Raw genomic sequence first — 238659 nt, forward strand, 5'->3', positions numbered from 1 at the left:
GGTCTCTGCCAGGAGAAGCTGGCATTGTATATATATTCTGAGCATGAAAGCTGGCATTATGCTACAGGTAACTCAGCCGGAAAGCACGAATGCTGTGCATTGGTCTCCTTTGTCCCTTCTCACAACTGAAGACAGTTCCCCAGTTGCCTTACCACCCTGATCTCAGGAATCTTACTCTTGTTCCCAGTGCTGATCACCTAACAGGAGAGATCATGCACTTTGGTGTGGAGTTATAGAAACTGAAAAGCAAAGAAGTCTATCAACTCAAAGAAGCTGAAGGAAGTCTTCTGTGAATCCAGCTGGCTCAAGGCTGCAGGCCCACTTCCAGTGGCCGGTTCTCCTATTTCAGAGAGTGGGGGAAGTGGCCCCAAACCATCAGAATGGATTACACATCACTTTTGATAATGCACATGGATGCTTCCCTCCATTAGCTGGAGAAGCTGGAGATAACATAGCCTAAAAGGAATCCCAGGAGCAAGAGAAAATTATTTTTACCTGTCCAATATTTATTCTGTCCTTGAAATTTGTGGTTTGACAAAAGTAGTTATATGTTCATCCAAAAATAAATCTGGAAACTTCTTAAGATAGTAGATGCAAAATATAAGATCAAATGCAAACTACATTTAAGTTGATACTTAGTTATTTTTTTTACCTTTGTCACTTATGAAAAAAGAGACCTAGTTCTTTTTGGTCAGAAGTTCCAGGATATATTTAAATCCAGTTGGAAGTCTATATCTCATAAATGTTTGCTTTCAGTATTGATATTGGTGGTCACGGTGCTATTGGTAGGGCACGAGATGAAGAGAATTCAAGATTTTATTAAAAAATTGTTGAATGAAAAGTGTAAGAAAAATAGGGACTATAATACATGTTTGATTAGAAATGGGTATTACAGGAAAGCAAATAATTGAAATTGAAACCTGAGGGCATTTCTTTTCTCTGTACAGCACCTTTACACACACACTTGTAAGCATTGCTCCGAGGGCTTTCCTCTGATTTTTGCCATGGTTAGGATGTGCAAGGAAACCGAAATCCTTTCAGAAGAATATTCTTCGTACCTTTCACTAATTAAAGAAAAGAAGATTCCAAAAAAGGGAGAAATTTCCACTAGCTTTCCACATAATCCCATTGACATTTTTCAACTTTCAGTGTATTGTTTTTTTCAGAAATACATATTCCTATACATTTAAATTTGTAAATGTACTGAGGCAACTGCATAAAACATTAAATCAAAGATATGAACATTTGAAAACTAACTGATAGGAGCTAGAAATAGAGTTGTAAGTAAATGGCTGGGAATCTGTCTTTTCAAATACACTGCAAAAGAATTATAAATCAACCTCTTTTATTCTGCCAGTCATATTAAACTATTCTACCCCCTCAATTTATAAAGTGCTTAAAACTTTGAAAACTTCTGATTGGAAGGGGAGAAATAGGAAGAGGAAAAGAAAAAAAAAACATATGGAATCGTTTGACAATGTGCTGAAATATTAAGTTGCAGACATTTCTGACTAAGTATATGTGTAAAATAAAGACAAATTTGAATAGATTATTTATTTTGAAAATGAGCTCAATTATTCCAGAGTCTGGAAGTAAACACAGTTCAAACCTCTATTCAGTGTGTGTGTGTGTGTGTGTGTGTGTGTGTGTGTGTTTAATCATTTTTTCTGGCAAAATAAGAGCATGATGCAAATTCTGGTCCTCATCCCAGAACTTCTAGAGGATGGTGACACCTTACAGATCCATTGCAAGGGGTCAGGTGTAGGAAGGAAAATTAAAATGCTAACTCACACTGACATCTGGAGGGGGTAACCAGCCTTAGAAAACCTGGAAAGCCAAGACATTGAGCAAGGCAAACTTGTTTTTAAAAAGATCGTGTCAAAGTTTCATTTTTTTGCAATTAAAAATCCAAGACTGGCTAAAGGCGAATGAATGTAAGAACAACAACAAATAAAAGGAAGCCAAATTGAGACTGATAAGATGATGGGTGAGATGTGAAATTTTCCTGGGACAGAAAGAATAGTGAGAAGATAGATTTGCACTCATAGTGCTTCAAGGAAACTGCCTAGGCTCATGACAAAGTCATAGACAACTTTGTCTTTTTAATGTAGAAAGAAATGACTCTGATTAAATGGAATGCTTCACTGATTTTTCCAAACAAGTCTACTTATGGAATTTCAGAAACAGGGAGTGTCATTTCAGATGAGCTAATGTGAACCTACTCATGCCCTGAACAATATAGTGAAAACACATTGAGAGGAGGCAACAATATAGCCTGAGAGGTCAATACAGTATAGAAATTCATAATTTAAAGACAGTTTGTCCATTTTAATACTTTCAAATAAGGATTTAACAACATCTGGTGCTATCCGTTGTTGAAATATAGAGGCATGAGATGTTATATTGCCAGGGCCTTTAGATTAGTAAGCATATAGATCAAATAAGTCGTAAATGGAATCTTTATACAACTTTATATCTTTTAAAGTGATCATTTGTAATATGTTTTTGAACATTATGCAATAATCTCTTTGCCAACTGTTTCAGTAATATTCTACAGGAAGAATGAATATCCTTAATGATCTTTAATATTTCTGGTTTTGCACTTGCTTGAGTAGCTCCATAAATGAATATTTTATTTGGTACATTATTTTTATTATGAAAGCAAAAGTAGCTTCTCCTATTACAAAAAGTAGTTCTATAAATATTTTGATCATGCTTTTTTTGACTCTATCTATGTGATAAAACAATGTGAAGTAAGCATTTTAAATGCCATTTATTGATGATTAAGTTGTAAATATTGTTAAATTCCGTTTACAAATTCTTTGAGGAATTTATTTTTTAAAGGAAAACATAAGCTTATGAACATATTAATTAGGGGATTCCAGCCTTTTCCAGAAGGTTGCATTCGGCCATAGTATATAAAGAATCCTGGTTTATTCAGGTAATATTTTCAATCTAAAATCTAGGAGGCAGGTGCTCACTTGTCCTCCTCCATGCTTGGAAAATACATGGAGGAGGCCATAGTGGCAACTGTCACCATGATTAATTTCGTTGGGATAGAAGATTGACCAGCTGGTTGTAATCAATGCATTGAGGACTCTCTAAGAACAGTGAAACTACTACATTTAAACTCCTCAAGGTAGAACAAAGCAGTAATGTTTTAAAGTTTAAAGACTTTGAAATGCAAGGTACTTTTCTTATGTCATTTCTTCTAAACAGCACAATGTAATGTTTAAGCCATTATACACTTTATATCACAGATTATAATGTTGCAATGATGAAATGTATACCCCAAGATGAAAATAAATGGTGATAAAAGGACTGAGATTCTTTATTTTAATTTTGTATTCAACCTTGTGTGATGCTACCTGGAAAATTTCTGTAGAAGTATGAGTATTTATAGAAGAGAAGATTAATGTATGATCACCATATTTTACAATCTTCCTGCTCCTGAATTTGAAGTGTATTACAGGTTTTACTCAAATTAGGAAATAAGATTGTTTTATAGAGTTCTATGACTCTCAAAATTGATGTTAGAAGAGATTGTGGTATACCATAATAGTGAAATAATAGTAATTATAAAGTAAATGTAATCATAATTAAAATATAAATTTATCATTCATTTCTTTGTTCAACAAATATTTATATAAAGCAAGGTATTTTCCATTCATAATCTATTCTGAATGGGAGTAATCTCAGCAATGTAGTAAGGGAGTGCTATTACCTTCGGTTGACTGTTGATAATGCATCCCTGAACCATGAAAAGTACAATTAGATTTTATCACTCTCTACATTTCTGCTTTAATGTATTTTACACTCACTTTGAATGAAAAGGTGAAACACAGTTGTCATTAGAAGTGATTATTGAGTGGAAATAATCACAGGGGGCTTCTTACATGAAGTACACAGATGGGCCATTAGGAAGTAGAACATTAAAGACTTTGCCAATCACATCTTATCATTTGCAACATGACAGGCAGAATTTTATCCACGTTTTGGTCTTATGAGACTCGAATCTCATACTACAGAGAAGGTGTGTGTTACAGTGTTTTCAGGCTATGCCATGCCACGATGAAGCTTGACAGTCAAAGTTTGATAGTTGCACTTTTGATAATAAATATGCATATTTTTAAAATTACTGAAATTCATTTCGAATTTGATATTCAATGCAATTGCACAATCTTTTGAACTGACTAAACACCTGGCTCTCTGCTAAGTGTAATGAAGACAAAAACATATTCTGTGCATTCAACTAGCTTGCAATCTGGGGTATAGAAATCTCCTGACCCCTTTTGAAAAGTAGGACCCTTCTACCTTATGCATTTGAGTTACATCGTCTTTTATTTTATTGTGCTTTATGTTTCTTCTTTATTCTTAAACTCAGAGGACTAAATGTTCGTTGATAGATTTTCTGCAGAACCAGATGACACTGGACTATGTTAGCATATAAAATTCGCAAATAGACTCATGTTTTTCTCTTAACATAAAACTGTTTTCTGCTTTTGGTTAGTGCTTATACTTAAGTAGACAAAGTCAGGATCCCTGTACTCTGTTGGAAGCTCTTCTGATGTTGTGATCTTGATTACTATATTCTCATTTAAAGGTGTAGAATCAGTTCTGTGAAATGCTGAAAGTGATTTTCTGACTAGCTCTATACTAAGGGTTTTCCTTTCTGATTTGATTAGGATTAGCTTTTTAAGTTAAAAAAAAGAATCCATGTCTTTCCAAACCTGGCTAGATGCAAGTGGTTATTTATATAAGATCAACAAGGGAAAAGTTAATTTTCTTTCAACAATTACTTTCAACATTCTGCTTTTTCTCTCATTAAAGTTCAAATTGCTCTCAAGAGCAGGAAAGTATGACTACATTTCCCAGCAGATGATAATGAAAAAAGATCACTGAGGAAAAAATGTATGCCATTCCACCACGATGTGGTCTTCATTCAGGCAGTGATAAAAATAAACTGCATTAATTTCTATACATCTTTGGAAATATCAAGTCTGCATCTTCATAGCTTAGTTCTTATTACTGTATGTTGCAATTAAAAAGATGCAATCCAAACAGAGAGGAGGGAGTTGCTATAAATTATAACTCTGAATTTTTAATTAATACTACGTGATACCACCTATACCAAAAGTTTTTAAAAACTTGGGCAAGTACTTCATTTTGAAACTATTGTAGAAATATAGGAGTTAGTATTTTATATGTAACATGGGTAGTGCCATTCAGATTAATAAATGAGACATTTATTTATGTATGCTTTTGTTTGTTTTTTGATGCATTCACTTAGGTTTTTAATTATTGTTGCCTGGTTTTGGGTTTTTTTGTAGGGCTGCTGTACCTGAATAATAACATTTTTCTAGCTTCTGAATTTCTTCAGAAAATGTTTGATGCTGTAATTTAGGGCATTGGAGCATATTAGCTTTTATAGAAATTAGTTTTTAACAAATTAAATTTTTTATAGAAAGATTTCTTGGACTGCTCATGAATTTTCAGTTTAATACTGACACACACATTGTTTTCTTGTTAACAATAAGTTTTACCCTCTGAACAATGATATGATAATTAACCTTTTGCAAATTGATGTTATTGATGAGTAAATCAAGAAAAGAATGCAACAATAAATTTTGTAAAATAGAACCCATTTTCCAAGAAAATGGTTTGAACCTAGGTGACATGATTTTTCAAAAGGGGAAACAATGTTATTATTAGTGAATTGGTGTGAAGTTTGTGATACCAGATTACTTTTGCTTCCTTTTTGGTTTATAGTTTCATTCTATATAAGTGAAGTTCCTGGTTAAAAGAATTTTTGCAGTTTACACTACACTTAATATATATATATATCTTTTATTGTTGACAAGAGCCCTAGGAGCTAAGTTACTGATTTGCATCTACAGGGAAATGAGTGTGATGATATTGATTACTTTGTAGTCTTTGTCTTCTTTAATGTATATGTTGGTGTTTTTTATACAAACTTCTTATTGCCGTAATGCTTTGTCAGCCTTCACATATTATTTATTAGTACCTTGGTTTTCTTTTTCAAATGAAAATATGAAGCACAGATAAATTGGATGATTTAACCTGGGCAGTACAGGGTAGGAACAGCATGAGGGAGAGCCTTTGAGCTTTGGGGTTTTATTGTCCTCTCCACAAAACCCAAATTAGTCAGTTTTAACAGGATAAAGCTCCCAGTGTGAAAGTGTCTTGCTAGGAAATTATCAAAACACAGGTAATTAGAACACAGAGCTATTAGCATGGGCTGACAGTCATTAACTACATGTTTTGGGGCTGGGTAAATTTCAGGCAATTTATGACTAAACAAAACAAAATTTTTTTGTTAGCTTTTAGTGTTGCAGAGAAAAACAGTTCCTCAAAATACCACCTGAGAAGTAACTGCTATATAAGGTGTAATGAAAGCATATTTTAGACTTAAATTCTTAGGCCAGTGTTTTTGGAGGTTTTATCCCCCTGGCTATATATTCTAATTCCAGTAATAGTTAGTGGAACAATTTCGGAGCTTGTGTGCTTGCCTAAATAAATAGTGTTCAGAAATCAATGTAGCTAGTGGGAGAAAAGTGTGAGTTTGCCTTGTTTTAGGCAATAGGTGTATTTCTGAGAAGTTGTATATAACTAAGACTGTGTTAGTAATATTTTAAGTGTATACAAAACTATTTGATGAACTTGAGCCTCCTGGTTTCACATAGGAGGATTACTAGAACTATTACATTATTCCCCCTTAATTTTTCCCCCTCACACTTTAATCAAATTAGCTTCTTATTCTTGGAAATTAAATATTGTGCTCCTCTTCAGTGGTTTATTAAGCTGGCATACCACTTACTTATGGGATCTGAAGGTTTTGATGCTTGTGCCTCACTTGATAAGAGTTACATGCTTCTGCTAATGAAATAAGTACTGCTAGAGGCTTTCAGGTAATTGTTTTTTCAGACTTGAAAGTATTAAAAATTGGTGGCAACAAACCATGGAAAATAAATGAAAAGTGAGAGCATGGTAATTAAGGTCTTAGTTCTTAATGCTTAATTGTACTTAGACTGTACTCCTGATGTAAGTGGCTGAGGGCCTCAGGGTATGGGATAGACCTAAAGCGAGGAGAATAGGCACTCCAGAAATCTCCCAAGTGCATTCTCCGTGAAAAGTATTTCGGGTGCAGAGAAAGGAAGACACCATTTTTCAGGGAGGGACTTTGGGTAACTGTAGGGGAAAGACACATGAGAACAGCCCAAGGTGCAAAAAAAGGCAGCACTTAATACGCCTGTCTGTTGTTTTGGAGGCAAAGGGAATTTCTGAGCTGCTAGCAATAATCCCTGTTCTATTAAGTGTTAGAAAGCCGCTTAGATACAAAAGAGAAGGAACAAAGTGTGACAAAGCTCAAGAAAAAACAGGAAAAGAAATATAAATATCAAGTGTGACAAGAAGGAAAACTATGGAAGAAAACAGATACACTAAGGCTCACGTAAAGAAAATAGTGCCTCAAGAAAGCAACATGAAAGAGATAGAGCCATAGAGGAGGAGTGAATGAATATGAAAAATATAATGGAAAGGCCGGAAATAGGCAGCAGTTTCCCAGGGTAGGTGGGGGAGTGGTTGGGGGTGCGGGGGAATGGAAGGAGGGAGAGGGAAAAAATTTTAAAAGACAAGAACAGAGCCGGCTGGGTAGCTCATTTGGTTAGAGCATGGTGTTGGTAAAACCAAGGTCAAAAAGAAAAAGAAGAAAAAGAAACCCATGAATCAATGACAAAGAATTAGGGAAACAAATTGCTTTAGTTAATTGGAAACTACTTTGCAAAAGCATAAAGGGCAAAATCAAAAGGAGCATTTAAGAATTTTAGAGTTTTAGGAGAGTCTTGAAGAACTAATTAAAGTCAGACAAATAAGAGCAGCACAGCTGAAGGCAGGTACATGCACTGTGTGAAGTAAAAGGATGCAAAAGACAGGATTATAAAACTGCAAAAGGTTGTGCTGGCTTATGCAAATTCAGGGTAATAAATCAGATTTAATAGTGAAGAAAACATTTTTAGGAAAAGGGCTTGGATATGGACCATTTCTGAATGACCTTTATCAATCATTAGAAAGGATCATTTTCCCAAAACAAACAAAAGGATTATTAACAAATATAGGATTGTAGATAAGATGAACAGGAAGAGAGAAAATCAGATTTGTGAATATTATGCATCACAAAACATGAGATTGCCTCTTTGCTATGTACAATTAAAAGATCTAAGTATTTTCAGACTTGTTTAAAAAAGAATTCTAGAGAACTTAATGATTGGTTAGATTAGTCAAATTTTTATATCAATTCAGAGAAATACTTTAAAGATCTAATTCGTTGACAAACATTGTTTAAAATTGTTGGGTAGAGTCGTCTAAGTTATTAAAATTATTTAAGGCATATTTATATTTTTGTGATATTTCTAGAGACAAATCATGTTTATAGAGACAAAGGATTTTATCATATGTTTGAACATTTTATTTTTAGTGCACACACAAGATTTGCTAATGAAGAGTAAGTTGTCTTTCATTTTAGGTTCTAACTTCTGTCTGATGGAACTATAATAAATTTAAATTGATTCATGATTTTTCCTGTATCTATACAATAAGTTTTAAATTCTTTTACAAACACAAAATTAATTGTCCTTTACACATCTGACTTTTATCCAGATGTACAAGTTTTCTAAGGTATGCACACTACTCAGAGGAGAATCCATATAACCTTAGGATTTCGTCTTTATATTAAAAAAAAAATTGTCAAAATGTTCTCTAGGTTCATTCATGTTGCAACAGAATTTCCTGCTTTTTTGGGGCCGAGCCCGTGGCTTACTCGGGAGAGTGTGGCGCTGGGAGCGCAGCAGTGCTCCCGCCGCGGGTTCGGATCCTATATAGGGATGGCCGGTTGGCTCACTGGCTGAGCGCAGTCACAAAAAAAAGGACGAAAAAAAAAAACACAAAAAACAGAATTTCCTGCTTTTAAAAAATTTTTTCTTTAAGGCTAAATACTATTCATTGTGTAATACCACAGTTTCCTTATTCAGTCATCTGATGATGTACATTTAGTTTGGTTCCCTGTTTTGGCTATTGTAAATAGAGCTGCGATGAACATGGGCGTGCAGGTATTCCTTCGACATGATGATTTCCATTTCTTTGGGTATATACTCAGCACTGGAATAGCTGGGTCATGTGGTAGTTCTATCTGTAGTTGTTTGAGAAACCTCCATACTGTTTTCCATAATGGCTACACTAATTTACAGTCCCACCAACAATGTAGAAGAGTTCCCCTTTCTCCACATCCTTGCCACACTTGTCATCTTTCATCTTTTTGATCATCACCAATCTAACAGTTGTGCGGTGATATCTCATTATGGTGTTAATTTATATTTCTCTGGTGACTTGAGATGTTGAACATTTTTTCATATATCCGTTAACCATTTGTATGTCTTCTTTTGAGAAATGTCTATTCAGATCCTTTGCCCATTTCATTATGCTAAGTGAAATAAGCCAGACACAGAGAGACAAATACACGTGATTTCACATATTTGTATATGGAATTTAAGGAAGTCAGACTCATAGTAGAGAGTAGAATGGTGGTTACCAGAGGCTGGCTGGGGGTGGGGGTGATGGATAGGAAAAGGGGAGATGCTGGTCCAAGGGTACAAATTTTCAGTTAGACAGGAGGAGGAGGTTCTGGTGTTCTATTTCACAGCATGATAGACTATAGTTAAGGATAATGTATCGTATATTTCAAAATAGCTAAAAAAATCAATTTCTAATGCTCTCAACACAAAGAAATAACTATTTGAGGTAATGGATATGTTAATTAGCCTGATTTGATCATTCCACAATGTATATTTATCAAAACATTGTCCTGTACTCCATAAATATAAACAGTTATTATCTGTCAATTAAAAATATTGGCAACATGCTTTGATTCACACTTTCCAGCATGAAAAAAGGTCTTTACATTCAATCTTAAAATCAACCTTTCTATTTTTCTTAACTTCATGTATCTGTAAGTCGTTTGTTTAGCACTGTTCAATTCACTAACAGTTTACTAAATACCTGCTGTATGCCAGGCACTGTGTCAGGTGTTAGGGATCCCCAAAAGAATATTACAGTTTCTGTTAATTAATTGTTCTTAACTTGTAGGAGAGACACACATGCAGACAAATAATACAAAACTGTGTGAATGCAATGATGGAAATAAGTACAGGGTACCCAAGTAATCTAGAGGAGGAAATGGTTGGCACTGTCAGGGCAGCAGCCTTCACAGAGGCTGCAATATCTAGCAGGGCTCTGTGTAATGACTAAGAGTTGGCCAATACGGAAAGAGGTCAAAGTCACTCCAGACAGAGGAAATATAGTGTGCCAAGGCAGAGATGTGTGGCAACAAGATGTGTAGTAGTCCTTATTTTGGTATTGCTGTTGGAGAGGAGAAATATCTTTTCTTCACCCATTTTACATTCATGGCTGAGGTTCCTATAACAACAACAACAACAACAACAACAACAACAACAACAAAAAACAGATTAGCAAGAGAAAAGCAAACAAGTTTATTTAATATAAGTTTTATATGACACGGGAATCTTCTTCAGGAAATGTGTACCCAAAGAAACAAGTAAACTGTGTATTTTTTATGCTAAGTTTGATGGAGAAGTAGACAGTAGTGGAGAAGCATGATTGGATAAAAAAGTATGATCTAATGGTAATAAACCATAGAAAACTTAGCAAGGTCTGTTTGTTCAGATTCCTCTCTGTGAGCCCGTGTCTTCAGAGATAAGGATTTTCCTTTTTTCTGGGTATAAAGATAGCACCACTTGAATGAGGGTCTTATGACTGACCTGCTTCAGGGGAGAAGGGTGAGGGGAAGGTGAGAGTGACCTTCCTGCTTCTGCTGTTTTCTCAAATGTCAAGGTGTCATATTCTGGGATAACATGTCCTGAACCCCATTACTGCAGTATTACAGTCTTCTAGAATTCTCCTTTTCCTTTAAAAGATTTACAAACTAACAGGTTAATGTTCTCATTGCTAATTATTATCCTCATTTTTATTATTATTGCTTAGTTTGTGTTAGGCTCTAGTATTTTAAATAGTTTTCCTCCATATATCTCTATCTTCAGTGTATTTTCTAAGACACGAGTACTATATATGCTCAGTAAAGTTTTAGAATTCTGTCCTTCAACAAACTTTGCTCTAGGAGAATAATACTTCAAAATCTTCCTTCTCTTTGTTAAGATATGGAAACTAACCTGTACCAGGGAGTTTAGTTCAGTAACAATTTATTGATAGCCTACTATACACCAGTTTCAGGTACTTTAATATCAACAGACCTTGGCTCCAAGAGGATAGTAGTAGATCAATTTAGATACAGGCATTATAGTCTCCTTCCCCCCCCCCCGATTATTTTATTTAAGCATTTTCTACATATGATCATGACAATTATAGGACTACATCTACAGTGCTTAACACACTTTTCAAGCACTTGGGAGGATATTATATTTTCACTTATCAAACTCAGTTTTTTTCAACACTATTTAAATGTGGTACAGAATAACAGTTGGGAGCACATTTTGTCACAATTGTCTGTTGGCCAACAATACAAACAGTTTTTATACTTGAGGTTTTCTCTAAATGATTAATTCATTTTGATAATTTGTGATACAACATGATACAGCAGGCTTTCTTCTAGTACAGAGAAACACAGTCAGTATTCGCCCTACTGTTAATGCATTTTTCTCTGAAAGAATGATTTGTTTCTTCAAGGTCAGGGGACATCAGTAAGGCTTTTAGCTGTAGGAAGCTAAGAAATGCTCCTGATCACAGAGCAAAGGTACTCCTTAGTTCTTTCTCTTTGGTTTTTAAGAAGATTTACCTGTATAATATCAACATTCAATCATTTCCTAAGTGAATGACAGGTGAGAAGTAGGAGACATGGTTTTATTCATATGCAGAGTGGCTCTAAATTTTGCATGACTGCCTATGAAATGGAGATAGCATAGACCTGACATGTCAGTCTATTTTGACAGATCTAGAGAACGAGCACAAAATGGATAGCATAAATCTCTAACTTGACTAAATTTAATGTCATTCATTATTCCATTGCAAAGTGTTATATAAACAACTAATTAATACTTACTAAACAGAGATGAAAGGAAAATCCTGAAGTTCAATTTGCAGATCATTTAGAGGTTAAAAGAGGCCCCAGGTAGTACTCAGTTGAATGTATTGAGAGGATTCAGAAATCACTCGGTAAACTCTGAATGTTAGTTTCTTAGTTCAATGCCTTCCTATTTCAACTCCTTACCATGATGTACAATACCTTAATGATATGGTCCCATGCTTTCCTCTCTAACCTCATTTTACACAACTCATTCCCTATTCCGCAGCCACAGTGGCTTACACCCACCTTAAAGTCATTTGCCCTTGATGTTTTCTAACACTCTTCTTCCAGATGTTCAAATGAATAGATCATCATTCTTCAAGTCTAATGTCATATGTGACTGCCCCAAAGAGTTCTACGCTGAGCACACCATCAAAACTACTCACCCCCATCTCTCATGTTCATCTGTTTTATTTTATTTCTTACAACATTATTACTCTATAAAATTATCCTGTTCATTTGTTTACTTCATTATTAATTCTCTCCCTGTCCCTGTGTTGTAAACTTCATCATAGCCAGGACCTCACCTGTTTTGTTCACAGCTGTATCCCAAGTATCCAGTTTGCTTGCATATTGATGTAAGAATGATAAGTAATGGAAATAGACCTCAGCCAGCTGCTCTATTCAGCCAGCTGAACTATTAAGTCTAGTTCAAGGCTGTCAAATTGAACAATGATGTAGGAGCTCTTGGAAAGATTTCAGAGAAGAGATACAAAGATGCAGAAAGGATTAGTAAGCAAGACCTACAAAGAGGAAAAAATGGTGATATGGGTTGGGGTATTCTACTCCAGAGTAAGATTCCATTATATTTGCTTACTTTTCACAGTTTACAGAGCACTTTTGCATGTATAAACTCCTTTAATCTATTACATAATAAATAATTTCTTATTATCCCTGTTTTACAGGCATAGAATCTGAAGCTCAGAGAATTTAACTGATTTGTCCAAAGTCACATAGTTACAAGGTATCATATTTTTTTCCATGACACCGCTTCTGGTTTAGTCTGCAGAGCAAAGAATTTAATTTGGATGTAATAAACAAAGACATTTCTTATTAGAGTTTATTAATTCTGATAAGTTATCACAGGTCGTTCCCAGATATCTTTGGAATTCATTTGGAATAAATATTCATCTATCTGGTATGGTTTGGAAGAGGGTAAAGAGTGTGGCTAGAAGGAAAAAGATTACTTAGATATGGTCTCTTCAAGCTTTAAGATTCTATAATCTTTCGGCTAAGTTTTCAACTTTCAGAATTAATCATTTCGAGCTTAACATTTAAAATTTTACCAAATGATACCATCTTTTGAGCCTTATATCTCATCTGGACTTGACTCTAGGATGCGCTCATTGCATGGGTTGTGTATATTTTTATTCAATACGCAGAGCATGCAGTGTGAACATAATAGAGATTGAAAGACAGTGAGAAGGGTAGAATACAAATTCTTAAAGGGTAACTGTTCGGGGTGAGCCCGTGGCGCACTCGGGAGAGTGCGGCGCTGGGAGCACGGCGGTCGCCGCGGGTTCGGATCCTATATAGGAATGGCCAGTGCACTCACTGGCTGAGTGCCGGTCACGAAAAAGACAAAAAAAAAAAAAAAAAAAAGAGTAACTGTTCTTCGCGTAGATTCATTAACTCTTCATTTTAAGCTTTTGTACTAACCCTGCTTCCAAATTCTAAATTTCACAACCTCCATCCTACACTCACAACTTGAATTCACATATTGCTTGCTTCTATTTTTATAATAGATTTTTTTATTCCTCTTTTATTTAGATGAAAACTTTGTCAAAATTTCACATGGATAGTCAAAGTTAGCTTTCAGTTGTAGTTAGTAGCATTTTTTAATAGAGCTAAAAATAAACCCCACATTTGGAAGAACATAATTATTATGATTTTTCTTCATGTGTTGAAAATTTCTTCTGATGACATATCGGATGTTCTCTACTTATAGTCGATAACTGAAAATCTACATAGTATGATTTTACGTCATGGTGATATTGGTGAACATATCTTATGATCAGCTAACTGGATATTTCTTTAACCCACTTGTTTAAAATTTTCCATAATTTCCATTTTTACAATAAGAATCTATTACTTCAACAATTATAGATAGCTCATATGTCCTTCATTTGAAATAGGAAAAAAAAATATCTTAGAGTGTTAGAATTAATTGGTTTGGTTTTAAAGCTGTATGATCTTTGCATAAAATTCTAAATGCGAAATGTACGTGCTCCGATCGTAACTATATTTCTTGTAATTAGAAAATTGTTTCTTTATTCTTATTTTGGCATCTCCTTGCTTGTATCAGGAACCAAAAGCTGAACTTAGCAATCTAGTGGCAAAATTAATATTTAGAAGTACTCATTAAGAGACCTATTTTAAAACATGGTTTAAAAATGTTATAGGAGAAAGGAAAGTAACAGAAGTACACTTGAGTGAAAATATAAGTAGAATGGAGTTGGGAAATGGGTTCATAGATAAAAGAAGAATTTTTAATAAATCCTGATTAGAAATATTGGGGGCATTTTCTGTAATATTATCAAACTGAAAATATGGTCTAATAGTTTTAAAGAAAATGTCAGAACATGTTCAACACATTGTGTTTCTTCATGCCTGGCATATAGCAGGTCCTCAATAAGTATTTGTTGACAGAATAAATGAACCAACAAGTCTTATTTGAGCACCTGTTATGTGGAGGATAAAAAACTGCGACCCAGAAAGAGCTTACGATCTAGTATGGAAGAGAAGAAATATAAAGAGGATGCACAAATGACCACCATATCTGAAAATATGTGAGAAGAATAAAAGTATCGTAAGAGGTCAGAGGCAGGCCCAATCATTTCCCCTCTGGGAAGGTATTAGGAAGAAAGAGGAACTTGAGCCTAGAACTTGGAAAGAATTAAGTGAGCAAAAGTATTTACTGTAGAAATTTAAGCAAGTACAGATTAAGTATCCCTTATCCAAAATACTTAGGCCAGAAGTGTTTTGAATTTTGGATTTTTTTTTGGATTTGGGAGTATTTACATATACATAATAAGATATCTTAAGGATGAGACCTGAATCTAAACATTAAATTCATTTATGTTTCATACACACCTTATAGGCATAACCTGAAGGTATTTTATATAATATTTTAAAATTATTTTATTTATCTATCTATCTATCTATCTATCTATCTATCTATCTATCTATCTATCTATCTATCTATCTATCTATCTATTTATTTATTTATTTATGGCGGCTGGCCAGTACAGGGATGGAACCCTGGACTTTGGTGTTTTCAGCACCATGCTGTAACCAACTGAGCTAACTGGCCAGCCCTACAATATTTTTTAATGATTTTGTGCATGAAACCAAGTTTGTATACATTGAACCATCAGAAAGCAAAAGTGTCACTATCTTATGTTGGTGCTCAAAAAGTTTCATGTTTTGGAGCATTTCAGATTTTGGATTTTTAGGTTAGGGATGCTCAACTTATATATATAAATTATTAAGTCAGTATTATTATAAGACCTTCAATAAGTTAAAAACAAAAGTTATTGAATCATCAAGAAATCTTGTTATATCTATTCTTAATCCATTTGCATTTTACATTAATACAATATGAAATAGACTAAGTTTATGCAAGTTTTTTTGCCACGTAGCTTTCTTTTTCTTTAATATGCTATACACATCATTTATAGTATAGCATACCCAAAATGTTTCAGATTACTCCGTCCATTATTTTACTCTTCAAGTTAAACTTCTCACCTAAGTTATTAGAAATTAGTTTAAATAATTAAAACAACATTAGTTGTTCGTTTTTTTCCCCAACATCCTCACTTTTCTATTATAGGGAAACTAGACTGAAGACATGAGCTGGCTTACCTAAGGTCACTTAATTTACATATTTTGGAATTTGATCAGTTGGAGACTCAGTTTTGTTACATGCACAGTCAGAAAACAGCCTGAAATAGCCAAAGATAGCAGGAGACACAACATCAGGTTGAGACTAGAATTACCCAAAATGCCTAGTTCTTTTTGCCCAATCCAGGGGGCTGTTTCCTACATAAAAATACAGATTGAGTCAGTAACATTAGTTATGACTAATTTTAAAATTCCTAGTAAGGAATAGAACAATAGATACTATTATTATTTATCCCGGACCACAGCCCCCCACCTGCCAAGGAGAATAATAGATTATTCATTGTAACTTTTTTCTTCCTGAAAAGATCAAAGACCTTAATATTTTCTTTCTATTTCCTACTAGGACATATGTGTGAGGAGTAGCTGGTATTAGGAAATGTTGATTTCATCAGGGTAGAGGTATGTGTTAGGAGAAAAGCAAACTGATTGCCCCACCCAGGATATTTATGTCCATCTTGTAAATGATGTGAATATCACTTTGATTCTAAGCTAGTTTTCTCACCCCAAATAGCATATCCAAAATAGTATAGCATATCCAAAATGTTTCAGATTACTCCGTCCATTATTTTATTCTTCAGGTTAAACTTCTCACCTAAGTTATTAGAAATTATTTTTTTATGCAACTTGCTCCTAACCCACTTTCTCAGTTTTCACATAGAAACTAGTTATGCTCATTCTCCTCCTCCTATTTCTCCTCCTCCTTCTCATCCTCCCATTTCTTCTTCTGGTTCATCTTTCTTCTTTATTAAGTGTACAAGCATTGTGCTGGTTTTGTTGACCATTCTATATCCAACTACTAACACAGTCCATGGGCGTGAATGGGGATCCATATAAATCTTTGCTGAATAAATTAATAACCACCTGCTTTGGAAAAGTAAACCCATTTACACCAATCTAAGAAAAAGGGTATAAGAAGATTAATCTGATTCCTGAATGTACACAGTGCATATTAAAATAAAATGCAAATAGATTTTATTTTATTCACTTTCTGGAATATTTCTACTACTACTTTATCCAACCCTGCCTAGGAGGACAGATGACTTAGGACCTATCTGCCCCACACCCCTTCAATACTTATTAGTCCTGTAACATGGAGTCAGTGAATTAATTTTCCTGAGCCTCAGGGTCTCTCAATATCAAATGTGACTAATAATATCATATCTATCTGAAGGCAGTAGATAGGATGAGAAAATCTATTGATCCAACTTATGATGGATAAAGATGTAAATAAAATCTTTAAAAATTTATGTGGAAAAAATGTATGTTGAGTTTTTTGCTCCTTGCTTATTAATTAAAATTAGTAAGTTACTGCAGCTAATTCTATATAAGATTCTAAAACCCCTTAACTTAAAAATAATACATATAATTCGTATGTGTATATGTGTGTTTATACAATATGCATGTATATATACACATATAATTTTATTTTAAATGAAAGCTCATGATACCTACCTAGTAATGGTGATTAATAGCATCAGGTAAAAGTGTGTAATACATGAAACTTCTAAATGCAAATTCAAATCAAAAGCTTTGGCATACATGGTTGTATCCCTAGATGTTTAATGATGTACTTTGAAGGGTTAAAGTTAAGGAACCATAGCCAATGTGCTTTCATTTGCAATAATTGTAGAATACTTTTTATTGGTAAGCTCTGGGTTTTTTTTTGTTGTTGTTGTTTGTTTGTTTGTTTGTTTGTTTTACTTTCACTGAAAATTTACCCCATATTGTCTTTTATTCATTCAGTAAATTTGAACCTAATACCTGGAGCTGTACAAGGAGCTGCAGATGCAGCAATAGATAAGACACAATCCCTTTCTTCAAAGAGATAAATTTTACTGGTGGAAGTAGGCAAGTGAGCAGACAATTAAAATATTGTGTTGTAGGTGCTACAGCAGGGGAGAGCTCAGGATGCTTTGGGAGTACATGAAAGCTCTCCAACCCAGAGAGAGCAGAAGAATCAGTCAGGGAAGGGTTCCCCATGGAGGTGATACCAGCGTTGCAGTTCTCCCACCTATTCATGTCCATCCCAGGGAGGTTCAAATGCAAATTATTTAAACATTTAATTTCTAAGTGAAATGTATAGTAAGATTTTATTGTTTGATTATACTGGCTACTTAATACTCTGTACTAAATGGAACTACAAAATATATTACTAAGTCTAGAGGTAGGGATGAAAAGAAAAAAAAAAACAACTAAGAGACGAAGAGGCAGTTTTTACAAAACTAGTAAATAAGGAATTAGGTATGATTAGGAATCAGATGTCTACTAATACTTGTAGAATTCTTGGAAAATAAGAATTAGAAGGTTGAATGCAATCTGGTAGGTGACAATGCTTAGGATTTTTCTTAAAGGGCAATGTACTTAGCTTAAATAACAAACAAGACAGATAATTTGAGTTTCGTGCATTAGGTTGTTAATAGAACTGAACAAGATCAGAGCAAGTTGCCATTCTCTACTTCTTAGGTGTGATAAATGGTCTGGTAAACTAACTGTCCAGTCTGTTAGCCAAAGTCTGTTGATATATTGTAGTGTTTACTTTAGTATCTATTCCTAACTACTCTCCTACAGTGTGTTTTCAACCTGTATTAAAGAATTGCTAATAAATGATGTTAATATTATTTTGCTAGATATGCTCCTTTTGTAGTCACCAGTTACATTTTTATTGTTCCTCAAGTTCTTTTTTTAAATATATAATTAAAACATATTGATTGTACATATTTATGGGGCACAGTAACATACTTCAATACATGTATACAATGTATAGTGATCAAATCAGGGTAAATTCATCATCACAAAAATTTATCATTTCTTTGTGATGAGAACATTTAAGGTCCTCTCCCTTATCCATTTGACAGCATACAATAAATTATTGTTAATAGAACTTATTTTTCTTATCTAGCTGTATTGTGTCTATTAACCAACCTCTCACTTTCCCCTGTCCCCTTTCCTGCCTCTAGTAACCACAGTTCTATTCTCTACTTCTGAAAGTTCAACTTGTTATTGTTGTTGTTATTATTATTATTTTAGCTCCCCCATATGAGTGAAAAAAATGCAGTACTTCTCTTTCTGTGCCTGGCTTATTTCACTTAATTTTCTCCAATCGCATCCACATTGCTGCGAATGTCAGAATTTCATCGTTTTTTTATGGCTGAGTAGTATTCCATTTGTATATATACCACGTGTTCCTTGTCCACTCATCCATCGAGGGACATTTAGGTTGGCTCCAAATCTTGGCTATATTCCTCAAGTTCTTAGGTATTTGTGGAACATATTGTCTAAGTGATTCTTTACTATATTTATATAAAAATAATTTTATAGCTACCTCATGTATCAGCCCAAAATGTTAGTATGTGACTTCCTTTGCTACAACCCTGGAGGAGATATATCTACATCTGCCTTTTAGGGAAGAGATGAGGCTACCCCCTGTAGAATTCTTTTCTGCCTCTTAAGTTCCATTGGCTCATTTGACTGGATTCTTTTGGAAGATACCATACCTTCTCAAGTTTTAATTGTGTAAAACTTTACTCATTTGAATTGACCTGTTAATTAAGGTTGCAAAAATGACTTGCTGAATCATGGCACATTTATTTTGATTATTCCAATTCTGGCTTTCTTCATATTTTCATTATCATTTCAAATGTGCATTTAATTTTTGTTTGCATGGTAATTTCAGCCAACTTACCTTCATTTAGGTCACTTTGTACAAGAAAAATATTATTTCATTGTTTCATCCACTTGATTGATTTCTGCTACTGTATATACTTTTGAGCTCTCTCAGATCTTTTCTGAGCTTCTTTTATTGCAGAATCACCTATCATCTTTTATACGTTCACTTTGTTGCTCTTAGATGATTTTTTTGTCTAACTGCTTATTATTTAACTAAGGAAATTAAAGGTGAGGAGAGAGATAGAAAGATTAATTTAATCTCCCAACTTCTTCGGTGCTCTCTGCTTTTACACAGTATTTTTCCTAGAACATTGCTTCAACGTGAAGAAAAGGAATGCTCATTTAATCACTCGTTCAATCACTCATTCATCCATTTATTTAGTTATTTGGTAACTATCATTAGCAAAATATTTCACACCCAGTTGGTTACAAATGAATGAATATATTCATTAGTTTTATAATGCAATAAAATGTCCTTGCTTCCACTGAGTCAAATTCTCTTTTTGCTTTACCTATAACTCCCGATAGTCCAAAAAAGAGAGAGAGAGAGAAAGAAACTTTTAAATCCAGTATTGCTTAGAAAGGTTTTGCTAAAGTAATTTTCTTTCTGGAATAGGTTTAATTTTGAGAAAACATTATCTAATGTAAAAATAGTCTATGTTTGAATTTACCATCTGTTATTATAGACTTTATACAGAAACCTTCTCATGGAAGGTAAAGAAATTTTTTTGAAGTCATTTTTAAATGTAGCCAATTTATACCAGGTCATACAACTTGAATGTTAACACTCTGACAATTTCATTTCATTTCAAGTTTGGTCAAAAGACATCTTGATTTACAAAAGGATGTCTGAGAAAAACAACCAAAAAAATTAGATGTGCTTGCATCATGTTTAACTTGGTAAGGAAAAGGTATAATTTGTCTCAAGAAATAAATATTATATAATAAATAATAAATAAATAATGTTTGCAGTGGGAAGTAGGTACCCTTATCTTAGATGATGTTTCAAGTTGTGATTGTGAAACAATCTTCTAAACAAATAACTGCAGCCGAATGAAATTTAGAGGCATGTATTTGCAGCATAATTCAGTTAAGTTGCTGTGTCTTTGGTCATATTTATTGATTTTCAAGATGTTAGCTTAAAACAAATATTTTTACACATTTCCTATAAGCTGATTACTCTTTCATTTCAAAATAATGATGAAGTGGAACCAGAAAAAAATTGTCTACCATTGATGTTTTAGGGTATTTATCTTAATTACATTTCATTTTCAATTGTTTGAATTACCTTGAGAAGGTGATTACTTTTTCCTGTTGATAATCAATAGCAAATTACATGCATAGAATCCATAATATAAGGATATGCATGAAAATTTTTCTCTTTATAAATAATTCATACAAATTTAGCAATACACCCTCAGAAATGAGTTTTTATAAGCTGCATGCAATATGAAAAACATCTAGTGGTATTAAGAAGTCACCGATTTTAATGAATAGAAGAAATCTGTTTTAATGTGGTAAGTCTACTTCAGTGCATGAACTGCATGTGATTTTTATTACCACTGAAATATTTTACTCCATTTTATCCTTAACCTTCAATATTGCACGCTGAGAGTCCTTATAATGGATTTTAAATGAAATACAATTTTTAGAATTTCTAAATGAATTTGGAATTACTGTACATGTATCAGTGAATAACATTTATTCTCAAGTACATATTGCCTTAAGAAGACACTTAGGTTACCAAATTATAATGAATGGTGCTACATTATAATTTGAAAGTTTGTGGCCACTAAGCTGCTAGAAAGTATCTTTTAGGTAACTTTGTAGACCCCAAAATTTTGCTGTATTCTCTTTAAGATTATTTATACACATATATTGATTGGAATGTCTCTGCACATATAATTCATTTAGGATGGATCTTGTTAGTTGTTAGAAGTTATTAGTCAAATAAATGTTTCCATCCCTTCAGCTTCCAGGCTAATTCATATCTCTCCATCTTTGGCTGTAGGCCCAAGCAACCATGCATTTTTAAAGTGCTTCTGGAAGTATACTTTATTGCCTTCAGGAGTGTAGCAATGGATCATCTGGTTTGAATAGAAATGTTAATAGATTAATTAAATTGACCATTGAGTAAGAAAAAGATAGAAGTAATAATTGCTACCTTTCTCCTTGAATGAATTTAAGCAGAAAGAGTGGAGGGAGTAAATAGGGAAAGAGTAATGAAAAAAGTTAAGAAGTGAAACAAATTTTTGTCACCTCTCCCAAATTCATAGCTCCTCTACCTTCTAACTCCTCTCCCTAACCTGGGTGTGATGGAGTTGGTTGGGGGTAGAAAAAAAAATAGAATATTATTAAAAAAAAAAACAAAAAACATAGTAGTGAATACAGTTTGAGCATCACAAAACAAAAATCTTATCAAAGCATTTTACTCAATGTAATACAAATTATCTTGGGTTCTTAGCCTTTATGTAACTTTTACTGGCCAGGCCCTCGACTTATTCATCTTTGAGTCCCAGCAAGTAGAGCAGTGCATAGTATCTTCCCATTAAATGTTTACTGAAGGAATTAAATTAATTCAGTTCCTTTCAGCAGGCATTTATAGGGCCACTGTTATTCTGTCTTCTGTCTTTGAACTCCAACTGTACTTCTTGTTTGTGCTACTTGATTCCTATTTGAATACATACCTTACTATTTTACGATCATTTCGACTAAATAGTTTAACACTTTTCTTATTTTATTTATACCTAACTTACCAATAGAATTAAATTATAAGTCTTTATTGGTAAGATTGAGGTCACTCATTTCATTTGTATCTTTCATAAAGCCAGCATGTAAACACACATAAATAGTTTGCCGATTAATTTGAACAGTACGAGTGAACTTGAAAAAATGCTACCACATTGCCTTGTAATGTTCAACAAACCATTCCAAAAAGAAACACATATTTTAAGGGGAACATTAATTTGTATATGTTATGAAATAAAATCTGTTTTTACTCCAAAATGTTGGTTAGTAATGATGAAAATAGAACTGCATGAAATAATTTGTTTAAAAGAAAAAATTAAAGCTAGGGAAAGTCTTTCATTTTTTAATTTGCAGGAATAGACTAGTTTCCCAAATTTTTAGTTTGGTTTTCATTTGAAGTTGAGTTATGAAATATATTTATTGCCTAATTTCTTCATTTGCAGATAGTATCTTGTTCTTCTGTGCTTTTTTACTTTCCAACTAATATTAAGACTAAAAGGCAGTATGTGCACAATTCATTGTTTTAATTTTATGATTTAATGTTTCCTTTATTTGATTACCAAAGAAGTTTCAATGATGTGAAAATAATGCATTTGGTGTACAGAATTTGTGTGTGCATAATTCAATTACCCAATGTCAAGATTAGACAGTAAAAGAATAGGTTTTATGCATTTAAACCTAGCAGACATAAGACAGTATAACTTCATGGCACCTGTAATTTCCCTGGATACCCAGCATGAGTCTCACTTAAGCATGTATACTTCTTCAGCAGCAACAAAAACAGCAGAAAAGATTTTTTTTTCATTTTTTAATTTATTTTTATTTTTATTTTTTTGTCAATATACAATGTGATTGATTATTGTGGCCCATTCCTAAAACCTCCCCCCATCCTCTGTCTCCCCCCTCCCTCCCAACAATGTCATTTCTGTTTGCTCGTCCTATCAACCTCAGGGAATTGTAATTGTTATGTCTTCTTCCCTGCTCCTCCCCTGCCCCCCTGGTTTTTCGTGTATTTATTTATTTATTTTTAGCTCCCACAAATAAGTGAGAACATGTGATATTTCTCTTTCTGTGCCTGACTTGTTTCACTTAATATAATTCTCTCTAGGTCCATCCATGTCATTGCAAATGACAGTATTTCATTCTTTTTTATAGCAGAGTAGTATTCCATTGTGTAGATATACCACATTTTCTGTATCCACTCATCTGAAGATGGACATTTGGGCTGGTTCCAACTCTTAGCTATTGTAAAGAGTGCTTCAGTGAACATTGGGGAACAGGTATACCTTCAACTTGATGATTTCCATTCCTCTAGGTATATTCCCAGCAGTGGGATAGCTGGGTCATATGGTAGATCTATCTGCAATTGTTTGAGGAACCTCCATCCCATTTTCCATAGAGGCTACACCATTTTGCAGTCCCACCAACAATGTATGAGAGTTCCTTTTTCTCTGCAACCTCACCAGCATTTAACCTGAACACCCCACTGTCAATATTGGACAGATCGTCTAGGCAAAAAATCAGCAGAGAAACACAAGATCTAAACAACACACTAGACCAACTGGACTTGGCAGGTATCTACAGAACATTCCATCCAACAACCTCAGAATATTCATTCTTCTCATCAGCACATGGATCATTCTCCAGGATAGATCACATGTTAGGTCACAAATCAAGTCTCAACAAATTTGAAAAAATTGGAATTATCCCATGTATTTTTTCAGACCACAATGGATTAAAATTAGAGATCAATAACAAACGAAATTCTGGAAACTATACAAACACATGGAAATCAAACAGCATTCTACTTAATAACATATGGGTCCAAGAAGAAATCAAACAGTAAATCAAAAAAAATTATTGAAACTAATGAAAATAATGATACATCATACCAAAACCTGTGGGATACTGCAAAAGCAGTACTAAGGGGGAAATTTATCGCATTAAATGCAGAAAAGATTTACCTAATCCTTTCATTCTTCTAGAATTAATCAATATTCAACACTTCAGGAAATCTATTTATAAATAACTATTTATTTTGGTACCCATCTATCCACATTCTGACCTCTTATTGGCATTCAGTGTTCTCAGTTCCCTAAGCTGTTCAGGGACTGCTGTAATACCCAACTGTTGTCTTGTTCTTGACTTTTACTTAAATCTCCCTTGCAAACACACACAGCAATCAGATCTTATATTTCCTATGTCCCACTCTCTTAAGTTTTAATTTGCAAATTAATTTGAAAGCTATATTATTCAACTAGTTAGCCATTTCAATGTGTTTAAACATATATATGCAGTGGATTTGTATGTATTACAGTCAGTATGTTATTTCATTCTACATTGATTACTCTCTATTGGCAACTGTCTTCCTCTTTGGGGCTAAAACAAATGCTGAAGTAAAACAGTGACAGAGTTTTTCAATATTATTTAGGAATGTGATATGAGGAGGTTGCCTTTCTGAAATAAACAAGCACCTAATTATCTCACATGATACTTCTTAATTTCACACTTAATCATACTCATGATAAAGAATGTTTATGAGGGTATAGAGTTACTAGATATTTTGCTTAATTTTGTTTATATCGGTATTATTATTATTATAAAATTATATGATGTTTCTCTTACTGGATGAAACAATAAAATTCAGTAAAATACTCTTTTATATGCAAATACATTTACAACCTTGAATCAATTTGAAGTGATTTAGTTCCAAAGAATGTGCTTTCTATCTCGCTATCTGATTACCTATCAACACACACAAGATGTAGATCACATGTACACAAGAAAAGAAATTGTTCCCTTGATTTAGCGCTTGAAATAAAATTAAGCCTTAGGATGAATAAATGATTTGAAAATATCTTATAGGAATTTGCACATATAATATATCCCAAGGGTTTTATAATACAATGAAGTAAACTTTTTTTTTCTTAAATGATTATGCAGACATATGCAGAAACTATTATGCATAAAAGGGACCAATAACTTCTACTTTTGCTGATAATAGTTTATGTAGTCTAACAAACAATGCTAATCTTGCCAGGAGATCACCTCTTATTCATTTTGAAATTATCAACGAACCAGACAATCTGTCCATTCTATGTTGAGCATAAGTGAGGAAACACAGAGAATAAGGGAGAAAATTATCATAAAATAAAATACATACAGTAATATAACCCTTGATTTTAAAGTAGTTGCATAAGTAATAAGAAAATAATGATGCCTAATATAAATGTCCGAAGTTTAATGACATGACCAAGTTTAAATACAATTACAGACCACTCATGCTCTATAATAGAGAAAGAAGTAGGTATTTGACTTAATTCTATAGTATGTGCTAACCATGGATTCGTTTGACTGAGTCTATTCCGCAGATTCCACCTTAGTTCTTTAACTGCTATTGGTCTTGCCTTTCTAATTATATTGTAAACTCTCCTACATTATCAATTGTCACCTCTTCATTTTTGTTTGTATCTCCCATAGTACCTAGGACTATACTGGATTCTTAATCTGTAGTCAAGAATTACCTATAGAACTTAATGAAATCTTCAGTGTATTTGTTCCAGCAACATGTTCAGCACTTTAATTGAGGAGAGAGGACAATAAACAGAATGGTACAATAGGAAATATACATTGACATGGATTTTTAACTGAAAAAAAAATGAAATTAAAATATTAAAACTTAAGTATTAAAACAGGTATATAGACTATGTAGTCACATTCCTTATGAAGCTTTTAGCAGAAATATGTTAAGAAGGGTATCATAACTAACTGGCATTTACACTTGTAATTTTCATCCAAAGCTCTCAAGACAATTCAACAAAAAAGAAACACATTAAAACAATTATTTTCATATCTCTATAAAGTGTTTTGTTTTGCTTTTATTTATTTTTGTGGATTGCTTTTATATGATGCTAACTTCTCTGAAACAGCAGGACTGTTTTCCAAATTTAACTACCACTGAGTGAAGGAACAGTGTTTCCAACTCTGTTTGCTTTCAATTGTTTATTCACCAGGTTACCCTTTCTCCAGAAGATGGACAGGAAGGACAACAAATCTACTTATGTCTTATGCTTTCTTATCTCTTGAGCTAGAAGAATAGGTCTGCTCTATATCGCAGCAGGTAGGCCTTTTTAAGAAGAGGAAATAGGCTACACCAGGGAGGTGGCGGGTGAGGGATGGAGCAGGCAATCTACTAAAGGTCCTAATAGTAACCAATAGGAAAAACCCTGACTAAGCCTGTGAAGAGACTGTCAGGAGTGAAGGCCCTGGCATCTGGGAAGATTATTCCTGAAAGACCAGTCCTTTGCATAGTAGAAGTCCCAGCAAATAGGCAAATCATGATATTAGTGGAGATTAGGTTAGGTTTCTCTCTTCTCATCTGATATACACCTGTAGGAAGCTTTTTATTGAGCGGAGAAATTTTATTCTCCAGCCACAATCACTGTGGCTACCACCAGCTGTGAAAATCACCCCACTTTACCCAAGTGCTTCAAGCTGTTCTGCAGTTTAAGGTGGGATTTTCCATTGTGCTGAAAAGTTTGTTTTTTTACTGGTAATGTTCATTTAAGTTTTGGGTACTTTTTTAAAACAGCTTTATCAAGGGGTCAAAAGACAAAATTACAACAAATTTAGTTATAAATCCAATTGGCTTTTATTCTCCTGATTCATTGATCAGAGTGCTCCCACTGGGCAATGGCTGAACAATGGGTTTTGTAAGGTAGGGACAAGGAAACAGAACAATAGAAAAAAACTGATTGGTTAATGTCAGGTTGCTTTGGGTTACTTTTTTTGAAATGGTTGAAGCAGAAGAGACTTCCTTATTATGCTTACTCATGTAGACTGGAATCTCCCATTTTCAGAAAAAACTGGTCTATTTTGGGATCTATCTGCTTCCATAAAGTTTCAGTTTGATCATGTGGCATTTAGCACGAGTGACTCCATTTTTGTTCAGTCTTGTCTGTTAGGGCTGATTGTCCAGGAGCTCAGTCCAAAACAGTGGTCTTCCATAATTTTTGTTTAACAAAACTATAATTTATATATTTGGTCAGTTTTTGATATGTCTTTCTTCTTGACATGTATACCCTGTAGGAAAGTAAAGCCCACTCTCTTCAGTTAGTATCCATGATACATTATTTTCTCCTTTACTTAAGAGAGATTTTTCTTCTTAAAATTTATTCATCTCCCTGAGATCTCTGTCTGTCTTCCATCCCTATTTTTTGCAATCTAATTATTTCTTGGACTAGAACACGTTTATAAAGAGATGTGCTTCTGTTTCAATCAGCTAACAAAAGATTCATAGCGAAAGGAGAGAAAGTGACATGTTTAATTTTCAATAAAATATCCTAAGGCAGAGGAAACATAGTAGTAATAAAAAGATATAACGACCGAGCAGCTAAACAGCAGATTAAAATCATAAAGTACAGTTGTAAGTTTTGAACTCAAGTCTGTTCTTAGCTTGCTCTCTTTGCTTCAGGTGTCTCTGCATAAAATGCAAAAACTATAGGTAACCAACTTTCAGGGATAGTTTTGAGGAATGTTGTAAAGAATAGTAAGGTGCCAAAAAAAAAAAAAGAATGAAATTCTGCCATTTTCAGCAACATGGATGAACTTAGAAAAAATTATGTTAAGTGAAATATGCCAGGCACAGAAAGAGAAATACCACGTACTCACTTATAAGTGGGAACTAAAATAAAATAAATTAATTTAAAAAAGAAAGAAAGTAAGATACAACAATTGCAATAATACGTTGAACTTTCAAGAGAACTGAGGTCACCAGAGGTGGGAAAGATGGAGAGGGAGACGAGTAAGGGAGAAATTGGTAAAGGGCCATGAAAATCTGTTGCATTGTATAATGTTGAATATACTAATTAAACTGATTTGAACATCACATATTACACGCAGGTACTGATATTCAGTGCTGTACCCTACAGATATGTACAATCAACTATGTTCCAATAAAAAATAATAATAATAATAATAAGGTGCAATAGTCACAAAGATAATTTTCTAAATAAATTGAATTGAAAATTAACCTGATTATCTAAGACATATTTTTTAAAAAGTTTATTCAGAGGACGACCTTTCTTTCTAACTATCAATTACCTTACTTTTCTTTATAATTATCTAATTTTGTCATATTAGTGTTGTCAAGGTTTCTTATTATGTATGATGAGTAGAGAAATTGAGCTCTGAGTAAAAATTACATTCTAGATTTTTTAATAACATTGAAAAGATTCAAATTAGGACCTTTGTGCTTGGTAATTTACATCAGTAGTTGAACACTCATTTTTTTTTTCCTTCTTGACTTGATTTTAAGGTTATTTATATTAGATCTTTGACTCATACGCATAACTATTTTTTTAAGTGTAATCCACTGTATAGTTATTTTTAAAAATGTTTTTAAAAATTCCAAAATATCTTAAATTTAATAAGTATGAATAGTGGGTAATAAAATGAAACAGGTAAATTATTTGTGAGGAGTTTTTTTAAAAAGTATAATCTATATTTCAGAAAATGTACTGTAACTAAGTTGTGGTCCTGTGCTTGTCTTGAATAACTGTTTGCTTATTTTTTTAATAAAAATAGTAACTTAGCAACTGTAGCAGTGCCATTCATAACAGAACTACCTTACAAACAGCCTTGCATTACATTCATTTTCAGCTGTGCTGTATAGCATCCTATGGCCTACGTATTATCAGAATCATTAAGCTCTTAATCATTTGTTTGTTTCTTGAGTTTTAAGTGAACTCTGGGCTCTACCAAATAGAAGAAAACATAATATCACATTTTAGGGCGCTTAATATAGTCAAACCTGTAAGCAACAAACCTAAATACTAGATTATGAGCTCATCTGAAAAGTAAAACTGTTATATATAGAATCAGTTGTAGTTTTCATTGACAACAACGAAAAAAGGCCTTAGAGAACAACAATAAAAAAAAAATTATTTACATATGGCTGTAATTCTGCTCTCCATAAGAGTATATTTGGTTTCTGTCTTTAATTGTTTTCCTGAGACATTGACTACAGGACATAAGTAAATTTTGGAGAAGGGGGTTTCTTTAATTGTCTTTTTTTTTAATGTCAAGTACTGAATCTAGTTGTAATCTGATGTAAACAAATGAATGATGATTTGCTTATTTTATTTTTGCTATTGATAGATACAACACTCAAAGCTTACTTTTTCCTACCAGCATCATATAAAATATGTACTGACTTGTATTTTGAGCAGCCTAAGACAAATGAAGAAAGGACTAATTTGCTGAAATTCAGAAGGCATGTGAAAACTAAGTTATTGATTACACGTGCGGCTGTGAAGCTGCGGATCTAGATGGCACTAAAGTCACATGAGACATTGATTTCTAGGAAGCCAAGGAACTAAACTGGACCCAATTAGCTTTATTATGAGCACAGATTGCACACAGATCCTCTTTCACATGTGTATCACAACCCAAGGCAGCTATAGAAGGAGAAGCTAGAGTGTGTCACCCGATTATTAGACAGAAACATGACATTTACTGGACAGTGACATATTCACTAGCTGTTTAAACATTTCTAAAAATCCAGAGTTGTTTAATGCTTGTATTATAATTATTTTAGCAAATACCATTTACATACTTTCTTCTTATGTATGGTAAAATTTACTTTCTTCTAAACATGGTAAAAGTGATCACCCATATTTTCCCATATCTTAGAAGAGTAAGGACATACAAGAACTTGTTTTATAAATATTAAACAGCAATATGTGCATCTATCTAGAATGCAAACATACCTTTGATTTACTAAGCATAGTAAATAATGGAAATGTTTTGATATAACGGACTCTCAGTTACAAATCCTATGGCTTTTTCTTCTTAGAACTTCTTTCTTTGTAGAAGATATTGCCTTATGTTTCAAAGTGAGACTATTCATGAGTTTATCCTCCTAGCATAGATGCCTAATCTGTACTCCTTTTAACTTAAAAATAAATTCTTCAGTAAGAGCTTTACACAATAGGTTAGAAGGTACTTTGAGAACATTTTAAGATTACTTGAAATTAATGACTAATCATCCTAATTCAAAATGACAAGTGCTCCAATCTACTTTTACAACTCAGCCACACATTTTTGCTTTAAAATTTATTTAGCTCTCAGAGATCCTGTAAGGAAAGCCATCCTCTGAAGAACCAAAATGCTATTGTTACTTTAGAAAGTGTATTTATGGCTAGATTTAAATTTAAGATAGGTGGGTGTAGAACCTGAAAAGGCGGCATAAATAGACTAAAAATAGGTTTTACAGTATGTGCCCTAATTAGTAAATTCTGCTCTGTATATATTTTGTTTTTGTGAATACTCTAAATCTTGTGTCATTTTATTGTGCAATTGCAATTTACATTTTTCCTAACCATCAAAATAGCAATATAGATACAAAAATGGGTACCAACAATTGTTTTCTTTGCCTGTAATATTTCATAAACACATTCCTATATAACAGCTTCTGCTTGGGAGGTTCTAAAACACAAAGTGGAAGGGGGATTCTATAGTCAGAATTTCTCACCTTGGATTTATTTAAATATTTCAAGTAACATTACCTACTTTGGGCCAAAAATTAACTTCTACTTCAACTAAAATGTATAATATACATATATGTGATATAGTTCAGATTATTTTTAAATCAGGTGACTTTTTTAGGGTGGCAGCACTGCTGATATATCAGGGCATGAACATATATTTTGTTTCAAATGACTTACATAGGTCAAAAGTAAAGTTACATGTATTATGTAATACTATCTATGATATATTGTACATTTGTATCAATTTTTGGTATGTCAAGGAGAGTAGGATTAATTTGTCTTTTTCACTGCATTTTCTATCAACAGGTTCTTTTATAAAGTTTGTTTTAATAGGTAAGGTGTCATAAAAACTGATAATGATAGCAATCATAAACTGACTTTTATCTTACAAATTAAGCTAAGAACTATATTCACACATAAATAATTTGCTGGTAATAAATTAGCATTTTCTCAGCATGTGAAATATTGCTTTAATTTGATGAGCAGGTTGGTACATTAGAGCTCTTTCACTGGATTAGAAAAACTTCATGAAGCTTAATTACCTAGTGATTTATGTAACAGTACCCAAACTCTTACTAAGCTCTCTTTGTCTATTAATGAGAATTTTAGTGATCTGATGAATTTCTTATCATTTAGTTTAGCATAATAATCATCAGGCAAGCCAGTATGAACCAGGCCATTGAATGAAGTAAGCCTATTACCATCAAGAACACTGATTTCAACTCTTCTTATTTGACGATTGCCTAACAAAATTCTTTGAAAAGAAAAAAATAAATAAAAGGTGATATGGGCATAACAATAATTGGTTGTTTCTGGACCCTCCTAACCTAAGAATCATGAGTCAGCTGAACCTCTGAGCTACACATTTTTCCACATAGCTTTCATTTCTTCCCTATGTTCTGGGACCCATTTCAAAATAGTTCTATAGAGAGATTTTCAGTTGGAATTTATTCTTTTATAGTTACCAGAAAAGATATACTAACTACTTTATTACTTGAATACATACATTTCCACCTCATAAGCACTGATAAACTACGGGTGCTATGCACTAATAACAACTCACATTCATTGAACACTTACTGTGTGCCCAGCATCATTCCATGAATATTACATGCATTTTTTTTCCCATACAACAACCTTTTCAGGTAAGTTTTGCTAGCATCCACATTTAAAAGTAAGGAAACAGTCATAGAAAGGTTAAGTGGCCCAAGATCACACAGCATATGAGTGGCCAAGCTGAGACAACTCCTTTAGCAATTTACTCCATAAAGTTTTCTATTTTCGTTCCCAGATAATCATTCTTTTTGTGTTTGTTTTTCATTAACTATGTAAATATCACATTTACATAGTTTGCTTTTTGGCCAAAAGCAAAGTGCAAAAATGCATTTTACCCTGAAATAAGCAGTTAAAGAGCAATTAATTTTTTTTCTTCCAAGCCTAGCATGCAGCAACACACTTTTTATTGTTTTACTTATCTAACAGAGTTAGTTCAATGTGTATAATGAATATGTATTTACCAAAACTCAAATTTATGCAATGTATTAAATTTCTCATTAAATATATAAATTTATAGCAGATAGATGGTTAATAACACTGCAAGCAAACTCATAGACTGTTATTATGAGTTGACCATGTGTTTGCTTTTAGGCAGTCTGCCTGAATAAACTATGTTCAGGAGCAAAATATTGTTCTCTTTCAAAAAAGTAGTCTGTTTTATAATTAATGTATGAGTTTAACTAAAAACAGACCTGAATAACGAATGGACTTAAAGTTCATTCCTATTTAAAGTTACTGGATACATTCAGTGTACTATCTATTCTTGGTTTTATAAATATGCATGGTGGCATGCCCTGTAAACCATGGACTGGCCTCATCATCAAACTTATGTCATTTATTTGATCTGTGAAACATTTATAGTCAATAATTTTAAGTAGAATGTTTCCACTTTGCAAAACTATTTCTGTACAGTTCTTAAGACACTGTTTGAAAAATCAAACTGAGATTAACACTTAAATTTTCATGTACACCCACTGGTATATACAAAACAGCAGGAAAATATACCAGAATGATTTTTCCACCAAAATTATGGATAACTCTTCATAAGTGAATTTCAGCATTTTCAGATAAATTTAAATAAACATTTAATTAAAATGACAAAAGTGATTACATATGTAGTTAGATGACTTGTATTCAGATCCCAGATGCCTGATTCCAAAATTACATTAAAAGTCTTATTAATCTCAACAAGAAACATTAAAATGAACATTCTCTGTTACTTGTAGGTTGTACTTTTGAATCAATAAACCGAAAATTCAGAAGATTTGGGTTTGTAGCATTTTGCTACAAGATTTAGATTTGACATTTGATTTACCTTGTAATTCAGTTATTTTTACATATCCTCTAAGATTGACATTGCACAACAATACGGTGTTTATTTCAATTGTTAAGTTGACTTATGACGGCTTTGAAAATATGTAATATTCCGTAATGTGTAAATCTTTTAAAATACCATAAAACTTTCAGAATATTTCCTTGATTATTAGAATTTTTATACTGTAGTATAATTGACATTATTGATGTGGACAGTTATTTTAAAGAAATTGTCATGCACAGTAATGGGCTGAGGCATTACCATCATTCACAGTTGGCAGTTCATTGGAAAGTGAAAATAAAATGCTCAGATACCCTTATAGTCTCATCTTTAAAAATATAGTTGTATTCACTTGCAACATACTTAAGAGTGAGTCTAATGTATACATGTCATAGAGCCTCTTCATAAAAAATGAAAAATTACAGTACTCAAACATTTATCTTTTCCTTTTTCAATTACGAAATGAAGGTCACAATGATTTATATGCATATGTATCAAAAACCCTTGAGATTCTGTTACATATAAGCAAATAAGAAATAAGAAAAAAATAACCATATCAGGAGCATTTACCTTTATAAGAGAGAAGTGTTACATATGGAAAGTGGAATATCTTGGACTTCAAAGTTAAAGTTTATCTGAAATGTAATATAAAATATTTCATACCACTTGGATAAAATCACATAAGCATTTCATATCATTCCTGGATTAAATAAATCCATATGTAAGCATTTACTTGTGCTAAATTATTTTTTAAAAGGAATATGCTAGCTATATGACTTGGGCAATTTACTTAGCTTCCCTGTAAAATGGGATATTCTTTACCTATGAAATGAGGATAACACTTTTGATATGAGGATGAAATGAAATAATGTAATCTTATACATACCTGTAAAATAAATACAGCTAATTCTTCATTAAGAATATCCATGTACAGACACCCTCCACCACCCAAACAGAAGGCGGGAACACACTGCAAACACCCCTTCTGCACAGGTGGTTCACCACAGCCACTACAAGGATGGCTTGCCACCACAGTAGCAGCCACGACCGCAATGCAGGTGGCCCACCACACACTTGACTGCATTGATACAAGGAGAGTCACCAACACAGCATGCAAAAGAGGAGGAAGTCTTTGTCCTAAAAGCCCACACCAGTGTAATAGAAGAAGCAACTGCCCTACCAGATGACCAGCCATTAATGTAGAGATAGTATAAATATGAAAAAATAAGAAAATATGACACCACCAAAATAATACAGTAATTCTCAAATACCATTCCCTATAGAGCAGGAAACCCTTGAAATGACTGAAAAGGAATTCTGAGCAGCAATCTTAAGGAAACTCAATGAGTTAAGAAAAGACTCAGTTATACAACACAATGAAACAAGAAAAAATATCCAGAATATGAAGAAGGAAATTTACAAAGAGATTAATACCTTAAAAATAATGTAGCAGAACTCCTGTAACTAAAAGACTCACTCAACAAAATAAAAACTGCAATTGAGAGCATAAGCACCAGGTTAGAGAAAGCAGAAGAAAGAATTTCTGATCTTGAAGATGGTTTTGTTGAAATAACCCAGGTAGCCAAAAAGAAAAAGAAAAAACAAAATAAAAATTTTCAAAATGAAGAAAATTTAATAGAGCTAGCAGGCAGCCTTCTGGGCACGAACATCCAAATCACGGGCATTCCAGAAAGGGAGGAGAAAGGAAAAGGCATTCTCAAAACCTTTTCAATGAAATAATAGTGGAAAACTTCCCAGGTATAGGGAGAGATAAGGAACTTCAGACCACGAAGCTTAAACACCCTCAAATAGATTTAATCCCAAAAGGTCCTCTCTAAGATACATTATAGTCAAACTGAAAAAGCTCAAAGACAAAGAGAGAATACTGAGAGCAGCAACAGAAAAGCATCAAGTCACCTATAAAGGAGCTCCCACCAATCTAATAGCAGACTTCTCCTCTGAAATGCTACAGGCCAGCAGAAAATGGGATGATATATTAAAAATACTAAAAGAAAAAAAAAAACCTGCCAGCCAAGAATACTATACCCAGCAAGGCTATCCTTCAAAATGAGGGAGAAATAGTGTATTTCCCATACAAACAAAAACAGCAGCAGTTCATTACAACATGACAGCTCTGCAAGGAATTCTCAACAGAGTCCTGCATCTGAAATCTGAAAAACCATAATCACTACCACGAATACACAAGAAAGAACAAAACCTACTGGCAAAACAAAAATGCAAATGAGAAAGGAAAAAGAAACAAAATCTTACCACTTCAAAAACCAACAAGCATTGAAGACAAATAAGAAAAGGGGAAGAAAGGAACAAAAGATACTCAAAACATCTAAACAAAAAGTGATAAAATGCCAAGAGTAAGACAGTACCTTTCAATAACAACTATAAATGTAAATGTATTAAACTCCCCACTTAAAAGACAGACTGACAGATTGGATTAAAAAACTATACCCAACTATATACCATTTTCAAGATACTCACCTCACCTGTAAAGACATCCACAGACTAATAGTTAAGGGATGGAAAAAGATAATATCACACAATGGAAACGAAAAATGAGCAGGGCTAGCTATTCTTATATATCATAAAATAGATTTTATACCAAAAACAATTAAAAGAGACAAAGAAGGCCACTATATAATAACAAAGGGATCTATCCAGCAAGAAAATGTAACAATCATAAATATATATGTACCAACACTGGAGCACCCAGATATATAATGCAAACACTATTAGACCTAAAGAAAGAGATAGATACCAATATGGTAAGAGCGAGGGACCTGAAGATCCCTCTCTCAGCTTTGAACAGATCATCCAGACAACAAATCAACAGAGAAATACAGGATTTAAACTACACTTTAGACCAATTTGGCCTGGCAGAGATCTACAGAACACTTCATCCTACAACTACAGAATATACATTCTTCTCATCAGCACATAGATCATTCTCCAGGATAGACCACATATTAGGTCACAAATCAAGTGTGAGCACATTTTAAAAAATCAGAATCATTTCAAGTATCTTTTCAGACCACAGTGGATTAAAACTAGAAATCAATAGCAAGCAAAATTCAGGAAACTATACAAATACAGGGAAATTAAACAACATGCTCCAGAATAGCCCATAGGTCCAAGAAGAAATTAAACAAGAAACTAAAAGTTTCTTGAAACTAATGAAAATAAAGACACATCATACAAAACCTGTGTGATACTACAGAAGCAGTCCCAAGAGGCAAGATTATTACAGTAAATGCTTTCATCAAAAGAATAGAGAGATTGCAAATAAACAACCTAATGTTACACCTCAAAGAACTAAAAAGATAAGAACAACCCAATCCCAAAATTAGTAGAGGGAAAGAAATAATTTAGATCAGAGCAAAACTAAATGAAATAGAAACCCCCAAAAATGATACAGAAAGTCAATGAAAGAAAAGTTGGGTTTTTTTGAAAAGATAAAGAAAAATAAACAAACCATGAGATAGGTTAACAAAAAGATAAAAAAAAAAAAAACTAGAAGAGAGAAGACACAAATAACAAAAATTTCATTTCTATGAAGAAGGAGACATCAGGACTGATACCACAGAAAAACAAAGAATTATTAGAAACTATTATAACCATCTGTACACCAACAAATTTGAAAACTTGGAGTAAATGGACAAATCTCTGAACTCATACAAACTACCAGAACTAAACTAAGAAATAGAAAACCTGAACAGACCACTAACAAGCAAAGAGATCGAAGCAGTAATCAGCAGTCTGCCAAAAAAGAAAAGCCCAGGACCAGATGACTTACTGCTAAATTCTATAAAATTTTTAAAAAGGAATTAATACCAGTTATCTCCAAACTATTCCAAAATATTGAAACAGAGGCCATTCTCCCAAACTCACTCCATGGGGCCAACATCACTTTGATACAAAAAGCAGACAAAGACACAACAAAAAAATAAAACTACAGGCCAATATCCCTGAGGAACATAGATGCAAAAATCCTCAACAAAATATTAGCAATTAGAATACAGCAACACATCAAAAAAATTATACACCATGATCAAGAGAGATTCATCCCAGAGAGGTGAGGGTGGTTCAATATATGCAAGTAAATAAATGTGATATACCACATCAACATAATCAAGGACAATAATCATATGATTACCTCAATAGATGCAGAATAAGGTATCTGACAAAATTTAACATCCCTTCATGATAAAGGCTGTCAGTAAATTAGGTATAGAAGTAAAGTATCTCAACTCAACAAAAGCCATATATGGAAAACCCATCACCAATATCATCCTGAATGGAGAAAAGCTGAAATCTTTTCCCTGAAGAACACGAACAAGACAAGGATCCCCACTCTCCCCACCTCTATTTAACATAGTATTAGAAGTACTAGCCAGAGCAATCAGGCTCTGAAAGAGAAAGAAATAAAGGGTATTCAGATTGGAAATGATAATGTCAGTCTGTCCCTATTTGCAGATGACATGGTCCTATATATAGAAAAACCTAAAGACTACCAAAAAACTCTTAGAGCTCATAATTTCAGTAAAGTTGCAAGATATGAAATCAGCATGCAAAAATCATTAGCTTTTTATACCCCAACAAACTATCAGAAAAAAAAAATTAAGAAAGCTAGCATATTTACAAAAGTCACCAAAAAAATAAAATACCTAGGAATCAACTTAACCAAGGAAATGAAATATCCCTGCAACAAGAACTACAAATCATTTCTGAAAGCAATTAAAGAGGACACAAAAAAGTAGAAAGACATTCTATGTTCCTGGTATGGTAGAATTAACATTGTGAAAATGTCCATACTACCTAAAGTGATCTACAGATTCAATGCAATCCCCGTCAAAATACCAACGATATTCTTTACAGAAATAGAAAAAAATCCTAACATTCACATGGAACAACCAAAGACCCATAATAGCCAAATCAATCTTGAGCAAAAAATTAAAGGCATAACATTACCTGACTTCAAATTATACTACAAAGCTATAGTAACCAAAACAGTGTGGTACTAGCATAAAAACAGACACTCGGACCAATGGAACAGAATAGAGCACCCAGAAATCAATCCATATACTTATAGTCAACTAATCTTTGACAAGGAACATACAGTGGGGAAAAGACTGCCTCTTTAATAAATTATGCTGGGAAAATTAGACATCCATATGCAAAGAATAAAACTAGACCTGTACCTTTCACCATATACCAAATCAACTCAAAATGGAATAAAGACTTTACTATAAAACCTGAAGCTATAAAAATACCAGAATAAAAGTAGGGGAAACACTTCAAGAAGTAGGACTTGGCAAAGGCTTTATGAATAAGACCCCAAAAGCACAAGCCACAAAAGAAAAATTAAACAAATGGGATTATATCAAACTAAAAAGCTTCTGCACAGCAATAGAAACTATTAGCAGAGTGAAAAGACAACCTACAGAATGGGAGAAAATATTTGCAAACTATACATGGGATTAAGTCAGAATATAGAAGAAACTCAAACAACTTCACAGTAAAAAACCAAACAATCTTATTTAAAAATGGGCAAAGGAGCTTAATAGACATTTTCAAAGGAAGACATACAAATATCCAACAGGTACATGAAAAAATGCTCAATGTCACTAATTATCAGGGAAATGCAAATCAAAACTACATTGAGATATCATCTCACCCCAGTTAAAATGTCTATTATCCAAAAGACTGTGAATAACAAATGGTGGTGAGGATGCAGGAAAAAGGAATCCTTCTGCACTGTTGTTAGTACAGCCATCATGGAAAACAGTATGGAGGTTTTTCAAGCAACTACAGATAGATCTACCATAAGATCCAGCAATCCCACTTCTGGGTATATACCGAAGTGAATGGAAATCATAATGTCTAAAGGATACCTGCACTGGCATGTTTATTGTAGCTCTATTTACAATAGCCAAGATATGGAACCAACCTAAATGTCCATCATCAGACAACTGGATAAGGAAAATGTTTATATATAGAATGGAATACTACTCAGCCCTTAAAAAGAATGAAATACTGCCATTCACAGAAACATGGATGAGCTTGGAGAAAATTAAGTTAAGTGAAATAAGCCAGGCACAGAAAGGGAAATACCACATGCTCTCACTCATATGTGAGAACTAAGGAAGGAAGGAAGGAAGGAAGGAAGGAAGGAAGGAAGGAAGGAAGGAAGGAAGGAAGGAAGGAAGGAAGGAAGGAAGGAAGGAAGGAAGGAAGGAAGGAAGGAAGGAAGGAAGGAAGGAAGGAAGGAAGGAAGGAAGGAAGGAAGGAAGGAAGGAAGGAAGGAAGGAAGGAAGGAAGGAAGGAAGGAAGGAAGGAAGGAAGGAAGGAAGGAAGGAAGGAAGGAGAGAGGGAGGGAGGGAGGGAGGGAGGGAGAGAGGGAGGAAGGAAGGGAGGAAGGAAGGAAGGACCACAATAATATGTTGAACTTTCTGGAGAGAACAGAGTTATGATTACTAGAGGTGGAAAAGGGGGAGGAGGGGTTAGGGAGTAATTAGGTAAGGGACACAAAGAATAATTATGATTTGTAATAGTGAACATGTTAATAATATTGATTTGATCATCACATATTGTACATGAATACTAATAGTCAACTCTGTACTCCATAAATATGTATAATCAATTATATTTCAGTTAAAAAATGATATCCATAACATGTACAAATGCAGGCAAAACATTGAGCCTTCAAATTAAGGCATGTACACTTATTCTGTGGATTTTCAAACGTAACTTTAGAGAATACAGCAGACATGTATACATATATATTAAACTTAATTTGCAGAAATTGAGATTATTAGACTATGTCACAGTTTACGTTCTTAATTGGATGGTTTGGTCAGTGTTTCCTGCTTTACATTTTTATTATTTTTTTTTTAAAAAAAGCACAGCTATGAAGGAAGGAAGGTTATTTTAATTTAACTATAATAAGACTAACATGGATCCAGAGGTCTATCTGACTGTATCCTTAAAATCCTTAAGATCAGAAGCTTTTAGTTAAAGTGCTGCTTTTCTGTGTGTTACTGGACCTTAAAATTCCATGATTCTCTATTAGTCAGCCAGAGTTTTTCAGCGTGAAAGCTGTTCCCCAGTTGTCAAATAGACAAACTTGAAAGCTGTATAATATCTCTTAACGTTACCAAAGAGCTATAATTGGCTTAAGGTAACAATGTGCTCTATCTCACTTTAGTGACCTGAACTAAAAAAAAAAAAAAAAAGTAAATTATATTAACAAATGATTAGTTTTTGGTTTTAAACTTCAATTCTATCTTTATTTTTCTATGACTATTTTCAATGGATTTGATGGTAAGGATGTCAATCAATAATTTTGACACATATGATGTTAAGCTAAATCACCCCAGATTTTGAAAACAAGATTAAGAAATCGAAGGTCATTACAATTTAACTTTTCCTTCCTATAAACTTTCAGAAAAGCCTTTTTTGGCCACTGCCTCTACTCAGGATCTCTGTCCCCAAGAGAGGGGATGAAAATAAAGTCAGAAAAGAAAGGCATCCATCATTTGGTATTTGATATCCTTGAATCTTGCTATTCAAATTACATTATATCTGGTACATATGGCAGTGCGAAGTTTTATTATAAATGAAAAACCTCGAGATTAAGTAGAAAAACATGGACACAAAGTTATATATTTCAGTTCAGCTATTTGAAAATATATATAAGATTAACAGTGGTTGTATATGGGTGTTAAAATCACCTGGTATTTCCACATGTTCTCACTTATTGGTGGGAGCTAAAAATTAATATATAAATTCACACACACACACACACACACACACACACACAAAACTGGGGGGGGAGAAGATATAACAACCACAATTACTTGAAGTTGATACGACAAGCAAACAGAAAGGACATTGGTGGGGGGGAGGGGGGGAGGGAGAAGGGAGGGAGGTTCTGGTGATGGGGAGCAATAATCAGCCACAATGTATATCGACAAAATAAAATTTAAAAAAAAAAAAATCACCTGGTATTTTTAAAAACTGTTTCCCTTTTGGTTTTTCAAATTTCGTGCAACGAACATGTGTATTAGTTATCAGCAGTGGAAATAATAAGTGATATTTTAAAACATTGGAAACTTCTTTCCTGCAAAAACAAAAAGGAATCTCAAAATTATACTTTATAACAAAAATTTTCGGCCTCTAAATCTCTCAAAATGCTTATGTTAACAATATGTTACATTGTAATATATTCTAATAAGAAAACACATCAACATGGCTGCTTCAAGGCTGTGTTTGATGAGCGTTTGAACTTCCAGCTTGTTATGGACAGTAGAGAAGAGAACAGGCTCTGTTTTTTTTCTAAAGACCATACCTCAGGGCAGCGCGGGGCACATTTTAACTCTTGAACAAATGTGTTTATTGGAAAAACAAGGTCTAGACTCTGTTATCACAGGCCAGCAAAGAGCTTCGTAACTTATCTTTCCATCTATTTCATAGTCTAGTTTTCCAGGATATTCTACTAAGAAAATCCTTAGGAAAAAAATGAATGACATATGGTTCATTCTATCCAGGATCTGAAGCTGTGTTTCTATGGTAACAATAACAGCCTAAGTGTTAGAATTTGAAACACTCCATAGCTACCATTTCTCAAGTTAACCACAAACTTTTTCAGGGAAACTTCAGACCTCATATTAATGACTTTGAAAGACTGAATTGTTTTCAAGAAGTTATTTATCGTTTTTACATCTGCAATAGTCAGGAAAAAAGAAAAGTGTTTTCTGGCACCTCTTTTCTTTATCTGCTTCACCAATTTTTCACTGTGTTTCTGTCCATATTTTCCCAAATCAAAAATTTAAAAATTTGAAACGATGTATTTGTGATATTTAATCAAGGCTGATCAATGCCTTTAAGTCAAAATGAATAGCATGATAAGATACTTTATATTGCATGATGTCTTTATATTTAAAAATTATAACATCTATTATTTCATTTAAGACCTCCCCCCAATAATCCTTCCAAAATTGTAGGATAGTTATTATATCCACTCAGCAGATGGGCAATTAAGTTATGGGGGAGTGTCTTGCTCAAGATCCCAGGTATATTAAAAGCAGAGGCAGTTCTAGAACCTATGTTTTCTGACTTTAAACCCTGTACTGTCTATCAGACTGTTTTCTTGATACTGTATTCACTACTGTGGTCTAGGAAGGTGAGGAATGTTAGATCCTATTTCACACTTTCATACTCTGTTCACAATGGACCCTGAAAAATGCAAAATCATATTTATCTAAAATTCAAAATGCAAAAATGCAAAATCATGTTTATCTAAATTCAAAGAAATATGGAACTGTAGTTAGCTTGGCTTTTTGAGACAAAACACAGGCACCACAAATAAAAGTCGTGAAGTTACCACTCAAAAGAAAAAGAAAAAAAGCTAAATATCACAGCCACTGTGATAGTCACTGACTTTTGCTCCTACATCATGACTACAAAACAAGCAAACTGGAGGCTTTGTAAATATTACATTAACATTTTCCCCAACATAGATATATTATAAATAATCTAGCGGCGTAATTATGGGAAAACGTATATTCAGCAGCAAATATTCTACATTATTTAATACATCTGAAATTATGCAGGTTAAAGGGTTGTATGCGCATAATATAGATGCAAACACATGTCTTGTTATAAAAATAGACAAGAAAACCCAACAACAGTTCAACTTGGTTAATTGGAACTATGGCAATAGGAGTTCTGGTGAAATCCTTTTTCCTTTTTAACTTCAACACTTAACAGTTGTGTATCCTAAAATGCACGAGTCTTCTGTTCTGGTTTTTAAGTCAAAGATCTAATCTGTCATTTACATCAATGGAAGAATTCTGGGGATACCAAAGAGGTTACTATGCTATATCCATAGACTTTTAAGAATAGAAAGGGACCTTTGGAATGGTGCAGTCTAATTTTTCCTTAACATGTAGTTCTTAGTCGAACACAAGCTTATTGAGAGGTTATTTTATGTTCTGTCCTTGACATTTCCAAATTAGGCACCTTTGGCATTTACATTATTCCTTTTATTTCCCTGAAGTTTGTTGTAGTCCACTGATATAATGACTCACCATATAATATGCGATGACCTGAAATAGTTGCTATAGCTTTCCAAGGTGCCAGACACAGAAATACCTTAAGTCCTGACATCTTGATCATTTCATTAAACAAAAATCCAAAGTAATGGCCGTTGCCAAAAAACATGAGGAATTATTATACTGTTGAGAGATTTTTAAAGTTTTTAAGAGGTATTTTTGATAACCATATCTAATATTAAGTAGGTAAATATCACCCCTGAAAATTATTTGCCTGCAGTCATAAGGTTTGTCTGTGGGTTCCTAACACATATAGGGAAAAAAACCCAATAAATGAAATTGACTAATCTAGCAAAATGACTAAGCAAAAAGGCTTCTTCTCCAACATTCAGGATTCTCCTTAATCTTGTGATACAATTGCCTTTGATTGTCCATAACCATTATTCCATGTTGAAAAGGGAAATGTTTTCCACTTCAGCCTTCTGAGGTAAGAAAAGACACATTTGAAGACGAAAATAAAAAGATGATTTGGGCTGCAAAATGTTTTCATTGTTATGCATATTGAAAAATCCATTTGAAAAGGAAGAATTCATTGTGATTTGCAAGAGTAACAAATTTTAAATTGCAGTATAGGTTTTTTCTTGCATAAGGATTTATTAATTGTTGAAAGAATTACTCATGAGAGTTTTTAAATTGGAATGTGGAAAATCACATCTCAAAAAAAGGGTTTAAGCAATTTGCTATTACTGCCTTATAATACTATCTTTTTTGTGTGTTTTTTCCTTTAAGATCAGAATGAGTAAGCTCTGCACAATGTATTTTTTTAATCCTTAGAAAATCGTCAAAAGACTGCTCTGGAATCATTTGCTTTTGAGCTAAAAACTATTCAGATGACAGGTGGCCTGAGTAGGTGAGTGTGAAATTCAAGGGATAAAAGAAAAGGGAGATTTCCTTCCTTGAAATTCTCCTCCAGTTCAGTGATTGAACTTCTTAATTTAATTCAAATCCTGAGCAATTGTATTTGCTTCCCTCTCTGTAGGAAAAAGGCATAGAGGCATAAAAGTGCCTGGCATGCTCAAGGACCACAATACGATTTACACTGGATATGTGTGCATGTATGTGTTTGTTGTGTTCTTGCAAGGGCCAGTGTTGAAGGGGGAAATGAAAAGTGGGCTGTGGAAGTCTTGCAAAGGGCTAAAGAGTTTGGATTTTATTCTGTGGTTAATATAGATTTCTTCAACTAATGGACAATACAATAGCATCTCGTATTGGAAATAAACTATGGTAGGCCATTCATTGTATTAGTCCATTTTGTGTTGGTATAATAGAAATACCTGAGACTGGGTAATTTATAAAGAAGAGAGGTTTATTTGGCTTACGATTCTGGGACAGCTGCATCTGGCATCGGCCTCAGGCTGCTTCTATTCATGGCATAAAGCAGCAGGCAGCCAGTGGGTACAAGCAGATCACATGGTGAGAGGAAGCAAGAGACAGAGAGAAGAGGTGCCAGGGTCTTTTAAACAAGCAGCTCTGGCGGTAACTAATAGAGCAAGATTTCACTCATTAATCCCCCCACCTAGGGAGAGCATTAATCCATTCATGAGGGATCCGCCCCCACAACTCAATCAGTTTCTAACACTGTCACATTGGGGATCAGATTTCCATATGAGTTTTGGAGGGGATAACACATCCAAACTCCATCAGCCATGTTGAGCAGAATTGGAGTCGGTAAGAGACTAGAGGCAAGGAGAAATATGTAAAGACTAATCCAGATGAAATAGTCCAGATGAACGTTGATGAGGTTCTAGATGGAGAGGAGGGGACAGATTCAGAGACATTTTAATGAACCAATTCTTAAGCTTAAATTATCTGGGAAAACTACCAGTGTATAACATCTCAATGAAGTATTAGTTGTTTTTGTCTCCTCCTTGTTCAGCCCTAGGAGGTAATGGAACACTCAATGGCGTCTTAACTATAGCAAAATGAAACAGTATACTGAATAGAATTAAAAATGCTGTTTTTTTGTCACCAGCTTCATAATGACAAAATAAAGCCTTGCTATTTTGAAACATGGTAAGACTTGACAATTTTCAAAATTAAAGGGCTCAGAAGGTAATCCCTCATTAATAATAAATCACACTGGCCTTTATGATGTGTAAACAATTTTGAGTGCTCGACAATAAAAAAGAATGATGATTCCAAACAGGCTAAATTTCCTGCATTTATTTTCTGCCTGCTCAAACCGAACATAAGAGAGCTCTGTTCTATGTAACCAGGTTTGGGAAAAATAAAAATATTATGTCCACTTTTTCCTTCTAGGGCTTGCCAGATAATCAGAATGATCCTCTAATGCCATGGCTAAAAGCATAGGTGACCTAAAGCACTCTTCTTTTTTTCTGATTTCTGCAGCTCTTATGACAGATAAGGTTATCCAGTACTGCTTTGAAACAATGCCATTTTACAATATAAAATTACTTTTGAGCCAGAAGATCTGGCCACTCTCCTCTCCTTTTTCCTGTGCAAAGATTAAAGTAAATAGACCCTGTGAATAGAGTATGGGCAGAATGATTCTTCCTCTGCACACGTAGTAAATATTAAAGGTTTATCAGACAGTATGTGCTTAAGAAGATATGTTGAGATTGCATATTTGGTGTCTCTCTTTCACACAGACACATACACACACACACACATACACACAAAGATTGATGCAAAACAGACCTAAATTAAAAGGATCAAGTGAATCCCCTTCAAATCCTGTTGATTTTCCCACCTATATTCTTTCTTCCTAACTCAAAGTGGAAAAAAATTAATAGGCAAAACTACACAATGCTGTTGCTGATTTAGTAGTAAGAGTCACGATCTAAGAGAGAAAACCAACCTCTAGTGTTACAGTGGTATTGGAAATTAGCAGCCAGACCATTCAAGTGAATAAATAGAGCCTCAAGACTAATTATTGAATAGGAAAGATGGCATTTACCTTGCTTTTCCCCCCTTGATTTGGATTCTGGTGATCAAAATCTTGTGAGGCTCAAATGAGATAATGAAGGTGAAAGTGTATTGCAAACTGTAAAGTACCATAGATTTTAGGAACATTATACATTTGGGTCTAAGTAACAACATTTCAAAATATATAGGAATTTTCACCTCCCCCAACCCCCAGATTTAGTTTCTCAGCTACCCACACATAACTTTGAAAAAGCTAGCCTTAAAACATTTTGTTTTGATTATGCAACTAGTTAGAAGAGCTATGAATTTAGCTAATAAAATGTAATCTGACAATTAGAAGGGCTTATGTTCACCCACAAACAAGATGTCTTCTTAGAGTTCCACAGAAGTTCCCTAAAGAAAAAAATTAAAATAAAAATAAATAAAAACAAAAGGTAGAGATGAAGAAGGTTGCCCAGATTCATAAAACTGGAATCTAGATCTTCACTTCTAGCTCAGCACTTTTCTCCTCATGCCACGCTGAGCCTCCTCAAGGATCTGGTGTCATCTCCAAATCAGTAAAATTTAAGTTCTAGAATAATGTTTTCTTGGTTATTAATGTATAACTCACACTAAACTCATTACTTTTGAATCCGATTATACTGATTTATATCAGCATATTACAAACAATACCTACTTCACTTCATTTTAGAATTGGACAATATTTGGTTACAATTTATTTATTTAAAACTTGGAACAATGGAGAAAATAATCAGCATTAGATGACCAAAATAAAGTGGGATTTTTTTCCTCTTCAAATAAGCAGTAGTTAATTACCGGATCTGAAGCCACTTCTAAATCCCAAGAAATTTCTTAATTATCTTGCCAAGATCAAAATCTAAAGAAAAAATAAATCTCCAGAAGAATGTTATGCATAAGATTACTTAGGTTAAATTCTATGAAGATTAAAAGCACTTAATTAAACGCGTAATATATACGGGGGTAGTTCAAAAAGTTCATGGAAAAATAGAATTAAAAGATAATAGGAATCTTTCCATAAACATTTTGAAGTACCCTCATACTGTAGAGGAGGATAATTTTTACCTCTATCCTCTTGTTTGTTTTTGTTTTTGTTTTTCTGGGTGGGTCTGAGAATTAAATTGACATGAGATGGATCAACAGAAGAAAAGCATAAAAGTTTATTTAATACAAGCTTTATATGACATGGAAGACTTAATAAGGAAGTGAAGACCTAAAGACACAGTTAGAGTTCACCACTTATATACTGAATTAGACAAAGAGTAGCAAATTGTGAAAATGTGACAAGCCAAAGGAGCTTGGGCTATGGTAGCTGATTGGGCGGGAGAAATGGGCAGGAAGTTAGGGACTAGTTTAACAACATTGGTACAGATTTCCCTTGGCCTCAACTTCCTGTCCTTAATGATAAGAATGATACTTTCCTTCTCGTATAGGAAGGGCATCTTTTATATAGAAATTTCATCTTCTGCTTTTAAGAAAAAAAAAAAACAAAAACGAACATCAGAGTGATCTCATTGCACCTGCTGTTTTTCAAGTGTCTTTAACTCAAAATATTCAACATGCCAGAGCAGCATATTTTGGGGTGGCATATTCTTAACTCCTTCAATACAAATGGGCATGTACAGAGGCTCTTTGTTTAAAGCTAACTTTGGTGGTAACAAAAAAAATTGTGTCTTCCTGTATCCTATCTGACTCAAAATTTTGCAGTTTCCGACTTACAGATAAAGGACTGCCATGCAGATCATGGTGCCCATATTAGACATTTAATTAATTTAGATACTGGAAGTGAAAGTAATGTATTATACCTGTTAACATTAGCAGCCACATGGAAAGCTCATTTTGTCTGATTAGCAGCCTTGTGCTCCCAGAAACCCATTTTAATAGTGAAGATTTTTCAGCATTGTCCTTTCTTATATCAAAGTTAAATATATTGTACCAAAAAGTTATCCTCTTTCACATTCCATTTCTTGAGTGAAAATTGAGCATGGTTGGTCATTTTATTCTATGGGAAATTACTATTTCTATTTAGATATTTTATTAGTCCATTTTCTGTTCCTTATAACAGAATACCTGAAACCGAGTAAATTATAAAGAAACAAAATTGATTTCTTACAGTTTTGGAGGCTGGGAAGGCCACTGTCCGGGGAGTGCATCTGATGAGGGCTTTCTTCTGAGTGGGAACTCAACAGAGTCCTGTGGCGACACAGGTGATCACATGGCGAGGATGGCAAGAAGCTCTTTCATGTTTTCTCCTTATAAGGCCACCAGTCTACACCCATGACAACCCATTAAACCATCAACCCATTACTCCATTCACGAGAGCATGGTCCTCACAATCCAGTCACATCTTAAAGGCCCCACCTGCCACGATCATATTGTTGGTTAAGTTCCAACATGAGTTTGCAGGGACATTCAAATCACAGTAGATATCATTATTAAATCCTCCCCTGGTCTTTGCCAGCCTTAATAATAATTATTATAAATAATGTCTTTTGAGTTCTTACTAGGTACTATATACTTTCTGCTTGCTGGATTTCATACATTTCACACTACTTTTTGAAGTAGGTATTACCTCTATTTTAAAGATGAGAAAACTGATGCTTTGAGAGAATAACTTGTCTTAAATGAGCTACTGGCAGAGCAAGCTTTAGCACTGAGTGACACTGCAGGAAACAAAATGATAAAGGGGGATCAAGTTATGATTTGCAATTGGGTTTTCTAACCTCTAACTCCAAAGAGAGGAAGTAAGTGTCTATGTTTCCCCACTAACAATGCTTTCCCTAGTTTGCCTTTTATCTCTCAGATTAGTGTGAAAATCACTCTTTACAAAGTCTCAGGTATTTTGTTAATCTAATCTCAAGATTACCAAATCTTGGCAGTCAGTCCTGTTCTTTCTATAATGTAAACCTATGCTGAAAGGGACTAACTTTAAGGTTTTTGTGTTTTTGTAACCTGTTAGAATATATTAGAATTTTTTATTGTCAAAACATATTCCTCATTGCCTGTCTGCTTTCTGTTAACCATGTTCTCCTTTCCGTAGACATGAAGCTTCAAATTCACATTTTTATGGCCAGCAATGTCACAAAAGAAAAAACAAATAAAATGCATTCAATAAAAATGAGAAAAGAGGCACATGGGTTTTTAATTTTAATTTCTAGAAAGATTTTTTCATCTAGACTAGCTGAACAATTTTAAATTAAGATTTTAATTAATCAAGTTTCGCCAACTATGATGATTCAAGTATTTAGAATGTATACATGCCATAAATATATAATTACCTTGCATTCACAGAAAGGATTTAAAGATTAGGAAATTCATTTAACAGGCTAGCAGTTTTCTTTTTTAATAAATGGAAGAGTAAATGAATACCTAGAACCGTAAAGAAGCATTTATTAAAAGCATTAATGGAAGAATGATAAATGTACACCTTTAAAAGTGCTATGATTGAGATTTAATTGGTGCAGATTGAAATTTGCCATTTTTCTGCCCATGATAACTTTTTGGATATATTTTTCAAGTGAGTAGTACTATTTAAAGTAGAATCTGAATCTTTTATGGAATTGGACTACTTAATATCTACAATTAGTGAGTGGTAACACATTTACATTGAAATTTCTAGATGATATTTCCCTATGTAAATGTACTTTTTATATTGTTTAATATGCTGCTCTACTTAGAATTTCGAAGTTCAGAAAAATGAGATTGCCTTAAAAATGAGATTTATTTTTCTTTCTCTCAAAAGAGTATTTCATGAGCTTTCTTCTGCTTATTAAATTTTATAGTAAGGGCTCTTAACAATCTTCATTGAAATAAACTTTTTCTTTTTTGTTTACCCCCATGCTAAATAAAGAAATATACAATTCATTTAAAGATAAGTCTGTCTCTTCCTCACCCCCCTCGCATTCTTTCACACACACCCCAATACCTTTTCTTCATGGCTCTGTAACCTGTGTTCTCCTCAAGCTTCTTTTCTTTTAAGAAGTAGAACAGTCTAATGCATAAAAGTTTGAAAAGGAGCAATTTGCCATTATTTACTTGGCTCAAAGATTTCCATTAATTTAACGTTATTTATATGTACCTAGAAGCTCCCCTTTCTGCCAAATTAGAAAATATCCACCCGTATTTACGAAACCAGGCAAATAGACTTTTGTCCATATTTTACTGATATCATAGCATGAGGTTGTGATTATGATCTTATGGATGGCTCAGACCAAGCATGATGAATATGTCACAACTTTGTGTCACTGTTGGAAGTCTAATGAAACACTTCAGCTTTGGAAACATAGGCTGAGTTTTTAACTCTTTTTAATCTGTCAATGGTTGTTACGTACACAAAAGGTAAATGGTCTCTCTGTGATATTCTTTACGACACGTGCTAAAACAAAAACGATGGATGTAATAGATTGAGGATAGAAAGAACTTATCTTTATACTGCTATTCATTTAGTCATACAAAACAAATACTTTCACACAAACATCCCTAAAAGCTATATTTGGACATTTAAATCTTGTTTTCTGCATTTTTTTATTATCCCTAGTATGTGTAAGCCAAAGCTTCATTGCAGTATGGGGGGAGGAGGGGCAAAAGGACTCATCCTTCATTGAACTTGTGCATTGGCAAAGAAGAGTAAGCCTTTAGGGATCTCAGACAATGGTGACTTAGTAAAAGAATTACTCAGTGTTCAAAATGCTTGACTTCTGAGAATTATCTTTTTTTTAATACTTAAATATCTGCTTTGAGAATTATCTTTTGAAATAAGTTCATTCAATTGCTAAGGCACATTCCCTTCCCTGAAAAAATGATCCTTGGCAGCAATGAAAATATATTTAATTAATATAAGTTATATATTTAATGATGCAAGCTAGCAACTTTATATTGAGAACCCTTTGAGATAAACTATATCAACAGATATTATAAGCTACTTAGTTATTATTACTTATTGACTCAGTTAATATTTTTACATTTTCACATTAGTTATTCTTAGAACTTCACTGATGTATCCTCATATATTTTGTATCACGATTGCTTCTCTCGTTCTGTAAAATGGTTTGCTGATCAAGTCTGAAAAATTCAATAAGATGACATTATTCAGTGATCTTAAGATATCACTCTAAGAATTTTGGGGCAAGAGTTAAATGTAGTTAGATAAGAGTCCAAAGATTAAACTTATTTAAAAAGAGGCATCGCCTCTCTTAAAATCAAATATCCTTCACAAAGTAAAAGTATGCTTTGGAATGTGCTTCTAAGAACTTTTCGAAGTGATGAAAATGTTCTAAAACTAGACTGTGTAATAGGAGTGGATTGCTTAGGGGTCAGATGTCTGCCTAGTGCTAACATTTATCTGAAACAGATTATATATAACAGTGGATTTTCATAGATTTATAGTACTTTAGACCTAAAAGGAATCTAGTGCAATTGTTTTATTTTACAAGGGCAATGAAAATGAGGGTCACATTAAATTATTTCTACCTAGACCCTTATTTTTTTTCCATTAAAAATGTTACTATTCAAGTGAATGAAATTTAGCAATATCAAGCCCTCGATAAAAGGTAGTTGATATAGAGCGAATTTTTTTCAAAGTTGCAATATAAATTAAGATCATTTTGATAACTTTCATGGCAGCCCTTCCTTGTTAGCATTTACCACTTACTTTAAATATTTTATTGTCTTCAGACACTACTAAAACGAATCTTTTGTAAAAACGACTTTGTTATCTGAAACACTTGGCCATTTAGGGTATGAGAATCCTTCAGCTGAAGGAATAATTTTTAGCTACCCTACTTTACAGCATGTTCCAGAAAAAATTCTTCATTGGTTCCACATTCCCCAGAGCTTTCTCTTTCACAGGCAAATAGAAAGAGAAACAAAGAATGCATATTATTCGATGCTACTGAGCACATACACATTTGGGGACTATTTTTCCCCCAGTCAGAAGGTACTTTCTATTCTTGCTTTCAAAAGGTAATTCTGGTGGTAAATGTTGGTGATTTATTGATAGAATATTAATCTTCAATAGAGGCTGAAGTTTCAGTGTGAGAATCGTTTAGGGACTTATTTTTGAGTGGACCATAGGTCTATAAGAGCAGGCGTGGTTCTTATGTCTAATTAAAATAATGTTTTGTGAACTATTTTAAAATATATGATCTTTGAACTGTCTACAATTTTATTTAATTTGAAAAGTAGACAAAGGTAGAAAGGAAGGAAAATTTTACCCATGTTACTTCTACCCAGTATATTTATATATTTTATTAAAACAAAATTTTTAAATGACATTTAAAAAGATTATAAAAACAGATTTATGACACACATCAAGGGATATAATTGCAAAATAAATCATGGAGTCATTCTGCACTTATACTATATGAGGGTACTTCAAAAATTTCATGGAAGAGCGGAATTGAAAGATAATACAAATCTTTCTATGAACTTTTTGAAGATCCTTGTATGCCCTTACCTTAAATAAAAATAGAAATGTTTTTATAATATAATGCTTCACATAAGAAAAAAATTAAATAATTAAAAACTCATGAATTTGAATTTGTTTTCAATTTGAAAGAAGTGGGAAAATGTTTAAATTATTTTAATATTTAATGTATCTTCTATAGCTGAAGCTTTTATTTTTTGATTAAATAAAATTTGTATGTCAAGTCAGTGACCGAAACATCATTTTGAAAATTACAGCCATAGTGGTATTCCTGGCATTAACTTTATTACATTGAATTTTAGAAGAGATTTTGTAAATTAAAAAATTATTCCTGTCATTTGTGCCAGTTATATTTTCTTCTGATAAGGGTTTGAAACTTGCTTTGAAAGTACTGTGCAGAACAGTTACTTGGTGTCAGAAGATATAAAGTAGGGAATACAGATGAAAAGCAATATTCAGAAAACTTACATTGTTTAGAAAACAATTAGATCTAATGCTCATTCATAGACACAATTATATTTGTATTTTTATAATACACTGGGCGTAATATTCATTATTTAATAATGTATTCATGTTTTATGCATTTTATGTGCTTTCATTGATTTGAGAATTAGAATGTCTTTCAACATCATCTCAAGGTATACTATACCTTATCAGTTAGTAATACATTGCTTACAAAATGTCACTTAACTTCTCCTGTATCTTTTCTTTAAAAATACTTATAATTCCTTTATCAGACAATAGATGTGCCTAAAGTCCGTTTTTACTTCATTATGAACTTCATATTGCAATTAAGATTAATTAAGATTATATTATAATTAAGATTAACAGTTAACATTGGGTTTGTCTAATGACAAGACCAACCGGGTTTGATCTGTAAAGTTTATTTTCAGAGTAATTTAGGTTTTGAAAAGTATTATTGTTTTTTGGTCGACTAAATAATGAAATAGGCAATTCACATATAAATGTAAAGTACAGTTGAGATTCTTAACTTTATGGTCTCTAATACACTACTTATTTTATTAGATTTCCTTTATAAATATTAACTCCATTCTTTAGCAATTTTTAATGTCGCAAGCTCATCCTTTTGTTATTATGCTCCTGATCTTCCTTGAAGTTCTTCGTACAATGGTTATAAATGTTGAACTCTGTTCCATTTGCTTCATAAAGCACAGCACTTGAGTGGGAAACAGAAAAACAAACAACAAAAAAACCTGGAGTTGAAATTCACACATCTGGGAAAACTGCTATACTGATGCTGTAGCAAATGGCCTACAGTGCACACAGCTGTCTAGAAAATGAATTTTTATTATGAGTTAGTGATAAATATACGTAACTAACAATGACATGATAAAAAAGACATCTTGTAATTTAAAAGTCAAGTTTAATAAGTAGTACACTTGACTCAGCTACTGTACACAGGTAGCTTTTGGTACCTGGGATTAGAAAACTATTTTATCATTCATTCCTTAATGAAATAAGGGGAACTTAAATAATAGGTTGATGAAGAGAATTCTGATTTTAGAAGATTTTTATTTCTAGTCATAGAAATGTATATGAGAATTTCATCTCCAGCCTTATTATAATATGGAAAGATGCAATACTGAAAGCAGAAGAAAAAAGAGGACTGAATTTTCAGATCTCCCCCATTTTAAGTCCCTTTTGCTAGCCAAGTTTTATCCTCGAAAACCCCTACTGTAAGGAAGCTTTTTTTTTTTTAATTCCTCAGTCACAACAAGCTGTGTCTCTTCTTGGCTCTCATTAACACCTTGTACTACCCCCATTATAGTATGTATATCACTTGCAGTTGTCCACTTATTTTGCTGTTTTTCCTTTAGACATTTCCCTAAAATAAGATTATTTAATCTCATATCCCCAGAAGTTACTATATAGTAAGCATTCATTAAAAAGTGGTAAATTGCTATTAATTTCCAATAACCAACTTGTATTATACAAAGCTACAAACCAGTCATGTGGGGTTTACATAACAGCCTTCATTAATGAGTTGTGGGGCACAATACTGTCCCCACAAATTATGACTGCTGAATTATCCTAGTTTCCACTATCTTTCAGGATGGTGCTTCTTGGTAAGGCAGTACAGAGTCTCTGAGGGAACTGCATCTGAGTTAAAGATTACATCAGTCACTAGATCTTTAAATCAGCTCTTTGTCTGAAGCAATGGATTTTTTACTCAACTGATGGAAAATGGAAAAAATTACAACTTTGTTTTCTAGCGTGATAATAATTCCCAGAAAGAGAAGAAAGCAAGATCCGGAAGAGGGATGGGACCCCAGCCTTGTAGGATTAAAGCAAATGTAGCAGTATTTTGTTGAACCAGTTCAGTTCTACTTTACATTAGGATGGTCCAGTCTCTCTAAGCCAGAGGCAAATGGTGTTTCTGACAACTGTTTTTTAAGAATAAATTTAGAAGGGAAAAATCTGCACAAATGCTTATTTTATAAATAGCTCTGAACATCCAGACTTCACCCAAAAGGGGGTGGGGGAGAGATGTAAAATTTAAAAGAGCAAGATTTTGGGTGGCAAATGTCTTGTATTACCCAATGATAGCTTATTGTACAGATTTATTCTCTAGGGTGTGAGTAGGATCCAAGAAAGGCCTGCTCAACCTGGATACAAAGTTCACTTTGAGGCTAAATATGTCATTCTGGTTCTATTTTAGTTAATGATACATTAATCTGGCTTCCAGAATGGCATGAACGCTGTTTCTTGAAATCAGATATAAGTACATTTTCTTACTCTAAATTCATGAATAAATAGGTATTTTGCTTAACAAATCAGACTCAGTAAAATGTGTTAGTACAATTAGGTTAGCCAGGGCCTTATCATTAAAGAAAAAACTGGGAAAACTGACATGCCTGTGGTGTTTCAAACTTCCATTTCTGTGTGACTGCACAGACAGCATCTTTTCCTTCAAATGGAAGTGAGCATAGGATTTGTAATAAATAAAATGATTCATTATAACCAAAACAATGCAAAGACATTAGACCATAAACTAGTTATTTATTGGCATTTTAATAGAACACTAATCCTGATATTAGTAACTTAATAGAATGGAACTACAATATGGCAGATTGGTTTGTGATGCAGAAACTTTAAAAGTGAAATTAAGTTTGCAGTTATTGCTGGAAACATTGCCTGTCAACTGTGGGATAACTCATCTCATTAAAAAAATCAGTATTTATAAAAGGTATCCATTTGACAGCTCTGGAGACACACTTCATTTTTTTATAATAGGAACAGCAACACCACAGCTTCCTGTGTAATCTCCAACTAAGGCATCTGTCGAGTCTATCACTATTTTGAAAAGTCTGTTTCCTGGGTGAGAAATTACTTTGGTCAATGCTTCTGAGCAGCACCCTGGAAAGACAGCCTTTTTCCTCAGAGCACTAAAGATGATCATGACACTGCTCAACTCTTGTGAGATGCAGATGCACATCTGGTTAAGAACTTCCAACTTACAGCCCAGCCATTTCCTTCTCTCCAAGTTGGGGGCAAGAATTAAATATGTTAACGTGTGGAAATTCCTAGCACGATGGCTAGTTTTCAATACTGTAAAGACAGTTTTCCTTTCCTTGTTTCTTTTCCCCTCCAAAATATACTGAAAAGAAACTTAAACTAGCACAACATGATTTGGGTTGTTCGTTTTTCATCTGCTTCAATATCCTTCAAGATGTTTTTCTTTATTCGGTATCATTTTCTCCTCTCAGTATATTCAACGTCCTCTCTTCTGAGCTCTGTGTTTTCTGAGGACACTGGCAAGAAGTCCTTAATTTGTGGAGAAAATAATTCGGATCAGCTAGTGGATAGTGTTCTTTGCTATAGATTTTGTCTTACTGGGTTGTCAACCCTTTCTTAATAAGGACTGTGTCTTATTTATATATGGATTCCCAGAAGCTTGTCGCTGTGTGCCTGGCACAGAGTGAACAATAAATGAGTGTACTTGTTAGTATGGGCATTTTTGTGAATAATTTGTCTCCTCTGCAAAATTATATAAATTGTTTTCTGCAGTATTAAGAATTGGTATTTGTTATGCTGCACATGGCTTCATGAGATTATTTTTCCACTTTATATCTTTATATCACAAAATAGGTGTGATCCATATTCTATATATTGGTAAAAATTAGGGCACATAATTTCTAGGAAGATAAAATCACTTTTAATCAGTCAATGCTTCATCACATTGAATGCTAACATGGTATTCTTCTTTAAATATCTTTTTAAACTTCCTCTAATCATATTATGATCTCTGAAGACTAGCCTTTGAAAAGTGCTCCTAGCAAACATGAGCAGAAAGTATTAGGTATTGTTATCTGTGTGCTTTGGAGAATACTGTCTTTATACTTCTATAGAGTGTAATGGCAGTACTACAATTGGCAGCAACATGGATGGACTTAGAGAAAACTATATTAAGTGAAGTTAGTCAGCCACAAAAGAGAAATATCACATGTTCTCACTTATTTGTGGGAGCTAATAAAAATAAGTAAATATGTTACACTTCTTGCTGTGTAACGGAGACGAAAAACAAGATTACTCAAAGCAACATGAATACAATGAGAAGCATGAAGGGACTGCACCTCAGCAACTCCTCTGTTAGTAGGAGAAAACTGGGCACAGCCCTGATACAAAGTTAGCTTCTGTTTTTATTGTAAAGACAAGGAAGTTTCACGAGAACAATCAGTTGATTCAATCTTTTCAAAAGGGCACAAAGACATGAGCAATGTGACAAAAGTTATCTATGGCTAAGTGGAGCTTAATCAATAGAAACTAATAACATCATTTAAATTAACAAGGTGACATTCCAAAGTACAATTTGTGGAAAGCTAAATTGATCGGACAGCAATCATTATCTAACCCAAAATATAACCTCTCCCCAAATGATTTAAGCAAAAGTTACATTCTTATGATAATTGTCTCTAAAGTTTCCACCAACAAACAGCTTCCCTTACCAAATATTTTTTCACATTTTTCCCTAAAGCAATTCTTTCAACATCCTTTAACATCAATCAGTATGTTAAATAGTCAAAGTACATTATCCCATCCCTAAACAGTGATTCGAATTGATTAGATAGGCTTTTGCCCTTCTATCTGTGGGCATTTGCACCCTAATCGAGGGCTATTGCCCTATACATGCTTTTCCTAGAAACCCTATTCTAAAAATCAAATGAGAATCATGATTTCTAACCTCTACATAAACATACAAAGGAACTGCCAGGGAGCAGGGGTGGAAAGACACAACAATCACAATTCCTTACACTTGTTAAGACAAGTGAACAGATATGATGTTGATGGGGGGGGAGGGAGAAAAGAGGAGGGGAAGGAAGAACTGGTAAAGGGACACAAAAATCAGCTATATTGTATATTGATAAAATAATAAAAAAATTTTAAAATCAATCAATCAATCAATTAATTAATTTAAAATTCGGTTACCTTAATTGGCAAGACTTCCTACAAACAAAAAAGCAATTTGATTATTTTTTCCTCTCCATTATGACATTGCTTTATATAGAAATACACAATTAGAATAACTAATTACATATTCTTATTTTTCAAGTTTTAATTTAAAAGATTAATTTTAAGATGGTAATTGTTTTGTTTCATTTATTTATATATGTTAAGACTGGGGTCAGTTATTTTTTTTTTTAAAGTCTTCTAAGATTAAAATGTGGTGATTTTACTTGTTACTTCTGGATCTAAAGACCAAAATTATAAATGTGTATTTGGTCCCTCTATTCGACTTCTAGGACTTTTTCTTAAACGGAAAATCATTATCATCTAAGTGGGCTAAAATGAATGTACAAGGATGGTCACTGTCTCACTGTGGGACTTTTTTTTAATAGAGGAATACTGAAAACAATTAAAATGCCCATTAAAGGGTTTATTAAATTATGTTAATATTTATACAATCAGATATGATGTATCCACTTAAATACAAATAAAGTTGTTCTTTGACATAGAAAAATTTTAAAAAATAGAATCAGAACAAGGTTAAATAATTGTTTTAGTCTGCCTAAATTTGGCATTATAGTTGTCATATCACTATTCTTTACCAAACATATTTCTGTTAGATTACTTATTTTAATGTAAATGCACATTTAATTTAAAATTCTTGCACATGTGCTTCAGATTACTTAAAATGTCACCAGGTAATTTAATTTTATCAGGGCAATTTGTATTAATAAGATCTTTGGTAATTCTACATAAGGATAATGCAGCTCCCAAAACTCATTTATTATTCATATTTGGACTTCATATTCTTAAATTAGTATGATATATTAAGAATAAATAATCAACACAGTATCTTCATAAAAGGCTAACCATATATTTGACGAGAACTCCAGAGACCAGACAGATTATCTCTCCCAAGTCATAATCATGATTTTTAATAAAAAATTCATGTTCAATATGGGGGGGGGAGATGAGGTGGTTATAAATTTGTCTGAAAATAGACTGTATTCCTAGTATTCAAGAAGATTTTAGTAGTAGTAGTGATAGTAATAATATTATTATTCTGTATTCATTCCCATTGCATGTTTAAAACAGATATCACCTATATTCTTGGATTATGTTTTCTCATCTTTGTAATAAAATTTGGTTGAAATGGAAGGTTAAAAAATAAGTAAAGATAAAACTCATCAAAAATAGAACAGAGTCTCACAAAGAAATCTGAGGGAATTAAATGAGCATTACTTTTTGAAATATTGCCCCATGTCATCAGCTAATTTCATACTACAATCTGTTTCTTTTGGACTCTTCTTGTATTTTTTGAAGTGTTGACCATAAAACTCAATATGGAAAGGGACCTTGTGAGAGAAACCACAAAGTTTCATTGAGAAAATCATTGCTAAATGACTTGCCAGTTCTCCAAATTCCTGGCACCAACAGTAGACCTCAGTGTCCTCCACAACTGTGGTTACCTTAGGTACAGCCAGAGTAAGATTTTAAAAGACTTTAAGCACTGAAAAGATTATGCATGATATCTTCCTATATGACACTGAAAACACAAGGTAGCCAAGATAAAATTTAAAAACTAATAAGGCAACATAATTTGTGCTGTTTTTTTAATTGACAAAATATATTATACATATTTATGGTGTACAACATGATGTTTTTTTTTTAAGTTTTATTTTGTCGATATACATTGTGGCTGATTATTGCTCCCCATCACCAAAACCTCCCTCCCTTCTCCCTCCCCCCCTCCCCCCCAACAATGTCCTTTCTGTTTGCTTGTCGTATCAACTTCAAGTAGTAGTTGTGGTTGTTATATCTTCTCCCCCCCCCCCGGTTTGTGTGTGTGTGTGTGTGTGTGTGTGTGTGTGTGAAGGGCCATCATCAGATGAGTGGATACGGAAAATGTGGTACATCTACACAATGGAATACTACTCAGCTATAAAAACGAATGAAATACTGCCATTTGCAACATGGATGGACCTTGAGAGAATTATATTAAGTGAAACAAGTCAGGCACAGAAAGAGAAATACCACATGTTCTCACTTATTGGTGGGAGCTAAAAATTAATATGATGTTTTGAAGTATGGTTAAACCAAGCTAATTAACATATGCATTACCTCACATATTTATTTGTGGTGAAAACACTTAAAAATCTAATCTCTTAGCAATTTTGAAGTATACAACAGATCTCTTGAAGTTATTCCTTCTGTCTAACTGAAATTTTGTGTCCTTTGACCAATATATTCCCAACCTCAACTCCTACCCCTAGCCTCTGATAACTACCAGTCTACTCCCTGTCTTTGTGAGTTTGACTATTTTAGATTTCATATGTAAGTGAAATCACGTGATATTTTCATTCTGTTTCTGGCTTATTGCACTTAACATAATGTCCTTCAGGTTTATCCATGTTGTCACAAATGACAGGATCTATTAAATGTTGCATAAACCCAGTGCAGAGACAAAATGTTGCTCTACCATTTACCTGAGACCTTAGGTCCTCTTGTTGAGGGTTTCCTATAACTATCCCTAGCACACTAAGACAATTAATATTTATTCCAGCTAAAGTTACCTATTAATTTGCCTTTCTTAAACATGTTCTTCAATATCTGCTATGTTTACACTTTCCAAGACTACTAAGATTATATTGCATTCACAGACAAGGTTTTTACTCTCCTTTGCCTTACACAATCTCTTTCAAATATCACTAGCAAGCTTCCCTGGTGGTCTAGTGGTTAGGATTCGGCGCTCTCAAATATCACTAGCAGCATAATGTTCTCTATATTTCTAACAAAGAATGATTATGTTTTGTTATGATGAGTATGCTAACTATTCTGATCTGATAGTCACATATTGTACACAAATACTGATAGGCAGCTTTGTACCCCACAGATACATATAAACAACTATGTCTCAATTAAAAAAAAAAACCAGTAATCTAGAAATTACTGCTGGATCTTGGCATTGAAGGGTTGAGAAGGGATAGAAAAGCTTTAACCATTTTTTATTTTAATATTTTCAGTTGATTTCACAGCTTATCATTGAAGCCTCAGAGTTAAGGGGTAAGAATTATTGACACTATGCCTCCCTTTAGACTTGTTCTCTTCAAGATTATATCTTCTGGCTTTTTAAAAAGGAGAGTTTGATGACTACAATATCATCCCCTAAAGGAAATTTGTCATACAAAGCAATTATCTAACTTACTAAAGCTTATAGAAATGTGGTACATTTTAACAATGAAAAAGATTATTTGATGAGGACATTTTAAATATAAATGACCCTTTAGTCTCATTAGAAACCCTAAAATGAACCTTGAAAAAGAAGATATGCCAATTATTGTATGATGAAAACAGAGTCCCCGTTCTGGGTTTTCTTTTGTTTTTGATACTATAGATTCATACTCCTTAGGTGAGATTAGGATTGGGAGGTTTAAAATATGTGTGGTTGTGTGTGAGTAGGGACAAGAGACAACAAATAGAAATAAAGCTCTTTGACTTTCCTAATGCTGAATATGTGCTTTTCCTGAATAATCAGTTCTCTGTCCTGTTACTCTGTCTCAAAGTCATCATCAACCTCATCACATTTGTTTTCCTTACCTTTACAAGTTCATTGTAATAAACACAAAGAATTCATTTAAAAATACTGTATTATATAATTTTGAGCACCGTGGTCTTTATTCATTGAAATGTTTTGAATATCTATGATTTTCTAAATAGCAGAATTATAAACATTAATTTAAATCTTTTCCCATTCAGTAGTAAACACTAGCTGAGGAGCAACAATGATGTGCAAATAGTAGCTACAGTGAACAAATCATTTCTATGAGGTTTCGTAAGCTTTTCACCTGGTTAATTGAACAATAAAGTTATGTGTTCACCCTGACTCCCCAAACTCAGTAGGAGAGTTAATATGAGGTCATTTATCTTGCACATTGCAAATACGAAGTGCCACATAAATGCACCACGATAATAACAGCGATGAGTTGCAGTGAAGCTTAATGTCATTCTCCCCATTTAATTATATCTTAAGATTGGATTTAGCAAACTTCCCTCTTTTCATTAACAGCAGGAATCATATATTCACACTAGGAAATAAATGAATGTCACTAGTGAAACAGTTTTGTTCAATGAGTCAATTCTTCAAAATTGTAATAACGAACATGCTTTACACAGTATGGAACAGGACTACATAGGCATTAATCCTTCTCCCTGACTTCAAGCAAGACCACACCTTAAGCACACCAGAAAAATAGAAATATATCCAGTCTCTAAAGGCTGCAGGAAAATTTGATTCACTGGTGCCTCTTGTTGACTACAACAGCCAGGTCACCCTTCATCCTTTACAATATGGTGACTTCTAGGCTATATCTGTATCTGCTTTACCTTCTTCCTTCTACCCTTACTTGGAAATAAAATCTATATCTAATCAATAGCACCTACTTAAATGATGCTTCAAATTTACTGAGGAACCAAGAAATACTTGAGGAAGAAAAAAGGAAAGTCTTACATATGCTACTTAAAATCATGATATTAAGTATGGCTTTTACCTATACCAGTTAGGTGTGGAAAACAATGTTAGAAACCCTGGAAACTGTTTTTCTTCAACCAAGAAAGTCCACAACAATAGACAGTAGTAGGCATTATAGACGCAAAACTGAATGAAAGTACATACATAACAGGTTTTTATTTTTCTCATTTATCAAGCTGAAAGTGGTTTTATTTTCATTGTTTTGGACTCTGTTAAAGATTTACAACGCAGCAGGAGGAAAAGGATTTGATCATCATTGATCAAACTACAGTGTTGATGATACTTGTTCATCTTCTATTTCCTTTGATTATCAATTCTCTGTGGGCCTAGCATTTGCCCCTTTATTACATAAATCCTAAAGCAAAGAAAATAATGTTCATAGCAGTTGCTTATTAATGGATTTCTATGAGGTCGTACTGCAGGGAAAGGATTTAAAAACTTAATAATCCTGCTAGCTCTTTGAGCAGTTCAGAGCACAGGAGATATTTAAAGTTTGATGGCATTCTCCTGGGAAGCCATCATCTCTTTGCCTTTCCTCACATTTAAGATTTTAATTGCCTCAGTGTTTCAATAACAATTATAGCCTATTCAGAAATTTCCTTTTCATGATCTGACAGCTCTGGGTTTTAATGTCTGAGAAGCTTTCCTTAAGCAGGCTGTATTTGTTATCCAAAGTCTCAGAGGAATTTCAATCTGTGTGATGGGATACATTTCCCATTGATTTGCTTTGGCTCCATCAGTGTTTTACCCGATTCTGTATATTAAGCAAGCAGAGCTTTCCAATGTTTCCATTTACTTCCGTGCCACCCACCAATCTAAAAAGGTACTGACTCGATCGATCACTTGACATTAGTTTGCATCAATCCAAATAAAGTGTCTTCTGCTTTTTTGGCATGAATTTAATTCAATTTCTCTTCAAGCCTATTCAAATGCAATAAAGCTTTTCTATCAAGATGGACTGTGGTAAATGTGCAACTTCTAATTCATTCCTAAACTTCTTTATCCTTCAGAACATATCTTTAGAAAATTTTGAGCCTGAATCTCTCATTTCTACTTAGGAAAATACTAGAAAAAATAAATTAAATAAATTAAAATGTAAACATTTCCTCATACTTATTTTCTCTGATAAGGAAAAAAATAATCTTACCTAATAGAAAGGACAGGCCTTCACCTACTGTATCCTGCAGTCCTTCACCTCTGCTCTCTACTAGTCATTTTGCTGAGCGTCTGCTTTTTGCTCGTGCTGTCATCTTCATTCCGTCTTCTTATAGCTCTTATATCAACTGTATTGACTAACAATATTAGTTTTCTATTCTGCATAACAAATTACCAAAAACCTAGTAGCTTAAAACGATACCCTTTTATCAGCTCACGGTTCTATGAGTCAGAAGTCCAGGGACCTTGCCTGGGCTCTCTGCTTAACGTCTCATAAGGCTGAAGTCTAGATAATCAGCTTGGCCAAGCTCTTATGTGGAGGCCCTGGAGAAAAATCTGCTTCCATGCTAATTCAAGTTATTGGCAGGATCCAGTTCCTTAGGGTTGTAGGACTGAGGTCCCTATTTTCTTGCTGGCTGTCAGCTGGGGTCACACTCTGCTCCTAGAGGCTGCCCACATTCCTTCTCACAGGGTCCCCTCCATCTTTAAAGCCAGCAAGTGCATGTAGAAGCCTTTTCATGCTTCATGTCTCTCTGACACTCCCTTTGCTTACAAACCAGACTGTTTAAAGGGCTAATAGGATGCGATTAGGCACACCTGGATAATCTCCTTTGTCTTATACAGCAACATACTCATTGAAGTGACATCTCGTTTTTACATGTTCCACTGACACTCAAAAGGGAGGAGATCATACAACGGTGAGGGTCACTAGAGATCATTCTTAGAATTTTGCCTACCATACTAAGCCATTATCATGGAAGGCCTTCCAGTACCATTCACATTTTTTTGACTGATATCTGCAGCATTGAAATACATTTTCCTGTGCAAGTGGAACACACACACATACACACATTTTCTCTTACTCTCACACACACTGAAATGCATGTTTCACAAAAAAGTATTCATTCTTTGTGCAATAAATGATGTTATGTTCAATTCTTTCTTACTTTATAAAATTTTATTTTATAAAATCTTGTTTTATAAAATAATTTAACCTACAAAATTTATGGCAAAACCTCCTAGTATGTTTCATTTTGTTTCGTGTTAACCAGATTGGGAAAAATGGTCACTTTAATTTTCTTTTTTTGAAAACCCAGTTGTAATTTTGGTGTTCTGAAAAATTGGTCTATCAAAATTGGGATCAGATAATGTTTGAAGTGAGTTATCTGTTATTCTGAATTTTAACATTCAATTCTTTTTACATTAGCGTTTGTCATGTGCGTGTAGAATTAGTTTTAATGTGAAAAAAAAGAGGCTCAGAAATTCAATTTGTACTCACATAGACTGTGACATCTAGCGTTTCATTTTTTTCAGTGTCCACCAATATAAATGACCATTTATGGTAGTTATTGTGATAGTCACTAGATGGCAGCTCTAAAATGTGTGCTGCCTAAAATGAAAGGTGGCCACAGAAGGGACTCTATTAAGTGTTAGAATTCTACCTCAGACATTCTTTGTATTTTTGAAATCATTCAACAATAAAAGAACTATTAATGTGGTATGTATAGTTTAAAATGTTTAATGCTCTCCAGTTTTCTTTTAGAAAAATTTATTATAGATTTTTCTTTCTTTCTTTCTTTCTTTTTTTTTGCTTTGAGCTATGACTTTTTAATATATTCATCACACAACTAGAGCACTATAAGTGGCTTTGGATCTGCTAGGCTTATTTTTTTCCAATAACCCTGTAGACTGATGAAAAATTAGCATAGCATGAATCATACAGGCCCCAGATAGCTATTAACTTCTTTAAAAAGCCATATTTGGCCAATCAGTCTAAAATAAACTCTCTTATACTATCCTGGCCTTTCTTTTCTTAGCACTGATCATAACCTCTAACAATATGGAACTGGTGTGATTATTTATATAAAGTCTGTTACGCGCACTGGACTTTATTCTCCATACAAAAAAAGATCATGTCAATTTTGCTTATCACCATGTCACCAGCACCTAGCATAGTGCCTCACACACAGAAGGCCCTCAATTAAGGTTTATTCAGTAAATTAATGATGATTGTGAGTATGGATTCTTTTCTTTTCTCTCATCAAGTGTTTTTTGTCAGACCTTGCTAACATTTAGGTACATTTGATCTTTTTCTCAGGGAGTGCCAAGGCTAAAGTTAATCACCTCATTCATTCAGGTTACTGTCAATTCACTACACATAGGAAGGCAACCACACATAGGTGTACTTTGAAATTCTACCACTATAACTTTTTAATGTAAATGTGGATTTTTAAAAATCTTTCTATACCTATAATTTTTATGGAGGATGAGAAGCTGCTAGCCAATGTGTTCTTTCTTGCAACTATATTTTCTATGATCCATCCGATTTTATGACTGCCAGTTCCTTCATTGACATCAAAGATTTCTGCCACAGATATTGGTCTATTGGATTTCTTATGATTCATTTGTAAATTTCTTGGCAAGGAAGGCATGAGTCTTCAGATTTGAAAGAATATACGATGTGAGCATAATAAATGTATCTATTTCACTCTAGCAGTTTGTACTGGCAGGTGATTTTGTACTCATTCATATTCTTTTTCCTTTATAATAACATAACTAATGTAAAGAAGCATTGAATTGTTCCTTGAAGTGGAATATGAGTTATGCCTAAGTGTAAGTAGGGCTGACATGCTATTCCAAATCATTATGAATAGATGTGAAGGCATATAATTCTACCTGCCTTTGTCAATAAAAATTCTATCATGTTCTAAAGCTTGGTGGACATAATACACTTTCCCTTATTCACTGGCTGTTCATTTTATTATTGTTGTTTTATTTGAATAACAAATGCCCTGCTGAAATAGAATCCTCAAGGATGTTCTGCTGATGGGCTTTGAATCAATAAAGGCTTTAAACGGATTTGACATGCTCATTTTTCCACACTTAATTGTCCTGGTTTCTATGAACTTAAAATTAAAATGACTCAAGTATTTGACTTTTTTATGCTCATTTCAAGAGTTAAGATAAAAAAATATATGATTCATAAAAAGAGATTTGCATAGATACATTCTCCAGTTGGCTTCATCCTTTTTATAACAGTCTGACTTGTACCACAAGAGCTGAAATCTGTCAATTTTAGCAATCTAGTCAAAAGAAAAGTGTCGGAGGCCAGCTCCAACGAGAACGAGAGTAACCTGAAAGTAGAAGACCGCTGGGAAATAAAGACAGAGAAAAGCGGGGATCGAGGGGGCTAAGAGCAGGGATGCTGCTCACTAGCAAGTTTATTCTGGTCACAATCTTATTTATATCCTTCTAGCTGAGGTCTACGTGAAGGAATGTAACAAACAAGCTTTTTCAAAAACAATACAGGTGGCCTTGGTATTTCTTTGTTCCCTGCTCTCACGTCAATGGCTCATAAACATCTGAGGAACATGACGTTTATGGCAAATACCAGATCTAATCTCAAGGTGTATTTCTAGGCAAGAAGCACGCATACCCTGACCGGTGCATGACCCTTAGTAAGGACACCATTGTTTCAGATCTCCCTACTTGCTTGTAGGATATGCAAGAGAGACCCCTTTCAAGGCCCTCTTTAGCACCCCGCAAGCTAGTCAGGCCTGCACAGGTCCCCACAGAAAAGTAGTAATCAAACAATTACATATAATTTTATAAAATTAAAATATGAGATGGTAATAACTTGGAATTTAATCAATTAGTTTTTTTGTTTGTTTGTTTGTTTGTTTTAGTTGAAGATTGTAAGATTTGTTCAGGCATTTTTTCACAAGAGTTTATTAAAAACAACTAAATAACAAAAAAATATTTTGACTACTATTATATGGAGTAAATATAAATTGTCAATAACTACCAACCAGCCATCCTAACATCAACTGAGAAAAAAACTCTAAGAACTATTTATTCTTATAACTTCAACTCAGAAAAACTCAGGAATCGTTTTTGAGTGCCTACTATGTGCCTACTTAGAAAATGGTGAAGTGATAGTAACTTCTTAAAGGAATTCCTACTCAAAATATCATTGTAGACATTTAGATTAAAAACATGCATCATATTTATAAAGATGTATTAAAAGTGCATAATTTTAATGAGACTATAAAACCTCAAGATCTAAACATCACTTTAAAAACCTGATGTGTTGTTTTTCCTAATTGAGGGGAAAAAAGCACGTGCTTGTTTAGCAAACTGTTGTGATTGTTTAGTTACTACTTTTTTCTTGCTCAAAGATTTATAGCTAAGGAGTGAAAGTTGAACTCAACGGTCCATCTTTGGACCCCAAAGCTCTATGCTCCTTCAAACGCAAAGTACTTATTTCATTACCACATGCATCTTATCCTGAAGGTTTAGACACATAAGGTCAGTTTCCTGACTCAAAAGTTTTGGTATGTTCAGCTTCGTATATAATGAACAAAATACTTTCTATGGGTACTTAACTATATGGCCTAGAAGGAGAAGGTATTATTTCGCAACTCTTAAACGATAATTGAATACTTTATTGCTTCAGAGAAGTCTCTGCTTTCAAAACAACTAGGGCAATTAAACAGTGTTAGCAATATCAAAAGCAATGTCATCTTGCGAATCACTTGGGTTAATCCTTCTGAGCCCAAACTGAAAGCTTTCTTCCATTGCTATTTAAAACCTACCTAGTGGAGATTTGTTCCGCCTACAATTATGTCAACTATGCTAAACGCACAGGCTATATTAAAATAATAATCTAGGAAGATTGGTCTGAGGGATTACCTCCATACTTGTTTGAATAAATAAACTGGTATGTTTTTCTACAGAACAAAATCGCCTTCTTTAAATTTTTCCTCTGGTCATGGAAGTGTTAATTGTATCTAAAAGCCACTTTGTTCCACTGTTATTGTTGTGAGTAAACTAAATGATCAAGAAAGCAACTGTGAGGTTTAACATAGTTTTTGCATAAACAACTTATGTTTGAGAATAGTTCTGCCAGTGTATTCCTGCTAGAGCGTGTTAATAATTCCAGACATGTAGGAATTCTCTTAGGAATTCCAGACATCTAGGAATTAATGCAGATTTGAGGACAACAGTTTTCTTTCCCTTTTTTCCTTCTGCTCTCTCCTTCCTCCCTTCCTTCCTTCTCTTCTCCCTCCTCTCCTTCCTTTGTTCCTTTTGTTTTTGCCGGTCTTTCTGCCTTGACTTTCTTCTTTGACTATTTGAAGAGCCAGGTGTTCAGGAATGCATTCCAAAATAGCTTTCTACTGCATTTAATTTTGTAGTCTATGACATTTCCTTCATTTTCTTTCACTTAAAGAGAGAATATGAGACAACTGTACCAGCAGTCATGAATAAGCTACTGAGACTAATCATCTGTGACTCTTAGGGGCCTTTTGCTATCAGTAAGGCTCAGAATCAAAGGACTGGAAGGGGAACAGAAGATCGGATTCTAATCTTGGCACTGACAAAAATTAAAATAAGGACATTAAACAAGTTTTCTCTTCTTGGATCAGTTTCCTCAACTATCAAAACAGAAAGTTGAATGGTTTTCAAGTGCCCCCTTTTAATACCTTCCCTGAGAGTATGCCTATTAGGTACAGAAATTGACAGTCACAATGTTTGATTTAGAGAGTTTTATAGTTTCTTACAGGAATCAAAAAACCACCATAAGGGTAGTGATATAGAATGAAAAAGTGTAGACACTGGAGTTCAAAAAATCTGAAATTGAATGCTGCTCTACCACTTACTACCTGTATGTGGTAATTTAACATCTCAATGTATTTTTTAATCTCATGTTGCATTGTTGTCACAGTAAAGATTAAATAAGAACAAGTATAAAGAGTATTTCCCACAGTGCCCGGCAAATAATAATTAATTGGTAAATGGAAACAATTTTTATGCATCTTCCTTTTCAGACTCTTTGGCATGCTGAGCAATTTCTACAGGGATGACTCAACAAGAAGATTCTTTAGTCTTCTCCCTATTTCTCTTAGGGTAACAGATGGTGACTTAGTAACACTTCCCAGGGTATGCCACAATGACAGATTCAGTGGCATGAACTTTATAAAGTCCTGTACTAACAGCTTCTCTGCTGCAGAAAGCAAGGTATCAAGCCAGAAGGTATGTGGGAGGCTAATGAATAAGTTTCCCCAAATATTGGCATGATCTGAGTACTTTTATTTATGATTGTAACTTTCCAGTTTTTAGCAAGTTAATTGCAATGACCATTTAGAATAGTTTCTGGCTCCTCTGAGTAGCAGGTGTTTTGTGGAACCTGTAAAAATTTTCAAACCTATACATGTAATGTAATATGACTGGCTATGGAGCTACTATATTGCCAAGTCTTCTATTTTTGGTTTTCCTTTTTTTTTTTTTTTTTTTTTTTAAGCTGCTTCTCTACACAGATGGTTTTAATTTGGACCAAAATATTTTAGTAATTAAAATAAGATTTTAAAACTCAAGGAATCTTTCTTACAATAACGAGTAATGTAATAACAACTGATTTTGTTTCAGAATCCCAATATCAGCAGATGGTGGAAAAAATTGTCTGAATAGAGAACAGTAGTGAATATGTAATTACAAATATGTTAGGCAGTAACCTTAAGGACTGAGGTAGTTTGCCAGAAGTAGCTTGCATACCTTTCATTCCCTTACCCATAGAACAAATAAGTCAAACCTTGAAAACATTTAGAAATCATACCAATTTGTGGTTGATTATTGTTGCCCCTTACCAACACCTCCCTCCCTCCTCCCTCTCCTCCCTCCCCCCCAACAATGTCCTTTCTGTTTGCTTGTCGTATCAACTTCAAGGAATTGTAGTTGTTGTTATAAAATTTTAAAAATAAATAAGTAAATAAATAAAAAATAAAATAAAATAAAGAACATAAAATACTTAGGAAGCTATTCAACAAAATACATGCATGACTACTACCTGAAAAGTACACAATTTTGTTGAGAGAAGCTAGAGGAGACCTAAATAAATAGAAATATATACCATAAAAAAAAATAGAAATCATACCAATTTATTTTACCGTGAATTCTCAGCTGAGGGAAAAAATGATAACTAGTGGAAAGAACAAGAATATAACCCCCACATGAGCAAGGGTCTTTACTTTATACACCAGTATATCCTAAGTGTCTAGAACATTTCCAAGCACATAAAAGGCATTAAATAAATATGTTGAATGAGTGAACAATGCCCTAATGAACACATTACCTTTTGCTGATACTGTCTTCCTAAATGTGCTAAGGTTTTTTTATCCTCAAAATATTTTTTTACAATTTTAACCCTGCCATTTAGTAAGAAAAATAGTTTAACCTCTGAAACTCATGATTTCTTTTTCTGTAAAACGAGTTTCTGTTAAAATGAGGTGAAACTACTTTATCTTACTGCCTGGTAACTAGTATGTGGTCATTAAATGTTTATGGATTGTTTTTTTTCATAAAGACAGTATCTGCCTTTAAAAAATAGGCTCCTATAACTTCAACCTAGAAATTATTCATAAAATAAGAAAATATAACTTTTTATGACAGTGTTTAAAATGTAACAATAGAAGTAGCAACACTGCCTATGATTTAACTACTTAAAGAAGAACAAATGTTCCTGTCAATGCGTATATTTTTTGATAAACAAATGTATCATTTAGTCAGCATCATATGCAGTTTGGAAAAGTAAAGCATTATTTAAATAAAATTTCTATGATCTTATAAAATATATAGTCCCCAAAGTGAGAGAAAATAATAAAATACTCTTGTTAAGCTATTTCCCTGCACGATTTATGAAATCACATGCGGCAAAAGTGTCGCAGCATACCTCAGTGGTGATTTGCACTGAATACATTTTTCTTTATGAAGTTCCTGAGTGAGCAGAGGTTTCCAATGAGAAATAAATATATTGAATCAATGCAACTTTTCAATATGTTTAGTCACTGATATTGAAAATTTATGCCCAATTATGCATAATGGAACCAATTTTGGATTTACAGCTACTAGAGAAACTCATAACAAATTTAAATACTGTAACGTGCATATTGTATGTGTAGCCTCAGTAAATTTACAGTCAGTCGTCTTCCTCTAAATAATCACATTGTTGTCCTGCAAGATATTTAAGACCTTGCCAAATTAGAGCTATGGCCTGTACTTAGTGAACCATCATTTTGCACCTTCCTGGAGAGCTTAGATGAGAGAGCTCAAATTGTCATAAGCCGTTGTTGTTAACTGGAGAGTGGAGAGGGTGGTACCTATAAAAAGCCTTGAAAAAAATTGTTACTGGAAATGTGGCTTACCAAATGACCACTTTTCTCAAAATGTGTTATTGTAACATCCACTGGGGAGAAAGACATCAAGAAGAAAGATGTCTATATAATTTTATATTTTCAAGAAAGACTAGTTTTTTACTAGAGAAAATACATAATCTTTTTCATTTTAGGAAGTAATTAAAGTAAACGCTTTGTTCTGTTTTGTTTTAACAACTGGACTGGTGGCATATTAAGGTGCTTTAAGTAAAAACTAGATTGGACATAAAATATGAAGTCTTCCATCTTTGAGAAAACTTAATATTTTTCATGCTGTGAAACCCAAAAGCATATCTCATTTGTAGTTATAATCTCTTTGGAAAAACTTTCAAACATGCATGGTGGTAGAGACAATAGTACAATGACCCTTCATAACCCCATCACCCAGATTCAATAATTACTCATATTAAGATTTTTCAACACTGCATTAATCTATCCCTTTTTCTTTCCTTTTCTCTTTGTTGAATTATTTTAAATCATTTCGCATCACTTCAGTATTCATTTCTAAAATTGTGAGTATATTCTTACAAAACCAAGATGCAGTTACCACATCTAACATTTTTAAGAATAATTTCTTGATATTATCTAACTCCCTAGTACCTATTCAAATTTTTGTAACAATCTCAGAAATACCTTTTAATTTTTTTCTTTTCAAATTTGACTTTAAGTTTGGATGAAACTGTAGAACATGTCAACATTTTAGCAAAATTGCTTTCAGTTGGTCTATATTATAGAATGAGTCTACGTGATAGGAAACTATGGCTCTACTGCACTTGAGTTGGTGGAGCAATCTTGGCTGCCTACATACAGAATAATCTTTCAGTGAGATGTAAAAAGAGGTGTTGCTGCTGTGAAGCATCTGTTATTTCAGATGCGTTATTTTTTCCAAATTTTCAGCAATCAATATTTCATGGATTTTTAATATTAGGTAAGTGAGTTCTCTCACTTGAAAAACATAAATGAAATATTCAATCGTTCAAAAGGCTTTGAATTTTTATGAAATGATTTCAACTTATGAAATAATGGTGCTTTGGAGGATTGTAATAATAAAATGTGTGTATTTGTAGCACCTTTCTTTTCATTTCCCGCTCCCAAAACACATACATACTCATGTACACACACCCACATACATGCACACACACACACTTTGAAGTCATGAGAAAGAGGATTTGAGTATTTGTGTTGGGTTGAACTTGCTGACAGATTTTATTTTGTAAATTGAGTTGTACAGGAGGTACTCGGGGAAGATAATTGCAGGATTCTCCACTCATTAAATTTTCAGTTAGAAAATTTAAAAAGTGAAGATATATTATGTGTCATTTGTAGTTGGATACAGGTATTTTCGCTTTAATCTCGCTGGGGGGAGTTATAAAAGAGGCATCCCTGTTTCTCTAAATATTGACACCACCTGATGTAAAGTTCATAGAACTGGTGCAAGAAACAGGATTTTCAAAGTTATCAAATTGAAGCAGTATTTTTCCCTGTAAATAAATAAAACAGTAGAAGAGTACACAAAGCCGTAAACAGATTCTATCTGAGCATTAAACAGCTGAAGTGAAAGTCCAGCTTTATATAGCCATGAAGCTGGCCATTACTTTTGATATTTCACTTTTCTGTCAAGTATTCTAGGTATAATATTTTTTAAAATCAGAAAATCACAAATAAGTAATTTTGTTTAAATTTTTTGTGAGTCTGTGTGGTCCCTTAACTCTTTTTTTTAAAGTTTATTTATTTATTAATATTATTTTTTTTACATTCTAAGATGTTATGGAGTAGTTGAGCGGGGGAGAGAGGGGAAGGGGGAAAGAAATAGGGTGGGAGAAGGAGGAAGGAGGGGTGTGATTGAGGCTTGTGGCACCCCCTCATTCCTGCAGGGAAGACCGGAGTCTTCCAATGGTGTCTCGGTCATTGCTGGGCTGGATGCAGATGTCAGGGAGCTGTGGCTGAAGCCCTTGGCCCCCCACCGCCCTGGCTCAGGATCCCTGGGTGTTTCCAGTGGCAACTCAGTGGTCATTGTGGGCTGGTTGTGAATGTTGGGGGAGGGAGCATGGCTCAGGCCCCTGGCCCGCCCCACTCCCTGGCTTGGGAGCCCAGGGGGCTTCCGATCCTTTTAGGTTTTTGTCAGGCTAGGGCTCACAGACCCTTCAAACCTGTTGTGTAGACTGGGTCAAGGACCCCTCACGAGCCAAGCTGGCTCACAGACCCCTCACATGCAGGTTGCGAGCTAGGTAATTGGGAAAGATCCTGGGAGCCATTGACAGGTGACACAAGCTCAGTCCTCAGCCTCCTCAGCAGCTGCTGCAGCAGCAGCCGCAATAGCAGCAGCAATAGTAGCAGCCTCCTTGTGGCCCCCCCAGGGCATCCAAGGGGCTAGGGGCCCTCTGGATCAGAGCTGTTTGTCCTTTATACTTAAGTCTGATAACCCAGGAACACCTGGGCACATGAGCGCAATTACATTAGACAATAACCAAGGAACACCTGGGTGGACGTGCATATTTACATCAAATGCTCAGCAAGATTCTGAACATCTGAGGGACCCTGACCATTTACTTTCACTTTCCCTACAGTTTTGGAGGTGTTCTTTGGTGATATGAGAACTTTACTAGTTAATATCAAACTTTGTCTCTAATCTGTGGGTATTTTGTTTTTTCTTTCAGTTCTATGTTGGATTATTCACTGTTCCCACCACTTAAACTCTGCCCTGGAACTAATTCGTTGTCCTTTCCTTACTTCTAAAATTGGGGGACTTCCTGTTGGGACCAGCACTTGAGCCCTGTGGTTGAGCTAAATTGCTGCTTTGCTACTGATTCCCTGGAAAAGGCTTTTTGTGCAGCTCAGGTTTTAATTATTGAGCTTTTCAGCACTTCTGGATCTTGTGAGTTCCAGTGCACCTGGGTTGTGTGGAAGCTCTGGTCTGGGCCTGAGTCTTTTCATCAAACTGCTCCCCCTGAAGTTCTATATTCCTAACCAGTCTCCACTGAGTGGTCCTGTGCTGATTGGAGGGCAGATCAACTGTCTTTGCTGTGCCCGGGTGTTCCCCCAGTGGGCTCATTTCCCCCACCACCCACACTCCAAACACTTCCCATGGGATGGGCCATGTGCTGGTCTCTTGCAATGACTCACCACCCTCTGAGTGGCTCCTTTTTTCAGTTGTTGTGGCTCCTCGCCCCTGTGTGGGTCCACAGGAACCTTGTGGGGCCCTGAGGACCATCAAGGCCCTCTTCTCCCTTGCCACCTCCAAGCAACTTCTCCAAAGGGCAGAGGTGCAGCATTTGCTGGCTCCTGCTCCATGAGCTCACCAGCTCCAGCCTTGAAGTGGCTGGGATTTGAAATGGTGGGAGTGTTTCTTTCTTTCTCTCATTGTAGCTTCTTCCTGGTTTCATGCACTCTGTAGGTCTCTCTTCCTCTTCCCCTTAGCTCTAGCAGCCCCAGCTTGGCTGTCACTGCTTTTTAATCGTTGTAAATTGGCTGATTTGTGGGATTGAGTGACACTGGGGACTGTCTATTCCACCATCTTGACTGGAAGCCCCCCCCCCTTAACTCTTTAATAATGAGACATATATTTTGGGTACATTTAAGGAAGCAGAAAGAAGAGATGGGACTGAATACACACACGTTAATTTGTGGAACATATAGCCTGCAGTGTGAGAATATTCAAATTAAAAGTCACTTTCACACTCTTTTCAAAGCAGGAGGCTTTCCCAAGTGTATTTCATGTTTTACATTTATTGGCAATAACAAGTAGAATCTAACTGTAACCAAACTTAGCTGTTTAGAAGTATCTTATCTGTAAACTAGTATAGAATAATGTCAAACATTTATGATGAAAACCTGAATCACAGCATTTCAGAGCAGGAAGGGATAGAGGTTTTCTATCACAACTTAATATCATGGATGAAAACCAAAAAGGTTCAGAGACATCCTAAGTTACACATCAGCTACATGATAGAGTCAGAACTAGAACTCATGTCTCCTACCACCCAGCCTAATGTCCTTTATGCTACACACACATATTTAACATCTGGGGTACTGAATGATACTGGAATGAATTATGCATTATATAAATTATTACACAAATTAATTTTCCATCAATTTTTTGTATTCACTATTTATTTTAATTTCACATTATTAATTTCCTATTTATAAGTACTATTGAATTTTATGCATCTGATAATAAGTTATAAAACAATAGCTGGAGTTGCTTTTTTTCATAAGAGACAGCAAAACCTTAAACAGACTGACCCTTCAACTCCGAAGTGGCTTTTTGTTTCTTTCTCTCCCTTTCATATAGGAGATTCTGAAGCTGGGAATTGAAGAACTGTTGGAGAGATGAGGAGTTAAGAGTTCATTCGGCTGTCCAGATGTATCCAAGTACCCAGTTATTTGGCAATAAATACATCTGGGCAACTGATTGAACTTTTCGCTTTTCATGACTCAACTGGAACCCTCTACAACCAAAAAGGCCTGTTAACAGCCAAAAGTTTGTGATCTTTTAAACTAACGAGACAGGAAAGGGGAGTTGCCTGTGAGTGGGGAGATACCACTGTACGTGTAAGTGGGGATGCATTTTGGTATGCAGCTAATTTGAATTTTAAGTATCCTGGCAAAGGATAAAGAGGATTTTTTTTCCTCTGGCTTGCAAAATTAAAATCAAACTAACAGAAAATCTTGAACTGTTTCCATTAGTAGCACTTGTCATGTGCTTAACTCACTTGTATAAAATGACTGTATTTGTGTGTGTGTGTATGGTTGAGACTAGCTAGCAAATGCTGGCTAATTTTATTAGTATATTATTTTTTTAACTATCTAACCTCAAGCTATAACTACATGTATAAGTCCACCCAAAATATTTTTCCTTGTCACTTTTTATCCCATGTGCCGTTTCATTTCACTCATAGCAATTATCACTATCTGAAATTATTCTATTTGTTTAAATGTTTATCGTTTGTTTCTCCCACTAGAATGTAAGCTCCATGAGAGCAGGGGCCTTGTCTACCTTGTTTACCAGTACATGCCCAGCATCTGACATAGTGCCTAGTACTGAATAGGCAGTCAATAAATATTAGAATACATGAAAGTACTGTTGTACAGTTTTCAGTCCTACAAATCTGTTGAAATTGGTCTCCAACACAAAGATTTAGCATATGGTTTGCGCCCTTAGCTCTGCTCCTTAAAAGCCTTCAGTTTACTCTGCCGTAGAAAAAAAGCAGCTTCAAATTGCTAGGCACTCTAAGACAGATTCTCTTAATGTCTGTTACCACTATCATGGGGTGACTTTGAGCAGCTACATTAACTCTATCAATTTGAATGTGGTTTGATTTTGAAGTATTATTTTAATTAAATGGAATAGATCTAGCTGTGGAAAATTTAGGATCTTGCATACTGTAGATTTTATGAGTTAACTATCTTGTTAATTCTCACTAACTTTAACAATAATCACTCTTATGAAATATGTCAAATAACAACAGAAGTATTTAGTAAATACAAATAAGGAAAAAATATTTTGTGTTATATTTTAATTCCAAAAACAGGAAGAACAGTTAAATTTGTTAAAAAAAACCACTTACACTATTTTGAGGGGGACGCGTAGGGAATGAAAGTAATGGCACTAGAGCTGCATTCAAATTGAATAATCACTTTATCATGAGATCTAATGAAATGCCCAGGAGAGACCCAGAGTACCATCCAGCTAACGCTCCCCCTCTTCACTTTCAAAAGTATCCCAGTTTGGAAAAGAGATTGTAAAATCACCCAACATATACTTAAAAAGGGTACTTAAAAAGTTCATGGAAAAATAGAATTAAAAGATAGTACAAATAATTCCACCAACTTTTTGAAGTATCCTCTTATAACTGCAAATTCAGAACTGTTAGATTTCTCTGCAGCACATTATGGGGAAGTATACAGTTCTGTGTCTGAAGCATTTCATTCTGGGGCAAGACAAGCAAAAATGCAGTAGCAGGTTGCAAGTATTGCTTTATCCTTTGAGATGGATACTCAACTTGGTAAGGAGATAATCTTCAAATTCTCGTTGAAGTCTATTAGCTTGAGGCCTTTGACTAATATAACATTTTCTGACAGAGCAGAATTGCTAAACAGTAGAAAGTATGAAGTTGCCTCTCCTGAAGGTTGTTCTATAAAGAACATCAATTACCAAACTTCTTGAAATGGCTTAAAATTAGACCTGTTTGAAAGCGAAGGACTAGATTATTTGATCACTCGTAAGTTTTCAGCCCTAGGAGTTCTGTGAATTTATAATTGTAGAATCAATTAACACCTTACAATTGAAGATAGAAGGCTTGAATTTATTTACTTCATAGAACACATTTGCAGATGAACTTAACACCCTTGAAGACCCTGCGTTTACTGTAGAAGAGTAGTCTTTCATTTCATTGATATGACAGTGAAACTTACTATCAAAATCATAAATAATTGTCTGATTTAACTATAGTTGGCAAAGGTGAATTCTTAGTATGAAAAAGTATGTTTTAAAAAAAAAAAAAGTATGTTTTATTAAAAAGTCTTTAGAGCACATTTGAAATTAAAAGGAAAATTCCAAACACTATTCATTAGTCCTAAGGATAATTTTTGAATTAAAAGAGTCCCTCCAAAATTACTGTAAATCTGTGCCACATTAATTTAATCTTCCCAGAACTAATCTGAACAGTTGTGACTAATTCATTTTTGATCTAGTCATCTGCTGAAAACTCAGTGGGTATAGTAACTAGAGGAATAATTTTTGATTATGAGCCCATAATTTCTGAAAAGTGAAAACTGACAAAAATCAAACCTGTGTATGTATTATTACTGTACTTATTCAATTCCTGAATGTTTTGTTATAAAAATTCAGTTGACTGTGTCTTCTATAAGTTCTAAAAACACTCAGTGTCAGATTTAGTCTCTTCAGTATGACAGAAAATAATCTACTGCATCATCATGATGAGCTCATGGAATTTTTAAAAATCTAGTGTAAACTCTCTTTTCACGGGTTAATCTATACTCTCCAATTTTTGTCAGAACATCAGGAGAAACACTGGCATTTTCTTTTTAGACTCATCAATATTATGTTTGATCCCAGGTTGGGGAGAGAAAGAATAAAAGACAGTTTGAGGACAGTCAGTGTGATTGAAACATGACCAATCTTTTATCAGTGCCAAAAGGTGGAAAAGGTAATGGTAAAAATGAATTATAAATGGTTAGCTTTAGAGGATGCAAGGAAATGTCCAGGATTTTCAGTAACGTTATAAACTTCTAACCTCTCCAAACATGATTTGGAGAAAAGCATAGCTCTTCCTTTATCCGTAGGTAAGATCTTTTGACTTCACACCTTAAATCTCTTCAAGTCTCTTCCTTTCCTTTCCTTTAAATCAACCAATTACTTTGTACACAACACGTGGCTAAGGAATGTGGAAGTTACGTGGAAAGTACGTATATATGGCTCCTCTACTCAAAAATTTGCCTTTAGTACAAAGATCTTAAAAGGCCATACTGGTGCCAGCCTTTGTTCCCTACATTGTTTTTACTTTTTATTATTTTCACTTCCAAGGTGATTATGCATAATGACTTTAAAGTATTTCTATGAGTGATATTGATTTTGATAGGTTGAAATTTCTTTCTGAATGTCGAGTGGAGATCCTATTTTGGTTCAATTCTTTTCAAGTGTGCACACTATTTTTGATGATATATGCTATATGATGCGTGACATATGAGCATAGATTTCATAAGCATCAATTGAATATAATGCTCAGGGTATGGGTTTGTGCTTACTTAAAATTTCACATTAATTGAGGTTATTCTGAAATATCTTGTGTAAAATTTTACTATTGAAAACTATATAAAAACTAATATTTGTCCCCCCTTTTGCCTTTGCAAATGTAGTTACTGTTATTGATGCCTGAAGATCTTACAATGCTTTAGGGAGAGCGTGAAAAGGTTTGTGATTTATGCAACAGAAAGAAATAAGAAGTTAGTCTAAGTGTGTACTTACTGATCCTGAACTTATTTCTGTAATTTAGTCTGTGATTTTCTCTCCATACATAAGACAGATAATTGGTTTCAGGTTGATAAATCCTTTTCCGTACACAAAATTATATATATGTATATACACATATGTATACAGACACATATATAATACACACATATAAATAAGTATTTATATTCTGACACGTTTTGTTACATGATCAAACATAGTTTCTATGAGAATCCAATAAATTCTCATTAAAAATTAATCAAGTATTCTGTTAGTTATCTCACAAGTGATCTTTTTTTTTATTTTATAAAACACACATCTTCCCAAACTTAAATACTTGAATTCATAGGTATTCTTTTTTGTTCCCATAATCCTGAGTTCTATTATGAATGATCAGAGTAGTCTGAGAGGTATGCAGATCAGAAAGTTTGATTAGAGTTGTTTTGGGTTTTTTGTTTGTTTGTTTGTTTCTCCTGTTAATTGATCTTATCCAAGGCTTTAAGAGGTTTTGCATCCCCTCCCCTTTTTGTAGAATTACTCGCAAAACATTCTTTGTTGCAGAATATCAATACAGTGTCCTGGCCATTTGGGGAAACATGTAATGTAGCATAACTTGCTTTACATGATTTACATAATTTATTCCTATCATGTCATATTCCTAAACTTTTACCACCAGTTCAGAAGAATTTTCTATCAGGTTTAGTGAACTTTAAAAGAACAGAAATTTTAACATCACAGAAAGACATGATTTTGCCCTCAGGGTATTTTATATAATAAACTGGAGATGTATTATATATATATAATATACTTTTGTGATTATTGTTTTTCTCAATTAATAAAATTGGAACTTACGAGAATAAATATTTGGTGCTTAACCTTTCTGTTTGTGATGCCCAGGAAAACATACATGTTCAAAGCATGAAACAATTCATTTTTAAAATAATACAATATTTTGAGTAAAAATAATGGGATTCTACCATGGCTGAGAATTTGGAAAATAAAATGTTAATGAGATGATTATTGTATCAAGCTATGGCAAATGTAGTTTCAATTGTTTTGTTATAACCTATTGAAGCACAGCATATTTTACTCTATCTTTGAGCCTTTTACATTACACTAATCTTTGGATACTGGAAAAATAAATATTGAAAACCATTTTTATACTTTTATTTTAGTGTCAGGAAAAATGAAAGATTTTTATATTTTCTGAGGGCTGAGAAGCAGGATAAGACCTTTTGGTCTTCCTTACCACTTTATCTGTTACTTATTTTTGAATCTCCCAGAAAAAGGGATTTATGCATTGTCTGGCAGGATTCTATGGGACAGAAATGGCCTAACAGGCTGGCTAATGTCACTCCCTCTTTCTCACAGAATATTCTGAATTTATAAATGCAGGGGCCACATTTTATGCATTACTGTAGTAAGGGGATGATTTTGAGATAGATTTTTTGTGTGGGCAGCACTGATAGAACTGACAAGGGCTGAGGTGTAAAGAAGAGAGAAAACATTAAATTTGTAGCTTGAGAAACTAGAAGAATAGTGCTATTAAATGAGATGGGATACATAGGGAAGTAAGATTTGTTCTCGTGAAATTTTACTTCCAAAATTTCCAGAAAGAGCTAAAAAACACTTAAGAAAGATTATCAAGACAGATTTTCATTTTCATATTCTTTGGAAATATTTACAAACTAGGCAAAACAGACGATCTTTAATGTTATTCTACGTTCTCAAGATATTCAACTCTCAACCTCTCTTTCTCTCTCTCTCACACACACATTCCCCTAAATTCTTCTCACTGACAGCCCAATTCATGTGAATTTCGTGTCACAATCCTGACTGTTGTAATAGTTTTATAGCCATAGAAAAGAATACAGTTAGATATTTGGTATGGGAAGAGAGTGTAATCAAAGTTGTAAATAGAAAATATAGGAAAGGCAAGATGGAGAACAGAGAGGTTTAGCCACTCTATTCCTTGTTAGGACTCTCTAGGCAAAAAACCCAAAAGGTCTCTATATTAGTCACTAGAACTCACACTGAGTATATCTTCAATGTCAGTATAAAGATCGATAGTGACATGTTCCACTCATAAAGATTTTACTTCCACAAGGAGAGCAGCAGAGATTCTCAGCATATTTGCTTCCAGTTTAGTCTTGGCCAACACTTTCACATACTGAATATGGTGAGTGCTAAGTGATAAATAATCCACTGTGAAAATATTCGGTTGGGGTTTGTGGTGAAACAAATAACTTTTTGAAAAATAGCCTATAGAAATAAAAGGTATTCACTCTGAAATTCTTTAACAAGTCGTTTGGATTTTATGTTTCCTTCCTAGTTCCTTAGAAGATCTTAATCCACAAAATAAATTAAAGACTTTTGTTTCAATCACTTTTGTGTGTAATTTTAAGTATTATTCCATGTGGTTCTGACTGTAACACGCTATCTGTTGGCTACTTACTAGTTAGTACATAGAGTAGTTGCTATATTTAATACAGTAAACGTGATCAATTCATATACTTTGATATAAACCTGTTGTTGCCCTCTGCAGAATATTGTTGGTTAGTGCAAAAGTATGGAACTATCTATGTAAACACATATTGCTTCACTTGGAAGAAGATAAAAACTGGAAATGTTATACAAAATATGTTAACTTTATAAAAATGCTTAAAACTTGTTTTAATTTTCCATGTTACTATAAGATAAAACATTTTTATTTTAGACACACTACTGTAATTATTAAATAACACTTTCTCCCAATGGTTTGCAAATTAAGAAGAATATAGTCTTCAATTTTTTCTCAAAACATTGATTTGAAGTTATGTGTACTATAAAAGGGGGAGATTTAGTAGAAGCCCCATATACATAAAGTATATACAAGATATTTTCGAAAAAACTGTGATGGTTGTGCATTGGTAAATAAATGAAAAAAATCTGCTCTTTGCCATTTTTTATCACTTACACAATATAACATGCTTACCTGCCTGCTAAATTAAGTATTGATTGTTTCTTATCACCAAATAAATGTATTTAAGTTTATTTAATTGCTTGATTTGCAAGTTATTTGAACTTTTAACTAATTTTCTTTTTTTTTTCTCTCCCCAGAAAAGGATGATATGATGAATCCAATCTGTTAATTTCCTCTTCTCAATTTTAAACTTTGGTTGCTTAAGACTGAAGCAATCATGGTGAACGTGAGGAATGTGGTGCATTCGTTCCTGTAAGGATGTTATTACTTATTATTTTAATAAGAATATAACTTTTTATGGGAGCTTGCTCAAAGATTTAAAAATGCTTCTACATGACTACTCAGCTATATTTGCCTCAATCTGCATAATTGATTTGCACCACAAAAGACTAATATTTGGGTGTTTCTTATTCAAAATTAATAAATGAAGAAAAAACCAATAATTTGGATTCTAATTAAACAGTATAGCCCATGTACTCAACAAGTAATATGGTGATAATACCCTCAACTCAAATAATCTTAATGCTCGTAATTGCTTTCTCCATGAGTGAAACTTAAAAAAGTGATAGTTTTTTTTCCTTTTCCTTCTTGCATAAACTGAACAGTCAAGAGAGTAAAATGTCTTTATAAGCCTCTGGTTTTATGAAGAATAGTTGAGATTGCAAAAGAAAAGGTCAGAAGTTAGGGGGTATGGGTTGGGAGATATAGCTGGACAGAAGAAAACAATGCCGTCATTGGAAGACCTGATGTAATCATCCAATAGTTGAAGTCAATAGAATGCAACATAAAGGGGGTAAAGAATCAGATTCAAGTACTAAGCAATTCTAAATTTGATCTAATCCAGGTATTTCTTCTTTTCAACATAGTAACATGTTGGAGTGGTGTCTTCCAAACCTACTCTTTGAGAAATGGGGCATGGAAAAAGACATCCAAAGTTGTATAAACTCTGATTAGTGCAGTTGAGAAGCTCTGAATCTTCTTGCTTCTACATAGTCCCCTCTACAATTCCTGCAAAAGAGCTCACCCAGGAAAACATTTACAGTGTAGTGTAGATGAAAGTACATCCACATTGGATCCTCAGCAATGTGCATCACTGTAGCCCTTCTTGGATGACATTGTGGTGATGATAATCTCAAGTATGCATGATTCGAAGAGAACTAGAACAGACAACAGAGAAAGGAATGGGCAAAAAAGGGAAAAGAAGAGTCAGGTATGGGAAAATGGAAGAACAAATGTTTCCACTCCATGAGCCTGTGCCAACTCAGTAAATAGCCATTGGCCCAAATGCCAAGATCTAAGGCTGCCTTACAGGGCATCAAATTATTCTGCTATGAAATTAAGGAATTCATATACAATTTTTCCATTCTATTGGGAGAAACAAGGAACAATTCATCTCTTCTAACAATGCCCATTGTCATATATCATGCAAAAACTCAGTTGATTTAAAATGTATTCAGACTTTTAAATTATATGATTATTTCGTTTGTCTACTAAGAATGTAGTTTTATTTTCATTAAAAATTCAGTAGTAATGAGTAAATTATTTGCATTATTCACAGAGAAATTATGACTTCTGTGTACATATTTTATGAGATTTCTATGGGCTTAATAACAATTAATGTAAGCTTTAAGAGCAAGACTTAAACTGTTCCTCTTTTGTAAAAAGACTATATATTTCACTGAGCACATAAGTGTTAAAAATTAGTTTTACTTATAATACAGCCAATTCTTGATTACAAAACTGGGGGAAATAGGATTGAACTGCAATAAAAATAATAAAACCTTGCCCATAAGTGGTGCTCAATAAGAATTTATTAAACTGAATTTAATTGAAACCAGGAAACTAAATATTCTTTCAGAATCTATCCCAGTAAAGTACTTACTTTATTTACTCACTTACTTTATTTTGTAATTCACAACAGATATATTTAGGCTCTACGAGACTCCTCAGTAACTCAGTGTCTCATGGACTCTTTAATGAAAAAGAAAAATATTTCTGACCGGTAGAGATAGGCAAGATAACTACTTGAAGTGTTTTTCTACACCAAAATTCTAAGATGGTCAAATTGCAAAATTCATAATTGGGCATAGTTTTTTCATGTACCTTTTTATTACATACAGTCTTATCCTGCATTTCTCTACCATTTTCAGAGACAATGTGAAGGGATTTAGATGTTTTCACAATTTACTTAGAAAATTTTAATTTGGACTACATATTCTACTAGGACCCTATTCTTTAGGCTTAAGGATAAATATATTTGTGGTTCTGCAACCGAGTATTGAAAATGCAGCTTATTTGAGATAAAACTTGTGTGACTACTTGAGATGATCATCAGCTAATTTAAACCAGAAAAAAAATTTAAATGCCAGAAAAACAAGTTTTTCATCAGGTAGTCCAGAAAAGACCTTGGAAAAGACGCGAATTTAAGCCCCGTTCTTCATAGATAGGTATTGTCTTGAAGTAAAATCAGGACTTAAGTTCTTGGCAAATTTTGAAACACATGAGTTGGGGTATAGCAACCATAAAATACTTTTGTTTAACTTTGAAGGCAGAAAGAAGGTAAACTTCAACATTTACTGAGGGCCTATTATGACAGGTACTATTTTCAGGACTTTACAGTTATTACATTATTTAAATGATCTGTACCACAACCACGTGGTACAGATCATCCTTGTAAAAATGAAAAAAATGATGTTCTGATAGGTTAAGTGACTGGTCAAAAAATCATTTAGGTCATGTAGCCAGGACACTGTTCACATGCCAAATACAATAAATATAGTGACAGTAAATCAAAGCTGAGAGCAAATAACTTGCTTCTATTTATTTGGTTCTTTATTTCAATAATTTCTACTGATATTAATCACAGATTAATTATGATATAGATTTTTCAATCATGAATTATTTTTGCTTATTTTTTATGTTCCAGGAAAATAATACATTTAAAATAATTTATTGATTAATTCTCATTATTTCATAAAAATTACTATGTATGTCTCCATCTCCATGTTGCTTAGAATATCAGGTAGATTTGATTAATGATGAGGTTATTTTAAGCTAAATGTCTGAAGTATTTGTTTTCTATCTATGGTAGAATGAGAAAGTCAAAATATTTCATGATTTCTTCATCGTCTTTAAAGACATAGAACCTTATTAACAAGCTACTAAGAGAAATCAAGAGAAATAATTTTTAAATAGGCTAGAAAATTATTACAGTATTTTGACAAATTTTATTCATGCCAATATTTTTTCAGGCTAAGTGTTCCAGTTTTGATTCAGAAAGTATGGCACATGAAAATTATTTAGCATATATTGTGCAAGTAGAAGTAATTTTCTCCTCTATAAATAATATGCAGGTTTAACAACCACTATATCTAGGAAAGGTATCCTCATTGTGCTGTTTAATGTTCATTAAATAACTATTATTGTACATAAAATAGCCATTCTGAGATAATATTCCTTGCTTTTAAGCAAGAAATGTTGAATATGATCATCTGTCTTATCTATTTTATTAAAAATATGAATTTGTAGATTTTATTAGACACTTTAGGAGCTTACACTTTGAGAGAACACTTATGTACATAACTTGAATAAATCTCATATCACCATATGAGGAAATTAATTTGAAATATGCAAAGACAATCATGTCCATCTCTTTTGCATTAATCTGTCACCTGGCCTGAAATTCCTGCTAATAGAATCTACCTAAGTATCATCATAAGAAATGTATACTCTAAATGACCTAAGATATTTAATTCCTAGTGCATGAAAAGTAAAAAACTCTAGGCATTAATCATCACCACAAATCATTATGTAGCCTAGAACGAGGCCCAGAAAACATTAGACAGAAATGGGGAGAGTGTCAGATAGAAGGAAAGTTTATAGCACAAGACATTAAGAAACCATCAGAATAGCATAAAGTCACTTTGCAAATGTGAGAAGGTAGGAAAAGTTCTAAAAAGAAATGCATGTGTATGGTTGTCAAAACCCGCTGTGATTCTTCCAAACACTTGCCTGAAGTTGTTCTGATAGCAATCTATTCCTTTTTAGCTTTGCATCAAAGGAAGGCAACGTGCAATTTTTTTGTCACCCAATTGGATCCTTTAAGAAAATCTCCCTTCATTCTGTTGTCTGCTATCTCAGAGGATATCTAGGAGAAATTAATATTTAAAGGATATAAGGGATATACCATTACAGCAAATCAAACAATACTGTAGTTTCAGATTGTAGTAAAAGTTTAAAACACTGGCTTTAAAGTCAGTGGGACCTGAGTATGGACCCTGCTCTTGCAACTTACTGCCTGTATTGGTTTGAGAAAGTTACTTAACCTCTCTGAAAATCAGTCTTCTTATCTATACAATGGATATAAATCAATACTGACCTCATGTAGTTGCACAAGTTCAAATGGGATTATGCATGTATATTTCAGTAAGCTAAGTGCCTAACTCATAATAATCACTCAGTAACAGTTAGTATTCTTTGGATAGAAAAAAGAAATACCGGGTTTAGTTAAAAGAACAGAAATGATATGCGGAGGAGGATGATAATGATTGTTATAGAAGAAGCAATTGTTTTGTATAAGCAATATATTGTGTATAAGCCATATAATATATACCTGACTGTTTTTTTTTTTCTTCTTAATTTTCAGTGTGCACCTAATTGGCCTATTGGTTTGGCAATGTGATATTTCTGTGAGCCCAGTAGCAGCTATAGTAACTGACATTTTCAATACCTCCTATGGTGGACGCTTTAAATTCCCAGACGGGGTACAAAACTGGCCAGCACTTTCAATCGTGGTAATAATAATCATGACAATAGGTGGCAACATTCTCGTTATCATGGCAGTAAGCATGGAAAAGAAACTGCACAATGCCACCAATTACTTCTTAATGTCCCTAGCCTTTGCTGATATGCTAGTGGGACTACTTGTCATGCCACTGTCTCTGCTTGCAATCCTTTATGGTAAGTACAATTTTATCAGTTTTTCAGTCTCAGATTATGTTATAAATTTGTGTCAGGTATCATAGTAAACACTCATAAAGTTAATTATTTTACCTGTAGCATTTGGAAAATGAAAAAAAAAAGCAAATTGTGTGACAGAAGGAATTGGATGTGTGTATCATCTATATTAAATAAATCAGTAGCAGAGTCTTCAAAAAGCAAAACAGACATTTTAAAACGTACTAAAATCATACGTAGATGCTCTATTGCTTATTGTAATTTTTATACAAAGAATGAACAGTTGCCTTACAATGTACAGAATGGGACAGTAACAGAAACATTCCCCCACCCATGTGTTTTGGGTGCTACATATACCTAGTACCATCTCTATACAAAGAAGCAAAAATATGCTCATCTTCTTTTAAAAATATTTTTTAGTTAGTCCTTTTTGACGTTGCCAAACTAGGTGCTTGACAAAAAATAGGCACTCAATGATAGTTACTCTTCTTCACAGAGTCTGTAATTCATGTTTTTAGAAGAAAACAGGAGATAAAATTAATTACTGAGTATATAAGTGCAAGTTCACATCATCACTATAAAAATTCAGGCATTGAAAGTTTCCACATACTGATTTTAGAGAGGGTTTTAATTTTTCTTTTGAGTTTCTGCCATCTCTTCATCCTGTTCATTTTAAACTAAGTTTTGTTTCTAGCTAATATTTATGATAAACAACCAAAATAACTTACACAATTTCACAAAGTACCTGTACTAGGAAGTCGGAAAACAGTTTGAATTTATTGCTGATATGCTCATTTCACAAAGGAGTAAAATAGGCTTCCAGTTCCTTGGAGTGTATAATGGAATTCAACTACGTAGAAGGAATGATATTGAAAGTGTATCTTGTTCACAAATCCTAAAAGAAGTTTGATGCATCTAGAAAATAATCTGTCATGAAATTTAAAAGTTAATTAGCCTGTTCTAAATATACAGTGGTAGTAGATTATCTTAATAGGTATTTTATAATGTGTTCTGAGAAAATATGCTTTTTTGAATTCTTCATTGAGCTTCAACGATGCATTAACCTCAAAGCATTCATATTTTGCCTGCTCAGTGGCCATTATACCACTCTACAGCTCCAAAATTAAGCAGGAAAAGCATAAATAGAATTAATATTTAAAACTATAATTCAAGAATGTTTTCCAGAAATAAAAGAGAGTCTGAATCTACATATATAGGTTCAACCCTGTGCTGGAAAATTGATCTGGAACAATCAATTGTGAGATATAACTGAAACATTACATTTTAAATATAAAGAAAAAATCCTCAGGAATTCCAGGCAAAAAAAGAGGAATAGTACAAGAGCAATAAAGTTAGGCTGGCCTTACATGTCACAAAAATAACAAAGCAAAGCGATAGTGAAACAATACTCTCAAAAAACTCAAACATTTAAAGGACGTTCCTTCAATGGCAAATCTATAAAGACAGAAAACAGATCAGTAGTTTCCAGGGACTGAAAGTGAGAAGATGACTTCAAAAAGTCATTTTTTTTTTTTTGGTATTATGGAACTGTTCTATATCTTGATAATGGTGATGGTTATACAAACATATACATTTCTCAAATTTTGAAGAACTATGTATTCTGGTGTATAGTTTTAAAAGGGTGAATTTTACTGTATTTAACCATAACTTAATTTTATTTATTTATTTTTTCTTAATTTAAAAATTATTTTTAAAATAAAGAAAGTTTGAAGCAGTGATTTTTTATTTATTTATTTATTTATTTTTTAAATTTTATTTTGTCGATATACATTGTGGCTGATTATTGCTCCCCATCACCAAAACCTCCCTCCCTTCTCCCTCCCCCCCTCCCCCCCAACAATGTCCTTTCTGTTTGCTTGTCGTATCAACTTCAAATAATGGTGGTTGTTATATCTTCTCCCCCCCCCCCCGGTTTTTGTGTGTGTGTATGTGTGTGTGTGTGTGTGTGTGTGTGTGTGTGTGAATTTATATATTAATTTTTAGCTCCCACCAATAAGTGAGAACATGTGGTATTTCTCTTTCTGTGCCTGACTTGTTTCACTTAATATAATTCTCTCAAGGTCCATCCATGTTGTTGCAAATGGCAGTATTTCATTCGTTTTTATAGCTGAGTAGTATTCCATTGTGTAGATGTACCACATTTTCCGTATCCACTCATCTGATGATGGGCATTTGGGCTGGTTCCAACTCTTGGCTATTGTAAAGAGTGCTGCGATAAACATTGGGGAACAGGTATACCTTTGACTTGATGATTTCCATTCCTCTGGGTATATTCCCAACAGTGGGATAGCTGGGTCGTATGGTAGATCTATCTGCAATTGTTTGAGGAACCTCCATACCCTTTTCCATAGAGGCTGCACCATTTTGCAGTCCCACCAACAATGTATGAGAGTTCCTTTTTCTCCGCAGCCTCGCCAGCATTTATCGTTCATAGTCTTTTGGATTTGATATACAAATGGCCAACAGACATATGAAAAAATGCTCAACATCACTCAGCATCCGGGAAATGCAAATCAAAACCACATTGCGATACCATCTAACCCCAGTTAGGATGGCTAAAATCCAGAAGCAGTGATTTTTTATCTAGACAAGTTGTCCATCAAGTCTATAAAAAGTTTAAACTTTTTAAAACTCAGAGAATTCTGTACCCATAAGCCATTCTTAAGAAATAAAATAGTGAATGGGATTCATTTGACAAATGGATTACTAGGAAAATTTCATAAAAGGACTGATGGTAAATATTTAATATATTTAATTATACAGCTAAGACAAAAATAAAAATGACGTAAGGGCAGAAAAATAGTATGTTATATGTTATATTATATATATTAAGTGTTATATGTTCTAACAAATTAGAAACAATGCAACTAAAAACTGGGATGAGAAGAGAAAGGGAAAGAGGAAGAGGAAAGTAAAATAATTTTTTTGATTTTCTATAATCAAAAGGTTGCAATTAAATTACACCATAAAAAATGGCAAACCAGAAAGTAATAGATTTAATAAGAAAACATAGTTCTAAGTTCATTAAACATGGTACAAATGCAAAGTTAATCACTAGAAGAAAAATAAAAGCCTTCCTAAATTCCGAAATTAATGTAATTAATAGAACAGCCAAAACCAATCAACTAGAAAAGAAACAGAAGAAAATAAAACATAATGCACTTAACATCATATCATGATATAATATGATGGAGTTGAAATAAAGCAAATAAGTAATAGCAGTAAACTTGAATGAACCTAACACTATTAAAAATAAAAGATTTTAAATTTGGCTTACAAATAAAGATCCAACTATATTCTGCATACAAAAGGAAGCCTTAAAATCCAGGTGGCTAAAAAATAAGGGGGTGGGCAAAAGTGTACCAAGCAAATGGTGAAAAGAGAGCAGAAATTGTGATCTTATTATCTGGCAAAGTAAATTTCAAGTCAAAAAAGCTATAAGTGTGAAAAAGAAAAATGCTCATAAATGATAAAAGCCACAACTAACAACAAAGATATAGCAGTTAAGAATATCTCTGCACCCAGTAACACAGCAAAGATCTTCATAAAGCAAAAACCAAAACAAGATGGTAGAGTACATTTGTGGATACATTGTAATAATGGCAGACACATCATACTCAGTACAAGAAAGATGGGACCAAAGTAAATAAGGATATGGATAATAGTAAATAAGGATATAGATCTTATGGATGTATACTGAATTTTACACCCTTACCATACAGAATATACTTTCTTCTTAACTGCACATGAAGCACTCATGAACATTAATTATATATTAGATCACAAAGAAAATATTAGAAAAGTACCTCTATCTGGAAGCAAGCAAAAGAGCAATACCTGGGGTCCTGGGCAAGAGCCAAGGGCAGCCCTTTCTCCCTGAAAGCAGGAAAGAGAGCAATGCATGAGGTCCTGGGCAGCAACCAAAGGCAGCACCCCCTGCAGCATGCCATAAACACCACTTCCACCCAGGTGGCCCACCACAGCCACTACCACAACCACAGCTCCACAAAAGCTGCTTGAGACCACAGTAGTAGCCACAGTCACCGTGCAGGTGGCCCACCAGACACTTGACTCCATTGGTACAAGGAGAGTGACCAGCAGAGACCAGAAAAAGAAGAGAACATCTCTCTCCTCAAAGTCCACTCCAGAATAATAGAAGAAGCAATTGCTCTACCAGATGACCAGACATCAACATAGAGATACTAGAAATATGAAAACCCCCAAAAATGACACTACCAAAAAAATATAGTGAAATAAAAAACACAACCAATAGCTTAAGCAGCAGACTAGAACAAGCAGAAAAAAGAATTTCTGATCTTGAAGATAGTCTTTTTGAAATAACCCAAGCAGACAAAAAGAAAGGAAAAAAGAATTTTAAAAAATGTAGAAAATCTAAGAGAGCTAGCAGACAACCTTAAGTGCACAAACATTCAAATCATGGGTGTGTGTTCCAAAAGGGAGGAGAAAGGAAAAGAAATAGAAAAGCTATTCAATGAAATAATAATGGAAAACTTCTCAGGTATAGGGAGAGACATGGACCTTCACATCCAGAAGGCTCAAAGATCCCCAAACAGATTCAACCCAAAAAGATCCTCTCCAAGACACATTATGCTCAAACTGGCAAAACTCAAAGACAAAGAAAGAATCCAAAGAAGCAAGCAAAAAGCATCAGGTCACCTATAAGGGAGCTCCTATCAGACTAACACACTTCTCAACAGAAACTCTACAGGCCAGAAGAAAATGGTATGATATATTCAAAATACTAAAAGAAAAATACTGCCAGCCAAGAACACTATATCTAGCAAGGCTATCCTTCAGAAATGAGGGGAAAATAGTGTATTTTTCAGGACAAACAAAACTTGTTGGCGTTCACTACCACACAGCCAGCCCTACAAGGAATCCTGAAAGAAGTCCTGCATCTGGAATCCAAAAAATAATAATCAGTACCACGAATACACAAGAAAGAACAAAACCCACTGGGAGAACAAAAATGCAAATGAGAAAGAGAAAAGAAACTAAATCTTACCACCACAGAAAAACCATAATGGCAATGTACTGATGTCCTTGCAATTATTTCTGATTTTAGTAATTTCAGTCTTCCCTCTTTTTTTCTTGGCCAGCATAGATAAAGGTTTACAAATTTTGTGGGTCTTTTTAAAGAATCAACATTGGGTTTTGTTGATTTTCTCTATTTTTTAAATTCCCTATATTATATATTTCTGTTGTAGTCTATGTTATTTCCTACTTACATGTGATTTTGGTTGAGTTTGCTCTTCTTTTTCTATTTTCTTAAGGTAGAAGTTTGCATTACTGATTTGAGATTTTTCTTATTTTTAATAGAGGTGTTTCTAAGTATAAATTTTCCTCTAAGCAATGCATGAGCCCTGTGTCCTATAAATTTTGATATGTTGCACTTTGATATTTATCTCAAAGTACTCTCTAATTTCCCTGACATTTTTCTTTTTACCCATTGTTTAATAAGTAGAGTGTTGCTTAATGTTGTTTCCACATGTCTGTGAATTTTCTAAATTTCCTTCTGCTATTATGGTCAGAGAACATATTTTCTATCATCTTAGTCCTTTCAAATTTATTAAGACAAAACCAAAAACCAAAAAAAACTACATTTTACATTTTGTAATAATGAATATACCAAGTATCCTGTTTTGATCATCACATATTGTACACAAATACTGATAGTCAACTCTGTACCCCACAAATATGTAGAATCAATTGTTTCAATAAAAGAAGAAAACATTAGAAAAGTAGCAATATTACAAAAAATGCTTTCTGATAACAATGCAATAATACTAGAAAGTATTAGCAACAATAGTTTTAAGACCATCTCATCTTGAAATTGTAACAAATTTTAAACAATTCTTGGTTGAAAGAGAAATGCAAACAGAAATTACAAAATTTCTCTTAAAATACAGCATAAACCGTACATATCAAAATCGATAGCATATTCTTAAAGCAGTGATCAAAGTAAAATTCATAGACCTAATCACATTTATTAGTAAAATATTAAAGTATACAAATAAATTAAATTCCCAGCAAGTAACCTTGGAAGAAAAGAACTACAAAGAAGAAAAAAAATAAAGATAAAACAGTAATTGACTGGGTAAAGAATAGAGGAACAATAAACCTAATCAATAAATCAGAATCCCATTTTTTTTAAAGAAGATTTTAACAAAATGAAATATCCCAAGCTAATTTAAACAAGGAAAAAGGAAGAAAGCATAAGTATAGAAAATAAGATATGACTGGGGAAATAACTACTGAAGCAAAATACATTTTTTAAATCTTCAGATTACTTTATAGATTTATATGCAAATCAATTGAAAATAAAAGAAAATAGATCATTTCTCAGGGGAATTTAGGTTAACAAAATTGACCCCGTTAGACATAGAAAGAAATAGACCAATTGCAGTGGAAGAAAAGAGAAAGTTAAGGAAACTACTCAACAAAAAACACCAGATCTAAATAGTTTCACTGAGTAATCCTATAAAATCTTCAAAGATCACAGTCGTAACGTTCCATAAATTGTTTCAGAGCATTTAAAACAATGGAAAACTCCCTAATTCTTATATGAAATGAGCATAAGTTTGATACATAAACCAGATAAAGATAGTAACAAAGAAGGAAAACTATGCACCTGCATCACTTATGACTATTAATGCCAAAATATTTTATAAAATACTATCAAATAGAATCCAATGCCATATTAATCTGAAAAAGTAGAACTCATAGACGCAGAAAGTATAATAGTGGATGCCAGGGCCTGGCGATTGGGGGCAGGGGGGTGGTGCAAAGAAATAAGAGACGCTGGTCAAAGAATGCAAAGTTTCAGTTAGACAGATAAATTCTGGAGAACTATTGTACAGTGTGGTGACTATAGTTAATGGTAATGTATTGTATGCTTGAAAATAGCTAAGAGAATAAATCTTAAATGTTCTACTCTCAAAAATAGATAAGCATGTGAGGTGATGCATATGTTAATTAGTTTGCTTTAATCATTTCACAATTTATACATACATCAAAACATCATATTATGCACCATAAATATATACAAATGTTATTTGTCAATTAGACCTCAATAAAGCTGAATAAAAAATTTAACGCCACATTAAAAATAATACAGAGGTGAGCAACAGAGCCAGCTGCACAGGGTCCTGAGACAGGAACCAAGGGCCAGCCCCACCCCTTCCCCCTGCAGCAACATCTTAGGATGCATTTATTAGCCATGTGTGTTACTTTGGGAGTGCAACTTATCTGCTCATGTCCTTCATCAAATTCATTTTTAAGAGTTCTTTTTGCATTAAGGATGTTAATGTTCGAGTATTAAATCGTTCCTTATCAATTGACTTTAAATTTAATTTGTGATTTTTCCTTCATTTCTATGTTGAGAAAATGATTTTCTCTCTAAACATTAAGTTAAAAAAAGAAATTAAAAAAACACACACCATGATCGACTGGGTGGTCATATTATTATTCCAATAACATTATGTTGGCTCAATATTAGGAAATGCCTTAATAAAATATATTAATATATGCCATCGACATTATTACTAATTAATACATACTAAAACTTAAAACTAATAATAATGAACATTATAAACAATGTTGGTACAATTATAATATTAATATGGTATTATATTTATTTATTTATTTATTTTATTTATTTATTTTTAAAATTTATTTATTTTATTTATTTTTTTTATTTTTATTTTTTTAAATTTTGTACTGATAATGTGTTTTTTTTTTGTTTTTTTGTTTTTTTTTGTATTTTTTAAATTTTATTTTGTCGATATACATTGTAGCTGATTATTGCTCCCCATCACCAAAACCTCCCTCCCTTCTCCCTCCCCCCTCCCCCCCAACAATGTCCTTTCTGTTTGCTTGTCGTATCAACTTCAAATAATTGTGGTTGTTATATCTTCTCCCCCCCCCCATGGTATTATATTTATAATATTAACATTAAAAACTTATTTTAAAAGTATATGATTTATCTCTAAATATGTTGGATGGAAAAGCGTTTGTCAAAATTCACAGCTATTTAGATAAAAATCATTCAAGAAAATAGAAATTGATAGTACTTTCTTACTGTGATAAAATATAAATAACTTAGTCCTACAGCTGACATCTTACTTAATGGGAAAACGCTGAAGATACTTGTACAAAAATCAAGGAAATGATGAACATGGCTTATACTTCCACTCGTACAAGGATACTTCAAAAAGATAGTGGAAAAATAGAATTAAAATATCATACAAATCTTTCCATGAATTTTTTGAAGTACTCTTGTATTTCACATTTTACTGTAGATATTAGTTAACATAGTTAGACAAGATAAATTAATTAGAGGTACAAAACCTGAAAAAGTAAAATTATCTCTTTTTCCAGTATATCTCAAATACCCTAAAAAAAAGAAAAAAGGTTACATTCAGTAATACATCAGGATATAACATTAGCATGCAAAAATCAATAGCATTAATGTATACAAAGAACAAGTTGAGGAAATCACCACTTAAAACTTTAAGAAAAAGAGAATATACTAAGGAAGAAATGTGTAAAACTAGTAGAAACAATAACAACAATAATAATAAAAACAATAATACAAAGGTACTTCAAAAAGTTCGTACATGGTAAAAACACCAATAGCAAAGTTCAAAAGCAAATAATAAACTTCATAGAAAATATTTGCAACATATATCACAAAGGGCTAATATTACTAATATGTAAAGAATTCTTTAAAACTGTGGTAAAAAGATCCAATGCTCATTAGAAAAATGAGCTAATGGTATGAGTAGGTAATTTGTGGTTTTTAAAATATATTTATATATTTAAAAATATTTGTAAATATTTTAATTATGTACACACTTTCATATAGTTCTTAAATATATGAAAATATGTTTGATCTCAATCTTTGGGAGGGAAACGCAAAATGAATGACACTATGATACCATTTTAAACCTATCAGATTGGCAAACTAACTTCAAAAAATTTACACTGGATAATAAACCTTTGACAATAGCAAAATATATATGTATCAGGTAATTCATATGAGCATTGTTTGTAACTGCAAAATATTTGAAATAACTTAAGGTCTGTATATAGGAGATTGATTGAATATATTACAGAATATTCATATAATGAAGTACCATGAAACTGTTAAAAAGAATAAGGAAGTTCTGTTAACTGATATGAATTATGAACAGAATCAGGAGAACCTAACTCTATTTGAAATTAATAGATAAACACTTTGAAGTGGACAGTACAAAAAAGAACCCAAATAATTTTAGAAGACAATGTTCATACTATATACATTCAGTCTAAAGATAAAACTATAAATAAATGAACTCTAGAGTAGATTTAGTTTTATCAGTGACATACAATAGTGATTTTGATATTTTTTGTGTATTAGGGGATTGCGTGAGTGTGCAAATATACTAAAGATAATAGAAAGACTGAAGAAAAATAAACAACGCTTCAAGAACTTGTGGGATTCTATCAAATTGTAGAATATTTGTGTCATTAGAATTCCAAAAGGAAAGGAGAAAAAGATTGGTGCAGAAAACAAAAAATGGCCAATAATTTCCCAAATTTGGTAAAATACATTTAGAGATTCAAGAAGTTCAGCCAACCTCAAACAAGGTAAACTCAAGGAAAACCATGCTCAGACACATATAATCAAATTGCTACACACTAGCAATAAAAAGGAATGAACTAGTCACACAAACAGTGACATACACTACCCCTAAAATAATATTGAGTGAAAGGAGCCACATAAAAAGAGTACATGCTACATGTGTTCATTTATATAAAATTTTAGAAAGTGCAGACCAATCTACAGTGGCAGAAAGAAGATCAATCCATAGTTCATAGCTTATACAAAACTTAACTCAAAATGAAATGTAGAGCTAAATGTAAAATGCAAAACTACTAAAATTCTAGAAGAAAACACAGTAGAAAATCTTTACGATTTCAGGTTAAGCCAAGAGTTCTTAGCTGTAACATGGCATGTTTTTGTCTGAGTTCATGCAGCTATGTATAAGTGCAACTACTTCAAGAAATGGAAGACTTAAGTGGCTCCTTAAGCAGCAGTAAAATGTGAGTTGTGGAACAGCATCAGTGCATTTCAACTTGCAATGAACTCTTGAAAAAAATGACATGAACAGTTCTGCCTCTACTAAATCCTACTTGAAAACACTGAATCCATAACATTTACTCTGTCATTGTTCAAATAATTTCTTCTTTTCTGGCTTTCTTTCCCAATCCTGTTATTCTGTCATTGTATGTGTATTTGAGGTGTCATATTTAATTTGTTCTGTTTTCCATTATTTTAGAGAAATTAGAATGCATATCCAAGATCTGTGTAGATAAATCAATTATATAAATATAACTGAATATGTTATTCAGCTTGCTGACACTGTCTAGAGGCAAGTCTTTATGGAAGTTGCAGAGCATATAATTAATTGTATGCAGCTTTGCAAGAAGCTACAATAATCACAGCTAACATTCATTGAGTATTTCCTATTTGCCAGGTACTGTTTTAAGCATTTTACAAGTATTAAATCATTTAATTCTCACAAACCATATGAGTTAGATTCTATTATCATCCCTGATTTACATATGATAGAACAGAGCAACAGGGTTATTAGGTAATGCGCAGAAGGTCCTATAGTCAGGATATTGTAGAGTAGGGATTTTAAGCTGAAGCTGTCTGGCTTTAGAACCTATGTTCTTAAACACTACAATAAATGACAGGATTTAACTCCCTTTGTCAAAGAGACAAACCCAAGTAAATACCTACAAAGGAAAGTCGCAGACGCACAATAAAAACACTAACACGTCCAGTTTCAGCTATACAGCAAGATACATCAGATTGGGAGGTAATAAGACTGAGGATGTATGAAATGATTGCACTAGAGCTGGGTGAAGATAGCTCAGGAAGACTTCACAGTGACAGTGGGACTGGCCAAATTTTGAAGAACAAACAGGGTTTCATTGGAGTTTGAGTATATTAATATGTCAAGACCTTAACAGTTGTTATCATTTTAAATTCTCACAAAAACCTAATTGCCCAAAGTCACAAGACTAGGCTAGTTGATAGCAGAGTCAGGATTTGAACCTAGATCTAGCTGATTCAAACATCCATTTTCATTTTTTATTATACCATTTTGACACTCATAGTTTACATTTTAAAAGTCAGGAGAGGTTGCTGGGGGAGGGAGGAAGGGACATGAAAGTTGAATTAGAGGAAAATTAAGTGAGGTTTGTTCCCTAAAATGCCAAAGGGAAAGCCTGTTGGTTTTTATTTTTATTATTATTATTTTTTTTTAAAGATGACCGGTAAGGGAATCTTAACCCTTGACTTGGTGTTGTCAGCACCACGCTCAGCCAGTGAGCTAACCGGCCATCCCTATATAGGATCCAAACCCATGGCCTTGGTGTTATCAGCACCACACTCTCCTGAGTGAGCCATGGGCCGGCCCTTTTTTTTTGTTTTGTTTTTGTTTTGTTTTTGTTTTTGTTTTTGTTTTAAATGCTTCAAGGTATTGGCAGGAATGAAGGTAGTTTTGTGAATTGGCTCAGTGCCTCAAACTTTCATTTGATGGCTGAAGCCTTTGGGAACCACTGAGGTACTCAGTTCACAGTATGCTTCAAAATGATTTATTTTTATTCCCATAAATATATGAAGACATTTCTGTAGTTGTGTACTTTCACGATGACCTCATGTTTCCAGTTTGAAAATATAGTTATTGCTATGTTATTGCTATAATTTCCTTTCTCCCTCAAAACCCCTGCTCATTCCAAACTTCTGGAAAGATCTGCCATGGTAATAGGTAAGATTCTCACTTGAGCTCTACTTTCATAACCAAACAGAACGTCTTCAAAAGAGGCCAAGAACATTAAACTTAGGAGATGTCAAACTAAGGACTGGGAATGGATATATAATAGCATTCTCAAATTCCTAACGCAAAGTGAGCATGTGCCATTACATTTACTAAAGTTCAGTCACTATTTAATATGATACAGAAACTCCCAGACTTTAGACATTTTGGTCACAAATAACTTAGAAAGAAATAAAGCACTTAAATCAGAAATTTTTGGATTTAGTATCTGAGAGAGCACATGTTTATTTTAGTACATCAGAGGCATGCACAAATGAGAAAAATATTCAAATGTATTTGAAAATTCATTATATAATTTGTGAAAATCTCAGTACCTCTTATTCAGTAAGTTGTGTTGTTACTTAGAGCGTTATTATTTTTTTTTCCTTTCCATTCTTAAACCACCTTCAGATCCCCTTCCAATTCACCTCACACATGTTCCCTAGATACCCTTTGACCCCTTCAAAAGAGAAGGTCATGCCCTCTGGTCCACTGCACCAGAATTTTAAGGCTCATGACTGACTAATGCAGAATACCTAAAAAATCATAAACATAGAGCAATTGACAAATATGAGTCAAGCTCTATTTCTGCATACAGATTGGCAAAATGCCCAAGGGGCATTAGGTGCATTTTAATAGCTAAATCTAAAGTCTCAATATCACCCTATTCTTCACCCAGCAGAATCCAACCACAGTTGCTCCCTTTCTCTCTTATCAGCCTAGCACTTCGTCTTTTTGTCTCTCCTAGTTGAATTGCTAATCTCCTTCACCCACAGTCAACTCTAAAACCCAAGGAGTAAGCTGGCCAGTTAGTTCAGTTGGTTAGAACACGGTGTTATAACACCAAGGTCACGGGTTTGGACCCCCATACCAGCCAGCTGCTGAAAAAATAAATAAATAAAACCCAAGAAATTCTTTCAAATATCTCTGAATTCCATAGTAATTCCATAGTAGTAATTAGATATTCTAGGCTCATCTTAAAACAAACAAATAAAAAACTTGTATCATTACGTAAGATTTGATAACTATTAAAAAATACATGGTTCAGGAACAAAATGGACTAGACTCACTTTTCCCTGCTACACCCCTCTAAATACAACTAAATACTTTATAAATAATTTGACAATTATACAAGGACTCTGAAAGCACAAAGAAGAAGATAGACTGGTTAGAGGATTCAGTACTTGAAGAATGACAGCGCAGTGATTTCCCTGTGGTTTCTTTTTATCTCCCATATATACTGGTCTGGGTATTGGAAAGGCCTGCAACTCAGGATCACCACCAGAATAGACAAAAAACAAACAAACAAACAAAAGCAGGGACTAAGCAAGAAGACCCATACTCAGTGACAGGGTGGACTCTGTCCACAGCAGTGAAAACAGTAGAACCTGGGTGCAAGATGGAATGCTTTCCCCCAAGATTAAGAATAAGGAAAGATATCTGTTCTCACCACTGTCACACAACATAGTACTGAAAGGTGTTTTAAGTCACCAAGTTTGTGGTAACTTCTTACAGCAGCCATAGGAAGCTAATATACTATTCTTCCTCTGTTGGATGGCCATGCAATAAGGCAAAAAGAGAAAGGCATATAGATTAAAAAGGAAGAAGTAAAACTGTTCCCATGAGCATGTTTTTGTAGAAAATCTTAAAGAATCTACAAAAAACTCCTAGAACTAATAAGTGATTTCAGCAAGGTCACAGGATATAAGATCAACACACAGAAATCAATCACATTTTTATACAAACAATGATCATATGTAAACCAGAATTAAAATTCAATATGATTTACTATCACTCAAAGGAAAATACTCAGGTCTGGATGTAATAAAATATGTACAGAATTTGTACACTTAACATTACAAAATGCTGATGAAAGAAATCAAAAGTCTAAATAAATCAAGAAACACACTCTGTTCATGGATTGGAAGACTCAACCTGTCAAAGATGTCAGTTCTTCCTGTATTCGTTTGCTAGAGCTGCCATCACAAAGTACCACAGACTGGGTGGCTTAAACAACAAATTTATTTTCTCACAGTTCTAGAGGCTAGAAATTGGAGATCAAGGTTTCGGCAGGATTGATTTCTTCTGAGGCCTTTCTTGTTGGCTAGTAGATGGCTGTCTTCTTCCTGTGTTCTCTACATGGCTTTCTTTCTGTACTGTCCAAATTTCCTCTTCTTAAAGTACACCAGCCATATTGGATTATAGCCCACCCTAATGACCACATTTTATCTTAATTGCCACTTTAAAGACCATATCTCCAAATACAGTCACATTCTGAGGTACTGGAGTTGGGACTTCAACACATGAATTTTAGGAGGACACAATTCAGCCCATAATACTTCCCAAATTAATTTAATGCAATTCCTATCAAAATCCCAGCAAGGGTTTTTAGACACAGTCAAGCTTACTTTCAAATTTATATGGAAAGTTAAGGGCAGGTCCTAGAATAGCTAAACTGATCTTGAAAAAGAAGAATAAAGTAGGAAAAATTACTCTACCTGATATCAAGAATTACTAGATAACTGCAGTAATCAAAGCAATGTTGTATTAGCAGAGGAATAAACACATAGGTCAATGGAACAGCATAGAGAACCAAGAAATATACTCACATAAATATGCCCAGTTAATTTTTGACAAAGATGCGAAAGTAGTCCAATGGAGGAACAAATGGTGCCTCCCAAAATTGGTCCTCCATGGGCAAATAAATGAACATTAGTCTAAACTTCATACTTTATACAAAAATTAACTCAAATGGATCACAGACTTAAGTGTAAAACGTAAAACTATAAAACTTGAGGAAAAATCATAGAAACATTTTCTGGCTCTACGGCTAGGCAGAGTTCTTAGATTTGACAGCAAAGGCCTGATACATAAAAGAAAAAAAATGTATAAACTGGACTTCATCAAAATCAAAAACTGCTCTTCAAAAAAGCCCTTTAAGAAAATAGAAAATCTGCAGAGTGGATATTTGTAAAAAATATTTGTAAAACATGTCCAATAAAGGAAGAATAGTATATCAGTTTTCTATGGCTACTGTAAGAAATTACCACAAACTTGGTGACAACAGAAATTTATTCTCTCATAGTTTTAGAGGCCAGAAGTCAGTTTTGCTAGGCTGAAATGAAGTTGTCTGCCAGAGTCATGCTCCTTCCAGAGACTCTAGGGGAATATCCTTTCTTTGCTCTTTCCAGTTTCTACTGGCTGCTGGTATTCATTGGCTTGTGGCCACTTCAGTCCACTTTCTGCCTTCATGGTCACATTGCCTGCTTCTCATCTTTTTGAAATTTCCCTCTGCCTCACTTTTATAAGGATACGTATGATTATATAGGACCCACTTACATAATCCAGCATAATCTCTCCATCTCAAGATCTCTAACTTAATTACATCTGCAAAGACCCCCTTTTTATTGCCATACTAGGTAACACTCAAAGATTGCAGGCATTAGGACAAAGATATGTTTTTGGGGGGGGCGGTCATTTTTCAGCCCACTACAACTAGTATGTAGAAGATATAAAAAACTTTCAAATCTGAACAGAAAAAAGTAACAATTCATTTTGATAATGGGCAAAAGACATAAAGAGACATTTCACTGTAAAGAATATACAAATGGCAAATAAGAACATGAAAAGATGTTTGACATCTAGCATTACACATTAGGGAATGTAAATTAGAACCATAATGAGATGCTACTACACACCTATTCGAATTGCTAAAATCAAAAGTAGTGACAAAATTAAATGCTACAAAGGATTTAAAGAAACTGGATTACTCATACATTGCTGGTGGGAATGTAAAATGGTGCAACTACTTTACATTTTGTTTGGCAGTTTCTTAAAAACCTAAATAGGCAACTACCATACAACCCAGCAGTTGCACTCCTGGGCATTTATCCCAGAGAAATGAAGACTTAACGTTTTCACAAAAACCCATACACTGATGTTTATAGCAGCTTTATTCATAATAGCCCCAAACTGGAAACAATATTCCATGGGTAAATGATTAAACAAACTTTGGTACATCCATACCATGGGATATTACTCATAAGTAAAAAGGAATGAACTATTGATTCTTGCAACAGCCTGGATGATTCTCCATAGAATTATGCTAAGTGAAAAATGCCAGTCTCAAAAAATCATATGCCATATGCTTCCATTTCAATAACATTCTTTAGATGAAAAAATTACAGAAATAGACAACACATTAATGGTTTCCAGGGTTTAAGGATGGGGATGGGGGAGGGAGGTGGGTGTGGTTATAAAAAGGCCACAAGAGGAATTCATGCAGTAATGAATGGAACTATTCTGCATCTTGACTATATCAATGTCAATATCCTGGTTGTGATATTTTACTATAGTTTTGCAAGATGTTACCATTGGAGGAAACCAGGTTAAGGGTACATGTCATCTCTACATTATTTCTTACGGCTAACTGCGAGTGAATCTGCAATTATCTTAAAATTTCAAAAAATTTTGATTCATGTATGCGTCTTTTAATTGATTGCACATACTTGTATTTATGTGGTACAGAGGTATGTTTCAACACAGGCATATAATGTGTGATGATCAAATCAGGGCAATCAACGCATTCATCGTCAGAAAAAAAATTATTATCTCCCTGTGATGAGAGCATTTGAGCTTCTCTCTTCTAGCTATTTGAGAACATACAACAAATTAATGTTAATTATAGATGCCTAGCACCACTGTATACCACTAGAACATATTTTTCCTATCTAGCTGTGATTTTGTGTCCATTAACCAATCTCTCACTATCCCCTCTCCCCACTTTCCCTTCCAAGCCTCCAGTAACCACAATTCTACTCTCTACTTCTATAAGCTCAACATTTTTTAGCTCCCACTTATGAGTGAGAACATGTGGTATTTATCTTTCTGTGCAGGGCTTATTTTAGTTAACATAATGACTTCCAGGCTCAACCACACTGCTACAAATAACAGGATTTCATTCTTTTTTATGTCTGAGTAGTATTCCATTGTGTATGTGAAGATACTTCAAAAAGTTCATGGAAAAATAGAGTTAAAAGATAATACAAATATTTCCATGAACTTTTTGAAGTACCCTTGTATATAAGACATTTTCTTTATTCATTCATCCTGTCAGTGGACACATAGGTTGATTCAATATCTTGGCTATCGTGAATAGTGCTGCAATAAGGCATACATAAGTTGTGACGCATTCCAGACTCATTCCATAACTAGTACCTGGAACTCCCATCTCTCAGGGGACCTTGATCCCTCTAGTGAGGAATAATGTATGTAAAATATGAAAATAAGTAATAAGACATATACCATATGTAAAATATGCAAAATAAATGTAGACTGCAGAAAGTGGATATCTATACATAAAATTGCTACTATTTTAGAAATTAAAGACTTCATTGAAGACAATGTTTACCATTAAGGCATTAAAAAAATTAAAAACAACTGGAGCAATTTGTCCTTGGTATCATTCTATTATAGATCAACACAGGTTTCAATAAATCACAGAATGAAAACCCTAGTTTTTCTCTAAATAATATTCCATAGACTGTTACAGAACAACTAGCCCCAAATTCATATTTCAATCACATCTCAGACATTTTCAGTACAATTTAAATTTTCTCTAGTGACCATTTTAGCCACAGCTTCATAATATTCAAAAACATAACAAAACCAAAACACCAGGAGAATCCAAAATTCTACTGCAGATGCACAGGTACTCAAATTGTTCAGGTAGAAAAGACACTCTGTGCCTACAAGCTCAATCTGACAATCCATAATAATAGCACTCTAAAAGCAACTTAATAAAAACTAAAATTTCTCAATGTTTTACTCATCAGCAGAAACTTATTTTTCCTCATCTGCTTAAATCACCAATATATAAGTATCAAATAGTTGAAATGTATCTAGTTAGAATTTTACTAACAGGAGTATATTACATTTTACAATTTCAATGTACACTCATCGTTTTATTATTTAGCAAAAACAATACCTAACCTAAATATTTCTATTAACACACATTAGAAAACCCATTGTCCTTGCCCTCCCTATGTTCTGCCAGTCTGCCGAGATTCCTGTAAAGAGGAAGATGTGTGTTCCTCACATTGTAAGGTTAGGAGGGATAAAACCTTTAGAAAATACACACACCCGTGCACATATACACAAACACACATATACACAAGAATAATAAATATTTGCCTAGCCATGCATTAGATGATCTTATGCCTCTTTTTTCTACAAATAGATTTGCTACACAAAATTTTAATGAAAAATGATCAAACTCATACATAGTGAAATTATACCAATTTATTCAAGTCAATATACAAAATTGAATGTTATCACATTTATTCTGTTCAGTGGAAAAGACAATATGATATCCCATTTTATTTAGTTTTTAAAAATCAGTATTGAAATCTCAGAAGGAAATAAAAGTTAACAATAATGATGATGGCCAACTTAAAGTCATTATTGTTGTCAAATTCCTATTACTGTTTTAAAGTCCTTTTAGGTGTTTCCAGAAAGGATGGTTTTTCTTAGATTTTTAAATATAAAGCTTTCTCTATCATATGCAGCCATGCTTAAAAAAGAAAAACGAATATATTTAAAAATTTTGAATATCTTTTAATAGTGTGTGAGTTCCAGCTTTGCTGTGTTTTCTACCACTCCCTATCTTTTTACACCTAGCAGTCTTACTCACTGATATTACCTACATGGTCCCTAAATGTGTTTAAGTTTGTGACAGGCATCACAGTTGTGAGCACAAAAGAGATACCCTAAATCTCTATATGCTAACAAAGGTCTTCCAGCCATCTGGAAAAGTACACCCATTCCCTCTAACGTCCCCAGGGATTGCCTCACATGTGATCAATTTGCATCATGCACTGTTGCAACTCTTCTGGGCTTTCATGGAGCATGTACATATCCACCATTATCTGCCATCATTCTCAGTATCTTCTGGGCATCCATCATCATTCGCTGGGCATCTGCTGAGTACCGCCATGTCTGTTGGGAATCCGCAGTCTCCGACTAGGCATTGTGGTCTCCGCTGATGCTCTGCCATCTCACCACCAGTGCCTTCCATGAGAATGCTGCTTATCTATCCAGGGTGCTGTCACCTGGCGCTGCCAAACCTACAAACCGTAAAGATACTACACTGTGCTGCATTTGCTCCTGTCTTCATTGTACTTGGCTAGGTTCCTTGCATAAATCTTGAAAATGTTCCTTCATAACTGTGGCCCACTTGGTTATCTAAGCATTGAAAAAACAATGCTCATCCCTGTCCCCTTCACAAAGTACCTCTGTAAAACAGCTCTATTGTTTTTCTTTTTTCTGTTTTATTTTTTTATTGAAATGTAATTGATTACACATATTTGTGGGGTACAGAGTTGAATATCAATATCTGTATACAGTGTGTGATGATCAAGTCAGGATAATTAGTATATTCATCATTATAAAACAATCACTTCTTTGTGTTGAGAACATTCTATTTCCTTTCTCCTAGTCATTTGATAACATGTAGTTATTGTTAATTATAGGTGCCCAGCTCAACTATACATCAATAAAACTTTTCCTAACTAGCTGTTTTGGGTCCCTTAACCCATTTTGTGGTAACCCCTCCCCCTCCCCTTTTTCTGGCTCTAGAAACCACAGTTTTGTTCTCTCCTTCTGAAATTTCAACATGTTGTTATGATTTTGTCTCTCTCTTTCTTTCTTTTTTCTTTCTTTCTTTCTTTCTTTCTTTCTTCCTTCCTTCCTTCCTTCCTTCCTTCCTTCCTTTCTTTCGCCACTGATGAGTGAGAACATGCAATATTTCTCTCTGTGCCTGGCTTATTTCACTTAACATAATTTTCTCCAAGCTCATCCATGCTGCTGTGAATGACAGAATTTCATTCTTTTTTATGGCTGAGTAGTATTCCATTGTGTATATATACCACATTTTCTTTATCCAATCATCCATCCATGGACATTTAGGTTGGTTCCATATCTTGGCTATAGTGAACAGATCTGTGATAAAAATAAGGAGTGCAGGTATCCCTTCAACATGATGCTTTCCATTCCTTTGGGTATATACCATGCAAGGGGTTTGCTGGATCATATATAGTAGCTCTATCTGTAGTTGTTTGAGAAACCTCCATACAGGTTTCCATAATGGCTGTACTAATCCTTGTCTCCCCAGGGCTTACACATTCCATAGGGCTCATCTGGAGTCTATACACTGATGCCTTAATTCTTGTCCTCAGACATCCACACAAAAATGTCCCTTTGATAGGCTAAAAAGGGACCTTGTTTGTCAGTCTTGTGTACTTGTTTATTACCTAGCATTTACTCCTATATCTGGCCTTTAAAAAAAATGAATAAATGAAGGCCTCCTTCACCCTTGCAAATCAATTCATGAGGTAAGATACTTGGGATTTTCTAGCCCCACACATCTAGACCTATGAATCGTTACTTTTTGGTTAAAATGTTTTCTCCTAATATCCTTTTTCCCTCTAGCAATATACCTAATCATTTCACTGCAGTCTATTTACCCTAGGGGAAAAATTTTTTTACCAGGTAAGTTTTAACCCCAAATGTAAAAAGTAATAATGGCACTCAGTATATTTACAGAAAATTACAGTGACATACATTGAAGGATACTGTCCAGAGGTCCTGATTTTTGTTCTTCTACCTAGAGTCTGCTACCTCTAGTCACTTCAGCACTTCTCTCCTTTCCCCCTTAAAGATGCACAATTTTTGCATATTAATTACTCCTATAGTTCTCCAATACATTCACAAAATAATGTAATTTTAGTTAGCATTCCAGTTCTGCTTGCAAAAGTCATTTCACTATAGGCAGATAAGCAGCACTCTCAAAGCTAAATAGTGACAGCTAACACCTATTGAATATTTGCTCAGGGCCAGGCGCTATTCCAAGTGCTGTATATGTAATTATCCCCATTTAACAGGTAGAGAAATCAAAGCATCCAAAGCTTTAAGTACTATGAGTGTTCTATTACCAATTTAGGGAAGCACTTCCTACATTTTCTCCCTTAAGAGGAAACTCTATCTTCTCAAGTGAGGTTAGGGTTCCCTCTGGGATGTCCAGTTCTGACAATTTGAATATTCTCCTCATTTTTTCTTTTGCTTCTATTTGTCTAGTCTGGAGCACAATTCCTGATATAAGTAGATCCCATCCTTGAGTTTGAAAACTCTCATCCCTTCGTGGAAACTTTCAATGTTTTTTATATCCTCTGCTGATGGGCCAATTCCTAGAGAACTAAGTCCTCAGCCCTTACTTCAAGTACTCTTTCCCCAAAGCCAGTACAAGTATATCTATCCCAACAGCCTTTAACCGGGTTCACTGATGATGGTGAAGAACATGATAACAATAACTATAATAGTTAACTTTCATTGAGCACTTAATCTGTTCGTTTACTTTGTTCAGTCCTTATAACCAACATACAGGTTTAGTTTTACATTTTCCCCACTTTACAGATGAGGAAAACTGAGGCACATAATTTTACCTCATTTTAGGACCACAGAAGGCTAATATCCATCTTTACTTAGACCATTAATGTTGAGGGCCCCATTTTCCAAGCTAGCCATACTGGTATTTCTGCTACTGATCCATGGAAATGTTGAACATACTATGTTCCTGAAGACTTAAATCAAATGTTGATTCTTGCTGTATGTCTTGATATGGCTCTAGAGACACAGAGTAGCATAACTAAGAAAATATTCTCTCATATATTCAGGAGTAATTTCTCCAAGCCCTACAGTGATGACAATAGTCTACAGTTATTGTACACGTACTGGTGCTACACATGGTCCTAGCTGATACACACTGTTTTAGAACCACAGCTTTATTCAAAATAATGTTATTTCAGTGCAGTTCAGACTCTATTAAGAACCGTTTAAGGGAGGGAGGTCTCGGTAATGGGCCACAATAATCAACCACATTGTATATCGACAAAATTAAATTAAATTAAATTAAAAAAAAAAAGAACCGTTTAAAACACAAAGTTTGAAGGCCCAAGTTTGCCTCTGCTGCGATGTGATTAGAAAATGGAATTAAGGAGAAGTAGGAGGGGACATAATATATCTTCAAATAGTTGAAGGATTTTCATGCTCATATGCTCCAAAAGGCAAGAGTGAGATAAATGGTAAAAGATACAGAAAGAAGCAGATTAGTTTTCAATAAAATGAAAATCTCTACCTTTCAAAGAAAGGAACTCCCTTCATCACAAAAAGCTATACAAGGAATTTCTGCCCAAGAAAGGAGGTTGAACTAGATATTTTCTACATTTTCCTCTATGTCTTAAGATTTTATAGTTATCTAGTTATGCCAATTTGAGCAAGTTCCTTGGAGTCTGAAATTATCATTATGAAGGCAGAAGTACAGTTCCGTTGTGAATGATAGGGAGTTGAAGAGAAGAATTACTATTTTGTATAACAGTGTTACATTTCTGCATTAGTGTGTTTGTTGCTTATAACAAAATACCTGGAATTGGGTGATTTATAAGAAAATAAAATTTATTACTTACAGTTTCAGAGGCTGGTGAGGATCTTGGTGGTGGTTACAGTGACCCAGGAGTCTTACGCGGCAGAAAAGGCAGAGTGGAGAGAGACTAACTTCATTCACTCTCCTTTTAAAGCCTTCCAAACCATACCCATGACCACCATTTTTAATCCATTCACTGTGGCATAGTCCTACAATCCAATCACCTCTTCAAGGCTTCCACCATTCAAATACCATAATAGGATTTCCCACCCTTTTAACACTGTCACAGTGGGGGTCAAGTTTTGGGAGGACACTCAATCCAAGGTGTTCTGCCCCTGGACCCCCAAAACTCATGTCCTTTTAACATACCAATACATTCATTCCATCCCCAAAGTCTTAACTTGTTTCAATTCAAAGGTCCAAAGTCTGAAGTCCCATCTGGAAAATCAAAAAAGGTATCTACTTCCAAAGTACAATGGTGGGACATAGGGTACATATTCCCATTCAAAAAGGGAGAAATAGGCCAAAAGAAAGGTGTAATAGGTCCTATTAATAGCAAGTCCAAAACCTAGCAGGGCAGGCATTAAATCTCAAAGCTGGAGAATCATGTACCTTGACTCCATGTTTGACGTCCTTTGCATGTTGGTGTGGAATTGGGTCCCCAAGTCCTCAGTTAGCTCTGCTCCTGTGGCTTTCCTGATCTTAGGTGATGATCTTAGCTATCTCTGGCTGGCATTGCACACTGATAGCTCCACAATTCGGGGTCTCTGTAGTGGTTCACTTGCATGGCTTCACTAGGCATGGTGCTGATGGGGTTTCTCTGCTGCAACTCCTACCCCACATTTCCAGTTTGCACTGCTCTAGTGAGGGCTGTCTGTGGTGAATCTGCCTCTGTGACAGATCTCTTCCTGGGCCCCTAGGCTTTTCCATACATCCTTTGAAATCTGGTGGAGGCTGCCAAGCCTCCATAGCTTTGGCATTCTGTGAGCCTAAAGACTTAACACCACGTGGATGCTGCCAAGGCTTCCAGCTTATACGTTCTAAAGCACTGGGTGCAGCCACACCTGGGGCCAATTTAGCCAAGGCTGGAGCAGTCAAAGCAGTGGGGTGCTGGTGTGGGGAGCAGCATCCTGAGGTGACACTAGGCAGCAAGCTGTGCAGGGTGCCTCAGGCCTGTTCTCGAGACCATTCTGCCTCCCTAGGCCTCTGGGCCTGTAATGGAAGGGTTGACTCCAGAAGTTTCTGCACTGCCTTCAGGGCCTTTTCCCCTCTCTCTTGAAAATTCCTTTCTTTTGTACTAATCTTAGCACCATGGAATTTTTCTTCTGAAAATGCTCTCTGCTTCTCTCCCACCTAGCCAGGCTACAAATTTTCCAAATATTTATGCTCTGCTTCTCTTTTAAATTCTAGCTTTACATCATGTCTTTGCCTTCATAACTCAGCATAGGGTGTAACAAATAGCCATGTAGCTTCCTTAATGCTTTGCTACTTATAAATTTCTTCCACCAAATACTCTATTTCACAACTCTTAAGTTCCTATTTCCACAAAGTCCAAGAGCATGGACACAATGCAGCCAAGTTCCTTGCCAGTTCATAGCAAAGGTGATCTTTGCCCCAGTTTCCAATAGTCCCTTCTCATTTACATCTTAGACCTCCTTAGAATGGTCTTTATAGTCCATATTTCTGTAAACATTCTGGTCACCACCATTTAACCAGTCATTAAAACGTTCCAAACTTTCCCTGGTTTTCTTGTCTTCTAAACTCCCACCAGCATCTAGATTTTTCTAGCCTGCTCCTCCAAACTCTTCCAGCCTCTCCTCAACACCCAGTTCCAAAGCCACTTCCACATTTTCAAGTATTTGCTATATGCAACACCCCACTTCTCTGGTACAATTTCCTATATTAGTCTACTTCTGTTGCTTACAACAAAATACCCGGAATTGGATGATTTATAAGAAAGTAAATGTATTGCTTATAGTTTCAGAGGGTGGGAAGTCCAAAGTCCACTGAGCACATTTGGTGAGGGTCTTGGTGGTGATGACAGTGACCAAGGGGTGTCACATGGCAGAAATGGTGGATCATAGAGAGACTAACCGCCTCATTCACTCTCCCTTTAAAGCCCTCCAAACCATGCCCATGACCACCATTTTTAATCCATTCACTACAGCGTGGTCCTGCAATCTAACCACCTCTTCAATTCCCCATATTTCAAATACCATAATAAGATTTCCTACCCTCTTAACACTGTCACAGTGGGGGTCAAGTTTTGGGGGGACACTTGATCCAAGGCAATTTTGTATGTGCTTTTATGTGTTTACAATCTTTATAGCCACTTTGGTTAGTCCCAGCAAGAGAACTTTTACTATGTATTATTTTAATAACTCAGAAGACATTTTATCTTTTGCTACCATATAAGTGAACATAAAAGAAAATTTGCTTAGAATGAATGGACTGTATTCACAGAATCCTCACTCAAACATTGAGATGAATCAGAAAAACCTACCTAGCCTTTATCTCAAAGGGTAATAACTCAGTCTTGAAAGCTGTCTTTCATTTGCAAAGTAGAATGTCTCACAACTATGAATCTTAATTATTCACATTCATCTGTATATACTCCTAATATAGTGCTTGAACTGTGTAGTATCAGAGTCCTTGGACTAATCTTTAAAACTTGGTTTCTTTCTTTTCCTCTTCAGTCAAAATTCTGTATTCTTTGTGTGTGAAACCAGTTTTGTCTTCCAAATAAAACACAGAAAAAATCTAAAATCTTTGCACTCTAATTTTTCTGCATTCAAAATATAGCAAAGACAAGCTACTCACCCAATGTCCACATAACATTAAGTCCCAAAATACACTAAATGAATTATATTTTTTAATGACCTGATGTCATTGTTTCTTTTTAAATAAGACCATCAACAAGACAATCAAGGTTGAATGAGATTTTTTTAATGTGTTTTTCTTCAATGAAAAATATTTAATAAAATGGGTATTAAAGACAAAATTTTCATTTTCAGCATATTTATTTCTATTTTTATTATTTAATTACATGCTATGGGATATTTGGGGGTCTTTATGGGATCATGTCCAATTGCAAATTAGCCAAGCCACTGTACATTCTATATTGCCATTTTCTATGTAATTGGAGGATCACAGCAACTGAATTTTAATTCTGTGCAGAATGAGGCAGAGAAAGTATTCTGAATTAGTACTTAAAGTACACATGGGAGAACTAAGTCAGGCTGTCTTCTATAAGCAAGAGCTTTTCTTATTCCAGATCAAGATCATTCTTGGAAACTAAAAGAATTGTACTAGCTAATAAAAAACATATTTTCTCTTCAAAATTCTGTAGAAAAAAACTTTGAAGGAGAACTGAAGTGAAAGCATTTAATATTCTTTAAGCACTTACTGATTTTTCTATTTTACTTAAACCTCATCTCACACACTTTCAGCTTAATATCCCCTTCATATGTTTAGGGAGAAAGATTTTTTCTGGATTTCCTATTTTAGAAACTAGTACAGAGGACAAAGCTGAATATGTTCTATTGAACTGATAACTGAAGCTCACTTTCATGTCTTTTATTTCAAATGGAAAATATATTTAAATGGAAGGTTGATAAATAACGAAAAGTAAAGTCCCTGTGTTCTTTGAAGTGTTTTCTCATTATGGGAGAAAGTAAGTCTCTAATTTTCAATTCTTCGAAAACTAGGATTACAATCTTTCTGCATACATGAATTTCACCAGTGGGTGGCACATATAAACCATAGTAATCAATCTCTGTTCTCTAGAATGGCAAATGGAGGAAAAAAAAAAAAAAGAAACTATTTCCACTAATTATTGTAGTATATTTTGGTTTTTTTACCAATAAAAATATAACTTTGAATAGAAAAATTATATTAAAGGTAAACAGTAAGTTAATCACACTCATATACTTATTTGAATTTTGATAATTTCATAATCCTTAGTTTTAATTTTGGCTAAGAAATATTGTTTTTTAACTAGATATTTTTTGATCAAATGTCTCAGATAATGCCATATTAATATTGTGAGTTTGGTCAAATCACTAATTATCTCTAACAACTAGATTCTCTTTTATAAACGACTAGCTTTTACTCTGTACCTATCATGCTAAGTATTTTAAACTACATTATTTCACTTAGCATCTACTTCATAGGTTTTTGTGAATAGTAAAGAGTGAAAGTGAAAATATTTAGTGAACTTTAACTTCCCATACAATTTTAAAGTGTTATTATTTTTAGTGCTACCTTAAACCAAGCCTCCATTTATGAGCAAAAAGATATTATTCATATGAAAATATAAACTATGTATTTCCAAAACAAATGTTCTGGAAATATTTTTCTTAGTTTAAATATAATATTTAATGTAACATAATGTAATATAATGTAATATGTAAATACATACTTTCTTGGTTTAAATATAATGAAGTAAGATAAGCTTCTCATAGTTTGAGTAGAGGAGGAAAATTGAACGACCACTTTCCCAAACTTATTTCATTTAAAAATATTAAGGCAATGTTTGAATAGCAATGTTCTATAAATAAATTTTTTAGCGGGCAACACTATGACAGATTACTCAGCCTTTACAATGGGCTATTCACCTAAAAGTTTCATTTTAAGTAAGTCATGATATTTTATACATAGTAAACTCTAGTTGAATTAATTACAAAAATGACTAAACAAAAAAGGGCAAATGTAGTGAGGGAATCTAAGACCGTATTTAATTCAGGTGCAAAATATTGTAACAATGTAATTAATAGTCCAATTTGTACTTTGAAATAAAAAAGCTCACTAGATATTGCACATGCCATTATATGATAGCTCCAGCCCTGCTTGATGTTCCTTTGCAGATTGTTTTCAGACATGCGCTAGGATTAGTTGGGAAAAAAAATCAGTTAATCTAACAGTGCACAAAGGTGGTAGTTAATAAGAAAAATAAACAAGAAAGGAGAAAACAGTAGGACAACAAAGTTAAACCTACATTCACCTTACTTTCTTACCTACTGCTATTTTTTATTCAGTACCTGCCAGAGCAAACCTGTGGCCTTAAGGAAATTATTTTATGTTTAAAAACAATAAAAATAACAAAAATAAGGTTAATAATGATTATAGCTACAATATATTGGGTTCTGGCTATATGCCAAGCACTTAAACCTAACAAAATTACATAGGTAGTTATTATTCATCTTTTACAGATTAGGAAATGTAGATTCAGGTTGTACAGCTGGGGGAGTATAGCTTCGACCCTAAATCTTATGCTCTTTCCAGTCTGCCTTGCTGTGTCACACAAACAATAGCAGCTTTTCACATTTAATATATTTACTTATATTGTCCATCAAAACCTCAAAGCAGTCCTGTGTTACAGGTTTTATATCTGTAATTTTAAAAACTGGCAGGAAAAACAATGCACAGGTGGTGACTTTAAAACTATATGCTAAAAAGTAAAAATTATACAGGAGGTTTAATCATTTTTTTCCTTTTAAGAAGAAGGGAAATCTTTTCAACGTTTAAAAAAAAATAATCAAGATCATTGTTTTTTCTACCATCATGACAACATTTTTCTGGATTTTGAAAGGCCAACTACAGCTACTCACTGAAAATTCTTAATGATGTTTGCCTTTGTCAGCTAAATGGAGATGATAGAAATATTTTCTAGGGTACCATTTAAACTCTTTTGTTGAATTTATTTACTATGCTTTTTTGAGATTTCTTAGTGGTTACTCTGGGGCTTACAATATACATCTATTTACTTTCATATCATTTTTAAATTGAGATATACATATTTTTTCTTTTCTTTATTTTTTATTGAAGCATAATTGATTATACATATTTGGGGGGTACAGAGTTGATTAACATTATTTGTGTACAATATGTACACAGTATGGTTAGCATACTTATTATTACAAATCATAATTATTCTTTGTGCCCCTTACCCAATTTTTCCCTAACTCCCCTCTCCCTCCAACTTTCCTGCCTCTAGTAACCATCGATTTGTTCTCTCCTTCTGAAAGTTCAACATACAATTATAGTCTTATCTTTTCTTTCTTCCTTCCTTCATTCCTTCTTTCCTTCCTTCCTTCCTTAGGACCCACTTATTTTTTGTTTTGAGTGTTTAATCCCTTTATTTATTTATTTTTTATATACCATAAAATTTTCCCTTAAAAGTGTACAATTCAGTGGTTTCAGTATATTCACAAAGTTAGGCAACTATCAACATTATCTAATTCCAGAACATTTTCATTACCTGCAAAAAGAAATCCCAAATACCTTAGCAGTCACTACTTGTATTTGTCTGTTTCTATTGCTTATAGCAGAGTACCTGAAACTGGGTAATTTATAAAGAAACAATATCTATTTCTTACAGTTTTGGAGGCTGGAAAGTGCACGGTCCAGGGAACACATCTGGTGAGGGCCTTCTCCTTGGTGGTGACTCTACAGCAACTTAGAGTATCATATGGAAAGAATGGCCTGAGCAAGAGCTCTCCCATGTGTTCTCCTTATGAAGCCACCAGTCTACACTCATGATAACTCATTACCATTGACCCATTACTCCACAAATGGATTAATTTACTCACAAGGGCACAGTTCTCATGGTCCAATCACCTCTCAAAGGCCCCATCTTTCAAATATCATAATCATATTTTTCACTCTCTTAACTGTTACAGTGTCCAATATGTGAACTTTTGGGAACATATTTGACCCATACCACTTCCTATAATATGCATCTTAACTTAAAACAATCTTGTTAAGATTAATACTAAATTTCAATAGTATGTAGAAACTTTGCTCCAATGTGCTTCTATTCCCTCCCCCTCCTTGTTGATGTTATTGTCATGCAAAATACATCTTTATACATTATAACACATCAAAACAGTTTTGTAATTTTTCATGGAGTTGTCTTTTAAACCATTTAGGAGGACAAGAGTTCTAATTCATGTGGATTCAAGTTACCATCTCTAGCCTTTCATTTCAACTGAAATTGCCTTTGGTAAATATTGTAGGCCAGGTACTCTGGTCAATAATTCTATCAGTTTTTCTATCAGTACCTTGAATATGTCATCCCAATGCCTTCTGACCTTCATGGTCTTCTAATGAGAAGTCAGTGGTTAATCTTATTTGCTTCCCTTTGTATATATTTAGTAGTTTATCTCTTACTTCTTCCAGACTTTGCTCTTTGTCATTGTCTTTTGACTATTTAACTATGAAGTGTCCAGATGTGTATCTCAGTTTATCCTAATTGGTGTTTGTTGAGCTTTTTGATATGTAAATTAGTGTTTTGCATCAAATTTTGGAAATTTTCAGCCATTGTTTTTTTAAATACTTTTTCTGTCTCTCTCCTCTCCTTCTGGATTCCCATTATGCATATATTTGATGGTGTCCTTCAGGCCTCTGAGACTCTGTTCATTTTTCTTTATTGTTCTTTCTTTCTATTCTTCAAATGGGATAACCTCTTTTGACTTATCTTCAAGTTCATAAGTCTTTCTTCTGCCTGCTGACATCTGCTATTAAGACCATCTAATGAATTTACTATCTCAGTTACTGTACTTTTCAACTTCAGAATTTTTATTTGTTTTTGTCCTTTTCAGTATTAGATTAGTTTGTATCTCTTTACTGATTTTCTCTATTTGGTGAGACATTATCATAGTTTCCTTTAATTCTTTTAATATAGTCTCCTTTAGTTACTTAAACATATTTATTTATTTTTTTTGTAGCTGGCCAGTACAGGGAACCGAACCCTTGACCTTGGTGTTACAAGGCTGCATTCTAACCAACTGAACTAACTGGCCAGCCCCTTAAACATATTTATATAGCTGATTTAAACTCTTTGCCTAATAAGTCCAACATCTGGCCCCCTCTGGACACTTTCTATTGATTGTTTCTATTCCAGCCTATGGACGATACTTTTCTTTCTTTCTTTTTTTTTTTTGACATTTCTTGCAATTTCTTGTTGAGACCTGGACATTTTAAAATAATATATTATAATCACTTTGGTATCAGATCTTCCCCTACCACCAGCATTTGTTGTTGCTGCTATTTTTGTTTTTATTTTTTCGCATTGCTGCTTGCTTCAGTCACCTTCCAAGATTAATTCCATAGATTCTGTATTCCTTGCAATGTGTGGCTGTTATATTTCTCTGGTAGTTTTTTAAATTATTATTCTCGTTTTTGTTTTTAACACTGGGTTTTTAAGAGTGGCCCCTGAATTAGCATAGTCAGCTAATGATTGTTCAAAATATTTCATTAAATGCTGTAAGGCAGTTTATCTTCTACCCTGTTCTAAGAAAATTTTTGTGTGAAATCACACCTTCAAATTTGAGAGAATTTACATGTCATTCTTAGCCTTCACTTCCTGATTGAGCTAGAAATCAAGGACAGCAAGAGATGAGTTACTGTGTTCTCTCTGGGCTTTCTCAGTCATGTGTAGCCTTTTAGATCTCCCAGAATATGTTAGAGCATTTTAAATTCTCTTATGTTTGTCTTGTTCCCATTATCAATGTGTTTCTTTTAGTTTTTTATTTTATTTTAAATTTTTAGTCAACCTTTTGTTTGTTCCAACTAAATTCACAGCCATAGGCAACTTCAGTGTCAATGAATCCATTTTAGAGTTATTGTTTTCAATAATACCCTGCGGGTAGGATTTTTTCTGAGGAATTAAACTCAGAATCAGGTCAAATACCCAGTGCCCTGGGAACAGAGTGGTTCAAGGAAACTACTGTAAATATTGTCAAAATAGTGAGAGTGTTATGGGGATGGGGCTTTACATGGAGTTCTAAAACTCCACCAGCTGCCATTTTGGTTTTTTTGGCTACTATGCTCCACTGCTGTGATAGGAAGGGAATGGAAATAGCCCCAAGTTAAAACAGCATAGATTCCATGGCTCTTACCAAACTTCAGTAGATTGTTTTTAAGTGAATATATTTTAAGTTAGTTCTGTGCCTTTGGTTAATTTCCAGAATTTTAAAATGGTTAATTTTTGCAGTTTTGTAAATATTCTTATTGCTTTTGTTAGATAAAGAATTCACCAAGGTCCTCACTCTGCCATTCTGAAAGTCCTGCCCTTGTTAATATGTCTTTATACACCTTCAATTATAATGACATTTTAAACATACCACCGTAACATCATCATACCTAATAACATTAAAGTGGCTACTTAATATCATCTTACTACCTAACCGTATTCACTTTTCATAATTGGCTCACATTGAGATCTGAATAAGTTGCTTCATTTAAATTAGGATTCAAATAAGGTCCACACATTTTATTTGGCTTTTATGAAAACATTTTTTGAGGGGCTTGATTTTGACCCTTAGGAGAGGGAACATTTATTAGAGGAAGACACAAAGTCAAGGAAGTACTTTAATTGTGGAGGAGAGATTTGCACATGTTTATAGGCTCAAAGGAAATCACTATACTTTCTGACTTACAAAACGACCCTACCTATGTCTTGTCCAACAGTAGCTATTAATTCCAGTTTAGCCTAGGTTCCAAGAGATGAAGCAAAAGCTGAGACTGGAAAATGAATGAATTTAGAAAGGTATGAGGTAAAAGAGGAGAGCAGGGGTGGGGAGGGATGTGGGATGTAAAGGTTCTTGGCAAACCATCAGCAATGTTAACTTGGGTTTACCTTGGGGTGTCAGACATTTTGTGGATTATTCTTTCTTGTGAACTACTTCTTTATTCTGCATTTTTCCATTTTCTCCAATTGTTAATACTAAGGGATAGTAGAAAGAACATTTTAGCTTCTTGTGTGATCAAATTTAAGCCACTTGGCTTCTCTGAGCCTCCTTTGATTTGTGAAATTAGAAGGTTGCATTAGATGTCTCTAAAATTGCTTTTGCCTCTAAAATGTGATTTTTCTAAGGCCTTTCTTAGGCAGGTATATGTAATAAAATTTGTCTTAAATTACTAAGTTTACCCTTTCTGCTTTCCTTACTGTGAAAATCAAGTACCCAAGAACTTTCTTTTCCCCTTTTCCATTATAAACTGTTTTATGGAAAGAATCTTAAATCAGAATTAAAAACTAATATAGACTATATTAGTAAGATAGAAATATTACCCCTTCTTCTTACTCAAACCTCAAAATAAAACAATATTACTGTCATATGTTATAAGAGCCAGTTTCCTAAGTGAAACTATCTCAAGAAATGGCTCTGAGAGATTCAAAGCAAAATAGTATATTGTGATTAAGAATAGCCATATCCATTTCATGTGTCGGTTTTCCAAAAGTTAAATCCTGGAGTAATCTTGGTTAAATTACAGCATAGATTCTTAAATCATCTCAAAATAGAGAAAGTTTTGCAGATACCATGGAGTCTTATTACTTCTCAACAAAAAAAGCTACATTTATCTGTGTACTTTTGGGATATTGAACAGATATTCCTGAAATTACTTTTTCCCAATTTTTAAAAATTATTATTGGCATATTCATTACTACAAATCATGATTTTTCTTTATGCCCTTTACCCGACCTATCCCTCCCCGAACAGCCTCCCTTCCTCCCCCACCCCTGTCTCTAGTAAACTTAGGTTTGTTCTTTCCTTCTGAAAGTTCAATGAATTGTTGTGGTCTTTTCTTTCTTTCTTTCTTTCCTTCCTTCTTTCTTAGCACCCAGTTATAAGTGAGAACGTGTGGTATTACTCTTTCCTTGTCTGGCTTATTTCACTTAACAATTTTCTCCAGACTCATCCACATTGCTGCAAATGGCAGAATTTCATTCTTTTTTTTGGCTGAGTAATATCCCATTGTGTGTGTATACCACATTTTCCTTATCCAGTTATCTGTTGAAGGACACTTACGTTGGTTCCATATTGTGGCTATTGTAAATAGAGCTGCAATGAACATGGGATTCATCCCACCCTTTGACACGATGATTTCCATTCCTTTGGATATATACCCAGCACTGGGATTGCTGGATCATATGGTAGTTGTATCTGTAATTGTCTGAGGAACCTCCATACTGTTTTCTATAATCGCTATGCTAATTTACAGTTTCACCAACAGTATAGAAGAGTTCTCCTTTCCCCACATCCTCGCCAGAATTTGTTATTCTTGGTCTTTTTAATAATGACCAGTCTAACTGTGGTGAGATGATATCTCTGAGATTACTTTTGCTGAACGATATGATGAGTCCATTCCAAAAATTGCAATTGCACATACTATTCATTTCTATTACTGTTATCAGTTAGCCAAATCTGATAACTACAACCACAGAATTTATCCAGGGACCAAAATTAAACATTTTTCTTTATAAACTGATTCATTTTCTGCACTTAGATTTGGTTTCTGAATCACTTCTGAAATATATATCTAAATGAAATTAAAACCTTTATTTTACCCAGAGGTCTCCCATCCCACCCTACCCTGTGCTCAAACCCTACCATCCTTATCACTTTAAGAAGTTCTTACGGACCAAGAAGCAACTAGTAAGCCACCAGGATGGAGATGTTTTAACAATGATCAAAGAAAACGAAAATCATTGTTAAACTATTATAACTCATGGGTCAAACCACAATCAATAAAAAGATACTTATCACGTATCTGCTCATTGTCATCACTGACCAAAACACAGTGGGACATTGTAATGTGTTAACCCCAATCCCTGCCTGCGAGGGAGTTTACAATATAATTATGTGTATGTATATGTGTGTGTTTGTGTGCATTGGTGTGAGGCAGAAATTTATATAAAAAGATAATGAGCAATGTGAGGTTATGTGCTAATGATGGAATGTACTGAACATATAATAGGTGGTCGAGAAGTTCAGAGGGTAACAGGTCTCTGTGGTCACTTGGTGAGAATAGAACTCACATTTAAATGACTATAATAAAGTAGATGGGATATTTTCCCACATCCCAAATTACCACATAGGTTGTTCTTTTTATACTTATCAAATATATTCATAAAGCCAACCCAACTTTGAGAGGAAATAGAGACCCAATTTTATTAACACAATGCTTTCTAATTCTTGCATGGGGAAATAGATGTAGTTTAATATGTCTTGACAAGTACGATGGAACAGAAAAGTGATGGCAAAAAACATTATGATAAAACTCTATGAATATATTGATAAAAATATTACCTTAATTAACACCTGCTGCATTAAAAAATGGCACCAAAACATAAGTAACCTGACCATGAATTAAATGACCAATAAATGTACAAATTCCCTTACAAGGGCTTCCTCTAGTCCTTATTAATTATATTTGAAAAGTGTTGGGATAAGTTACCAAAAAGTTGACCTGTCTCCGTACTTTTTCTGAAAATTTTCCTGATTGCCCTTCTCCACATTTATATTTCTTCATTCACTTCTAGTTCAGTTAGTTTTATGTTTATGTTGATAGATATGCTTCACTCTAAACAGTTCATAGGGGCTAAGGGGAAAATGACTGTTGAAGACACTTCCGGGGATCAAGTGTCAACATTTTAGGTCACCAAATATTTATTGACGGCCCATTCTGTGTTAAACACTGTGCTTGGCATTAAGAATACAGAGGTGAATACCAGGGCCCCAGCCCTCAAGGAACTTATTCACTTTTAGAAAAATATTCAAATAATTTAAATAGGCTACATAGTGTACAATTTTCTAACATAGTGCCACTAGATAAAACATCAAATTTTCAACATCAACCTTGAGTAATTTCTGGAAAATTTTCAAAATAAGTGATGACTAAATTCAGTGGTATGTAATGGAGAACTGAATTGTCCAGTTCCAACTCAAATCCTTGAGGCAAATAGTGGTTTCAATACATTCCTCAGGAGACAAGATGAATTTCTGTAGAAATGCATAATGCTTATGTGACATAATGAAATACATAATGTTTATGTGACAGAAAATGTTTGGCTGGAGATAAAGTGCTTCACCATTTGTGGGTGGTACTGTCAGTGTGTGAATAGATAACTTTCCTTTACTGACTAGATTTTTTAATAATGAAGGTAGAATGTATTGGAGGTGCCATGTCAGTTCATTTGTCAATTCATCTGTCAATAGGCATGAAATAACATTAATTTTCAGTGGTATTTTTTGAGGTGTTGTAGTGCAGTGAAAAGTGTGTTTTGGTATCAGATGCACATAGGTTTAAATCCCTACATTACCATTGTCTCACCTTGGGCAAATCATCTCTTATTTATAAATAAAAATGTCCTCACCTACAAAACAGAGAAATAATAGCTATCTGACACAGCATTGAGGGTTAGAGGTTATGTTTATAAAGTATCTGGCACTTAGTATTTTAATTATTATTTAAAAAATTACTCTTAGCAATTAATTTTACTGGAATGTTATTTTAGAAGCCTTGAATAAAAGTGACCAGGCAAGTTATATGTAAGTTCCCTTGCCAGAAACTTCTAAGAATCTGTCCTAGATGAATGATAGGAGAGTAGGATGGTACCAAACAATGAAGAAAACAAAAACATAGAAAACCAGAATCTTCCAAAAAGAAAAGAAAATAACAGGAAAGAAGAACACAATATCTCCTAAGTCACCTTACAAATGGAAGTGCCCTCCAGCGTATGGAACAGTATTTGATTAGTCTTTCTTTATGTAACATATATGTCTTGGTAAAGTGGAAAATGATCTTACATAGTTCATTTCCCTATGCATTTTTACCTCTGTTGTAATTTCCATGTAAAAAAAAAAAAGTTTATGTCTGCCATTATGAAAATAGAGCCACCTAGATGAAGCCTCCTATATAAGAGCCAATGACTGACCTTTTGAAACACAGATGGAGGGCTGTGATGTTGGGTAAGAAACTGTGCTACTCCAGGTCTATGGAAAACTTCAAGATCCAGGCTAGTATTCCAGTTGCCATCTTGATTCTTGTTGCTATCTTTTCAAACTTCTCATAAACAAAAGAAATAGAGAATAAATATATATAGGGCCAAATAATGAAGCAGAGTATTAAAAGCTCTTTGTATAAATTCTATGTCCTCAATCATGACCAACCTCCCCAGGATTCCATTTTAGAAGACACTTGGCAAAAGATCAAATTGCTTCTTGGTACACCATCCTTTTTCAGTTGTCTGTTTGGTCCTTTGAGGTTAAAAAAAAAAAAGTGCCTAAACCTGGATCTGGTTCAGTTCAGTGGATAATGTATCAGAACAGTGGAAGCACGTGCCGTAGAAGTGTGTTATCTTTGGTGAAAGACTGTAGCTGCTATCTTAAATATTTAACTCATTCATACACAATATTTCAATTTATCCTCTAACAACCTTGTAGAGTTGATAGAACAGGTGATTTTCTTGAGCTTTCAGAATAGAACAGTAAATCCCAAAGTTACAGATAGTGTTGGCAGAGCAGGTACTAAAACAAGTCTTCTTCTTCCATTCCTTACAACCATGAAAACCATAAAATGTTTTCTTCTGTGTCTTTCAGGGTGGAGGCAGAATTAAGCACCTATTAGCTGTACTGATGTTTTGCACATACCATCTTTATTACAGCTTCTTGTTCTAAGTAAAAATCCTTTAAATTCAAGCAGGGTAACTGCTTCATACGGACAGTGGTGCCCTGAACTCATTCAGACTCACATTGGTAGTAATCTGGAAGGCCATTGGGAGTATATTTATCATCAGAAACTAGCAGTTATTTCAAATAACAAGTCTACACTTTGATTAAAAAGTCTCTGCAGTTCAGATCCTTGTTTTCTTTTGTTGGATGTCAACTTATCTGTAGGAGAATTGGGTACAGAATGATACTTTATAACTTGATTTAGCAATGATTTCTATTTTCTGAAATATGGTAGACTTGGGTTTTTTGAGCAATACTACCAGACAAGTATAGTGTGTGTGTGTGTGTGTGTGTGTGTGTGTGTGTGTGTGTGTGTGTGTGTGTGTGTGTGTGTGTGTGTGTGTGTGTGAAGGTATCAAAGAGCTGACAAGATAGTAAGAAATTACCAGGGCAAAATGTAAGTCAGAGATGGAACACAGATGTAGGCAGCTCAGGACTAAAGCAGCTTTTACACTTCAGAAATTTGTTAAACCAGGCAATCTGAAAGTATGCAGAGAAGAATTCAAGCAGATGATCATCCTGCTTCTAGTTGGCATCCTAAAGAATTCTACATGAAATATGAGGATGAACCAGAGGTAGACTTGAACAACAATCCCACCCCTAGGGTCTGCAAGGAAAGGTGCCTTGGAGTTGAGGGATGGAGAAAACCTGTCCCTATCATTTTTCACCTCAAGCCAGAATTCACAGTGATTTGCAATCCAGATTCACATTAACTGGGTTATTCAGAAAGTCCATGCTATAAATTTTGTTAATGATGTGCTTGGAATGTATGCTCCTAAGAGTCTGGAAGAAGCATATGCAAATATTCACTGAAAAGTATTTTCATTCTAGAAATAATTTCCCAAAAGAATAAGTAGCTCATTGTAAAATAGCAATAGCACCAACTAGGCACACACAAATTCACGGTATCATGGGTTAGAGGCAGAAAAACAACAAACATAAAAAAATGCACATGATAAAACAAGATACTGTAATCATCAGACTCATAAGTATGATAACTATAAAGAAATAAAAAGACAAGATTAAAAATTTCTGCAGAGAACATTTTCCATAAAAATGGCCCAGATTATGTGAAAAAGAATCAAGTAGATCTTCTAGAAATTAAAAACAACAACAAAGAATAAGAGCAGATTAAGAGCAACCTTGTGTAAAGCTGAAGAGAGGATTAATAAAATATGTCAGAAGAAAATGTCAGAAATGCAAAAGATTGAGAGGCAAATAGAAAATATGAGAGGTTAAGAAATATGTAAAATAAAGGGAGAAGGATTAGGATATGTCTAATTGGGGCTGCACAGTAAAGGTAAAAGATACTGGGTCAAAGAAAGCATTTGAAGAGAATACAGCTTAGAAGTTTCTGGAAATAATGAAAAACATCAAAGATTCAAGAAGCGAGCACAGACACTTGACCCAGTGGCTCAACCTGCAAGGGGAATTATGCTGCCATATGCATTGGTACACCTTGGAGTAGGAGGTAAGTGTGCAGCACAATGGGACTGCCTTTATCCGGGGAGAGACATGCATGGAACCCCATGAGAGTAAAGAAACCCAGGATACCCAAATAGAGCAAGGAAGAAAATTCACAATTCCCACCAAACCATCCCCAACTGGGGAAAGCAAGATCCCAGGAGAAGCCTCTGCCTGTAGGAAAGAGAAAACCCATCCAGCATCACCCATTCAAACTGAGGAACAACAGTATAATCCAGGGCACCCATCAGGGTCACAGGGAGCTAGGTGGGGTTCCAACAGGCCCACCCAGGGTCACCCACCCCAGCCAAAGAGCAACAGGGCACCCAGGTGCTTCTCCCAAGAACTCAAGAGCTTGCTCACATCCCAAATTCAAAGACCCAGAAGAATCTTTTTCTGGACCACACTATACCTCTGATGAGAATGAGCCATTTGTCCTTGGGTCTGATCCCCCAGAGGACTCTATACAACACAAATCCAGCAATAAATTTGAAAGACCCTTCCAAAATTTCATGGAAGCTAATAAATAAACACATTGCATCAATTTGCATGCAGAGAAATTTCTCTCAGAATTGTATTTTAAGGTTTGAAGACAGTAGAACATAGAGGAAGATGACAAGCAGGTTATGAAAAAGTGGTCTCCAAAAAGTCTTTATGACTTCACAGGTCAGAAATACCTATCTGTTGGGTGTAGAAAAAATAAAAGTTTACAAATGCTTAAGAGACCTCGTCTTAAATACAGGAGATGGAATTAAATTAAATAATCTGGAAAAAAGGTATAAAATGGCAATTCAATTTTGGTTTAAAATGTTGTATTTTTTTCTAATGATTGAAAGCAAGGGTTTTCTTTTCATGCAGAAATAAACACATCAAAGCTAATTTTGAAATCCCCCAAATATTTCCTGGAATAATGCGGAAATTCATTTTTTTACATATTTTGAGTTTAGATAAGAGTTTGGAGGATGAGAAAATTGTGTTAAAATTCAGAGATCAGTCTTGTATTTTTTACCCCATAGTATTAATTATTACTAGGATTAAACTAAATTATCTCCTGTCCCTGCCCCTCATTCCCTGTCTTCTACCTTCAGAGCTGTAGATCTTTATTAACCAAATGCATTTTGGATTCTAATGATATTTTTATCCTTCATCAATATAACCTCCCAAATTCAGATAAAATGAGGTATAGATTAAGACAAAATCAGGGACATTTTTGGAAAATATTATCATTGTATCTCAAATTCAGTTTTGCACCGTTTTACTTTAACTTACGTTTAGCGAGGATGTGAGTTTATTAATGTCAGTCTTCCCAAGGTGTGCTGGCCATGGTCTATTTTTGTAAGAACCACTAGAAAAATTACAGTTCTCAAAAAAGCCGAGACCTCCTCCTTAGCAGCATCATTTCAAGAAAGAAATTATTTGTACTTTTGGCCCATGGAGAATTTTGTAGGAGAGATTTTGAAACAGTTTAATTACCATTTGGGGTAATTAAAATGGAAGACAACTTGAGATTTTAACTGTGCCAGAGAATGACAAATATTTTAGTATAGTTATTTTGTTACCACATGAGATATTTATGATTTCTGTTTTTCAAACTTTGCACTTATAAAGAACAGAATATCCCAGTGCTTCTCATTAACTGCAGGCATACGACTTATAAAATGTTGGGTCAGATCTTCCCCATGATTCAATTTCTTGTTGGACATTAAAGCTTTTGAAAGTGTCATTAATTCCCTTTCAGTTGATTGCTAAAGGGAGGCTGATTAGTTCCAGGCCTTTCTCAGAAAGAAAGAAAATAATTACCAGTAATTAAAAGTGATCTTAAGTGTTAACATTTTAAAAAAAATCCCAAGGACCTCTAAGAACTTGAAAAGTGGGCTTTGAGCTTAAGACACAGAGGCCATAAGGGCCACAAAAAAAAAAAAAAATATTGCTAGCCCAGCCACAACTAAGAACAATTTTGATACGTAGGGAGAAAGGAAGTACTTTCTCTTTTATTCAGTTGCTCAGATACACTCTACTTTCCTCATCTGTAAAATGAGGTTGATAATAGCATGTATCTCACTTGATATGAGGAATAAGGCACCTTAGATAAGGCATATAAGACACCATATATGAGGATAAAGCACCTAGAACAATACTTGGCACATATAAGAATTGCCTACCATTATTGTAAAAGAATATGTTTAGTATTCCAAGAGTCTTGTTTTATTTCTTATCAAGCTTTTATATTTATCTGCAGGTCATTAAAGTACCTTTTGAACAATGCTGAGTTAGGTTTGTGCATCTAAGCATTTGTTTTATGGCTGTATTTCATATAAATAAATCATTTTGTTTATTCTGAAATAAACTATAAGTGTTGAGCGGTCTGTGAGAGATATCACTGGATTTTATTTTTGTTCTTCAGTCATGTTAGAACCTAAAAATACCTATATTTTAGAACCAAAATACCTATGTATAATGTGGTTATACATTTCCCTTTCTCAGGATATATAGGGACAAATATCCCATCCCACTATTCTTTTTCAGGATAATCGAAGACCTTGTGGTATTCAAAAAGTTCTACAACAGGTCTAAATGTGAATATTTACTTCTGTGTCTTTCCAAAGCCGTACTCTTTTTATCCATTCTAATACTTCACTAATGAGTTTTGAATGCAATTGCTTCCCTATCATTTGAATATGTCTAGTGGCATAGATCTCCATAAATATTATACCAAATGTTTAAAGTAAATAAAGTCTAAACATGCCATTACAGTAATATGGTTTACAAAATCAAAAAGACTTCTAAATTCCAGTCAATGAATAACTTAGGTTAGGCAATATTTGAGTTTACCCACATCGTTAGAGCAAAAATAATTTTCTATCTCATGGGAATTCATTGTAATAGGATAGATAGATAGATAGACAGACTTTTAATTCTACTTGCAAAAATTCATTTTCAAAGTTGAAAAATAAGCACTCAAACCAATATACATGTATATTAGAAAAATAGAGTGCAAATGAAAACCACTTTTCTCTCTACCACTTAAAATATAGCACTGATTCCTTTCCACAAATATATTGAATAGACTGGGACCCTTGTTTTACCTGCATCTAATGAATTACATGAAGCTTTAATCACACACAAAAAAGAATATTTTGCCCATTTCTTCTCAATCACGTTTTATTATAGAAGTAATATAATATAAATAGTCTTGATGCTCACGACTATTCTGTTCATAACTGGAAGGTTTGGAATTTTTGAAATAAGCACACTAAATGTTTAATATAATTTCTAGCAGTAGCAATAAAGAGAAATTGCCAAGGCCCTTTTAAATTCTGACCAGATGTAGTTTTCTGACAATTACAATCAACAGCACCATGAGAACATCAACCAAACCCATAAATGAGATTGCATAATACATAATAATTAAATTACATAACAGATGTTATTATAAGTTCGCAGAAAAATTAAGTGGCCAAACACATTTATCATGTCCCAGTACAGTAATCTGAACATGTTCATCAGCATTTATATATGATCTTATGCATGAGTGTGGGGATGCATGCTTACATGAAACATGCACACAAACACATCAAAATTGATGGAGCAGTCTACAAAAATGTCCTCAGCACCTTCCTTAATCCACAGGAATTGAAAGTAGAATTACTTTTAGAATAGATAACCCATTGCACTGATATGAGAGAGGGAGGATATGGGGTAGAAGAAAGAAATAAATTCTTCCTCTCTTCTCAGAAAACATTGGAAAATTCCCCTCCCACTCCCAAGTTTATAACTAGTTCTAATTCAAATTGTAAGTGGGAAAATGGGATAGCTTCAGCCAAATTCTGTCCAGTATTTGTCAATTAGAGATAAGTAGTGAATTCATTCATTCACCCAAATACTTACTGAGTATCTATACTAGGTGTTGGGTTTATAGTGGTGAACAAAATTAGCATTGTTCTCACCATTAAGGAGCTTAAAATCTTGTAGACAACCGCAGACAATAGAAAAACACATAAACAAGTAAATGTACACAGTGGTAACAGGACTATTACCTAATGGTTTGAACAAACAATTATGAAGTGGTTAAGGAATTTTGGAGATTTGAATTTACCAGTCCATATTTCCCATACCTGTGAGCTTTAGGTAGTCATTACCATTCATTCTGGCCACAATTCTTAGAATGTGACCATCTGCATCAGAATTACCTGGTGTTTGAGTCAACATGTTAACAAGTTCTTCAGGTAATTATGACACACTTTAAAATTCAAGACTCAAATTTGTTGGCATATAGTTGTTCATAGTAATCTCTAATGATTCTTTGTATTTCTGTGGTTTCAGTTGTGATATCCCCTTTTTCATTTCTGATTTTTGTTATTTGGGTCTTTTCTTTTTTTTTAAGTCTGGCTAGTGGTTTGTCTATTTTGTTTATCTTCTCAAAAAACCAACTTTTTGTTTCATTGATCTTTTGTATTGTATTTTTGGTCTCTATTTCATTTAGTTCTGCTCTGATTTTAATTATTTCTTTCTGCCTACTAACTTTTGGATTGAATCGTTCTTGTTTTTCTAGTTCCTTGAGGGGTAAAGTTAGGTTGTTTATTTGAAATATTTCTGTTCTCTTGATGTAAGCATTTATTGCAGTAAACTTTCCTTTTATTACATCTTTTGCAGTATCCCATAGTTTTTGGTATGATGTGTTGTTAGTCATTAGTTTTGAGAAATATTTTGGTTTCCTGTTTGATTTCTTCTTTAACCCATATGTCATTCAGAAGCATGTTGCTTAATTTCCAAGTATCTGTGTGATGTCCAAAGTTCCATTTGTTATTATTTTCTAGTGTTAATCCATTGTGGTCTGAGAAGATGCTTGAAATTATTTCAATTTTTAAAAATTAGTTGAAACTTGATTTGTGACCTAATATGTGATCTATCTTGGAGAATGTTCCATGTGCTGATGAGAAGAATGTATATTCTCTGCTTGTTGGGTGAAAGAGTCTGTATATATCCACCAAGTCCAATTGGTCTAGAGTGTAGTTTAAATCTTGTGTTTCCCTATTGATTTGTTGCCTAGATGATCTTTCCAGTGTTGATAGGGTGATGGTCAGGTCCTCAACTATTACAGTATTGAGGTCCATCTCTCTCTTCAGGTGTAGTAATGTTTGTGTTATAAATCTGGGTGCATCATCAATGGATGAGTGAATAAGGAAATTGTGGTATATACACACAATGGAATACTACTCAGCCATAAAAAAGAATGAAATTCTACCATTTGAAGCAACATGGATGAGCCTGGAGAAAATTATTCTAAGTGAAACAACTCAGGTACAGAAAGAGAAATACTGCATGTTCTCACTCATAACTGGGAGCTGAATCCATAACTAAACAAATGAACAATAAAGAGAGACAGAGAGAAAGAAAGAAACAACTATCACAGTGATACGTTAAACTTGTAGAAAACTAGAGGTAGATTAGAGGAGGGGGGAGAGGGAAGGACACTAATGAGGAATTGGTCAATGGACACAAAGAATGATTGTGTATTGTAATGATCATAAGCTAACTATACTGATCTAACCACCACACATTCTATACAATTATTGAAAATCAACGTTGTATCCCACATGTATGTATAATAAATAAATAAATAAATAAATAAATAAATAAAATTCAAGACTCACTGTTCTATGTCATCTCTCTTTTAGAAAGACAGTTTTTTTTAAAGCTCAAAGCTCTGCCCATTATTGTCCAGACATATGACAGCAGCAGCACAATACTTTCCTGAGGGTCAATCTGCTTTATTATCTTCTTGACCAAGATCCCATACAGTAATATATTCATCTCTGAAAGTCAAGAAGGGAGAGTGGGAATTTGCACAATCTTTTTTTTTTATTTAACAATGAAGCATCATAGGAAGATATTGATGCATTACTGATCTAATCTATATGTCCACTTATTGAAGCTATACATCACTGGCTTCTCATTGTTCCTTGAACTTAGGACAATTAACTTTTCACAGAAAATGTTATTTTATAAATCAACAGTCTTCAAATAGTCTTCAGGTCAAACAGTCTTCAAAGAATGATCTTTTCATTATATTCACTTTCTGTATTACCCCATTCCCATCCTCCTTTATCAGGAAATTATTGTGAATTTTCATAATCACCTTTCTCTTCCATTCATAGGAAGTATAGGACCAAAAGTCAGGAGATCTGGTAGTTAGGTCTGGCTCTACTACTGAATGATAAATAAACACAGGCAAAACAGTAAACAATTACCTGGACTTTATTTTTTCATTTGTTCATTTATCTGTTCATTCATTCAACCAATATATATTAAACACGTCCTTTGTGTCAGACACTTCTAATCACTGGGGCTGGAGCAGTGAAAATAAACAGACATGAAGCTTATATGAGGGCACTTCAAAAAGTTTGTGGGAAACTGAATTAAAAAATAATACAAATCCTTTTTTAAGACCCCTTATATTCATGGGAAGAGATATACAATAAATAAAACAAATGAGTAAAGTACAGAATTAGTCCGATAGTAATTAGTGCTCTGAAGTCCAATAAAATGGTGAGAGGAATAGGGAGTGTTTGTGTGTGTGTGTGTGTGTACACAAGTGCAGTGTTTTGTTAATGATGTCTGTACGAGATCACTTGATCATGATCAATGATTTTAGTACTTGGTTTGTGTTTGTGACAATTTAAATTTATGCTTTACTCCTTCTTCCCTAAATCAGAAAATAGCATGAAAATAGCAAAAGCTTAAGAAGATTCACTAATGTATCAAACACCAAAATCACATAACCAAAATGCTTGCACTTTATTCCTATGTGTTCTTTTTTGCTTGTGTAAGAAGCAAACAATAATAGAGGCAAAAAATAATAAACACCTATCATGTGCTTTTTTGGCTAATTTGTGGCTGTCTCTTTTAAGCAGAAATATAGTCAGATAATAATCTAAGGATGTATTCTTCTTCAATTTATTGTCTAATTTAGCCATATTTCCTTGAAATGTAAGAGGTTATTCTGGCCCCATATCAAGCAGACCAATTCATCAGGAATCAACAATCTATGTTCCATACTGGAGGGATCTTTTTCATGTTTGTTGTGCTTACCAAGAGCTCTTCTTTCTCAGCTAAGAACACTGGGTGTCAGAATTGTAGGATTGCATGTTGTTTTCCCACGAGTTTTTTTTTCTTAAAATGAAAGATAACCTTCTAGCTATTGCAATCAATTTCGATACTTTTATGCCAAGATCTAAAGGTACTTATTTGCAATGAGAGAATCTTGGTTAATGGTAAGTAGCTGCAAACATCTGAGAGATATAATAAATGCCAGAGGTCTGATTTGCTAATTATTGCCACTTTTTAAATTCTAATTCACATAAAGCTTAAGTGTTAGATAAAGGAAAACACAGAAAACTTCTTGGACTTGTAGAAGTATGTCTGTAAAGTCTGATTCAAACAACTCAGAACAAATACAAACTAAAAATAAATTTACAGAAGTTCAGGACTGAATATTCTACACATATGTACACTATACAAGATACCCAGTGATGCAAATTCATTATGAGGCAGTTAAGACAATTAGATGCAGTGTAGGTAGCTGAAAGGGGGTGCATACAACCCTTTAGAGATGGATATCCCTGAACTGATATCCTAATTCCTACTACTTAGTACCTATATTACTTTCAGCAGGCTTTAAACTTCTCTGAATGTCATTATTTTTAAATCTATAAGCTACAAAGGAGACAAACTGCATTTAGCTATCAATATCAAGCACTAGGTGTTCAACACAATGTGGCTATCTCACAAATTTTTCATATATGTATACAATTATTTACTTTCTTTTGGCTCCTTTTGATGCCAATAGACTCCCATCCAAACAGTTGCTCCTCTGTTCTTCTCTTCACCTTCCTAAGACCCTACCTTTCACCACCTATTGATCACATACAAGGTCAAAAGCTACTGTAATCTTAGGATGGAATGCCCCCCTCACCTCACTAAACAGACATCTTCAGTTAGTTGTACCTGGTCACTTGGATGAATATTCCAACAAAATGTGACTCTCATCTGGTAGCAGCATACATTGAATCATGTAGGAGAATGTCCTTTGTAGTGGGAAATGCCCATTAGATAAATGAGAGATGTTCCTAAAATGATGCATGCTACTAAGGTAAGTTTCATTGAACCTGGTTCCAAATATCTGTTTTTGCAAATTTGCAGCCAGAAAATGATTGTGATGAAGTAACCCATCTTGAAGAAAGACTGTCTTATTGATGCAAAAGCCAAAGTTAGTTGGCTTCCTTTAGCTTACTTTTATTATCATTTGAAAGTTATTTCATTTTATTTGAAAGTTATTCCTGGCTATAGCTTGTTGCAATTTATGAGACTTCAGCTAAGCAAGACTTTAAAAAATATCCTGTTTTGGTAGGACCAATATATTGTCACTTTAAATCCATGTGGTAATACTTTTGTATCCCTATATCTTGAATTTTGATGCCTCTAGAAACATTTTTTTTCTGCCAAGTTATGGCCCTTTTGATTCTAATACACCTGTATTTGGTCTTAGGTAAATTCTGGTGAAGACCATTTAATATAGGGTTGGGCAGGACTGTGTCCTGAGTTTCTAACCAAAGCTATGGTGCATATAAACTAAACATCCATGAACGCAAAGCACCCCTAGATTTTGCTTCTTCAACTTAAATTAATTAAAGAATACAGTAATTGTTGTGCAATCAGTGTTAAATAAGATTAGTGGCTTTGACAGAGCACATTGTTCCATAAATGTTCTCACTTGGGAACTTGGCAACATGTATATAATCAAGCTAAAGAAAATTTTGCCAAGACAGACAGTGTGACTGAAAAACCCCCTAGCCAGACTGCAATGAGGTCTGTTCTCATAAATAGAGCACCTGGCTATAGCACAGAACAGTATATTTGAAAAGAGGTAATTCCTGGAATATGAGGACTAAACCATCAGCAATTAGGAAACAGAAACAGGCAAAGTCTCATTGGGACATAGTAGTAAAATGAACTTTGTACTTGTCACCTGTACCACATATTAGGATGTGCATGTGTTATAAAAGGGGTATTTGGTTGTTATATCTTCTCCCACCCCCGGTTGTGTGTGTGTGTGTGTGTGTGTGTGTGTGTGTGTGTGTGTGTGTGTGTGTGTGTGTGAATTTATATATTAATTTTTAGCTCCCACCAATAAGTGAGAACATGTGGTATATAACAACCACAATTACTTGAAGTTGATACGACAAGCAAACAGAAAGGACATTGTTGGGGGCAAGGGGGGGAAGGAGAAGAGAGGGAGGTTTTGGTGATGGGGAGCAATAATCAGCCACAACGTATATCGACAAAATAAAATTTAAAAAAAAATTTTTAAAAAGGGGGTATTTGGAAATCACATATTTGAAATGCTTAGCTAAATTTTGGTAAAAATATTTCCTTCCTTCATGTGGTTTCAAACAGGTCTAAGTATAAATTTACAAAGATTTTTTTTTGAGGGATATTTGAAAAGTTTTAGTACAAATGCCTTCTTACCACAATGGACAGAAAAAGAAACCCTTTTAATATCTAAAAATAGATTATAAATTCATTAACTGACAAGAAATACCAAGTAGTATAGACTTGAATTTAGCAGTAGGTGCATTCATTCTACAAGTTAGTATTTGGTAGGGTACTTACTTTGCATTACAGAATTTGCTGGGTTCTAGAAAATAAAAGTGAATATGTCCAGGTCAGTGCTTTCAAGGAATCATGTGTTGATATATTTGTATTTTTATACACATATATGTATATACATATGTGTGCATTCCACTATGATAATATTTGATAAATGCTAATCTAGAGGTACACAAAACCTACTGACAGGAATATATCAGCTTAGAAGCCTCATTCACTAATTCATTCATTTATTTATTCAAATAATATTCACTTAGGGTCTCCTACGTGTGAGGCACTATTCTAGAAGCTTCCCCAGAAAGGTGACTGTCAAGTGGGATCTTGAAATATAACTGGGATTTTGAGAGGAAGAGAAGAGGGAGTAGGGCTTGACATTATAGACATTAGGAATGACATAAAAATGAATGAAAATGTAAGAATGCATGACATGATCAGGGAAATTAGCCCTCTGAAGTCAATGTCAGAGGAAGCTAGAAAAAGTAGGCAGATGTCAAATTATAATGTACCTTGAATTTCAGGTAACTTTGGAATTTATTGTTTGGACAATAAACTACCATATTTTTCCCATTAAAATACTTTGAAGCTGTAAGTTAAATACTATCATTTTTATTTTAGAAAAATAAGTTTTGTAAGATTGCTGGATTGAAGTAGAGGAAGATTGGAGACACTCGCCTTTTATTCACACTCATCTTTTATACATTTTCTCAAGCCTTCTCAAATCACTGTCCTGTCTGGAAGAATTTTATGCCCTGAAAGTAACTCATGACATCAGACTGACCTTGGCTACACTTCAGATTGATAGAGAATTTAAGCATTAGCATTTACTTCTGTGGTTGTTTTTTTTTTTTTTTTTGGCTAGTTATATATATTTTTTATTGACTGACTTTATTTTTCTCATATATTATGCCAAAGAAGCAAATATGCATCCCAGATGTCAGTAGCTGGTAATAAGCTGAAAGTGCTCCTCGTGCTACTGTAACATTTATATAAAAATAGATATTACTAGCAGAACCTTTACTATGTAGTCCTGGCCTTTGTGATAAATACAGAAACCAGTCTGACTTAGAAATCAATCCAGAGTATTATTGATCATGTAATACATACTGACTCATCCCATAGGAGCAAGTTCTTACAGCAGTTTGTTTAGATCTCTTATCACTGAAGCAAATTACATCTCACCATAAGATATATGACTCAGTAGTCCCTTCTGCAGATATTAGTCACAGAGGGACTCAAGGCAGCCTGTCAAGCAGTGGGGAACGTAAGGCGGCAGTAGAAAGACTTAGGGATGAAGTAACCCATACTGGGTGATGGCGAGCTTTCGGCAGTCATATTTATTAGGCAGTGGAGAAAAGCAGACCTGCGCATTAGTACAGCTATCAAGACCTAATTCAGGATTTTTTTCCCTCTAGTGTCCTTTCCAGTATTAATATTTTTTTCCTGGCTTTTCTGTGTTGCCTAGGCATATAGCATTAACCCATAAGCATGTAACAGCACCTGTCTAGATCATGACAGATTTCACTCAGAATCATACATGTTCTCCCCAAGTTCATCATCAATGCATTCAGGAAGAAGTAAGCACTAATTTACTTTGAGTCTGAAGATAGAAAGGAATGCAAGATCAGTTGTTGCTGTAAGATAGATGTGGTATACAGATGTGGGAAAAACGGCTCCAATCGGGAGAAGCTTTTCCGTATTACTCTTGACCACTGGAAGTGATATATTTACCAACCTGCTAGCACTGTGCACTTTATGTAGATTTGTCTAATTTTATCAGTTAGGTCTTGACAAGTTAAACATCGACTCCCTAATGGAATTTGAGCATTTGGGCACAGCTATAATAACCACTTTGACAAATTCTAACCATCGAAGAACTTCCTTGTCAGGAAAGCCTGGTTTGAATATACATATTACAAATGTATTCAGTTGAATGATTTTAATTGTAAAAGACTACTGCAGTTTCCCCAAATTTGGATACATTTTCTAAACTGCAAAGGAACAGTCAGTTTTTGATGAAAGTAGTAGCATCAATAAGGAATTCCCCCCACTCCAAAAAGGTCCATTTATGAAACTTCTCATATGATGTTCCTGAGAGAGCTGCCTAATAAATTATTTTAAACTGAGATATTGTAACTTCAGAATCAGCAACAAAGATTTTGTAATATAATTATGGGAACTATTTGGCACTGGCTATGGTGTATAAATGTGACTTTTGTTGCATAAAGTTCCAAATACAAGATCATGAACTTTCTTATCTCTTTCTCATCTCTTTAACTTGGGCAAATTAGGGATTTATGGAAGCTAGCTTCAAAGTCTGATCTAATGATACTATTAGGCACTATGATGGGAAATCGTAGCGTGAGGCCAGGAGCTTTTCCATAGAATTTATGTGCTGTTTCCTGGCACTCATATTAGGAATATAAACTAAGTAAATATGACAAAAAAAAAAAAGCAGGCATTTTCAAATGTGCAATAGAGTTTCACAACTTGACTTTTCCTCAGAAATACACTTTCATATTTCCAGAAAAAATACCAAATTAATTGCTAGAAACCCCTCTGTCTACCTAACCAAACCCAAGCCATTATGTAGTTCAGGACAACAATGAGAGCATGTTAGCATGAGGCCCCTACTTATTTGGCTTAGTTGTGCTCAGGGTGATGCCTTTAGCTTTACATTTTCTGTTCTTTTACTGACACGCTGGGCTTAGTTTTCTTTTATCCTCCTATCTGAAAAACATATTATTATCCCTCCATCTTCATTCTTCCTTAAAGGAAAAGATAAATCAAGCCACTTAAATATTGTCTATTCATCTGTCTTTTCAAACATTTCAAGGGGCAACTAAAATGTGCTGGGCTCTGTGTTGGGTGCTGGAGATATAATGGTAAATCAACATGCTCTCATCTTAAGGAGTTGTAATGGAGGAAACTGACACAGTAGCCGATCATTTTAATACAAGGTGGCATAATTGCAAAGATAGATCTATGCCAGGTTTTTGTGAGCATAAAAGGAAAATAGCTCATGAAGGAGGGGAAGAGTTTCAGGAAAGGCTTCATGGACATGATGACACCTAAGCTGGTGATATTGTGTCTTAAACTTAGGTTTGTCTAGTCTCAAAGTTCATACGTTCACTCCACTGTAGGATCCTATGGTAGAGGCTGTACAGTGCTGAACAAACAAAAAATTTTGCTGAACAATTAGGCTCTCCGTCTAAGAATAATATGCTTCTATTTCTCATAAAGTTGCTGAGATAAGAAGAACGAAAATCATTAAGAAATTGTTTCCTGCAAAATGATGTAATGTAAAATTGTGCGTAACTGCTTTCTGTTTTTGCAAAATTATGCTATATCCAAGAGACTTCAAAGTGATCAAAAAGAATATAATAAAAACGTAAAACCCTTCAGCTTTAGAATATGGATTCTGGAGTTGGCGTCTGTTACCTACTTTTTAGAAGGAGAAAAGCAAAAGAGTTTTTAACTTTTCAAATTATTGCTTGTACCAGAAGAATGCTGATCAATTTTCGGTGGTCTTAAGTAGCAAATAATCTAGTCTTCTGTCCCATAGCTTCCTGTGCTAGTGGTCCTTTAATGTCTTCAGCTGGGATTTCCAGGGACTTCTTGCAGTGAAATAAATTTCAGGCAGAAAGGAATTCAAAAACCTATCAATGTCTTTGGTCTAGTGTCTGCTTCTCCTACATTCTTTCCTACTTTCATGTTTTCTGCTACCATCTGCTGATGACACACAAATCTAAAATCTAGGCCACAAGCTTTTCCCATGTTTTGAGCCTTTTTCTTCAGATTTTATGAGGATTTTTATGCCAAGAAGAAGGCTTGTCTCATTGTGAAAAAGCATGTCAAAGAAAAAAGAAACTGGGCAGTGTCCAGGGAACAAAACATAAAGGTTGAAAGTTAGTTATATAGCCAAATAGTTCATTTAATTTGGAGTAACCAGGCCGGACAGGAACTGGGATTCATCACAGGTACAAATGGATTAAATGAGGCTGTTGCTGTTATGATTATCCTGGTGTGTCCCATGGGGTACCATGATGGTTCTATTTTTACTCCACAGCCATTTTAACTCACCTTTTTCTTTTTGTTTCCTGCTTGCCAGATTCTCAAACTTTGGCATATGATTGATCTGTTTCTCAACCTGTAGACATCCAAGGGTACTTCAAAAGGTTCATGGGAAAACAAATTAAAAGATGATATGAATCTTGTCATGAACTTTTTGAAGATGGCTTGTACAGCTTCATTCCCGGGCTAACCTTTCTGTCCTCCTTGACCAGAACTCAGGCCCTTCTCTTGTGATATAGAGCCACCCTATTCCTGTCTCCCTCTCTTTTCTTCTCTTTTTTTTATTTTAATGTTTTGTTTTGTTTTTATTGGTTATGAACATTCATGGAATACCAAGCAAATTGTCACTCATACCTAAGATGTGATAGCCAGGTCCATATTGGCAGCATGTCCGTTACCACAAATTGTGATTATACCCCATGTCCCCCACCCAATTATCCCTGACCTCCCTCCCCATCCCCCTTTCCCCACATTCCACTTTGTATCCCTAGGTATATTCTCTCCCTCTGCAAGTCCAGCACACCACTGTGTTCTTTCTTTCCTTGACTCTTTATGTCTTATCTCCCACTTATGAGAGAGTACATACAGTATCCCTCCGTGCTTTGCTTATTTCACTAACATAAGTTTCTCCAAGCTCATCCATGTTGTTACAAATGAGGAAATTTTCATTCTTTTTTATGGCAGAGTAGTATTCCATGGTGTATATATACTACAGTTTCCTTATCCAATCATCCATCTATGGACATTCAGGTTGGTTCCATATCTTGGCTACTGTAAACAGAGGTGCGATGAACATGGGAGTGCAGGTATCCCTTTGACATGATGATTTCCATTCTTTTGGGTATATGCCCAGAAGTGGGATTGCTGGATCATATGGAAGATCTATCTGTAGTTGTTTGAGAAACCTCCAAACTGTTTTCCATGGTGGTTGTACTACTTTACATTCCCACCAACGGTATAGGAGCATTCCCTTCACTCCACATCCTCATCAACATGTGTTATTCTCATTCTTTTTGATTATAGCCAGTCTAACTGGCGTGAGATGATATCTCAATGTGGTTTTAATTTGCATTTCCCCAATGACTGGTGATGTTGAGCATTTTTTCATGTACCTATTGGCCATTTGTATGTCTTCCTTTGAAAAATGTCTGTCAGTTCCTTTGCCTATTTTTTAAATTGGGTTATTTGTTTTTTAATGCATAATTGCTTGAGTTCCTTATATATTATGGATATTAATCCCTTCTTGAATGCATAGCAAAAATTTTCTCCCACTCTATAGGTTGTCATTTCACTCTGTTGATTGTTTCCTTTGCTGTGCAGAAGCTTTTTAGTTTCATATGGTCCTATTTGTTTATTTTTTCTTTTGTTGCTTGTGCTTTTGGGTTCATGTTCATAAAGTCTGTGCCCAGACCTAGTTCCTGAAGTGTTTCACCTATATTTTCCCTTAGTAATTTTATGGTTTCAGGTCTTATACTTAAGTCTTTAATACACTTTGAGTTGATTTTAGTATATGATGAGAGATGCATATCTAGTTTCATTCTTGTACATATGGATATCCAAGTTTCCTAGCACCATTTATTGAAGAGGCAGTCTTTTCTCCACTGTATGCTTTTGTTCCCTTTGTCAAATATCAGTTGGCTGTAAGCCTGAGGGGTAATTTCTGGATTCACTATTCTGCTCCACTGGTCCAAGTGTCTATTTTAATGCCGTACCATGCTGTTTTGGTTACTATAGCTTTGTGGTATAATTTGAAGTCAGGTAGTATTGTGCCTCCAGCTTTATGTTTTTGGCTCAGGATTGTTTTGGCCATTTGGGGTCTTTTGTTGTTCCATATGAATGTTGAGATTGTTTTTTCTATTTCTGTGAAGAACGTCATTGGTATTTTGATGGGGATTGTATTGAATCTGTAGATCATTTTGTGTAGTGTTGTAGTCTGTTTGTGTTGCTATAAAAGAAATACTGGAGACTGGGTAATTTATAAAGAACAGAGGTTTATTTGGCTTACGGTTCTGGGACAGCTGCATCTGGCATGGGCCTCAGGCTGCTTCTACTCATGGCGGAAAGTGGCAGTCAGCTGATGGGTACAAGCAGATCACATGGTGAGAGGAAGCAAGAGAGAGAGAGGAGGTGCCAGGGTCTTTTAAACGACCAGCTTTTGTAGGAACTAATAGAGTGAGAACTCACTCACTACCCCTCCTACCCCAGGGAGAGCATTAATACATTCATGAGGGATCCACCCCAATGACTCAAACAGCTTCCAACACTGTCACATTGAGGATCAGATTTCCAAAGGAGTTTTGGGGGGACAACACATCCAAACTCTATCAGGTAGTATAGACATTTTCACACTGTTAATTCTTCCAATCCAAGCATGTGGAATGTCTTTCCATTGTTTTGTGTCTTTAATTTCTTTCAATAGTGGTTTGTAGTTCTCATTGTCGGGATCTTTCACCTCATTGGTTAAATTGATTCCTAGGTATTTTTTTGTGTGTGCGACTATTGTAAATGGGTTTACTTCCTTGATTTCTCTTTCTGTTAGCTCATTATTGGAGAATATAAATACAACTGATTTGGGGGCACTTATTTTGTATCCTGCAATGTTACTGAGATTATTAATCAGCTCTAGGAGTTTTTTGATAGAGTCTTTAGGTTTTTCTCTACATATGGATCATGTCATCAGCAAATAGGAACAGTTTGACTTCATCTTTTCCAATCTGGATGTCATATATTTCTTTCTCTTGCCTGATTGCTCTGGCTAGTACCTCCAGTGCTGTGTTAAATAGAAGTGGTGAGAATGGGCATTCTTGTCTGGTTCCTCTTCTTAAGGGAAAAATCCTTCAGTTTTTCCCCATTCAGAATGATACTGGCAGTGGGCTTATCATAGATGGCTTTTATTGTGTTGAGGTTCTTTCTATACCTGATTTGTTGAGTCTTTATCATGAAGGGATGTTAAATTTTGTCAAATGCTTTTTGAGCATTTATTAAGATAATCATATGGTTTTTGTCCTTGAGTTTATTGATGTGATGTATCACATTAATTGACTTTTGTATGTTGAACTCTCCTTGCAGCCCTGGGATGAATCCCACTTGATCATGGTGTATATTTTTTTTGATATGTTACTGTATACTGATTGTTAATATTTTGTTGAGGATTTTTGCATTTATGTTCATCAATGATATTGGCCTGTAATTTTCTTTTTTTGTTGCGTCTTTATCTAGTTTTGTTATCAGAGTTATGTTGGCTTCATGGAATGAGTTTGGGAGAATGGCTTCTGTTTCAATTTTTTGGAATAGTTTGAGGAGAATTGGTATTAACTCCTCTTTAAAGGTTTGGTAGAATTCAGCTGTAAAGCCATCCAGACCTAGGCTTTTCTTGTTGGAAGATTGCTGATTACTGCTTCAATCTCATCGCTTGTTATTGGTCTGTTCAGGTTTTCTACCTCTTCTTTGTTCAGTCTGGGTAGTTTGTATGTGTCCAGAAACTTATCCATATCTTCCAGGTTTTCATATTTGTTGTCATACAGTTGTTTAGAATAGTCTCTAATGATTTCTGTGGTATCAGTTGTAATGTCTCCCTTTTCACTTCTGATTTTTGTTATCTGGGTCTTCTCTCTTCTTTTTCTTGTTAACCTACCTAATGGTTGGTCTATTTTATTTGTCTTCTCAAAAAAACAACTTTTTGTTTCATTGATCTTTTCTATTGTTTTTTGAGTCTCTATTTCATTTAGTTCTGCTCTGATCTTAATTATTTCTTTTCATCTGCTACCCTCAGGACTGGATTGTTGTTGTTTTTCAAGTTCTTTGAGGCATAGTGTTAGGTTGTTTATTTGAAACCTTTCCATTTTTTTGATGTAAGCGTTTATTGTAATAAATTTGCCTCTTAGTACTGCTTTTGCAGTATCCCACAGGTTTTGGTATGATGTATCTTTATTTTCATTAGTTTCAAGAAATTTTTTGATTTCCTGTTTAATTTCTTCTTGGACCCATAGGTCATTCAGGAGCTTATTGTTTAGTTTCCATGTATTTGTATAGTTTCCAGGGTTTTGCTTATTATAGATTTCCAGTTTTAACCCTTTATGGTCTGAAAAGATACTTGGAATGATTTCAATTTTTTAAAATTTGCTGAGACTAGATTTGTGACCTAATATGTGGTCTATCCTGGAGAATGTTCCATGTGCTGATGATAAGAAAGTATATTCTTTAGTTGTTGGGTGAAATATTCTGTATATATCTGCCAGGTCCAGTTGGTCTAAGGTATAGTTTTAATCCTGTGTCTCTTTGTTGATTTGTTGCTTGGAAGACCTGTCCCATACTGAAAGGGGTGGTCAGGTCACCCACTATTAACATATTAGGGCCTATTTCTTTCTTTAGGTCTAAGAGTGTCTGCTTTATATATCTGGATGCTCGAGTATTGGGTGCATATATATTTACGATTCTTAAGTCTTTTAGCTGGATAGCTACTTTTATCATTATGTAGTGGCCTTCTTTGTCTCTTTTTATGTTTTTTGGCTTAAAGTCTATTTTATCTGATGTAAGAATAGCTACTCCTGCTCGTTTCTGGTTTCATTTTGCATGGTATATCTTTTTCTATCCCTTCACTTTTAGTCTCTGTGTGTCTTTACAGGTGAGGTGGGTCTCTTGAAGACAGCAGCATATCCTTGGGTCTTGCTTTTTAATCCAATCAGTCAATCTGTGCCTTTTGAAAGGGGAGCTTAATCAATTCACATTTAGCGTGGTTATTGACAGGTATTGTTTAATTCTTGTCATTTAATTGCTCTTTGTTCAGATGTTTTAAATATCTTCTGATCCTTACTTCCCCTTTTATTTCTCTTCTTCAGTGTTAGTTGGATATTTGAGGTGGCATGATTTAGCTTCTAGCTCTTTCTCACTGGCATTTTTGTTTTAACAGCCAGTTTTGCTCTTTCTTGTGTATCTGTGATAGTGATCATCATTATTCAGTTTCCATATGCAGGATTCCCTTGAGAATATCTTGCAGGACTGGTCGTGTGGTGGTGAACTCCCACAATTTTTGTCTGGAAAATACACTACTTCTTCCTCATTTCTGAAGGAGAGCCTTGCTGGGTAAAAAATTCTTGGCTGGCAATTTTTTTGTTTTAGTGTTCTGAATATATTATTCCACTTTCTTCTGGCCTGTAGGGTTTCAGTTGAGGAGTCTGCTGTTAGTCTGATGGGGGTTCCCTTACAGGTGACTTGATGCTTTTCTCTTGCTGCTTTTAGAATGTTCTCTTTGTCTTTGAGCTTTGCAAATTTGACAATAATGTGTCTTGGAGAGGATCTTTTTAGTTGAATCTGTTTGGGGACCTTTGAGCTTCCTGGATCTGAAGGTCTGTCTCTCTCCCTACCCCTGGGATATTTTCTGTTATTATTTCCTTGAATAGGTTTTCAATACCTTTTCCTTTCTCCTCCCCTTCCGGAATACACACAATTCAGATGTTAGAGTGCTTGAGGTTGTCTTCTATCTCTCTTAGATTTTCCTCACTATTTTTAATTCTTTTTTCCTTTTTTTTTTTTTTTTTTGTCTGCCTGGGTTATTTTGGAAAGACCATCTTCGAGATCTGAAATTCTTTCTTTGCTTGCTCTAGCCTGCTGCTTAAGCTCTCTGTTGTGTTTTTTATTTCAATAAGTGAGTCTTTCATTTCTAGGAGTTCTGCTACACTCATTTTTAAGGTATTAATCTCTTTGTAAATTTCCTCCTTCATATTCTGGATGCTTTTTCTTGTTTCCTCATGTTCTGTAATTGAGTCTTCTTTTTATTTCTTTAAGCTTTCTTAAGATCATTGCATGGAATTCTTTTTCAGACATTTCAAGGATTCCCTGTTCTATGAGGTCTGGAATTTGAGTATTACTGTACTCCTTTGGTGTTGACATATCTTCTTGTTTGTTTGTAGTTCTAGTATTTTTTTTGTTGATGTTTGTTCGTCTGGTAGAAGACTTGCTTCTTCTGTTACTCTGGGGTTGGCTATGAGGATAAAGACTTCCTCCTCTATTTGCAGGCTCTACTGGTGACTCTTCTTATATCATTGTGGTTGAGTGAGTGGCAGGTTGCCTATAGAGTGGCCCTGACTGCTACTGTGGTGGTGAACTGTCCTTTTGACAGAAGGTGTGGTGGTATCTATACTACACCAACTTGGCTTCTGTTCTAGCTTTCTGTGGCTGTAGACTGAGCCCCTGGTGCTGTGCAAGTCTCAGCTCATCTTGGCACCTACTGGCCTGTGTGTGCTTCCCTTTCCCCCAGGGCCTTACACTGGACCCTAGTGCCATGAGGGTCAGGTCTTGGCTCACATTGGCAGCTGCTGGGCTGTATGCATTTTCCATCTTTTTTCTATTGCCACTTCCTGTCCTTAATTTTAATTTTGAAGCAAGACTTTCATTACATAAAATAATGAAAACTAGAGAAACTCTCACACCTCATCCCAAAGTGATTAAAAGATAATGTATGCAGTTTCTGATTTTTAAAACCAGATCAGGGCTGGCCGGTTAGCCCAGTTGTTTAGGGCACAGCCTTTAACACCAAGGTCAAGGGTTCAGATCTCCGCGCTGGCCTGCTGGCAAAATAAATAAAATCAATTCATATAAACATTTTATATTACAATTCACAGAATATAAATCAATAAAATGGACAAAATATAGCATAATAAGGCTAATGAACTTATGTTATAGGTAGAATGGATAAGTGTGTTCCTGGAAGCCTTGGCATTCTTAAAGTTCAGTGGAAGCTTAGGAGCAGGTATGATTTGAGGGACTCTGCGAGAGGTGCCTTGCCTTCCCATACCAGCCAAAATATTGCCCCATCACCTGTCATTCCCTACAATTAAAATAATGGAAATTTGATTTTAATTCAAAATGCTTAAATAAAATATAGATACTACGAATGGGAGAAAGAGCTTTAAAAGAAAAGAAAGTACCCAAAGACCAATGTCATGTTTTCATAATTTTCCCTAGGCTTCACCCTATATGTTTTTTTTAGAAGATTAACATACTAATCTTTATAGAATGATATAAAGTCTTTGGATAACAAAAGAAAACTAAATAATGCAACAGCAATAGTAATACAGTATAATTTTTAAAGAACATGAATGTCACATGTACATATGGAATATTCATATCAGGAAAACCCTTACATTTTGACTCTGTTACCTTTACATGCCATTTCTCCTTTCGTTATTTCTGGCAATATCTATCTTAGGGAAAAGACAGGGGTAATGGTAATATATTCCCATTGCAGGCACTCATTACAAATTCACTTAAAAATATATTAGTGTATTAAATCTGCAGTTTGCCTATCAAGGCTAAATGTTTTGTGTCAGCATTTCTCTAAATCCATAGTTTGAATAGAAGACAGGAAGAGAGTTATTTATTGCATGAGGCAACTTCCCGGGAAATTTTGCTGCTTTCTGGTGAACTACTACCTATTCCCAGCATGTGTCTTCATTAGTCATTCATTAGTAGCCACCAGTTCATTCTCCAAACATTCAGGCTTCCTTGTGGTAAAACAAACATTTCTTCCTAGTTTCATCTTTTTTATCTCTTTTGTACTGCTCTATGCAGCCACAATTTTTGAAATATTTTTGACCCCACTACTTTATCTTCAGCCCCCTTAGTATTCTGTGAATGGTTATTTATGCACCTAGGTTGTTTTTCAGTAGATAGGAAACATTATCTAGAGTGGTAGCCACTCCGAAACTCTGTGGCTTCTTCCTTGATTACCCCAGTTTTGTTGCCCACCACCTACCTGGGTTATACACTTAGCAAACCTATTATGAAAACCGAGCTGTATTCCGTGAAAACATTCTCCAGTAGCTCAGACGAAGCCAGAATATGTTTAAACAGAGCAATAAGAAGGCCATCTTGTTAAGACCAAATAACCTGGTCATGAATTGAAGTCATTGATACTAATTCTCAATCTTCCCCTGAGTAATATCAGTTTTTAAATTAAATTATTATGGTAAAGAGTAGATATATTGTTAAATAAAAATAAAAATATTAAATAGTATAACAAGTATTTACAATTGTTTATCAGATATGAGATCATTTAATACTTAAGTTTCTGATTAATTTCAAAAACATAGACTTATGAAGTCAAAAAGGACTTTACAGTTTCATCTAATTACATACTTTGTACTCATAAAAATAGTCACACCACCCCACAAACTAAAATCTACCCAGAAAAAGTCTTATGTACAGTCAAAATATTTCACAATCTCTTTTATTAATGCATGAGAACATTTAAAATTACACCTTTAAAGATTAAATAAAGTCAGAAACATATTCAAGAAATAAGAATTTGGAAATTCTTGATGACAATTTGGTGGAGGAGGGCTGTTAATACCTTCATAAATTTCTTGTAGAGTAGGATAAAATAGTTCAGTGAAAAACACTATCCTCATATTGTTGTCTGGTTCAGCACATTGAGTTTAATTTCATAAGTTTAAGCTACCAAGCTACAGTGCAGACTTGAAATATCTAGACAGTCCATGGGAGCTGTTGTGATGTCACATCAGGTGTGTTCAATAGTGAGGATCTGCAGTCTTGAGAGAAGTTGTAACACAGGTGAAGATTTCAATGCAGAGGAATCTGGAACCGGGATGAGAAGAGGAAAGCCAAAAGTAGATATTTTGTTTCCAGACAGAATGACAAATTACATCTCTAGTCCGCCAAAGATCTCTTTCTGTAGCAAGGACACTGGAAAAGCTAGGCACCAGGAACCTATGCAACGAGACTAGCTGCTGAGTAGCCTGGCTGCAGAGGGCAAGCATTGGTTGTGAGGAGCTCCTAATGTTCTATGACGTCTGCCTCTCTCTGGTCAAGAGCATGGGTGGGGCTGATAATGTCAATAGTCAGGTGAATTGTAATACCATAGACTATGTAAGTATTGACATCTATGTTATTAACTAAGCTTTGGGATACATTACAGAGTACTAAGGCAGGCTGCAGCCTCAGGAAGGTTAGTCTACCAGGAGATACAAACAGAAAATTACAATGCAATGTATATGCATAGAACACAGATGTATGTAGGGTACTATCAGCCTCAGGAAGGTTAGTCTACCGGGAGATACAAACAGAAAATTACAATGCAATGTATATGCATAGAACACAGATGTATGTAGGGTACTATCAGCCTCAGGAAGGTTAGTCTACCGGGAGATACAAACAGAAAATTACAATGCAATGTATATGCATAGAACACAGATGTATGTAGGGTACTATCAGCCTCAGGAAGGTTAGTCTACCGGGAGATACAAACAGAAAATTACAATGCAATGTATATGCATAGAACACAGATGTATGTAGGATACTATCCGAAGACAAGGAGGGGTAATTAACTCTGTATGTGGAGTTTTAGAAAGGGCTTCCCAGATGAAGTAGTGTCTCAACTGGGTCTTTAATTATGGGCAGAAGTTTGCCTAGGGGACCAGGAAAGAGGTCTGGAAAAGTAATATTTTGCAGCTCTCATTCTAGGCAAAAGAGACAAAGTGTACAAAGGCATGGAAAAATGAAAGGGGAAAAATGGCTAGAGATGAGGCTAGATAACAGATATCAGATTTCAGAGTAACCTAATTCTTCATGTCATACTGTAACCTCTTTACTCAAATTCTATTCTTGGTGGAATGAGGAAGTATTTGTGTAAGAATATTTGTAAGCCATCATCAGTTTTGTATTTCCATTAAAGATAAGAAACATAATTTAAAGAAATCCTACAGATTTACTTTCATAATGTTTGTAGTCATTATAGGGACTTTGCTGTGAAGTCGTGGAAACTAAAACTATACTTACTATGCATCTAGCCAGTTTTGAGAATGCGTAGGATAATGGGCTATTTTATATGATTAATTAGTAGGAAGTTAAAATGTGACTTGAGTACTACTAAGAAAATAGAGTCATATTAGGTAATAAACATCTATAATGTTATGTAGTTATTAATAGCATGACAAATTAATAATGAAACATAAATTGTCCTGATCCAAACCAGAGCCATGCATTGTTTAAATTATTGACTGAAAGCAAACCTGTGTTCATCTATCAAGATTCATGTAATATATAGTATTATATATATATATAATATATAGTATAATATATATCATATAATAAATAGTATTCTGCTTTATAAGCATTTTTCCAAACTAAAATATTTTCTCATCCTCAGCAAGTTGTCCAAAGAATATTAACAAGTGGAGTGCCTCTTCTGTACATCTCTCATTTCTGTCTGCTTCTACTTGTCAGCACCACCTTATTTTTTTCATTGTGTCTTCTTTCAAAATCAATGTATTATGTTTAGAAGGGCTAAAGAGCTATTTGAATGAAGCCTAGAAAGAGATATCGCTCCTGTCAGCGATCACACACCCTCTCTCCTTGATCCTTTCCCCAAACCCAGGCCACAACTAAAACTGTCCCTTGTGAGTTATCTTAAAGTGACAAAGTAAGTAAAAGTGCTGGAGACTGTTCTTAAAATTTCATACAAGCCTGGTAAAACTAAACAGAAAGAAATCTAAAACCCTACCAGAAATTACTAAGGAGCATTGAATGCTTGGTAAAATTTGAAAATGTTTGTAAAAACTACAATGAAGGGACTAGAATTAGAAACGATGTTAAAGTTCAACCTAAGTTCTATCTCTGCAGGATGGGGAAGTGGTAAAAGAAGACCTTGACTCACACCAAACATGGTTTCTAACGTATTGATAGGACAAGGGAACTGGAGGATGAGAAAATCTGCACTAAACTAAAATATTGGCAGTAGAGAAAGTATAGGATAGTGTGCAGTTGGAACATATGCCAAGTAATGCAGCAATAATCATTTTTAAAAGCCAAACCATCTTGCAGATTCACAGAGACACATGATTTTTATGGCTACTTTTATAATTTATGAAAAATCAAACACTGCTCCACCTCTGTAATCAATTTCCTATTTCTCAACGTGAAGTCTTTCCTTCGAGCTCTTTAACTCTCATTCACAAATATCATTCTATGACACTGTTGCTGATCTCCTTCACATCTTCTTCAAATCTCCTGTTTCCTCCAAATTTCACTCTTTTCCGTCTCTAGCGTTTTCTGAGAAACCTTTATCTCATAAGCCTGGAGAAAGTTAAGTACATCAGAAGCAGTGTTCCCAGAACATCATGTACAGTACCTCTGTCACAGAATTTACAATGATGTACTGATATTTTTGTTTGCATGGCTGTCTCTCCACTATACTGTGAATTCTTAGTTACTAATACTACATATAAAAATTCAAATGAAATCCAGTACAAATTGAATAAACAGGACAGGATGGAATCACAGCTTTGGAGGTGACAGAAAGAGGATATAGATTAGATAGACAGACAGACAGATGGGTAGACATTCAAATCCAGGTTATCAATGACATCACTATGGGCATTAATATCACCAAGCATTAGTTTTTTTTCATTTCAATCTCTAAATAGTTTATAAGGTTTTTGTAAGGAGTAAAGGAGATGGTCTATGTAAAGTTTCCTGGAAAAAATATACTTAACTAACACTAGTCTCTTTGTCTTAAGAATTTTAGGATTGTTCAATATATTAAAAGGATATCCAGTAGGTTAAGCACAATAAACTATAATTTATCCTGATAGAAGCTGAAAATTATTTAGTAAACTTCAATGAATATTCCTAATAAATACTTTTCAAATATGGGAATAAAAGGAGCATTTCTTAAAATACTCTAAACTAACAGCCAGTATAAATAATAATATGTGGGTGTAGGATTAAACAGATAAACATAACAGAAAAAAATACAGCAGTAAGTCATACTATTTTGATAAAGTATCAAAATCAGTGATAAATGGAAAGTTAGATGAGTTTAGATTCTCACCTCATCTCATGTATAAAAATAAACTCTAGGGAACAGAACTGCGGTTACTAGAGGTGGGAAAGGGGGAGGTGATGTGGAGTTAGTGAGAAATTGGTTAATGGACACAAAGAATGATGATGTTTTAAATGATGAATATGCTAATTATCCTGATTTGATCATCACTCACTGTACATAGGTATTGATATTAAATGCTGTACCACACAATTATGCATAATCAATTATGCTTCAATAGAAAATAAATTAAAGAAAATAAACTCTAGGAAGATTAAAAAGTTGACTATTTAACACCTATTCAATGAAAAACAAGAAGAAACAGGATATTTACCCAACTATGTATTTGCCCAACATCTTTTTGTTTGTCTGTTTTTTGGGTTTTTTGGTGGCTGGCCAGCTTGGGGATCCGAACCTTGACCTTGGTGTTATCAGCATCACACTGTACCAACTGAGCTAACTGGCCATCCCTACCAAACATCTAATATAAAGAAACCATAGATGATTGTGCAAATGAGAAGACTGATAAATTTGGTTGCATATAAATATAAAACTTTTAACTATGATAACTTTTAAAAAAAATGTAAAGTAGATTGGGATAAAATAATTGCAGTGAATATAATCATAAGCAAAATTAAAAGATAAAGAAAAGACCAGTGTAAAATATTTGAAATAATTATTAAGTTAAAATACTATATTATAAAATATATCTGTGGGGTTATTTTTAGAAGAACAGTATATAATGTATCTCCTACATACTGGGAAATGAATAGGAATATATTTCCATATTCTTATTCACACTTCTTTTCAAAATCACCATTTTCATTCTCTATATTAGTAATATGGTTTTAGTATGCAGAATTTTCTACAAATGCAATTTCCAAACTCTGTAAGATTATAGAATTTTTAAGATGTATTTATAACACATGAAGACATCAGCAAAAACAGCATACTAAGGAATTTCAAAATCCTCTCTTCCATAAAAGCAATGAGAAAATTTACAAAAATTGTCAAAATTAACTTTTTCAGGACTCTGGAAATCAACTGAATGCTTGCAGTGATCCAGAAAGTGTTTATTTAAGAAAAATGGCTGGATCTTGGTAAAAACAGCAATCTCTGTGGCTTTTTAACTTGTCCTATTTCCATTCCCACTCTCAGGCTCCACAGTAGCCTTGAAAACCAACTGCTTGCAATCATGGTGAAAACCAGCAGCAACTGGATGGTGCAGAATGGGGTTGCAGCTCCTTCCGAGCCTCGTTTTTGAGAATTGTCCTCATTTGACTTGCCTGGTGGTTCCCTAAAAGAATAAACACCAATCTTTCAAAAACTAAAAACAGAAAATACTAAAATACTAAAAAAGATCCCGAAAAATTAAAGAGAAGAGAATACATCCCCATTTGTTTTATTATCCTGACATCAAACAGACAAAGACATCACAAGAGAAGAAAGCTACAGACCAATATCCTTTACAAACATAGATACAAAAATCCTCAACAAAACACTAGCAAACTGAATCCAGTTTAGTTATATAGAAAGGATTAAACATCATTACAATGATGTTATCCCAGAAATGCAAGGTTGGTTCAACATATGAAAATCAATCAATATAACAGAATATATTAATAGAGTAAATGACAAAAACTACCTGATTAATGAACACATAGAAAAAGCATTTGATAAAATCTAACACCGTGTCATGATAAAACAAACTAGGAATAGAACTTCCTCAACCCAATCTAGAGCTTTCTGAAAAGTGAAACTGTGTAAAGTGAAGGACAAATGCATATGAGTTTGTTGTGTTTATTTGAATTTGAGACCCTTGATTCCTATTGAAAACAGAGAATCTCAGTATCTAATGAAATCGAACTTCAAATGTGCAAGTTCCTTGTGAAATTTTTTCAGTGGCTTGTGTAAATTGCTTTTTAAATCCTTTTCTCTTTTGAATAGTACTGTCTTTCAAGAAAGCTAATGGCTATCTTTACTAATATGCTTACTTTATGCAGCTAAAGCAGAAACTTTTTTGTGTGCCTGGATTATTTTTTCAATTCCCAGCCTTACTCTAACATAAATAAGCATTTGCTCTACCCTTGATAACTTTCAGCAACAGCACTGAACATAAGACTGAATCATCTTTATCAATCAACCCTTCAAACACATCTCAGCTTCGTCTTTTCTACCTCTCTAGGTCAGGGGTTAGCTAACTATGGCCCATGGGCCAAATCCTGACTGTTTTATTGAAATACAACCACACCCATTCTTTTAAAGATTGTATATGGCTGCTTTCACTCTACAGTAGCAGAGTTAAGTAGTTGTAACAGAGACCATACGGCCCATAAAGACTAAAATATATACTATTTGGCTCTTTACAGAAAATGTTTGCCATTCTCTGGTCTAAGATGCAGTTCCAAAATTTCAATGGTCTTGTTTGCTTGGTTTTATTGTTTGTTTTTCCGTTGGCTTTTTTTTTTTCTCTCTCTCTATCTTAATACCTGCAGTTTTTTTTTTTTTTAATGCCCTTCCTTTACATTTATGCTTTCCTTTTACCCAATTTATTTATTTAATTAGTTGGGGTCATTTAATACCCCTCACTAAAACTGTGAGAACATGTATAATGTTTGCCTTCTGAATCATCTCCTTCTGCCTAGTTTACATGAGGAACTGAATATTTATTAAATACATAAATTATTGTTACATGGATAAAATACCTCAAACTTATTTTGAGACAAAAAGAATAAATTCATAAATTAATAAAAATACTCTAGTTCTCTTAAAACCCATTTTAATATTTTTCTAATCATTCTAGCAATTTGAGTAATTTATTACTCTGAAAAGGTTAGTTATGTTATAAATATAGTAGTTGCTTTAATACTAGGCTCCTGAAACACATTGTCCTTTTCTCAAGTAAATTTGAGAAAGTTTTAAGGAAATCTTTAAAAAGTGGCAATAATTTAATTTCAAACCACAATTTTATATGTTATATACAAAATTTTATATATGGTTTTTAGCTATGAAGTTGTATATTAATATTGCTTGCTGGTCTCCTTTACAAGCTTTAGGAGAAGTTTCTGTTTTGTTAGTTATAATTGCATAGTCACTTTTAATCTATTCTCATTATTCTGAAGAGTGAACTATTTGAATACAGAATAAATAAATAAATAGCAGAACACATTGGTAAAATTTAGGATGTGGGTATGTTTGCAAATTGAGCATATGAAAAGTAATGGATCCATACTGGTTTCAACACATGATGTGAAAGAAAGGAGATCATGGGGGACACTCAAAGTCAAATACTTGGGATTCACCTGGAGATGTATTTCCAAACCTTGACTGATTACTGCAAGTAAACAAGAGGATCATTAGCTAGAGAAAACAGATGTGAGTACAGGTTACAAGATCACAAACAGCAGTTAGTAGGGTGATCTGACTAAGGCTGGAGATGGTGTTTCTCTGAACCAATGCTACTTTGAGCAGTCTAAAAGCATGATTGCTGAGTGATGCTTTAAGGAATCTGCCTGGTACCTGAGAGTGTATTGTTGAAGCTACTATCCATAGGTATTAATTCAGACTTGGATGATTGTTCGGTAAATACTAATATATAAATTTAAGATAAAAGGAAATTGATTTTATAGGTTATGCCCTGTATCATTAGCTTAAAATGTACTATACAAAATGATGTGTCCCACCAAATTCCACAGCAAATTAATCAGTCACAACCAAAGTTAGAAACATGGGTTTAAATTCCTAATGGTAAGTTACTTGGTCAGAAATAAGCCATGCATTATTTAGAATACTAATCTTTAACAAAATCTGCATTTTAGAATTTATGAATACTCATACGTTACTACAGATTAAATGAATCACTATAAAAAGCTTTATTCAGGAGAACATTTTGCAGTTTACTTTAGTCTTTAGCGAACATTACAATCATGGAGTGGCCATGTTACTTATCTTTAATGAACCTAGGAAAGTTAGCAAATTTTAATCCTGCTACTATCATCAAAACTAGATAAATTATGAAGACTAGATACACTTTTTTAAAATGTATTTTCTTCTATTGACTTAGAAATCACTTTAGGTGAGTGACATGGTTGAAAAGGGTTTTTTTCTTTTGTGAAAAAAATACCAGATTAAGAGTATGCTTAATGTAATAAGGAGAAGCCAAAACTAAATATAGTTGGCTACAGAAAATGTAGAGGCATAAGGTTAAAGCAATAATTATATCTTATTCCCTTGCCTTCATCATTTCTTTTTTCCTGGTCCTGAGAAGGTAGAGACACGTAGTACAAATATAGCAAAAGTCTTCATTAATGTATGAGGGTACTTCGAAAAGTTCATGAAAAGATTCGTATTATCTTTTAATTCTATTTTTCCATGAACTTTTTGAAGTACCTTTATATACTTGGTTAGACAAGAATTCATAATTTCTTCTTTGTCCTTATTCCACAAGACCCATAAAATTGTTGAATCTTTTAACCAACTTTAAAGAAAATATCAGCAGAGAAATGGAAATCTTTACCATTTGCCTGTAAGGAAAGGCTGAGGCCAGCTTGAAAGGAGTTAGCTCAATTGGAAATCATATGGAAAGCTCCAGGGAAGATGGGTTGTGAGACTATCTCATAGGAGAAAATCCATAGGGGTTTTCAAAAGATATACAAATTATATTGAACCTCTCAGGTGTCAGTTCGTGAAGTTTTACAGGTAGGAAAGTTCTCAGGGAAAAGAGACTTGAGAAGACCAAGTACATAATGCAGAATTTGCTCAGCTGAAAGAACAGGGCTGATAAGATCTGTCCCTAGCTATGTTTATATATTTCGGAATGTGGGGGTCACATTGCACAGCTACACAGCCTCAGGTCTCAGGATGATGGCTCTAGGCCTGTGTTTTTGACAACTAACTTGTGATACATATAGGGTAGTTCGTTTCAACTGGGATAGCTTTGGCAAAAAAAGTGTGTGCAGCCCAAAACATGATTACATTGTATAATGTTGAATATGCTGATTATCCTGATTTGATCACATATTGCACACAGGTACTGACATTCAACGGTGTACCCCACCGAAATGTACAATCAGTTATGTTTCAATAAATAAAAATAACTAGTGTGCAGCCAATCTAGTGTCTTCCAACAATAGAATTGTCTCTACTGTTGCATAAGAAGCCTCTGTTTAATTATTTAGAGAGGCAAGCGGTCAGGGCTGACCAAATCGGAAGTACAGCTAGAGAGTTTGTGACCCATGAAATATCTTTGTACCTGTGTCAGGAAGATTTTCTCCTTTTATTTAAATTGGTGGGAAAAGGATGTTTTTGAGATATGGGTTTTAAATTTGAGTAAGAGGTATGTTATAAGTTACCAGGCTTCTATATCACTTAGGATATTAGTGATCACAGCCTGTTCATCAGGAACAGAAGACCAGGTGGGAAAAAGCCTTTATGACATCATTCACACAGAGAAGCATCAATCAACAGCGAGCAGAAACGGGACGTCATGGTGCAGCAATGAACATTGACATGGGCGGGGAGGTTGAACATCCTGCATAGTGCTGCCAGGAAATCCCTATTTCATAGTAAGAGGGGGCTAGCTGGTTGCATATGTAGGATGTCCCATCTCCCAGCCCACTTCGTCGTGACAGATACCAGAAACATGACTCTGCTTCACTGAAGAACCATAAAATCTGCGTGTCAAGAAAACAAAGAGATTGAGCTGAATCACTAGAAAGGCACTCTGATAAATGTATTTTGTAGAGGGGAGAGCACTGATTGCTATGACCCGGGCTTATAAGAGGCAGTGTGTATGTGAGTGGATCTGTAAGCTCAGGGTCAGTAAGGTCTCCTCTGAACCATACTCACCAGCCAAAGGGATAGCATCATCTCCAGCAACTTCACTGGCCATACAGGTAATGCCTCCAGAGTTGTGCCTCCTACTGCCAGCACAACAATAATATAGGGAGATTTCATAGTTGGGCTTATCTATTTAGGGTGGCCAGAGGAAGACTACCTAGAAGGAGAAAGAATCCAATTCCTACTTGTGGAAAGCAGCAAACGTTATAGCCTAAAAAGCAGTCCAGAATTTCAGGTGTAAGGGTTAAGGTAAAATGGTAAATAAGAAAATGAGTCTCAATGTCAAAAGCAAGATGTTTGGGAGCAGTATTCCAGAGAAGATCTAATGATTCTAATTGGGTGGAAACAGCCTAATTTCAGGCAAAAATCAAGTCATAAGAGAGTAGGTATGATTCCATGGGAGAAAGTTAGTGGCATGTCCCCCAAAACACTTAGAAAATATAATTTATGTCAGACGCGGTATTCAGTCATATCCAGGGAATTCTGTCAAAGGCAAGGTAATAGGAAATATCAGGAGCAGGGTCTAGCTCTCAAAAACATGGGGGCAGGAATAAAATAGTAAAGCAATATCCAGCCAATTCTATGGGCTCTTCTACTTCTAGAGTCTATAGAAAGAATATGATATCAGACTAAAAATAAGTCACTTAAACGGAATAAATTTAGCTTTATAAATAATTTACTGTTCTACTAAATTTTTCAATTTTCAAAGCAGACTGCTGAAATTTCACTCTGTATCTGTATATCAGAACAAATGATCTATAGGAAATGCTGCTGGCAGGCAACCAGTGCTGTCCCTGAGTAATAGCTTGGAGATGCTATCAAGTTTTCCACAGACTTTAAGTTAGGGGGGGGCCATGTTAACCAGGCCATCTCCAAAGACTTTGGGGTTCTAAAAAGTGTTTATTTGCTATGCATTCAAATCTGGGTAAAATTTCAAATCAACTACCCTGATTTTGGCACTCTTCAGTGCGTGGCAAGTGGTCCAATCCTAGGGTGAGGAAAAGGCTGACTCAGGGTTGGGGATTCAGAGTACTTAGCAGCACAGACTCTCCACTGGAATTCTGGGCTCGATGCATGGTTCAAAAAATTTGTGGCTTCATATCTAAGGACCTCAAAATTCCATGCAAATGTATAGGCATACTGTTGTTTATAATATTCCCTTTTGTCTGTGGAGTCTATAGGGATATTACCCTTTGATCACTGATATTGACAATTTGTGTCCTCTGTCTTTATTTTTCAATTAGTTTAGAGATTTATCAACTTTATTGAACTGTTTTTTTTTAAAAAAAACAGCATTTCATTTTGAGTTTTCTCTATTATTGTATTTTCTCAATTTCATTGATTTCTGCTTTTGTATTTATTATTTCCTTTCTCCTGGTACTTAAATTTAATTTTCCCTTCTTTGTCTAGTACTTTAATTTGGAAGCTTAGATCACGGATCTGAGACTTTCTTTTCTAAAATAAAACATGAATGTTAGAAATTTCCCTTTGAGTACTGTTTTGCTTTAGCACCATCACACAAATTTTGATATGCTTTATTTTTATTTTCATTTAGTTCAAACTGTTTTCTAATTTTACTTGCCTCTTCCTTTTTGAAATGTGGATTATTTAAAAGTATGTTACTTAATTTCCAAATATATGGACATTTTCAAGATATCATTTGTTATTCGTTTTTAGGTTAATTCTGTTATAGTCAGAGAACACACGCTGTATGATTGCAATCATTTTAACTTCATAAGGTTTATTGTATGGCCCAGAATATGGCTTTTCCTGGTCAATTTTCCATGAGAACTTGAAAAGAATGTGTATTCTCCTGTTATTGGGTGGAGTATTTTATAAATGTAAATTAGATCAAATTCATAGTAGTGTTGTTCAATTCTTTTATATAATTGGCAATTTTCTGTTTACTTGTTTTGTCAATTACTGAGAAAGGGGTGTTGAAGTCATGAAGTATCACTATGATTGTACTTTTGATTTTTTGTTTCTATTCTATCATTTTTTGCTATATGAATTTTGAAGTCCTGTTATTAGGTGCATAAATGTTTAGAATTTTTATATTCTCTTGATGAATTGATACCTTTGTTTTTATAAAATGGTCTCTTTTGTCCCCGGTAATATTCTTTGATCTGAAATTTACTTTGTCTATTATTAATACAGCAATTTCAGCATTCTTTTCATTAGCATTTGCATGATATCCCTTTTTTCGCCCTTTTACTATAAAATTATCTATATTATTATATTTAAATTTGTAGAGTTTCTTGTATATAGCATATAATTGTATGTTGTTTATTTTTATTCTGATCTTTAATCCAACATGGCTTTTTCATTAAATTGGTGTGTTTATACCATTTGCTTTTAATGTTGTTATTAATTTGTTTAGACTTATGTCTACCATTTTTTAAATTTGTTTATGCCTTCTCTTTATCATTGCTTCTCTTTTTATTCTCATTTTTATTCCTTTGTTTTTATCCCCTCTTTTTCCCTTCTTTTTCATTCCTTTGTTTCCTATTTCTGAATTTTTATGGGTTTTCTTTGAGTAATTAAATTTTGAGTATATTTCTTTGTATGTTTTTAAAAATATACATCCTTAATGTTTCAAAAGTTTCTTATAGTTAATATTTTATCACTTCAAGTGAAATATAAAAAACTTACAACCATATATGTATCTTTATCCTTTCTTTTTTTTGTCTTAGTTGTAATATAGATTACATTTATATACATTGAGAACCTTAGACAATGTTATAATTTGTCGTTTTTGGCAGCCATATGTATTTTAAAGACAAGATAAGAAAAATGGTGTATTATATTTTCCCATATATTTACCATTTCTGTTCTTCTTACATTCCTGAAGTATCCAAGTTTTCCTCTAGTATAATTTCCTTCTACCTGAGGAGCATCCTTTAGTATTTTTTAGAGCAAGTCTCCTGGCAGTGAGTTTTCCTTCATTTGAGAATCTCTTTATTTCATATTCATTTGAGAAAGATATTTCCACTGAATAGAGAATTCTGGATTGATGGGTTTTTTCTTTCAGCATTTTAAAATTGTGGTTACATTGCCTTCTAGCCTCCATGGTTTCCAATTTTAAAAAAAATGAAGTTATTCGAATCATTGTTCCCCTGTATATAAAAGGTCATCTTTCTCAAATGGCTTTCAAGATTTTTTTCTTTAGTTTTTGTTTTCACCAGTTTGATTATGATGTACCTAGTGTGATTTCCTTTAAGTATAACCATTTGGGTTTTGCAAAACTGCTTGAATCTGCAAATTTTTTTTTACCAAATGTGGCCATGTTTTGGACCATTATTTCTTCAAATAGTTTTTCTTTACCAATCTTTTTCCTCTCCTTATAGGATTCCCATGACACAAATGTTGTAGATATTGTCTCACAGGTTTCTACTATGTTTATTTAATTTCCATTTTCCTCACTCTTGTTCAGATTAGATAACTTATATTGATCTAACTTTACTCTTCATGACTTTTCATCTGTCATCTCCATTGTTTTATCAAGACCATCCAATAATTTTTTTCTCTTTCAAATATTGTATTTTTTCAGCACTGAACTTTTCATTTGGTTCTTTTTATAAACTGTACTTATTATTTGAGTACTATCATTCTGTTTATTGAAGATGTCCCATCCTTCCTTCATTGACCACTTTCCTTCACTGAGCATTGTTTTGGTAGCTGCTTTGAAGTCTTTATAAATTTCAACTTTTGGGTCATTTCATGGTTTGTGTCTTTGATTCTCATTTTCTTAGAATTTTTGTGATTTTTCTGGTTCTGTGTACATTTGTGCAAAGTATTTTGTGTCATTGACACTTTGAATATTATGTTTTAAGGTCCCGTGTTTTTGTTTAAATTGAGATAAAATTCACATAACATAAAATTAACCAGTAACCATTTAAAAGTGTATAATTTAAAGGTATTTAGCACATTCACAGTGCTATTCAACCATCATCTCTTCCTAGTTCCAAGATATTTTTGTCACTACCCCCTCCCCCACCAAAATCCCATATCTATTAAGTAGTTATTCTATATTGCCCCATTCCCCAGCCCCTGGAAAACACTACTCTCCTGTCAGTCTCTAAGGATTTACTTTTTTTGGATATTCTATGTAAATGGGGTTATACAATATGTGATCTTTTGTATTTGTCTTCTTTCACTCAGCATAATGAATTTGAATTTTATCCACATTATACCAGGTATTAGTAATTCACTGTTTTTTATGGCTGAATAATGTTTCATTATATGGATGTAGCACATTCTGTTTATCCATAAGTTGATGGACTCCAGAACTTTTTCATCTTGCAAATCTGAAACTCTATACCTATAAAACAACTTTCCTTTCCCCCGCTCCCCCGGCACCTGGTAACCACCACTCTGCTTTCTATTTCTATGAATTTAACTACTTTAGATTACTCATATAAATTGAATCATAAAGTATTTATCATTTTTGAGTGGCTTATTTCACTTAGCATAATGTTCCCAAGATTCACCTACCTTGTAGCATTTAACAGCATACTTCTTGTAAGGCTGACTAATATTCCATTGTATGTATATACCCCATTTTGTTCATCAGTTAATGGATATTTGGATTGTTTCTACCTCTTGGCTACTGTGAATAGTGCAGCTATGAACACGGGTGAACAAATATCTCTTTGAAAACTCTGCTTTTAATTATTTTGGATATATACCCAGAAGAGGGGTTACAGCATCATGTGGTAATTCTATTTTTAATTTTTTGAGGATCCTCCATACTGTTTTCTACAGAAATTGCACGATTTCATAATTCAATCAATAGCACCTAAGTGTTTCAATTTTTCCAAATGTATAATAACCATTCTAATGGTGTGAGGTGATATCTCATTGTGATTTTGATTTGCATTTCTCTGATATTTAGTGATCATCAGAGCTTGTTGTCCATTTGTATAGCATCTTTGGAGAAATATTTATTCAAGTCCTTTGCCTATTTTTGAATCAGATTATTTGATCCTTTGTTGTTGATTTGTAGTTATTTTGTTTCTTGAAATTTTATTGTGAAAAATTATGACTGAAGTATAGTGGTTTAAAAATGTTTTTGATGGAACACCACTTCTGAGTGACTTTTTAAAAAAATTATCAACATACAATATAGTTGATTTTTGTGTCCCTTTACCAATTCTCCCTTTTCCCCCTCCCTCTCCCCCCTCCCCCATTAACATCATATGTGTTCACTTGTCTTAATAAGTTCAAGGAACTGTTGAGCTTGCTGTGCCTTCTTTCCTCTATTTATTTGTTTGTATATTGGTTTATTTATTTTTATTAGCTCCCACATATGATATTCCTTTCTGTGCCTGACTTATTTCACTTAATATAATTTTCTCTAAGTCCATCCATGTTACTGCAAATGGTAGCATTTCATTTTTTTGTATAGATGTGTAGATATACCACATTTTCCTTATCTGATTTATAGTACTTTACATGAGTATATTCTGGATATTAACCACTTAGACATATGACTTGCAAATGTTTTCTTCAATTCTGCAGATTGCCTTTTGGCTCTGTTGATTGTATTCTTTGATGCACACAATTTTTAAGTTTAATATGGTCCCATTTGTCTATTTTTGCTTTTCTTTACTGTGCTTTTGGTGTCACGTCCAAGAAATTATTTCCAAATCAAATGTCATAAAGTTTTTCCCCTATCTTTTTTCAAGGAATTTTATAGTTTTAGATATTAAATTTAGTTCTTTAATTTATTTTCAGTTAATTTTTGTATATGGTGTAAGGTAAGGATCCAGCTTCATTCTTTTGCATGTGAACATTCAGTTTTCCTATCATCATTTGTTGACAGACTGTCTTTTCCCCACTGAGTTGTATTGTCAACTTTGTTGAAGATCATTTGACTGTATACATTTCCTGGCTCTCTATTCTTTTCCATTGGTTTATTTGCATGTCTTTATGCCAGTACCACAGTGTTCTGATTATTGTAGCTTTGTAACATGTTTTGAAATCAGAAATGTGAGTCCTCCAACTTTTATCTTTTCAAAATTGTTTTGGTTATTAGAGGTCCCTTGAAATTGCACATCAAATTTAGGTTAAACTTCTATTTCTGCAAAAAATGTCCTGGAAATTTTAATAGGGATTGCATTGCATTTGTTGATTGCTTGGGTAGTGTTGACATCTTAACAATATTAAGTCTTCCAAACTATGAACACAAGATATATTTCCATTTATTCATGTCTTTAAATTTTTTTCTGTGTTATTTGGTTTCTTAAGTGTACAAGTATTTCACCTCCTTGATTAAGTGTATTCCTTAGCATTTTCTTCGTTTTGATGCTATTGTAATTGAAATTCTTTTCTCAATTTCCTTTCGTATTGTTCATTGTTAGTTATATAAAAGCAACTGATCTTTGCATTGATCAAGTCATCAGCAGATTTGTTGTCTGGTGATGGCCTATTTCCTTGTTCATAACTGGTGACTTTTCACTGTCTTCATTTGGTGATTGGCCCATGGGTTTTTTTCTTGGGCCTCTTTTATAAGGGCATTAATCCCATTCACAAGGGCTCTACCCTTATGATGTACTCATCTCTCAAATACCCAACCTCCTAACACCATCACATTGGTGATTATGTTTCAACATATGAATTTTGGGGAGAAAAACATTCAGACCATAGAACTAGGTCTTTTCAGGTTTGCTATATGTTGAGTTACTCATTACACTGAGTAAGGCTTTTATAATTCTGTCCTAGCCTACACTTCTTGCTTACACTGAATGTAAATATCAACCACAGGTGAAGCTTAGAACCTTTTCAGTCCTTTCGAGTATGCACCCAACCCTGAACATGCACGTGGCTTTCAAGATTCCCTAGAATATGTGGGAACTTTTCAGAGCCCTACACCCCAAAAATATCATTCCCTGGATTTTCCCACCAGGCCTTCAGTATGTCTATTGTTTGCCCCAAATATTATTTTCTGCCCCAGCTGGCAGTGGCTTGCTTATTTGTATTTCAATATTTTGGTAGACATCCTCCATGTAGCCACTCTACCCCAATGGAATTCTGAGTTAAGTGAAACAAAGGTAAGTCCCTGCAGGAGTCCTTCAGAGAAACCACAGTCAGATCAAAACAGACATGCACTAATCCCTAGGGGAAATATCCCCTATGCTCTCTCTAGAATGAGGTATCCACACTGGGAATGTGGGCTGCCATCTCAAGACTGCCACCACACCAGGGAAGGAAGTGAGGTTAGCATATGTTAAAATGGTGCAAAGACCTCCTACAGTGCTTCATTTAGCATTCTCCTGGTTAAGGGTTTGTTTGGGTGCTGTAAACTTTTGGCCACCTTTCAGAGATCCAGTAAAGTTAATTCTGACAAATTTTTGTTTGTTTTTTTGGCGTTTCTGGAAATAGACAGCCCCCAGAATTACCTATGACACCATTTTAGCTGATATCACTCTTGACCTGGGTCTTTTTACCATTCTCTTGAAAATATTGATTTTGTTTTCTTATAATAGGCAATTAACCTGGTTAGATTTAGATCTTAAGTCCCAACTCTCCTCCTATGAACTTTGTTTACAACGTCAGTTTGCTTTTCAAAGCATTTGCAATGCTTCTTGGATCTGCCTCATGTGTGTCATCCAGGAGCCAGTCTAGAACTAGACAGTGGTCTACATTAAAGTCCAATTTCCAAGCCTTTGCTATACTGTTTTGGGTCACTTCTACATACGTGCAGCTCATGGATGAGCCCAAGATTTAGATGACATATTTCTCAAGCCTCTTCATACCCTTGATTTTTCCCCACAGCTTGCAGTTCCCAGAGGCCCCATTTCCTGGTACTCTAGTAAGAAAGTCAGGTTTTTTGACTCCTGGTGTTGTATACTTCTTGTAATGGGGTCTGCCTCTCAGGAGCAAAATGCTAAAAAAAGAAAAAGAAAGAAAGAAAGAAAGAAAAGAAAAATTATTAGGGATTCCCTCTAGACTCACCTGATCAAAACTAAGGATTTTTTCTCCTCGAAATTTTAATTGCCCTCACAGCTCTTCCTGGTGTTACCATTATAGATGGGCAGCTTAGTGATTGATGCTTACCTCAGTTCATGCCAGGAGATAAAAACAGAAGCATGGAAATAACATCTCTGCCTTACACGTGTCCTCTGGGTAGAGAGCATTTTTCTTGGTGGTTTCTCTCTTCACACCCACTGCACAGTTCTAAGAATTTTGGCTGCACTGAAGTCTAAGCCAGGAGATAAGAGGAGGAGGGAACAGGAAAATCACTCTTGTATCAGTCATCCTTTGATTTTTATTTTCTTGCCTAATTAGCTCATTATTATTTATTTTTCATATTTCTGTGTTATTTGCTTTGTGTATCTGTCTTAGTTCTGATCTGTAAGAGAGATAGGGTGGAATGTGCTCACTCCTTCTTTGCCAGAACTAGAAGAATTTTAATTAGTAATTTTGTAAAAAGTGTAGTTTTATCATCATATGTTGTTGTTTTATGAAAATAAAATTGAGTGAGTTTTTTTACATATCGACTTTTTATACAACAGCTTTTCTTTTCTTTTTTTTTAATTGGAGAAATACAGCAGCTTTTCTAAACTCACTTATTAAGACTCAAGATTTATCTTTAAAATTCTCTCAATTTTCAATGTCCATAATCATCATTTTATTTTTTCCTTTTAAGTCCTAAAGAATTTTACTCCTTTTACTTGCTGTAGCACACTAATAAGTAACTCTACTACAATGCAGAATGGATATTTTGATAGTGGGTATTCTTGTCTCCAAACTCAAGGGAAAGTTTTCAACATCCAATTATTAAATATAATATATTCTGAAAATTTGGTAGATATTCTTTAGAAGATTAAGGTGGTTAGCATCTAATCCTAGTTTGCTGAAATGTATTTTATCATGAATCATGTTGAATTATATAAAAATTTTGTACATATATTGACTTATTCACAAAATTTTCTCCTTTATTTGCTTAACATGATACATGTTCAAGTTCTGTTTTCAAGGTTGTGCTGGCCTCATGAAGTATGTTGGGAAATAATCCCTTTATTTACTCAAAGAATCTGTGTATTATTGATGTTATTTTTTTCTTACACATATGGAATCACAAGTAAATACAGTTGGAACTTGTGTTTTCCCATCCAAGAAAATAGTATAACTTCCTATTTGTTTAAATATAGATTTATATCTTTTCATAAGATTTCATGGCTGTTTTTAAATATAGGTCCTGTGCCTATCTTGTTAGTTTTATAAGTTAAAGTTTTAATAATTTTTTTTAATGAATTCTGTCACTGTTGCAAATGAACTATTTTTCCTTTTTCTGTTTTTAGCACTTGTTCTTAGACTAGTTAAACCTCTAGATTGCTTTATATTTGTCTTGTATCCAGCCAACCTATAATATTCTCTTAGTAAATCCAACACTATTTTTAGAAGATTCTCAGATTTGCTAAGCCTACAGTCATAGCACCAATAAATAAGAGACAATATTATTCCTTGTTTTCCAGAGGTATACAAGTTAGTTCATATTTTTATCTTACTGAAAATTAATAAAATAATAATGAGTAATAGGATACACTGGCATCCTGTCCAATTCCTGAATTTAAGGTCATTGAAGTGAATTTGCTACATTGCTGTTTATAATATTTAAGTTTGGTTTTTTAGTAAATTATCTTTATCAAATTTAAGGGGGCTCCCTTTCTCCCTATATAATTAAATTTTAATTAGGAATGGTTTGATGAAATTATTCTTCAATATTTATTTTAAAATCATAAAATTTCTTCAAAAATGTTAATATAAAGCATATTGGTAGATTTCATGATATTGAATTGCTTTTGCATTCTTGTAATAACTCTTATTTTTTCATAACGTATCATTCTGTTGATATTTTACTGCTCTACTTGTTAATATTTTGTTTGGAACTTTGAATTTATATCAATGAATGCTATTTATCTATAATCTGCTTTTTTTAGTGCTTTGCAGGTTTTGCTATTGACACCATATCATTTTATAAAATATATTGGGGAACCTTTAAGCTTTTTATGGTTATTCTTCTTTTCATATATGTTAACTTAAAGAGATCAATTATAATTTCTTATTTCTAAGTTCTAGCTTTGGGACTACTTCACAATTGTCTCTGTATTCCCATGTCTCTTAATTATATTATCAGAATACTGGACTATTATTCTTTTCTCCAAGGCAAAAAATTATCTTCATTATCTCATAGGAATAAAACCCTTTTATATTTTCTTTGAACAAAAGAACTGAAAGATTAGAATGCTTTTTCTTCAATATTTGCCAATTTGGGGCTATGATTTTTGGAGGTGTTAAAAATCATGTAACCTTTGAATGAATAAATGGATGAGTAAAGATATGAGAATATCTACTGAAACACTATACACAATTTTTGCCTTTGAAAATAAGATTTCATCTTACCCAACTATGAATTGACCTCCCCCACGGAAAGTGTCCTATCGCATCTCTGCTATGCAACTCCCTCCAAACTTTTCACATATTCATTGTCTGGAATGCACCTGGATCACATAAATTTGGCTTTTGTTCTAAGCATTATGGATAGAGTAGTAGAAAAATAAAACAGACAGTAATTACTGACCCAATGAAGCTTATGTTCTAGTAGTTATAGCAACAGAATTCACGTAATGGCAATCAGGAGATACTTGTGCATTTAAAACACAATTGGGAAGTTAATTTCTGCGAGTGAAACATGTCAAGTAAAATACCAAACCCTGAACATAATCAACTTTTATGGTGGACACAATCTGAGGAAATTACAAGAATATGATGAACAATCATGAACATTAGTAAACACTTTTAATTAGAAGAATTTCTGGTGATGTCTTTATAGTACCAATTGAATTCTAAAGATTGGTTGTTTGACTTCTGGTATGGCCAAGTAAGCTTCTATTAGACTAATCTTTCAGCAGATAAAAGGTATCAACTCTAAAAAAAAACCCCAAAACAAGGAAAACCTACCTGATCAGGTAAGGGAAAGAAACCCAAAAAAGAGGTTCTGGAGCATCTCAACACTTGGAAAAAAGGAACGACACTGGTTGAGCTTCCAATTTTAGTGACTTACAGACTAAGAAGAAGATGCAGTTTCTGACATGAGAGGTGGCTAAAGCTCCAATTGAAAAATATCTCGAGTTGTTGTGGCCTGAAGAGCATGAGGAAAGAGTCTGAAGAAATCCCAGAACTAGAAGGTGAGGGAGCATCTAGGAAAGCAGAGAAGTAGAAAGAGGAAACCACAAATTCTTCTCTGGAAAACCATAAACTACGCCTAAATCTCTAGCTGATCTCTAAACCATGCTTGACTGAGGCATCCTCCAAGCAGCCTATGAAATGATAAATGAACTGAAATGGCATTTGAACTATAGCTCAAGAGACAGATATTGCAGTTTGAAGCCAACCAAGCTGATGACCTCAGAAAACAAGAACACCAACACTCTTTGGGACAATATAACTGAATCTAGCATCTCAACAATGTGTCATTAATAATATTTAGGTTACAATCTAAAAATCTTCAGTAAAAGAAGAAACAGGAAAAAGTGAACTATTTACACACTCACACACACACACACATACACACACACACACACCTTTCAGAGACTTATCCTGTGAACATCCAGATGTTGAAATTTAAAGAGAAGTATTTTATTGCTGCTATTATATTTATGTCAACAATATAAAGAAAAATATGCTTATAATGACTGAAAATGGGAAATTTCAGAAGATAAATAAAAACAACTTAAATAATCAAATGGAAATTTGAGAGCTGAAAAATAGCATGTGAAATAAAATTTTAAAATTCCCTCGATGGGTTTAACAGTACAATATAGATGATAGAATAAATAGCCAGTGCAGTTAAAGATAGACATATAGAAATCATCCAAAATCAAGATCAGAGAGAAAAAGTATTTCGAGAAGGTAAAGAATACACTCTCAGGAATATATGGAACAGTATCGAAATGCTCTAAGGTACATGAGATTTAAGACCCAGAGGGTAAAAGAGGGAAAATGGGGCCAAAACCTATGTGAAAAAATAAGGGATGAAAATTCATTAAATTTGGTGAAAGCTGCAAATTTATAGATTCATAAAGCTCAGCAAATACCAAGCATTACAAATATTAATTTCAATGACTTATCTAAGAAAATTTCATTATACAAGCATGCATGAAAAATTTATGTAGATTGAAATAGCACCAGCTAAAATAGAAAGATTAAAAATGAGAATTGCTCTGTCTCTAGTAGACATCTAAGGGGGGACACATTATATCCTCCTGAAGGTTGAGGACGCAGCCAACCAAAACAAGAATATCACAAAAGTAATAGGACCTCAAAATTAAAGAATAATCAGTTGTACAAGACCTCTTACTAATTGGCACTAATGTTCACCTTAAAAGTAGTGTGGTTTAATAATTGCTGCCTCATTATCAACAATGTTTTTTTAGATTAGGAAACACCAGTTGATCAATTTATATATTGACATATTCATTAGCGCTTTCTTGAAGAAAATGTCCAAAGAAAGGATGCTGGTCATTTTTCCAAAATATCTCAACAGCCAGACTTCTCCTTTTTTTTGCTTACTTCTCCAAGAAAATAAGGTTCTTGATTGCTTATTTATTCTCTAAGGTAGTCATACCTTGCATAGGACCAGAGCCCAGTAATCTAAGACAATTCTCACTAACAGCTCCAATAGACGAAAACACAACATGTCATGTAACAACAAAAACATAAAAGAGTTGGCCTTTTTTCAGATTCAGTTGCTAGATCCTGGATACCAATGTCATTACAGTAACTTTAGACCTGGGATGATGTTCCAATGTGAAAACGTTAGCACCATGAAGCACAACTTAGATATAAACTCTTTCATTAAAAACACCAATATTAAAACCAACTTATTTGGAGTGTTCTTTCAATCTTGACACCAGCTCAGAGTCAGACATGATACCACACCAGAGACCATCATCAATATAGCAGCATGAATTCAGCTGGCAGATGGAAGAAGCAGGAACAACAGGAGTTTCTGTCACTTATTAATATTTATTTCTAGTATATCACAAAATGTTTGGCACATAGTAAGCAAGTGAATAAACTAAGGTAAATTAAGGAATAAATGGGTAACATAAAAATAATTTATGTGAGAAGGAATTCCAATGTTCTGTCCCTCCACAACATCAACAAATAACCTAGAAAAATAGTCAGAATCAACTTTTATAAAACTCAGAATTCCAGTCAAAAGTTTCAAACAAACAAGGGAACGATTGATGAAGAAAGAAACTACTGCTTTGCGGTAAGGAAGCACTGTGGCATTTTAAGTTGCCTGCTACCATACCCAAAACCCCAGATCAGCAATTAATTCGAGGATAAAAGCCTGAATTCCTGGTACACGTTGTTAGTGCCAGAGAGAGCAATACAAACCATTTTCTCAATGAAATGTGCTTGTTTTTTTAGACTTCTTTGGTAGCTCTCTAAGGACTGGTACAATAACTTACCTTTGTTTTGCTTAACTCAAGAGTATTTCCAGGGTCCAGGTTATGTTCTGGGTGAGGTTTGGCAAAGGAATTTAAAGGCAAAAGCATTGTCTGCAGCAAACTGGAACAAGAGACAACAGACCTGACAAACGAGATAGACTGAGTGACCTGGGAAGGAAGATGTTAAGAAAGGAGATACGTTGGAAAATAAGACTTTATTTTTAAGGCACCCACAAATAAAAGGGAACATGCCTAGGGCTGTGAAAATACTTAGAAAAAACCTGCAAGGACATTTTTCTTTCATTTGTGTCTGGGCTGACATTCAGTCTCTGCTCCTCTGTGCAAGCATAAAGTTGAGACTAAGGCAGAGTTACAAACAACCTCACTAAGCATAGAGAAAGGGTACAAAATAGAGCCAATCTGCAAAGACTGAGGGTGTCTGTTCTTTCTTTCTATGCCTACAGGTACTTAAGAAATCTCTGTCAAAATACTACATGGCCACTTAATTAATAGAATACTGATTTCAGTGGTCACAAAAGACAAAGAAAACAGACTTTACAAAAACAGTTTAGAAAAGTGAGAGGAAAACAAAAGCAACCCGCGAAGGGAGGGAAATCTGCTTTACAGAGTTGCCACACTATAATATTCAAAATTAAAAAGCATGCAAAGGAATTAAAACCCCTTTTACAGGAAGAAAAAAGAAGGAAAGAAATTGATCTTGAGTGAGCTCAGGCATTGGACTTGCTGGACAAAGAATTTAAATCAACTGTCTCAAATATGCTGAAAGAGCCAAAGGAAACCATAGACAAAGAACTAAAGGAAACCAGAAGAACAAGGTCTCAACAAATAGAGAATATTATTAAAGGGATAGAATTATGAAGAAAAACAAAACAAATAGAAATTTGGGGGATAAAAGGTACAATAATTTAAATTAAAAATTCACTCAAGAAATTAAACATCAGAATTGAGCAGACAGGAGAAAGAATCAGAGAATGTGAATATAAATGATTATCCATTCTGAGGGGCAGAAAAGTAAGGAATAAAGAAAAATTACTGTGCCTAAGAGACCTATGAGACACTATCAAGTGCACCAACATATGCACAATAAAATTCCCAGGAGAGGAGAAAAAGAAAGGGTCAGAAAGAACATTTAAAGAAATAATGGCCAAAAGCTTCCCAACTTTGAGGAATGATATAAATCTACACATCCAAGAAACTCAATAAATTACAAGCAGGAATTACTCTAAGAGATCCACACCGAGACACATTGTGGTCTAACTGTTGAAAGACAATCTTGAAAACTGCCAAGAAACAATCATCTCATTGCATATAAAGGATCTTTAACAAGATTAACGATGAATTTCTCTTCAGAAACCATGAAGGCCAGAAGGCAATGGGATGACATATCTAAAGTGCTGAAAGAAAAAAAAAAACCTGCCCAACAAGAATTCTATATCTGGCAAAACTATCCTTTAAAAATTGAGACATTTTATTTATTCATAATTGATTTTTGCAGCTGCCTGGTATGGGGATTCAACCCTATGATCTTGGTGTTATAAGGCTGAATTCTAACCAACTGAGCTAACTTGCCAGCCTTGACAAATATGCCAATTATCCTCATTTGATCATCGCATAGTATACACAAACACTGATAGTTAAATCCATGCCCCACAAATATGTATAATCAATATGTTTCAATAAAAAAGATAAGTTAATTAATTAATTGATTAGTTTATTAGAATGGAAAAAATCAAAACATTCCTTGGTACACCAAATAATTGAGGGAGTTCATCACCAGCAAACCAACTCTAAAAAATATGCTAACAGGAGTCATTCAGGATGAAGTGAAAAGACACGACAGACCTTGAAGGCATATGAAAAAGTAAGGAACGAAGGCAGTTACAAAGGCAAATATAAAATCCAGTAGAATTGTGTTATTGATTTGTTACTTCTCTTTTGGTTTTCTATTTGATTTAAAAGGCAAATGCATAAAGCAATAATTATAAATCTATGTTAATGAGCAGAAAATGTATAAAGATGCAAATTGTGACAATAACAATAGAAGAGAAAGATGTATGGAAGCAAAATTTTTGTATACTATTCAAACTAATTATGTATAATTAAATTGATTTTTATTTTAAAAAAAGATAATTGTAATTACCAGGTTAATCACTAAGAAAAAAACTAAAAAAATATACAGGAAAAGAAATAAGAAAACAAACAGTACTCTGAAAAATCAGTTAATCACAAATGAAAGCAGTAACAGAGGAAATAATGGTATATATTATACAGAAAATGGTGGAAGTAAATTCTTTTTTAATTACTTTAAATGTGAATGGATGAAGCTCTCTGATAGAAAGGCAAAAAGTAGCAGAATGACTAAAAATACATGACCCAACTATATGCTGTCAATAAGGGAATCACTTTAGATCTAAGAACACACATGTGTTGAAAGTGAGAGGATGGAAAAAGATATTCCATACAAAAGGTAACCAAAAGTAAGCTACGGTGGCTAAACTAGTATCAGGCAAAATAGAACTTAAGACAAAAATTGTTATGAAAGACAAAAAAGGACATTTTATATTGATAAAAGTGTTGAGTCACCAACTAGATATAATAGTTATAAAACATATATGCATCTAACAGACCCCAGCAAATACAGAAAGCAAAAACCAAAAGAATTGAAGGGAGAAAAAGAAAGATGTATAATAATACCTGGGGACATCAATACCCTATTTTCAATAATGAATAGAACAGCTAAACAGATGATCAGTAAGGAAATAGAGAACTTGAACATCACTATAAAGCAACTAATTCTAACATATATAGAACAGTCCTTCCAACAGCAACAGAAAATACATTTTTTCTCAAGTGCACATGGAACATTCTCTGAAATAAACCATATGTCTGGCCACTAAACAAGCATCAATAAATTTAAAATATTATTATTCAAAGTATCTTCACAATGAAATGATAGTAGAAATTAACAACAGTAAGAAAACTGACAAATTCACGAATATGTGGAAATCAAACAACACTCTGTTACCAATGGGTGAAAGAAGAAATTATAAATGAAATTAGAGAACACTTTGAGAAGAGTGAAATAAAAACTTAACATACTAAAAATTAAGGGATGTAGCAAAAGCAGTGCTCAGAGGGAAATTTATAGCTTTAAATGGCTACATTTAAAAAAAGAAAAGATGCCAAATCAATAACCTTATTTTATACTTTAATAAACTGAAAAAGAAGAGCAAGCTTAAGCCAAATTATCAAAAGAACTGAAATGATAAAGATTAAAGTGCTGATAAAATACAGAATAGGAAAAAAGGACAATTAAGAAAACCAAAAGTTGGTTCATTGAAAAGATGAAGAAAGTTGACGAACTTATAGCTAGAGTGACCAAGATAAAAAAAAGAGACGCGAATTACTAAAATCAGAAACAAAAGTGGGGGCAATAACACCAACCTTATAGAAATTAAAAGGATTACAAAACAATACAATTAACAATTGTACTTCAACAAATTAGATAACCTTGATGAAATGGACAAATTCCTAGAAACACAAACTACCAAAAGTGACTCAAGAAAAAGTAGAGAATCTGAAGAGACCTATAACAAGTAAAAATATTGAATCATAATCAAAAACTTCCTAACAGGAAAAGCCCAAGACTGGTGAATTTTACAAAATAGTTAAAGGAGAATGAACAACAATCCTTCTCAAACTCTTCTAAAAAATAGAACAAGAGGGAAAACTTTATAACACATTCTATGAGACCAACATTATCCTAATAACAAAGCCCTATAAAAACATCACAAGGAAAGAAAACTAACGACCAATATCACCTATGTAGATGCAAAAACCCTCAGGAAAATGCTAGCAAACTAAATTCAGCACCATATTATACAACATGACCAAATGAGATTTATTTTAGGAATGCAAGAATGTTTCACCATACAAAAATCTATCAATGCAGTGTATCATATTAATAGAATGAAGGTAAGGAAACCACATGATCATCTCAATTGATGCAGAAAAAAGAATTTGACAAAATCCATCACCCTTTCATGATAGAAAACACTCAACAAACTAGGAATGAAAGGGAACTTCATCATCATGATAAAGGGCATTTATGAAAAATCCACAGCTAAAATCATATTCATTGTGAAAGACTGGCAGGTTTCCCTCTAAGATAAGAAAAAAAAAAAACAATCTGGAAAAAAAAGACAGAATGCCCACTTTTATTACTTCTATTCAACATTGTACTTGAAATTCTACCTAGAGTAATTACAGGCAAGGAAAGAAAGCAAAAGGCAAAGGAATATTGGAAAGGAAGAAATAACAGTATCTCTGTTTGCAGATGACATGATCTTATATATGGAAAATCCCAAAGAATTCACACACAGAAATAGATCCAATAAATGAATTCAGCAAAGTTGCAGGACACAAGATCAACACAAGAAAATCAGTTTTAGCTCTACACACAGCAATAAGCAATCCATAAAGGAAATCAAGAAAACAATTATATTTACAAGAGCATCCAGAAAATCTCAACCGATCACAGCATCAGCATCAGCCATAAAAAGGAATGAAGTACGGATACATGCCAGAAAATGGATGAATCACAGAAACATGCTAAGTGAAAGAAGCCAGACACAAAAGGTCACACATTATATGATTCCATGTATATGATATATCTAGATTAGGTAAATCCATAAAAACAGAAACTAGGTTAGAGATTGCCAGGGACTGGGAGAGGGGAGAATCAGGAATGACTGCTTCATGGGTACCCGGTTTCCTTTTGGAGTGATGGCATGTTTCAGAACTAGAGAGAGGTGATAGTTACACGATATTGTGAATGTACTAAATGCCATTGGACTGTATACTTCAACGTGATTCATTTTATGTTATGTTAATTTTACCTCAATAAAAACTTATGTAACACTAAAGATATCATCATCATCACCATCATCACCATTCATTACTATGGGAAAAAATGCTTCCCAAATTTCACTTTCTTTAAAAAACTTAGGTTATGAGAGGAAAAAATAAGTAGACTAAAATTTAAAGCTATAGCCAGTACAATTTGGATAACATGTTCTTGTCTTCTCTCTGTTCTCTTTCAGATTATGTCTGGCCACTACCTAGATATTTGTGCCCCGTCTGGATTTCTCTGGATGTGTTATTTTCAACAGCGTCCATCATGCACCTCTGCGCTATCTCGCTGGATCGGTATGTAGCAATACGTAATCCTATTGAGCATAGCCGTTTCAATTCGCGGACTAAGGCCATCATGAAGATTGCTATTGTTTGGGCAATTTCTATAGGTAATGAAACTTTCTTGGCCATTAGAATTGCAGCGGCTATGCTCAATACCTTCGGATTATGTACTGTGAACAACGTACAGACGTCGACTGGTAACATTTGCGTTTAATCGGGATTATTCTATTTAGTAATTATTCTTAACCTATTTATCTGATATTTAGGTTAACAATAATGAAATAAATGTAATGTATGTGAATATTTAAAGTTTTCATTTATGCCGCTGAATTGTTTTATACATTGATATGCCCATAAATTCTGCAACACAGATACAAAAAAATTTGAGATATTTAATGCTTTGAAAAGGACAAAGATATAAAAGCCTAAATTTTAAAAATATAATATTTAAAATTTTTTAAAGATACATCTATTCCAGAATATTAACCTTAATATTTTTATTCTAATTCCATGTCCTTTTCAATGGAAAAATCAATAATGCAATTGAATCTTTATGAAGTAAACATGTCTAAATTTATGCTGCTATTAAATCTAAAATATACTATTTCCCCAAGTTTTAATTGTTTTCTTGACTTCTGGTTATACAAACATAGAAAAAAAACTACTGCTTTCTTTAAGGATTTGGGGGAGTTTACAGGGAAAGTGATCATGTTATTGCTTATATCTGAGATATTTATAAATGCCTTAGCAATACCAAAATTAAAGTCAAGAAATTTAACCAATTTGAATTACAGGCTTTTACAATTCTCTGTTATTGTTTTTTTCATCTTCCAATTGGAGTTTATATTGTGTCTTATTAAATAATTTCTCTTCAAACATGTTTCTGTAAAAGATTTGGATAAATTTTATGAGATCAGCACCTCTATACAGTCTTTACTGATATCATCTAGAGATTCTGACTCTGAGTTTATTGATCAAATTAACTTATTTAAGTTTTAAGATTGTTTGATTGCAGATCGTTCTTTCTATATATAGCACACACACCTTTGGATAAAAAGCCATGAAACTTTTCCCAGAAAAAAAATGTACCTATATACACAATATAACATAAATTCAAGGGTTCACAGATTTACCACCCCACCCCCCTCCTCAAAGAGCTCATCCAACAAAAGCTTTTATGGTGCCTACAAAGGAAATACATGGATAAATTAAATTAGAATATTAGGCATCACCTTATAGTAAGGGCAGACTGGGTAATTTGCAATGACTCATATGCTGGAGACAATTAAAAATATGGATAAAAAGCTAAAGGCATTAAGAATGTAATAAAATAGTGAGGGATTATTTTATGAAGATCCAGAAAAAGACAACAAATCCAGGAAAAATGATCATGAATTTTGGTTCATTTTTGCCAGTGATGCATTTGCAAGCCTGAGGTTATGACTGACAGGTTGAGAAGCCCATTTTACAGTCTCACAAGCAAAGGAGGACCAAGTAGGAATGCAGAGTCTGGCAAGGGTTAGCCAACCTGAACTTAGATTTGAGATCACAAAGGCGTGTACACCAGCAATAAGAATGGGCCAGGATTAAACCACCCTTGACATGAAGTTCACCGCTGGTTCAAGGCATCTATGAAACCAAAAAGAACCTTGAGCTTTGAAATTGGATTAAGGTGATTTCATATTGTTCGTGTTTCCAACATTTTTGGCATAAGCAAAAAGTAAGTCATTATCCTAAGCTTCAAATTATTTCTTTCAATAATTTTCATATGTAGTCAAGGAAATACAATGATAAACATATGTGAAGAGACAATAAAACATAAACCAAATATGAGACAATAAAAAATAATAAAAATGAACCGACTGGCACTTTAGATAGTTGAATTATCAGACATTGACTTTAAACAACTATTTATAATGTGCACATGGAAATTACAAGCAGAACTTAAATATTTCATCAAGAAACTGCAAAAGTTTGAGTGACATTAAGATTTGAGAAACAACTAGAAAATATGGAGCTTAAACAATATGGAAAACTAAGAATTCAGTGGCAGGTTACACGTGGCTAAAGCAAGAATAATTGGATATTGGTAAGAAGAAACAGATGAATGAAGCTTGGGAAATTGGAAGGATAGAAAACAGAGGATGAGATTATAAGAGACATATAGTATAAAGTGAGAAGAGTTCCACAAGGAGAGAGAAGAATGGCAGAAAAGCAATATTTGAAGAACTAATGGCTTTTAGAATTGATGAAAGACATTGATTCTCACATTTAAAGAGCTCACCAAGTCTCCAGCAGAATGAATAAAAAGCAGTTGATATCTGGACTCATCAAAGTGCCATTAAAGAAAAAAAGAAAAAAAATTATTATCAGCCTTAGAGGAAAAAAATAAAGAGATCGACTTCAATAGAACAATAATAAGATGGGGCAAATGCTTTCTCAACAGCAACAATGAAAGCCAGAAGATGTTGGAATAATAGTGTCAATGCACTGAAAAAAAAAAAAAAGAATGCTAAACTAGAGCAAAAACTGAGAGAACATGCCAACAGCAGACTCCTACTTAAGGAAGTACTAAAGAGTGTTGTTAAGGCAGAGGAAAATGGCCACAGATGGAAGACTGGCAATGTAGGAAGCAATTAAGAGTAATGAAAACAATAAATGTGTGGTTAAATATAAATAAACATTGACTATAGGAAACAATAATAATGTCTTCTGGGGCTCAGAATATTTATGGAACTAAAATGCATAAAGCAATAGCATATAAGTTAGAGAACTGAAAGTAGGCTTCTTTCTTTTGTCCAGGAAAAAGATAAAAATGATATTTAATATTAAGCTTTGGTAAAGTATAACTTGTTGTACATTCAAGGGTAGGCACTAATAGAACAGAGGATGAATGTTAAACTTCCAAATTGACAGAGGAATATTATAAAATAATAAAACAAATCTGAAAGGGGGCAATAAAAGGCAGAAAAAGCAACAGATCAGTAGGAAAATATAAAATGCATACTAAATGGCAGAATTAAAATGAATATACTCCTAATTATATTAATTGTAAGTGAACTAAACATTCTAAGACGGTCAGACAGGATTTGAAAAAAGTAATCCAACTACGTGTGACAAGAGGCATATATAAAGCATAAGGAAAGTAAAAGGATTTAAAAAACATACTTCACCCAAACACTGACTGTCGGGCCTTAAAAACTAACGCCACCTTAAGTGACATTACAAGGGCGCCATTATGGGCCCACAAGGGTGTATTAACGTGGCAGCCTAAGACGGCGCTGGGAGGAAGTAGGGTGGGAGTGTCTGCGGGAACCTTGCCTTAGCCCTTATTGGCCAAATACGTGCTTCCCAGCTTGTGAACACTGCGTGATTGCAATAACTAGGCATTGAGACAGGATGCATGCCCTTGACCTTTAAGCTGATAGGATTATGTTAAAACCTCCCCTCCCCATCTGCCTATAAAAGCAAGTGCATGTGTGATAATAAATGGAACTGCTCAACAGAACACCTGCAGCATCTGAGTGTCCTTTAACTGGGCTGGTTGGGGCTGGCGGCTGTGCTCACCTCTCTTCACGGCTCTCTTCCCCGATCTCCTCCTAACGGGGATGGAAGGAAAGAGGAATCCGGGCCATTCGCTTGCCCACCAAAAGAAACGAGGCTAGGGCTGTTCGGGGGGTCGGCCAGCGGTGGACCCAACAACTGACCAACAGAAATATTGTATAGCTACATTAATATTTGTCAGAATAGATTTTTCAGCAAATAAAAATTATTCCAGAGAAAGATCACTTCATAATGATGAAAGATTTAATTCATCTGGAAGACACAGCATAATAAATTTGTATGTACATAATAATATGGCTTCAACATTTATAAAGCAGAAAAGGACAGATAGACAAATCTACAGTCATGGTGTAAGATCTTAACACATCTTTCTCAGTGATTGTATGAGGACAATGAGCTTACTGGCAAGTGAAGAATACACATTCCCATCAATTGCATAAGAAATATTTATAAAAATGGACATGTTTGGCCATAAATTAATACTCAATAAATTTCAAAGGGCTGGAATTATAAAGTGCATGTCCTTTGACTGAAATTCAAATGAAATAGAAATGAGTATTGTATGAATCCATTTTGTGTTGCTATAACAGAATACCTGAGAGTGGGCAATTTATAAAGAACAGAGGTGTTTATTTGGCTCAGGATTTTGGGACAGCTGCATCTGGCTGCATCTGGTGTGGGCCTCCAGCTGCTTCTACTCATAGTGGAAATCAGCAGGCAGCCAGCAGGTATAAGCAGATCACATGGCAAGAGGAAGCAAGAGAGAGAGAGAGGGGAGGTGCCAGGGTCTATTAAACAACCAGCTCTCATGGGAACTAACAGAGCGAGAACTCACCCACTACCCCCACTACCCCCGTTACCCCCCCACTACCCCAAATTGTACTGTCAAAATATGCAAGTAGTATACTCAGAGAAAGTCAGTCCTTTTTCTATGCCTTGCTGAACTCATTTATTAGTTTCTAGAGCATACTTCTTGAGTTTATTTTTGCAAAAAAAAATTAAATAAATACACACACACATACATGTATTGTTGTTTCTCCTTTCTTAAATAAAAGATAAAATACTACATACAAGTTAATACTTTGTTTTGCTTCGCTTTTTCACTTGGTAAAATGTCCTGGGAATCACTCTGTATCAATTCATAGCAAGATGGTAGATGTAAATGGCCAATTAAAAGCTAAATTTATCTTGTTTTTTACACTCACTAGTACTGCATTGTGTAAATATAACATACTTTTTAAACCAATTTCCTATGTATGACCATATAAATTGTTTCCAATACTTTGTAAATACCAACAATTCTGCTAGGAGTAATCATGCGTGCATGTGTGTATCTCTCTCTCTCTTATTGTGTGTGTGTGTTTCTTATTATTATAAGTTTATCTTCAGGATAAATCCCTAGAAATGGAGTTGATTAATCAAGATGTAAATGCATATATAGTTAGGGGTTGAACCATTTGGTATTTCCACCAGCAATGCCAGAAGCCTCTGTTTCCCCAAAGCCTTGATAACAAAGCATATTTTCAAACTTTTTAAATTTTGACAATCTGTTTTATCATGATTAAATTATAGCTTTGTTTCATGTAAACATATGAAAATCACTTAAACAAGTGCCACTGCTAAATTAGTTTTTTTGCAAAGTGATTGTGTCTCTTGTTCATTTTTCTATCTGGTTTTATTCATTTTTCTTTTTTAATTTTAATAGCTCTTTATACATTACAGATACTATCCATTTTACATGTTATAAATGAAAACATTTTCTCTGTGTTTGCTATTTGATATAGTTTATGGTGTTTCTGCCATGCAAAATTATTTTATTTTTATGTAGTTCATTCTATCAATTAGATTTCCTTCCTATATTGAATGATAGTTACAAATCCTTTCCCCACACTCAGGTTAGACAATGAATCACACATATTTTCCTGATTTTTTACATTTAGACCTCTTATATTTGGAGTTTATTTTTGTATGTGGTGAAATATGCATTCAATTTTTAAAAAATAATTATTCCGGGACCGACCCTGTGGCTCACTCGGGAGAGTGCGATGCTGATAGCGCCGAGGCCGCGGGTTCGGATCCTATATAGGGATGGCCGGTGTGCTCACTGGCTGAGCGTGATGCAGACCACACTGTGCCAAGGGTTGCAATCCCCTTACCGGTCAGAAAATAATAATAATAATAATAATAATAATAATAATAATAATAATAATAATAATATTCGGTTATGCCATTTATTTAAAAAATCCATCAGCCCTATGACTTGACATGCCATCTTTATAATATATTAAATTCCTTTACATACCTGGGCCTACTTCTGAAGCTTACATTTTATTTCACTTGTCTGTCTACTCAAGTGCCAATTCCACACTCTTTTAATTTTATTATCTGATATGGTTAGTCACCATTCATTACTCATTTTTCAGAGCTTGTGAAGACATTCTTGAATGTTTGATTTCCTATATGAACTATGATATTATTTTTCCTACTTCTACATGTAAAAGTCTATATTTTGATAGGATCTCTTTAAATTTATAAATTAGGAAGAAATGAAAAACTAAACTTTTTAAAAAATATTTTTTTCTAATCAGTATACTAATTCAGGTGATGGCCACTCTGACTCCTAGACTTTACAGTCAAATTTATGTAGCTACTCTCATGTCTTCCTCATCACCATTTATAATTCATCTTATAAGAATCACTTTTGTAGCTTTACCACTCCTGAAACTGTCCAAAGTTCACTAGTGACTTCTTAATTGTCTAATTCATCAGTTCTCATACTTTTTGGTCTCCGGATTCCTTTACACTCTTAAGCATTATTGAAGACCACAAAGAGCTTTCCTTTATATTAGTTATATCTATGAATATTTCCTATCTTAGAAATTAAAATTGAGAAAATTTACAATTATTTATGTATAAATTTATTAAAAATAACAATAAACCCATTATGTATTAACATAAATAACTATCTCTATCAAAAAAATAGCTATATTTTCCAAAACAAAACAAAATTAGTGAGAAGAGTGGCACTGTTTTAAAGTTTTTCTAAGGTCTTTATCATCTGACTTAATAGAAAACAGCTAAATTTTCATCTCTGCTTCTGCATCTAATTTATTGCAATTGGGCTGCTTTGGTTGAACTATGTGTAGAAAATACGTATCTTCACACAGAAATGTAGTTTTAATACAGAAAAGTATTTTAATAAAGTTTTTAGATAATTGTGGATATTTTTTGACACTGCACTAAAACTCAGCAAGTGCTAGTTTAAGTTTAGTGGCAATGTAGAATTAGAAAACATATCACTGAATCTTTCATATCCTGTTACATTAAAATTCCGTAGTCTATCTTGTACTTTGAATGGTATTTTACCCATGCTTTATTTTGTAACAGCAAGCACAGGTCATTGGGGAATTATTGGTTGACTGAGTTATGCAGATTTTCCAAATGTTGATACATTTCATTATATGGTATAAAAAATTACATGTATTAATAATCTTTACCAATCTCAACAAAAAATCCTTAAATACTGGGAAAGTGTCAAACTGTCAGGGGTAAATACAAGTTTCCAAAATTCCAATATTCACTTGAAAGCTCAAATTTTATCTTTGGCAGCGAATACTATGTTTTTTTCCTTGACTTGACAGGCTCAATTCATCCATTTTCAAGAAAGTATCTGCCAGATATCCAACTCAATAACTTTAGTGTGTCTGGCAACCATTCTTTCAAGTAAAAATGTTACTCTGTGAAAAAAATGGGCAACTCTGGCAATTCTAGCAACTGCATGGGGGTTTTTCCTTAAAGCATGCAGTTTGCAGCAGAAGTGCTCTATGTATACTTTTCATTTTGTCGCATAGGTTATTAAAATTGATGTATCCAAGGGTTGAAACTTAACAAAATTAATATTTTTCCTGCTTCATCAAGGACATTCTTAAGTAAAACCGGTTTTCTTTCCCTGAAAGTATGTGGTGATGAAGAATACAATGACTCATGCAATTTGGTGTCATAGCTTGATTCATGCTAAGGTACCAGCAGTTTTACCCACCATTATTTTTTGCAACTACCAGTAAAATTGTAAATACTATGAAAACAGAAAATAACATATTAATATATTGTGGAAGTAGTTTTGACTTTATGAAACCATTGAAAGTCTCAGAGATATTCAGATGTCCATGCACCACACTTTAAGGACCAGGTTTCCAATTTTAGCTCCTTCTGTGGCATTTGATACAGGTGAGGATGCTTTTCTCATAGTTCTCTTTCTTTGCAGGCTATGACACAATTTTCCTTTCATGTTCTTTTCTCCTGTCTTTCTGTCTGGTCCTATTCATTTTCTTCATTTTCTACTACCTTCACTCCTCCCCAGGATTCTGTTCTTTTCAACTGCTTACACAGTTTTCCTGGTTTATTTCATCCACAAAACTAACTAAAATCTATCTACCAATTACTCTCAAATAAATATTTCTACTTGTTTCTATCCAGTTTATATCCAGATCTCTAGCTTAAGGGATATAGAGATGAATGTTGGACACATATGAAGTCAGACTCTCCAAGACTGAAGCCGTCTCTCCAAGATTGTATTTGTTACCTTTCCCCCATCTCCATTTTTTTCTCCTCCTGCATTTTTGTTTCTCAAGTGAACAGCAACAACAGCAATTCCAATTTACCCAAAAAGAAACTTGAGAATTATTTTAGACTCCTTCTCTTTCCTCCACATAGCCAATCGATACAACGTGTCTTTAATATTTCCCTATTCTTACATTCTTTAAGATTAGGCCTTTATTTTAATAATTCATGCATCCACACCTCCTCCTCTATCTCTGTGGAAAGAGATGGATCTCACCATATCCAAGGCACATGTTCTTATCCTTGAGTGATCAAGGTACACCCACAGCAATAGGAACTAAAGATTCTTCTCCAAATCACATCCAGTTACTCAGAGGGTTTCTTCAAACATTGCTTTTCTATTGTTTTGTCTGTCTTCTTTGTCTGATGCCTCGTTTGACTTCCTAATCATCCTGCTTTTGCATGTTGGCTTACCCTTCTCCTTTAGCTAGGCCCTTTTTGTGTTACTGCACACAATCCTCTACCATATTAGTGATTTAGTGATTTAGGCCCCCAATAAAGCACCACCTAAAGGAATTTTGTCTACCTTTATGACTCATTAGTAGCCATGGTTCACAAATTTAACCCATTCCTTTAGAATATCTCCTGTAGCTCATCTTTCAACATCTTAGATATTTGACCATAGGTCAGTAGCTCTAACCTTGTATGTCTGTGAGTAGAATTCAGGGTATCTATGAACTTTTAACCTTGAAATATATTTAAGTATAACATACACAATAAACTGCATAAATCTTAAGTGTATAGCTTGATGAATTTTTACAAATGTATATACCTCTGTAATGAACGCCCAGAAAAAGTTATAGAACATTCCAAATACCCAAGGAACTATCTCTTGCCCCCTTTCTGTCAGTAATCCCCCATGAGTAATCACTATTCTGACTTCTATAACCACAGGTAGTTTTCCTATTTTGGAACTTAACATAAATAAAATCACATGATATGTACTCTTTTATGTACTCTCTTGAGTCTGACTTGTTCAACCAATACTAGATCTCTGTGATTCATCCGTATTGTTGCATTTATCAGTAGGGAGTTCTCTTCCAATGTCATATAGTATTCCACTATATAAATATACAAAAGTGAATTTTCTTTCTCACTGTTGATGAACATTTGATCTGTTTCCAGCATACAGCTATTATAAATAAAGTTGCAATGAACATAACTGTCCATGTTTTTTGTTGGATATAAACATTCATTCTGTTGTTTATATACCCAAAAGAGAAAACTGAGTGTCAGACTCTAGTATATACTGTCAAAAATTCTTCCAAACTGGTTGTATCAATTCACAAAACTATCAACAATATAAGAGATTTGAGAAATGTAAGACATGTAAGAAAAAAACATTTTTCCCAAAAATTGGTATTGTCAGGCTTAATCAGGGGACAACACACTTTTTCTATAAGGGCCAGATAATAAATATTTTAGTCTTTGTGCGTCATGTACAATCTCTGTTGCATACACTATTTTTAATAACACTTTAGAAATGTAAAATAACTCTTACCTCATCTTCAAAATACAAAATTAGGCTGCAGGCCAAATTTGGGCCGTGAGCTATACTTTGCCAAACCCTGGTCTTAATAAATGTGTTCTGGTAAGTGTATGGTAACATCTTATTTTAATATTTATTTTTAATTCTCTACTTACTCATAATGTTGAGCACTTTTCCTTATGTTTTCTAAGCATTTGGATGTCCTCTTGTGTGATATATCTATTCTAGCCATTTGTCTATTTTCAATTTAACTGTCTACCTTTTTTTAAGTCAATTTCTAGAGTTCTTTTCATATTCTAGATATGAGTCTTTCATCAGATATGTGTAGTGAAAACATTTTCTCTCAATCTGTGCTTGGCTTTTCACTCTCTTAATGAACTTCAGTTTTTCAGTTTTTTTAACGGTTGGTGATTTTTGTGTCCATTTTAAGAAAAATGTTACTCTCCAGAATTCAGGAGGATAGCCTTCTCTTTCCGTTTTTGCTTTGTCTTTTCCTAAAAGCTTGATTATCTTAGCTTTCACATTTAGGTCTAGGAGCTATCTTAACCTAATTTTTATGTCTTATGTGAGCTAGAGATTGGAGGGGTTTTTTGGTTTGTTTTATGTTTTTTCCCATATGGATATCCAATTGACTCAACATCATTTATTGAAAAGATTATCTTTGTCTCCTGAATTAGAATGGAGTCATTTTCATAAATCAGGTGACTTTATGTATGTTATTGCTACTGGGCTATCTGTTCTGCTTTATTGATCTAATATTCTGTCCCTGTATTAGTATTATGATGTCTTAATTGCAGTAGCTTTATACTAAGTCTTGAAATCTAGTGGAGTAAGTCCTTCAGTTGTGTTCTTCTTAAAAATTGTCCAGGCTATTCTAAGGCCTTTTTATTTTCATATAAAACTTTAATTAGCATGTCAATCTTCAAAACAAAACATGCTGTTGTTTTTACAAAAAAAAAAACAGGATTGCATTAAATCTATAAATCAGTTAAGTGAGAAGTGAAGTTGTACTAATACTATGTCTTCCAATCCATGTACATATGTATGTGTACATATAAATATTCCACTATTTATTTAGGCCTTCTTTAATTGCTCTATAGTCTTCTATAGTGTTCAGTTTAGAGGTCTTGCACATCTTTGTTAGATTTATCTCTTGGTATTTGATTTTCTAAGATGCTATTGTAAATAGTACTGTTTTTTTTTTAATTTTATTCCCACTTGTTTGTTTCTAGTATATCAAAAGAAATACATTTGATTTTTGTGTATATACTCTGTGCCCAGCAATCTGGCTAAATGTACTTAGCATTTCTAAGAGTTTGTTAACAGGTTCATTGAAATGTTTTGCATACACCATGGTGTCACTTATGAATGACAGATTTATTTCTTCTTTTCCTACCTTAAAACTTTCTTTATTATTCTTGCCTTATTGCAATGATAGGTCCTACAAAATAGTGTTTATTAAAAGTAGAGATAGTAGACACCTTTTTCTTTTTTGTGAGTGGAAAAGTGAAAAAGTGTTCAATATTGCAACATTAAAAATGTTTATTAGTTTTCGGTTTGGGGTAAAACCTTTCATCAGATTAAGAAAGTTCCCTTTTAGTCTATATTTGCTGAGACTTTTTATTATAAATAGGTGTGAATTTTCTCAAATCCTTTTTTCTGCATCAACTGGGATGATTATAGGATTTCTTTCTTCCTTTATTTTGTTATCATGGTAAATTATATAAATTTTTGAATTATAATCAATCTTTCATTCCTGGAATAAATCCCACTTGGTAATCAGGTCTTTCTTTTTTCTATACTATTGGATTCTTTTTTATATTTGAATTAGGATTTTTGCATCCCTTCTCATGAGAGATTTTGCTTTGTCATTTTCCTTTCTTTGGTGGAGTCTTTGTCTGGTTTTGGTATCAGGTTTATGAAGCCTGATAAAATAAGTTTAAAACTTTTCCCCTCTATCCTACCTTCTAAGTCTGTGTAAGATTTGTATTTTTTCATCTTTAAATTTTTGAAAGAATTAATGAATACAATTATCTTATAGTGTAACCATCTGAGCCTGCAGGGTTTTGTGTGTGTGTGTGTGTGTGTGTGTGTGTGTGTGTGTAAAGGTTCACAATTATATATTCAATTGCTTTGACATGAATAGGAAAATTAACATTTTGTGTGTCGGTTCTGGTAAAGTGTAATTTTTCAAGGAGTTGTGCATTTTTTCATCTAAAGCTTCTAATTTATTGATGTAAAGTGGCACATAATATCCTATTGTCATCCTTTTAATGTCTATATAATGTGTAGTTATTTCCTCTTTCATCCTGAGAATGGTTATCTCTATTTTATTTCTCTTTTCTTTATTTAAGTTTACTAGGAGTTCATACATTTTATTTAACTTCTCCAAGAAACATCTTTTAGTGTCATCAACTTTCTCCATTGTTTGTCCATTTCCTACACCATTGAACATATGCTCTTACCTTTATTATTTCCTTTTTTCTGCTTTCTTTGGGTTTAGCTTGCTCTTTTTTAACTTCTTAAGGAAAAAACTTACATAAGTGTATTTTGACCTTCTTAAATTTCTAATATAAACATTTAAATCTATAAATTTTTTTCTAAGTTCTATTTTAGTTGCATCCCAGAAATTTTGACATGCATTTCCATTTTAGTTCAAAATGTTTACTAATTCTCTTGTGATTTCTTCTTTATTCCTTGGATCATTTAGAAATCTGTGGTTTGATTTTCAGGTTTGAGGAGATTTTCAAGATATTTCTTATTGAGTTGCAATTAATTCTACAGTGGTCAGAGAATATACATTGTATGTTTCCATCTTCTGAATTTCATCGACATTGGTGTTTTGGCCCAACATATTTTTTATCATAATAAATGTTCTATGTGTACCTCAGAAGAATGTATTTTCTGATGGTGATAGATGTAGTAACAGAATTTGTGCTCTATAAATTTTCTGTGCTTTTTTGTTAGTTACTACAAGAGTTGCGTTAAAATCTCCGACTCTCATTTTGGATTTGTCTCTCTCTCCTTTTAGTTCTTTTAACATTTGCTTTATAAATTTTGAGGCTATTTTATTTGGTTTATTTAATAAATATTATATCTTCTTATAGGATTGGCACTTTTATCATCATAAAATATCCCTCTTTGTGTCCCCTAATAGTTTTTACCCTAAGATCTACTTCGATGATATACCAGCTTCCTTTCAGTTAATGTTTCCATAGTATATCATTTTCCATTCTTTTACTCTTAAACTGTTTCCATCCTTATATTTTTAAGTAATTCACTTATAAACAGGATATAGCTGTTGTTTCTTAATGTAATCTGAAAATGTTTAACTTTTAGTTGGAGTATTTAGACCATTTGAATGATATACTTTATTTTATATCTGTTGTATTTTATTAGTCTTTTCTGTTATTTCTTCATTATTCTTTCTTTTTAAAAAAGTTTCATTGAGGTATGTGTGATGTAAAACAAACTGCACTTGTTTAAAGTGTATACAATTTAATGAGTATTGAAATATATATATATGCATGAAAACATCACCACATTCAAGATCACGAAAATATCCACACCCATCAAATGTTTCCTTATGCCCATTTGTAATACCCTTCCCTCACTCATACTTCACTGTCCCTAAGCAATCACTGATCCACTTTCTGTCATTATGAATTAGTTTGCATTTTCTAAAACACAATATGTAGTCTTTTGTGAATGGCTTCTTTCTCTTAACATAATTATTTGAACTTAATCAATGTTGTGTGTGTAAATAGTTGGTTCATTTTTATTGTAGAGTAGTATTGCATTTATAGATTCACAATTTTAAAATTCTACTCTTTATAGACATTTGTGAGTTCTTTTTTTTCAGTTTTTGGATGTTATGGTAAATTATGTACAAGTCTTTAGGTGGACATATGCTTTCATTTATCTTGGATTAATACTTAAGAGTGAGATAGATGGATTGTACAATTGGTGCACATTTACCTTTTTAAGAAACTGCTTTACTTTTCCAAAGTGGTTGTACCTTTCGTATTTCCACCAGCAGCATATAAGAGTTAAAGTTCCTCCACATCTTTCCCAAATCTTGGTATGGTCAGTTTTTACAATTTTTTTTTTTAACCAAGAAACGAAAAATTCCTTTACTAAATTATTTTAAGAATTCAAATATTCTATTGTGGTTTCTATTACAATAAAGAACTCTTAAAGCATATGTGTTAGTCTGTTTTTTGTTGCTATAACAGAATACTTGAGACTGGATAATTTATAGAGAACAGAGGTTTATTTAGCTTACAATTCTGGGACAACTGCATCAGGCGTGGGCCTCAGGCTACTTCTACTCATGGCAGAAAGTGGCAGGCAGCCGGCGGGTACGAGAAGATCACATGGCGAGTGAGGAAGCAAGAGAGAGAGAGGGGAGGTGCCAGGGTCTTTTTAAACAGCCAGGTCTTGCAGGAACTAATAGAGCGAGAACTCACTCATTAACACCCCCTCCCCCAGGGAGAGCACTAATCCATTCCTGAGGGATCCGCCCACATGGCTCAAACAGCTCCCAACACTACCACATTGGAGATCAGATTTCCACATGATTTTTGGCAGGGACAACACATCCAAACTCTTGTCAGCATAGTACACTTTAATCATACAAAATTTAAATGGAGATAAGTTCAATATTTTGTCCAACGTCATATGCAAATAAGAGACAGAAAGAGAACTTGCTTAATCTTTCTGCTATAATGAACAGTAAAACACAGGTAATGGGTGTTCAGTAAGGGAAGAAGACACAACAATCACAATTCCTTGAACTTGTTAGGACAAGTGAACAGATATGATGTTGATGGGTGGGAGTGGGGAGAGGGAAGAGGGAGGGAGGAATCAATAAAGGGACACGAAAATCAACTACATTGTATACTGGTAAAATTTTAAAAAATAGATTAATTTCCGAAAGTTGAACTTAAAGCACTTAATTTATTAGCATTTTTATTTATTTTACCTATAGATGACATGAAAAAATGCCAGAAAACTCAGATTCTGGTCTTTCCACTGACAATATTTATGTTGATCAATTAAACTGTTCAGTTCGTTAGGCTATTTCTTTCTTTTCTCCTCTTTCTGCTCTTCCTCCTCCTCTTTTTCCTCTTTAGGTTCACAGAGTTGAGTGAATCACATCATAGCATTCGCATTAGCACATCTAACATACTGACTTGTTTCATATTGTTGTCCATCCCCACGTAAGTTTTCATCTTCGCTGAACTTCACACTAACATATTCGATATATGTAAAGAAGCACAATAGCGGTTAAGCTTGTAACCCTGGAGCCAGATGGCAAACGTTTGAATCTTGGCTTCAACACATGCTAGCTGTGCTAGTGACTTTTCACTAACATGTGACCTTTCATGTTACTTATATTGTACAGCAGTTCTTCAACACGAGTATAATAATACTTACTTTTTAAAAATCTCCTTTAATCTCATTGGCTCAGAACATTCTGCCAATTCTCTTTATGCACATATTTTAATAAAATGCCTTTTTAAAATTTGTTTTTTATTTATTTATTTATTTGTCTTTTTCGTGACCGGCACTCAGCCAGTGAGTGCACCGGCCATTCCTATATAGGATCCGAACCCGTGGCGGGAGCGTCGCCACGCTCCCAGCGCCGCATTCTCCCCAGTGGGCCATGGGCTCGGCCCTGTTTTTTATTTTTTAATCGAATTTTTACTGAAACATCAGGTGTACATATTTATGGAGTGCAGAGTTATATTTCAATACATTTATAAAAAGAGTGATGACCTAATAAGGGAAATTAACATATTCATCACTATAAAACTTAATCATTTCTTTGTGATGTGAACATTTGATCTCCTCTCTTCTAGTTGTGTGATAATATGCAGCAAAATCATTTTTTCTTGTTTTGTTTTGTTTTTGCCACAAAACAAGTTTTAGTACATTTCAAAAGACTAAGACCATAGAAAATATGTTCTGTTCTCTGACCACAATAACAGAAGGAAATTTAGAAAATTCACGAATGTGTAGAAATTAAACAATACTCTGTTAATTAAACAATGGGTAAAAAGAAAAATCAAAGGGAAATTAGAGAGTACTTTGAGATAAAAATCAAAGTGCGATGTACGAAAGTTTATAGGATACAGAGTTCATGCAATGCTTAGAGGAAAATTTCTACTTGTAAACACCTATATTAAAAATAAGAAAAATCTCAAATCAGTAATGTAAACTTCTACCATAAGAAAATAGAAAAAGAAAAGCAAACTAAACCAAAAGCAAATATAAGTAGGAAATAACAAAGATTATAACAGAAATTTTTGAAATAGGGAAATAAAAAACAATGGAGAAAATCAACAAAACCAAAAATTGATTCTTTAAAAAGATCAACAAAATTTGCAAAACTTTATCTAGACTGACCAAGAAAAAAAGAGAGAAGACTAAAATTACTAAAACCAGAAATAATTGCAGGGCCATTATTGCATTGTCATTATATTTTTTGTGGTGGTAAGATATAGTTTTTCTCTTTATCATTTGCATTTTTGTTCTACCAGTGGGTTGTGTTCTTTCTCATGTATTCACGGTGGTGATTATCACTTTTTGGATTCCAGATGTAGGACTTCCTTGAGGATTTCTTGTAGGGCTGATTGTGTGGTGAACACCTGCAGTTTTTGCTTGTCTGAAAAATGCAGTATTTCTCCCTCATTTCTGAAGGATAGCCTTGCTGGGTATAGTATTCTTGGCTGGCAGGGGGTTTTCTTATAGCATTTTAAATATATCATCCCATTTTCTTCTGGCCTGTAGAGTTTCTCTTGAGAATTCTGCTGTTAGTTTGATAGGGGCTCCCTTATAGGTGACATGACACTTTTCACTTGCTTCTTTTAAGATTCCTTCTTTGTCTTTGAGCTTTGTCAGTTTGACTATGATGTATCTTGGAGAGGATCTTTTTGGGTTGAATCTGTTTGGGGATCCTTGAGCCTCCTGGTTGTGAAGGTCGATGTTTCCCCCTATACTGGGGAAGTTTTCCAATATTATTTTGTCAAATAGGTTTTCCATGCCTTTTCCTTTCTCCTCCCCTTCTGGAACACCCATGATTCTAATGTTTGTCTGCCAGCTCTCTTAGATTCTCTTCATTATTTTAAATTCTTTTTTTTTGTTTGTTTTTTGTCCACCAGGGTAATTTTGAAAAAACTATCTTCAAGATCAAAAATTCATGCTTCTACTTGTTCTAGCCTGCTGCTTAAGCTACTGGTTGTGTTTTTATTTCACTGAGTGAATCTTTCAGTTCCATGAATCTGCTACATTCTTTTTTAAGGTATTAATCTCTTTGTAAATTTCCTCCTTCATATCTTGGATTTTTTCTCATTTCATTTTGTTGTCTACCTGAGTCTTCTCATATGTCAGTGAATTTCCTTAAGATTGTTCCTCAGAATTCCTTTTAAGTCATTTTCAGAGTTTCCTGCTCTATAGGGTCTGGTATTTGAGGATTATGGTCTTTTTTTTGTGGTGTCATATTTTCTCGTTTTGTTTTTATTTTTCATATTTGTAGTATCTCTCTGTCTGGTGTCTGGTCATATTGTAGAACAGTTGCTTCTTCTATTACTCTGGACTGGGGTTTGAGGAGAGTGATGTCCTCTTCTTTTTCTGGTCTTCACTGTTGAGTCTCCTTGTGTCCATGCAGTCAAGTATCTGTTGGGCTGCCTGCATGGTGGCTGTGGCTATGGGTGTGGTGTCAAGCTGCCTTTGCAGCAGCCATGGCTGTGGCAGTGGCTGTGCTGGGCCACCTGTGTGGAAGTGACGGATTTGGCAAGCTCTCTTGCCTGCTTTTAGGTGGAGGGGGCTGCTCTCAGCTCCTGCTGCCCTGGCAATGCTCTCTTGCCTCCTTCCAGGTGGAGCAATTTTTATAATTATTGCTATATAAAAACCTCATTGTGGTTTTAACTTGCATTTCCCAAATAAATTAAGAATATTAGGGGATGGAGAGGATGGAGAATGTTGGGGGTGTGTGAGTCTCTTTCTGCCTGTGCACTTTGGCATGTACCTAACATGGACACTTTTGTTGTTGTTGTTTGCAATTTTATTTTGTCAGTATACAAGTTAGATGATTATTGTGGCCTATTACTGAAACCTCCCTCCCTCCACCCTCTCCCCGCTCCCTCCCAACAATGTTCTTTCTGTTTGCTTGTAGTATCAACTTCAAGGAATTGTAATTGTTAAGTCTTCTTCCCTCCACCCCCCGCATTGTTTGTGTATTTATTTATTCATTTTTATCTCCCCAAAGTAAGTGAGAACATGGGATATTTTTCCTTCGATGCCTGACTTGTTTCACTTAATATAATTCTCTCTAGGTCCATACATGTCATTGCAAATGGCAGTATTTCATTCTTCTTTATAGCAGAGTAGTATTCCATTTTGTAGATATACCACAATTTCCATATCCACTCATCTGATGATGGACATTTGGGCTGGTTCCAACTCTTAGCTATTGTAAATAGTGCTGCAATGAACACTGGAGAACAGGTATACCTTTGACTTGATGATTTCCATTCTTCTGGGTATATTCCCAGCAGTGGGATAGTGGGGTCATATGGTAGATCTATCTGCAATTGTTTGAGGAACCTCCATAAAATTTTCTATAGAGCATGCACCATTTTGAAGTCCCACCAGCAATGTATGAGAATTCCTTTTTCCCTGCAACCTCGCCAACATTTATCATTCACAGTCTTTTGGATATTAGCCATCCTAACTGGGGTGAGATGGTATCTCAGTGTGGTTTTGATTTGCATTTCCCGAATGCTGAGTGATACTGAGCATTTGGCCATTTGTATATCTTCCTTTGAGAAATGCCTATTTAGATCTTTTGCCCATTTTTTAAATAGGTTACTTGTTTTTTTCTTTTAAAGTTGTTTCAGTTCCTTATATATTCTGGATATTAATCCTTTGTCAGATGTATATCTTGCAAATATATTCTCCCACTCTGTTGGTTTTCTTTTAACTCTGTTAATTGTTTCTTCTACTGTGCAGAAGCTTTTTAGTTTGATATAATCCCATTTGTTCAGTTTTTCCTTTGCTTGCCCATGCTTTTGGGGTCATATTCATGAAGTCTGTGTTCACTCCTACTTCATGAAATGTTTGTCCACTGTTTTCTTAGAGAAGATTTATTGTTTCAGGGTGTATATTTAATTCTTTAATCCATTTTGAGTTGATTTTAGTATATGGTGAGAGGAATGGGTCGAGTTTCATTCTCCTGCATATTGATATCCAGCTATCCCAGCACCATTTGCTGTAGAGGCAGTCTCTTTCCCAGTGTATAGGCTTGATGCCTTTGTCAAAGATCAGCTGCCTGTAGGTGTTTGGGTTGATTTCTGGATTCTCTATTCAATTCCATTGATCAGTGGGTCTGTTTTTATGCCAGTATCATGCTGTTTTGTTTATTATAGCTTTGTAGTATAGTTTAAAGTCAGGGAGTGTTATGCTTCCCACTTTATTTTATTTTTATTTTTATTATTATTATTATTATTATTATTTTTTTTTTTTTTTTGCTCAGCATTGCTTTGGCTATGCGTGGTCTTTTGTTATTCCATATAAATGTCGGAATAGTTTTTTCCATTTCTGAGAAAAATGTCATTGGAATTTTGATGGGGATTGCATTGAATTTGTATATCATTTTGGGTGGTATGGGCATTTTCAAAATGTTGATTCTTCCAATACAAGAACATGGGATATCTTTCCATCTTCTTATATCCTCTCTAATTTCTCTCAGCAGTGGTTTGTTGTTCTCATTATAGAGATTTTCCACATCCTTGATTAACTCAATTCCTAAGTATTTTATTTTTTTGGTGGCTATTGCAAATGGTCAAGCTTTCTTGATTTCTCTTTCTGCATGTTCACTATTGGAGAATAGAAATGCTACTGATTTTTGTGTGTTGATTTTGTACCCTGCTACTGTGCTGAAATCATTTATGAACTCCAAGAGTTTTTTGTAGAGGCTTTAGGCTGTTCGATATATAGGATCATGTCACCTGCAAAGAGGGACAGTTTGACTTCATCTTTTCCAATATGGATGCCCTTTATTTCCTTCTCTTCTCTGATTGCTCTGGCTAGTACTTCCAACACTATATTGAAAAGGAGGGCTGAGAGTGGGCATCCTTGTGTAGTTCCTGTTCATAAAGTAAAAGCTTTCAGCTTTTCCCCAGTCAGGATGATATTGGCAGTGGCTTTATCATATATGGCTTTAATTATGTTGAGATACTTTCCGTCTATACATAACTTATAGAGGGTCTTTGTCATGAATGAATGTTGAATTTTATGGAATGCTTTTTCAGCATATATAGAGATGATCATATGGTCCTTGTGTTTGATTTTATTGATATGGTGTATCACATTTATTGATTTGCATATATTGAACCAAGCTTGCATCCTCGGGATGAATCCCACTTTTTCGTGATATATAATTTTACATATGTGTTGCTTTACTCTGTTAGCTATATTTTATTGAGGATTTTTGCATCTATATTTATAAAGATATTGGCCTGTAGTTTTCTTTTTTAGTTGTATCATTACCTGGTTTGGTATTAGGGTTATGTTTGCTTCATAGATTGAGTTTGGGAGAATTTCGTCTCTTTCAATCTTTTGGAATACTTTGTAGAGAATTGGTGTCAATTCCTCTTTGTTTGGTAAAATTTTGCTTAAAATCCATCTGGTCCTAGGCTTTTCTTTGTTGGGAGCCTTCTGATAACAGCTACAATCTCCTTAATTGATATTGGTCTGTTCAGATTTTCTACATCTTCTTGGCTCAGTTTTGGTACCTTGTGTGTGTCCAGAAATTTATCCATTTCCTCCAGATTTTCAAATTTGTTGGCATATAGTTTACTTAAGGTAGTCTCGAATGATTCCTTGCATTTCAGATGTATCAGTTGTAATATCACCCATTTTATTTCTACCTTTTGTTACTTGGATCTTCTCTCTTGTTTTTTTAGTTAGCCGTGCTAATGGCTTGTCAATTTTATTTATCTTTTTAAAAAACCAACTTTTTGATTCATTGATCTTTTGAATTGATTTTGGGTTTCAATTTCATTAAGTTCTACTCTGATCTTAATGATTTCTTTCCGTCTGCTAACTTTGGGTTTGGATTGTTCTTGTTTTTCTAGTTCTTTTAGGTGAAATACTGGGTTGTTTACTTGCCATCTTTCCATTTTTCTGAAGTAAGCATTTAATGTGATAAATTTCCCCCTTAGTACTTCTTTTGCAGTATCCCACAGGTTTTGGTATGATGTATCATTGTTTTCATTAGTTTCAATAATTTTTTTTATTTGCTGGTTGATTTCTTCTTGGACCCATATGTCATTAAGTAGAATGCTGTTTAATTTCCATGTGTTTGTATAGTTTCCAGAATTTTATTTGCTATTAATTAATAATTTTAATCCATTGTGGTCTGAAAAAATACATAGGATAATTCCAACATTTTTGAATTTGTTGAGACTTGTTTTGTGACCTAACATGTGATCTATCCTGGAGAATGATCCATGTGCTGATGAGAAGAATTAATATTCTGAGGTTGTTGAATGGAATGTTCTGTAGATATCTGCCAAGTCCAATTGATCTAGAATGTTGTTTAGATCTTGTGTTTCTCTGCTGATTCTTTGCCTAGATGATCTGTCCATTATTGAGAGTGGGGTGTTCAGGTTGCCTGCTATTATGGTATTAGTGTCTTTCCTTCTTTAGGTCTAATAGAGTTTGTTTTATAAAACTGGCTGCTACGACATTGGGTGCATATATATTTATGATTGTTATGTCTTCTTGATGGATCAATCCTTTTATCATTATGTAGTAGCCCTCATTATCTCTTTCTGTGGTTTTTAGTTTAAAGTCTATTTTTTCAGATATAAGAGTAGCTACTCGAGCTTGTTTTTCATATCTGTTTGCATGGTAAATCTGTTTTCCATCCTTTCTCGCTTTGTCTATGTGAGTCTTTATGGGTGAGGTGGGTCTCTTGAAGTCAGCATACAGTTGGGCCCTCCTTTTTAATCCAGTTAGCCAGTCTGTGTCTTTTGATTGGGGAATTTAAGCCTTTTACATTAAGAGTTGTTATTGAAAAGTGTTGATTTCCTCCTCGCATTTTATTGATTTTTGTTTGGCTGTCTTAAGTTTCTTTTGTTCCTTTCTTTCTGATTTACTGTTTGTTTTCTGTATTTGTTGTTTCCTTTGGTTGTGGATAGCCTTTTGTTTTGTTTTATTTTCTCTTCATGGATGCCATTTTTATTATACTAGTGGGTTTTGATTTTTCTTGGCTTTTTATGGCAGTGGTAGTTGTTTTTCAGGTACCAAACCCAGTACTCTCTTGAGAATTTCTTGTAAGGGTGGTCATGTTGTAGTGAACTCCCATAGCTTTTTTTTTTTTTTTTTTTTTTGTCTGAGAAATATACTATTTGCTCTTCATTTCAAGGATAGCCTTGAGAGGTAGAGTATTCTTGGCTGGCAATCTCTGTCTTTTAGTAATTTGAATATATCATCCCATTCCTTTCAGGCTTTTAGGGTTTGTGATGAAAAGTCTGATGTTAGTCTGATTGGGGCTCCCTTATAGGTGATTTGGTGCTTCTCTCTTGCAGCTTTTAAGATTCTCTCTTTGTCTTTGAATTTTGCCAGTTTGACTATGACATGTCTTGGAGAAGACCTTTTTGGGTTGAAAACATTTGGGGATCTTTGCGCTTCCTAAATCAGAAGATCTGTGTCTTTTCCAATACCTGGGATGTTTTCTGCCACTATTTTGTTGAATATGTTTTCAATGCAATTTCCTTTTTCCTTCCCTTCTGGAATACCCAATGCCCAGATATTTGAGCACTTAGGGTTGTCTGATATCTCTCTTAGATTTTCTTCAATGCTTTTAATTCTTTTTTCTTTTTTCTTTCTTTTTTTTTTTTTTTTGTCTGCCTGTGTTATTTCAAATAGCCCATCTTCAAGGTCAGAAGTTCTCTCTTCTGCTTCTGCAAGCCTGCTGGTTAAACTCTCTATTGTATTTTTTATTTTATTGAATGAATTCTTCAGCTCGGCAAGCTCTGCTATATTCTTTTTCAGGGCATTGATTTCCTTGTACATTTCTTCTTTCAGGTCCTGTATACTTTTCTTCATTTCATCGTGTTGTCTAGCTGAGTTTTCTTGTATCTCATTTAGTTTCCTTAGAATTATCACTCGAATTTCCTTGTCAGATATTTCAAGGGCTTCTTGTTCAATAGGATCTAGATCTTGAGAGTTATTTCCCTTTGGTGGTGTACTTTTTTGATTTTTCATATTTCTGGTATCTCTCCTTTGATATTTAGTCATTGTGGCAGGGGATTTCACAGTCCACTGCTTTGACCCTATTGTCTGGCTAGTATGTTGCTGGGGCTGACAATTTGGTATGGCTGCCTCAGTGTCTGTTCGTTTGTCCACTAGTGCCTTGGGTGTGTGGTTGCCTTGGATCTTGGGCCTCTCTGGGGAGCCACCTCTCTGTTCAGCATGCACTTGGCTGGGCTTGGGTTGTGATTGTGGAGTGGCAGCGAGGCCGACCTGCTAGGTCATGCACCAGTACCAAAGGGTGTGTGGTCTCTGCAGAGCTTCCACATCCCCTGCTGGATGTCTCCCTGCTCCACATGCACTTGGCCAGGCCAGGGATGGACTTGGGTGGTGGCAGTCAGGCCCACCTGCTGGGTCATGCACCAGCATCGCAGGGCGTGTGGTCTCTGAGGAGCTTCCGCCTCCCCTGCTGGATGTCTCCCTGCTCTGTGCCTCACATGGACACTTTGAAGACACAAACATTTGAATCATGGCATGGGGCCAGGGACCAGACCCTCTGCCCACAGCCAGGCACACCACCAGTGCCACTGTGACCACCCAGGGTCCTGAGGCATAAAGCTGGGGACTAGACCCTCTGCCCACCACCAGGTACACCACCAGTGCCACAGGGTCTGCCTGAGGTCCTGAGGCATGGAGTTGGGAGCCACCAACAACTAGGTAAGGAGCTGCCAAAAACATCACCTCCATGTAGGTGGCCCACCACAGCCACCACAATAACCATGGCTGCCACAAAAGCAGCTAGATGCCACAACCACAGTGCAGATGGTCTGCCAGCCACTGGAGTGCATTGACACAAGGAGAGTCACCAGCAGAGACCAACGAAAAGAAGAGGATGTCTCTCTCCACAAAGCCCATTCCAGAGAAACAGAAGAAGCATCCGCTCTATGATAATATTGGGGGACTGGAACACACCTCTCAGCATTGGACAGATCATCTAGGCAACAAATCAACAGAGTAACCATTACTCTTTCAGAAAGAGAGAAGAAATTTAGGGTTATCAGAGGTGGGATGGCGAGGGAGAGGGGGATGGGGAGAGACTGGACAAGCGGCATAAAGAATAAGTATGATGTTTAACAATATATATGCAAGTAATACTGACTTGATCAATATATGTCAACGTTGAATTCCCAAAACATGTATAATCAATTATGATTCGATAAAAATAAAAATAAAGAATATTAAACATTTTCTCATGAGTCTACTGACCATTTTTTATAATCTATGGTAAACTGTCTGATTATTTTGCCCATTTTTATTAGATTGCTTGTCCCCACATTGCTGAGTTTTGTCATTTGTATATTCTGAGTAAAAATATTTTATTATATATGTTGTTTAATTTTTTTTAATCAGCAACTTAGCTTTAAATTTATTTAGTCTCTTTTGATGAGCAGAGTTTATAATTGTTATACAATCCAAATTATTCAGATTTGTCTCTTATACTTCATGCTTCTCAGTCATATTTAATAGGTAATTGTAAAATCTGTGGTCACTAAGGTTTTCTCCTATATTGTATCGTAGAGTTTTATATTTTTTGTTGTAATATTTGGGTTTATGATTCAAGTTTAAAATTGTATATAGTGTGAGGTAAGGGTTGAGGTTCATTTTTATGTAAATAGCTATCCAATACTTCCACCAAAATTTGATGATAAGATTATTCTTTCCTCATTGAATTGCTGTGTCACCTGTGTCAAAAATCAGCTACCCAGGGCCGGCCCCGTGGCTCACTCAGGAGAGTGTGGCACTGATAGTGCTGAGGCCACGGGTTTGGATCCTATATATGGATGGCCGGTGCGCTCACTGGGTGAGTGTGGTGCAGACCATACTGTGCCAAGGGCTGCGATCCACTTACCGGTTAAAAAAAAAATCAGCTTGCCCTATATATGTTGCTCTATTTCTGGACTGTCTATTCCACTCAATTATTCTATATGTCTATATTTAAGCCAATTACACACCATCTCAGCTAATGTAGCTATAGTTAGTATTACAATTATACAGCATAAATCCTCTCACTTTGTTTTTCTTTTGAAACTGTTTTAACTATTCTGGATCCTTTGCATACTCATATAAACCACAAAATTGCATACTAAATTTTTATCAAAAATTCTGATGGAATTGGGATTACATTAAATCTAGGAATCAGTTTGAGGAGATGAGATCTTGACAATGTTAAATAATCTGATCCTTTAACAAAGTATATTTAATTTTTCTTGATATTGTTTTGTAGTTCACACTCTTGCACATATTTTGTTAATTTTTTCCTAATCTTGATTTCTGTTTTTTTTTTTAAATTTCAATGTCCAATTGTGCATTCCTATAACACAGAAATACAATTGATTTTACACTGCAAATTTGCTAACGTCATTTAATATTTATAGTAGTTTTCTGTATATTTCTTGTAATTTTTGAAGCATAATCATGAAATTTGAAAATACAGTTTTGCTTCTTCGTTTCCAATTTCTATAGATTATATCTTTTTGTTGGCTTATTGTATTAACTGGCACTTCCAGCGCAATATTAAATAAGATGATGAAGGCAGATAAACTTGCTTTATTCTTTAAATGTGGGAAAGGCATTCTGTCATTCACAATTAAGTGAGATGGTAGCTATAGTTTTTAGTTTGTTTGTTGTTTGTGTGTTTTGGTAGATGCCCTTCATCAGGTTGAAAAAGTTTCCATACATTACTAGTTTGTTGAGAGTTGTTATCATGAATATATGTCAAATTTTTTCAGATGCATTTATCTTTAAGAGGTGGCCATATGGCTTTCCTTCTTTAATCCCTTGATCTGAAAAATTACATCAATTGATTTTTGAATGTTAAAAGATCTTACATTTCTGGAGTAAACACCACCTGGTCATAATGCCTTAACTTTTTTTTATTAGTGACTCATTTGCTAAAATTTTGTTTATAATTTATGCAGTCTATATTTCTGTAAGCATTCTGGTCACCACCACATAACCAGTCTCTAAGACATTTGGAACTTTCCTTCATCTTTTTGTCTTCTTCTGAGTCCTCCAAACTCCTCTAACCTTTGCCTAATGCACAGTTGGAAAGCTGTTTACACATTTTCAAGTATTTGTTATAAGCAATGCCCCACTTCTCTGGTACCAATTTTCTGTATTAGTCCATTTGTATTGCTTATAACAAAATACCTGGAACTGGGTACTTTGTAAGAAAATGAAACTTATTGCTTATAGTTTCAGAGGCTGGGAAGGCCAAAGTCCAGGGAACACAGCAGGTGAAGGTCTTCGTGGTGGCAACAGTGATGGCAGGGTATCACGTTGTGAAAATGGCAGAAGCAGAAAGAGACTCAGCTCCTCATTCACTCTCTTCTTAAAGCTCTAAGAATCACTCCCCTGATCACCACTTTTAATCCATTCACTACCACATGGTCCTACAAGCTAATCATCTCTTCAAGGCCTCACCTTTCAAATACCACAGCAAGATTTCCCTCCCTCAACAGTTACGATGGGAATAAAGTTTGTGAAGACATTCAAACCAAGGCAGTAGTTGATATGATTTCAACTCTTTTAAGTTTGTTGAGGCTTGTTTTGTGACCTGACATGGACTATTCTAGAGAATGCTCCATGTGCTGCTGAGAAGAATGTGTATTCTACAACTGTTGGATGACATGTTTTAGATATGTCTGTTAGGTCTAATTGGCCTGGAGTAGAGATTAATTCTGATGTTTCCTGGCTAGTTTCCAGAATGGATGATCTGTCCTTTACTGAATTTGGGGTATTAAAGTCCCCAGCTATTATTGTGTCTCTCATTAGGTCTAATAGTAATTGCTTTGTATAACTATGTGCTCCAGAGTTGGGTGCATATATACTTAGGATTGTTATATCCTCTTGTTGAATCTATCCCTTTACCATTTTATAATGACTTTCCTTATCTTTTGTTACTTCCCTTGGGGTGGAGTCTATTTTATCTGATATAACTACTTCTGGTCATTTTGGTTTCCATTTGCATGAAATATCTTTTTCCAACTATTCACTTTCAGTTGGTGTGTATATTTATAGATGAAGTGAGTTTCTTGTAGACAGAGTATTATTGGTTCTTGTTTTATAATCCATTGGGCCACTCTGCATCTTTTAATTGGGGCATTTAATCCATTTATATTTAGAGTTATTATTGATATACAGGGACTCGTTACTGCCATTTTGTTTTGTTTTTTCTGATTGTTTGGTTAGTCCTTTTTTGCCTTTTTCTGATCTTACTGTCTTCCTTTGTGATTGAGTGATTTTCATGATCAGTGTATTTTGATTTCTCACTAATTATTTTTAGTATGTCTCTTAAGTTTTTATGTTATGGTTACAATAAGGTTTACAAAAAACATGTTTCAGTTATAACAGATTATTTTAGACAAATAACAACTTAACTCTGATATGTAAGTAAAAAGGAAGAACCAAAGCCAACTTTACGTTTTGGTGTCAACTCCCTCCACTTTTTGACGTTTCATTATTTCAAGTTACAACTTTTAATATTGCCTGTATCTTATACAATTGTTTTACTTGTTGTTGTTTTGTTAGGTTTGTCCTTTAGCCTTCACACTAAAGATGTAAGTGATTTGTTTACTGCCCTTACAACATTGGAGTATTCTGAAGCTGTCTGTGAACTTACTTTACTAATGAGTTCTGTACTTTCAGATGTTTTTATGCTACTCTTTAGCATTGTCTTTTTTCAGATTGAAGAACTCCCTTGAACATTTCTCATAAGATAGGTCTAATGTTGGTGGATTCCCTTAGCTTTTCTTTGTCTGGGAAAGACTTTAGTTTTGCTGGATAGAGAATTCTTGGCTGATAGCCTTTTTCCAGACACACAAAAGCATTTTGAATATATCATCCCATTCTCTTCTGGTCTGTAGGGTTTCGACTGAGATGTGTTGAGGTTCCACTGAATGCTGTGTGTTTTATGGTTTTTTGGGGTTTTTGCTTTGTTTTGTGCATTTTTTTTTTTCTGGCTGGACATAAGGGGATCTAAACCCTTGATCTTGGTGTTACAAAGCAGTGCTCTAACCAATTGAGCTAACCGATCAGCATGTTTTGTGGTTTTGATGAATCACTCTTGATGGCTTGTGTGTTTCTAGGAATTTTTCCATTTCATGAAGATTTTCTAACTGTTTGGCATGCAATTATTCATAGTATTTCCTTATAACACATGTTATGTCTGTCATGACCCCTCTTTTATCCATGTTTTTTGTAATTTGTGTATTCACCTTTCATTCTTGTCAGTTTCAGGGCTTACCAATGCTAGGAATTCCCACCCACTACCCCTCCAAAAAACTTCTGTTGACATTGTTATCCCCTATTTCTTTTCTATTCTCAATTTCATTTATTCTGATTAATTCTTGTTTTTTCCTTCCTTTTGCTTACTTTGGGTTAGGTTGATCTTCAATGTCTAGTGTTTTGAAAGGGAAGATTAAGTTATTGATTTGAGATCTTTCTTCATTTTTTGGTATAGGCATTATAGTTACAAGTTTTTCTTCTAAGCACCACTTGCACTGTATATCATAAGTTTTCTTATGTTGTGTTTACATTTTGTTCATCTCAAAATATTTCTAATGTCTCTCCATTTCTTCTCTGGTCCATTAATTATTTAGGATTGTGTTTCTTAAACCCCACAAATTGCAAATTTTCCAAATTTTCTTTATGTTAGTGATTTCTACTTTCTGTGGTTGGAAAACCTGCTTTATATAATTTCAGTCCTTTTAAATTTATTGAGAATTCTTTATTGACTTAAAAAATGGTCTATTTGAAAAATGTTCCAGGTGAGGTGCACTTGAGAGGAATGTGTATTCTGCTGTTATTGGATGGAATATTCTATCAATGTCTGTTAGGTCTAGTTGGTTTAAAGTATTGTTCAAGTTTTCTATTTTGTTGTTAATTTTCTGTTTATTTATTGATTCTATTATTGAAAGTTGTATATTAAAGTCTCTAACTATTATTGTGGAATTTTCGTTTTGTTTTGTTTTTTTCGTGACCGGCACTCAGCCAGTGAGCGCACCGGCCATTCCTATATAGGATCCGAACCTGCGGCGCGTGCGTCGCTGCGCTCCCAGCGCTGCACTCTCCCGAGTGCACCACGGGCGCGGCCCAATATTGTGGAATTTTCTACTTGTTCTTTCAGTTATGTTAGTTTTTGCTTCATGTATTTTATGACTTTCTCATTAAGTGAATATATCTTTTTCATTGGTACATCTTCTTGGTGGATTGACGCTTTTATCAAAATAAAAAGCAACAAGTTTTTTTCAGCTTTTGTTTGGCTAAGAATATCTAATTTCTCCATCATTTTTGAAGAATAGCTTTGCTGGATGTAGTATTATTGGTTGACAGTATTTTTATTTCAGAACTTTGAATATGTTATTCCACTGCCTTCTGGTCTCCATGGTTTCTGGTGAGAAATCAGTTAATCTCATTGAGGATCCCTTGTACATGATGAGTTATTTCTCTCTGGCTGCTTTTGAGATTCTCTCTTCGTCTTTGGATTTTAACAGTTTTATTATATTTCTACATGTGGACCTCTTTGATTATATTTCTACATGTGGACCTCTTTGAGGTTATTTTACTTGGAGTTCATTGAGCTTCTTTGATGTGTAGATGAATGTTTTTCTTCAAATTTGGCAATTTGGCCATTGTTTCTTCAAATATTCTTTCTGCCTCACCCATCTTATGAAACACCCGTTTTTCATGTTGATGTATTTGATGTTGTCTCACAGGTTTCTGAGGCTGTTGTTGGTTTTCTTCATTCTTTATTCTTTTTATTCTTCAGAATATGTTATCTCAGTTGAACTATCCTCACATTTGCTGATTCTGTCCTTTGAGTGTTTAAATATGCTGTTGAACCTCTAGTTAATTTTTTATTTCTGTTATTATACTTTCAAGTTCAGAAATTCTATTTCACACTGTTTTATAATTTCTATGTCTTTATTGATATTCTCTATTTGGTGAGACATCATACTCATACTTTCCTTTAGTTCTTTATAGAATGTTTTCTTTACTTCTCTGAGCATTTTTTAAACATCTTTTTATTTTAAACTATTTGTCTAATGAATCTACTGTCAGAAATAGTTTTTATTGATTACGTTTTTACTAATAATTGGGCATACTTTGTTTCTTAGCATGTCTTATAATGTTTTTGTTGTTGCAACCTATAAATTTAAATAATATAACATAGCAACTTTGGAAATCAATTTCTCTTTTCCAAGGATTTGCTGTTGTTTCTGTTTGTAATTGTTGTTGCTATTTTTTGTTGTTGTTTAGCCGTGTTCCTAAACTAATTCTATAGAGTATGCATTCTTTGTTGTGTGCAGCCATTGAAGTTTCTGCTGAGTTTGCTTAGTGGTCAGCTAATGATTAGACAGGGATATCCTTAAATGCCTAGACCAGTAAGTCTCTTAATCTTTGTTGAAAGCTCCTGCATGTGTGTTGGAACATGCCTTCAATGCTCAGTCAGGCAGTTTACTATTCTACCCTAAATTTCATTTCATGCTTGCACAGGGCCTCAAGGTAAGCCTGAGATGAACACTTAGGGCCTTCTCAGATTTTTCTAAGCATACAAATACCCAGGGGCATGTGAAGAGTCATACCCATGCACATGGCTTTCTAGATTCCCAGGAATAGTTTGTAGCTTTGAAAATGCTCCTGTGGAAGTCTCATTCCACAGCTTTTCCTTTTAAGTTTTTTGTGCAGCATGTTCTTTACCCCAACTGTTATTATCACCACAGGCAACTGCAATGTTTAGCAATTGTCACTAATTGGTTTTGATAAATGACCCCTTAAGGAAAAGGCTGTTTGCAATGGATGAGGTTTAAGTCAGGTCAAATAAAGACAAGCCCTGCAAATGGGATTTTCCAAGGAATGGCCAAACAGTTCAAAAAATAATTCTCTGCATAGGGTTTTGTAAGAGTTCTGAGCCTGTTTTGGCCCCTAAAGTTGCTGTGAGAATGCTGGTTTTCAACACAATTGCAGAACTGTTATATTTCAAGTCTGCAGCAGAACTTCGGAGAAGAGAATGAGAATAAATCAAGCTTATATGCCAGAAATTTCTGTTCTTATGGAGATAGAGCTGTTCTTCTTGAACAAGTGCTCCCTAAATTGTTATAATCCTTTGTTTGATTTCCAGAGCTCTGAAAGTTGATTTTGACAATATTTTTCAGTGTTCTCATTGTTTTTATAGAGAAGAGCATTTTTCAGTGTTTTCATTCCACCATTCCCACTGATGTCACCTCCAGTGATAACATCCTCTAATCTATTTGCCTTCATAGTCAAAGTGGGTTTCTTTTAGGCATATTACAGTTGTCTTGTTTATTTATTCAATCTTACAATCTCTATCTCCCATATTTATATCTTTTCTATATAGTGTGATTATTGATATGGTTGGCTTTAAATTTAATCTTCAGCTATTTGTTGTATATTTGTCCCACATGTTTTCTGTTTTGTTTTGATTTTCTGTTATTCTGCCTTTTGTCAATAGTCCATCATTTCTGGGCTTATTTTAATAACTTTTCCATCTTCTGATTAGCAGTTGCTGCTTCACGGTTCTTCGTATATCTAGTGCTTATTTATGGTATGCCTGCCATTGTAGATTTTGCTATAAAAGCCTTTGATTGTGTTACCTTTCTCTTGTGAGTCCTAAATTTTTTTCTAACTGAAAGTTATATTATCAACATAACACCTGGACATTGTATCAGACGTTGTTTGGGAGAAGGCCACTTCACTTTACTCTTACTACTAGAGAATATTCTTCATTCACAGAGCATAGATTTTTTTCTTCTTCTAGCTTATTGAAGTATAATTGACAAACAAAATTGTATATATGAGTATTTAAAGTATACAATTTGGAAAAAGTCCTGTCAAGTTGTATGAATTCCTTATATTTTGGGAATATTAATCCCTTTCTAAGTCTGTTTGCAGTGCCATAACAAAAACTCTAAAGTGGCTAGCTAATTGTATTAGTCCATTTCTGTTATTTATAGCAAAAACTTAAAATGGGTGATTTATAAAGAAAACAAAATTATGGCTTACAGTTTTGGAGGCTGGGAAGTCGAAAGTCCAGGGAACACATCTGGTGAGGGTCTTGGTGGTGGCTACAATGATAGCAGGGTATCACATTGTGAAGATGGCAGTGCAGAGAGATTGAGAGACTAACATTCTCATTCACTCTCTTTTTAAAGCTCTGGAAACCACATCCATGAGCACCATTTTTAATCCATTCATTATGGCATGGTCCTACAATCTAATCACCTCTTCAAGGCCCCAGCTTTCGATTATGATAATAAGATTTCCCACCCTCCCAACAGTCATACAGGGGGCCAAGTTTCTAATGCATAAAATTTGGGGGACACAATTCAATCTTCAATGAATTTGGGGGGCATATTATATCTACTACACTTATAAATGACAGAAATTTATTTCTTGCAGTTTTGGAGGCCAGGAAGTCAAATATCAAGGCACACACAGATTTGGTGTCTGGTGAGGGCCTGCTTGCTCATAGTTGGCACCTTCTCACTATGTTGTCACATGGTAGAAGGAGTGAGAGTCTCTCTAGAGCCTTTTGTATAAGGACACTAATTTTATTCATGAGGTCTCTGGCCTCCTGAATTTATCAATCCCGAAAAACCCATCTAATATGATTATCTTGGGAGTTAAGATTTCAGCATTTGAATTTTAGGGGGTCAAAAACATTCAGATCAAGCAACCCCTTATCAGATATATGGTTTGCCAATTTTTTCTCTCATTTTGTAGGTTACCTTGTAATTTTGATGACTGTTTTCTTTGCTGTGCAGAAGCCTTTCAGTCTGATATAGTTCTACTTGGTTATTTCTGCTTTTGTTTCCTGCTGTTATAGTGCTATGTCCAAAAAGACATTGCTAAAATCAATGTCAAGGAGCTATTTCCTCTAAATATTCTTCTAGGAGTTTTACAGTTTCAGTTCTTACATTTAATTCTTTAATCCAATTTGAGTTAATTTTTTTGTAGGGTGTAAAATAAGATTCTAATTTCATTTTTCTAAATGTGGATATCCAATTTTCCCAACACCGTTTATTAAGAAACTATCTTTTCCTCATTGTGTGTTCCTGGTGCCCTTGTCAAAGATTACTTGACCATAAATGCATGAGCTCATTTGTGGGTTCTCTATTCTGTTCCGTTGGTCTACATGTCTGTTTTTATGACAGTACCATGTTTTTATTACTATAGCTCTGTAATAAAGTTTGAAATCTGGACTGTGATGTTTCCAGCTTTTTCTTTTTGCTTTCTTACTTTTTGTATCTTTTTAGTTAATTTTTTTTTTTTTTGGCTCTTCAGGGTCTTTTGTAGTTTCTTATTAGTTTGGAGATCGTTTTTCCTATTTTTGTGAAAAATGTGATTGGAATTTTGATAGGGATTACATTGTATGGGTAGTATGCATAGTTCAACAATATTAATTTTTTCAGTCCATGAACACAAAATATCTTTCTATTTATTTGTGTCTCCTTCAGTTTCTTTCATCAGTGTCTCATGGTTTTCATTGTACAGTTATCTCACTTCCTTTGTTAAATTTACTCCTAAGTATTTTATTCTTTTGATGCAATTGTAACTGGGATTGTTTTTCTTCATTTCTTTTTGGATAGTTCATTGTTAGTGTATAAAAATGTGATTCATTTTTGTATGTTGATTTTGTATCCTACAACTTTACTGAATTTGATTATTTAGTTCTAATAGTTTTTTATGGAGACTTTAGGGTTTTCTATAGCATGCCATCTGCAAACAAAAATAGTTTTACTTTTTTGAGTGATTTGAATGCCTTTTTGATGGAGTTTGGATGTATTGTCCTCCGAGAACTCATGTGGAAATTTGATCCCCAGTGTGGCAATTTGAGTTATGGGGGTGGATCCCTCATGAATGCGTTAATGTTCGCCTTGGGAGCAGGGGGATTAATGAGTGAGTTCTCACTATATTAGTTCCCACGAGAGCTGATTGTTTAAAAGACTCTGGCACCTCCTGTCTCTGTCTCTTGCTTCCTCTCACCATGTGATTTGTTTGTACTTGCCAGCTGCCTACAACTTTCTGTCGTGAGTAGAAGCAGACTGAGGCCCGTGCCAGACGCAGCTGTCCCAGAATCATAATCCAAATAAACCTCTGTTCTTTCTAAATTACCCAGTCTCAAGTATTTCTGTCATAGCATCACAAAATGGATGAAGACACTTTTATTTCTTTTTCTTGCTTAATTTCTCTGGCTAGGACTTCCAGTACTACGCTAAATAGATGTGGTAGAAGTAGGCCCCCTTGTCTTATTCTTAATCTTAAAAGAAAAGCTTTTAGCTTTCTACTACTGTGGTAGTACTTTTGATGTATAAAAATGTGGTATTTTTGTGTCCATATTCATAAGAAGTATTTGTCCATAGTTTTCTTGTAATGCCTTCATCTTGTTTGGGCATCAGGGTAACTCTGTCCTCATAAAATGAGTTGGGACATGTTTCTTCTTCTACTATTTTTTGGAAGAGTTTGTCAGAAGTCAGTATTCTTTTTTCAACTTCTGATAAAAATCAGTGGTAAAGCTGTCAGGTCATGTGCTTTTCATTGTGGGTAGTTTTTGATTATTAATTCAATATCTTTACTTGGTATAGGTCTAGTAACATTATTTTTCTTTTGAGTCATTTTTGGTAGTTTGTATCTTTCTAGAAATTTAATAATATCATCCGAGTTGTCTTGTTTACTGGTGTATAATTGTTTATAGTATTCCTTTATAATCCTTATATCTGGAAGATAAACAGTAATGTACCTTCTTTTATTTCTGATTCTAGTAATTTCAGTCTTATCTATCATCTACCTATCTATCTCTCAGTCAATCAAGGTAAAAGTTTGTCAATTTCATTGAACTTTTCAGGAACCAGCTTTATTTTCATTTTTTATATTCTTTTAATTTTCTCTATTTCATTAATTTCTGCTCTAATCTTTATAATTTTCTTTCTTTAGCTTGCTTCAGGTTTAGTTTGCTCTTTTTATCCCAGTATCTTAGGAGGAAGCTTAGATTATTGAGTTGAGATTTTTTCTTAATATAAGCACTTAAAGTGATAAATAAACCTCTAGGCACTGTGTAACTTCGTCCAATAAATGTTGGTGTGCTGTGTATTCATTTTCATTCAATTAAAGGTATTTTTTAATTGACAAATAAAAGTTATATACATTTAAGGTGTATAACATGATGTTTTTGAAATATATATATACCGTCATATTGTAAAATCAAGCTAATTAAAATATGCATCACCTCACAGACTTCTTTCATAGTAAGAACATTTAAAATCTACTTTCTTAGCAATTTTTAAGTATATAATGCATTGTTATTAACTATAGTCAACATTTTGTGCAATAAATTTCTTGGACTTATTCCTCCCATGTAGCTGAAATTTTTATCTTTTGATCAACATTCTCCCAATACCCCAGCCCCTGGTAACCACCATTCTTCTCTCTGCTTCTATGAGTTCGACTATTTTAGAGTCCGCATATAAGTGAGATAATGCAGTATTTGTCTTTCTGTGTCTGGCTTATTTACTTAGCATAATGTCCTCCAGGTTCATTCATGTTGTCACAAACAACCAGATTTTCTTCTTTTTGTAATGTTGAATAGTACTTCATTGTATATATACACCACATTTTCCTTATCCATTCATCCACTGATGGACACTATGATTGATTCTACACCTTTGCTATTGTGAATAATGTTGCAGCAAACATTGGAGTGCATATATCTCTTTGGCATATGATTTCATTTCCTTTGGATATATACCCAGTAGTGGAATCACTGGATCACATTCTAGTTCTGTTTTCAGTTTTTTGAGAAACCTCCATACTATTTTTCATAATAAACCAATGGAATGGTAGAAAATGTTTGCAAACTATACATCTGATGCAGGGTTAAAAGCCAAAATATATAAGAAACTCAAACAACTCAATAGTAAGAAAACAAAAAACCTGATTTAAAAATGGGCAAAAGACCTGAATAGACATTTCTCAAAAGAAGACATGCAAATGATCAGCAGGTATAGGAAAAAAATGCTCAACATTACTAATCATCAGGGAAATGCAACTTAAAACCACAATGAGATATCATCTCCTATCTGTTAGAATGGCTACTACCAAAAATAAAAAAGATGACAAGTGTTGCTGCAAATATGGAGAAAACGGAACACTAGTATGCTGCTGGTCGGAATGTAATTTAGTATAGCCATGTGGAAAACAGTGTGGAGATTCACCTAAAAGTATTTTCTAATTTTCCTTGATTTCTTTGTCCCATTAGTTAGAGAATGTTGTTTAATTTCCAAGTATTTGTGTGTTTCTCAATTCTCATCCTATTATTGATGTTTAATTTCATTTTGTTATGGTCAGAGAACATGCCTCCTATTTTTTTCTATCCTTCAAAATTTATTGAGGTTTGTTTTACAATGTAACATATAATCTATCCTGGAAAATGTGCAAGATTCATGAGAGAAGAATGTATATTCTGCTGCTGTTGACTAGATTGATCTACAGATAGATGTCTTTTAGGTCTAATTGGTTTATAGTGTTGTTCAAGTCATTTATTTCCTTATTGATCTTTTGGCTAGTTCTGTTGAATATTAAAAATGGTGTATTGAAGTGCCCAACTATTATTGTTAAATTGTCTATTTCTCTCTTCGTTTCTTTCAGTTTTTGCTTTATGCACTTTGGTGCTCTGTTATTAGGTGCATATATGTATATAACTGTTATATCTTCCTGATTGATTGACCCCTTGTATTGGTCCATTTCAGTTGCTTATAACAAATACATGGGAAAACAACTGGCTAATTTATAAAGAAAACAATATTTATTGCTTGCGGTTTCAGAGGCTGGGAAGTCCAAAGTCCAGGGAACACACCTGGTGAAGGTCTTATTGGTGGTAACAGTGACACATGGGTCTCACATGGCAGAATGGCAGAGCAGAGAGACAGAGAGAGAGAAACTCTCATATGCTCTCCTTTTAAGGCCCTCAAAACCACTCCCACTATTCCGAGAATGGATCAATCCATTCATGAGGGTACAGTCCTCACAGTCCAATCACTTCCTCAAGTCCCCACCTTTCAATTACCATAATAGGATTCCCCACCCTCTTAACAGTCACAGTGAGGATCAAGCTTCTACTACATAAAACTTGGGGGGCACAATTTAATCCATATTACCCCTTTACCGTGATAAAATCTCTATCTTTAGTAAACATTTTTGTTTTGAAGTCAGTCTTGTCTGATATTAGTAGATCCTCTCTGGCTTTCTTGTGGTTGCTCTTTGTATGATTTATCACTTTTCATGCTTCATTTCAGTTAATTGGAATATAGATTTGAATATAAATTGTGTCTCCTGTGGACAGCATATAGTTAGATCATGATTTTTATTCAGTCTTACTATCTCTGCCTTATTATCTCAAAAATCCAAACACATTGAATATTATTAGTGGCATTGTTTGATTTAGGTCTGCCATGTTACATTTTATTTCTATATATCTAGTATCTTTTTTTCTTCTATTCCTTCTTTGCTGATCTTTTACATTAAGTGGATATTTTCTAATGTAGCATTTTAATTTCTTTTTGTTTTCACTCTACTCTGTTATTTACTTTCTTTTAGTTATTTACTTAGTAACTTCTGTAGCAGCTCTAGACTTACCATATACATCTGACATTATCAGAATCAGCTTCATATATGTACTAACTTAATTCTAGTAAGATACAGAAACATTACTTGTGTGTAGCTCTATTCCTTTTCCCCCTTTGTGCAGTTTTTTTAGTATATCACATAAATAACTTTTAATTATTACTTTATATAATTTTATGTATATTAAAGAAGCTGAGAGAGAAAAAAGAGCAAGTTTACATTTACAGATTTTATTTTAATCTCCTTATTTCAAGTTCTCTTCATTTTTTCCTGTGGACTCAAGTTCCTGTCTATAATAATTTCCTTAGCTTGTTACAGCTTTGTCCCCATCTACATCCTTTGTGCTGTCACTGGCAAGTATATTACACTATATACATTTATATGGTATATGGTCAACCTTACATTATATACATTTTTTATACAATTGCTTTTTAAGTCAATTAAGAAAGTCAAAATATATGCATTTATACTGTCTTCTATAATTAAAAATGACCTTTATAGTTGTTCTTTGTATTTATAGATTGGTATTGCTGTTTGGGGTCACTTGCATTCAGCCTAAAGAATTTCTTTTAGTGTTTCTTGTAAGGTGAGTCTGCTGACAGAAATTCTCTCAGGGAGTATCTTCTTGTTGCTTTCATTTTTGAAAGATAACATTGCTGAATATAGGATCCTTGGTTGACAGGTTTTGTTTTGTTTTTTCCTTTAGGCATTTTGAATATGTTAGCCCACTGCTTTCCATTCTCCACTGTTTCTGATTAGAAGTCAGCTATATATTTTATTGTGATTCCACTGTAAGTAATAAGTCCCTTTTCTCTTGCTGCTCTCAAAATTTTCTCCTTGTCTTTGGCTTTCAGGATTTTGACTATATAAGGTCTGTTTGTGGTTCTCTTTGCATTTATCCAGCTTGGAGTTATTGACTATCCTGGATGTGTAAATTATTGATTTTCAATAAGTTTGTGAAGTTTTCGGCCATTTTTTCTTTGAGTATTTGTTCTGCTTTTTTCTTCCTCTCCTGTCCTTCTGGTATTTCTGTTATACAGATTTTTGTGTGCTGAATAGTGTCTCACAATTCTCTGAGACTTGGTTCATTTTTCTGCCTTCATTTTTCTCTTGGTTCTATGTCTTGTATACTCTTTACCTTTATATCTTCAAGTTCACTAACTCTTCTACCAGTACACATTTATCATTGGGCTCCTCTAGTGATTTTTTTCATTTCAGTTGTTGTAATTGTCAACTCCAGAATTTCTATTTACTTCTTTTTTATAATTTCTACCTCTTTATTGAAATTCTCTATTTGATGCTACATTACCATCATATCTTCCTTTTCTTTATTAAGCATGGTTTCCTTTAGTTTTTCAAACATACTTATAACTACTTTGAAATCTTTGTTTCAAATCTGACTTCTGGTTGCTCTTATAAGCACTTTCTTTAGTGTTCTTTTATTCCAGTGTATGGGTCATGCTTTTCTATTTCTTTGCAAGTTTTATTTTCAGTTAAAAATTAGACATTTTGGATAATATATTTTAGCAACTCTGGATGCCTGTTCTCTCTTCAGGGCTTGTTATTGTTATTTACTTTTTAATTTATTTAATGATTGATTGTATTGTTTTAATAATGTCTATTACCTACCCATCCTCAATGTTAAGCCTCTGATGTTAATCCTCAGGGAGGCACAGACTTTGCTATGCCCAAAGTCATCCCAGATGACAGTGGTTTTGGCAGGGCTCTCTTTGACTGTCTCTTTTCCTGACCACACCCAGCTGTTAAGCTCTACTAACAGCTATCTAATTGCTGTATCGTTTCAAAGGTTTTCAATGATACCCTGGGGACGAAATTACTCTACAGACTAATGGTAGTTCTGAGGTCAGTGTTTGAGATTTGTTCTGACTCTAGGTAGGCTCCTCCCAACTGTCTCTTTCCCAGTTTTTCCACTTCTCTCTCCAAGCAAAAATCTCTGGACCATTGCCTATGGAGCTGGGGGTGGAACAATGGTATGCTCCTCTCTGAGTGACATCTCTACTTTAGGATCTGTACATTTTGTGGGGTAGGGGTGAGCAGTAGCCTCCATCCTTCTTGGTTTGCCTCTTCTGGTGAGGAACCATTACCTTAAGGTCCAGGACAAGGGCAATCAGGGCCGCAGTGTTCTCAGCAGCAACATGTCTAAAGTAAAGCCTCCATCCCACGGGTGAAGACTGAGTGGGAAAAGGGAATCCCTAATGCTTGGTCACACTCACCTGGAACTTTGCATCAGTAAAAAATAGCTAAGGACAGGATGAGAAATCCTTCCCTTTCCAGAAAGAAAGTCCTCTGACTGGTTATTGGGAGGGAAGAGAGACCTGTGCTCATGGCTTCACTAATATAGAGTGGAGTTTTCATCTCACTGGCTGAGAATCTGCACTGTTTTTGAGGCTTGAACCTCACTATACTCCATTGGAAATAAAGTTAATTCCTGTGGGAAAACATCAGGGGCCATTTGCTTTACGGCCTGCCTCTCCCCCAAGGCAAAATTCCCAAATCACAGCTCTGGAGCTGGGGTTGGGTATAATGGGGCTGAGTGCTTGATGCAGGGGGTAGTCAGTAGCCTCGAAACTTTTAGCTTGCCTTTCTTAACATGAACCACTGCCATATGAGCTGAGAAAATGGCGATTTGGGACCCAGTATTTTTAGCAGAACCATAACCAAGCCGGAGCTTGCACTGCATGAGCCGAGCCAAGAGGAAAGGTGCAGTCCTCACCCCTCAGCTGCACTCACTCATATATTAGTTTCAGCAACAGGTAGACGGTGGCAGGATAAAAAAAAATGCTGATTCCCTGCTCCTACTGGGAATATAGATGTCTGACTGGAAACTGAGGTGAAAGGGAGGCCTATGCATTGGCTGCACCAGTCTGAGTGGAGTTTCTGTCTCACTAAGTTGGGAGGGGGAGGAGCAAAGTAGGTCTTGGTTCAAACACCATAGACTCTCACTGATCTTACCAAGCTCTAGTAGATTTTCTTGAAAAAATGTTTCTTCATCTGCTGCATGCCTCCACAGCCATTTCCAGAAACTTTAAATTTCTATCTTTTTATCATTTTCACCTGATTTTCTGAGGGCTGAATCTTGGAACTCCTCATGCTGTCATGCCAAAAGTGTACCTTAATCCATTCTTTTTTTATATCTGAATAATATTTTATTCTATGGATGTGTTAGGTTTGAATCTTGAAGGTTTTAGTTTCAAACCAGAGCAAAGAAAACCAGGAGCCAGGCAGTAAATTTAGGGTAGGCTTTAATGGGTGTGCTCCCGGGAGAGGTTCCACAGCCCCGCAAGGGACTGAGGCCAGGGAATTCGCACCCAGGGTGGATACAAGCAGGTATTTATAAGGGAGGGCTCTTGATGAGGTTTTTTGCCCATATATGGTAAGGAATTGAGCAGGGTTCAGTTTCTGGTTCCCACCTTCTGGGGAGAGGGGGAGAGGGAAGGGAGGTGGAGTTTAACAAGATGGAGGGGAGGGGTGGAGTTAACAGGATGAAGGCTCCATCACTACTTTGTTGCCACTTTCCGGTCTTCCTGATCCCACCAGCCCAACATTCTGAACTTTTTTGGTTGTTATAGGGTGACGATTCAGATCTGGCTACTTCCTGCTGAGTAAGGGGCATCGTAGAGGTTGTGGGAAGTGGGCACATGGGAGTAGGAGTGGAGCAGGAGCTGGTTGATGAATACCCTAGACACCTCTTGAATTTGTTCCTGAATGAAGTGAAGGAGACAAGGGTCCGTGGTTAACAGTATCCCAAAAATAAGGAGTGGGCTTAGTAGAGGGAGGAGTCATGTGGTTAATGGGTTTTGCCACCACTGATATGAGGTAGGGTCTCCCGGGTGGTACCTGGTCTGAAAGGACTCATGAACTTTGGCGAGAGTGTGGAGATTGGTTTCAACTACACCTGTTCCAGTGATGTACCACATACTTACTTTTAGTTATTGGACATAATTAAAATATCCTATTTAGAATCATTGACTAGTAAGCCCAATATCTAGGCTTCTTCAGGGACAGTTTCTATTGATTGCTTTTCTTCCTATGTATGAGCTATACATTCTAGTTTTCTTTTAGATTCTTATATGTTTTTGCTGCAACCTCCACATTTTAAATATTATAATGTGCCACTCTGGAAATTAGATTCTCCCCATTCCCCAGGATTTGTTGTTTCCACTATTTATTGTGGTGGCAATTTGTTTAGTGATTTTCCTGAAGTAATTCTGCAAAGTGTATATTCTTTGTCAGTGAAGTCTCTGCTCCATTAGCTTAGTAGTCAGCTGGTGATCAAACAGAGATTATTTTAGATGCCTGGAACCAATAAACCTCCCAGTCTTTGCCAAAATTCTCTGTGTTGTTGTTTGGACACATCTTCAACATTCAGCCAGGTAGTTTACAATTCTGCCATGACCTTCACTTCCCACCTGCACAGAGCCTCAAGGTCAGCCAGATGTGAAGGCTGAGGGCCTTCCAGGTTTTTCCTAAATAATATCACAGTCTTGGGAATGCATACAACCCTACAAATGCTGGTGTCCTTCTAGATAATGGGAAATATATTGGACCTTTTCAAAGCCCTTATGGGCTTCGTATTTCTTACCATTTTCTTTTAAACTTATTGCTTCATCTATTGTTCTTCCCAATTGTTAATCATTGCTTCAGGCAGCTGGGATGTTAAAACATTTGTCAGTAAATGTTTTCCAGAAATGCCCCTCAGGGAGAGGTTTTTAGTATAGGTTGAACTCCAAGTCAGACCAAATAAAGCCAAGCCTTTTGTGTTGAGTCTTCCAGGAAACCACCAGACAAGTCAAATGACAATTCTTTGAGCACATGGCTTTGAAAGAGCTCCTACTCCATTTTGCTACTTCCAAAAACAGGGATATCAGCTGTTATTTTTTAAGGCTGCCCCTGATCTGGAAAGCAGGGGATGAGAAAGGACCATTTGCTACTGATATTGAGATATTTTTCTTGAATGAATGTTTCCTGTGTTGCTACAAGTTTTTGCCTAGTTTCTATCATTCTAAAAATGTTGATTCTGACTATGTTTCCCAATTTTTCTGTTGTTTTTATGGAGGAGCAAATTTTTAGAGGTCCTTACTCTGATATTTTTATAAATGTCACTCCCTGCCTTCTTTTGTTTTAAACAAATTTGTTAGTGTGCAATTTCAGTTCCACTATTGAGTTTTTAGGTATATTTGCATTACTTTTTAAATTGTTGAGCTGGAAAATACAATATGACTCTATAACATCTCAATCTACTAAACTTATCTCAATCTACTAGAAGTTCTACTGATTATCTGAAAATGTTTTTATATCATCTTCAATTTTGAGGGATAGTTTCACTGTATTTAGTATTATTGGTTGACTTATTTTCTTTCAACACTTAGAATTTGACATTTCATGCTTTATACTTTCTGATGATAAGTCAGCTGATAATTATATCATTGTTCCTCCATATGAAATAAGTATTTTCTTATTCCTGCTTTCAAAATTTTCTTACTGTCTTTCAAATTCAGCAGACTATGATGTTATTAGGTGTGACTTTCTTTTGTTTATCTTATTTGGAGTTCATTCAGCTCCATGAAAAATGTGGGTTAAGCTTTTTTACCGATTTGTGAAGTTGTTGGCTGCTAGTTTTTTAATCATTTTTCTGTTTCCTTCTTTCCTCTCTGTCTGGGACCTCAATTATACATGTTGGGGCACTTAATATCATCTTATAAGTTTCAAACATTTTTATTTTTCTTTATCCTCTCATTTCCTACTCATTGATTCTTCTGGCCTTTGAAATCTGCAATTGTGCCATCTAGTGATTTTTGTTGTTTTAGCTATTGAATTTTACAAACATTATAATTTCCATTTGGTCTTTTTTATAGTTGCCATTTCTCTGTTGACGTTGTTGTTCCAATCATTAATATCATATTTTCCTCTCATTCATTTCACATATTTAAAATATCTGCTTTGAGATATGGGTCTTTAAATCCAATATCTGTGACTGATAATAGCCTATTCATGTTAATTTCCCTTTTCACTCTTGTTGGGAAAATAGAATAATTTAATTAGGTTCCCCTTGCCTCAGGGCTGGTTGGGAGTGGTTCAGTAAACATTGTGTGGCGGTGTGGGATGGAGTATGTGCACCTGCATGATGCTGCCACTTTGGCTGGCATTGACTGCCTGGGGCAACTGCCGTCAACACAGCCATGCTTTCCAAGCTGCGGCTTACAAGGACCTGTTTGCCAGTTACCTAGCTCATAGACCTGTGTGTAAGGGGTCTGGTGACCCAGCCTGGTGTGTGAGGGGTCTGGAGACCCAGACTGGCATGTGAAGGGTTTGTGACCCAGTCTGTGAACGGGCTTGAGGGGTCGGTGGGCTCCAGACCCAGCCTTAGCTCAACAATCAGCCCAGTTGGTGCAGGATTACCAGCAGGTAAAAGAGCCTGACAACTGGAGTGGTCGAGTAGCTTTACAATTGGCTTCATGAACAGGATTAAGAGCTAGACAATTGGCACTGTGAGCAGGATTCCAGACATTAGCAGTAGCCACACAACGGTTTATGATTCCCACTTTCTGTTTCTTTGGGTATCCAATAACTTTTTACTGAAAACTGGACATTGTTGTACATTGTGATATACTGGAGTTTGTTTTTTCTTGCGAAGATTGTTGTTTTTCTCTTCTAGTACACAGTTAGCTTTTTGGACTCAAACTATAAATCCTGTGTCTCCCACATTGTGCAGCAGCTGATGCCTTTCTTCAGTTTTCTTGTCTTCCAGTTGTTTCATTTTTAGTGTTTTTCCAGTGTTTCCTCTGTGCCTGTATAGTTTAAAGATAGGCCAATAATTGAAGAAAAGTTTGTAAGTTATATTTATACAAGTTGAAGGATGCATTTGCTCAAAGACATAGCAAACCTGCAAATCTCAGGAGGAGCAGAATTGTACTCAGCTTGAAAAACAGATAGCAGATGCCTAACTGGTGGGAAATGTCAGAAGATAGAATTCAGGATGGGCAGAGCAAATTGAAAATTAGTAAGGAGGCTCAGGATGCATGGGAACCACAGAGAGGTTGAGTGTCAAATCTGACAATAAACTGATGTTGTATCTCCTGATTGTAGGAGGAGATCCTTCCATATATAGCCATTTAGTGTAAAAATAACGTGGTTTTTTATAAATATCTTTTATCAATTGAGAAAATTATCTTTTGTTCCTGATTTTCACAGAGATTTTATCAAGAATGGATATTGAATTTTGTCATGTGATTTTTCTTTTCTACTGAGATGATAGTATAATTTTTCTCTTATTTATTGTTACTGTGGATTATTTCTTTGACTTGTATACCATCTTGAAACATTCCTGCATTCTCAGGAGCAATCTGGGGATTAAACCCCATCTGATTATAATATACTTTTCATATATTGATGGATTTCATTTACTAGTACATTACTGAGGATTTGCTCATCTATGTACATGGATAGTATTATTCCATAAATTATCTTGTAAAGTCATTATCAGTTTTTCATATCAGATTTATGCTGGCCTCATAAAATTAGTTAGGGATGTACCCATCTTTTCTATTATCTGAAAGCATTCATGTAAAATTTATATTTTTCTCTTAACTGTTTGACAGAATTCACCAATGAAGCCATTTGGATCTGGAGTATTTTTTTAAGAGGTTTTTAAATGTTATTTTAATTATGTTAATAGATAAAAGCAATTTCAATTTTCTTTTTCTTTTCATTTTGTCCCACTTTAGTTTATAGTCAATGCAATAAAGCAAACAAAATAAATACATAAAGTTAATAAAGATTGGAAAGAAAACATAAAATTGTTTTACTTGAAAATAACATAATTGTCTATGAGGAACCTCTTAAGAAATCTACAAAAAGAAAACTTTACTAACATCAATAAGTAATTTAGCAAGAATGCAGGATACCAGATCAATATAACATACAAAAATAAATTGTATTTACATATACTCACAACAAATAATTGAAAAATTTAACAATGTACATCTATAATATTATCAAAAATATAATACCCATAGAAAAGATGTGAGAACCCTCTACAGTTCAAAACATTGCTTAGAGAAATTCAAGTAGATTAAATAAATAAAGAGATATTGAATGTTCTTAAATTAGAAGACAAAAAATTAAAATCTCATCTATACCCAAATTAATCCATAGATTCATATCAAGGAAATAAAAAAGACAAGCCATAGACTCAGAGAAAATATTGGCAAGATATATCTGACAATAGACTTGTGTCCAGAATATAAAGTATACAAAGAACTCTTACAATTAAATAATAAGATAAACAACTCAATTAAAAATGGGTAAAATCTTGAACACTTTGTGAGATATATTCAAATGGTAATAAGTTCATGACACAATGCTCGGCATCATAGATCATGAGCATAATGAAACTTTAAAACCACAATGAGAAGAAATAGCTCCACACCCATTAGAATGGCCAAAATTGACAAGACTAACACTGCCAAGGGGTGGCAAAATTAATAGTAACTGAGATTCTCATAATTTGTGGATGGGAGTGCAAAATGGTACTTTGTCAATTTCTTTAAAAGCTAAACATGCATCTACTGTATCATCCAGCAATTCCATTGCTTATGTTTACCCAAGTAATATGAAAATATATGTCCATGCACAAAAAAATTAAAAAATTTAAAAAACCTAAAAATATTTGCAACTACTTTATTCATGATAGTCCCAAACTGGAAATATCCCAAATATTCATTAACAGGTAAAAGGATAAGCAAAAATCTTGCAATGAAACATTTGCATAAAAAGAAAAACTAGTGATACAACCAAGAATTTGGGTGAATTGACAGCCATTATGCAAAAGTAGCCAGATATGTAAGTGCGATTACATTTATGTGAAGTCCTGGAACTGGCAAAACTAATCTATTGTAATAGTTATCTAAATAGTCATATCTTAGGGTGGGGAAAATTGACTAGAAAGAAAGATGAAAAAACTTTCTGCAAGGTTGAAAATGTTCTGTATTTTGGTTGGAGTGGTGATCGTACAGATATGCATATATATATATACATTTGTAAAGCCTCATGCAAATGTATACTTGAAATCTATGTATTTATGTGTGCCTATAAATTATATTTCAATAAGGTAGACTTATTTTTAAAATGAGCAGAGCATCAACAACCTGTGGAACACTAGCAAGTGATCTAATATGCATTGATCTAGAAAGAGAGGAGAGACAGATTGGGTAGATAAAACGTTTAGAAGCATATAAAAAGTGTATATTGTCTTTTATTGTATTTTTTTAAAAGTCAAGTAATAACTGAAAGAAAAACATGGTAATTTGTGGTCTTGTTCTGTCTCTCTCCCCTTTTTCTTGATGGATCATGCTAGAGATTTATCAATTTTAATAAACTTTGCAAAGAATCAACTTTTGGTTTGTGAGTTTTCTCTATCATTTGTCTGTTTTCTCTTTTGTTAATTTTTGTTCTTGTCTTTATTTCCTTCCTTGTATGTAGGATGAAATTTCCTCTTTTTTTGTTGCTTCTTACTTGCAGAAACTGAGGTCACTAATTTTAACCGTTTCTTCTTTTCTAATATAGACATTTATAGTTAAAAATCCTTTCAAAACACTGCTTTTGCTGTGCCCACAAATTTTATATGCTGCACTTTTTAACATATTTATTTTAAATGTTTTTCCATTTTTTCTCCTGATTTATTTTTTGGCTCATGAGCTATTTAGACGGCTACAATTTGATTTTCCAATTATTTGGACAGGGTAGGAGAGTTTTCAATATCTTATTTGTCATTGATTTCTAATTCAATTCTGTTGCTGACAGAGATACAGTATAAGATTTCAGTCTTTAGGAATTATTGAGATATATTTTGTGCTTCAGCATATGATTTATCTTGGTGAGCATTCTATGCGAACATTCAAAAGAATGTGTGTTCAAAAGCTTTTGGTGTAGTGTTCTGTAAATATCAATTACATCAAGTTAGTTGATAGATAGTGTTAATATTTTCTGTATCTTGACTTACTTTTTCTAACAGTTACTGAGGGAGGAATGTTAAAATTGTCACTTATTGTTGTGGTTTTGTTCATTACTTCCTTCAGTTCTGTTAAATTTCACTTCATGTATTTGGAAGCTGTTATTAAAGGGAAAACGCATTTAGGATTGTTTTGTCTTACCATTAAATTTACCCTTTTATAGTTGTTGTATCTTTTTCTCATTGTTCTTGTAAGATCCCTTTTTATTGTTTTTAATACTACCCTTCATCTCTAGTAATATTTCTCGTCTTGAAGTATACTTTGTCTGATATTAATATAGTCATGCTACCTTTCTTATACTAATTGTCCACACAATATATAATTTTTCATAATTTCTAATTTTCTACATATATGTCTTTACACTTAAAGTTCATCTCTTTAAAACAGCTGTTCCTTTTTCTTCCCTTCTCTTCTGTTTATTAAATACTTTTAGCATTGCATATTAGTTCCTTTATTGAATTTTTAGCTACACAACTTCCTAATTATTTTTAGTTGATCTAGATTGACCCTAGGGATTACCAAATACTTTTTTTATCCCATAGCCCTCTCTAAATTTAATAATGTAAGACTTTCCCAGATCAGATTTTAGAAACGTAAGAAACTTCAAAGAGTATAATTTAATTTACCAAGCCCGTTCTTTGTATTACTATTTTCATATATGCTATTACTACATATGTTATAGATACAACCTTAAAGTTGTTATTTGTGCTTCCAAATCTCATTTAACTTTTAAGAAATTAGGGTGAAATAAAAAATAGTCTGTTATATTTACTTACATTTTTACCATTTCAGATGCTCTCTTTTCCTTCAGTTGATCTGAATTTCCAGCCAATGTACTTCCCATCAGCCTAAGGAACTTCCTTTAGCATTTCTCTTAATGAAGATCTATTAGCAACAAATTCTCCCAGCTTTAGCTTATCTGCAAAAGTCTGAATTTTGCCCTCATTTTTGAAAGATATAGTCACTGAACATAAAATTCTGAATTGACAGTATGGACTTACTTGTTTAGTTTTTACTTTGTTCTTTTTAAAGATGGTTTTAGGGAGACTGGCTTGTTAGCTCAGTTGGTTAGAGCATGTTGCTGATAACACCAAAGTCCAGGGTACAATCCCTGTACTGGCCAGCCACCAAAAAAAAAAAAAGATAAAGATGCATTTAGTATCTTCTGTCCTCCATGGTATCTGATGTGAAGTCCTTAGACATTATCACCTCTGTGAAGTATGTCATTTTTCTCTGTCTGCTTTTTAGACGTTTTAACTTACACTGTGTATAAGCAATTTGATTATGATATTCTGTTTTGTTTCCTGTGAATTTATCCTGTTGAGCTGCGTAGTTCTAAAGATGAATACTTTTCACCAAATTTGAGAAATTTTTACCATTATTTCTTCAAACATTTCCCTGCCCCATTCTTTCCCCTCTCCTTCTTAAACTCTAATACATGTATGTTAGAATGCTTTACACTGTCCCAAAGACCATTGAAACTCCATTTATTTTTTAAAATTTTTCTTTTTTGTTCTTTAGGTTGAGTAATTTTTATGATTCCATCTTCATGTTCATGATTTCTTTCTTCTGCCATCTCCAACCATCTGTTAAGCTTGTCCAGTTTATTTTTTATTGAGATATTTTACCCTCCGGCTCCAAAATTTCCACCAGTTCTTTTTTATAACTTACATTTTTCTGCCAAAAGTCAATAACTCCACTCATTTCAACCACATTTGTCTTTAAGTTCTTGAGCATCTTTATAATAGCTGCTGTAAATGATCTATGTGCCAATTACAACATTAGGTGGTATAGGGGTCTGTTTTTATTCACTGCTTTGTGTGTGTGTGTGATTAAGATCGCAATTTCCTGTTTCTTAGCATTTCTATTTTAAAAAAATTTTATGCAAGACATAGCAAAATGTCTGGAATATATTGTTTTCTTTTCAAGAGTGTTGAGTTTTGGGCTAGCATGCTGTCAATTTACTGACTGTTCTTTTTGATCATACTGAAGTTTGGTTTTAGGTTTTATTATGGTACATCTTTTAAGGCCATGATCCTCACTGCTAAGTATTGTCTTTCTTTCTTTTCAATTGAATTCTAAAGCTGTTAGTTAGGTACTAATGAGGTCTCTTCATTCTGACTGGGGCAGACTTCAAGTTCTAGAACTTTGTAATCTCTAGCATCTTTGTTCTGTTCTTGTGCCAATGACTACCACTCTCTTCTAGCCTTATGGAGTCTCACTTGTACAAGGGCAACCTACCCTTAACCAGGTACCTGGGGGGTATGCTCAAATAATCCTGGATCTTCCCCTCTGAACAGCTCCCTCTTCTCGTATACCATGCCCTCGAAGTTCCAAGTGCTGTGGCATCTCTAAACTCTAATCTCTGCCTCCTTTGTTCAGCAGGCCGGCTAGTCCTAACTTGAGCTCTACTTCCCTATGCCACAGTCTAGAAATTGTTCGCAGGTAGACAGAGGGAGGTGAATATAGGACTTATGTGTTTCCCTTACAGTAAGAGTCATAGTCATTCTTCAATTATTGCCAAATGTCTGAAAAGAGGTGTATCATATACTCTGTCCAGTTTTATAGTTGTTTTTGGCAGTATGCTAAACCTGGTACCAAGTACTCTATCATGGCTGGAAACATGAGTCCAATTTTTAAAAGTATTTTTTATCATTGTGCTTTAGTTTGGATGATTTGTATTGACCTTCTTCAAGTTCACTGATAATTTTTTCTACTGTTAATCCCATCCAACTTTTAATTTTAAATAATGTATTTTTTCAGTTGACAGATTTCCTTTTTTCTTTCATTTATATATCTACCCATCTCTATAACCACTATATTTACCTTTTTACATAGCATATTTATTATAAAGTTCTTGTCTGTTAATTATCTGGGTGTGTGTGGGTCTGTTCTTATTGACTTACTTTCCTCTTTACTATGGGTTACATTTTCCTGTTTCTTTGTATATCTAGTAACTTTGTAAATATGCCCTTGTGGAAGACTTGTTTTTATGTGTGTGTGTGTTTAGGTGTCCTTGAAAAAAATTTCTCTCCATACAAAACAATTGCTAAAAATAGTTACCTCTGAGATATCCCTTCAGTTTAACAATAATTTCCCTAATATATGTTTCTTTTTTGTTGTTGGTCAGGATGTCCTTGGAAATTTATTCTATAATCTCCTTTGTACCACCTTTTATTATTCATCTCTTGGCAACCTGTTTCCTGCCTCCACTACTCCACTATAATTGTTCTCTTTATAATCACTGATGACCTCCTCATTTTCCAAAACAGAGGAAATATTTCCACTTCTAGACCCTTCTGTGGCATTTGAAACTGTTGAGGATGCCTTCAGAATACTCCCTCTCTTTGGCTGTTATGACATAATTTTTCATGTACACTAAATTATTTCCATGCAAAAATTTGCAAATTTTGTTGCTGGTTGTCTTGATCTTACCAGAATGTCAAAAGAAGTTTTTCAGACTGGGTTCACACATGTACTGACAACTGTTTAATGATGGCTGTCTGGCCAATAATGATTGTAAGATGCTATCAGTTGTGAGAAGCATCACATTTTCAAAGATGTTAAAATCTAAAAGAAATGTGAATGTCAGAATCACTGGCATATGGTATTATTATTATTTGATGATTTGAAGAGAACTGATCTGTGTTGCTCGAATTCAAGGCTTTAAAATATAACGTAAATTTATATATTCTCTGGACTTATCTTCTTTGCAGTAAAATAACTTCGCTAAATAAAATTCCAGCTTTTATGCGGCTAGAATAAGACAATGCATGTAAAGTACATAATGCAGATAAAGTACCAGAGTCAGTAAGCACTCATAATGACCACTCGATGAATGATAGTAGTAGTAGTAGTAGTAGTAGTAGTAACACATTATATTTTCAGTAAAATAGTAGTAGTAGTAACATATGATATTTTCAATGAAACTTGAACTATAATTGTGTTTCTGAATTCAATTGTTTCTAAAATGCTAAGTAAGACTCTATATGTGTACTAAAAGTTACTTTTCCTCTCTGAGTTTAAGTAGCCTTAATAAATAATATCCACTTTTCAAAGTTTTGGGAGAACTGAGATAATGCATGCAAAGTATTTGACTCTTTATTAGTTGTAGTACCTGAGATTTTCAGCAGAATGTGAATTATAACTTGTCTTTGTTGTTTCTAAAATTCTAAGAAAAATGATATAGATTTATTGAAGTTAACCTCAGAAATATTAAATGATTCCAGCTAATGATTCCTTGTATGTTTTTTGTCTGGATTAAATAAAATAATATATGAAAGTATACAACAATTGCAAAATACTTGACCCAGTGTGTGACAAATAGGAAGCACTTAGTAGAAAGTAGTTATTATTATTGCAGTTTTTGTTATTGGCACCTTATCTTTCCAATGGTAGTTCATTTCCACTTTTCCTCCTTGGCCAAACAAAGGATTTTGAAAATATCAAAGATTGCCCTGTTATATTTGCTAAACTTACTTTTTCTGAAGTTAACTTCACCAAATAACATGTGCCTTTTAGAACTTTTATGAAAATGAATGGCTTAATGCATTTAAAGTGTTTAGTTGCTAGTACTGCTGTTGTTTATATTTACCTGACATAATATCACGTGAATTACTATTGGTTGAATTAAAAATGCTAAGGAAGACTTTACACATTTCAGAACTTCATTCTCTGGAGCTTAAGTAACTTCATCCATTAACACAGAACAGCAGTTCTCAAACTCTCTGGTGTCAATACCCCTTTATATTCTTCAAAATAATTGAGGACTTCAAAGATCTTTTGTTTATGTGGGCTATAGTTATTGATATTTACAATATTAGAAAATTAAAACTGAAAAATATTTAAAATATTTATGAATCATTTCATTTTAAATAACAATAATAAGCCCATTTAATGTTAACATAAATAACATATTATTATGAAAACCAAAATTTCAAAAAGATGAGAGAGAAGACAGACATTGTTTTACATTTTGAAAATCCTTTTAATGTTTAGTTCAATAAAAAGCAGGATTCTCATATAGGTATCCACATTCAATCTGTTGTGATATGTTGTTTTGGTAGAAGTTTATGAAGAAAATTCAGTTTTAAAGACAAATAGTTGGAAAAGGGAAACATAGCAAACTCTCTAAAAGAGACTCAGAGGCCTCCAGGGTTCTTGAACCACATTTTGAAAACTGCTGACACTTACCTTTTAATTTTTTAAAGTATGGAATAAGATAGTCTTTGCAATATATATTGTTATTAATGCTGCTTCTGTTGTCATTATTAATATTTATAATTTCCTGATACTATCAAAAGAATTTGGATTTCTTGTTTTGTTGACTGCGTTCATGGTTTCTAAAAACAAAAGGAAACTAATGATGGTACAGATATGGTAAAGTGGTTAAGCTACTTCACCAAATAATACCTGTCTTACAAGGTTTTTAACCAAATTGAGATAATACATTTTACATCCGTAATGTCATTAATACGCATGGCTCCATGCCTAGCACATAAAATAGGCTCAATAAATGGCAGCTATTAGAATGACCCTTTATCCAGTGTACATAAAATTGTACAAATAGATGACAGGGATAAAACTGGCCTCATAGATCCAATAACAGCTTCAGCTCATCTATAATGACTCTGCTACCCAATCTTGTTGTCCCCTTGACAAGGCCTTCTTTTAGGCCCAAGAGTCCCTTAGGAAAGTGAATAAATCTTTTAACAGAGCAAGCTAATACTACTCCAGAGCTGTGCTCTGAGTAATGCTGACTTCCACTGATTTTATGGCCAGTATGTGAGGCCTTCCCCAGAGACTCCAGGTATCTCTAGAAATACCTAGATGATTGTACAGCATTTCCCATGGGAAATTGAATTTCCACATCTAGGTACATCTACCCCAGTCAGGATGCCTCTAGAGTGAAGGCAAATTCCCCAGAGCAAGTTTCTAGTCTCAGGCTCTAGTTCCCACATTGCTTGGGGCTGGGAAATGGGAGACTACAGGGAGGAGCACCTCCCCTGTACCCTCTGCTGCTGTTACTGTAGAATCCTGGGAGGATATAACAGAGTTTTCTGCCAACATTTTGTCAGAAAACGGACTTCTTCTTTACAGTTATATCAAAGTGGTAAGTTTCCACACAGGAGTCCAAGGCGTTTGCTCCAGAAGTAATCATTCCCAAGGTTAATGGTGGCCAGTAGGTCTTGGAGATTTTCTGGATCTGGGGTCTGGTAGCAATGTTATTATCTGCTTCAGAAAGGACCCCTATGTCTTCTTTTGCTCTCCTTTGATTTTTTAAAAAATTATTAAGCTTTTGGAAATGGAGACTTTCAAAGTTTACAAAAGTAGAATTTTTTAATAAAGACCCATCATCCCACTCCAAGATTTATCAATTTATGGACTGTCTTGTTCCATCCATACTCCCATCCGTTTCTCCCTCCCATATAAACTCCAGACCTCATAATACTTCATCCATAAACATTTTGGTATGTATATGGAAAAATATAAGAACTATTTTTCATGTAGAAATATCAATATCTACACCTTACCTAACAATTAATGAGTAATAATTGTCTAATATCATCGAAAGGCCAGACATTGTTCAAATTTCTAATTGTGTCATGAATACAAGTATTTTTAAAAAATTGTTTGTTTGCATCGAGATCCCAAGAAGGTCTACATATTATAATTACTTGATAGGTCTTCTAAATCTCTTTTAATTCATAGATTCTCCTTCTAAATCCTTCCCTTGTAAATTTTTTTTAAGAAACCCTTCCCTCCTTTCTTAATCCCCTACTAGCTTTCTTAACTCTAGAAAACTTCTCACAGCCTAACCCTTCTCTAAATCATTTCATTAAGGGTAAACCGATACTGATTTCTTTTAGGCAAGCTTGATTTGCACTCTTTCAGGAGATTACCTTAAACATAACTTTTAGAATAAAGGTTCTAACAATACAAGCTGGTAGCTTTCTGCAATATAACCTGTGTGGTTCTGCTGCAGTCTACAGTCACAAACGCCTGTTGAAATTTTTCTAAGCATTTCATCAAACTTGGTGAAAAATTACCTTCCCTCTTTCCTTTCTCATACTCATCATTCTATCCATACAGATTTCAAAAATCTCTTCATAAGATCCAGCAATGCATTTCCTAAGGACACTCTGCAGTGTGTCTTAGTTTTCACAGTCTTTCCTACTTTCTTGAATGACATGCTTAGGTTGTAGGTAGGCATGGGCCAATACCCACATTTGTTGCTGCTTCTCACACGGTCACTTACCCTCTTTCTCTTGAAAAAGGCCAGTCATTTTAGAAATTCAGTGTCTGAGGAAGAAGGCTTAATGATCACTTTTTCCAAACACTTTCTCTTTCTCGTATCTTCCCAAAGATTAAAAGCCAATCAGCATCCTCAGCAAGCTCTAGGAAAGAAACATTGACCATTTTTTCCCTCTTGATCATCCAGGCAAACACTCTATGCCTAACTTGGGGTGTTAAAGCAGCTCATAGGGACTTTCAGTTTCAGATTCATCATAGTTCCTTGTGTATTTTTTAATTCAGCAATGACCACTGAAGCATATTTCTATCTCCTCTCAACAGCAATCCCTAACAATGTCTGACAGAATCCCACAAATGTAATCTGAATTTTCCCAGGCTTCAACTTCCTGTGGATATAACAGAGGATAAATTAACGTTTAAATTTGGAATTCACTTGCAAGTTATCCCTACTTATTGATGCAGGACCTCTTCAAGATCTACCGCAGTTTCCAGGAGGTTTCTCACTTAGGCTCAAGCACAAGATCACTTTCTCCTCCCACCTCCTCCTTGATGTTTTCTGCCTGTGACTCTGTTTATTGAAGGAAGTGCTTCAGTATTCTTAAAACCACAAATGCTTAAAATCCGCACAGACATGGGAGGATTGCATATCTCTCAACTCTGCATTTCACTCTGTCTCTTGACCTTGAAACAACATTGCTTATGCCCAGAGACTCAAAAACAAAACAAAACAGAACAAAAAACCCCTTGCTAAAAAGAGAACCCTTTCAGTTTCTGCTTATAGAATATTTATGCAGAGTGGTCAGGCTCAGCCCAGCCAACCCTGATAAGCTATTATTATTATCGCTATTATAGGTGGTATACATATTATTTTTTTATTTAGTTTGGAAGCTGGTATGCTTTAAAAAAAAAAAAAAAGAAGGGCTGGCTTTATTAATGTGATTGAGTACAGATGTGAATTTATTCACTGAGTCAACAAATATTTATTGAGTGCTTTCTATGAGCCAGGACAGTTCTAGGAACTGGAAATACAACAAAACGGACACAATCCACTCTTAGACAACCACATCACTAATAGTTTATCTTGATAATGCTAATAACATGCCTTCTACAGAAATTTAGAAAGAAGTCGTTCCTAACACGATATCATACTGCTACTGTTTCAAGTGTCTATCAATTATGCCGTGAACAGCATTCAACAAACATGAGGTCTGAATTTCAGTAAAATGCAAATGAGCATATACCATTGTACAAATCTCTCCTGTCTTTCAGTAGGCTGTAACAACGTCTACCTTTTTTATGCCTTTAGGTGTATCGGTTCCTATCCCCGTGATTGGACTGAGGGACGAAGACAAAGTGTTCGTGAACAACACAACGTGCGTGCTCAACGACCCAAACTTCGTTCTTATTGGGTCGTTCGTAGCTTTCTTCATACCGCTGACGATCATGGTGATCACGTATTGCCTGACGATCTACGTTCTTCGCAGGCAAGCTTTGATGTTACTGCACGGCCACACGGAGGAACCGCCCGGAATAAACCTGGATTTCCTGAAGTGCTGCAAGAGGAATCCTGCCGATGAAGAGAACTCTGCAAACCCTAACCAAGATCTGAACGCCCGCCGACGAAAGAAGAAAGACAGGCGTCCTAGGGGCACCATGCAGGCTATCAACAACGAAAAGAAAGCTTCGAAAGTTCTTGGCATTGTTTTCTTTGTGTTTCTGATCATGTGGTGCCCATTTTTCATTACTAATATTCTGTCAGTTCTTTGTGGGAAGTCCTGTAACCAAAAGCTCATGGAAAAGCTTCTGAATGTGTTTGTGTGGATTGGCTATGTTTGTTCAGGAATTAATCCTCTGGTGTACACTCTCTTCAACAAAATTTACCGAAGGGCTTTCTCCAACTATTTGCGCTGCAATTATAAGGCAGACAAAAAGCCTCCCGTCAGACAGATTCCAAGAGTTGCCGCCACTGCTTTGTCTGGGAGAGAGCTTAATGTTAACATTTATCGGCATACCAATGAACCGGTAATTAAGAAAGCTGATGACGTTGAGCCCGGTATAGAAATGCAAGTTGAGAATTTGGAGATACCAGTAAATCCCTCCAGTGTGGTTAGTGAAAGAATCAGTAGTGTGTAAGAAAGAGTAGCACAGTCTTTTCCTACAGTAAAGCTACAGGTGTAGGAAAATTTTCTTCTTTAATTTTTCTGTTGGTCATAACTAATGTAAATATTGCTGTCTGAACAAAGTGTTTTTATATATAGCTTTGCAACTCTGTACTTTACAATCATGCATACGATAGTGAGATTTAGGGTTCTATATTTACTGTTTATAATAGATGGAGACTAACTTATTTTGATTCATTAATGAATAAAATGTTTATTTTGCCTTTCCCTTCCTTCCTTCCCTCCTTCCTTCTTTCCTCTCTTTCCTTTCTCTTTCTTTCTTTTGGGCACATGGAAATGTTGATGTTGCTCTCAGGTGGCATTTGCAGGAGACCAGAATGATGCACATGACAGTGGCTATATATTCCAACCACACCAAAATGAACAAAGTCAGTGGACTCTTTTTCCAGGTTAACAGTAAATATACGCTTTAAATTCTTGCTCTGCTCATCCACACATATAAACACAATAAGATAGGTTCTGTCTTCTGATACATCCATCTATCAGTGAGTCAAAGGCAGAACTTAACCTTGTTGCTACACATGGGGCAAAATTTGACATTGTCAGAATGTTGTGTTGGTATTTTGCTGCAATGTCTGTCCCCAAACATAGTGGTATTTTTACATAGCAGCTGGTTAACCAGGACTACAGAAGTGGAAGGATAATAAGAGATACATACACCAAATACCTTTTCACTTCTTAAGGACAATGTTCAAATTCTGATTATTATGACAAGCAAACAGGAATTAGTGTTTCATTCTGGTCTTTAGTAAATACCTAATTCTATGATTAAACTGGGAAATGAGATCCCAGAGTTATTTCCCAATCCAGGATTGAACATCAATTGGGTTTTGATCTCAGAATCCTGGAAATTGGTGTGCTACACACAAAGTGAAATTAGCATTTTGAGCCTTATTAAAATATTTTTTTAATTATGGTACCTCTATCTATAGGACCTAATTTAGCAGTCCATTTTTGAGTAAAACTTGTATTAGAGGCAAAGATGATAGAAACCTTGGAAGTTTTACTTGATTAAGGACTACAGAATTAGGCCCTTAGAATGTGAAAAAAAAAAAGTAATTAAAAAGACACTTTTACTGAACTCTGGGAATAACAGAGATATAGAGTTTCCATTTGGATTTTAAACAAAATTTATCTCATTTTCAGATCCTTCCAAACTCTCTAGTGCAGGAAAAGGCTGCAGCTAACTTGTGAACGTGGCAAGCTCTTCATTGTACTGCAATTATGTACCAGAAGTTTAAATCTTTGTTAAAATACAGTGTTGTGTTACAATAAGTGTTGGCCATCATTTCATTCGTGGGCCTGCTGCTCTCTAAGAATTCAGTACCATTTTAATAGTTTGTAAACCATAAAAGGTTTTCAAGCATTGCTGAAGTCAGACCATTAAGTCTATGCTGTGTGCAGAGTATACAAGTGTTTCCAGTAATTGTACAAGTATTTCCATGTGTGTCCATTTCACACAACTGTGGATAAATTTCCGACAAATTCATGATGCTATTTCTTCTGCCTGACAGTTACTTACACACCTGGGAGTGCGCCTCTCCGTGTCCTGAAATTGGTGAATGCAGAATCTGAATTTCTAAACCCCCTGGTCTGTGTCCTCAACACACAGCATAGATAAATCCAATAGTCTGCCACAGGGGCAGTGGGAGAGCCGCTGTATTTGAGGAAACTCATACAGTCTCTACTTGATTTACAGCACTGCCAAATGTCACTCAATTGCCTGAGCATGCCCAAATATAACACGAAAGTAAAGTCTACCTGCCTGTTAGGTCTGTCGAACTGCATGTTAAAACAACTATTTGCAATTGAATAAGATGATCTAATTCTTACTGAAATGAAAATGTCTGAAGAAACACAGCATGCATTTAGCATGAGTTCTGCCCACACCGATGGTGCTCTGCATGTATGCCATGTATGTTGCATGAATCCATCGATTTGTATTAATGTAGGGCAGAGTAGTTGATATGAAAAGGACTGCAGAAAATCCTTCAGCAGTCCTTAAAAAGATCATGCATTCAGATCTGAAAGACTGTGAGTATTAGAGAAAATTGGAAACATCTGATTTTTTTTCTTAACTATCAGGGCAAGCTCATAGCACATGTTTTACAAAGAAATAAAATATAAACCACAGATTTCCAAAAGCACTAGCAATAAATTGAATGAGAATAGCTTACAGCACATTTGTTAGTAATTCTTATGTCATCAAGTAGTTGTACTTAATAGTACCCAACACAGTAATTATCCTCAAATTGTGTGCTATTCATAAGTCTGTGCAGTTTGGTATGAAACAAATATACTCATTTGGATATAAATCTTACAGTTCAGTGTTAAATCTACAAACTTTTATAAATGTTTTAAAAACGTCCATGTGATAAATGTAAATGTGGTGAATTTACTGTTACACAAATCATTTTGATGTTCTATTATATATCTGTTTAAGACACGTGCAACATACTGCCTTTTATTATTTCCTGTAATTCTTCTCCTTTGTCCAATGGTACTTTTTGTGAATGGTTGTGAAGTGTTGTCTTATTCCTGATTCCTGTATGTTATCCACTCCTGGTTTTTGTGATACTTCCTATTAATTTATTAAATTGATTAAATGTTGGCTAATATGTCATGTGTCTTTTTTCCCCCAGAATCTTTTAAGGGAAAATATACCACTTCACCTCATTTTCTTTGAAAATTAAATTGAATCATGTAAAATAAGTTTACAAAGACAAACACAACCAGAAAATACCACTTTTTCTGACTAATTATGCATGTACTCAAAGACTGCAACATCAGAGGAAAATCAACTAAGAGGTGTGAACAACAAAAACAGTATCCACAACAACATCACTGATTCTTCATGAGCAGAATGACTGCACTCCCAAATTATTCTGCCTTCCTTACATTTCTTATGCAAGGGGCTGGGGTCGCTTGCATGCTCTCTTTGCTATAGGTATTGTATTAGTCCATTTCTGTTGCTTATAACAAAATACCTGGAACTGGGTGATTTATAAGAAAACAAAATCTATTGCTTATAGTTTCAGAAGCTGGGAAGTCCAAAGTCCAGAGAACACAGCTGGTGCGGGGCTTGGTGGTGGCAACAGTGACCAAGGGGTCTCACATAACAGAAAATGGCAGAGCAGAGAGACATTAACCTCTCCTGTGCTCTTCTTTTAAAGCCCTCAGAGCCACAGCCCTGGCCACCATTATTAATCCACTCACTACAGCATAGCCTTACAATATAATCACCTCTTCAAGGCCCCATCTTTCAATTGCCATAATAGGATTTCCCACCCTCAAGAGTTACATTGGGGATTTAAGCTTTAATGAGCTCTGGAGGCATCCAGTCTTCAGCACTCTGCCCCTAACCCCCCAAAACTCATGTTCTTTTCATGTACAAATACATTTCTTTCATCCCAAAAGCCTTAACTTGTTTCAACTCAAAAGTCCAAAGTTCAAAGTCCTATCTGTGAATTCAAAACAAGTTATCTACTTCCAAGATACAGTGGTGAGACAAGCATAGGGTACATATTCCCATTCAAAAAGGGAGAAATAGGCCAAAAGGAAGTTGTAATAGGTCCCAAACAAGTCTGAAAACCAGCAGGGCAGGTATTAAATCTCATATCTGATGAATCATGTACCTTGACTTCATGTTGGATGTCCTGTGCAAGATGGTGTAGGGGTTGGGTCCCCAAGTCCTCAAGCAGCTCTGATTCTATGGCTTTCCTTGTCCTAGGTGGTCCTTCAGTTCTTGCAGGCTGGTACTGCATGCTGGTAGCTGAACAGGTCTGGAGTCTCCATGGCAGGCCTATTCTCATGGCTTTACTAGGCACGGTGCTTGATGGGGTTTCTCTGCTGCAACTCTGACCCCAGTCCTGGTACCAATTTTATATATTAGCCCGTTTCTGTTACTTACAACAGAATATTTGGAACTGGGTAATTTATAAGAAAATGTAATTCTATTAATTATAGTTTCAGAGGCTGGGAAGTCCAAAGCCCAGGGAACACGTTTGGTGAAGGCTTTGGTGGTGGTGACAGTGACCCAAGAGTCTCACATGTCAGAAAATGGCAGAGCAGAGAGACACTAACCTCTCATGTGCTTTTCTTTTAAAGCTCTCAGAACCGCACCCCTGACCACCATTTTTAATCCATTCACTATGGCATGGTCCTACAATCTAATCACTTCTTCAAGGTGCCACCTTCCAATTACCAAAATAGGATTTCCCACTTCAACAATTACAATGGGAATTTAAGCTTCAGTGAGGTTGGGTGGGAGAACAAGTCTACGGTACCATAGTAGGATTTCCCACCCTCAACAGTTACAGTGGGAATTAAGGTTCTAAAATCTAAACTCTGAGGAGACAATTCAATCAATCCACAACAGGTATCACGACTGTCTTGTTCCTACCAGACTCAGAAAGGACCATGCCTTTCTTGATGGTTTTATCCCCAACATTTAGCAGCCACTGTACATTCAATAGATATACATTGAGCATTAACATTTACAGGCATTGTGTTACCTGTTCCTGTTGCCATAATGGCCCTTACAATTCCCTACTCTTTGGTTATGCAAAGTGGCATGGTCACCTTAATTTACCTCTTACCTAAAATGGCTTTGGATACCTCTGAAATTATCAGTCACCATGCTAAGGAAATCTGTTCCTTCATACCAGGAGCCAAAGATGACGATAAAAAACATTGGATTTTCTTTCAACATATATACCTTCCTGATGCTGGATGAACCCAGGTGATACTGGCATGACTTCAGTTCCTTGAGAAGAAAGCAGTAATACCTCATTCCTTTCAACTACGAATAGGTTGGTTCCTATGAGTGGGTCAAGAGATAAAGGTTGAACTGTCACTTAAAACAATACAGTCACTGCTGCCCATTGCCATAAATATCTTGTAGCACTGAAGCAACACTGAGGCAAGGGAAAGAGGCTGAAATTTCTTGACAGCCTACTACTGGAGTCACTACTACCAGTGGAAGGGAAAGT

The 238659-nt window shown here is 34.3% G+C and overlaps 1 protein-coding gene across 2 annotated transcripts; it reads left to right on the forward strand.

The window, feature by feature from the left end:
• The first annotated feature begins 83365 nt into the window (after positions 1 to 83365).
• On the forward strand, positions 83366 to 233621 carry HTR2C (5-hydroxytryptamine receptor 2C). 2 transcript variants are annotated; one of them, XM_063084359.1, is made up of 4 exons: positions 83366 to 83400; positions 87794 to 88107; positions 176474 to 176674; positions 232795 to 233621. In XM_063084359.1, the coding sequence occupies exons 1-4, from the start codon at positions 83366 to 83368 to the stop codon at positions 233619 to 233621; spliced, it is 1377 nt and encodes a 458-aa protein (XP_062940429.1). The 2 variants fall into 2 exon arrangements, with proteins under 2 accessions (XP_062940429.1, XP_062940430.1); XM_063084360.1 differs by having other exon boundaries at positions 176474 to 176579; positions 232795 to 233065.
• Positions 233622 to 238659: the final 5038 nt, after the last annotated feature.

This window comes from Cynocephalus volans, chromosome X (assembly GCF_027409185.1).
Source record: "Cynocephalus volans isolate mCynVol1 chromosome X, mCynVol1.pri, whole genome shotgun sequence".
In the NCBI taxonomy this organism is placed as follows: domain Eukaryota; kingdom Metazoa; phylum Chordata; class Mammalia; order Dermoptera; family Cynocephalidae; genus Cynocephalus; species Cynocephalus volans.

Coding starts and splice junctions, on each gene's coding strand:
- HTR2C (XM_063084359.1), top strand. CDS start 83,366: ATGGTGAACGTGAGGAATGTGGTGCATTCGTTCCT. Junction 88,108..176,473: donor TCTGCTTGCAATCCTTTATG/GTAAGTACAATT, acceptor GTTCTCTTTCAG/ATTATGTCTGGCCACTACCT. Junction 176,675..232,794: donor TGTTTGGGCAATTTCTATAG/GTAATGAAACTT, acceptor TTATGCCTTTAG/GTGTATCGGTTCCTATCCCC.